The 288,358-nt window shown below is 40.2% G+C and overlaps 4 protein-coding genes across 9 annotated transcripts; 2 read left to right on the forward strand and 2 right to left on the reverse strand.

The window, feature by feature from the left end:
• Positions 1-32,817: 32,817 nt before the first annotated feature.
• LOC136288522 (colorectal mutant cancer protein) lies at positions 32,818-184,730 on the forward strand. 4 transcript variants are annotated; one of them, XM_066181810.1, is made up of 18 exons: positions 32,818-33,428; positions 82,589-82,683; positions 108,733-108,846; positions 118,433-118,575; positions 125,896-126,032; positions 129,926-130,089; positions 136,282-136,488; positions 146,606-146,752; positions 147,051-147,140; positions 147,805-147,953; positions 149,659-149,799; positions 150,941-151,041; positions 153,799-153,982; positions 162,018-162,252; positions 168,387-168,593; positions 169,556-169,653; positions 179,962-180,084; positions 181,114-184,730. In XM_066181810.1, exons 4-18 carry the CDS (start codon positions 118,451-118,453, stop codon positions 181,292-181,294), a joined length of 2,289 nt encoding a protein of 762 aa, XP_066037907.1. In that variant the 5' UTR covers positions 32,818-33,428; positions 82,589-82,683; positions 108,733-108,846; positions 118,433-118,450; the 3' UTR covers positions 181,295-184,730. The 4 variants fall into 4 exon arrangements, with proteins under 4 accessions (XP_066037907.1, XP_066037904.1, XP_066037905.1 ...); XM_066181808.1 differs by lacking the exon at positions 32,818-33,428 and adding an exon at positions 80,875-80,958; XM_066181807.1 differs by lacking the exon at positions 82,589-82,683.
• A 5,671-nt stretch (positions 184,731-190,401) lies between these two features.
• DCP2 (decapping mRNA 2) lies at positions 190,402-215,008 on the reverse strand. 3 transcript variants are annotated; one of them, XM_066181813.1, is made up of 11 exons: positions 214,925-215,008; positions 207,998-208,149; positions 206,133-206,260; positions 205,631-205,729; positions 204,047-204,199; positions 202,342-202,454; positions 202,127-202,234; positions 201,243-201,366; positions 193,389-193,499; positions 191,645-191,696; positions 190,402-190,964 (listed from the first exon to the last, which is right to left on the reverse strand). In XM_066181813.1, exons 1-11 carry the CDS (start codon positions 214,975-214,977, stop codon positions 190,801-190,803), a joined length of 1,257 nt encoding a protein of 418 aa, XP_066037910.1. In that variant the 5' UTR covers positions 214,978-215,008; the 3' UTR covers positions 190,402-190,800. The 3 variants fall into 3 exon arrangements, with proteins under 3 accessions (XP_066037910.1, XP_066037909.1, XP_066037911.1); XM_066181812.1 differs by having other exon boundaries at positions 193,389-193,502; XM_066181814.1 differs by lacking the exons at positions 190,402-190,964; positions 191,645-191,696; positions 193,389-193,499 and adding an exon at positions 200,191-200,610.
• Positions 215,009-222,958: 7,950 nt separating this feature from the next.
• Positions 222,959-242,435, forward strand: REEP5 (receptor accessory protein 5). The gene is made up of 5 exons (XM_066181815.1): positions 222,959-223,138; positions 223,245-223,338; positions 233,560-233,698; positions 238,263-238,431; positions 239,913-242,435. Exons 1-5 carry the CDS (start codon positions 223,021-223,023, stop codon positions 239,960-239,962), a joined length of 570 nt encoding a protein of 189 aa, XP_066037912.1. The 5' UTR covers positions 222,959-223,020; the 3' UTR covers positions 239,963-242,435.
• A 14,163-nt stretch (positions 242,436-256,598) lies between these two features.
• SRP19 (signal recognition particle 19) lies at positions 256,599-261,238 on the reverse strand. Its single transcript, XM_066181817.1, has 5 exons — positions 261,162-261,238; positions 259,983-260,058; positions 258,971-259,042; positions 257,879-257,990; positions 256,599-256,934 (listed from the first exon to the last, which is right to left on the reverse strand). Exons 1-5 carry the CDS (start codon positions 261,203-261,205, stop codon positions 256,801-256,803), a joined length of 438 nt encoding a protein of 145 aa, XP_066037914.1. The 5' UTR covers positions 261,206-261,238; the 3' UTR covers positions 256,599-256,800.
• Positions 261,239-288,358: the final 27,120 nt, after the last annotated feature.

Genomic DNA, 288,358 nt, shown 5'->3' on the forward strand with positions numbered 1-288,358 from the left:
GCTTTTATTTTGTTTTCCATGTTACTATTTCCTATATGGCCAATGCCAGTCTGCTGGCAAGTACTCAAACCATGATTGTTTACATAGGTGCATTTCTTCAGTAATTGAAATAAATTTGAAGAAGGTAAATTGATGGAAATTCAAGAAACATTTGTATGTCTCTGTGTTTTACTTTCTCAATATTTTATGAAAACCTTGTCTGCTTTATGGTTTTGCTCTTGGCAAGCTTATTCACTTATCCATCCTAATTTTCATGTAGCCATTTAATTTCTTTTTCTTAAGATTTGACATAGTTTTTATGGGTGATAATAATCTGCTTAGAAAAATATGTCATGGAATGTAAAAAATTAAAATCCAAAAACCTGAAAAAAAAAAGATAGTGTTACTCTGGTAAGTAAGAGTGATGGTTATTTTGCTGGTTGTATCAATTTTTTAAACATGCATTTAAGTGTTTCTGAAATTTATGCTATAGTGATACCCTGTAGTGAGCTGGGCAGCACAAAATTGGAGAATTCCTGAACTTTGAATGTACCGATGTTGGGGATGTTTCACTGAACCTGAAATACAGTTGAGGTTTTGTGATGATTTAGAAAAATACACCAGTAGAAAGTGCAAATGTGTGAACTTGTAATTCAGGGACAAAAGGAAGATGACATGTGAGCTGACATCAGTCTTTTAGAGCAGAAATTATCAATGCGGTTCAATTTTCCCCTTAGACCTAACTGCATAGAAGAGGTTTTTTCCCATGAGTAAGTTGTGTTAGTTAGTCAGGGTGGGGTGTAGCTGTGGTTTCCTTCTCTTGGAGCTTGTTACCTTCATTCCCAAGACTAATGAGAAAAAGACTGAAGTAACACAGCCTAACATTGTATGTTGTGTGCAGGGTTCATCAAACCAGAAAAAAGGCACGGTGGGAGGAAAAAAATTTAGACAGTGATCCCACAGACCCTTGCCTTGAGATTCCCCATTTCCCATAACTGCTTTGCCCACAGCAATTATTTCCTCCTCAGTCAGTGGACAAGTGTTGCAGAAGATTCTGATGTGAAGTATCTCTAGGATTGAATGATGAGTTGAGAATACATTCCTTCCCCATGAATTCTCCTAGAACTTGTAATGGATGTACAGATAGCTTTCTGTATTTAACAAACATTCTCACCCAGCTGTGCATGTGAGGATCAGTTATTATCATCACCACTCTGCTGCTGTGCCATTCATAGGTGTCATTCATATTGTTTTGTTTGATGCAAAATAATAAATAAGTTATAAAGAGTGATTCCTGTTAAATTGGAAACAGTTACATTAGCTGTCAGGCTACCAGCTGAAGCAAGAACCTTCGGCCTTTGATTCCTGTATGGAAGCATTTTGTAGAAAACAATGGAAATAGTTGTGATAAGCTCCAAATACTACAACTATGATTTTCACTTTCCTAATCAGGTGTATAAAGTTGATCCCTCTACAGAATATAGCTTCTTTTCAGTTGTTTTGATTTACGGTACTTGGTATGTTGCTTGAGCAAGTGGAGCTCTATTCAGTTCCTATTAAATTTTCTTTAAAGTGCATTTGGGTCTTGTAATGTTTGCATCAGCTTGAGGGGTTTGAATTGTCTGAATGTCCAAAGATTTATTTTTGTTCTTCTTGGCTTCCTGCACAGCCCCCATTTATAGCTAGACCTAATCCTCGAGGCCCCAACTTGACTAGCAAGTGCAAAATGACCATTCTTTGTTAATTTTGTACATATCCCCCTTCATTCAGTGTATTTACCTCCAAAACTATTATTACTGAAGTTGACAGAGAGCTTTGAAATTGCTACTGCTTTTCACAAAACTCCCTGTTGCCTTCACTGAAGAATAATAATAATTCAAATTTCTAACTCTTTGTGATAAGTTATCACAATTTAACTGTTGAATGAAAGATGAGCAAAAAAAATATGCTGAAAAATAGCCATTCTTCTGGTGATATAATGCAGATAAATTTAGATAGCTAAATGTCATGGCTACCTCATGGAAAACAGTGATCAGATCCCTCACTGAGTGAGGTGAAGCTGTGTGACAAAGGAGCTGGTTGTGCACTTACATTGTCAGCTGTCTTCATGTTTGCCATTCACAAGCCAGACTCATTTCAGAATTTGCTGCAGGGCTAATTTTACAGTGCCTCGCTTTCTCTGATACCTCAGGTCCTTTCAGAAAGAAATACATCTTCAGTGTCCTACCATCCTAGTTATCTTTTCGACTCCATGAGCAGTGAAGAAATCACATTATGCTTGGTTCACCAGCATAGCCTGGTAAAATTAGCCTTTACCAAGCCAAAAGTCCTGGCTGTATGGGCAGACTTGTATTTTTGGTAGGCATGTGTTTCTTTGTTGCAGAATACAAGCCTTCTGGGCAGAAGGCTAACTGCTGGAACATAACATGAAATGCCATTTTCTTTTAGATCAGAGTGGCAGGATGGCACCAGTACCAGACCACAGACCAGAGAGCTTGGCAAGTGATAAAGGAAGATTTAGATAGCAAGAATTCTCAGTGCACTTGGGCAGGGTACACTATTCAGAGTGGCTTTTGTGAAGTTAATTAATTAAAGTTGTTTTAAACAGCTTTGGCATAATTCACAAACCAAATTTTATGGGATTATGGAATCTTTTATGTGCCATCAAACTAAGGTGTCCTTTGTTATTTTTTAATATGCTATGTATTCATTCACTTCAGAAAGTGTTGTTTTAACTTTCTTACTCTGGAATTAAAGTGTTACTAACATAATTTGAAAACTATTATGTCCTCTTATATTACCTGTCTAGTACAAATATTGTTCAATTAATTTATTTGTTTATGTTTTCTTTCTGTCTAGTTATTGTAGTAACATCAACTTCCCAGCATGCTTATTACCTGGGAATTTTCATTATATTTTCATGAATTTTTTTTCACTTAATACAGAAATTTCATGCTGCTTATTATTCTAAGTGCAGCTGAACAGGGAAAAGCTACCATGGGATGTGTGTTGTTCTGCAAAGACTAATCTTAAACACAGATTTATTAACTATAGATTGTTAGTTACCAGGTCAGCTATCAGTCATCATATCTATTGTTTCCTTACTTCTGATTAGTATTGTAAGAGAAGGAATTGTGTGTTAATTACACCAAGATACAAAACTTGTCTGCTAATTCCTGGTTGAATTTTCAGTTATAAGTGAAATCTCAGTTTTCATTCCAGGGTTTCCATGCAAAGCTGAGATTTGACAGCTGCATGACCCAGGGCAGCATCTTAACAGCCTGAGTTCTGGAATCTGTTGGGGAAAACAGTGGGCAAATTTAGGGATTAGAGTTAAGCCCAAAAAAAAATACTGGAAAAGCCTTCCAGCCACCTCCCCTTCCATTTTTAGTATGTATGTTTTAAACTAGGAGTATTGACACAAACTTTTAAGAAAACTTGAGTTTAAAATATGGTCATAATACAGTAATAAAACTCCAATGTTTCCTGATCCATCTGTGACTGACAGGTGACTTCTGTGCCAGGTGAGTGTTCAGTCTGATAGCCGATGGTGCAATCTATGATGGACACTTGGGTCCTTAAACAGAGCTGCTGTTAATTGCATGAATATGGAAGCTCTTTTGCAGAACAATGATTTTTGAGTAATGGAAATGTAGTGCACATTCTCTGTAGAAACATGTCCGATATTTAGCTCTGTGGAAAGAGGTATATCTATATGATACAACCAGCTCTCTTAATTCTGTGGCTCTGCTTGCCCCAAGACGTTTGTTTCCCGTGTTCTTGGCAGGCCTGGGAAGTGGCAGAACCAATCCTCTGCCTCCCTCAGACGCCTGAGACATTTCAGTGTCTTCAGGTCTGTGAGCTGCTGATTTTTTTGCTCTGTGCTGTTCTGTAGCCACACGAGGGCAGAGATGCCCAACGTTGTGCACGGCCACAGTGCCCAGCCTACAGTATAAAATATTGCTGGTACCAGTATCTCAGTGCAAGTCTGTTGGAAAGCTTGCAGCATGTAGCTAGATGTTGCTAGAAGTACAGTGATGCATGCTCATGGTATGAAAGTAATTGAATTAATCTTTAATTAATCTCCCTCTAGCAGTGGTAAGGAACCATGGTAATTATATTAGTATAAAATGTAATTATTATACATTATTTTCTACTTAGATGTTTCAAGACTAGAATATTTTAATTGCTGAAAGACAGGGAAACCAACACCAGGTTTCCTAAGTCTTCTTTTCATGCGTAACAACTTTACAGGGTATCAGGGTGTTGATCTGAAACAACAGATCAGTTGCTGCCTTGCATCCTTTCTGGCTGGTTTTCCACGTGTACTTTTGCATCTCAAACTTTTCTTGGCAATGGGGAGACATTCTCTTAATAGTCCATTATGTAGTTTATTGGCTTTGCCTGGTAATTTACTGAATAAGTAATAACCACTGATTAGCACTCCCTTAGAATGCTGATTAATATTTGAGAGAGAAAATTAGCTCTAAAAAAGGAAAAGCTTTCAAAATAATAGGATGGCATTACAGGTAGCTACTTGTGGTTTAATGATTGCATGTCTGATTTAGAGTTTTGATCTAGTCTATAGCCCTGAATTCTATTCTGACTTTTCTATTAACTAGAGTGTATGCTTGGACAAGTGACTATTTGTTTTTATTCTTCATTATACTGTAGATGAAATTTTACAGTACTGCCCAGGGTTATTAAATAATCTAGTGCCTGCTCTGATATACAAACTCCATGCTAGAATGTTTATCCTCTTCTGCATTTTAGGTGCTTTATCAGGAGCCAGAGAGAGCTGGGAGTATGATTCAGGAGCAAGAGACCTTCAGAGTCCAGACCTCCACAGTAATTTTACACTACAAAAGGTGTTGGAGTATGGTGGAAGCAATGTGACTCAACAGGCTGCCCTGCAAAGATTTCTAGCTCAGGCCTCAAATTTTAGCAACTCTGTTGGAGGAAGCTGCTTAGAATTTGCCAACACTGTAAGTGCATTTTACATTTAAGTCTGCTTTTAAATTTTGTAGGAGGGCTTTTTGTTGTTGTTGTTTTGTTGGTTTGGCTTGGTTTGGTTTTGGCTTTGAAGAAGCATATTTATTCCAGTCTTAGAGCCCTTATGGAAACAACTTTTACTTTATTTATCAGAAAAACCAATGTGATTTTAGCAATAATGTAGTGTATAGTATTTCCAAAGCTTGATAACCAAGTTGTGTCAAAAAAGATAGGAATCTGTAAGTGGTCAAACTGAAGTTCCTAACCAATACAATTTCACAGAAGATTTGTTTATAAAAAGGTCCTCCCAATTAATTTTAAGTGTGTCAGATTGCTTGAAAATGTTGTGCAGCAGAATTCCTCACATGCTATTTCATTATTACCCACTAAATTATTTGGTACTTTCTTTAAGCCCTTGGTGTGCTTTTTTATTTCTACAGGCAAATACTATTCTCCATTTAAAAAAGCCCACATAACTGTGTGTGCTGGTTTTGGCTGGAGAAAGCTGAATTTTCTTCATAGTGAATAGTGTGGAACTGATTTGGGTGACACTTTTGAGGGTGTAAGACATGGGTTTTTGCTTCTTCCCCATTTGTATTGGGATCATGTTTGTGTTTTAATTTTAACCCAGGCATCTTAGAGAAGACCACCTATCTGGTAGCATGTTTCTGGTTTATGTTGCACAGAAGCTTAGGTGGAGAAGTAAAAGATGCTAAAATGAAAGCGAAAAATTTCTAATTTAAAAAAAATTACTCTCCATTGACATGCTTGATCTTGTGAAATGGACTCCTACTTCATTATATCATAATTCAAGCTGTAAGGGAAACCTCAGGAGGTTGTCTGGTCCAGCATCATACTCAAAATGGAAGGGATTGCTGACATCAGAGGAAAATCAATGTCTTCAAGTCACATTATTTAAAAAGAAAATGATGGAAAGTATCTTGACAATGCTTGCAAAAGTTTTCTTGTTTTATCCAAGTTCCTAAACCTGGATAGGAACCTGGAGCTGATAACCTATGAGCTGATATAGGACCTGTTTCCATATGCAGAGTAAAAACATGCAGATATTAAAACTTCCCTAAGAGGGAAAAGAATTTAAGGAAGTTGATAGTTTCTTAAAGGAATTGTGTCCTAGGGAGGATAATAAGAGATCAGCTGTGGTTCAATCATGAACTCACCCAGAAGCATATGGGACCTGTAATGAGCAGAAAACAAGCAGGCACACAAGAGAATAATATGGGGGAATAGAGACATTATAGGCCATTTAGCAGCTTAATTTGTATGTTCCATTACTTGTGGAGAAATAAGAGCAATTTTAAGTGAGAACAGAGAACATGTAGATTTGTAAAAGAATAATCAAGTCCATCCAATATAATACCTGCTTTAAGAGGAGATAGTAGACAAACAATACATATTGTGTTTCTCCAATAAAACATCTGATCCTGCCTTGAGTGATGTTCTCATCACCAAGGCAAGAACTATAACTAAGTGTAACTACTAATGGTTGTACAATGATGGTTCAGAAGTTTTGTGCTGTTACACATTTACAGAGATGCAATACGAAGCCGCAGTGTGCAGTGTTACTCAGAATGCACACTGTGATGGCTACTGCATTGCTATGACATATAGAAATCTAAAAAATCAAAATGACTTATAAAAAAAACCAGATTCCCAGGTTTCATGGCTTTCTGAGTCAGGGAAGGACATCAGGAAAAGGGTTTTCACCCCCAGGGTGGTTGAGCACTGGAAAAGGTCCCCTGAGCAGTGGTCACAGCACCAGCCTGACGGAGTTAAGAAAGTGTTTGGACAATGCTCTTGGGCACGTGGTGTGATTCTTGGGGTGTTTTGTGCAGGGCTAGTAATTGGATTCAATGATGACTGGGTCTCTGCCAACCCAGGATATTCTATTATTTGGTGATCTCTAAATTCCTTCTATACTTGCTGTCATGAGAGATGCTTTTCATGATCTTTGTTTTATTCTGTTATACTTCTGCTTTAGAGTATTTCTGCTATGCCTTTCAAAACTACAGTAGAGTCATAAGTTTCTCATTTATATGTAGATGAATACCATAACATCTTCATTTGACTCCTGCTGAGCACCGGTGTCATGGGTCATATGTAAATTTTTGCTTTGGCTTTATTAAAATGGAGAGAGAAGGGAGCAGGAGAAAATTGAGAGAATTATTTACCTTGGATTTCAGTATTTATTCATCTTTCCACAATTTTTAATGCTGTGTGGCATGCTTACTGCAGTCTAAATTTAGGCTCTTCAAAGAGATAAACACAGCCTTCACAGAGCCGAGATTTAATATAGGTTCTTCCTTTTCTTTCTCAGATCTTATACTGAGCTGCATTTGCCACAATGAAAAGCAAGCTGCTCCCTAGCATTCGTTCTCAGAAATGACAGATCTCAGTTTTCTCATTCTTGTAAGTTAAATTCAGTTAATTAATCAAGTGTCAATTCTTGTTATTAATGTCCTGGTTTACTTTCCGGCAACCTTTTTTTGGCCTCCTTTTGATTTTAAACTGTGCAGTCAGGCTAAAGACATCCTTGTGGTGATTATGTACTCCTACAGCGTAGATTATACTCCTCAGTCAAGACAGAGGGTCTCCATGCTGTCGTTAACATTTAGGCTTTCCAATTGCAAAAGTTAAGTGAACATCAGCCCACTCTGCCTAGCTTTTGTAAGGGGATTTTTTAAAAATGTATTTTTGTAATTTTGGGAACATGCAGCTCTACAGCATTTTATCAAAACATAATGCCTGCTCTGATTCTTCATCACAGGAATGATGAAATTTTTAAAACAGTGCTGTTGGAATTTTAGCCATTTATACTCATTGCATGTCTCTATCATTGTTCATTTTGCATCATTTTGCTATAATTTGGTTTATTAAGTCATGTTCAGATTCAGCTTCTGTTTTGCCTGAATGATTTATTCTGTAATCTTTATAGGGTGTTAATCTCTTTCAGCATTTTCCAGATCTGCATTTTTATTCTTAAATATTAAGAACACATTCCTCTTTATAGCTCTTTACCTTGGTACGTATATTTATGACTAAAATATTAACTTTTCACGTGACTTGTCACCACTTACTGATGATGTACCTATTTGTGCTAATAGGAGTTCTGATGGGGGGGCGGGGTGGGGGGGTGGGTGTGGGTGTTGTAAATGATTTAAAACTTCTTTGTGGACAGAAAATAATGCAAGCATTTTGAAGGATTTGTTGGGGCATATGGATGTTTAGGAGCAGCTATGGTACCTCAGTGTGCACCCTACAGCACCACAAGGAGGACTGGAATTCTGTTCCAGGAGATGAAGTATTGCATTCTCTGAAAACATCACACAGGAAATATCTCAATATGATAGGCACATTTCACATTAAAATTCCACTGAAGTTTAATGAGAAGCAATAAGATTTGCTTTAATTCCCTTTTCATATTCTCCGTGTATGTGATTAGAATACACTTGATTTTTTTTTTAGTAGAACGTGTGCATATAAGTGTGTAGTGGTTTGAAAGCAAAACAAATGAGAGGCTCTAAGTCAGAGATACAATTTAATAGGAAAAAAGGAAAGAAAGTAAAATAAAATAGATGCAATAATACAAAAGACCACTGACAGAGTCAGAATACAACCTGAGCAGAGTGATGGAAGCAGTCCAGATGAGGTGGTCTTCCTGAAGCAGTGATCCTGTAGAAAGGTCTGGTATCTTGCGTCCTCTGGGAATCCAGTGGGTAAGCGCCCCTCTGGTGTTCAGAGTCTCAGCTTATATCCAGGCTGGAATGCTTGGTTCCTCCCTCTGGGCGGAGCATCTCACAATGGGATGGTGAGTCATGTGATAAGGCCTGATGGGCCCATTAACAGGAGATAGTCCAGGGGGGAGTTATCTGTGAGTCGTGTGGCAAAGGTGCTGATGGGTCCATTAACAGAAGATAAGCCAGAGTGGAGGAGGCAGGGAGCCCTGCCTCACCTGGTTTCAACAGTTCATGAAGATGGTGATAGAATATACTTCAACCCAGGATAAAGTGGTAATGCATGTATGTGTGCTTAATGTTGGTTTCTCTTGCCTAAATTTGGTGTGAAGATGAATGGATTTGTTGTCAGAAGTAACTACATTTATATAAATAAAACCTCATTGGGTGTGTTTCATTTGCCACTATGAAAAAGTATCTGTTATTCTAGCTGGAAATACATCTGGTCTGCTGAGAAAAGTCTCCGCACCAAGATCTTACATCTTTATAATGTGACCCCAAGTTTGTTGATATGTGTGGTTTTTTAACTATCCATTCCCTGGTCTGGTGAGACCCAGAACACTTTGATCTCTGATTTTTTTCAACCAAAGACACTCCAACTATACTAGAACCTCTTTGACTGCACCTTCCTTGCCAGAACTTTTTTACTTGGAAAAGATTTGATGAGAATGTGGTTGACTTGCAGAGGGGAAGGGTACAGCTGTATTTTTAAGAACAGAGTTTGGCAGAATTTCATTATGACAACCATTCAGGAGGCTGTGTTGCTATTTCCTCCTCAAAGCAGCCATGCCACAGATGTGGTTATTCTTATTCAGAGAGAAAGACCGATTTACAGAGTTGCCAGAATTACTTCCTGTATCATCTCACTTTTCTGGCCAACCACAAAGTGTGTATAATCCTGCGTTTTATCTTGTGCAGAGCTGTCAATGCAAGATGGATGTGTCTAGGTGGGAGGGTGTTGGTGCAGACTGCTCCACCTGCCAAACCTGCACTTCTCATCTCAAGAGGAGCTGTTTTTGGAACATCTCCATCAAGAACAAACAGAAAACTACTACAAAAGCGTTCTTAATGCTTCTTCTTGTAACTGCTCTGGTGTATGCTCTTTCTTATCTCCACCTGTCTGATTTGCATGTCTGTACCTCATCTGGAGGTACTAAAGATACTATTGGGCTTGAGAATGGACTGTTTATTTGCATCTGTGTGACAAAATATGCTCTATGTACAGCAGAATGAAAGCAACTAAACTGGCTTTAGTTCTGGCTATAGACTCTCTGTATCAAATGCAGATACCATCTCTATTGGGAAAACAGCCTAAAAGTTCGTAAAGTACAAAGTTAAACTGAAAATATGTGTAACAAATCAACATACAGTGGTGTTAGCATTAGTTTCTCAGCATGATCACTAGCAGATGAGAATTCAATGTCTTTGTTTTAGGAAGCATCATGTTATCTGACAATAGATATTCTTACTGCAAGGCCTCTTTATTAGTCAGACTCAGTGAATGTTTGCCTTGCTAATTTTTCTTCCTGAAGAGCATTGAGCTGCAAGTTATGACAGACAGAACCACTGTTTTGAGAAGGCTGTTCTTTTTGGTTGACATAGTTTATACTAAGCAACTATATTTTGAAAGTCACTATTGCCTTTTTCAGGAGCACATGACTTTTCCTTTCCTACCTGGATCTGCTCTTAATCAGGCAAACCTAATTTGCTGTGGGCTACTTATATTAATAGCTTTTGTGTATAAAAGAGCACAGTTAGCATTATCATTGTGTTTACATTTACATCAGCTGTAGGGCAGCTTGTTCTGGATAACTGCTTCAAACAGAATTATTGCCCTGCTTCATCCTGAGTCACAATAGGCATTTATGTGCTCTGAAATCCATGTAAAAGTAAATTAAGTGATTTACATGTAAATTCCATACTGCTGTCATGTTATTGAGCATATAATAATTTCTTGTAATACCTTAATGTTATAAAATGTACTTAGTACTTTAGCAGGAGAATATCTCAGAGGTGCTTGGTATATGGCATATGTTCACATGTGATATTCTGTCATGAAATTCAAAGCACTGAATTTAATCTCTTTGTCTGATCCTTTCTTCAGCACTTCAGGCAATTTAACAATACATCAATTGTTCTGTTACTTCTTACCTTACCTCCTACCTTGACCGTTGGACAGCCAGCTGATATTTTTACTGTCCTTTGCTGTGTGACTATCAGGGCATGTGTCTACATAACTAACAGTCTTTCATTACAAAGACTGAAATTCAGAATACCTGATGATAAAGGATGTCTGCTTGTTCATCTTATGTATATAAGTTTTATGTGGCACAAGTCAGTGTAATGTTAGTGTGTTTAGAAAGTAAAAATTATACTGCTTAAAAACACAGTATCATTCACCCTCCCAAAAAGATGTTCACCTTGTGTGTGTACTGTGATTTTTTTTTAGACTACATTTTGGGCTCATTTTAGCTAAGCAAGTAAATGTAGATTTTAAAATTGACTCATTAAAAAGAGGAAGGATTGTCTGGTTGCCAAAGAAAGCAAAGCTAGTTTTCAGAGGATGAGGGAAAAGGGGCTTCCTAGAGATTTGTGGCAGCCTAGGGATATTCTTGTATCAGTCCTAAATGTGAACCATTTTCTGTGTTGCTAATTTACAGGCATTAGCTGTAAATTAAATGGGTATCCTACGGAAATTCTTTTGGGAAATGATCTTTTAAGGGAAGGTAGCAAGGAAGTCTGTAAATAGAACTGTACTGTGAGAAAGGGAATTCCATGATTGCTTTGTAGGCTACTTTTGTTTGGTGTTGCTGTTAATGAGAATCTACTTCAAAATGTCTCATTTAATTTCTGACGCTTTTATGGTTTTAGAACTCCTTAATATTGGTATGTCCTTTTCTGGGAAAGTCTGCCCCTTTTTATCCTAACCCCTCTCTCCAAATCTACTCTTGTTTTAAAATAATTTTATTTTTGCCTTAGTGTGGGAAGCTCTGCTCCTTCAGCTTCCCCACCCCTTCCCTTACAGTCAGGGAAATTGGCCCCAAAGCATCAGGTATCCCATGCTCTCAAGGCACTTCTTTTTGAATTGGAGAAGGTAATGCCTTTCTAGCCCCTCTGCATGAGGCTAGTGGAGGTAAGAAATACTTAGATTTTATGTATTTTGAGGAATTTGTCCAGTATATAGGCACTTTGTGGGATGTGTTGGAATTTGGTTGCTTGTGTAGAGATTTATTTTTCATGAGTTACTGGCTGGGGACTCTGTTCCATGATGGGAACCAGTACATACAATAAACCACAGGAGCTGGATCTCCTCCTCTTCTCCCCTGGCAGCCATGTTTTTCCCATATTCTGTCCGCAACTCCTACTACGATTTTTTTTTCATGCCAATAAAAATGATTGCTATAAAAATGTAGCCTAATCATGCCTTCAGTTTGAACTGAAATGTATAGAAGGGCCTGAAATTGAAGATTCTAGGGGTGTGGACAGTTGAGCCTACTACAAAAGCTTTTTGCCCAGAATAACCTTGCCTTCTGTTCATGTGCTTCCAAACCAAGTGTCATTTCCTTTCTGCCAGTCTAAAAATAGAAATCAAGAATTCCATTAAAGCAAGAACTGATTATTAGATTATAGATTCAGGAGGTTTGGCTTGTCCAAAAGCAGGCACAAAGGCAGTTTTTTCTGTTAGATGTTTTTTATGTTTAGGGATGTGGGAAGCTGTTAGCTCTTTGATCTCAAGCCAGCATTGTAACGGACCTTGTTTGTCTCAAGCAGGCATCAGCTGTAATGGGATTATGCATTTTGTTTATACAAACCTGTTTATATAGCCCTCTAAAATCACAGTCAGTTATTAGTCTTTCTCTTAAAATGGGCATTCTGGATTAAGTCTGCCATAACTCATCTATTTTATACGAAATGTAGTTTTGCTGTCTTTTGAATTTCCAGCATTGCAAAAGACATGGTGGTGAGCAAAGGGCAATTTATTGTTTCTTAAATTCTGTTACGATTTCCGTCTGCAGACAATCATTGCATAGTGTGATGGGTGTCAGCACAGGTCACATTTGTTCAGGCAGACAATTAGTAGATCTTCTTGACTACGGCTTTTAATTGGATCTTTTACATGACAGTTGAACAGTATCTCTTACAAGCAAATGATGAAGATTGAAATGCAGAGACTGATGGGTTTCGACCTAGTTCTACAGTTGTAGTTGGATGATGTGAACTGGCATACAGCAGTCAAGCACTATAGGAAGGAGGGTCTTAACAAGTGTGTTTAAGTAGATGTTTTGAAGGTTTCAAAACTTCTGATTTAACTTAGTTGCAAGGACTTTGTATTTTTTCCCCCTCATTGCTCAGAAAATGCCCTTATGCATCCCATTTTCTTTGCTGGACTCAAGGAAGCTCTGGTACCAGTGCAGGTGTTCAGATCTTTCTACTTTTCCAATTTTGTTTTCCCCTCCCAGTTGTCTGAAATGAAGAACAATTCACCTGATACTATGGGCCAGCATCATTGCACGCAGCTATACAGAATATAGTGTTAAAATTATTATTATTATTATTATTATTATTATTATTATTATTATTATTATTATTAGCAATGGCAAGCTGAGTCTGAGGGCCAGGGGTTAGTCTGGTGGTGCAAGATTACCCTTCTAGATTCTGGTGTGCCAGAAAGACTACCACATAGTCTTTCTTTTTTACCAGATTTTTTGCCTGCTCTCCTGAGTGTGAGCTGCTGACTTAAGTTTAAATTGTTAATGCCAAGCTTCTGTGAATCCTCATTTTTTAAAAAGGTGAGGAGATGACTTATTGCCGCTTTTCTTTTACATACACTATACCTTTGTGTTCTGGGTTCATGAAACACAGGATTTTGGTAATTAAGTGAAAATCTTAACTGCAGTTAAAAATGCACAGTTGAAAATGAACTCTCTGAAGTGCTTTTGCAATTCAGTGCCAGTTTAGTTATAATGGAGTAATTGACTGCTATCCTACCGACACAGAGAGGCAAGGCATAGTTCCCATAGAAACCTGTCAGTGATACAGTAAAATTCATCAAGATGCTCCTGTTCTTTGGTGTCGCAGTTTAGAAGACAGACAAGCAACAAAGCTCACTGGGTTCATACACACAGCCAACTTTTATTGAGTCCTCTTCTCCTTATATAGATCTGAAGATCTGTGTGGTCAATACCTGTTGGCCGAACCAGTTGCCACCTGGCCAACTACCCAGTGGCTGATCGCATCCCCAGTGGCCTAGGCCTGCTCTCCAACAGTCCACACTGATCAATTATATAATCATGGTGCTTATATATTTAGTTACCTTTCAGTTATAAAACGGGGATTAATTTTAATTGTGAGGCCTTCAGGCCAGCTGTTGGCCACCACAATACTTGGAATTGTTTCCCTGCCACTGTCAGGCCTGGGACATTGACCTGAGGCACTGCAAGATGCTGCCACTGTTAAAACACCCCATTCCTCTTTGTGTTGTGATTTTTTTAAAACGACTGTATGGTTATCAGCACAGCTGTTTTGGGGAACTATTCTGGTTCTAGTACTGTGAAAATGGGAGGGTACTAATTATACACATGTACTTAGTACTTATACTCTTGTGCTTAGTGTTTTTACTTTACATGAAAATCTGTTTCAGCGTGATTGCTCCATTTTGATCTAGAAATCCACATTATCACTTCTCATCTGGGAGGCAGTTCATGATTGTAGCTGTGTTGCAGTGAATTAGTAAACTTCACCTTTCTTCCTGGTAGGAAGCAACCAAAGTAAACTTTGTTTTTCAGGACGGGCACTGTCTGTTCTGTGAAGAGTTCATAATGAAGTAATTTCCCTCCACTGAGGTATTCAAGTGAGGTTCATGCCTTTAAGCCAAATAGCCATCTGTAATTTCCTGCACTGAGTTTTATATTCATTTACCTGCTTGAAGGTATGATTTTAGGAATGTGACTGGAGAAAATTACATTGAATCTTTCTGTTTGAATTTTTAAGAGTTATAAGTGCATATTATTGTTTGAATCTAACTTTTACATAAATAGTGATTTTCTGATACACATTATAGAAAAGGAGGAAAAAGTGTTTCTGTAGCACTTATATCGGTGGCAGTTGTTTTTTCATAATGATGAATTATCTTATGCCAGTATTCTGAATTGTGAAAGGAGAACAAAAAAGATTTTTTTTATATGAGACATGGTTTTGTTTATTTTACTTGGTTTAGTTGGTTGATAGAGCCTTATCTGAAAGTAAACACTAGAAACAGTAAGCATATAATTTCTTAACGAAGTAAGGGACTATCTAGATGAGGCCTGAAAATAAAGATTTTAGTTCTGAAGTAAGTGTAAGTGACTTGATGTAGAATCAAATCAGAACATACAAGAAAGAGAGATCATAAATGCTGAAGCAGTATTGTCCACTGTCCCTCAAAATATAAAATGGAACTGACAGGTATGAAGGCTGAAGTAGAGTGAGGCTGAGGTAAGGTAGCCTTGAAGATTATGATGAGAAACTTAAATGTAGGAAGATGTAAAGGAAAAATGTCACTGGGGAGATTTAAATTGTATATGGCAAAGCAGTTAGAAGGGAAAAATGAATTTTATAGACCAGATCTACATGCCGGGTTAAAATAGGGAGTTTGGATTTTATGTTTAGCTGTCCAAGAGAGAAAAAAACCAGCATATACCAGATCTCTAGAAAAATAAAAAATACTTGTATTTACTGGCTAGTAGGGAGTTGAGAAGTGATCTGCAGACCAACTTGCTAACCTTCATAAGCAGCCACTAAACTATGCAGACACAAAATATGTCAAATTAATGAATGTAGATGAGGGCTGTAGGAATTCAATTACAACAACCATAAAATAGATCTGATTGAAAACTAGGGGTCTTGATTCACTAAAATTTTTTGATATATTATTTCAGCTCATGTAATTTTTAAAGTAATTTTAGTTATAATTTCTACTAAAAAAAGCACCCCAAACCTTTAAGTGGTCAGAGAGGTTGACATTCTTGTAATTTAAGTGTTCATGCCAACTAAAGTCTTGTAGAGCTTCAAGCAGGAATCTGTCAGATGCTTGCTTTGCATTTGCCATAATTCATTGGATTGAAGATATTTCAAATGGAACACTTCAGTGGATCCAAATATATATAGGTAGGTAGGTAGGTAGGTAGGTAGGTAGGTAGATAGATAGATAGATAGATAGATAGATAGATAGATAGATAGATGGATAGATATAGCTGAGTATGTGTACACCTATGTATGAGAGTATATGTGTGCACACTTGTTTGTGTTAGTATGTACAGGATATATACAAATGTCACATACTGTACATACACAAATGGGTGAAATAAGGGTATATATGTATGTGTGTATATACCCGTGTAGTCAGAAACTATCCAACAGTTCATCTGTTAAACATTCAGAGAACTTGTCCACAGAGGGTGAAATGGGATGCTGGGCTAGGTGGGGGATGAAGTGTCAAAGCACAGTTCTGTTGTAATCCAGGGGCCAGGATCCATCCCCTTTCTTCATGGGAGCTCACATCATCATCCATCAATGGTTCAGGACACTCCAGGTTAGGGAGTTGAGTGTTCAGTGTGCCAGTGGTAATGAAAGTCAGAGTGTAGAGAAATCTTGGAATGTTATGGTTTGAAAGACAGGTATCTGCTAGGGAGGGGCTGGGCCTCCCTCGGAATGGAGAATTCAAATCCCATCCCTCTAAATTATTATAATTTAGAAAATTAAAGAGGCTTTCAGGCAGAGGTATGGGGATAGAAATAACAGTTCTTCACTAGTATGTATAACAAGATAAACAAACAAAACCTACAACAACATTAATAATAAACAGAAGCAGGAACCTTGAGGGACTTTGTTTCACAAAGCCTGGGGCAGTCTGATTTCAGCGCCCCTGCGGGACTCTGAGAGCACCAAGCTGGAATGGTGGAAAATACTGGGCTGGTGGATGAGATATATCAGAAGCTCCGTGATGGTAACTGGAATGGCAGGGATGTCCCAGCAAGGCAGGGCAGTGCAGGGCCACAGAGTAGCAAAAAGCCTCACAGCAGTGCCTTGCAGGACAGGTCAGCCCAGCAGGGCAGGAGGAGGTGAGCTCAGAATTCTGGGGCACACCAGAATGGTAGATTTCTCAGGACCGGACTTGGTTGTGATAGTAAACAACTCCTCCCGCAGCAAGCAGCAGCCTGGCCATCCTCTCTCTGATGCCAAGAGCAGGAGAGCAAAGCTGCCCGCTACCCTGTCCTTTACCTGCCCCCAAAACTCGCGTTATCTCCCTCTCCAAGAGAACCTGCTAGGGACCCAAAGAAGTGTAGTCAGGTGCGACAACTCCTCTCCTTTGGCCCCATTGTTCTGTTTGAGTACCTGTAAGTAGTTAGTAACCCAATAGTTAGTTTCCCAGCAACTTACAGGAAAAATTCTATAAGTAAAAAAGAAACAAATCTAACCCCGAACATGGAATTAGGAAAAATAATTACTCGCAAATGTCTTGATACAGTTCAAGGGCTGCTGAGTATTTACAGAGGCACAATTGTAACTGTGGGATGAGGACTGGAGCTGCAAATGAGAGACCATGAAACACAAGATACAAACCAAAAGAGAGGTTAGGAGTAAGACGGAATGGAGAAAACCTCACTATTAAAGATTGGGAAGAATAGGAGAGACTTAGCAGGGGAGTCCTGGCAAATCTTTCTATAAAAGTGAGAACCTCTGGAAGACAGTCAGTTCACAAGTGATAAATAGGAGGAAATACAAGTTGGCTACCAAGATAGTAGGGACTTGAAGTGAAATGAATTAATTTCCCTGTGATTAATAACTGGAAGAATGATGGACTGTGAAGGGAAGCTAAGCAGAACTATGATGGCATGAATTGTAGCCTACAGAATGGCCTTGTTAGTGTTTTTTAAGCAAGGAGCAAACAAAGTAATCATTATTAGGTGGCTGTGATGTAGAAATGGCTATTGTCTCTCCTTGTCCTCACAGACAAGTCGCCAATATAAGTAGCAGGCACACATTGATGGTGATCAGAATAACAATGGCATCTGCCTTTATTCTGCATGTTCTCATGTTATATATTCTTAACAAAGTGTGATCTTAAGTCATTGACTACATCACAATAACTTATTATATTCATTGGTGCAAAGCAATTAGCATCAATGTAATTGGCAAAAGTTTTGCAAAAGTTGATAAGGCATGTATACACGTTTACTTATGCACATAGTCTAACTACAAAGATCCCTCATGTATCTTTTTTAATCCGTTTCCATGCTGATGGCCTTGTCTTCTTCCTTGCTATGGATACACTCAGAATTCAGCAATTACTGTTTCTTCTACTCACTCAGTTTTACTTGCAGGCCAGCTGTCAAGCCCCTCCAGAGACTCCTAGTCCTTCTTTTGTCCTGACCTGATGCTGAGGCTCTGTGGGGTCAACAGGAATACAAATGAATGTGATTGGTTTGGGTGAAATGACAGGAAATGAGAGTGTTTGCTTGACAGGTTGGTGAGTGACTTCATGGTGTGAAATACTGAAGGATGGAAAGAGGAATCAAATGTGAGCTCCCAAGGAGACTGGTCAGGTCAAGGACATGACTTTTTAAGTGGATTGAATAGCTGAGGAAGGGTGAACAGGTAAAAGTAGCTGATTGAAGTGCTGTTTTGAAATTGTATTATTCTAGACATATGATCCGCTTCAGACTAATCAACATGGTTCAATTGAAGGAAAGAAAAAAACATTTGCTCATGTTTTCTTCAGAGAGAGAGCTTCATTTTCAGTATAAGGTTGCTTCCAATTGTTTCAAATGGGTTGGATTTTTTTTCTCTCAGCTTAGGTAGATAGCCTTTACTGTCAGTAATGAGAACAGTTTGCGTCATGAACCTACCATCCCTTTCAGCCTCTCCCTCTTAAATCACAGTGCATTAGTGCTATTGAATAAAAAATTTTCTGGAAACATCCAACTATTGAATTGAATTTCTGCTTCCAAGTTTAGCTTTCATGCTAATCTGAGTGCTATTTTCTCCATGGAAATTTGGACTTTGGTATTATGCCAGTGTGTTTTGTACAAGAATGAGAAGAAAAAAAAATTACTCAAATTGTTTGTAATAGATTTGCAATACTTACAGATGTGATTTATTTGTGTGTTAGATTGTGCGGAGTTCTGTTCTAACTGTATGGATAATATTGAAACAAACAAACAGAAACTAAATGCTCAGTGGACTTCAATTAGTTGCATTTCAATTACAGAGCTAATTTAACAGAACCAACCAAGAAGATCTTATTTCATACATCCTGGAATTGTGATCAGATAAATGTGCATGTTGCATGCAGAGTGAAAGTGCTTCTCAGAAAATGGCACACACTATGCTGAAGAATACGTGACATGCACATATTTAGTAGATAATTACTTTTATACTGCAGTTTTCACTCTACAGCTGTTGAAACAAGGAAGGAATATTCATGTGTACCAAGTGTGACATATGCTCCAGTAACTGTAAGTAGACAGACTACTGTAATTACTGAGACATATTATGAGGGAGAGGTCTTATAAAATAATGACAGTTATTTGCATATTTTGTGGCACTTTCAGAAGAAGTACAGGTAACAAGGATGACAGAGTTGTCAGTTGTCCCAAAAGAATCCTTTCACACCAGATGATAGAGCAAGTCTTATTAAATGCTTATTCAGATACAATTGATAAGCTAGAAATCCTCAGTGATTGTCAGACAGATGTCAATGGTTTTTTTTCTACAGCTGAATGAGAGTAAACAAATGGAATAGAGTGGCCATAGGATTATTAGTTCGGCAATCTGAAAACTGGCCAAACTAATGGTTATTGCTGCATAATTCTGAAATTATCTTGAGAAAAATCTGTCAGTGCAAATGCACTTACCACAAGCAGTATGTGCATCATGAGTGCTTTAGAGGTACATAAGGCAGTAATGGATGCAGAAATGCCCTGCAATTGAATGGAACCCCAGGCCAGTCTCTGTCTCAGACAGAAAGTGTATGGTGGAAGTTGTTTCTGAAAGCCTCTGTGACAGGTTTGTCCATCTTCTTGTTACCCGCTTCTTGTTACCTCCTCCACACCAAGGCATCCACTGACACTATGTCATCTTGGGCTAAGAAACATCTGCAGTTTAAGAGATTCTTCTTCCCACTCCCAGTCCAACCCCCTCCCTTCCTGTAGAGGCTAAAAAAGGAGGCAGGAACAAGGCTAAGGGTAAAGGAAGCATTGCTGTCCTAGGCAGGGAACTGAGTCACCGAGAGAGAATGAACCGTCAGCTGCCAAACAACAGAGAGGGAATGAGTCCAACAGACCCCTCTCTCACAGAGTCACATGGTGCTCTGTTCATTTCCTGACAATGCAAAATTGCATTCTTGAGGTTTTGTTTGCTTTCAAGCCTGACTTTGGCACAAGCCAGTGGGAAAATATACCTTGGCTTAAACAAAGTTCTTAGTACTCTGCCATTATATTAGGTCACTCACATGTGTTTGGAAGTGGTGAAACAGCCTGTGGACAGCTGGGCAGGTCTATCTGGGAATTTGATTTCATGATGTAACATTTTCATTTGGTTAGTTAATGGACTTGAAGAAATGCAAGACAGTAATTACATTCCACACAGGAACAAGTTCTACATCTTCACATGTTCAGGATATATTCTTGATGCTCCAGTTTTAAAAATGTGATATAATAGCAACTATTTGAAAAGAATTACTAGATTTATTCTTAGCTAGGTCCCAACAGTGAAGAAATGCCTGCAAAACTTATAAGGATGTTGAAGCAAGTGTTGCCAGTTTTTATGGGTGCTAACATTTGATGCTTTCCAACTAAGAAATGTCGAATCCCTTACCCCTTTGCAATGGGAGTCAGCTGGCATTCGAGTAAAATAATTTTTCATCAAAGTTTGGTTTAACCATTTCATTCATCTGCACATGAGCTAAAATTAATTTTTAAATTTTAAATAAACTTTGTTCTGAAAGTACCTGCATGTATCTCCCAGGGTCTTAGGCACATTTGAAGCTGTAAATTCTGATGTTGTTTTTCAGTCAGTCTCTGTCTCTTTTCACCATGTTACTGCATAGAGTAAGAAAAAGGCAGAAAAAAACCTGTGTAGCATAAGTGTAGAATGCACAGTGGATCTAGTTCAGATCCTGAAGTCTTGCACTGTGACAGCTATAGCTGATCTATAGCTGCACAGATAGATTGGCCTAACAGGCAAAAATTTGACCAGCCTAGCTCATTAGAAGATAGAAGTAAACAAGTCCCCCAGGCATGTTACTGAAAGGTCAAATTCAAACTCAAACAGGGAACCCCAGCCAATCCCTTTGAACCATAGATGCACCTGTCACAGTGGAGTTGGAGACAGGGACGTGACATTAACACATGAAGTTCATGCAGCAACAACCCACATCTATTGTCCAGCAACAACCCACATCTATTGTCCAGCAACTCCTTTAATAGGGCTTTCAAATTTCCCACGCTTACAGACATGATTGGTCAAGGGTCTCAACTCTGCCTAGCTCACTGGCTAGGGATATGGGTGCATCTGTGTTTCAACGCCAAGGTCCTGTGTCTGGGTTTGAATCTGACCTATGGTTGTAGTGTCCAGGGACTTTACTTTGAGCTAGGCTGGTCGAGCTGGTGTCTGTTAAATCAAATTATCTGTGCAGCTATAAACCAGCTTTATCTGCCACAGTTCCCCCCTCAGTTTTAATGAAAATGCAAAGTGTTCTCTTTTATTTTACTTGCAAGGACCTAAGATGACAGGACAGCATGATGACACATACGATTCTACCTAACACAATAATCCTAGCCTCTCCCAGCCAGTGATGCATCCCACATATCGCTGAAAATGTTACATCTATTCCCAGGAGCGGTCAGGTGGGATCACCAACAATACAAGCTTTCAAATTGGCACATGGCAGGCTTATTACTTGGAAGTTAAAATCTTACAGCTTAACTCTATGAACAAGAAACATTTCAACTTTAGAACTGTGGGGAAACCAAATAACGGGGAAAGCAATTTATCATGTTCAGGTTTTTACCTTGAATAAACTTGTCCCAGATCACCATGTATCAATTGCACAAGTCATTTAACTCACTGCTGCAGCTTCTTCATCAGGAAGATGTTATTTCTGGTCCCGAACAGGGTGCAGAGCAGGACGAACACATCTGGCAGGTATCTGTCTGTTCCTGTGTCCATGGAAACACAGGCATACCCACATCCCCATGTGATGAGGTCCCATGGACCTTCCCACTTGTTTGTGATAATGTCTTTTACCATTACTTTAGGTTTAGGTGTCTGCACGTCTCCAGATGACTGCAGTCATGGGAAATGATTTAAGATTACTGGGTTTTGGGATTGTTCTGGTACTGTTAAGTGATTCAAGGTGTAAACAGCTTTTGCTACTCTGCTCTGTGGGGTTTCACTACACATTCTGCTTTTTTGTTTATCTAAGATACATTTTAAAGTGCCATGTGCATGTTCAACAATGGCCTGTCCAGTCGCTAAATGGGGTATTCTAGTTTGGTGTGACACACCCCAGAGCTGTAGAAATTGTCTAGTTTTTTGTGATGTGTATGCAGGTCCATTATCTGTTTTGATGTTAGGAGGTGTGGGAAATAGTAAAGATAAGAAGACTTCCAGAAAGTTGTGAAAGCAGGCCTCAGAAACAGAAAGAGCAGAGAACTTAGAGCTAGCTGCAGCTTCAATGTCTGAAAGTGGAAAAGTTCCAATAGTACAACTAGCAAGGACGTGAAACAATAGTTTGAGTTTTTAGGTTTGGCTAGGATAGACCTTAAGACTGCAGAAAAATATGCCTAGCAAGATAGTAGGTTTTAAGCTTAAAAATGGAGTATTGTGCAATGCATGCAAGCAAGTATTGTTTGAAGCAGGTGTACATGTCTTTTAAGTCATTGTCTAGAACAACTGTTTGTAAGCTTTAGTAATATGTTATTGGCTGGAAAACTTTTAAAATGCCCTGTAATAAAGAAATCTTTGGGTGCTGCTGGCAAGACGTGAGTTGTTGCCATCTTTCAATTGCCTCAAGCTGCAATAAAACTAATACCACAATCAAGCTCAAGGAACATATCCCAGCAGTCCAGTCCCATCTGTGCAAACCTCCAACACAATGAGGGATACCCAAAGCAGCAAAGGCTAATCGCCAACATGCAATGGCATCCCGGCCTTTTTCTCCTGAATAGGCTAATGCCCACATGGCAGAGGAAAAAGTATCAATTGATACATGCACACATTTTAATCGTCCAAACTCAGGAATATGGGTGACATCAGTCTGCCAGATTTTGTAAAACTTTTAAGCCATGGGGATTAGCTACCATCTGTGGTGGTGCACTGTGGCCCTGGCAGTCAGTACAAGTATTGCCCATGTTACAAGCCTCTGTGTTCAATAGCAGAAATTGTCTCTGCAGAGCTCAAACACCTTGATGAAAGAAGTCATGTAAGGCTTTTGCTTGTGCCAGCGTGTCTGGCTGTGGTGCTGTCCAGGCACAGCTAGCTAGGTGGTCTGCTCATGTGTTGCCCTCTGTAATAAAACCTGGGAGATTTGAATGGCTTCTAATGTGTAGAATGTACTACAGGTAATCTTGTTTGGATGGCGTGCCACAAAGTTTTTAGTAGGCCAAATAATTGTGCATTGTCAATTTCTTTCACCAGAGCTCAGTCTAATCTCTGTGCTATGTCATCAACATAGGCAGAGTCAGTGACAATATTTAAAGGGGTATGGGGAAAATGCTGAAAAGCCATGGTTACAGCATGTAGCTCCACCAGCTAAGGTGACTGTAGTGGTTTGAAAGCAAAACAAATGAGAGGCTCTAAGTCAGAGATACAATTTAATAGGAAAAAAGGAAAGAAAGTAAAATAAAATAGATGCAATAATACAAAAGACCACTGACAGAGTCAGAATACAACCTGAGCAGAGTGATGGAAGCAGTCCAGATGAGGTGGTCTTCCTGAAGCAGTGATCCTGTAGAAAGGTTTGGTATCTTGCATCCTCTGGGAATCCAGTGGGTAAGCGCCCCTCTGGCGTTCAGAGTCTCAGCTTATATCCAGGCTGGAATACTTGGTTCCTCCCTCTGGGCAGAGCATCTCACAATGGTATGGTGAGTCATGTGATAAGGCCTGATGGACCCATTAACAGGAGATAGCCCAGGAGGGGGTTATCTGTGAGTCGTGTGGCAAAGGTGCTGATGGGCCCATTAACAGAAGATAATCCAGAGTGGAGGAGGCAGGGAGCACTGCCTCACCTGGTTTCAACAGTTCATGAAGATGGTGATAAAATATACTTCAACCCAGGACAGTGACCCATTCTCATAATCTTCCAATGTTTGCCATTCGCTATCTTCCTTCCATGTCACAACTGCCTTTCCCGTTTTCCCAGAACCATTGGTAAACACTGTAATGCCTTTTAAGGGTGTGCAACTGTTCAGAGGTTTTAGGGACAATGCTGTGGTTTGACTCATTTGCAGTAATGCATGACTCAGTAAATGATAGCCTATTTGCCCTGAGAAATTTTGTAAGGCACTTTGCAAAGCAGGCTGTTGACATAACACCATTCAAATTTATCTTGTGTCACAGGTATAATGATTTTTGAAGGATCTTTTGCAGTCAATTGTAAACACCTTTGATGACATTTCATAATTAACTGGGTGATTAACTCAAAAATGGTAGGGGCTGTTTCTCTAGGTTGTTGAGGTAGGAACATCCTTTCTAAAACATGCAAAGGGTCAGACCACTGAAGTCACAGGGGAACCCCGAAATAATGAAGGGAAGTCGGCAAAGCAAATGCAGGTTCTATCAATATGATTACTTTGTTCCATGTAAGATGGCAGGTTTTATACACTCTATATAGTTTACATTTACAGATACATTCTCATTGGTACATGGCACAGGGAAGAACGCAAACACTTCTTGTTTAATAAACTGTTTAAGGTAGCTACTATGTCCACACCATATATGATACTTACTAACTAATATGAAACCCTTTGACCCTTGTTAACACCTTAAGTGAAATTTCTAAATGCGACACACTCTTGGCACTGAATTTTTAACTGCGTCACAAGCCCTACAGGCCTCAGTGCTACGGCCTAGAGGCCTCAACAATATGGCTCAGTCTGGATGATTCAAGTACAGCTTATCTCCTACAGACCACTGAGAATCCCACTGTCCAATCATAGCATTAGGATGGAAATCAACAATGAAAATAAACACAGTAATACACACTTCCAGGCATATTTAGTGGATCTGTCTGTGATAGCTTGCTCTACTATCTCAAGAGCAGCCTTTGCCTCCAGGGTTAACTTCATAGGAGAAGTTAGATCAGGATCACCCTTTAGTGGGTGAAATAATGGTGCTAATCGTGGAGTGGTCAACCCTAGGTAGGCTCTGAGCCAGCTGATGATACCCAAAAGTTTTTGAGCATCATTTAATTTTTAATTTTTATTAAGAATTGAATTGTCTGGGGCTGTATGCTCTGATCCATAATTTTGCGACCAAGGTACTTCCAAGGTAGTTGCTGCTGTATCTTTTCTGGTGCTACTTCCAGCCCAAATGTTTTTAATGCTTGCAACAGGCTTGGCCAAATCAGTGAGAGTTCTTTTTTGTTTGGGTTGCTATCAAAATGTCACCCATGTAGTGGTAACAGTATGCCCCTGGAAATTGTTCTCTCACTGATGAGAGTGCCTGAGGAACATATCATGGACACATTGTAGTGCTGTTTTTCATACCTTTAGGAAGTATTTTCCATTGATAATGCTCCACTGGTGCAGCGTTATTAATGAAAGGCACAGTAAAGCAAACTTTGGGGTATCATCTGGCTGCAGTGGAATAGTAAAGAAACAATCTTTCAGGTCCACAATTAGAATATCCCAGTTGGCCGGAATCATTGTAGGAGATAGCATACCAGGCTGGAGGGTGCCCATGCTCTCCATGGCTGAATTGATCTTTCTTAGGTCATGGAGCAACCTCTATTTACCAGACTTCTCTTTTATAATAAACACTGGAGTGTTCCAAGGGCTCATGGATGGTTCTGTGTGCTCTTGAACCAGTTGTTCCTGCACCAAAGACGTAGGGGCATCATGTAACTTCTCCTTCTCAAGGGGCCACTGTGGTACCCACACTGTCTGAGTGATAGGCCATTTTGGGGGTAATGTGGGATATTTCACGTCCTTTAAAACAGTGGCCCCCGTTAAAAATCCATCCCTACTCAGACTCCCCAGGCAAATAAAACATCCCTCCCCACAGATTAAGTAGTGCTGCAGTGATGTAAGGTCTAATGGTGGTAGCTGTTTGTCCCTCAGGATTTTTTACCAAACAGGTTTGCTGCTCAAACAGCTCTGTGTCTTCCCTCTCAGGCCAGCAACAGCAGATCCTGCAGGCTCGGTGGGGACCAAGTGGTGGGCAGGGATGATGGTTATGTTTGCCCCTGTGTCAGTCATCCCACTGACCTCTATCTGCCAAGGCTTTGCTTGAGGCATTGTGACCGTACATATTATATTGGGCCTCTGATCACACTTGATCTGGGTCCAAAATACTTGTGGTTCACCTGTCAAGCTGAAGCCTTGGTCTCCTGGCACCTTGGGATCTGTATTTGGAACACATGACTTAAAAAGGATAAGCTGGGCAATTCTGTTTTTCCAGGGATAGTCACAGGCGGAGTAGGGGTTGAAACCATTGCGTGTATTTGTCTAGTAAAATCTGCGTCAATAACACCAGGGTGTACAATGATACCTTGTATTGTGGCACTGCACCTGCCAATCGATAGTGCACTCAGTCCTCTTATGATAAGCCCCTGAGCCTCGAGAGGGATCTTATGTACCTTTGAGGTCCTTATGGTTACTGCAATGGCAGTGGACACATCCATTCCAGCTGCTCCTCGAGTCCTTTCTGTGAGTTGGCTGCATAAGCTTGCACGGGAAGGTGAGGAGACATTTCACAATGCATCTCCCCCTCGTGCTAGGTCTTCCGTTTCCCCGGTCCTTAAAAGATTCCTTAAATAATTGTTTGTTGGTATAGACTTTGTATTTGCACTGGCTGGCCATGTGACCAGGTTTCCTACACTGGTTAAAATTAATGTTGATATTCTTCTGTCCTTGGAATGTCCCCATTAGAATGGGCTTGCAGAGACAATTTGCTCTCAGGTGGCCTAGTTGTCCACACTTGTAGCATTGAGATACTACATTTACAGCAGCTGCTAGCATGGGCGTGTTATGAGAATTAGATCCAACCTTAGCACAGGCATTTATCAGTTCATTTAGTGATAGATTTTCATGAGGTAGCAGCTCAATGGCCTTTCAATGACAGTTCTCATTGGCATTGTCCTTTGCCAGTTGTAAAATTAGATGATTTCTGGCCTCAAAATTAACAATTTGTTTTTCCATAGCATCTTGTAATCTCTCTATAAACTGTAGATATGTTTCTCTGACTCCTTATCTGATTTTGGAATATGTTTGGGTTGGGTTTACGTGTTAGTTACCTCTAAGCAGTGCCTGGAATCCCAGTTCTTTAACCTGTGCCCACATTAAGGGATGCAATCTAGCCTGGAGTCGAGGATCCCCCACTGGTGGTAATCCCAGAAGTTGATGGACCCCTGCCTCATAACATGGGTCTTCTCTTGGAACCTTTATCTTTTTTAACTCCTGTTTTTCAGGACTGCTCTTCCACATAGTTTTGAACATCATATGTTGGACTGTTGCAAACATTAATTTCACAAGCTGCTTTATATCAAAAGGAGTTACCTCCTTGGTGGTTAGGAATTATAGCATATTAGCATCAGGAGTAGAACCCAAACCATGCTTGGCCACTAGCTGACACAGTCCAGAAAGAACTGGAAGAGGCTGTACTAGTCAGGAGTAGTTCTGTTGGCTCTTATTATTGCATAAATGGCAACTGTCCCATTCTCAGGCTCCCAGGCCCCCAACATGGGTAAATCAATGAGTTCTTTCCCCTCATAGTCCCCACTCATGATAGCTGCTTGTTTTATTTTTTGCCAGATGCTCACAGGATTGGGCAGGGCTGTCAGTAGTGCAGCAATGGTGGCAATATTGTGGTTTTCCACAGGGAGATGATGGCTCTGGCTTTCTCTGCTGGTCTCCCTTGCATCCCTTGCTGGTATACATTCCAAGGACAACTCCAGCTCTGGTAAAGGGGGAGCACTCGCGGCAGAGGCTGCAGCGATTCCAGGGTGTCTGGATCTGCTGTTACTTCTGGGTATTACATCTCCAGAAACTGCTGGTGACACATTCCCCAGACCCGCCCACAGAGGCTCGCTTGGAGGTGCAAGCATGTCCCATAGACACTGGGTCGGAGTCACTGGCACGTCCCATGGAGGCTGAGTCAGAGGTGCAGGCACACCCCGCAGAGGCTGGGTTGGAGGCAGAGCCACACCCCGCAGAGGCTGAGTGGGAGGCGTAGTCTTGGAGCTGGCCCACTCAGTCTCAGGAGGAGGTCGTCCTGACATGCGTGTGGGAGGAGAGGGTGCGTGTGGCCCTAGCGCATACTGACCTGGTGGCTGTGCAGGCATGGTTGGAGCTGTAAGGCGTTCTGTTGCCACGGGAATCACGCAGCCCATACAGCTAGGCAAAGTAACAGAATGCCCGCTTTTTACAGGGGCGCAGCATGGTTCTGCCACAGAGGTGGCTAATAGCTGAGGCACCTGGCAGGAGCTAGGTGCTGCCTCAGAGTGGGTGGGTGTGGTATCAGGAATCCTGGCAGATAGGGCAAAGTGCGGCGCAGCAAAGCACAGCGTGGCAGGCACAGCTAGGCAATAGCCCGGCACCGGCCGGCAGCCGGCGCCATTTTTCAGTTGCTGGCGGTAGGCGTGGCCCTGCAGCAGCCATACATATTGCAGCTGCTGAGCATGGCCGCGCAGCTGCTGGGGGTAGTCTCAGGGGTTTCTGCTGGCCTAGCCAGACACGGAGTGGCAGAGCACGGAGCAGTAAAATGATTGGTTGCAATTTTAGGGATCTGGGCAGATACAGCACAGCAGGGTTTGGCTGTGATGCGTTCTGCCAGCAGCGCATCCCCTTCCGGGACAGTGGCAAGGTCCTGGCGTACTTCACTGCATAGATGTATCAGAAGGGGGCAGCAGCGAGATCGCAGGCAGTTTCGCAGCACGCTGTGACTTCTCCTCCTGTCCTCCTCCCCCACTTGTGCGGTGTCTGCACCCCCCATCGCCTCCCCCAGCACCGTGGTTTCGCCACTCACCTCGGCAGGTGGCGCCAGTGGAGATCCCTCTGCCGTCCTTGTGTCCCGCACTCTCTTCAGCTATTTTAATAAATTCATTATGAGCCTTCAGGGTTTTATAATATTAATGGTGGTCTCTTCGCTTGTCGAGGCTATTGAAAGGGTATGTTGGCCAGCCTGCTCCCACGTTTTTACATCTAGGGGGGCTCCTTCAGACACGTCCACTTCATGGTTCTCATACCACATTATTAGGGCCACTAAAGCCCGTTTGTCGTACTTTCCCATCTATTTTTTAAAACAAGTGTCCATACCTGTAGGAGGGAGTCATCTGGTGCTGAAGACTGTGCCCCCATGTTCCTGGCATTGTCTCTAATCCATAGAGTCTAGACCCATGCTGCTTTTCCCACAGTTCCTCTTTGCTGCCCACAGCACTCTTTGCTCCCCGCAGTTTTTCTGCCACCTACAACTCTCTGCCCGCGGCTTTCTCTACTGCATCTCTCTGCTGCCTGCAGTTTCTCCTGCTGAAATGGGGGCGGAAAGAACTCCACAAATTAATAATAGTTGTTAGAAAGGTATGTATTTAATTGACGTCGAGATGCATGGGGCATGAACACCAGAGATCTTGCCTCCCTTATTATTCCCTGAGGTTTTACATATGCATGACATTGCACAATCACCTCATACATATTCATCCCTGACCCCGCCCATCCTTGCCTCATATGGTAATTAACTCTGCGCCATTCTGGACATGCTCAGTCCATCGTGGTGGTGTCGGGGGGTCTCTGGAGAATGAAGGAAACGGAGTCTTCTTCAGTGAACTCTTCACCTTTATCTCTCTCATATGTGCTTTGGCCCTCTTGGCACTTTTTCAAGGGAAAACTCAGTTTTGGCCGTCTAAGAGTCTGTGTTCTTCTCTTTATCTGCATTCTTAGTCCTGTCATCCCATGGTGTTTAGGCTGACTCTTCTTATTATCCCTGAAGGGCTCCAGATGCTTGTAGTGGTTTAAAATATGTAAAAGGGTAACAGACGCAACGTTCCATATTCACTAAATGCCTTCTAAAATGCTATTTAATACATGTCCTGAAGCACTATTTGAAACACATTCTATCATGCAGTGCATGTTCTTAAGTTTACTATAAAGGGTCAGCTAGCATTTTCAAATCTCTGTCTCATCTGCCACTCACAACTCTCTGCCTGCACTTTCTCTGCTGCCGACAATTTTCTGCTCGCATCTTTCTACAGCCCAACAGGTTGCTGGCAGCAAATTTTGCTGCTCCCCCATCTCCCTGCAATACCGCGGCCTCTTGTTGCTATTACATCAGGAGGTCACCAGACGTCGCTGTAGAGTCAGACAGGAACGTGACATTAACCTATGAAGTTCATGCAGCAACAACGCACATTTATTGTCCGGCAACTCCTTTTATAGGGCTTTCAAATTACCTGCGCTTACAGACGTGTTTGGTCAAGGGTCTCAACTCTGCCTAGCTCGCTGGCCAATAATATGGATGCATCCGTGCTTTAAAGGTGTTGGCCGAGGTCCTCTGTCCGGGTTTGAATACGACTTACAGTTGTCGTGTCTAGGGACTGGTTTACTTTGAGCTAGGCTGGTCGAGCTCAAAGTAAACCACTCCGTTAAGCCAAATTATTTGTGCAGCTAGAAACCAGCTATATCTGTCATAGGCACCCGTATCATTGGTCAGTGATCTAGGCAGAGCTGAGACCTTGAACTAATCCTGTTTGTAAGTGTAGGAAATTTGATTCCCCTATGAAAGGGAGTGCCCAACAATAAAACTTTGGCTGTTGCTGCATGATCTTGGTGTGTTCTTGTCGCATTCCTGTTGCCGTCATCAGCGACACTGCACCATTATACTTCGGATGTAGTACTGTGTGCTCTGTCTGGTCTGTCTGGTGGCTGGTCTGTCAGAAATAAACAACGGTGAGTTTTGACAAAAAGAAATCTGAACTTTTAATTTCTGAATGCCTGTTCAGCAGGGAAGTGTTTGGCAGTGTAGAGAAAGAGCATAGGAAGTGCAGTATATGGACCCATAATTAATATGGTCTTTCCTTTAGAAAAGGAAAACCTCAGAACTTTATTCTTAGTAATAATACTGAGGCTCAACCCTCTCCTGGTAAACCTGTGATAGATGTGATAGAAGTGGATGAAGATAAGATCAGAGCAGATTATAAATTAGAAAAGAAAGTTAATATGGGTAGCAATGTAAAATACAAAAGACTGCCTTGTTTTTGAAGGCATAAATTTGAAAAGATAAAACATTTTAAAATGTACTGTGTTAGCTATAGAAAGTTTTGCATGGAAGTTGTTGGGGTTTTAACTTACTGATGAAAAATAAGCTAAGTCACTATACAGCACCTTTTTTCTGGATACAAATACAACAATACGAAGTGTTAATCATATTTTAATGCACAGGAGACCAGTGTACAACACTGCTGTTCCTATGCCGCAGTCTGGAGGAGCCTGCAACCCCCCTGGCTCCCTATGCACTGGTGGGGACAGCACAATCTGTCCATGTTGCCTTGTGCCGTGAGACACTGTCCCTCTGCCAGCAGAGAGCAGTGCAGGGCTTCAGTGGGATTTCAGGGGCCGTAACTACAAACATATGTGGGAAACAAAGCAGATGAGTAAGGAGGAATACACACAGAAGCACTGAGCACAGAGGCAGACATGAATGTGAAGGTGGGACATGGAGGATACACTCGATGGGGAAGACAACAGAGTGGAGGTGATGCAAGGTGGGCATGAAAACAGGAAGAGAAACCCGAAAATACAGACTGTGCTAAAGTAAACTGAAGACCTGAAGGATGAATGTAAAACATCTTGGAAAGAGATTGTGGCATTCCTGTTACCCTATGAACTACAGGAGTGTTGCAGTTCCCAGTGCTGGGTGTGGAGGAAGGACAGGGACTCAGGATGTACGACCACTCTATAGTATCATAGAACAATGTAGGTGTGCTTTTCTTGGTTCTAGATCTTAATGCACTTCTGGTAGTGAATTGGGGTGAATTATTCCTATGTTGACACGCTGACAAAGAGAAAGGAGAAAGAAAAACTCACGCGATTATTTTAAAAATGCTGCTCTTGGAGTGCATTGTTTCCCATGAAAATGTTTTTGCCAGAGTGCAATGATAGAGGCACAGCTTGTATAGCATTTATACCTGATTCTTATATTTGGGGCGGTTTTTTCTGAACTAATTTGGCACTTTAATAATGTATTGAGATGATCAGAAAAATTTCAGCTGCAGAGGACTGTGTTTTGTACATCTGACTCGAGAAGTAAATCAGAATCCAACCAAAAAGTGTGTGGGGCTGCCACTGTGTTTTAGGGAACAGAGGAAAGGGGGAAAGGAGCCGTCATTTCTTGCAGTGAGTACAGCGTGTCCACAAATCCAGCTTATTAAAGATTTTTCCTCGATTTGTAGCAGAATGTTGAAAGCAAATGCTTTTTTCTCCCCTTCTTCCAGTAACATCTCCTGATCTCTGTGTAAGATGTCAGTCTCTTACGTAAAATCTGCAGCATTCTAATGGTGCTTTCAGGCTTACTGTGACCTTTTGAAATCATTACAAACCACACCCCCTACCTCCCCCCTTCTTCCTTATTTAATTGCACCCAGGAATAGGGAAATAGGAATTCAATTTCTTGTTATCCAGGTGGCATTTCCTTTTACTTAGTTTTGTAGTTTTCTGTAAAGTAATTAGTATGCAGAAAGCCGGAGAGATGCCTGGGGTTCCAAAATGAACCCTCTGTAGCTCCCTCCCTCCCTCTCTCCCTCCCACTTGCACTCTGCTTTTGGCACCGCCCCTTCCATGCACCCTTTAGCCAGCAGCAAGACAGCTGTGTTTGATCATAAACCACTTAAACTACAGGCTTACTGGCAGGGGAAACTTTAGCGTGAAGTGCAGCACTGGTTTCTCTCGGGGAGGGGAACTTTCTTCTCTTTTCCTTTCTGCCTCCCCAAATACTGAGGACTGTAGCAGCACTCTCCTTTGAATTTCTCTGTGAACTTGGGTGAAGCTTGTCAAATTTTTCTTAGTATGTTCAGCAGCATTGGGAGATGCCCTTTAATAATGCTATGGAAAAGGGCAGCATAAAAAGCAGAAGGCACAGATGAAGCACGCCTTGTAGATGGACTAAGACAGCCCGGGGATCCTGGTAAGCACTTCATTCCCTGCATTCTCTGAGCACTTCACATTACTAACAAGCCTCCTGCAGCAATGGATTATCTGTGAAGTCAAAACCAGTTTGGCTCTTTTAGAAGATCTTGCATCGTTAACTGAAACTCTCAATGTGTAGTAAAAATGGCTGTCTAGAGCAAAATGCGTAAGAGAGAAAAAAAATTGGAGAAGAAAGTATTGAGCAAAGAATTGAACAAAGCTTTGAAGCCTTAAAATTTGCAGAAATTGTCAAGCCCTGAGAAGTCTAATCATGAATTCTGGAGTTGGTATGAAATATGGAAATGACTCCCCTGCAGAGCTGAGTGAGGTAAGCAGTTTCAGTGCCCTTCTTTATGCTTTAAAAAGAAACATTCCCCATTTGGGCTTTCAGTCCACGAACAACGTAATTAAAAATTAATAGAATGTGTATCCTGCTATAACTTGCTGTGCCAGTCAGGAAATGACCTGAACTTTTTTGCTGCTTTGCTCTGAATGAGTGGTGAAAGGCTAACGATTGCAACCATGTAGAGACATTTTTCCTGTTACCCTGCAGCAGTGATTGCCTTTCCTCTGAGAGCTGTGTTTATACCCAACATTCATCTTTGCTGTAGGTGAAATATGGAGATCTCAGTTGAGATTAAACAGATGGTGATTAATTTAGGAGGGAAGTGGGGTGAATGGAAAATGACAAATATTTATTGGTAAGCAACAACATTGCCAGACGTTGTGTTTGCTTGTATTTAACCAAGGTGATACCGTTTAGGTTAGATGAATTAGGTTACTTTCCTTCATTGCCTAGAAGAAAACAAGTCATGAGAAACTTTCTGCTTTTCCACTGGAAACCATAGTAAAGCTGTTGTTTATTATAGTTGTGGGTATGTTTTTTTGTGTAACATGACTGTGTGTGTTTTTAATAAATTCGAAATTAAAGCTATATCAGATGTTATGCAAATTCTTAATAAATATTTTAGAAGTGGCATACTTTGTCAGTTACTGAAATGTCTTAGATGTGTAATCCTTAGGGGCTTTACTGATAACTGCCAATTTAGTTCTGCTATGAAATCCCAATCATTTGATTAAGGTCATTTTGTAGGAAATTGAATCTGCAGTTTGTCTTGTCCCAGTTTAACTGGAGTGCTTGTCTGTTCCTTTTGCCCATGTCTTTGATACACCTTTTACTGTGACATATCCTTTATATGCTTCGTTGTTAAAGGAATATTAGGTAGGATATGCTTGTCAGAATAAGACAGTTAACAGTTCCTGGAGTTAATTGTATAGAGAAAGGAGACACTGAGGTATAGAATGGAATAGTAATATAAATGGAATTAATCAGTAGGCTAATGAGGGAGACAACAAGTAAATATGTGAGAGATAAGCAAGTGCTGTACCTTGCCGTACAAGAGGACACTAGTTTTGTTACTGGGAAGTTCTGACAAAAGATATGTCATATGTAATTCTTCTTAAAGGAGTTCAGTTTCACTATTTCTGTGTTACTTTTTTCAAAGTATTGCTTAGAAATTCTACATTGGCATTGCAGTGTTAAGTGGAGTTCATAAATTCAGCATAAAAGCCTGGGTTACTTTTGGTCAGAGTTTCTGGCTATGGTTGTATTGATGGTGATCACTGCTTTCTATCCCCTCAACATTTAATTTTCAAGACTTTGCAAGATGACAGAGATCATGGAGTGTCTCAAGGAATTGATATTTGAGTCAATATTTGGAGCCGGTAGTATTTTACATTGCTACCTTGAAATTACTTATTCATGTTTCCTTCATGCATCAACTGAGTAGGACTTTTGTTGTGAGAAATACAGCTGCTGTTTTCTTTCTTTCTGCTGTTTTAGTGTGGGACATACTGAAAGGAGTTTGTGACTGTGGAATATTGTGATTGTTTAGGTGGGTTTTTTTCACCAACAAGGTTTCTTTAGTCCTTAGTTTACACTTGTACTCCAGTACTACAGGTGGGTTAAAAATAGGCCCCCTTTTTACTGCAGACATAGCAGAGAGGATAATACAACTCCTAACTTTCCCTAGCTGCTTATCATCATTTGCTTGCTGCTCATTCTCATCTGTGCAGTTTGACCTGCTTGTGTAAGTGAGCCTTAGCCTGTCACCAGAAAGGTCTGGGTCAGCTTCAGCAGAGATCTTGGGTAAAACACTAGGTTTTCAGTAAAACAGAGGCTTAAAAAAACCATTGTATTTCACCTCTCAGAGAGAAGAAGATGCATAAATACACTGAGATAGGTAGTAGATAGCTGCTCATCCCTAATTGTTAATTTCTCAAACAGCTCTCTTTAATTTCTGTGCTCCTATTAGACCTTTCCCTGTTGTTGACTGGTATTTGCCACAATTGAAGGTAAAAAATCCTGGGTAAAGGTTGTGCCTGTGGTTATGTATCTGTGTTTTTCCCATCTTTGCTGTGCTCTTCTCCTTCCTTTCTGGCTCTGTCTTCTACAAACTATGTTTATTTTTGATCAATAGATAGTAGCCTTGTATTCATTTAAATGGCAAAATGGCTACAATAGGAATTTGATTAAATGACTGGTGTCTTAGTTTGTTTTCAGGTGCACCTCTATCTCTGCAGATAGCTCATATGCTGATATTACAGTGGGCTGCTACTGCTGTACTTATCTGAATGACAAATATGATAACAGACCAAGAAATACTATTATTCACATGATGCACAGTGGGTTTTCATGTAGGTGCCTTGATCTCTTTATCTCAGTACATGGAGCTCTAGGCATGAAACTATTGTTATTAAAATAAACAGGAAAGCTACAAAGCCCTGAAGATATAATAAATGCATTCTTGACTGGACACATTAGACAAAAGAGAAAATAAATGTATTGCAATTCATTCCATCTGTTTCAGAACTTTCTACCTGAGATTTACATCTCTCTTTGGCAAGATTTAAAGAATATATTTCTTGTCCAAGACACAGTGTGATTGTTGAAACTTGTGTATAGTTGATGTTTGCTATTCCTAAACTCTTGTCTGGGTAAACAAGGTTTTTATTAGTCTTTATTTATTCAACTGCCCCCATCCAAAGGTCAGGCAGAAAGCAGAAGAAAAAAAAAATATCTGATTTCTGTTGTAGATCATTCAGACCTCCACAAAATTCATGCTGTGTTGCTCCCTAGTTCCAGAGTTCAAGCTGTTTTGTTATTGAAACATGTCAGTTCATGTTATCCCATTTCTTCTGCTCTTCTTTGCCTTCAAGTTTCAAATCCAAAGAAAGAAAAATTATCCAGTTTGCTGTTTGCATGGTGGATTTGTCATGTTGTACCTGCTTGAAGAGTTAGAAGAGACCTTGTTCTTATATAGCAGGGTGGTGTTAGGCCTGGTGGTTTGTTTGGTTTGGGGTTTTTTTTTGGTATATATAGGGTACAATAAGAGTGGCAACACTGTTGTGTAGTCTGAGGATTTACAACAGCCTGTGGTACTTTTGTAAATAGGTAACAGTGGCCAAAAAAGCTCTGTTCTACTATTCTGAAATGGGCCTTCACCTGTCCATATTAAGGCTTAACACATTTTGCAGAGATGGCTTTTAAGGCTCAAGTCAAGGAAGGATGTGATTTTAATGCATAACTTAATACCCAAATTATGAAAGCTCTCATTGGATCCCTTCAACTTCTTACTCATAAAATTGTGAAAGACTTTGTTGTAAACACAAGCATGTTTTTAAAGCCAACATAACGGATTTTACTGAAAACATGTATAGGTTGACAGTGGGGTGTCCGTAATTGCAGACTGTTTTTTTACATCATTAAAAATGAAAGTTTGTATCAGAATTTAAATGGTTTGTACCTATTGTCTTTTCTGCAGAAAGAAGTGTTCATCTAGAAGGAGCTGGATTGTCTAATCTGTATTTTCTTCCAAATTCAGAGGCACTATCTGGCTTTAAACCCCAGCATTCTGAGGATCTGAGTATCCCTTACATACTAACACTGATCTTACCTGCTCCCCAGACATTCAGTGTGGAGATGGTGTACTGAAACAGAGAGCTGTGGTCTGACCTGGTACACTTGTTGGACTAAATGTGGCCAGCAGTTATGCCCATGCGTAATGCTGGGACAGTTAAAATTATTAGTGCAAGAATGTAAAGGAAATGTTAAGTGCTGAGCTTAATGATTTTTTTCTCAATTGTATACTTAAGAGATAAATTTTATCCTTGAATTAAAAGCCAAGCTATGTTCTTGGTTATAATTTTCATTAAGTAAGCCTTGTGAATTTTATGGTAGTAACACTGTGCCTAAGAGATTTTGAAATTATATATGGACTGGTATTATAGTGAAGCAATACATTCAGCATTGCAGCTGATTTGTATAATGTTACTGTTTATTGTGTTCTTTTAGCACTTGCTGCATGGGTTGATGGTGTATAACATCTGAAAAGTTTATTTTACTGTTTTCTGCATGGCAAAATTAGGAGATAGCATGCTGCTTTAGGTGCACACTTTATACGTCCTGCTTCCTGATGTTTGGAAGTCAAATGTTTAGGATACAGATGTTGTATGTGACAGCATTAGCTACAGGGTCATATTCTTTAACCCTTTAACATTGACTGGAATAAACAGATAGGCTGTTTGTCTTGGAAAAATTACTAACTTATTTGTTTGTTTCAACAAGGTGTTTGAAATTTAGGGGAGGGGAAGGAAGGATAGGCTTCAAAGCTGGTGTTTGTGTAGGAAGCAGAATAATGAGTTCATATGAAGGATTTCACCAAAATCTTACACGTGAAGAAAGGACCAAGTCTGAAAGACTTAAATTCTCACTTTTAGTAATTTTACGGTAAGACAATATTGCACTTTCTTATCAAATTTTTGTTTCGTTGCTACTTTACTTATAAACGGGACTCTGATGAAGAACATTGTACAAGGAGAATTGCAGAAATAGAGGAGCTTCATGGCTTGAAGCTGTGTACAGAAATCCAGTGAGTGTGAGGGAGCTGTGGGGTGAGGTGGGTAATCAGCTGAGGAGCAGGACATCACTCAAAGCCTCCCTGGCAGAGAAAGAGTTCAGCAGTGACCATCCCCACCCTGAGGTACTTTCCCATGTGCGCCTCTGTTCCTTTAGAACAAGTGCCAGCTTGTGCTATCACTGTACCTAGGTGTGGGGAAAGAGCACTGATGGAATGGGGAAGAGGTGTTTTGTGTTCCAAGGTAGGATTAAATCCCAAACACTTGTTTTATCTTCCTGAGCTTGGTAGTCTTCCAAGAAAACCAGTGAGTAAATACCACCCTAATACTTCATCTGCTTCCTGAATGGTCTCTGGTCATGCAACAAATGTGCCAGGGTGTTTCCAATACCTCTCATGAGCAGATAAACACCATATTCTACTGCAATTCCATCTCTGCTATTGGATATAGCCTTGGCTGTCTGTGTCAAAGCTGTGCAGGCTGTAACACAGAGGGGTGTACTGCACCTTGTCAGCAAAGGTGGTATGTTTTCCCCAGTCAGAGGATGTTCTGGGAAATGTGGTAAATTATTAATCCTTTAAAATATTGCAGCCTTACAATATAATAGAGTGGAATGTGGTTATCAAACAGCAAACATGGCATATTTTAAAGTTATTTTAACCTTGATAAAGTTGCATAACTGATTTTTTCCTAACAGTAGGCAAACCAAAAAGGTGAATAATGTTAACTGCTAAACTCTTAGAAGAGTGAGCACAACAACCCAGCATGCTTAAATCAAAGTACCTTAAGGAGAAACTTTCTTCAATGGTTTCTAGTGGAGAGCTGGGTAAAACTTCCATCTAGAGGTAGCAACACCTGTAGCCACAAGTGTGTTCTCAGCTTTAGTGCTTCAGAGATGCTGAGGTAAAGTTTGCAAATCTTTGGGTGTATTCTTTCCTATTTCACATGGGCTTTGTGGAGCACTTGTCAGCTTTGCAAACCTGACATTTTCCCATGCTGTTGTCACGAGAAGTGTGGAGACATTGGATGTGAAATATAATCACAAATTTAAAAGACTTCTTATGTGTCTCTCTTACACTGATGTATCTATAATAGTTTAAAGAAAATGGTTCAATGGTAAACTTTAATGGGTATGCTCCTGGACAGTGACTATGAGTCTGAATGCAACCTTTAGACTGGGTTCATAGTCAAGCTGAAGGTGCTCTGGCATGATCAATTTACAGTGTGCGTGGTATTTCCAGTGTTAAAAACATAGCGACTTCAAAGAAAATGTTTCTTCCTGGATTTGTTTGAGCTGCTTATCAGGCCTAGAGTGTATTCCAGGTTTGGCTATTATGAAACGGAAGCACTATAAAAAGATAAGTCAAAATGCCCAGACACAGTCAGCATTGATAATGCTCTTCTGCAGTGTCCTAATGAAAAAAAGGCAAAGATTATGTAACTTACCTGCCTGATATTTAAATATTCCTTGCTCCTAAAAAAGAAAAGTTAGAAAAATGCCTTAGATGCTGAAAAATCTATTAGTAAAAATACCTGCTGTGAAAGTAGCATTAACCATGTATTGGATTGTCTAATTTCTTTTAGAGACTTGATGTTTTTATTCAGAGATAAAAAAGCCAGAGTTCATTCCTGGAAGATTTTTGAAGATAAGGACTGTAATCTTTTCCCCTCTTCCAACTTGGAAAAGTAAAATGTGGTTTTGCCTTTGATCAGACTTGGACATACCAGAACATGGCTCTATGTGGGAACAATTACAAGATTCTTCTTTCAGAAGATTTTTTTATAAAAAAATCTCTGTAGTCTCTGGATTTGTAGTTTTCAAAGGGACACATAAATGAAATGTTCTGAAAGACGAATCCATGGATTGTGAGGTTAGGGTTTGCAATGGAATTTTCTGTACTGTGTGTGGGAAGAGAGGGCATGAAGAGAGGCTGTCATTGGTTTGGTCACCTACAGTGGGGTGTAATTACATTCCTCTTCTGGGGCTCTGAGTAGTTTATGTACAATTGAAAAGGAAATGTTTTCATGTCGCTTGTGGGTGTCTTCCTTATGTTTAGGTTTTATTGTCTTCATGACATTGCATAGTACTTCTAGCTGCAGGTTTTACTTGTGATGAGAATTTCTGCTTTTCAAGCAGCATGGAAAGGCTTAATTGGACTCTTCTGTTACATGTAGAAATAATATACCAATCTATGTATTTTGTGATGGTCTCAGAGTTCAAAGATTCTGAGGGATGGAGGTTTGGTGGGGGGATCTGATGCTGGAAAACAAGGCTTTTTGACACTGGTGGCAACCTGCTTTAGGCAGTCCCATGTCAGGATTTCCCATGTAAATTAACTGTCTGTGTGCATGATGTGTATTTTCTACAGATTTAGATTTTAACTATCTCTATTGAATGAAAATATTCCTTAAGACTCTGGAAATTGGCTTACATGTTCTCACTCTGTTGTACTTATATAGAAAAATTTGTCATTAAAATTAAAATATTGGCAGAAATCTTTTCAGCCCTCTCAATGTAAGAAAACATAAATAAATACAGAAAGTATTTTTTCAGTATGCTTAAATATACTCCTTATGGTTGTTTGTAACATTATTGATTTCGTGCTACATTTTATAAATTACCCTCCGTAACCTTTGCAGAATTTTTGAAATGCTTCAGAAGGTGGTCACTGGATTTTATGGCAGATTATTGGGATATCACTAAAATGTAGTGATATCCCAAAATAGGAATTTACATCAGGATTATGGTCATCTGCTGATAACTGAAACTGAGGTACTGAAACATAGCTGATAACTGAGGTACTGTTTTAAAACCAGGCCATTTAAATACTTTAAAATGTGATGCTATTTCAGTGTTTGATGGGTTCACAACAGCACCTCTGGTTTCTGATCTGCCAGAGCAACTTTTTGAAATGTTACCAAAAAGTAAATTGCTTGGTTGCTGTGATGGAATTATAATTTTCAACAGAGAATTGTGATTCGTGGTTGTGATGACAGAGAAATACAAGATCGTTACTATGTATAAGATAAGTCCAAAACTATTCCAGTGACAACTCAGTGTCCTTCTGAACCATGTCCACAGAGGTTTGGCTGAAGTTGGTTTTCCCACGAAGCAGCACAGGTGCCAGTCTTGAACAGTCTTCCCTTTGCAGACTGTAAACCCAAAAGTGTCGTTTGCTTGCAAAGACATTATGTTATCTGGCCTTCATCTACAAGAGGCTGTGACAATCCTATCCCAAACCATGCTGGTTTGCTTCCTATCCTTCAGAGGACTGAATACATCTAGCTTGATAATCTTTTGGACTTTGCATCCTATCTAAATTGCACAGGTTGTTTACTGTTAAGATGTTGTCAGGTAGGAGGTAGTAGAATCTAGCTGGCTGTTAACTGTACTTGGGACTGATACTGCCACTCCTCTAGTGGCACGTCAGCTGGATCTTCCTTCCTTTGCCTGGATTCATGTGCTTGTGTAACAGCCTGGGGCCAGATTAGACGACTGGGTGTTACCTCAGGATTTCAGGGCAAAGATCCCTTAGGTGGTGAAATAAAGAGAGATAAGGCTCGATTAGGTGACCCGAAACAGAAAAGAACTTTAATAAGAGCAAAACAACAAACAGCACAAGACTATCTCGGTATGGGGGGCACCAAAAAGGTGAGTGCCAGGGGTTTGCAGTAATTTATATAAACTGAAGTAGGGGCAGAGTTTGAGGGAGGAGCACCATCAGGGAGTGGGGATTAAGAATATGTAAAACATTGTGACAAACAGTAACCAATAGTGACAAGGCAAACAGAGAACTTTGTAGTAACATTAACATTAAAACTCCCAGGGGGCAATGCAGGTGAGATTTCACTCACCCTAACTACAGGGGAGTTCTCCCACAGCCTTAAACCAAGGCCTTTTTTGACCCTAACATACTTGAGACAGGTATTGCAGCCATGTATGGAAAGCAAAGTGCATTTTGTCATCTGCAAAAAAGACCAGGTACCCCCTTTAGAATGGTGTACTGAGGACTGTCCTTTACCATTTTACATGTTTGACTTCTTTTTCTTTTTACATTACATACAAAATGTATTTATCTCTTCATGAGATAAGTTCATTTTTCCATCCCTTAATCTCTTTTTTTCCTTTTGCACAGCATTGTACAGCATAATTTTTTTCAAGCTACTGATGCTGCTCTTGTCTAATTTACTGACTTAGATGTTTCTTTTTTTTTTTTTTTTTTTTTTATTTAAACTGATTTGCCCGTGTACTTTGATCTTTTTATTTAAACTCATGGTGGTTGACCTGTTCATCAGCTGGTTCTTTCTTTTTGTATGTTGTGATCTCACTCCTGTAGGAAGAGATGATTCTCTCTTGATGCTTGGTATAGCACAGGTCAATGCTGTGTCAGGTGTAATTCACCTGGTGGAAGGTCTGGCCCATGCTAAATAAGGATGAAGTTAATTTCAGTGAAATGCGTAAGTAAAGTAAATCTTGGAGAGAAAAAATTTTTCAGCAGATAGGTGCCTGCTATATGTGAAGAAAAAAAATTGTTAACAGTGTTTCAAATTATACTTTTCTTCTGTCTTATGAGATGCTGGATTAAAGGATGGACAGAAAATCTCTTTATTTCTCCTCTTCCACTACTGGATATCTTCCCTGTGGAGCAAAATAGGAAAAAAAGTGTATTGATTCATAACTGTCAAGTCATAATTGCATGGAGATCTCTAATAATTTAGTTACTTGGTGAGGGAGATCTGCAAAACACAGAACATTTTTTCCATGCTTTTTAAAACTTACAGATTCTGTCTCACATCCTGCAGGGTTGAATACCTATGAATACCCATAATTATCTTTCTTTGTGAGACTCCATGTGGTTGAATTTCAATACCTACCCCTTCTGGAATGGAAATAAATGTGCTAATTGCTTTTCATGAAGGTAGGCTTTCTCCTTTCCTGTGAGAATTTCTTTAACTTCCTGTATTTCTGTATTAGGCTGAATCTCTTTTTATAGCATATTTAAGCACTTTTAAATGTAATGATTGATGATGATGAGTTATAGGCAAGTGTCATATCTCATTCAGAATGTTACATAATCATATTCTTCAGTAATGAGATGTTATTTCCCATTATAGAATCACAGAATGGTTGAGATTGTCAGGGACCTCTGGTGATCACCTGGTCTAAGCCTCTGCTCAGGTGGGGTCAACTAGAGCTGAGTGCCCAAGACTGTGAAAAGCTTTTGCATGTCTCCAAGGATGGAGACTCTAGCACCTCTGTGAGTAACCAGTGCTTAGTCACCCTCACAGGAAAAAGGCGTTTCCTGATGTTGAGGAAACCTCCTGTGTTTCAGTGTGTGCCCATCAACTCTGGTGCTGCCACTGCATACCCCTGGAAAGAGCCTGGATCCATCCTCCTTGCACCCTCCCTGCAGGTGTTTATTTACACTGGGGAGATCCCTTGAGCCTTCTCTTCTCCAGGATGAACAGTCCCAGCTTTCTCAGCCTTTCCCCATATGAGAGATGCTAGAGTCCACCCATCATCTTGGTGTCCCTTTGCTGGACTCTCCCCAGTATGTCCATGTCTGTTTTGTACTACGAAGTCCAGAACTGAAACCAGCACTCCACCTGTGGCCTCACCAGTGCTGAACAACAGAAGGCTCACATCTCTCTCAGTACTTTGCCTAATCCAGCCCAGAATCCATCCATCTTCTTTACAGCAAGAGCATCTGCTGGCTCACATTCAGTTTGATGTCCACCAGCTTCCATAGGTCTCCTTCCCTTCAGAACCTCATCCCACAGGACTTTTCCAAGGAGAGGTCTGAGTGAAATCTACAGCTATGATCTCAAATTTTGACCACCTCTCTCCTCTCTGGATCATAAACTCCACTGTCGTGCCATTATGAGAGTGGTCAAATAATATTTCTGTAAGTGTATGGACAGTTGTGCCTTTGAAAATTATAGGAGTAGACTATATATCAGAATCAAAAAAGAAAAAAAAGATTTTTAGAAACACCAAGAGAACACCATGAGAATAAACAAAATATTCACTTGCAGATCATTTATTGAATTAATTCTGTCAGAAACTTCTCTGTCTTGGAGTGACAAGAGAGGATAGTATCCTACCATGAATAATTCCTTAAAAGGAATTAGTAAGCTTCAGAAATTGTCACTTTATTTAAACATTTAATTGCATTCTGTTGAATGGTATGATTAAAATTTAGTAGGTTATTTCATTGTTCTGATTTAAAAAAAAGGCTACAAAGGATGACCTATAGTGATAAAAAAGAGGAAAAAATATAAGGGGAAAACCTTACCACTGTTTGTCTTTGTGCCTTTGCTGCTAATTTTTAGAGCAAATTACAGTAACTTTTCCTGGAAGATGTTTTCCTTCCAAGAGAACAAAGGAAGAATTTTGAAGTTTTAGTTCTTACCAGATGTTGACATTTTGTATGTTCCGTCTTGTATAATGCTGCCCTCATAAGGATCTGAAAAAGCAGTACTACGGAAATAAATCACAGTTGGAATGTTTAAATTTAGATTTTGTTTTTTAAATACAGTAATGTGGGAGTTTCTAGTGATGAGTTTTCTGTTCATCCAGAATCCATCTCAGTTTGTTCACTTAAATCAGCTTTGAAGTTAAACTTAGATTTCAAAGACACATTCACAGTAAATTCAATCTAAAAAGAATATTAATAATTCCTGATGTGGATATGGATGTCCTGGATGTTTTGTACTGCATTATACCAAGTCCCTGAAGAAGACAGATTTATCTGATATATCTGTGTGTTACTGTCAGGGACTAATGGGACACCTTTTCTGAGAAGCAGGAAATTCTACAGTGATTAAAATCCATACACAGTCTGTCTCATTCACAATGTACAAACACAGTTCCCAATGGATCAAAACGAAGTTAAAAAATAGTGATTCCGTTCCCCATCAAAGGACTGTTTCTTACCACGACTGTTCTATCACGGTTCTATGAACACTGGTGCTTGGCACAATCAGGAGGGAAGCACTCTACAGAGTACGAAAAGCTGAGGACAGGAATCAACATCCATTGGGAAAGGGAGAGGGAGAAATAGAAAGATATCAATAGGAAATACACCTCAAACTTACTATACAAGCTTCTTGTGAACTTTTGCCATTGCTGATTAATGACCTCAAAGGGTTTCAGGGCATCATTCTGACAACTGTGTCAGCATTCATTTTTTAAAATCTAACAGCAGAGATTTTACTGAGAAACTAAAGTGATGCGTTTATGTGGTCTTTTGAAGTCAATGAAGTAATTCACAATCTAGTTATAGTTGTTTTTTGCAGTTTTCTAGATTTTTTTTCCCCATCAAACTGTGCTGTGTCTAAAGCTGTGCTATTTATTTTTCTGAATGGGAATTGTGAACAGTTGGTAGTCTTAAATCATCTATCTGACTTATCCTGGAATAGTTAAAGGACCATGCTGCCAAGACTTAGTGATTATTTTTTATTTAGACCAAGTGTAAAACTCTATCTTTTGTACAGAAAATATAATCAGAACAACTGATAGAGTACGCTTTGTGTTAGATTTGAAATGCCAGTAATATGCAGTACCATTGCCATGACAGTGATGCTTTGTCCTTTATAGTGCATTTCATTTAAGGAGCTGAAATAAGCTGCACACTATTATTGATGCAATTCGGTCATTGTAATGTATAAGAACTCACATTTCAAGTTATTAATTTCACTGTGTTACCATGATTTATCAAAACTTTATCAATTTTATTATACAAAATTCTATATAATATATAATAATTATATGTTATATAAAATATATCATGTAATAGCATATATATGCATTATATATTATGTTATTTATTTATCAATTGCAGTTGCTTGGCTTGGTCTTGCAGAGAGGAATATATCTAGCTGGAGCATGGTTATGAAATTACACTTATAACAGTTTTTTAGTGAAACAAAGATTTTTAGAGGACTTTACTGATAGGCTGAATTGGCTGAAGGTACTTCTTAAAAGAATGACAGTGTTGAAGCTTTAGTGCAGATTTTGTGTCATTGCTTGAAGAGACAATGTGATCTAGTAACTTTGAGAAAGTAAGTTTTTGAAAAAGGTGAACATGACATGGAGGATTTCTAGACCATGGGGTCTTCCGTTTTATGTATTTTGAGATAAATTGTTAGCATCCTTTTTCTCCTGCTCATAATAGTTTTATTTAGAGCCTGGAAGCTCAATCAGCAGATGTTTACTGAGTTTTATAGTTTGCCTCCAAGTAGGCTTTTCTGCTTCTTTGTTTTCTGTGCCTGCAGCTCATTCTCCTCTGTCATTCTTAGAGCTTCACTAAGTGCACTCTGTCTTCTCAATTTTCATTAGCCTTTTCTTTCAGCCCTCTTGCACTTGCTAATTTATTGTTGCTGCCCCTGATACCTTTGCCTTTTGCATGTGCTAGTCTACCTCTTCCCTTTCTCTCTCCTTTTACTGATGTTGCACTCTAAGACTGTGCAGGGTTCTCCAGAGTTCTCACTGACATTCTTCAGTCAAGGAGGAATGAATCCCTCGTCTAACTGGGCTGACTGTGTGAGGCTGCAAGTGCTTGGAGAAAGGGCTTGGTTCACTTGGCACAAAGGCAAGCTTCTGCCCAGTGATTAATTAGCGTGATGTTGCAGCAAATTAACTGTTGCAATTAAACCAGTGCAGTAACGAAACACTATGAGCAACAGCGCTTAACACTGGCACCGGCAAGGGGAGGCTGATCCCAGATGGTGTTGGTCCAGCCAATCCATTTTGACACAAAACCCACTCCTACTGTGTACCCATAGATAAAGAGTTCCTAAAGATTACACAGTATTTAAAAGCCTGATGATGAAAGTAAGATTTATGGAGAATTTATGGTTTGAGTTTTTTGCCTTAAGAGTTGTACTTTTTTGTTGTCAAATACTTTGTACAAAGTCAAGCTTCCTTGACAAACTGACATTGTGAGATGGGTTTTCCTGGAGAACTCAAAAGTTATTATGGCCAGGCTGAGTTTTACTGAAATTCCTGTGTGTCATAATTATTTTGCAAACAGTTATCTCCTCAGAGTTTAGGTTTGGCGACTACTGACCATAAGCAGTAATAGATCTTATGAGGGTACCTTTACCTTTTCCCTGAGAGCCCTCATGCAATTTCCTGAAATATGCTCCTTTTCAGTAACTTTTTTTCTGCTGTGGTATTTGTAAGCTCTCTGAATGTAGTTAGTTCTGGTTGTTCTGAGCTGTAATAATAGTAATTTGCAAATGTCATATGCCTAGAAGTTTCACAGTGCCACTATTGTTTCTTTTTCTTCTTCATGCCTAAAGCCAGAGTCTTATGGCAGCTTAAAAGGGAAAACAAAATGTTTAAGCAGGGAAGAAATCATTACTGAATGCTTTAATTGCTTTTCTTTCTGTAAAAAAGAGAATAAATGGCTTTGAAGTGTAACTTAGTTCTGTTCCATCTGGTGGTTTACTAACTTGTCTATGGCATTTTAACAGAAATTATGAAAAATAATTGATCTAGATAAACTGAGACCTTTGTGACCAGAGGCAATGCACGGACATTTCAGCATTGCTGCAATGTCTCATGGTATTAAGCAAAGTGTTCTGTTTTCAGTGCTGCTGCATTTCCTGCATAAAATTTTCTATGCACAAAGATAAACACCTGTCAACATCCTAATCAGTGGTGTGCAATTCATAGTTATATGCCAAATACATTGATTATGATTATAAAATCATTGCACTATAGTAATTTTTCAATATAAATTAACATTTTCTTTCATTTTTTTTAAGCCCCACAAAAACATTGCTTCTCATTAGGCTGAACTAAAATGAACACTGAAGTAAAACGATACTGTAAAGGACAGAGAGTACAGTTCTTTGCTAGGTCATGTTCCAAGAAATATTTCTTGCAAGCCTGACAATATTTCTAAATTATTATTAAAACGTACCCATTTAAATTTCTGTGCACACAGAAATATTACCATTATTTTTGTTGACTTTTTCTTCTCTTTTTTTTTTTGTGAGTTTTTTTGTGACCTTTTTTTGTCAAACTGATTAAAAAATAGTGCAGTCCTAAATTACCTGGAAATTACAGTACTGCTGAGAGGGTTCTGTTTGGTTTTAGTAAAATACTTCTAAGACTGACTGACATGACAAGAGTAACTCATTGATGTTGTTGCTTGATAAATAGTTGCTGCCAAAAAATATTGATTGTCTAAGCAGTAGACCAATGAAGATCACATAATTTTATGTTAGTTGGACAAACTAACATTTGAGGATATAACTAATCTTGCAAATGATCAATGTTTCCTGAGGCAGGCCCATGTTCTTAGTGAGTTTTTATACAAAAGCTGAAGTTACCAGTATGAAATTGATTTCTACTTTTATTAAAAAGCTCAGTGCAGATTTAAGGAGAGCATATTCCAAGTGTTTTGTGGATAAATGAGAACTGGTGTCTTCTCATTTTATTGAAAGGTTTTTGTATGTGTCGGGACACATTGTAAAAGGTATTTTTAACTGTTCCAGAAAATACATGTTTATAATGGGGAAAAAAAATTAGAAGCAATTGATTTTCCACTTCATTAAAGCTCGTGAACTGATTGGTGATTGGTAGATTCCATACACAGGATTTTAAAAACAAATTAAATTCCTTTAGGGAAAGGAAAACCAGTATGCTGAATGGAATACGAGTAAAAGTGCTTTCCTTTTGAGTCACAAATGGCAATGTAGATGATCTATTACAGAACTTTCTGCTGGGGTAGCTGCAGAACATGAGCAAAAACACATAGGAATTTAGTATCCTGGAGCCTTCTAAAGCTGCATTATAGTCAGTTTTTGAGAATTACAGCAGGATTACTTGGATCTTTTTTCACATGTAAGATTCTTGGCGTGAATTCCAGTTAAGGTGAGGCAGAAAGTCATTAGAGACAGCAGAGTTCCCAAATGCCTAATTGTTTTTAAAGGAAGAGCAGTAAGTGCATGTAGTATATTTGTCCCAGAGCGAGAGGAAACTTGGTGATCCCTCCCTTCCCATGCCTCATTTAGGAAGAGTAAAGATATTACTCTTATTTGTGTCTATTTATTTATCTTTACGGAGTTGTTCTGAGAGACAGTGAGTGACTTCAGTGTTCTGAAAACACAAAATGCTGTCTATCTACTATATATTACTCACCCCTTTAAAACATCAGTGGTTGGGAAAAGGACAGCTGTTTTTCGTTTAAGTTAGAAGAAGATAATCTGTAGGCAAAGTATTTGCTGATGGAAAGAACCAGACATTGTTTGAAACTTTTTTCTTAAGCTAAATAATTTTGGGAAATGAGGCTGACACATTCTGATCTGTAAGTATCTGGATTTAATTTTTTCTTTCTTTGCACACTTGGTTGGAATCTCTAAAATCCGGCCATTTGTTTCTTATAAACTGTTGGTCAGTTCTAGCTTTGTCCTCACCCTGTTGTAGTCTAAAAGGACTGCTGTACTATAATTTTTGGTTCTTGGGATGTTCTATTTTAGAGCTTTATCAGACTCCCTAAAATATTTCTTCCTCCTCTATTTCTTCCTGGCTCCAGTTTTATATATATGAGAAATAGAGATGTTTTGATAAATGACATGCAGTTTTTCTGTTGCTGTTGTGCCAATATATTTTTCTTTACTAACACTGTGACATTAAATACTTTTCCCCATGTTTTTCTTCATGTTTTCGTATTCCTATAAACCCTGCTTTTTCTGGCCATGCTCCAGAGAAAAGGATGTTGTTTCCCCAAAGGATTACTTGAATTATATATATAATGTAAAACCTGAGGATCTCAAGGTCTGTTTTCTTTGTATCTAAAAGCTGATCCTGCTCTGAGCATGCTAGAGAACATATCTGAGTCTTACAGCTACCATAAAAATAAACACGGCGAGAGGCCTCTCCTTGCTTTCTAATCATCCTGATTAGTTCTTGGTCCTAACTGAAGATTGACCACTTGACCTGTTAAATTAATGTGCTGTTACACTTGGGTAGAAGTAATAATCTAAAAGTATTACTTGGGCAGCTGTCTGATATTTTGAAAACCTTTTCTTCTATGATTCATGGAACTGATTTAGCTGTTACTGAATATCCACACTGCCCAGTGTCCAAGTTGTGTTCTATCTGGCATCTTCTGAACAGAGCATGGGTACCAACAGAGCAAGGGAAATGGCAATAATTACATCTTATCTTTGCTATGAAATATAGCTAACAACACAGGATATGAAAATTAATGGACACCTATCAATGCATCCATTTATGTGTCACATCTTTAAAGCAAGTGACAGTGCAGGACAGTTTTCACTCAGCATAGATTTTATCAGATTTTAGATTTTTCCATTTAAAGAATTAGGTCTTCCATAATATCCATGTCTCCATGTTTCTCTCTGTTTTAAAATACATTCTTTGGTAATAGTGTACCTTTGTAGTTTCAGCTGAGATTTTTGGGATGACAGTCTTTAACTCCAGAGTACACAGTCTAACATCTCTCCTCGGCACTTGGTTCTCTCAAAAACTTTGTTATTGTCTGTTTAAACTCAAATTAATTAAGATCTTACTTTGCATTGAATTTTGTCCAGGTTTTATCTGTGCCTCATGGTTACATCATGCTTTCTTGACTATGGCAAGTTCACTATCTTAATAAAACAAAGATTTAAGAGAGCTACTCTCCTTTGATAACTCAACTGCAAAGAACAACAAAAGGGCTTGACATAAGAATAAATTACACTTTAACAGACAGTGACTGGTCTTGATGGAGATGAAAACTGTGGATAAAATAAAACAAGCATGTCATGCTCATTTCATAAAAATTACCCTGGTATAATCCGCATGGCTTTCAAGGGGCCAGAGGTCTGTGCAAGTCACGAGGAATCATTAATTTGCACAAACCACATCTTTTTGGTCTTACTGACTTGTATCTCTTAAGAGCCACAATTATGCAATGCAATTAATCATCAAGGGAGTTTGAGTTTATGGTGCATATTTGAAGTAAACTTTTTTAAAACTGCTGGAGCTTTATGTTGTTGACTTTGACTAAGTGCATTAGTAAATGCTTAATTTAAAAGGATTCTGTCACCCTGAAACATAATCCTTTAATTTTTTTTTATTATTATTATTTGAGAGGAGTCTATCTAAAGAGACTCTTGTCAATTCCCTTGCCAGCAGTGTGATTTCATGGCCACTCTGCTTTTTGCTTTCTTCAAGGTGTTTTTCTTTCCAGCAGTCAGTAAGAAAATTATTTGGTATAAAATAAGCTTTCTAAAATATGCAAAATGTAAAATACATTGAGTTAAGCATTTTTCCCAATTAATAATTAATCTTGATAGATCTGGTGTTGCCACTTTGTTTATTAATACCTTTTTTTTTTTTTTAATTTAAGGAATTTCTGAGCCTTCTCAGCATTCTGACTTATGATTCTTTTGTTATAACCTACTGCATTCACTAGTTAGCTCAAACTTCAGTTTCACATGTACTACATGAAGGATCTTCACAGGACAGTTTTGCTGCAGCTGTCTGAGAGGCTGCTGTTTGCCAGCTGTCTGCACCTCCTCTGTGGGCAGCTGCTGTTCCGACAGATGCCTCTGTTTTCACTCTGTTTAAAGCCCAGCTCCTTTCATTTTAAATCCCTCTTCACCAGAACTACTGTCCTCTCTTTTAGTGCACTGTGGACAATCCAGGTAGGACATCTAGCTGAAATGCAGTCTAGCTGGTCTGTCATAAATGCCCAGATGAACCTGAATCATTTCTTTCTGAAATGATCCTCTTTCCTCTGTGCTCTCCCTTCTTACAGCCTGACAGATTTTTTACAATGCCTAATTCTGCTGTCCTCTGCTCTTCTTCCCAGAACCAGATTTATCCTCCAATACCTGTGTTCAGCTTACTGTTTCCCTATTTTGTTTTTAATTACAGAGACAGTCTTTGGATTTTTTTCAAGAAATAGATTTTGAATATTTACATGAGTTTCTGTATCTCTAAGTCTATATCTAAGTGTATTTGTAAACACTTCAGTGTAAGACATTAAGCAGTACTGCTCAGTGTTGCTTAGTTCTTGTTTTGATCTTGAGTATTTCTAGCAAACATGTATTGTATTGGTATTGCTTGCTGTAAACTTGTTACTGGAAAAGTGTCAATTTCTTTCCTCTTCAAAGTGCCTGTTTGATCAGGGGTTTTAATAATGATTTTCCCAGAGTCAGTGGTAGGACAATGATTTAGTCTTGACAGAGATACTGTGATTAAACTTCCTCCAAAATCAGAGGAGTCATCCCATACAGTTTTTTGTTGGTCACAGTTGGCGACTTTGAGGCTCCACAAGCTGTTCCAGAGACTTTTATGTCAATACACAGATAAAATACTCCGTTCTCATAGATTTTTAAAATCTTGGTGAGACAAAATGCTATAAATTTATTTTATTGCACTTAAGGTTGTAATAGATAATGTGAAGTTGTCATATTTATATATCACATTTATTCACTAGTAGACTAATCTGAGATCTGTAAGGATGTGGTATTTTTAGTCAATTATTCTATGACTTCTTGCCAGTTTAACTACAGTGATGTCCAAGTTAGTTGTCGAAGTTGGAATAGCTAAAAACGTGCCTTGTCTTTACTGTTGGCTAAGGTAGATGTGTACCAAAACTCCCAAAATGTTGACCTGGTGGGGAAATCCCATTTATTTTCTCTACCTGAATGAAGAAGGCAAAGTTATGCTTCAACTATACTTTACTTGACAGTGCAGAAAAACACATTGATACCACATGAAAAAACCCTTCAAAGCAGTATAAATCAGTTTCTGCAACAAAATCCCTCCCCTCTCTCCCCTCACCTTCCCCTGCCCTTTTTCATGTGAAGTGTGCTAGCTTTTCTGAAAATATTTTCAGAGAGATTGTGTATTCTGTGAAAGCTTAGGCTGTACCAAATACCTAAAACTCTTTTGCATTTTGAAGTTCTGGGTTTACAGTACCTTTGGTCACCTGGTCAAGGATGTAATGGAAGCTTGATTGTATGTGTGAGGAAACCAATCAGAAGCAGACTGCCTAAGTAGCAAATAACTAGGTGCTTTTTACCACTCTCTTTATACATATTGGCATGTCCAGTAGGATAGGGATATGAGGGCAGAAAACCTTCCTTAACTGAAGAGTGAAGTAGATGCCTCAAGTGTTATGCAAAAAATGCAGTACAACACAAAGTGGGTGTGCTTACTGTTAAGTGATACCATGGGGACCAGCACATCTTCTCTAACTCTTGGCATTCCCAAACCGGCTACTTTTTACACATAACATTTTGTTACTTGTTTTAGAATCCATCTCATATCACCTGTAATATATTTTTTATCACTGTTTCCTCAAATCAGAATAGAAACATCTGGCATTGGTTTGAACTGTTATTTTTTCCAGCCAACCTCTTGCTGGTAGCAGAAGAAAGAGCAGTAGAATATTCCCAGTGCTTTTACTATTTTGTAACACCCTTCATGCCACCCCCTTGCAATAACTGGCAGAGAGTCTGTAAATGAGACTGCACATTATGCCAGGTAGTGCTCTGGGAAGTATAACCCCCTTCAGATCTTCCTCTGAAGAATTAAGTGTTAACAAAAAGTGCCATGATTCCAAATGTACTTAGTATTTTAATGCAAGCAAGCCACATTCCAGATGAAAGTCCTCTATTTGCACTACTCCATGGCTTGCATTTTTGCCAAAAAAGAAAAAAATACAACCAACCCAAACCACAAACCAAAAGCCATATGTGACAAAAAAATATTGCAGCGACAGTTTTCCTTATCTCTTTTGCCACACGCTCATCATGAAAATTCTGAAATCATTGAGAAGGTGTCCACTTCCTTGGAAGTATTCTCACAGAAATATCTATGCTTGTACAGTTGGAGTATCCTGTCCAGTAAAAAATATCCTAGGGGCACATAGTTTTGGATGCTTCTCTGGGATATTTCTTCATCAACTCAATTTCTCAGCATTTCCATTTATTATGGAGTAATACTGAACATGAATTTCCAGCTGTCCTGTTTACTGAAATACAAATTTAATTGAAAAGGTCACTACAAGAGTGGAGACTTCAAGAGTTGATGCCTTGATACTAGATTCTGGGATTGTCCAATGCAGCAAACTCAGGGCCTACAACTTAACTTTTCTCTGTCAATGAGTTAGCATAGCAAGAAAACCAAAACTGCAGCAGAGACACATGATAGCAATAGTTCTGTCAACTGATCCATCTGGCTTTTTAATTTTAAAACACATATTAGGAATTGTTGTGTGGCTTGGGAGGTAGTTAATGTACATATATATCCCTAGAATGACTTGTTCAGGCTTAGAATGGAAATATTTTATCAAAATAGAAATAATATTGTATGGTTCATTCATCATAAAATCTGTTTTTACAACTATAAATACATCTTTAATTCTCAAGTAAACCCTGAGGAATTACCTATTTTGCAAATAGTGAAACTTAGCTATGACTTGTCAATTATTAAGTTATTCCTGCTCTACTAATTTTTGCTGCTCTGAGATTAGACACTGCCAGCAATATGCCATGGTCTAGTTCTCACCACAGCAATACCATTGGTTCTGTAAATAGCTTTAATTGAATTGTTTAATTTGTTTCTGAATTCCCTCTTTTTTAATGGACACAGAATTTTTTACAGTTGGTATTTTCTGAAGATACTTACCTTTTATGCTTATGTGAAGCACCCAGATGTGATTTTTGTCTTTTTTTTAGACAAATTTAGTTTTTAAAAGTAAGGGAGGAGTACAGGTTAAAAGCAGTAGTGTTGATTGAAAATTCAAATTACTCATTGCACTGAAGTGCAGAGTTGTCCTCTTTTACATTTGTTGCTCTTTGTCTTTTTCCTGCTAGTAATATGCCACTGAATATGCAAAGTAGATACATGAGAAAACACCATTAACTCCTGTCTGTGATCACCTGAGCCTTACAAGAAAGCTCACTGATTTCTGGGGTTTTTTTAATCTGTTGAAGTAAGCAGGCACCAGGTAAAGTTCAATCAAAAACAAGGGGAATAAAGGAAGAGCAGGACAGATGGAAAGGCAATTTAGTCCTTCATATATGACACTAAGCCCAAGGTTATGCAGAATTAGTAGAGCTGAATTTGAAGGACTTGGTCTTCCAGCTCTAGCTTAGATTCATGTAGTCAGGTATGTCTGACCTTCAGCCAAGGCCCAGCAAACTGGATCAATGTGATCTGCACCTGGAGGTTAATGAGGTTACTGGTGTTATCTGTGGCTGTAATTTGATATCCAGCAAGGGCAGCAGTCACAGCTGTAGCACTTCTAAGGAAAATTAATTTGTAATTGGAAGTAGGAGATAAAGATATGAGACTGCAGCATAGATGAACACACTGTCATTGTCTAAATAGGTATAATTGTTAATACTGTGCTTGAGCCTGCAGCTGATGGAGCAGCAAAAAAAGTGGGAAAGATAATATTTTATTTATTGTTGTAGAGTTGAATCTGTTCAATACATAGCCTAACTAGCAGTCAAGCACAGTGGTGAATGAGAATATACTTCATGTTTACAAAATAGAAGCATAGCAAAAATGGGGAAAGGGCATCCTCATTTGAAGTGTGCCTACAATAGTACCTGTGCTGACAAAACTGTAGTGCCTTATCTACAGATTATATAGTTCCACTGACTATTTTTATACATGACCTTCTATTTGGTCCTGAACATGAGTTATACTTACTTAAAATGTGTAGTTCTCCTGACCTACCCTTGATAATTTCTGTTAAAAATGATGCACTCACACACCCCCGATTATGGTTCATCTCCTGCTTCTCACTGAAGAACTCCCAAACCTTACATCAGTTAGCAGATTTGCTGCTGTGACTTTTGGGTACTTAGTCTGTGAAAGAAATTAGATATCCTGTAAGTACCTGTACCTCAAGTGTGCTTCAAATCCAAGAAGCACTAGGATAGCCCTCCCAGACAAGAGTCTCTAGATGCTATAATGCTGCCTATTGTAATTTAAAATAAGGGTGGTATTCTTTTACAGATGAGTTTTTTGAAAGGAAAATTATTAGACTCTTTGAAAACTCCAAGAGGCAGATTCCAGGATGTGTCTCTCCAAGTATTTGCAAGACTGTAATTCTGTCTGAAGTGAGCCTTCATCACCTTTTCAGCTTAGAAAAATCCTCTAAGTTTTCTTGCGACATTTCATAAAGGTATTAGTGGAGTCCAATGTTAACTTCCACATAAAAACAAAAAAGGAAAGCTGCTGGTATGTGCTCTACCCTTCTCCATGTAGCAATTAATAGCCACTAAATTATAAGCAGCCAGGGTGCTAATTTGGTGGCCTGAAATACTTGAAGTTAAAAGGCTAAATACACTTTTAAAATATGTGTCTAATAAAATAGTGAAAACCAGTGAATTAAGCCAGCTTCTCTCCCTGTTTTTGAGACTGCCGCAGCTATCAGAAGAGCCCTCTCTGCCAGCCCAGGCTGCTGCACAAACTGTGCCGTGATAGGGGCTGTCCCCAAGCCCTGTGTGTCTCAGGTGACAGTGCAGAGCAGGAAGGCTGGGACTGCTCTTTACTGCAGGGCCAGTTGTCACCAGCTGTTACAATGTGCTGAGGAGCGACAGCAAGGAAGGAAGGAGGGACTCTTGTGTGCTGTATGCAAAACTGCTTTACTTCAGACAGGAGAGCAGGGACAACAACCACGGAACAAGAACACGGGGCATTAACTGGAGGAGGTATAAGGGGTGGACACTGGACATAAACCAATCAAGGGAAACCAAAGGAGGACCCAATCCAGGACTGACAAAACAAACCCAATCAGGGAGCAGAGGAGGAGGGTACATGTCCAAACAGCCAATGGCTTATCGAGGGTAAGAGAACTTTCCACAGGGAGGGGGAGGGTTCAGGGAAGATTGACAACTAGGTAGGTGTTGCTTAGGGAAGGGTCTAAAGCAAGGGGCTTGGACATAGGCAAGACTGACATGGGAAGGGGTGGGGTTACAAACTTAGGATAAACCAACAGAGTGGGGGAAACAGAGCAGGCTATTGGGCTAAAAACACACCACAACAGTTTTGATGTATTTCTTCAGAAAACAACCTATCCCAATGCAAAAGGGATTCTTTCAAGCTTCCTTTGGTTCTCCCAAACGTGGTTTCTTTGCTTGTCTACATGAAGGGTATTTTAACTATTTGAGCCATAGATGGTTCAAAATGATACCATTTAGTCTCTGAGGTGAATGTCCCTATTCTGGTCCAAGTTTCTTCATAGTTTTAAACATTTCTGTAGATTCCTTTGATACCATGCTTCAAAGAGCAAGCAAAGAGGTAAAGTAGTACAGTGTATCTTTGTTGTATTTAATTATTTAACTGTATGTTTTTGAAGCCTATGTCAAGTATATTTACCTCAGAGCTGGCTTTGGCCGGCTCATTTAAAGAATAACTACAGCAGTCTTGTTTTTCCATAGTCTCCTCTGTGTGTGGTGTGTTAATTAGTTGCTGGTTACCCACTGTGTGCCAGCCTGGCTTCATTGTGCCTGTGGTGTCTGAAGCTGGGAATGTTCCAGTTGCAGCAGCAGCCACAGCAGCACTTTCAATTCTGGTTAGTGCCTAGTGACTTTGTTTTAATGCTCTTTCCAGATGACTTGGGAGAACAACAATATTTAGCTAACTGGGGGAGAGGAAGGGGGAAGCTGAAAAAAGCAGTGCTATCTGGGGGGGAAAAAAAAAAAAAAAAAAGAAAAAAAGAAAAAAAAAAAAGAAAAAAAAGTGTGTTTTATTGTCTATAGGGCTGTAATTACTAAACGCCTTTGTGATGAAAGAAAGTGGAGTTATTCCCCTATTGCACATGAGAAAACAGTGAGGGCTTGTCTACGCAGGGATGATATGCAGTTGTGCTGTTAGCCACTAAACTGCTGTATTTGAACAGCTGTAATTATGCTGGTAGAATTGCCTGTGTGAGACTCTCCTCTGAGTTGAAATATGCCCTGTTCTGGTTTTGAGGTGTACTGCTTTGGAAGAAATTTCAAGTGATCTTAAAAAGGAAAAACAACCTGAATTTCTGGATAAATACAAAGTAAGACCAAATAGGTTATACTCAGTAACTATTAGCTTTTAAAGCATTTCTCTTATGCTATATAGCTTTCCAGCCAGACAAGCCTTGAACAGGATAGTAAACGGGCTTCTGTCACTGTTTCTTCTGCTTGCTAATACTGTGTTACTATTTCCTTGTGTCTGCTTGTAGTAGTTTTACTTTCACCGAATTCTGTTTTACCAAGTTCAGTATAGTGATTTGAGAATCTTTTTTCTTTTTTTTTTTCTCTGGGAGATAGGATTTGGGAGAAAAAGGCAAAACAGGCTTAACTTGAAAGTAAACAAATTTTATTAACACACACTAAAAGGAGGGGGGGAAAAATGAAATTTTCAAAACCTTTCTTTTTTCCCCCACCAATGTTTACTTTTCTACAAACAGCATAGAGACAAAACCTGTGATTTTCAGTCAGTTTCACCATTTGAATATAGTCATCAATTTCATCAATTCTTTGGGAGAAGAGTCTCTTTTAGTTTACTATGGAATTTTCTTTCACTGACAACTTAGAACAGTTCTTTTGTGGGTCAGAACTCTCACAGAAATAGCTGCTTAGGGAAACCTGCTTACATGTGGTCTCCTCCCATTAGCAGTTTCCCAAGCTGCTTACTGGTCATAGGAACTCAGGCATCTGGGTGCCACCTTTTAAAAATGGGCAACTTCAAAGGCAAAGGATTCTTCATCTCAAGGAACAGAGATGTCTTCTCACTTCTTTCACTGGCACAGGGGGCTTCTCGTCTCTCTCTCTCAGTTCAGGCATCTCATGGGACCACAAGAATCAGAGATTCTAATGCAGTATTACTCAGTCCATCACAAACACCTTTGCTCAAGCATCTACAAATCATTTCTTCAAATGCATATTTTGTCCATGGTTTAAAGCATAATCTACCTATATTGTTCATTTCTATAGCTCCAGTAAGAAAGTCCAGCCAGCAGGCAACTTCTTCATCCTTCCTCTAATTAGTCTTTCACTCACTTTCTCTATCTAATTGTTATGCTGGGTCTTCTCTATGTTCACTCTGTCTTTCTTTTCTCTTTCTAGGAAGAGCTAAGTCTTAAACGCTTCATGTTACCAGAAAAGGGTTGTTGCCAGGCCTGCAGTGGTCCTGTGATCTCTGCTGGCTGTGGAAGCTCAAAACCCTGCCCATGGGGAAGGCTGGTGGGCGCCTTCTTTTCTACCCCTTGATTTCAATGGCACGGGCTGGGGCACGGCCCAACCAGGGCCTGGTCCCTTCTGCTGTGGCCCCTGGCATGCGGCCAGCACTGCCGCTGGCAGCCCCCTCCTCCCCCGTTGGCAGCCGGCCGGGGGAAGAAGGGACACTGCAGCCTGGGCCCAGAGATCTGGCCAGGCCCCGAGCTGACTTCCCCCCCGCCACCGGCGAGGACAGGGAAAAGCGCCAGGGGCCTTGCCAGCCTGGCCACTCCTTGGAACAGCTGCTGGGGTTGGTTGTTACTTGTCACTGGCCAGAAGGGAAAAAAACGGGGTTCGCTTCGGCACACTTAGCTTTATGTGGGTATTAACAAAAGTCACCTTCAACTCTCTCAGTGGTCAAACCACCTGCCAATATTAAAAACTGGCCCCTGATAGGTCCCTGTCCTTTTTAAAACAAAGTGCAAGGTCCTGGCAGGGCAATATTCCATTAATCAAAAAACCAAATCTATGACAATATCTACTTTTCAGCTTTTGGGTAATGCACATATAAAACTTACTAAAATTACATCCAACTCTTATTTAAAACAATGAGGCTACTTTACTTTTAGATATTTTATTATAATTATATTTAACTTATTACTAATACTTTCTTTGCTTTTTGATTTTTTTAGTCAATTTTATTTTGCAATTTTTATCAAATTTTATTAAATTTTTACATTTTTTACTAAAAAGAATGTATTTAGTTTGCTTTACCCTATGACACTGATGTCTTCTCCCTATATCACTGTAGATTTTTTTGCTTGTCCTAGAGGTCTTCCTTTGCAAAACAATTCATACGTACAACAGCAGTGCCACAGTCACTAGAAGTAATTTTTTTTTATAAAAAGGAAACTCAAGTATACAGAATATATGGCAAAAGATGAGATATTCTCTGGCCCATACAGTGGAACAATTTTGCACGGTGAAATTGCACTGGCTGTATTTCAGGAGTTGTTAAGTGCTCTTCGTAAAAAAGACTTCATCTTCTTGCTGCAAGACTACTAAAGCCCTCTCCAATAGCATCCAGACGTAAAGATGTACAAAGCCACAAACAAATAGAAAATTAAAAGAGCACCTGCTTTGTAGAAGAGGACTCTTTGTAAGACTTGAAAAAAATAATTTCAACTTTCGTGCCTTCACTTTGAAGAGAAAAGGCCACCTTTGTGCTTTTCCTATGAGTTAGGGCTTTGTACCAATTAATTAATTGTATAGTAAAGATGAACCGACAGGCTGATGAAGATAAACAGGACCATGAGCATTTATGAAGAGTGGGAAATATCACTGAAATGCAAAAAAAAATAATAATGAGTGACAAAGGTTACTGCAACTGAACAGTATTTGATTTTCCACCCATTTAGTGTTATGAGGTACTAGGTACAGGAACCTGTCTGAATAACCATATAATTGAAGCATATTAAGGGTGAAAAAAAGAAATGAGCAAAACCAGTTAGAAGACTAGAAATAATGTTTGTCCAGCGGAACTACACAGCAACTGAATTTTCATCAAAATTCAGAAGACTTAGATACTGGCCTCCCATGGGAAGTGCTAAAGATTCGGTTGCTTGGGAGGCTTACACCTACTGGTAGGTTGCATTTTCATCAGCATTTCTGTAATCTTTAAGTTTGGTGAAGGTGCAAAACCCTTGATTTTTAATTCATTACTGGTTAATGTTGGTTTGAAGAGCTGTTTGTTTAAGGGGTAGAACAGTGGATGATAACTGAGGCATTACTTTTGTGAATCAAAACAATGTGTCCTTCATTATTTTGTTGAGGCCAGAGGCTGAAAACCATTTTTAACATGTTTTCATTGTTTGAAGGAGAAAATAGTCTTAGGACTTCTTGAATTAACCAATACAATTGTACAAGTTTTCCCATTTCAGCATTCAAATACTTTGTTTTGTATTATAAAACAAGTTTTGAAGAGAGAAGGAATGTTTGACTTTGAGTGTTTAACACAGTTAAAATTAGATTTAATCGTAATGTGATGATCATTTGTGCATGTCATTGATTTCATAGAACCATTTTGGTTGGAAACAACCTTTAAGAACTGAGTCCAACCATTAACCCAGCAGTGCCAGGTCCACCATTAAACCATGTCCCCATGTCATCTATACATCTTTTAAATACCTCCAGAGATGGTGACTTTACCACTTCTCTGGGCAACTTGTTCCAATGCTTGACAACCATTTTGGTAAAGAAAGTTTTCCTAATATACACAGCCTAAACCTCCCCTTGAGACCATTTCCTGTCATCCTGTCCCTTGTTCCCAGGGAGTAGAGCCAAACCTCCACCTGGCTGCACCCTCCTCAGGTGGAGTGAGTGAGGGAGTTTTGGAGTGTGAGAAGGACCCCTGAGTCTCCTTTTCTCCAGGCTGAGCCCCTTTCCCAGCTCCCTCAGCTGCCCCTCACTGGACTTGTGCTCCAGCCTCTTCTCCAGTTCCATTCCCTCCTCAGGACACCCTCTGACACCTCAGTGTCCTTCCTGAATTGAGGGTCCCAGAACTGAACACAGCACTAGCTCTGCTGCAGCCACAGCGGTGCCCAGCAGAGGGGGATGGTCACTGCCCTGCTCCTGCTGCCCCACTATTGCTGACACAGACCAGGATGCCCTTGGCCTTCTTGACCACCTGGGCACAGCTGGCTCATGTTCAGCTACTGTTGACCCACTCCCCCAGGTCCTTTTCCACCTGTCAGCTTTCCAGATACTTTTTCCCTAGCCCATAACACTGCAGGGGTTGTTGTGACCCAGGGGCAGGACCTGGCCCTTGGCCTTATTGAACCTCAGACCACTGGCCTTGTCCCATGGATCCAGCCTGTTCTGATCCCTCTGCAGAGCCTTCCTGACCTCCAGCAGATAAACACTCCCACCAAACTCAGTGGCGTCTGCATTATCAACAGGACTGGTCGCAACACTGGACCCTGGGGAACTCCACTGGTTGGTGCCCAGCCATGAGTTGGATGTAAATCCATTCACCACCACTCCCATGGTCCAGATGTCCAGAGGGTTTGTCACCCAGTGGCACTGCACCTGTCCAAGCCATGAGCAGCCAGTTTCTTCAGGAGAATGCCATGGAGATAGTACCAAAGGCTTTACTAGAGTCCAGGTAGATAATATTCACAGCATTTCCCTGATCCATTCAGCAGGTTGCCTTGTTGTAGAAGATCATGATAGTCAAGTAGGATCTGCCCTTCATAAACCCATGCTCATTTATCTTCATAGATGCTAATTTCATGTTTCAAAAGTAAGCATGTTTATTTATTTTTGTTCTGTGGTCCAAGCTCTGATCTGTTAGAGGATATTGGCCCTTTCATTATTATTACTGAAAATTACAAACATTTGTGCGAAAGCCAGAGTGCAATTCTAGTCTTTATTCTGTTTACAACTGCTTAGAAAACCATCACCAAAACTGGTAGAGAAGTCCAACACTGATAGTTAAGAAATTGTCATTCTAAGGGAAGCTTTCTGGACTAAAGTAATATAAGCAACTGCTGCTGCGCGTGGGGAAACTGGATGGGTTTAAGGAAACAAAACTTCATGTATTTCTTGTTTATTTTTGCATCATTGTTCAAGTGCAAAATCCTGCATTGATAATAGAATATGATGTTATCTATATATTGATAGATTATTTTTTTTTGGTTTTGTGGTGGTGGGGTTTTTGTTTGTTTTTCATCTCTTGCTGCTGAGCATGCATACAGACATATATTGCCTTAACTCATGGTAATTCCATGCAGATTTTTTCAGTAGATTTTTTTTTTTTATTTCTTGATAATGGATTTGATAATTTTTATTTATTTTGATAATAATACTCATTAGCCCTGATTATAGTCAACCAGAAGAACAGAAAATACTGAAAGCAACTTTTATTTTCCAAGCTCTTGTGATTTTGCTGCTGTTGCTCAAGGGTGTAATTCAAAAAGAGAGTGCAGAGCAAGTGGTGTAAGATTTCCATTCAATTTTAACAGTCTAAGAATTTTTCAGGTTTTCCTTTATTCCCCCTTAGGACAAATGTGTCACATGCTGCTTTTTTTTCCCCTGCTTGACCATTCTTCTTTTTTTAAGCTATTCTAAATCAGTATGCTTCATGAGAAAGTGGAGAGCTCAGTGACAGAAATGGTTTTCTCAAATTACATACTGCTTGTATTTGGCTGTGTTTGGATGGATATTATAGTGGTTTTGTGTCAATGACAGGTCTCATTCTAGATGGTTTTATTCAGCCTCTTATCTCCTGTTTTGAGATCACAGTCTTTAGTAAAATTACCCTAATGCAGTCATATATATAGAGCTTTAAATCAGTTTATGTTCCTTTCCAGTAATTCAAGGAACTAAAGCCATTTCTCTCTGGCAAATATTCTGTTCTTTCCTCTCCTTTTGTTCTGGTTTTCCTGAGTAGAAGCTGGCCCTTTCTGTGAGAAAAAATAATTAAACAAAAATAATTTTCCATCATTTTACAAATAGTGCATACTGGGACTAGTAAATAGCTGTTGGAGGATGTTTAATAAAATCCATTTATACAAATACAACTATCAAAAAATTTTCTCATGTTCAGTTCAGCCATCCATGATGATGATGAGAAAATACATTGTGTTCTGCAGAAGAAGATGTGAATCCAGACTGAGATGAGGCTGGAAGTGGCTTCTGCTCATTCTATACTTGCAAAAAAAAAAACCCAGAAGACACAGTACACGATTCTCTTTTTCAACCCTTTAGTGCCGTTCAGGGTCTTGAATACTTACTTAAACACTGAAAAGATGAGTAGTTAAAGCTACAGGGTAGTTTTTAATGGTGTTTTAATACTGAGTCAGTGATAGGTGGAGGTTTGACTAAATTCTGCCACGTTCTGTTTCATGGAACATCTCTTGGCAATCCCATCTGTTGCTTGGCTATTGTCAGAAGGAAAAGATTGTTCCACACATCTGGGTTGAACTTCCTCTGTTTTGACCTATTTTTGTTCTCTCTTGTCCTCCATGCATCCTCCATGCATCCTCCTCCATGCATCTCAGCAGGGAGCATGGCTGTGTTTTCATGCTAACCTCTTCATGGCTACCTGCAGGCTGCATGAAGTTCTCCAAAGCTGCATCTGAACAATCTCACAACCCTTCCTCAAGTGCTAAGCACCTTGATTATCTAGTTGGCCCTTGTCTTAGCTTGTTTAGGTTCTTTGATGATAGGATAAGGGGGAGTAACCTTAACCTGAAGGACGGTAGGTTTAGATTATATGCTAGGAAGAAATTCTTCACTGTGAGGGTGGTGAGGCTCTGGCACAGATTGCCCAGAGAAGATGTGGACTCCCCATCCCTGGAGGTGCTCAAGACCAGGCTGGATGGGTCTCAATGTAACAGGGTCTTGTGCAAGGTTTCCTGTCTGTAGCAGGTGGTTTGGAGTCAAATGATCTTTAAGTCCTTTCCAACTCAAACCATTCTATGACTGTATGACTCCAGACATTATGATTCGAATGTTGTTCTGGTGCTGTGAGGCCCAAAATTGAATACACACTTCCAAGGGGTGATCCAAAGAGCACAGAGTGGGAGCATGCATGCTATCTTTGTCTGCCCTCTGGATTTAGGATACCATTAGTCCTTATTGTGCATTGTGCACTGTAGGCACCTGTTTAGCCTTTTTTTTCTTTTTATCAGCCCCTTTTCAGCAATGGTTTCCAAGTCAGTCAGTCCCTAGCATGGCCTATTTTGAGTTTAATCCATCTTATCTGCCAGAGATTGCATTTGCCCTTGTTGAATTTAATGAAGTTACTGCTGGCCCTGTCCTTCAGCCTGTTTATGTTTCTTTCATTGGCAGTCCTGCCCTTGAGTGTATCATTGAAATGTAGGTTGACTGAGATCATTAATAATGACAACCAATGGTGAATCAAAAAAGAACAAAAGATACCACAATCTTTGTATGATACTACCCCATTAAAAATAATCACCACTTTCAGGCACAGTCCTACAATTCAGCAAGCAGCTGTGGATAGTAAATTGGAGAAAAGTGAATGTACCCCTTTTTCCTCTACTAAGAATAAACGTGTTTATATTGATATATGTAGATCCTTATCTATTGTATCCATTTAGCTTCTGTTCTAGCATTGAACACACTTTGCTGTTCGCTTCTGTCAGTTACTGATTTTATTTTCAACCACCAATTCTTAGATGTAAAGTAATCTGCTATGTAGAAGAAATTGAGAGTGGGTTCCTACATTATCCTTAATGAAGTGGGCTAGAATATTTTTTTTAACTCCAAATGTAGTATCTACTTATATGTGTGTCATCAAAGCTTTTTTTAATGTCTGCCCTCCCTGTCTAAAATAGGATGTCACAAAATGTAATGAGAAATTGAGAAAAGTAGAAAGAATGTAAAAGAATCTTCAATGGACTATATAAATCTTCCTGAGAAATGTTGCATGTTGGTACTAAATAATAAACTATCCTGTCAAAAATACATAGATTGCTTAGTTACAAATTACTGCAAAGCGTATTTTCAGAAGACCTGTCTGCAAAAAATTATTTGATAAATTTTTAAAGATAATGGAAAATATTTCTGGGGATAGTTTCCCTAAAGGAACTAAGGGAACCTAAGACTGAAAAAACCCCCCAGTGGTTAAGAAGCAGCTTTCTTTTATGCATCTAGGCTGGGTGTTGATAGTTTTTATAAAGGTTTCTGAGAAACAAAGGTGTACTCAGAAATAAATTAAACCTTTGTTATAGGTGGGGTATTGAAAGTATGGCTCAAATATAGTTTAAGTAATTCTGAAAAAAAGAAGTGTCAGGAAAGTCAAAGTTAGTACTTTTCCTGAGGGCCTGAGTAATATCCAAATTATTGATACATATGGGTAAAAGTGGTTAGGAGGCTTTTGTTGTTGCTGTTAGTTCCTTTTGAAGAGCTTTTAAAAATCTTTATTTATACAGATATTTTTGCATAAATCTCTTGTCTCCTCTCATCTGATCTGTTTTCCTTCTATAATTTCCCCATGTCATATTTGACTCTTTTTGTGATACTTTCTGTGAAATCACAAGACTTGAGTTTTTCTTGCTCAGGGAATGAATTGCTGGGTAGAGGGATCCGTTTGGTGTAGGATCCAGAGATGTGTTGTTCTGTGACATCCTGTAATGGACCATTTTCTTCATTGATGAAGTTTCAATTAAACTTTTGATTTCATTTCAAGTCCTCATTTTGGCATCTTAGTGTAGCATTACTTGGTTTTGCTGGCATGCCGCCGTGATTAATTAGCTTTGAAATGGTTTGCATACCTCTTATTGTAGCTTGCCCACTAACACAACTATGACTGTAGAAATGAGCAGTTAATGTCTCAGTGTTAGCCACTGTATGAGCTGTAAATGTTGATTACCGTTAACGAGCAATCAGGAACACTGTATTCATATGGGAAGGGAATTGTCTGATTTCAGGAATCTCCAAGGCAGCAAAAAAATGCTCAAAAGAATGACAAATTTGCTTTCCTAACTTTCTGGATCTTTGGTGCACATTCAAGATTTTTCCTGGTAGGGCAGCTATTTTCTATATCCTGTTTTCACATTTGATTGGAAGATGCAGTGTCCAGACATTATTTTTAAAAAAACAGTACATGAAATACCTTTTGCAGAATATGCTAGGTTTGGTCAATTGTATTTAAATATCATTTCAGGTTTAATATGGTAAAAATTTTGCCAGAGTAAGTAGATAATGCTGGCTCTTCTGCAACTTGATTTTTTTTTTTTTCATGAAAACATAGTGAACAGTTAAATTTTAAAAATCAGCTGATGCCAGAAGTATAATCTCTGTTTTTTTAATTACATGAAAAAATACTGTAGTTGAACCTCACTAAAAAGAGACTCTATTTGAGTGTTATTTGAAATTGTGTGATTGGATGCTTTACTACTGTTGCAATTCTAAACATGCTAACTTTATATGAGACTAGGGACTGATTTTGAAACTGAAGTAGTCATCTCAAATTTGCCAGATTAATTGAAGAACTAGGTACAGTACTGGTTGGTGTGGAGAATATGGCAGAATACTAAAAACTGTGGCTTTTTATGCCTGGATAACTTTTTTAATTCTGTCAATTTGACAGGGCATCATTAGCTTTTCTTGTGTGATTGATGTGGCAGAAGAAGAGAAAATGTTTCTTTGTTTTCTGAAGAATGAAAGATGCTGCCAATGAAAATTAATATATCAAGACAACTAGAGCTTATTAAACCACTTAAAATGAATGAAGAGTTTGCCTTTTAAGACTTCAAAATTGAACAGGTTTGCAAAACCTAGTGCCAAATAGAGAGCTGTTTGTCATATGTAATAGATGCATAGTATTAAATTCGTGAATTAAAATTGTGTGTATTAAAACTTTGCAGTGGAATGTAAAAACCCCTGAATTCCTGGAAACAGTTCCAGGGCATCTCTTTGCATACCACGGTCTTTTCACAGTCCAAAGGTGTTACCTCGACATCTGCCAGAGAGATAACCGGGAAACAGCCCATTAAGCATGGGCTGACCACATCTTCACAGTTCATCAGGAGATCCAATACCAATCTGGGCGGAGGGTGGCAGAAACCTTCTGACAAAAGATTCGGAGACTTTTCATTCAGATGTCTTTTCAATTTCTCAGGAAACTCTTTCAGATATCCCTTGCGGACACCAGACATTTCAATGATTGTGTTATGTACATGATGTCATGTTCTTCGGATTCTTTGTTACCGTCTTGTTTTCGCCTCAGGGTAGAAAAGTGGTATAAAACACCTACCCTGAGACCCCGAATGTATGGGCAGTACTCCGGAGAAGCACCCTTTGCTGCTCCCGGATTGTCCACCCAACGCTCGATCGATGTTGTCCTGATTTATCGTGGCGTTTCCCAAAATTGCTTTTCAAATTTGTTAAATAAATCTTTGATTTTGGAAATTGGCTCTGATCATTTATAACGTCATAGAAGCGACTGGACATTATTGCAAATAGAGCTGGCAGGTAGTGTAGTCAGAAGTAGCTTTGACATTTTAAGACATGCTGCCCAGGTTAAGTAATCACAGAACAAATTTAGACTAGAACATGTACTGAAACTTCCGTGATTTGACTCCACTCCTGAATCACAACGTCTCAAGCTGTTCCTTTCAAAGTAACCATCAAGTCAGCAAGGTTAGATTGTGCTACACTATTTAAAGTCTCACCGCTGTCAAGAAAATTTGCCTGAATTTGAGCAGGATTTCCTTCTGAAAATCAGAGTAACAAGGAAGTAGCAAAAGTGGTTACATGATGTTTCATAAAGGGACTTGGCTGCACAGATTAAATGTAGCAAGTAGAAGGTCACTCCCTGTAAACGCTCTCATTTCTCACTTTCCAGTAGTTGATGATTTTTAACCAGATACAACATGCAATGTGGTCAAATGTAGAACTTTAAGAGGAAATTTTAGTAGATTTTGAATGTTTCAGTGTAAAAATTGGTAGTAAATTGTCTTCTTTGGGTGGTTTTGAGACATACTCCATTGCTTTATTTTGGGAAGAGAATGTGCAGAGAGAAATGGATAAATAGATAAAAGGAAAGAAAGGTATTCACACTTCTCTTGGCCACTGATTAAACAATCCTTCTGCTTCTGGTCTCACTTGAGTGAAGCTAATTATTGTTAGTGGATCATTGCTGCCACAGGGTAGAAACTCCCTTAATGACACAGTGTTCATGTGATGTTTAAAATTCTGCTTATCTGCTGCTACACTTAAGAAGAAAATAAGACTTTTATAATTTTTGATAGCCATAACTTGTCTAGGTCCCACATGTTTACTAAAGACCTATCTTTCAGTTAAACAACTTTGGGCTGAATTTTGAGTGGGTGTAAGCAGCATTGATTTCAATGCTGTCACATGGCTTACCCATCCATGCTAATCAGGTCTCAGTTCAGCAACAATTCTTTCTTCCAGGAGTATTTCTAACAATATCACTCCTATCAGGGCAATGTCATCAACAACCAAAATGTTCCTGATAGCAGGAGCAGTAGTCCTGAGGGCCTGGTTTATTGACTGTGAGCGAAAGCCATTCCACTTTGTCAATAGTTTTCATCTCTGTGCTGGTTAGGTACTCTAGAGAGTGCCCCATGCAGATTTTTTCCTTTATGTCTTTAGATTAGATTCCTTCTTGCAGCCTTGGTTTCTTTGATTATGAAAAGAAACAGTACCATTCTTGGCATACCAGTGAACATTCTTTTTCTGCAGGCAACAAATCTCCCTCTCCTGCTTATGTCCAAAGTGCACTCCTTGCTGATTGATCACTGACCTCATCACCTGCTTTTTCTGCTGTACCGTGTTAGACTTGCACTGCCAATCCTCAGCTTTATTTTTGTAAATAACTTCTCTCCATTTTCATCCCCTTTTCCCCTTACTCTCTGCTCTTTCAGATTCTTTCCCTTTACAAACATTATTTCCCTAGAGTTCGTTGTTGTTTGTAAAAACAAGTAGTACTGAATCTGAGGGGAAGTGAGGTAACAGAAATTGTTCTTGCCTGTTCAGGCAGCAGCCAAACAAGTGGCATGCGAGCCAAAGGATTTGTGTTTGTTCAGTCATTTTCCCCCAAACATCTTTAAAACATATTTTCAAAACATTTCCTCCTTATTTTATTTTACAGTTAAAGGTGTTTTTTCTTGTCTTAGTACGTGATGTATCCATATTAATTTTTCATTCTTGAACTGGGCCTGGGTGGGAGGGAGGTACGGCACCTCGTATTTAGGTGTGTTTTGGATCTTCAGTCAAAATAATTTAGATAACACACTAATGTTTTGGCTGTTAAAAAAAAAGTGCTTTCTTATGGTCACAGGTTTTTCTGTTTCTTGTTAGTCCCTTCTCCAGTCAATAGATTAAGGTGAGTACAGATAAGAAATGTTTAGTAAGTGAAGAAGTGGAAGAAGAGAGAAGGAAAACTAAAGTAAAAAAGCAATGTAAAGGCATTTGCTCACCACTTCCCTCAGGCAGAGTAATGCCCAGCTGCTATAAAGACTTTAAAAAGGTGATGCATATTGAATGTATATTAACCTGAGGAGCTGCTGCTTTTAGGATCAGTAATGATTTTACAAGACGCTACTGGAATGTTGTAAATGAGAACTGCTTAGCAATAAAAGAAAAGAACAATAGAGGATAATTTTGGCCAAGAGCTTTAGAAAATCATTTGTTTTCCAAACTCAAGACGTAATGTTATTCAGTTGAAGGACAGTAGTAGGAGGGCATCTTGATTTTGTATGTATTCGTTTATTAAAATACTCTGAAGTAAGGTTAATATGACTGCTATTGAAGTAAATGTGTTGAGGGGCTAGGATACGTCTAAGTGTTTAATGGATGTGCAGACAAATCTATTTTACTTGCATGGAAATACTGAGATAATTCTCTGAAAAGCTTTGACACAATGTAAGAGGAAAATCATTGGGGAGATTTCTAAGTAATAGTAATTGTAGTCATGCAACAGCATAAAATGGAATAGTTCCGTGACACCTGTGAGAAATTGGCTCTAAAGTGGGGCTATTTGCAATGAGAAAATCTTTTTGCCATAATAGTTTTGGGTGACAAATTACTGTCTTCAATATCGGCTTAAATTTAACCTAGAATGCATTTCCTCTGTGATACTTGTACAACAGGAGTATAAGTGATCTGGAAAAGGTACCGAAGCCCTTGGGATCATACTTTTCAGTAAATGTAGTAAATAAGGAGTGCAAGAGTCATAATTGATACTGAAAAATGCAAATGCAAAATTTACTTAATTATTTTATTATCTCACACCCGAGCAGACGATGTGATTGCTGTTATATCTATGCATACATAAATATGCATGTATATATATATATATACATGCATGCATATATATAAAACAGCAATATATCTGCATATATTTGCACATAGAGCATGTGAATCTCTTAGGGGAAAGGCAAAAGCATTTTAAAAATATATTCTTTTGAACTCACAGTCATGCTCTCAGACAGAGTGAGCTATTATGGCTGAGACTGTCCAGCTGCTGCCGCTGCCTTTGTGAGGTTGCTGTTCGCTTTAAGAGATCTGACTCAGGTGGAGATCCACTGGACTCAGCCGCGTCGTTTGCATTGTTGCACACGATGCAGCCGGGAGCCAGGAGTGACTTATGCCGATGGCTGTGAGCTGCAGTGGCTCAGGAAGAGCTTTGTACTCTGGAGGTAATAGGTGAAGTCGGCTGTGGGAAGAACTGCCTGAGCTGTACCGTCTCACTTTCTGGGAATGTGAGTCAGGGCCACTGGCCATGCCTCCTTGCCCTCCTTTCACAGCTCAGAACGCATGCAGTGGCAGGTTTTGTTACAAGAAGTGTTTTTGTATTTCAGTAAAGATTCCTAAAGGACAGGAGACAAGGCTGTTTTCATAACAGCTGAGCTAAACCCCTGCAATCATCCGCTGTGATCCACAGTACCTGACTTATCCTGTGATAAATAAAAACTTCAGTGAGAGAGTTGTGTGCCAAGTTTTCTGAACACCAAAAAGACTTCCTTTTTGTGGTTAAGGCGGAGATACTGACATCCACACAAGCTTGCTTTTTCAACCATGCATCTTTTTAAAGCCTTTTCCCCATCTGAAATGTAGAAAACACTGTGAAGTCATGGATTTATGAAGTCAGTAAAACTTAGAAGTATTTAGAAAATGAGACGCTAGAAGAATACTTGGATAACTTTTTACAGCTAGATCAGTCATCTATGATCAGAACATTTTGATGGAAACTTCTCTATCGAGCCTTACTGTCCGTTATAAATACATATTATAAAATTAGCTTTTTGCAAATATTAGGATAAATACGTATAATGTTAAAATAACTTTGCTGTAAGGATATAGCTTTTATTTCTGCTATTAACAAAACTTAGACATGGTAGTGGGATAGCTGATATATAGTCATGCTTGTAATTAAACTGCCTGCTTAGTTGGGATAACATCCAGTGAACATATGATAAGGACCCTGCTACTGATAGGCCAACTATCAGCACCTGCCCTCTGAAGAAAATATAGACCAAGTCCCACGCCGGAGGTGATAAAAAGAACTGACTAAAACCACAGCCAAGGACCACGCATGCTCCGAAAAGGTGGACCTAAGGAGGGGCCATGCTAAACAGTTCCTGGAATATGGAAACTAGTTTGTGGAAAAGTATGAATATGCATGATGATTTATGAATATGCAGCAGCCTGATGCAATAGAGAAGGTATTTAAGGCGTGCCTCCGAAGATAGCAAGGGTGCTTTTGGCTGAATGCCAAGCTCCCGGCCATTAACTTTTTGCTTTATTATCTCTGTCTCCTATTGTCTTTTATTGAACTTTTTAAATTTTACCAGGAAAGTGAACCTCGTTTTTCACATTGCCTGTTGGTCCATAAAACCAATTCTCAGTTTGCTAAAGGATTACATGCTTCTGTATACTCGGTATTTTTACATAAATATTAAAATTATGAAGACAGTATTTCTACACCAAAAAAAAAAAAAAAAAAAAAAAAAAAAAAAGTTACCAGTGTTTTCCCCGAAGGATTGATGTGCTTGAAAAAAAAAAAACTAACACAAAGGTGTCCTTATTTTATAACCTTGTAAGTATTACACACTTACAAGTTCAGTATTCAGTAGAAACTGAAAATGTTCTTTAAAAAGTTATGATGGACTAAATTTGATGTTGAGCATGATTTAAGCAGAAATGTCCCCAGAACACAAAGACCTGAAATACTCTGTCCCTCAATGTGATTCTCATCAGGTTGGAAGCTGCAGAAAAATCCCATACCTACACATCAATAACATAAGAAAAGCTCTTGTGTTTTGTTAAGGGTTTTGTCTTTACCATTTTGAATATTGACATCTAGACCACAGGTGTAACTGAAAAAGAACACCCCTGGTGTAAAAGGCAGTTGGTGGTTTCATTCTGTGTCTTACAGAAATACTTCTGTTTTTAGAACTTGGCTGGTGGTTTAATTTGTGATAAATGAGGCAGAATTGAATACAGTATATAACTTAATAGTCATATAGGGGATAAAGGGGGAATAAAAAAGAGAGAAAAACAGAGTTTCTGTTGTTACCTGAGGAGGCAGAAGGACAAGGTGCAATGTTGAAAGGTGCAATTACAGCGCTGTGGCTTTTCTAATCCTGATTGTGCCTCAGAAGATCTGTCTGCACATTCCAAGGAATTTGTAGTGCTGCAGGTTCTTCCAAACAGTTTTTACTCTGTGCAATGACAGGGAAGATAGGCACAACATACAAAAGCTTTCCTTTTAATGCTTGATCACCTGATTATTACTGCAAGTGCAGGAGGGAGAGGTAACTTGAAGATAGATTTCTAATAATTTTCATTATTTTCTTTCACTGTGACTTGTGATGAATACTGAAGGAGTGAATCCTGAGCAGAGAACATATGTAGGCTGCAGTCAGAAGTTAATATTTTTCTGGAGTTTTCTTATTTGAATGCCCATGGATGTTATTAGAAACATATTAAATTTAAAAATATCATGTAGATTTGTAAAATATAACAGTTAATTCATTGGGAAAATCCAGTGTTCCAAAGAAAACAAGAGTTTCAAACAATTTAAAATATATTTTTCTGTCTATGGGCTCAGAGTGTTAAACAAATTGGTTGAAATAATCATATGGAAGTTCAAGTATGTACAACCCCAAATTTAAAGAAGAATATGAAAACTCAGAAAAATATTATCTCAGTAATCTTGTCAATTTTGTCTTTGAAACAAAAATTGTCGTTCTATTTACAAAACATGCCTGCAACATAAAACTTATTATAATGTTTGTATTGAAAAGGTAGGTGTCTACTAATTAATCTGAATAATGTACCTGACAATCACAAAACCAATTAGAAATTGAAAAATCTTTTGCATGGGTTGTTTCATTTAGATGAATAATTTTGTGATACCTTGCTCTTACCTGGCTTATGGAAGCCAGGGAAGTCATGCCAGGGAAGCACACCTGGTCATCCCCAGGGGTTTGTTCTGAGGTGGGGTGCAAGTTTCTGAGCTTAGTCAGGGGACTGGGCACTCTCTGCTGCCTGGAGAGCTGCTGGATTGGTGTTGATGCTGATGCTTTTGTGTTGCATCCAGTGGGTGCTCTCTACAAGGCTCTGGACTGAGGATGACTCCACTGGAGAGAATTAATCCAGCTGCTTTATGCAAACGGGGACTGCCCTGCCAGCACAGAATGGAGTGGCAACGTGAGCCACTAATCTTTGGATCCAGAAAAGGAAATCCCCCTGTCTTTTGGGAAGTGTGTTTGGGAGGTGCAGGACCTGCCTGATGCAGCATGCATCAAATTAGCATTGTAGGTGAATGTTTCAAAATGGATCTGGCAAAACCAGTGTTGGTGAGTTACCATATCGAACTTGTCACAGAGGCAGGTAATTGCTAGGTGGGGTGACACAGCTTGTGTGTTATGCAGGAGGTTAGATTAGATCATCACTGTTTCTTCTGGTTTTGAGTTCTGTGACTCTGCTGCAACCAGTTGTTCCATGCAATCACTGTCCATACTTGTTTATCACCAACACACCCAAATCATTTTGCAGCAATATGTGGCTGACACCATAATAGAGCTGTCTGTTTTCCAGGGCATGAAGAGCTTTCCCATAGGTCAATGTGGTAAGGAAAATGGGAATTTAAAAATTATATGCTTGTGTGACATGGAATCGAATTGGTGGGGGGTGGGAAGGGGTATAGAAAAAATAGAATTTTGTATTAGAAATTTTAGTATTCCTGACTAACTTATGCTAAATTGGTAGAACCTGTTTTAAACTGAGGTGGCACTCCAGACAGGTTTGGAAGTAGGAATAATAAAAACACAGTGCAAAATTGTGTTATGCAGAATTTATGAAAAATTATTATAAATAATAATTTAAATATTATTATGTATTGTGTATGCCGTATAGTACATGTATTACAACTTGCAACATTTTGTTACTATTATATATTACTGTGTTCTTAATACAGAATTAAGGACAAAGTAGATGGGTCATCTTGAAGTAAGCTGCAGCTGCCTGAAATCGTTTTCTAGGATGCTGGTTGTGTTAGTCTTTTTCCATCACTGAGAGTATGGGTTTGGCCAAAAGATTGGTTCAATCAGATGTATTTGGTGTTCCTGAAAAAAATGCTTTTTTTGCAGTTCAGCAATGTGTAAGTAGCCCTATATTTGTTTTGGTAAACCTTCATGCTCCTTCTATTTTTACAAGGCTGGTTGCAGGAATGAATTCACCTATGCATGCAACTTTAGGCCAAATCTGGCGGCCTCAGTAACAGAAATTTAACCCTGTTTGCATAACAATTACTTAGAGAGAGATAAAAGACTTAAGTTTTCTGACAGTTTGTATGCACAAAATATGTAAAAACTCTTACATAATTATAGATATATAAAAATACAAAAAGAACTCCTAATTGTTGAGGTGTTGGTTTTTTGTTTTTTGCGGGGTTTTTTTAGCTTACATGAATTTTAGTACCGCAGATTAAAATGTGTTGGTCATATTGAACTGGTTAACATTACTGCAGTGCTGTCTGCCATGTTTGTGAGAGAGAAAGCTCTCCCCTCCCTGTGTTTGTGGCCTCCCAAAAATAACTGATTTGCCAGGCACATTTCTTTTCAAGAAGGAAGACATTATTTTCAAACAAGGACAAGACTGACATGGATGCATTTTAGAGCACTGCTATCATTTTAATAAAGTTTATGCATCACTCTATGCACCTACTGCCCTGCTTCAATTTATCTGTCTCTTAGAATGCCTAATTTTATTTGGAAAAATTCAGATGGTAGAGTTGCTGTGGATAGAGTGATTGTCATGCAATATTAATTAATAACTGGTAGATTTTGTTCCTTTTTTTGCAGGGTCTGGGGTAAAATAATGTGTCTTTTGAGTGTTTTCCTTAGTCAAACAAACACTGCATTTGAGATGGTATATAAATTTTCCTCAACAAAGCCTATTAAAAATTACTGTAAAAGCTTATTTTTAATAGCAATATTAAAATACTTTGCACTCACTCTTGCCTTTTATATAGTTCAAACATTTTTAAAATGTCTTTCTGACAGATGGTCTGCATCGCTTTTCTCTTGAATCAGCTATCGGAACATAAATAGGTCAGATGAAGCTGCTAACTGTTCTAATGTAATTCAGGAACACTGGGCATAAGACCGGTTTTTGCTACAGCAGCACATCTTTCTGTTTATTGTCTGAGGAAAATATTGCAATCCATGCGAAGAAAAATGTGTATAAAGCTATTTGTTTTATTTTGTTTTTCTCTGACATCCTTTGCTGATTTTGTCCGTATGGTTTAGCTGAATGTTTGGGCTAGTTTGGATATATATTAATTTAGTTTCTCTGAAACAAAAATAAAGTTTTAAAAAGTAATGATTAGAAAATGTTTGAAATCTATTTTGCACTTGGAAGACTAGGAGGAAGGTTTAAAAGCTGAAAGTAAAAACAAAAATTTGCTACAGAGGATATTTTTGAGCTTACCTCTCTTGCAGGGTGCCTGAGGATTACTAACTTATTTGTTAGCTGTAAACACACAGATACTTTTGGGTAAGCGGGGAAGTGGTTATAGCTACTTACGGCTTTTAGGGTTATCATTACTCGTTGGCAGGATGCCTCAGTGTATTGCATGTCAAGTGTTTTCCAAACTTGAGTGTTCCATAGGCTGCTTTTCCCTAACCCACACACTCATGCGCTCATTGGCTTTCGCTCTTTCATTGTACTGTCAATGTGCAGTTTTAACCATTTCGCTTCCAAAGTTCCTTCTGACAGTAGGAGAATTGGTTGTTCCTGGTGATGTGAACCAGAAGCTTCGGTTTTGGTTCTTTCAAAACACCTCTAATATAGCAGTTTCATTATGTCAGCATACTGGTCAGAACCTTGTTTCTTTGAGGATATCAGGGAGTGTTTTTCACCTTAGGTATTAGGAAGTGTCTTGGTTTAGATAGATAGGTATCTGCCAGGGAGGGTTGGAGTCTCCCTTGAAATATAAGCCCCTCCCCCCCTTTTCCAAATTATCATAAATTTGCAATTAAAGGGCTGTCAGGCAAAGATTTTGGGAGGAGGTATAGCAGTTCTTTACTAGGGTTATAAAAATACAGATGTTGTAGTACAGAAGAATAAGCAAGCAAACAAACAAACAAGAAATCCTAGAAAACCCTGACAGAGTCAGAAATACAACCTGACACCCTGTTGGTCAGGGTGTTGGAAGCAGTCCAAAGTAAGCCCTCCTGGAGTGGCAGATGTGGTTCTGTTGGAGTAGAGATGGTCCTGTTGAAAAAAAGGTCCAGTAAGGGTGAGATGGGTCCGGTCTTCTTCCAGGGATCCGGTAGAAAAACTGGATACCTAGTGGCACTGTGGCTCTTTTTTATCTAGGTTAAGATGGTTTGGCTCCTCCTCTCTGTGTGGAGCAGCTTACAATAGTGCAGTGTAATGTGTCATGTCATTGACGAGCTCTTAATGGTCCATTAGCAGAAGACATTCCCATGGAAGTAGTGAAACAATGAAGAGAGATAAGTAGCACTCCACCATCTGATAAGCGACACTGACCCATTTGAGCAAAGATAAGCAATTCTGCTCCACCCAGATGGAATAGAATAATATGCTCTTTACAAAAACCCATGACAGGAAGCCGTTTAAGCACCTTTATTCAGCTGTTTTGTTTATTATTTATTTATTTATAGCACAAAAAAAGGGTGGGTGAAATCAGAAGCTTTTGAACATGCAAGTGTCTGAAGCAAGTAAATCCTTAGAAGTTGTACATGCTCTAAACCACCTTTTAAAATACCATTCTGATGATGGAACCAGAAGAGCTCTTCAGGGTTACAGAGGAATGCTGCTTTCAGTTATGAAGAAGGAAATTGGAAATACATTTGGCATGCATCACAAAAGCACAGCTCAGCTGTGGTATGCCACTTGGGGCAGGGTATGTGTAAGCTTTGAGACAGAGCACTTACAGAGAAATAATAAAAGAGAGGCTAGAATGGCTACCAGTGCCTTTCACCAGGTGGTAAGGTTGTGAGATCTAAAACCAGTCTGTTCAAGGAGGCTCTGTGTCACTCAAGACAGCCAGCAGCTATTATTTATGGAAATATGAAAGTCAAATAACTGAGTTTTGTTTAAATATGTTGCTTATCTTGAACTAATGAACAAAAGCCTTTTTTAATGGTGTTCAATCAAATTTCCAAATTACTTCTTGAAACAGGAACATCTATCTGTACAAAAATATCCATATGCTCCAGTGTTTAACTCCACATTTCAGTCTTCAGTAAAATAGGTCAGGACTGAAATTTGTCTTTCATATTTAAATGTGTGGTGAAATTTATCATCCAGCCACACAGTGCCAATTCATGCAGGTTTTTTGTGATGATTTGCACACAAGAGGGACATTCTTACGTAAATTCTTGACTCCTTTGGTAGTTTCCTTCCATAGGAAAGAACTTCTTAATGGTTATGTACTAACCCATAGGGAAAGATACAAAAACAGTACTTCCCTCACTAGACAAAGGCTTGTGAAACAGTCAAAAATAATGTGCATTTTCAAATATAAAGGATCATACACAACATGCCTAAGATGGCTGTGTTATTAGGACCCAGAACTGTGTTCAGAGTGGATTTTAATGTGGTGACATTTGTAAGCTGACTAATGACAATGATATATGTTCATTTTACTGGTCTTCTGTTCTGAAGTTTTAGGAACCTCATGTATATATCACATATTCATTGTTTCTGATTTCTGCATTAATGATGGTGACAACTGTAGATTTGGGGTGAAAAACTCAAATGCTTCACAGAAAAGGAGAACATCTTCCTGTGGGCATTGACACCTCTTATAGCATGTTCTGGGTGCCCCCTTGAAATGGAAGAATTCTGTGGCTTAATTTGCCTCATTAAATAATGTAGTATTGTTTTGTCAAAGTGATACTTAGCCCTGCAAAACCAGGTTAATATGCATGTTTTTAGATTGAAGTAAAGTTTCCCTTTCTCGTCTGTTTCTAACCTGTGACTTCTAACCTTATGCTGAACTGTAGAATGCTTTGTTCTCTGTTGTTGCATATGCCTGTTTATTACTGTAGGTTTGTTGGAAATTTACTATGTTTGCTAATCTGGAAATGTGATATGCAAGGGAACATTCTCCAGCCTTCAGATAAGGTCTGCTAAGTATCATTGAGACGTAATCTGTGGATTGGGTCATTCTGAAAGCTCTTATTGATATGAGTCTCAATGGAAAAGTCCTGCTGTCACGTGTTCATCGTGTACTGATTGAGACCAGGGGGACAGACTCAGAGAGAAGGCTGAAGCTGAGATATTTCCTATGCTGCAGAGATTGAGGGTGTGAAAGAGGCTAATGCTTAATTAAGCTTCACTGATTTAAAAATGGCAGATATTGTTAGACATAAGATGCTCTGTTTGCTGCTAATGGGACAAGTGAGCAGTGTATTAAGGTAAGGGCATTGTTCTTCAGCAGCAGATATGAGAAGCTTTGTTTATTGTCTGTGCAGGGGGTTTTAAAGTGCAGTTTGCTGCTTTGCTGTGGAAATAAAATTGGCTGCTGTGTCACACATAGCCTTGTCAGAGAAACAACTGGAATGCAGAAATGCCTTTGAACTCAGGATGGATTGTTTTTGCTTCCCAGGCAGTCAACATCAGTGTTTGTAACAAAAAGGAGGAGGCTGATTACAAGGTTTCCTGTTCATGTGGATAAGGAACTTTAATAAAGAAACAGGAAAACAGACGTTCTCACGTATTGCAGTATTCTACTGATTTTCTGGCATTCTTTACAAATTTTAAGTGAAGGAAAAATAGGTGCCTGGAGAAAACAGAGGCTGTGCGCAAAGTACTGAGAGAAAAGAATGTCCAAAAAGAAGCAGGTTATGCAAAATGCCTCTCCAGTATTGGACTTAGGTGCTTCCAGATACTTAATATGATGCGTCTTCTTGCTGGGCCCTGCAGGGAATGTGGGGTAACCTGAGGTTTGTAGATGAGGGAGGGGTAGAGTGCAAGTTTTTCCTCCTGTTTGAAGAAGACAGCTTTTTAAGGAGCACAGCACTTAGTGAGGCTGCACTTAAAGGTGCAGTTGGTGGGTCGGCCACTCCTCTCTTCCCAGGGCATGTACCTCTTGCCCCTTCCTCTCGCAGGTATGTGCACATACGAGCACACACACATTCCTAAACAAGAAAGGCTTTCCAGAAAGGAAGGGGTTTCAGAGTTACTGAAACAACTTGCTGCATGTAGGATTTTGTCAGGAGAGGATTTTAGTGGGCTGCAGGCTTGGAAGGGACTCCTGGGGGCAGGGCGTCTGTCGCCCACCCATCTCCTCTTCCCGTTGAGGACAGCTGAACACCCGCAGCCAGAAATACACCCCGAGCTTAAAGAAGGGTCTGTTCTTGGTGAGTTTTTCGCCCGAAAGTGGGATGGGGCAATCGTAGTGTCCCACGGCGAGGACAGAACGCAAAAGTATCTTTGCTCCCGCCAGCCTGCGGTTCCCTCCTCCGCCTCCCACAACTTCATCTGGCTCGGGTGTCGCGTTCCAGGCGGCATCCCGCCTTTCCTTACCTGCGTCTCTCCCTTCGTGGCCGTGGGGAGCCGGGCCGGGCCGGGGGAAAGGCGAGGCGGGGCAGGAGGCGGGCAGGGGAAGTTGACGGCGGGAGCCGGGGGCGGCTGCTGGCCGGAGGGAAGCAGGCGCGGCGGCCCCGGAGCGGCGGCCCCGGAGCGTCCTCGCAGCCGGGCGAGGATGAGAGACCCAGGTAAGGCACCAGAAGAGCACACGGATGGTGTCTGTGTGCGGCTCTTATGCCCCCGCCATTTTCTGCGACTGAAGAGCTTTTTTTCCCTTTTGAACAGGACAAATACCTAGAGGGACTCAGACAGGTGCCAGATGTGAACAAAACATAACTTTTTTTACCTAAGTTATAGCATAAGAACGTTTGGCTTCGGATAATAAGTGATCCCATCTTGCATGGTTAACCTCTGCGGGATCTCAACTGGGAGGATCACCAACTTAAAACATGAGTCCATATTTATTTTTTTCCTGTGCTGTAAATACCTTTATGTTTATATGAACATGGCAGTGCATAATTAGCTGGCTGATTTTCTAGGAGCAGGGTTATAACCATAAACCTTCTTTCTCAGCTGTGTGCTGGTATTACCATCGTATGTGTCAGAGGTAGGTGAAGGTAACGTGGAGAGGAAGTGCCCGTGATGCTGGGTGATAATTAAGCAGCCCCGATACAAGTATTTTAGACATGTGAAATCGTAGAAGTGGGAGGCCCAGCCAAAAGAACAATGTGATCACATACTAGAGGTACAGGTGAGGTGAATGAAATGTCTGAGCTGACCACTGAAACTTTAAAAATAAGAAATAATCTAACTTACTAGGATGGATAAATCCGTGAAGTATCTGGACAGTTATAGGGAAACTTTGTGGTCTTAAAAAATAAACCGAACAAAACCTCATGTCATAGTAAATCTGTTCTTTTCTTTGATCTGAAAGTTTCGCTGTAGCTTTTAGTTGCCTCCGTCCCCACGACTAATACAAGAGAAACAAGAGCAAGCTTATTTCATGGCAAATGTTCAGAATATTTCTACAACAGTTATGTAGTAGTAATAAATATAGCATCTTGAACTCCTTAATTTAAAATGTCTGTTTTGTAAGAAATTATTTATGAGGTAATTATTGGCACTTTAGTTAAAGTACCAGTTGCAGCAAATAGGGTGTGAAAAATCTTTCAAAAAGGCCTTTTACCAAATTTTACTGGGTACAAAGAAATCATACCATTGTATTTTGATCTGCACTATAATTTCATTGCCAGCTGGAAACATGGCAGAGGTCAGCTGCAAGAATAGACCTGTTTTCAGTTATCAGTCTTTTTAATTCACATCAATACATTAACTGTAATGCCAAATACAGGTAGGTTGAGAATGGTGTTTTGATATGAACCTATCTGACAGTACAGAAGAGCTAGATAATACTTTATCACAATAACCATTAGCATTTAGACCACTTATCTGAATACACTTTATTTGAGAGAAACAGTTTCTGCATATTCTAATCTAGAGAATAAACTCTCTTGGACCAGAGTACATAGGTGGTTTCTGTGTGTGGCAGGGCCTGTGCAGAATGTTCTGTCATCACAAGTAACAGTAATAAAGTTCCCTGGTAAAAAATATTTTTAATTTTTTTTCAGTGAACACTTACTCTTTAATCTCAATCATTGCATAAAAGCTGTTGTTAAAGCCTTGACATGCTTCTGCATCTTTGCATATATTAGATTCTTTTACTAGAAAACAAAGCAAACCTTACCAGTCTGCCCTTGTGCACGTTAGTACAGGTCAGCCCCTGCAGCCTCTAATGAATTTGGTTTATTTCTGTCTTAGGAGAAACTGTATGAAGGTGAAATGTGAATGGTGAAAAATCCTGGAACCCTCTCTTAGTGCTGCTGTGACAGATTGTACACAATCTGCTCAAACAGGTAAAGGTCTTGCTATCAAGTCCACAATAAAGAAGGTAGAATTGGGCAGTGCATTTCACTCTCAGCTTTCATCTCTATGGTGGGAGTAAGGAATGTGCCCTTGCTACATCAGGATTGGTTCTGAACCTCAGTTTCAGAGGTCCAGCCTTTGAGCTGGCCAGTGCTTCTGAAGAGTGCTGCAAACACTACCTCTCTTTTGTGAGATAGTTGTTACTTACTTTGGGAGGCTGAGACAAGGCCAAAAAAGATTTATGATATAGGATTTGCTTTTTCCTCTTCTTCCCTGTGGCTTAGTTACTTTCCTGTTGTTGAGGAATTTGGAAGGGAGCTGTGTTTCAAAACATGCTCTTGGGAAATAAGAATAATCTTTGCTTTTCCAAAGATATGTTTAGTTAAAAAAAAAAAAATGAAAACAGACAAACCAAAAAAACAACTCCTCTGGCCTTGTTCTTATGTTTGAAGGCTTTTTAATGGTTACAATAAAAGAAAGATGTACCACAGTAATTCCTTCATTGTGCGTTTCCTTGGCATCATGTAAGTAACAGTACAAGCACTTCTTGAGTTTTTTTAATTATTATTTGTATCTTGCTGTTTTAATGGCGCAGGCCTTTCGGAGTGTCTGAACTTGTTTGTTTGAGGTTTTCTTCAGGCTTCGTTTTGGAAGTATGTGGGCTGGTTTATGTTAGCAATGTATCCATCCTGTATGAATCAGTATAAACTAAAACTTCACACCTAGAGGAGAAGCCGCCACCTGTCTTGTTTCCTCCTGTTAAAGGAGGGTCTTTCTGAAGTCTGAATAAGTGTGGGAGGTGTAATGGGTGCAGTGCTCTTTGCCAGTCTGAACCTAGAGAAGTCACACTTACCATTTACCACTCAGAATGTTATTAAGTAAGTTCTCCACCTTACAGCAGCAATAATAGAAGTTCAAAAGCATTACTCACTTCCTTCTTTGCTATCACAAAGGCAGCTGTTGCACAGATGGGACACAGGTGTTCTTATATTTATCAGTACATTGTCTAATCCTGGTCAATACTAGATTATATGGTACAGGTTACCTCAGCCCAGTTACAGCAAGGACTAAGGACTAATTTTAATCTTCCTCGCAGAGTATATAATTGATCATATAAATTTTGTTGTCTGTCTTTCCTCTCAAGTGCAGGGTTTTCATCAATACTAAACGCCTCAGACAGGTTGCTTTTCTGCTCAAGTGTGGTAAATTCTGTATTTCCAGCCAAAAAATATGCACTATTTTTCCTCTTAGAGACCTCCCTTTCCATCCCTTTGTCATTATGTAATTCTATAGAAGAGTGAACAAGAGCTACTATGTGCTGCTTAAAGGTTCAGCCGTATCCGCAGGCCTTCCCTTGTGCATTCTTCCTCTTGTGTGAATTCATTGCATGTTTTATAGCTGTAACTGGGACACTGTGCCTGGAAAGGTCATCATGCACATCTTGGCACTCTTGCTTGTCCTCCTTATGGACAGGATACTCTGGGAAGCGTAAGCAATCACCTGGAGGCCAAGAGATCACACCCCTGGTAGCAGGCTTACTCATTTCTCACTAGGATCGACCTTCTGCTTTTCAGAATTTGTGTACACTGAGCTTAGTTTTACACTGTTAATTTTCAGATTGAATTTTGGGGAAATTACAGGGTTACAGCCCTACCCATGTGATCACTTTTTTCCTTCCTCTAGGGGATGTCTTCAGTAGTTCAGAAAACAGGCAAAACTGAATTCTTCCGTGTGGAACTTTATACCTGAATAAAACATCTGTGAAGATAGTATCAAAATATTCACCACAGAGGCAGTGGAGATGTTCTGTGATGTGGTGCTGGCTAGGACGTGAGGACAACAGCATTTTTCTATGTTCTTTGAGGTGTCCTGGGGGGGTACAGTCTAGAGGATAAAAAATACAAAGCAGATCTTTAAAGAAAGGTGCTGGAGAGAAACTTCAGGAAGAATCTCCCTGTGAAGCAAGCAGAATGAGATATTCTGTCTTACTGTAGTGGTTTGAAAGCAAAACAAATGAGAGGCTCCAAATCAGAGATACAATTTAATAGGAAGAAAGGGGGGAAAAAAGGTAAAATAAAAATAGATGCAATAATACAAAAGACCACTGACAGAGTCAGAATACAACCTGAGCAGGGTGATGGAAGCAGTCCAGATGAGGTGGTCTTCCTGAAGCAGCGATCCTGTAGAAAGGTATGGTAGCTTGAGTCCTCTGGGAATCCAGTGGGTAAGGGCCCCCTGTACTGTCCCAAATCCCAGATTATATCCAGGTGAGAATGCTTGGTTCCTCCCCCTGGGCAGAGCATCTCACAATGGGATGATGAGTCATGCAGGGGGTCCTTGATGGGCCATTAAACAGAGATAACTCCCTCCGGGAGTTATCTATGAGTCATGGGCAAGGCATTTGATGGGCCATTAACAGAAGATAATGGCCCAGAGGGAGGGGGTCTGGGAAAACACTGCATCACCTGGTTTCAACAGTTCATGAAGATGGTGATAGAATACTTTGTGCACATCCTATACTACAACCCAGGACACTTACTGACAAGTGTTTCCAAAAGAGGGGATGCTAGCTTTCCCACTCCAGGAGAGAGAGTTCAGGCAAAGAGAAGATCATGGGTGCATTCCTTGTGAGTGACACTGACAGAAGGCACAAGTAGGTAGTTCTCTGTGTGACTTGGTCCAAACACAATGCAGATGGGAAGTAACAGCATGGAAGTGTGAGATTAGGTGGAGGAAATGATGATAACAAGGAAGTCAGTTTAAACTGTAACCCTGCATGTTTCCAGACGACTCATGAATGACAGTCATGAGGACTGACAAAATAGGTGTTTCCTTGAAGGTATCTCAGCTGAGACAATCCCATACTGGAGAAGCCTTTCAGAAGGAAAGATGGTGTCATTCTGTGACAATGGTGACAGTGTTCCTTGCTCTGGGGATGGTTTCCACTGATTCAGGACAGGTTGGGCTTAATCAAAACCAAGGTTTGTGCTCATATACTCTCCAGGGCTTGCATCCAAAGCATACTTTGCTTAGCTTCCTCTATAGTTTGACAGTTAGCTTTGCTTTTGTTTTTGCCCTTCATTAGTGTTTTTGCTTCATTAGAGCTCCCATAAAAGCCAGAGGTTTAATTGTAAAGGATCCGGGAGAAATTTTGTCAGTTTTCTCTATGATGCATAGAATGTTTGGCATGAGATAAAACTGACTTCAGATGAGTTCTGAAAAGCTACAGTGTGCTATACTCATAAGTCATTTTGTGTTCTGGCCATTATAGAATAAAGGAACAGGCTGATATCTGATGCTTTTCCAATTTGCTTTTCTCTCTGAAATTAGTTGTGTGTTAGCCAGACCTGCAAAGACAAAACTCTTTCTTGCTTAGCTGGATTACAGCCAGCACGGAAGCAACACAGTCACAATCACTCATTTGGAACTGAACTCCCTCATTTTTTACAAACTATTTTTAGATGATTGTTGAAGTTTTCTCCTCTGGCACAGAATGTTTTTCTGTATTTTGCTGAGTTATATAACATCTCACTTAGGTTTTGCGAAGTTCATTTTGACAAGCTTGATTGTCACATACTTTCAGTTCTTAAATTTAAGTTTAAAGAAAAAAACCCCTAGACTTAGTTGCTTCCTGTGTCTACTTACTCCCTTGTCCCTTTTGTTATTGTTGCTGTAATCAAATCACATACTGACATGAAATTAGTGTTCTGAGTGTATTTGAAAGGGAGAGGGTCAGAGTGCTGTAAGTCATGTGGATTCTCTCACCTGGGGATGTGCTGTGCTGCTCAGTGTTGTCAGGCACTGCTGTGGGTTTACCTCCTTTGGCAGCCACTCCCCAGCTGATTGCTCATCTCCTTCCCCACAGCAGGGTGGGGACAGGATAGAAGGGCAGGCATAGAGAGGGTGTCTTCTGTGATGAGCCAGAGTAATGCCCCCCTAAAGCAAGATTCTAAGAATGCCAGTCAAAACTGTACTAGGCTATCCAATTAATGGATTTACAGGCTTTCCCGTAGCTTTGCTCGTTTTTGACAAGTGTGACTCTTCTAAAGAATTCAGGCACAATTCTTGTATCCTTTTCGGGGATAGCTTTGAAGAGAAGGTCTTAATTTATGTGTAAAAGGTAGTAATACAATAATGAATATCTGTTGCTATAAATTAAGTTGTGCTGAGAAGTTTTCTTTGTTCTAAATTTTTTATTTTTTAAGAATTTTAGGGAAGGAATAATTCCATACTTTCCTTTGTGTTGGGCTTTTTTTTCCCCCTTTTCTTCTGTTTTCAAATATACTTTTATGTTCTAAAGACAAGCTATGAAGAGGACTAAATGGAAGAACAGGTTTGAGGTTTTCATAGAACACTAGGGGTGCAGAGACTGTTTGCTTGGCAGTTGCTGTTAGAGTAGGATTTCTCTATATTTTGGTCCTAACACTAGTGGCTTGGTATACCAAATATATATCTTTGTTTACTACTACTGTGTAGCATTTCACCCTTTTGCAACTCTTCAACATGTCTTTGATTATGGAAACTCAAAAATGTCTCTTGGGAGATTGTTGAACTGAACACAATCATATACTCAGAAAAAAATCTTAATATACTCTCCTTTCTTGCTCTCCTATATTAAAATTCTTGCTACCCAAAATGCATTTCCACGCTGGCTCCATACCCTGGAATTAGCTCCTCATGCTCCTTGCTACTTAGCCAGATTATTCATTTCAACTTCACATGCCTCACACGTGTACAAATCTGTAGTAATGAAAATAGCTATGCTCACTGTTTGAGAGCAGGTAGATAGTCACACAAAGAAGTCTGGTCAATGGCTTTGTGCTGCTCATTGTACTTTTCTGAATTTGCCTCAGTATCTCGTTCTCTTCTTGATAATACCATTTCTCAAGGGTGAGTGGATTATTCCAGATGACTTCTTACCTGAGCTGCAGACAAAACCTGTCATTTTACTGACTCCCAAGAATGACTTTTTCCATAAATGTACAGTTCCTTCTCCTACTGCTTCACTACCCCTGTGCGCCTCCCTCAGGGCCCTGCTGCACCATAACTGACTTTTAGTGTAATATCATGCCATATTTTATTATCTGGCCTTCTCCCAAATCACTTTAATTTCCAAATCATCTTTGTAAAACTTCTGTACTGTTTCTCATTCTTCACTGATCACTCCAGTACCATCCTGTTTACTCTTACTTGCAGGTGTCATTAGTCCAACTTATTTCCCTTTTATAGGTATTGAAGTTAGGTAAGGTGGGCCTCACCAGTTAATGCCTCTGCACAGCTTAGTGGCATTTTCACTTACTGTATTATGTCCTTGTGTATGTCTGACTGTAAGTTAATTAAATTTGAAATTAAGTATTTCTGAGACACCTGGAGCTTTTACTTAAATGGGATATATTCTGTAGTTACCACATCCAATCTCTATCCCTGGAGGTTTTCAAGACCCAGCTGTTCAGAAAGTCCTAAGCAACATTGACTCTACTGTGAGCACAGGATTGGGCTAGAGATCAGCCATGCAGCCTGAGTCATTTCATGGTTCTGGAGCATTCTTTAGCCTTATACCACTCCTGATGTTTCATGTCTCAGGGTTTGCTTCTCTGGTTAAATAATGTTAGATACGTTGGATTTGCTCTAGATTTTTTAAAATATAGCTTGCATTTCCAAACATACTTCTCATGTACACTGACAGATGTATCTTTATGAATTGATAGGTTCTTTGTAAAGAACTAATCTGGCCACCTTTGAAAATGAGGGTAAGAATTCTGTTTGTCAGCTGGACTGGTATTTCCATGATATCTGACAGCAGAGCATATTACTATGATTAATTTATAAAAGAAAACAGGGTGTTCTGAAATGCACTGAAATGTTCTGACTGCAGGGCATGGCTTCCATGAAATGTGAACAAGTTGGAACTAAAATAAGCTGTATCTAATATTTCAATTCCCATCTCAGGTCCTGCTTTCTCAAATATAAATAATGTACAACTCCCTTTTATGTACACTTCTGGACACTAGTGCTCAGTGTAACTTGTATATTCTGTTCCTTTTTAGTTTACTTTCTAGTCTGCTGCATTGAAGTATTTTAAGGTGTGGAGTGATGATCTCTAAAGCCTTTTTTGTTGGTTTCATGTGGGAGGGGCTGCATAAGCTCTTCTTGTTCCTCTGTTCAGTGAGGACAGATTGAAATATCTTGACTTCAATACCTACTACACATTTTCCAAAACAGTGTTACTAAATTTATTATGTCCAACAGGTAAAAAAAATCATTTCCATATTCATTGCAGTACAACAATAAAAGCTTTTCTTTAATTCGTCTGTGGTTTTGCTTCACAGAAATAAAATCACTAGTGCATTTGTGGTTTTATGTGAATGAAATGTCTCTTCTCAATTACTGTTTCAAAACAAGCTTTCTAATTCCTATTGTCCTATTCTAAAAAATTAATTAGTTGTCACCAGAAAACTGGCATTGTCACCTCACTTCTGATTAAAAAAAAAAAGTTATTTCAGAGTTTTATTAATTTCTGAAACAAGCTTTTTTTTATATTACTATTGTGGTGTATAAATCATGCACATAGAATAGGATTGTAAGCAGAGTTAACCTTACGGTGTGGCCACCAAAATATGGTAATAAAATTCACTGGGGTTAGGATGGTTGGATCATAGGACCACTGGTTTGGGAAATGAAACACTTGGCTTCCAGTGCTAGGTCTGTCATTTTCTGTCTGATGTCTGAGAAAGGGGAGAGGGAGAGGGAGAGGGAGAGGGAGAGGGAGAGGGAGAGGGAGAGGGAGAGGGAGAGGGAGAGGAGAGGGAGAGGAGAGGGAGAGGAGAGGGAGAGGAGAGGGAGAGGAGAGGAGAGGAGAGGAGAGGAGAGGAGAGGAGAGGAGAGGAGAGGAGAGGAGAGGAGAGGAGAGGAGAGGAGAGGAGAGGAGAGGAGAGGAGAGGAGAGGAGAGGAGAGGAGAGGAGAGGAGAGGAGAGGAGAGGAGAGGAGAGGAGAGGAGAGGAGAGGAGAGGAGAGGAGAGGAGAGGAGAGGAGAGGAGAGGAGAAAAAGCAATCTCATTTATTGTCTGTGAAAAGAAGTATCGTTACCCACTTCTGTAAAGTGTTTATGTCATACCTTACTTTTCACTTCAAGATTTTTTAAGTATTAGTAGTTTTATGTTCTCACTCTGCTTAGGAAATCCCAAGGATCCTTAACCAGTACCCTGTGGTGTTTTCAGGCTTTAATTAGGAAAAGTTGATAGTAATGAGCCTCCCAAATCTTTCTTTCAATGTGCTACAGGAATTTCTCAATGTTCTGCTATTGTTGGTGTTATTTGGACTCTAAAAGTGTGATATAGTTTGGAGTTTGTTATTGTTTTGGAGAGAGGAAGGGGATTCTTGGGTTTGTTTTAGCCTAGTTCTGTAAGTAACCTAATTCTGTTAAGATATGATGTTATTTTGATTTAGCTGGATGAGAGACTTCAGTAAAAGGTGATTGAGGGCTTTTTTTTTTTTTTTTTTTTTTTTTTTTAAAATCTCTGCCTATGTAATGGTTTTTTAATTGTTTGAAATGCCATATTGTAATTCTGTTACGCTAGGCATGGAAGCATCTCGTCTTCTGATTAACTGTGGGGATTATGGAGGAGGAAGATGTAATAGTTCCAAAGTGGATGATTCAGACTAGTGGGAGAAACAACTCCATCCCATGTGTAAGGATTAGAAACCCAAAATCAGCTTGGATAAAATTAAGCTATAATGCGTAAGCCCGATATTCCCATCTGCCTTCGTTCTGCCCACGGGTGAGAAGTAGTTTGAGGAGACAGAATGGTCGATTCTCACAGTTTCCACAATTTCTGTTGGCAGTTCAAACTTGTCCATTGGTAGTCATATAGCTGAATGTATAAAACAAACCCTTATTTTCCCTTAGCTGATTGTGCTGCATTTGTATCTCATGCAGTGTGTAGTTCTGGGATATGAGTAGCACTGGAACTGTTGAGTTGGTAATGCTGCAAAAATGTGTGTGAGTTGTGCAGAGAGATGTTTATGTTTAAGTGTAATGGTCTTGCCTTGAGACATCTGGTTTATACTGTTCTTGAATTCTTTTGCAGATCTGTCTTGTTTTCTGATTTTGTGATGTAACAGACATTTGCTGTTAATTAGGAAAGCCCTTAATGTCCTTACTTAAAAAAAAAAACCCAGCTAACTCAAATCTCAGGAAACTTAAGTATATTAGTTCAAAGCAGGTTTTCTAATTCACAGCACCATTTACTGATCAAGTCTACACAGACTGCAGTCACAATGAAATGCATGGGCAAGGAGTCCTGCTCCTTTTTAATGCCCTTATTAAGGTCAACTCTAGGTGGGGGCCCAAGGAATCGCACACACCGCCGCTCCTCTCAAAGGGCGGTGAAAGGGAAAAGGCGTTCATCTTTACTGCACGGCAGAGCTGGGGCTTCCGTCCCCGGCGGAATCCCTAGGTAGATCCTACGGTCTTGACAAGTCTAGGGTAGTCATGCGGAGAGGGTACTATTGCGGTTATGGTGACCACAGACAGAACCCCAGCAGGTAGCCTGATGTTTTCCCTGCTCACTGACGTAGTTTGGAGTGCGGTCTGGGCAATGGCTCGCTTGCTCTAGGAGTTTTTATATATCAATTTTACCTCCTCTGGGGGCTAAGGCCCGTGGGAGTCATCTTTATTTGCATGCCGGGTGGTGCCATCGGTTGCCATGCGGGAGCGGCGGGAAGCGGCAGGGGCGATTCGAAGGCAGGGGCGAAATGACGGGAAGGATACAGTTTCAAAGAAAGGGCTCTGAGGTAAGTAGCATTTAACAGAGAAAACATTTAGGAAAGGCATTTGCAATTACAGTAACAATGGGTCTGAGGTAAACGGTGTTTAACAGAAAAAGCCTTGCAACAGGTAAGGTAAATAGTATCTTACTGAGAAGGCACTTTACAGTAACAACACTCAACTGAATTCAGGAACTTGTATTTTATTTCTTACAACAACATTTGGGAAAAGTTGGGGGTGACTACAAGGGACGCACATGTAAGCCCTACAACTGCATGTGTCTGTAGGTACACAGCCTGGTATCATACGAAAAGGAAGGCAAGGCAGAATTGATGATTACAGAGTATGGTTGGTGTGTAGCACTGAATTATACAAACAGCTCTGAACATTAGGTAGAAGTAGTTGCAAGGAAAAATTTGGTGATACGAACCTCTCACCGACAGAGACTTTGGACCACTGTGGCTCAAAAACTTGACTAGTCACAAGACATGAGCATCCCTGCTCTGTTTTCTAACAGCAGCCCGAACTGGGATTTATTCTTATCTGAATATGGATCGGGGAAAGATTAGAAAGATAAGGGTGCCCTGTGGTATCCCTCGTGTTGCTGTTTTGCAGACTTACTCTGAATCCATGCTTTTGCTGGGCAGTGGAACTGACCTCAACAGAATATCTTAACCAGGTTAATACAAATCCAGTTTTGACCTACAGCACCTGAGGAGACTGTGTAACATTCTGCTAGTGCAGTGGGGACTGTTTCAGTCTCGTCATACGTTTATAAATAGAACTTGGAGGTTTTAAGTGTGCATGAACTGTGCATGATTAGAGCTCAGAGAACCAGATTATAATTTTCTCTGGTTCTGTGTTGAGACTGGGCAAATGGAAAATCTTTGTAACAGGATTAAAGAGCACTACAAATTACATTTACAGAAATACTCTACTGGAGTTGTTTGAGAAGATAAATGTAAGAATCTCATAAAGCTGGTGCACACAGTCTTGGGAAACATTTCTTCACTTCCTGCCTCTCACATCCTTTCCTTCAAGAAATACCTACACTTAAATTTGACTGAATGTGAATATATGGTATGTTAGGACCATAAAAATTACACTAAAATTTACATATCCTAGGCAGCTAAGCCACATTATACATGCAATTATATGTTTGTAATTACAATTTCATTGAAGTGGAAGAAAACAGTAGGACTGAGTCTTGGTTTGTCTCCACTGTTGTGGTTTCATGGAATATGTTTTTTATAAACTTTCTATCCTCAGACCTGATTTAGCTCCTTCAAAGCATGTCCTGGGAGAGGCTGACACCTTTTTACTCTAAAATATACAGTGTATATGTGTTTTTATTCAGATTGGCACATGCTTTCAGATATACTTTCTGGTTCTGGAATCTTAGAACAAAACAAGAAAATAAATTACTTTCCCTCTTTTTCTGGATCAGGTCCAATTTCATTTTTTCCTCTTTATTTTAGTGGACATTTGGATTCTTGCTGATTAGATTGCCTTACAGTGATATTAGCACAGTGAAATTGGCAGGAAGATATCCCACTGTGTGACTCAAGAAAGAGCAAATTCATGGTGGTGTCTGTAGTTCTTTTACTCTTCCAGCTGTTGAGACTGCAAAAAGTATTTTGCAGAGTGCTTTGAGATACACTCAGTGGGTGACATTGAACTGTGTCTGGAACAACAACTTCAGGTCACAAGGGAGGGATTCTTCCTTCAGAAGAAAACTGCTTACTTGCTTGCTTGCTTGCTTTTAGTTTGTTCCCCAGCCCTAGTTCCCTCAGAAATTTCAACATCTCTGTGACTAGAAGAGCCCCAAACTCAGTCCTAGGTTCACTTCAGGAGTAAACATTTGAATAAACAGTTAGGCATATGTTCTAGAGTCAGCTGTGCGGTGCCAAGGGTTTGTTCTCTTGAGTCCCAGGCTCTGCAGTCAGATTTCCTCCAGCATAGAAGTAGTAGGGCCTCTGCTGAGGTTAGAGGAAGAGTAAACAAAATAGTGATGGGGAAGGCCTGTTGCTAGGACAGCAAGCCTTGTACCAAGCACAGAACACACTTCTGTGGTCGTTCCCAGGAGTTTGGGCACAGCAGAAAGAGGAATTTGTTTGGCTAATGGGTCAGGTTTGCAGGCACTGAGGTATTGCTGCTTCTTCTCAAGTAGCCACTTCCAGCTTTGCTGCCTTGTACTTCACTGAGCACTGTGCAACTTGTTTCAAGCTTGGCTATTTTGTAATAATAGTTTTGTGTAAATTGCAGTCTGGGTCCATCTAATGGCAAATTTAACTTCTGAGACTTGGATGAGATGCCTGAGGCAAGTAGCTGTTTGTGAAAGGAAGCCATCAATACCTTCTTGTGTAGTTTCAAAATAGTACGACAAAATACTTGAAAATGGACTGAGACAGCTGGGGACTATGGTTGGAAGGAGGAGGAACACTCACCTTCTTACTGCAGTGTAAAAATAAAAAGCAACCAGTGTTAATTTTCTACAACTACCACTTCTTTTAAAAAACTGTTTATCTCAAGGGGATTTTAAAATTTTGTTTTTCAGGATGTTCCCAAATACTCTGGCACATGGAGCAGTTAGGTGCACTACAGCAAAGAAATATCATAAAGAATTCCATTATTTTGAGCAGGTTAAAAAAACCACAACAAATCAAACACAAAACCATACAGAAATAACAGGTTACTTTGTAAACTGGCAGCTTTTTTCCAGCAATAACTTGTATGAAAACTTGACCCTTGCTGTCGTAAATCTGATCCCTGTCACACAGTCTCTTTTAAAATATCTGTTTTTCGACCTTAATTTCTAGGAAGAGTCTTTGAGCTGTTATGTTCTGGAACTTCGGTACCTGTGGCAGCTGAGTATGCTGCTGCATACTCAGCATTGCAGCTGAAAGAGGCAGGAATGGTGACAGCAAACAGAGACGGTACTAATTACTCCCTGCACTTAGTTAAATAGCTGCATCGATGCATAGCAGCAGGAAGGAGAGGGTTAATGAAGGGCTAATTCCATCCTCAGAGGGACACGGGGCTGAATGGAAACAGCTGCTGCACTGCAGGCTCTAGGCTGCACTGGGAGTTGCTGGCGGCTTCGGTGAAGGGAGGGAACAGAAGAATGGCATGTGGGGAAGGCAATAAACAATCCAGAAAAAAGGATCATATGAAAGTATCTTATGTCGGGATTTCGGAGAGGGGAGAAATCACAACAGGCAGGAGTGGAGGAAGGGAGAGTTCAGGCTGGGATTGCAGACTGGAAAAGTGGGTGCAGACACCTGCAAGCCCTTGACCTCCCTCTGTGAACATCAAGGCTTACAGCTAAGTCAACATGGTGCAGTGTAGATGTATCTTGGATATTGAGACAGCATAGCTGTATAAATGCAAGCTTAGCTGAGCTAGTGGGCTCTGTTTGGAAGGTTTGGGGATGTTGCTCGGGATGAATACTGGATGTATGTGGCAGTGCTTCACGAGAAGTGCATGCTTCTGATGGTATCTGTCAAAATATGAATATGAAAGTAGGAGTTTGGTTCACTGAACTCAGCTGCTCAAGAGTCAAATTATCGACAGCTCTGTAGATTATTAATAATTCGGGTAATTGCCATTTCTGCTACATGCCATGATGTCAACACTTGAAAGTTGCCTTATTTCATATACCCCTGTCATGTGCACAGACATGTCTTGTGTTCCTGCTGCATACCAGCAGCTGTTACCAGCATTCATACACAGTAAATCCCCAGAAATGCTTCAGCTGAAGACACAGCCTGCCCACTTCATGGAGGGGGAACTGCTAATACCCTTCCTGCTGCTTTCTCCTCAAAACCTGCATTTTTCTGTGTAATTGATACAGTTATCTGATGTGGGGATGGCAGGAGGACAGCCAACTTTGAAATTCTCAGTGCAGAGAACCATGGAATATACCCAGGAGAAATACTTGAGAACACAAGGATTTCTTACGTACAGGCTAGATAGTTAATGTAGTGAAATCAGTGATGTAATATATGCATAGATTAAGGTTGCTGACAGCAAAAAATCAGCATAGCCGGCTATGCAGCCAGGCACTGGCCTACAGTGCTGTGATTTGTCAAGCACCCGAACTGTAAAACCAAAGCAGTCCCAAGAAAGGCACTAGGGAGGATCAGAAGTAGAAGAGCTTGTCCGGTTAAACAGATTAGGGCATGTTAGCCTCAGATGATAAGGAAGAAAAAGGGGTATATGTTTTGAGAGAGCATTATAAATCCACAAGTGATACAAAGAAGATCAAAAGGGACAAAAGATATTCTAGAGGTACAGAACGTGCAAATACCAGAGAAGCTTTACAAATGTGTACCTAGTTCTTCCACGTTTTTTTCTCTGGTTTGCCACTCTCAGAGGCAGGATGCTGGACTGTCGGCCTGTGGTCTGATCTGATACAGTACTTCTTTAGTATGCTTTTTGACATAGGAATCTGCTTTAAGATGGGAATACTGATTTTTTTTCACTGATGTTTCTTCAGTTATATTAGTGATTACTTTTTCATTCCTAAATTTACATTAATGATAGTATTTCTTGATATGTCAAGATTTTAGTGCCCACAGAAACAATTGTTGAGAATGTAAATGAAATTGAATGGAAAAAAATGTACCAATGTAACTCTTCACCTGAACTGTGAAGTATTCTGTTACACAGATGGTGAAGCCATGAAAAAGGTAACTTCCACTTTCATTCTACCAGATTATGTGAGCAACATGCCACATGTTGTATAAAGATTCAAACAAGAATGCTTGTATGAATGCGGTACGATTTTTATGAAGAATCAATACAGAATAGCTTTATAACTTTGGAATCAGCAAATTTTTTGGCCTGTGTTCTGTTCAGGGGTGAAAAATAACCCATGTGTTAAATGGAATAATGCAGTGTTGTTCCTTTTCTGTCAGGACAATTAACATGAGTAAAATATTCGCCCTATTTTGAACAGAGAAGGAGGTACTGCATTGTGTTCCTCTTAAGATTAATGTTTCTGTATCAGCAGCAGAGAGCACAAGATTTATTCGTAGAGCCTTATGTAGATTTACAGCTGTGCCAGTTACTGCTTGAAAGCTCTTTATATGTCACACTCTCAGTGAGTCTTTTTGTGTGAGTGAATGTTAGTGAAAGTGGTCATAAGAAGGATGCCGACATTTTAAAGTGTTAAGTGGAATGTGTGACACATACAATGGCTTTAAATTATAAATTTAGTGTTGTCATGACCCTTGACTTCCTCTTTTCAAATGTGCAAATGTGAGCATGCATTTGTGTGATATAAACATAAAAAATGTATTTTATCAAAATGCTGTAGAAGCAACTTTCTGTGTTGTCCTGATTTCCTTAGAGAATTAGTAATGTGTTTTTCTGTTATTATTTGATGATTTAAAGCTAAGAAAACTACACTCAAGGAGAGAACGACAGTCTCAGGGGAAGTGCACTTCTCATGGCACCAAGCTCTGGACTCATAAACATCTATGCAACTCCTGTTTATTTAATAGGATTGTATGGGTGAAATACAGGGTTGAATTTGGCATTCAGAGTCCAGGATAAGGAATTAATCTGCCTTAGGCTTGGTAGAGACAGACACATAATATTGGGAATACTATGTAAATTAATCTCAGAATGTTAGAGCAATTGCTGTTTTCCTGTGTGACTGAAGCTTTCAAGTTTGATAATTGCAAGCATCTGTAATTTCAATAACTGCAATTAAATTTTGAGCATGTGTATATACAAGTGAAGATTAATTGTCTGGTAGACACATTTGAATCTTCACTTTTATTCTTTTATAGAAAAATTGCATGGAAAAAATAATATAAAATGAGTAGTCTTAACCCAAATGTGAAATAGTGTGGTTAGAAAATGGCTTTTCATTTGCAGAAGTTTTTGACATTTAAAAAAATTGTTGTACACTTCTTCTTGATGAACAAGAGAATATTTTTTATATTCTGTTGAAAAAGAAAATAGAGACATCCTCGCTTGAAGAAAAATTGAAGTTCATCTGTCAAGCCTCTGTATCTGAATTGATAGTAAATAAAGAAATAAAATGAGGTCATTTTGGGGGGAGAGGTTAAGAGAAAAACATTTAATCTTGTACCAGGGTTTCCCAGACACCTTTTTCTTCCCATGAGTTTTGCAGACAAGTTTTGAACTAGGCTGAAATTCTAACCATTGCATTCATGAACACTTGGAGTAGCTTCTGGTTCATAATTACTGTCTGTGTCTCTGAGTTACTTTTGATCCCATCTTAACAAATTGCTATCACTAGTTGATGCAAGCTCTAGTTTGGTTTTGTCATGCTACAGACACTTGATTCTCTGCAATTTTTACAGCTACTTGCTTTTATATTGGGAGAAACCTGCTAAATAAATTGCTGAAAAAGTATGAAGTCACTTGAACAAGATGCTGTACCTGATGCTACAGACAGAGATACCATGTTGGGTTATTACTCCAGTGCATGACAAAGAAAATATTTCTCCTGAGTGGGGTAATATATCCAGGTGTTACTGAAATACTCAAAAACTTACCTATACAAATACTTATTCAGTGAGCATGTTGAGGTCTGCCAGCTTTGCAGATTTATCTGTGTTAGTGCAGTTGATAATAAACATTTATCAATGTTTATTTTCACCTTCTTAGTCTGTGCACTGGAGGTTCTATTGCTTTCCCATATGACTGGAAAAGAACAAAATATTCATGCAGTTGTGTTTTTTTGAACAGCTCTGGTTCATGAATGGCATATTTTGTGCTGTTTGCTTCATTCTAAAGGTAGTCACAATCAGAGAGGAGTTTGAGGCATCATGCAGAAATCTTGCATAGTGGCTAGCACTAGATGTGAACATTCAAATAACTGCTACCATTTGGAGGATGAAAAGTGCTGGAAGGCATTTTCAGTTTCTTGGTTCTCTGACACTGCTTTTATCTTGCAGAGAAAAAAAAAAATCGTGCTAGTGATTTAGTAACACAAATTGTGTTTTCATGTTTTTCCAGATAGAAGAAGAGGTTTTAAGTGGAATTTTTCAGTAAGAGATTTGTATCAAAAGAGTTATGCCATAGAGAGCAAGAACTTACTTGAATAGGGCTATGGACTGTTTTTAGAAAGGGGCAGCAGTTTGTTAGGATTAAAGTGCAGAAATTGTGCTTGAGACTTTTCTTTATTTAGCATACTTTCATTAAGACTCTTTATATAAATATAAAAAAAACTTACTGATGTACTGAAATCCAGATAGGCAAATGCTTTTTTTTAGCTTTTTTGGTTGTAAATAAACTCCTCTAGCAGTGTTGTAGTAACTGTTGACATACTCACTTCTTTGTAACATACTCACTCTTAGAGATGATTCATCACAGAGCCTTATCAGGGCTGTATTTTGCTACAGTAATTGTTTTGTATCCAATTTGTTAAAATTATAATTCAATTAATAACATCCAGTGCAGTGGAAAACCTCAGCAGGAAATAATGCTAAGTGCTCCTGCAGTTTGCCATCCATTTGCAAGGCTTTCAGTAAAATTAGTCAGCTTTTCCCCAGTGTACTGACCAGGTAATAAGTAAGAGGAGGCAGTGAAAAATGCAGTACTTATGATTGAAAATGCCAGAATATACTGGGTGTTTCTTATTGGAGAAATACCCAAAGATAATTTACACAAAGGTTTATGGCATGGAGAGCTAGACGGAAATTTTGGAAACTTCCTGCAGCAACTGAAGTTATAGTAGCATAAGTAATTTTCCTGCCTGGGATTTGTATTAAGTCTGAACTGTCCTTGGAGAAGTTGTGCATCCAGTTTTGATTGGCTTGTGAAGATTACTGAGCAAAAGAACTGAGTTTTCCCTAAAATGGGAAGTTTTGGTCTAGGAGACAGTTGTTTGTACTAAGAATTAACATGCATTAGTGAGACACTGACCTGGGAATAAAGCATGGACTAGTCTGAGATTTACAGCCAGGAGTGTAAAGGTGATTGGTACTTAAAACACTGTAACCCTTACGTTTTCTTTTGAAAAGCATTTTAAAAACCACTGCTTCACTGTAAGCTGGGAGGTCACGGGAGACCTGAGCTGCTTTTCCATTTTCTCACCCTGGAGAAGCTTTGATTAGTGGGTGCCCTTCGGCATACTGGGCCTCCTGGAAGGAGTGGCCATCAGAGGAGGGAAGAGAGAGTGGCTGCTGGCCAGAGTTTAAAGGAGCATGGAAGGGGATATAAAGGTCTCAGAGGTGCAGCTAACCTTAGGAAGGTGAAATAATTGAGCACTGTACTGAATGTGTTTTGTTAAGCAAGTAAGCATCCAAGGAATTTTGCTGTCACATCTGGGAGCTCCAAAGTTAATTAGCTGCTTCTAAAAATAATTATAGAGCTGTACTTTTGGAAGTTACATAATGGACATTCTAATATAAAGCTGTTCAGGGTATAGGCTGACTAAGGAAAGCTGGAGAGATGTTTTCTTTCTGTGAGTTTCAAACAAATGGACAAGTACATCCTATAGGATTTGGTAGGAGTTTTTTGTTTGTTTTCTGGGTTGGGTTGGGTTGGTTTTGGTTTGAGTTTTTTTTTATGGCTTATGGTAGAAACAAAGTGCTGATTGGACCTGGCAATACAGATCTTATTTCTCTAAATTTATGGTGACAGCAGATCATGTGGCTCATTCTGGAGACAGAGATCCTTTGTGTCATTGCAGCTCTTCCACAGGCCTACCTTTGAAAATCAGAAGTTAATTTGAGATAGTCTTTGGAAAGAACTCAAGAACCATGGGATGCTTTAGTAAATTATGATTAAATTAGCATAACAAGTAGTGTCTAATGTTTGAGTTGTTCTTGAATGGTGATCTCTGTTTTGAAAGATCTAGATTATTGTCAGTCAGAAAAAACTGAGGCTGAAGGAGCAACTTAAGTTGTTACAGAAAATGGCAGAGCTCTTGGAAAACAGTCCAATGTGGATGAGCTTATACCCTGTCTGGAATGTGGGCAGCCAGCACTGGACTGTGGGTCACCATAATGCTAAATGCAAAGGATTGGGTGAAGTGCATTCTTAGGATTAGTTTTCCATTCCTTTCGTTCCTGATGGGAAAATAGTGTGCTCATCTGCTCAAGAAACTGGAAAGGAATAGAGAAAAGGAGTTTGGCATACTGAGATTTCAAGGGAAAAGGACCTGCACTGAACTTTGCTGTTTTTCTCCTCAGTTAATTTTTCTGGGGATGTTGTGCAGAAGAAGTGACAGGAAAAAATAAGTCTGTTCTTCTTTCCATTGATGCAGTGATAAAGAGATAATTTGCCTCACATAAATTATGTTGAGAGTAAGCATAAGGCGAATAGGAATGCTAAATGAGTTCACTGAAGGGAAATAAAATCCTTCTAAGACTGGACCTAGGACCTAGCTAAAACCCTAGCTCATCATTTTGTGTTAATTTTTTTATTACTATTTTTAGTTAAAGGCTGTGATTGCAGACAGTATGTTGAGAAATGAAGACAGTATTTTGTTCTAAGCTCAGTCTTCCCACAACCCCATTTTCATACCCTGCATTGCTGTTGCTTTCCTCCCTCACTGGGAGTGGAAATAGCTGCAGGTTCCTCCTCTGGAAGGTAAAAGCAAGGCTGACCAGTCCTGCATGGTGTAAATGCCAGTTCTGAGGCAACTGGTGTGGACATGTGGGCTGCCCTGAAGATTTACTGGGCAAGTTCTTAAGAATCCCTAACAAGTGAGCTTTCCAACATGTAGTTGTTTTCTGCAGTCCCCAGATTCACGTGTTTGTCTCCTTTTGTTATTTTTAGGTCTTGCTATTTGGCTTTTGTTCTCATGTCACCTAAAATTTTCTTTTTAATGGTATTGTAAACATCTGTTCTAACAGAAATAGAGCCCTTAGGCTAGGCCTCAGTCATACTCAGAAGTGCAATTAGTACCATGGTCTGTTCTCCAAGTGTGAATTACCAGATTAATTTTTCAAAGGAAGATCTTCCATGATTGCATTCTTTGATTTTTCCCTTTAATATGTTTTAAAACTGATCCTGCTCACCAGAATAGCATCAGTTTACCTCTTCTATGTATTTTCTTAAACAATCTTTAGTACGTTTTCTCTATGGAACATTTTTTTGCTTTAATTGGAATACATTTTTGGTTTAAGAAATAGTTTAAAATATTCACAAGTGCCTGCAAATGTTAATTTTCAGTTTAAAAAAAGCAGCAATTTTAGTTGAAATTGTTTATAAATAATACAAACAGATTGAAAACACCTTCTGCAGATTTTTCAAATTAAAACTGTGACTTACAAAAAACTTGTCTTTTTTTTTCTAGAAAATTGGTCTAATTTTTCTAGAATTTTAATGGCTCCATCCTGGTTAGTATTAGCACATTATTTGTTTATTATTGCACAAGCATATGAAGCAACTGTCTAATGTTTAATATGACAATAATTGTCTCAGAAGTACAGTCACAAAATGTCCATTTTGTAGGTCACTTTGAAAATGTGTAGGCTTTTTATTGGCACGTAACAGTTGTTTCATACATAAAGTTTTAGGGAATTTATATAGGCATCTCCAGCAATTCAGTGGTGCCACTTTTTTAGTAATTTTGACTTTGCCTTGGGTAGTTACTTAGAGGGCTGTTGACTGTGGTATTTCAGGGTTGTGCTCAAGAGATCACACAGCTGAAAATGTCTGGGGAATATTGATCTGTCAATGATGTCACTGCTTCTGGGATATGGCTATTCTTTTATGTTTTTCACTTCCATTTTGTCAGTGAATTCAGAGAACCTGAGTTTGATTACATTTATTTCATCACTTGGACCATAAAAATGCACCTTTTATGTGCCATGGCTAGGAGAAGGTGGCATGAAAATTGTGTAGGACAGAGAAGAAAAATGGTTGGGAGTAGCTACATATTTATATAGCAATCACTTACTTTAAGTGTTGTTTGCAAGAAGTGCTGATCTGTGTTCCTGATTAAATGTAAACTTGCCAACACATTGGAATTTTATCTAGAACAAATGTCTGTAACATGAGTTTTGTATCTTTAAACTTCTCTTAGATTTGTAAGCTTAGCCTTGACTTTTGTTTCATTTTCTTTGGGTTTTTTTCCTGGTTGAAAGCAGTGCTGTGATTTCTTTTACACTTACTTTTTCGTGTAATTTTTTTCTCTGTACCTTGTTCACATATCTTTAGTATATCTACCATGCGTTAGCATGAAAGGTTCTCATTCAGCTCAGCAGATAAGTGCCAATCTTGTCTGTGCTTTCCCTGGACCAGCCCTGATACTGTCCTGTACAGCCATTTATGAAAGTTAGCAATCCACAGCACAACCACAGCTGTGAAATTGCTGTAGGTTTTACTGTTCTGTCTTCAAATGTGTTTTTCACTATGAACTTACATTACCAACCTTTTCATTCCTTGACTGCAATTCTTCTTTGCCTTGAAGAAGAAAGGTGTCAGAAAATACAATGGATAGACATTTGCTGATTTGCCCTTTCTGCACTGTTAGCTGGAGTTCTAACTTTTATTTTCCATGTTGTCCTCTACACCATCTTTTATGTTACAAAGAAACCTGAGTTTTCAAAGCCACCATAGTGTCCAGTGTAATTTGATAACAAAAGAATTGGAAAGTTTTCAGAGAAGAGGCAACATTCTTAATATTTAATCAGATGTTTTTATGTATACTGCGTGTCATTAAACTAAGTAGTTGTAATACACAGAAAATGTCTGTGTTGTGGATTATTTGCAAACCATGCAAAATGGGAAATAAAAAAGAATAGAGAATGTCAGAGTCTAGTACTCTCTGGCCAGGTTCTTTTAGACAGTGTACATGTGGAAGATGTGATGTTTAATATCAGATTTATTTATTTGAAGATAGTTGCTGGTACATGTTTTAGCATCATGACACAAAACACAATGAGAACACAATACAGATACAAGTCAAACATAGCAAAGGAGAGCAATTGCAGTGCGCAGCTCAATCACAGTAGCAGCGTGGTTCCCAGCCTCTCTCTGATGTAATCACCGCCACCATCCTGGGCATCCCTGGCCTTGCCAGGAGTAAATGTGTGAATTGAAACTGGCTCGAGCTCATCACTTGCTTCGAAATTCTGTCAGTTGATTATGTTTTTATAGTTTTTATTTTGGGCTGGGACATGTATAGCACCCCACACTGGCCTGGCCAACTCAGGGAGACATTCACACTCTTAATGAGCCTGGGGAGAAATATGTGCCAGCTGATTTTTTCAGCTGTTGATAGTTGTTTATCTAAATCAAAACTGACCCTCAGGTCCTCTTGGTGTTGAGATCAAGTCAGCTTTTTTTGCAACAGCTGTGCTCAGTCCCACCCAGCTACATTCCTCGTGAGCTTCATGGACACATAATCCTGGCCCATCCCTGATTCTTCTTCCATAGTAGGGCTTTACAGAGGCCACACACAGAACAAATAAACTGGTTTTTTGGTGTTTGGCTGCTTTGTATTGGTATATAGTTTGGTATGATTTTATGACGCCCTGGTTATGTCAGAGGTTACCCTTCTGAACATGGGTTCCCAAACTGGTGTGCAGCAGTACTGTAGCTGAGGAAGAGGAAACAAGAGGAAAAAGGTAAGATTAGTATTTTAATTTCACAGAGAATTATGTGCACAGGTCCTTTTTGTAATTTCTCTGTTGAAAATAACAAGTGCAGTGAGTACAACTGGTTTTAGCAATATGGTTTCATTAGTCTGGTTCCAGGTTGAGAGAATGAAAAATGTGGATCAGATTTTGTGGTGAGGATCACATCTCACAATGACTGGGAAAAATACTGAATATAATAGTAATTTTAGTGCTTCTCAGGGCTTTAATCTAATAATTTTTTCAGCACCCTCCTTCACTGCCCTTTGTGTCTTTCTCTTAGTTTGTTCTTGGCCTCAGAACACTTCTAGCAGTGTGTACAAAAGTGCAAGATTCACCTGCTTCCTTGGCATTCAGTCCATCCTACTATCCCATCATCTTCTGTATTTGTTCTCCACAAAATTCTTCAGAAACCCTACTGCCCACAAATGTTGTTCCTAATTCCATAAAATATTTCACAGCAGCAAAACAGTCTTCAAAGTACGGTGCAGAACAGGTATCACATATCATGTCTGCAGCATTGTATGAAATGCTTGTAGAAGCAGGTGGATAATCAGGAAGAAACTGCATTCATAAAGGAGACTTGATCAGAGGTCAGGAAGTTGCTTTTCCTAAACTTATTCTTACATTTTTATAATGATAGTAACTTTCAGAGCTTAACTGTACATTGGTTTGCATTTTAACAAAAGTATACTTTGCAGTTACTATTTTATATTAATAACTTATAATAATAATTAAAATTGTTATTGTATATTTAATATATTAAAAGCAGATTGGATAATACTGGGTACACCATGTGGTGTGTGTATGTTTCAGTAAGCAACTCAGTGTTGTTACTGCAATAAAAGCTCAAGGAAATTGTAGCTTCTAAGTTAAGATTGGTAATTAACTTTTTATTTATCCTATTCTTCTGCTATATTTTCTTACTTTCTTGGATGATAGTAGAGAAGGAAATTGGTTGGCTCGTCTGATCCTTCTTATCTTTGTTCTCACATGTTGACCCTGTGTGTCCTGTTTGGGTGCCTCAGCATCAGAACAGTGGTTTCTTTCTTGATGGAATTCAAGTAGATGTATTGGATCAATATAAAGTTTATAAACAACACAGGCTTTGTCAATTGACTGTTTTCTCTGTATGAAGTAGGTCTCTGTGCAGTCTAGTCTGTTGCTTAAATGTTCAGACCAATGTCTTGTACAAGCAGAAATCTTTGTGCTGTCTGTATTAATTTTGCATGCTGCTGAGTTTTTGATATGTTTCATAATCTTCTGTCATTAGGAGGCAGCCCACCTTGAACTATAAATGGATGGCATGAATGTGAGTCATAGTGACTCTACCTTGTCTGTCATTGTTTCCTGAGGAGAGAAGAAAACCAGTATGCTGTGTGGCTACTCCTGTTCTCCCTCAGTTGTCACAATCCTGTGGTGGTTTAGTGCTGCAGAGTTACAGTTGTGGTTGACTTACTTATTGAGATTTTTAAATTGAGTCTTTCCCACTTTAATAGTTTGGATTATTAAACTTGAACTTTATTTTTTTCCCCACCCAGAATACTTCTGCATGGACAGTAACTTTTTGCTCAAATGTTTCTTTTTTTGAGTTACAGCAACAGCCAAAGATCATGTTCCAGTTCCCACCTGCCTTGTGATAAACAAACACACTGGGAAGCATGATCTGTGGAAATACTCACACCTTAAGGGAAAATGCAGCAATGGTTTGTAACACCTTTTTAATGAATTGGAGAGGAGAGCTTGACTCTGCCACAAATACACAGTTATACTAGCTGTGATAATCTTCTGTATTGCAGTAGTAGCTGGAGGCATCACTTGCACATCAAACTAGAGTATCACAAGCAGCCCTCCTCTGTTACAGCTTTTCTTTGCCTAGTCTGCCCTTTCAGTAAATTTCCTTTTTTTTTTTTTCTTAATTTATTCTTTTATTTGCACTTGGAAACTGAAACAGTCCAATTAATGAAAGGGTAATGGTAAAAGATGCAACAAGCTTTCCTTGTCAATAATAAAGCCATCCTTTTGTTGCTTGAAGAAGAGACGCTATATGGAACGCAGAGGTGGATGTAACTTACATATTGGATACCCATGTTTGGCAGGAGCTGCCGGGCCAGGCAGCAGGGTTGCTGTAAAACTGGGCACAATTCATGTGCCAGCATGCAGTGTGCTAGGGGTCATGAAGAACAGCTGAGATGATTGCAGAGAGTGAAGAGGACAAAGACAAATCTATTGGAAGTCTGCCTGGTTAGTTCCACTGTTCAGCGAGCATGTTCCTTTTCATTGAGATTTTCAAATTATTTGCCTTTTATATTACAAGGCCGTGTGTATGGGCATTATTAGTTTTGTATATAGGCATTATTAGTTTTGTATTTAATTAATATTACAGCTGGTGATCATTTAATTACAGTTCATTAAAAGGAATGGTATTTGACTATGTAGCATTGTTTTATTCAGTTTGGAGAATTGTAGCTGTTTTTCATGTACTATTTGAAAGCTGTGGTGAAGGATGCACATTCTGATGAACAACCTTGTGAGCTTCATTGCAGCAATTCTGCACTGTCATGGGAATAAGGTGAAACAGTGGCTTAAAAGTTTACCAGCTTTCCTGAAAATTGGAAGCAAGTTATGAACTGATTGGTACAATTGGTCTGGTTCTTTTTTCTCCACACTGTAAAATCAGTGCATAGTTTGCTGTGGTAGGAAGGAAGGTCTTCTGCTGAAGGCCAAATATACTTAAAGGTGTGACTGATGTAGCTGGTTTGTAACTGCATAGATAATTTGGCTTAACAGACACCAGCTTGACCAGCCTAGCTCAAAGTAAACAACTCCTTGGACACAGCAACCATAGGTCAGATTCAAAGCCAGATAGAGGGCCTAAGCCAACCCCTTTGAAGCACGGATGCACCCTTATCATTGGCCAGTGAGCTAGGCAGAGTTGAGACCCTTGACCAAATCATGTCTGTGAGCTTGGGAGATTTGAAAGCCCTATAAAAGGTGCTGCTGGACAATAAATGTGGGTTGTTGCTGCACGATCTCAGAGGGATAATGTTTCGTCCCTGTCTCCGACTCCAGAGTGACAGAAGTTATTCAGGATGTTTCTTGGTTTATTAAAAGGTTTCAGTGTACATATTTTATAGAAGCTGTGTAGGATATGCCCATAGCAAGGCTGAGTTACTGGGTTTTTACATGAAAAATGAGGCTGCCTTGAGAATCTTGAATGTTCTGCAGCTTACAATTGTGCATGTGTATATTTGTGCTGAAACAAATAACTACATGTGTGTAAGATACTTTTGTAGTGATGTAGTAAAAATCCTGTTGACTGAACTCACAAATTAGGATGCTCAGGGAATAACTAGTTACATAGCATTTAAAAAGGCAGAATTCACATCCAAATAGCTTTTAAAAATTATCTTTCATGTCTTGAAGGCAGATTTTTTTCACTGACAATGGAAATACTATATGTGAAGAAGCAGTTGCCAAATGATCTGGTCTCTCTGCTGTCAGGCAGCTGCTTTCACTCATCAGTATGGGAAAACAGCTACGATTTTGCTGGTTTTCAGTATTATAAAGGTAGCATTTATATCAAAATAGGACTCACTAGCTGATTCATTGTAAATAAAACAAGAAAAATTACTTTTACATAACCTGTCAAATAGAATATCAGATTGAGGGACTGAAAGTGGATGGAGGATTAGAAACAGTTTCTATTTCCACCTGAATCTTGGCAGCAGAGCAGTGTTTGCTGTGTTGCTTGGTCTGGTGTGTAAGGTCACTTCTGTTTTCATACACAGGATAACTTGAAGCTGTTTCTTTACTACTACAAAGAAAGACTTCAGGGCTAGTGGCAAGTTCTCCTCCTGGACTTTGCAGTTGCAGTTGTCAATACTTAGTGTTGAATTCTGGCTGATGCCTTTAGTGAAACAATGAATGGGATATTTAAGGCCAAGAAGAGAATGGGAACAATTAAAATTCTTTTAAGAACTGTTCTTGGTTTCTAAGTTGTTTAGCTAACCTAATTGCAATGTTGTGAGTTATCCTAACCTGATACATATTTCCACATGCTATCATGCTAGCTAAGTATAGAAAGTATCTTTTATCAAAAAGATCTGCTGCAGAAAGAAAAACAGTTTGGGTTCTTCATGTGTGGGTTAGTAGATAAGGATCACTGAAACTTGCTGGTGTGGGGCTGAGGAGAACAACAGCTGCAGAAGAGTAGCTCACAATGGAGTAAGTGTTACTTGCAAAATGAAACCAAATCCTTTACATGAAGCTATCCACTTTCACCAAGCTGATAACCTCTGTATGTCGAAAGGCATCAAAACGTGGTACACCTCATTCTATAATGCAAATCTTAGTCAACATTTAATGTTAAGTTTTATAGTACAAGACTCAGGCTATGTCTTAATGAACTAGCTTTACAACTGATCTACACATTTCTTGCTGAATTATTCCTCATTGTATTTATCCTTATAAAGGATATGGTGAAGGAGTGCATGTGCTGCCTAGAAAGAAAAAAATCCATGTTAAAAGTTAAATGTTTAGTTACATGTGGATTTCTTTTAGACTTTGTTCTACTGAAGTTCCTATTAACTACTGCAGAGATCGAGCATTACTACAACTGCTATATAATACTATCTCTTTTCAAGTGCTAAATGGCTTGTGAATTGGTTAATTTGTTTCTTTCTTTTTTGTCTTCCAGCTTCATTTAGCAGCCCTGGCTTCATTAAAGGGAGACATTGTGGAGCTTAATAAGCGTCTGCAACAAACAGAAAAGGAACGTGACCTGTTGGAAAAAAAATTGGCAAAAGCACAGGTGGGCAATAGCAGTTCAAGATTCTGAAGATGGTCTTTGGTTTTATGCAGTCCTTGTTCCTCAGAGAGAGGATAAAATACCGAGAAATGTCACAAGTCAAAATAATTTTGAGACTGCAAGACACTTAGTTGCCATGGGTTATACCTTTTTTGTGTTAGACATTCTTCTAAAACAAAAACCTAAAAATAATTAGATACATTTTGGTTTGAAGTTAATATAAGCAACAAGTGCTTTGAATTATTGCAGAATATAAAAATTACAGCTTGCTCTCAGTGGATTAGGAGACTGGTTGCAGAGCCTTTCACTCCCGGGTCACATATGAACACAGCACAAATTACCTGTGATCAAAAGTTATTGCAAATTTTCAGTGCTTTGATGTTACGTGAGAAGTTACTTGTGATCTCAGTCTAGCTTCCAGTAACCCATTTGGAATTGTGGATCTGTGGAAAACACAGCCAGTGGAAAGCCAAGGGGTTAAATAAGAATAAGGTTGGAACTCTGATGCTTTCATAGCTCTTACATAGAGGCAAATGCAAGCAAGGAACATCTAACTATTGTTTTTAATTTTTCTCTGTTCTGTAAAAAAATCTTTGTTTTCAGATGCTGCAGTTGTATCAAATAACTTTTATATAGTTAACGTTTCACAACTAATTAAAAATACTTGGGTAGAGACAATCAAAGCATTTTGTCATGTAAAGTATGGCACCTTATTTGTTGCTTAGAGATGTTGTAGAATCTTCACTCTTGGAAGTACTCAAGGCACCTGGCCTTGGGTTGGGTGAGGGGCTGAGTGAGTAAGTTCCAGTGGTCCCTGTCATCCTTAACCATTCTGTGATTTTGCAGATTTAAAGTTTTCAGTATTCAGTGCATTTTGATGAGACCTTTCATCTGGGTTACTTAAATTTAAGCCAAATATAGAAGAGTTTAAGCAGTCTCAATTTTCAGGCTCCTACTCCAGTCCTCCCTTATTCTGGCCTTTGCCTACTGTTATAAACGAATCAGCCAACTTAATAATTAAAGAGAATCTATTAAATAATCAAAGTATCAGCTTTGAAAAAGCCACAAGCAAAACAGTGCCGAGCCTGGCGATCACCACTGGGTGAACCAAATTCAGACTCTATCACTCCAAATCCCTGTGGTTCACAGATCCTGCTTTTGCAGGGTCCTGTTTTATACAGTTCCCAGCTGAGCGGGGGTACAGGGGGAGATCTTCTCAGTTCTCTCATTGATCTTATCCTTTTAGCATATTCATGTACTTTTCTTTTCTTGCTGCTGGTCTGACAAAAAGTTTCCCGGAATGGGTGAATAATTCATCTCCTTACTCGAATTCTGTTCTGGAATAAACATCTTTGGCAATGAATATTATCTTACCGTTGATGCATATCGAATGCATATCACTGGGGCCTTGTCAGACAAATAAAAATCCTTTGGAATAAACATCTTTGGCAACGAATATTATCTTACCGTTGATGCATATCGAATGCATATCACTGGGGCCTTGTCAGACAAATAAAAATCCTTTGGAATAAGCATCTTTGGAGACAGCTTATCCTTGCTTGTTATCTGAATCCCTCTTCCCTTATGACCTGATGCAAATCGCTTTCTCCCATCACTGGCTTTGGTTACACGAATGCTGTAGTTTTTAACTTTTTTGCATGAATTATTTTGCAGCATATATTATACCTACGTTCCCTAATATTTTTTTTCAGCTGCCTTTGAGATTTATAGGCTTGTAAGTGATACTGTTATTGCAGACCATCAATGTAACATCCAGAAATAAAATCACTTTCATGTTTTTATTCCCCTCAATATGTGAGCCAGAGCCGCTCTAGGAGTTAACATGGTTTATCAACTATAATCCTGAGAGCCTTTTCTAATTTCTGTGGCATTCTTGGGATAGAGTCCTCTTTCTGGCTTACAGTTTGATATGAGGCTGCATTTGACAACCATTAAACTCTCAGATGGATTCACTGTATCCAAATGATCATTCTGTGTGATTACACTCACTTTATTGTTGTTATTTATAATTATGCAGGGTCTGGTGCTAACCACAGGTTTTTGTTAGTGGTATTTTTTTTTTTTTAATTTCTGGGTCTTAATAAAAAAAAAAAAAAATAAATTATCTCTCAGCCAGTGAAGAGTGCTGTAGGTGCTCCCATAGAATTCCAAATACACACTGATGGCAGCTGGGATTAAGGATCAGTCCTTAATACCAATTAACATGTGCTTTGTTAGCACAAGATTGTTTGGTATTTTCTTTGATGGGTTACCAATTACGCATGTGTGCATATTGCTCGGTTTGTAATGCCACGGATTTTTACTTGATATTGAGCCATGCGAACACAAACATAGTGATCACTGCCTCCTGACCTGTGAAAAGCACACTACTTGAATATCTGAAAAGCAGGCTGATAGCTAGATTTCAGATAAAAAAAATAAGTATTTTTAATGAACAGTTTTATATTAAGGTTTAATGCTTTATGTCTTGGCAGTTTATTTTTTTCTAAAGCCCTCAAGAGGACAGAATTTAGTATGTATTAAATAAAATACAAATCTTTCTTAAGGAGTTCAAATCATTAAACAAACACAACTTATATAGTTAATGTGTTGGGAGTGCTTAAGTACTGAGGCATACACTAGTGAAACCACTGCACCTTGTCTTCTTTTTCTAACCGTATCACTTCCAAGTACATGTGCCACTTAACATAATTTTTTATCTTCTCACTCCACAGAGTTTCATTCATTATTCTTTCCTCTACAGCCTCTACCTAATGTGAATCAGAGGTTCAGAAGGCATGAATAAATAGGAGGTGTTTGAGGTTCTGCATAACCATACTCAGATGCTGGTGGGTCAGTATTAAATCTCTATTCTGCATCTGGACTGTACTTACAAAGGCAGCACATGTTTCATTTTAGCTGGCATGGTAAATGCTCTCTGGAACAAATAGCTCTTGAAACGCATTTTTATTAGTACCTTCCCCATCATTTCATGAGGTATATGAGGCATTTGGAAGAAAGGATTAGTGATTTGCAGAGTGGAGGTGATCTGGGGAACCACAACTCAAGTAATAGATGACAAATGATGAAGAAAGCTAGTTGGACAGCCTGGGCTTAAGATTTTGTGAAGCGATGTAATTGATTAATGGTTGTTGTAGCATACTTCCAAATCTGCAGCCTGTGGAGACTAGATATAGCATTTCTTTACATGCTTCTATTATTTCAGTAACACAGCACATATCTTTGTCTCTGTGTTTTTATCCATGTACAATTTGGCAATAAAGTGATCTCTTGAATGAAATTTGCTGTAAAACCCTGGTCAACCACAACTAATGTCTTCTTCCAAAAATCTTTCTGTGATTATGAGAAGTGTAGTGCTTTCTACTGGCTCTGTGTAGAACACTATCCCGGCTTTGATAGTGATAAACAGTGGGAGTCTGAAGGGAGAGCATAAGAAATGCACATAGAGAACTGTTCTCCTTCATATCTACCACATTTCTACCAACATCTGTGAGCAGGAGGCCACGTCACATTTTATAGTCCTCTACAGTCCTATTCTCCGTGGATTTATATGATCTTCTTTCTAATACTTCTACATTCTTGGCATTTCCAACATCCAGTGATATTGAGTTCTGCAATTCTGTGATTGAGCATGGGATTTAATAACTTGTTGAATGTTTCAGCAAGTACCACGAGAATAGATAATTTACTTAGTACATTTTTCTTGCAGTTTCATCTCCTTTGACAAGGGTGTCCTGCTCTCTCTTTCTTTGTGCTTAGTCATTGTTATTTTGGGTTTTTAAAAAAGCTCTAGACAAAGAATGTGCTCCATTGTTCTGGATCCTGTGTCACAGAAGTAAGTCTCATTACTGCAGTAATAATTCTTTGCCATCGTCTTGATTATTCAGAATATAGGGAGGAGCAGCAGAATTTCACTATAAAACCAACACTCTGTAGACAAGAGCAGAAGCAGCATTCACTGTAGACATGTAAGAACACAAGGACTACACAGGAAGGCTTCAGTTTCTCATTTAGCAGAGAAACTTGAAATAGAAATGTATGGTGCTCAGATGAACATGGAAATGACTTGTTCTGTTGTGTGATGTCCTTATCTGACGTGGATTAATTGTGTGCTTGTATTTATCTTTCACATTAAGAGTACACAGAACATACCACAGAACAATTAATTTTGACCATGCATGCTTTTGTGATTGAGGATTTAGCACTATAGACTTGTTTTTATACTTAAATTTAGATCAATGGATTGCCACTGTTAAATCTGCCACTCCTCTCAAATTAAAACACCGTATTATTTGAGCAAAGATTTTTAGCTTCTGTAATCTTGTTAGACAGGTTTATATCACTGTGGCTTGTTCAGGTGATAACTTGTATTCTTGGTGAACAACACCACAGCCACTGTCTGTCTCTGCAGGGCCTGGGGCACTGGGGCATCTCTTAATAAGAACTGCTGCTAGTAGGTTTGTTTGTTTTGGTTTGGTTTTTTTAGTCTTCTGATTGAACACTGTTAATTTAACATAAAGATGAACATAATTTAACTGTGTTTCTTTAACTAGGAATTTGTGTACATTAATAGGCAATAGAATAGAATCACTTGTTCAGACAATAAGCTTGAATTAAAATGTTTTCTCTTACCATCCTTCTCTCTCACACACGTCTTGCTTTTTTGTTGTTTCCCAGCATCAAGAGATCAGAAAATGGTGTTTCTAACCATTGTTAGTTTTTATTGTAAATTAAATAACCTTTTTAATCTGTACCAAGAAACAACCAAGAGTTCTCAACTTATATTGAGAACTGTGCTGGAAACTTCTCTCCTGACCCCAACAATTAATTGCTCATCTTTTGCAGCCTCTCAGTTGGTTATCTCTGTGTTTGCTTTCTCAGAGAATTAGACCTCTTAAGGGTTTTGAGACTGGAGCTCTTAAATATGAGGCTGGAAGAGAGATGAGGAAAAGGGTATTAAGGGTATTGTGCGACTGACATGCAAATAATTTTTAAGACCTGAGTGTGTACACCTTGAGAAGAAGTAGAGACTGGCGGCAGGTTGCTGTTCTGACACTCAAAACATAAAGAAACTAAGGAAGATGGTGAACAGCCACGGTAGGCCAGAGGAAAACTTCAGCAGTGGGTAGAGAAACATGCATTTGTTTCTTTCCCTTTTTAAGTTTTCATATGAAAGTTCCATAATAAAGAGCAATCCTGAATAACCAGAAGAATTTTCCACTGCTGCATTTTGGGATTCATATTGAACCGTGTTTCCGTTGCTTGGATGCTTTTGCCATTTTCACTTGAGTCTTGTCATGGCTGACCAGAACTCAGGAGATGTAATTCTGATCCCCATCTCCAAGACAGAGCAGTCCTTAGCATCATGGCCTGTCTTTTACAGAGGTTTCCTTTTGGCCTTTTCCAGTTGCTTTTACCTAAGATAATTGAAGAGCTCTTTTAAAAAATCAAATGTGAAGCTTTTGTCATATATTGCCAGAGTGCTGTTACTCACAAAGCACATCTGTCACCAAATTATATTATCCTGAAAAATGGTGACTGAGAAATGGCTGGGGAAAACAGAAATCAAGTTGTAATGTGGCTGAGACCCATGTATCTTCAGTCAAGATAAACAAATTCTACTTTTCAGTGCATAGCTTAGAAAGACAAAAATTGTTGTGATAGTGGTTTTATTTATTGCCTGGAAACAATTACTATGCATTCTATCTTTGGTTTAAAAGCTCAAAAAACCACCAGTGCACATAAGAGATTGATCTGGATAATGCTGAGGTAGCATTTGTGGACATATATGTGTGTCAGAGGAAATTCAGGTTCAGAAAGGCTGAAAAAGCAACTCTTTATTTCCCCTAAATCTGCCCTAAAGATTTTGTGAAACATTTTCTGTGTTATTTCTGCGCTTTGAAAGCCTTGGTATGGTAGTTCTTCAGAAAGATACAATGTTAAGATGTGGAAATGTGAGAAATAAGCTGTAGAATCATCCTACAAGAAAAAGAGTAATCATAATGTACATGTACAGCCATATCAGTTGCCACTATGTAGTTTTATAAGCCTGGTGAACATTATCAGTCTTCTGAAATGTGTTCCTTTCCTCTCTTTTGCAATGTGATTATATGATTATATGATCTGTTTCTCTTAGTGTAGGTGAAAGTGATTTTTTTACTACAGCTGAAGGTTTAAACTATTTTGTTGTAGTCTGTGGAAGGATACTCTGATGTCTGGGCTACTTTTAAGTGTCCATATTCATGAAAGTTAAAAATTGTGGAATAAATTGATTTAAAGTTCAAAATAAAAGTGTTATTGAAGCTTATTGTAAATTTTAATTTTCAAGCAGTCTTTTATGTAGATGATATTCTCAAGCTGTGAATATAAGTGGCTGTTGTGGTTTAGGTTTGCTTATCCGAGTCACGGCACCATTTATGTGGTGGTTTTACATTTGCCAAATTTGTTTGCTAACTGAGATAGGATTTTGGGATAAAAAGGCAAAAAGCAGGCTCAACTTAGAAGCAAAACCAGATAGATTTTGTTATAAATGATTAAGAGCCAATCCAAAATCAAAGAATTTATTTAGCAATTTCCAAGATCAATTTTGAAATGCCACAATAAAATTGGACAACATCGATCGAAAGCTGGGTGGACAGTGGAACAGCAACAAGGGTGCCGTCCAACCTTGCTCACAAATGCTGGGTCTCGGTGTACGGGTTTTTATAGTTTTTCTGCCCGGGGGCTATGTCCATTGAAAGTCCAAATATTCATGTATTCCTTTATTTCCAAGTGGAGTTTGAAAGGATTTCTTGGTGGTATGAAAAGACGTCCCAAGAATCCTCCCAGATCCTCCCTTTGGGGCGCTGATTCAATCATCCTCCACCAAGATTGATATCAGATCTTGATTAGCCATGAAGTGAGGTCCACCCTTGCTGAATGGCCCATCTTCAGTCCAGCCTTATTGTTTCTTTTGCAAATTTGGTGGTTTTCACAGCTGAACAATGGACTTTAGAATTTTGGAGACGCCCTCAAGTTGCTTCGGAGAACCCAAATTTTAGTGACAATGTATAACTTTAATATGTACAATATTTTATACGCGAATTTATACACTACATCTATTACAGATTTTATTAAGATACACTAAGAGAAGAAAATAGGAAAAGGAAAAAAAACCAAAAACCACAAATTAATTTCTAAATCCAACCCTTTCTCCCACTACAAACTTTATTTTTTTACCAACAATGTAAAGAGGCAAAAACTCAGAACTGCAGGTCAGTACTACTTATAAAACAGTTTTTCATTCAGTCTTTGAGAGAGAGAAGTCGCTCCGGTGGTTTGGTAACTTTCACACAAAAGCAACCCCCCCAGGAAAATCTGCATTTGTGGAACTTCCCATATCACGTAGCCTTTCCCATGACTACCTATTGGCCATGGATTTCACAAATTGGGATGGTACCTTTTAAAAATGAGCTGTTTCAAAAAAAAAAAAAACAAAAAACCAACAAAACCCAAACAAACAAACAAACAAAAAAAAACAACCACAAAGGATCTTTTTCCACTCAGGGATCAGAGATGGTCTTCTCACTTCTTCACTGGCAGAGGACTTCTTCTCATCTCCCTCTGTTCAACCTCTAAGGGGGGCACAAAAATATTCACTCAATTCATCACAGATACCTTTGCTCAAATCCACAAATCATCTCCCCAATTTATATTGTCCACGATTTAAAAGATCATCCTGTTACCAAAATCCATAGGAGATTTTCAGCCTAGAACCAAGGCAACTCGTCATCTCTGTCATTTAAAAGTCACGCTTCCTTTACTGACCTTTACTGACTTTGAGATCTCCATACTGTCCCTTTGCATGTCTTCAACTGGGCCTTTCTTCTCATCTCTGAGAAGGGTTAGAGTTTAAGAAAGTCTCAATCTGTGTCAGGAAAGAGCTAAAGCCTGCCCAGGCCTGCGGTGGCCAGGTGACCCCTGCCACGGCAACTGTAAATGTTTCAAAGCTCTGCCGGCGGGGGGAGGCTGACGGACGCCTCGTCTTCCACTCCTCGACCTGAGGGCGTGAGCCGTTCGCAGCTGCTCTGTAAGGCCCAGCGTAGAGTGGGGGAGGGAGAGGTCCTACCCTCCCCCGGGGCCTGGGGTGCCGGCAGCCAGGGGGCACGGTCCTGCCCCCACCCGCCCCGATCCCCGCCGCGGCCCCGGACACGGCGCCAGCCCTGCCGGGCTGCAGCCCGGCCTCGTCTGCGGGCAGCGGCTCCCGGAGGCCCGGCCGGCCCCGCCGGGGCAGCGGCGCCTGAGCCGGGCTCTCCCCAGCCGGCCCACGTGTTACCTGCTCGCCGGACAGGGGAGAAAGAGGACATCTCCAACTCAGCTTCAGCTTTTATATTACCAAAAAGTCGCCTTCTGTTTTCTGAATGGTCAGAACTGCATGTGAAATCCAAAACCTGCCCCCCCATAGGTCCTTGTCCTTTTCATAGAATTCCAAGGTCCTAGCAGAGACATACTGTTTCAACCCATGACAGTGGCCAAAAAAATATGGGAGCAAATTATGAAAATTCTGGCATATCTAGTGCTTGGGGTATATTATTGTTTTTTGTACTACAAAGGGTTAAGAGAGTTAGCTGGTATAAAATGTTTACTTGATTTGAAAAAAACATGGTTTGATTCAGCAGTTTTGGAGGACCTCCAATATTACAATCAATTTTGGCCCTTAGAAATCCTAGGATTTTACATTGCAACTCTTCAGTTAAGGAGTGTGGGTTTTATACTGTGAAGTGGCTTGTGAGTTTTCTTTTTTTGACAGCTAGTACTCGGTTTTGCATGAATGCAAGGAGGCTTGACTGAAGGGGGTCAGAAGCAAAATATCCGAAATCAAACTCTTGCCAGCCACTACCAAGCAAAACTTCAGTCAACATGCAGTGCTGGCTTGTAATTGCAGTGGTCTCTAACGGTTTGTTGTAATTTAAATAGAGTGTGTGCTGGCCTGAAGAGTAAGCCAGAGAGGCTACATTTAAATACTGTGGGAAGGAAAAGGGAGGATTTTGTGATATGTATAAAAAACAAGCAGTCATGTAGGTCTTTAATTATTCAAATCGTAAGCATCTTACTGGAGAGTACGAACATAATAAAAATATGCTCTGTTAGCTATAAACATTAGTGAAAACAAGTACTTACATTAGAGAAGAAGTTATAATCTCAAAGTGTGATTGCTTTATAATAATGTGGTTTCTGTCAGAGGAATTTTTCTAATTCAGACCACATTGGGAAGATCCTAGGATTCTAAAATTATGTATTTGTAGCTAATTTAAGTTGCAAATAGTGGGTTTTTTCCAAACAGAAATGGCAACTACTCTTTAGTGAAAAAACAAGTAATAAAAATACACTGCATAGTCTGTCAGTTCTTAAAATATTGTAACTACCTACCTGCTTGTACCTGTCAGTGTTTTGTGTCTGTCCTTTTCTCTTGCTGGAGGCATTGTTGGTTTGATGAGTAGAAAGACAGTGTTGTGCACTCTTGCCTTGTACCCAATCTTCCTGCAGTTGTCCATAACACCCTTTCTGTTTCCTTGCTTCTCTGCTGCAGTGTGAGCAGTCCCACCTGATGAGGGAGCACCAGGATGTGCAGGAGCGAACAACGTTACGCTACGAGGAGCGCATCACAGAGCTGCACAGCATCATTGCTGAGCTCAACAAGAAAATTGATCGGCTGCAGGGAGCAACCATAAGGTACAGCAACTTCCTGAGAATTCTAAGCCAGGGCAAGACTGGTGCAAGACATGGTGTTATAGTCTAATATGATGATGACTTTCAGGCTTGTCATGGATACTGAATAGCTGCCCATAATTAAGATGTGGGCTCTTCAGGGTATCATCCCAAGCACTCAAGAAGTGCTACCTTCTCTCTGGCAAACCCACACTTTTCAAAATCTGACAAGCATGGCAAAACATGCACTGTGATATTTAAATATTCCTTTTTTTATATGCCACGGTGCCACATAGGTGATAGCAATGGTGTGTAAAGGAAGATGAAGACACCCAACTTGAATCTCTGCTTTTAACTTTATTTTGCGGCCTCCTGTAGATTCCCTAAGTGAAATCAGTTTTGGGAGAGATATGGTTCAAATAGATTTCAGTAGGTTTTGCCTCTTGTACTGTCGTTTTTGAGAAAACACAACGGTACAAATCATGTTGCTGCCTGGTTCTGCAGCAGCAAACCTTGCGGTATTACACTACGTTGTTACTGTGTTAAAATCAACTTTACATTTGACTACATGGGAACATTTTTCCTCACTTGTTTTTACATATTATTTACAATGTAGAAAAGTTGGACTGGAGTGCAGAAGGAGCTTCCTAACGTTTATCTAGTAAAGATGCACTTATATGCCGGAGTCTGTGGATTTTCTAGAGAACATCAAATTAGATTGGATGCATTTGTGGATAATGTTGACATGGTGGTCTAGACATGTAGCCAATTTTCAGTTTTCTTTTACCTATTAGCTGCACTTCTTTTTGGTAATTGCTCTATTTTTGTAGCAGAATTTCTTAGAGAGCGTGAGCATGATCTATATTTGGATTGAGGTTTGAGCTACCCCAGCCTAGGCCCCAGATTCAGACCTGTGAAGACTGTGGCACAGTTAAAATTATGTTAAGGTGTTAACACGGGACAATGGGTTTTTTGGTATTAATAGGTACAGTTTGTAGTGTGAATACTTTAGCTACCTTATGAATAAGATAATGTTTGTTTACATTTTTCCTTATGCTGTGTACCAATGAGAAAATACTTGTAACTGTAAACTATTTCAAAGCATATATAAGCTGCCATTTTGGATAGAATAAACAGAGAACGTATGTGAACCACATTGGTTGTTGATCTGCATTGCTCTAGTCTAGCTTCCCATACATTTTAAAGGGTTCCCTGCTTCATATTTCTTCTTCCTTGTAAGTACTTCTGCTAGCACAAGGCAATGTTGTTACAACTACTCACTTAATCTTTCATGAAAATATTAGTATGCAAAAAGAAGAATGTTTGATGTACCATAAATAAGAGGGAATATCATCACATATGTATTTACCACTACTAAAGCAGTGTTAGAATCACATGTTTGTGTTATTTAAGAACATAGATACTGTTGCCTATGAGATGATCATAACTTGCAATGGACATGGTGAGATTTTTCAGGTATTTTCTATCCTGGTAGTAGTTCTCTGAAAAAAATCCCCATTACTCCCTTCTTCATTTATGCTTGATACCTCTGCAGACAAACTTTCTGTTTGTCTTTTGAAAAGACTAGTTGAAAAGCAAAATCTGAGAAAGCATGAGAGCTGCACTGATTTTTTTTTTTCTTGAGTGATAGAAAAACTCTATGACATTTAAGGAAAACATTACATATAAGAAAAATATTACATAGAGTTCATAAAAATGGTGTGTTTGGAATCCTTGTGGCAAAGTAAATGCCATGTAGTGTTCAATTACGAAGTACTGTAATCAGGTTGATACTCTGAATGTTTAACCATGTGCATAATGAGTCAGCTGCTACATGCAAAGGAACGTGAGGTGTAAGAACCAAGACTGATGGGATGTACATGTTGTTTCTCATGAAAAATGCAGTTTTTCTGTTCTTTTGGAGGATTATGGCCTTTAAAGGCATCAAAACAATACTGCTGCAACAGGTGCCACACCTCTGTCATGCCTCTCCAGTTTAATTCAATCATATGACAGCTTGTTTTGTTCAGACAGCCGGAACACCTCAACTGGTTTCATTTGTTTTGGTTTTATTAGTAAGAACAAAACCCATTTGTTAAGTTAGTGGTTCTTTTTGTTTCCTTTAATGATGGAAATAGCTTATTTTCTTTGGCAGGCTAATACTTTTTTGTCTGGGCAACAGAGGTGTAATATTCCTCCTGAAAACGGAAACTGAAGGGATTCCACACAGTTTGTAAAGCCAGCTGAAAGAAGGAAAACTGGTATGTCCTGCTGTGGTTTTCTGTAAATTCACTCTGGGATCCACATGTGTCATTCTTGAGACGTTGTCCATGCACTACCACCTAGGGTGGTGCAGTTACTGTCTTTGCTGGAACAGGTGTGACTCATAGCACTCCACCCTTGGCTCTGGGGACTGTTAGGTCCCAGAGCTGGAACAGAACAGTCCTGAGAGAAAGTGTTCTGGGAGCACAACCCTGGTGGGGCCTCAGCGTTATACTTTCCTTGAAACCAGGAGGATTTTAGTTTTGATTTGTCTCTTTGAAACCTGTAGGTAGTATTGAGCAGAGGCTTTACTTCTGCTGTTACAAAATTTGGGCTGTTTTTCTGGAAGCAGAGTTTACATTAATTGCGTAACAGATTAATGTTTCCCCAATGCTGACATAACAACTCTTGAGTTTTTTCACATATATTTTAGATTGTAAAAATAAACTAATGTGTAGCTTCATGTACCTCTACTCCATGACATTCTTCATAGTTCCTAAACCCAAAAATCTTTGGGAAAGAATTAGAAGAAAGCAGTGCTTCATGGAGGGTATTTGACTATCCTCTTTAAATTGCATGATGTTTATTTGAATGTCAGCGGCACACTCAGAATGTAAGACAGAAAGTAAGGAAGACACTGGGTTTAAATCTGAATAAGGTGTTGCAACAGTTTGAGGAGGAGTGTTGGCAGGCTGTATAAGCTGGTTAATATTCTCCGTGATGAGAATTTCTGTGTCTGTTTCTTGGTGTATGTTGGAATTTTTTGCCTTTGCAATATTAGGGCTTAGAAGTGTAATGGCTTTTGCTCATGTGGTTTAGTAATGCAAGCTCTAGAATCATGGAGTGGTTTGGGTTGGAAAGGACTTTAAAGACCATCTAGTTCCAACCCCCTGCCATGGGCAGGGACACCTTCCACAAGACCAGGTGGCTCAGGGCCCTATCTGGCTTGGCCTTGGACACTTCCAGGAATGGGGCAGACACAGCTTTTCCAGCCAAGGAGAGAGCTTAAGTCACCAATGCATGTGTCTCTTCCCAGGTGTGTCTGATATGCTGATCCCAGTAGGAGTAATCTTAGAGGGATATTTTTAGAAGTTTACAGGATTTTTCTAGGATTTTGCTAGCCATTTCTTGGGTCCATGTGTGTGACCTCATGAATTTAGCTGCAGCTCTTGCTCTGCATTCTTCCAGAATTCCCTGAGGAAAATGAGTTCACCATGCTTGGGAGAGCAAGCTGGCATCCATCTGCAGTTGTCTCATCTCCCTACTGCTGGTGCTTTAGACAGCCCAGCAGGTTTGGAATCCTGTCTCCAAAAAGAGATATTAAGGTGAAAAAAGTGAGTTACAATACTCAAATACTCACATGCTAGCAGATGAGCCTCTGTTGCCAAGGATGTCTGTCCTCTGACAAGGTGCATGCAATTTTTGTCTAAGTGTGTATAACCTAGAAGATGGGAAAACCAGTCAAATGGATCGTCCCAGTTAGAGCCATATTGAAAATACTTGGACATAAAGGACACACCAGTAACTCTGAAGCACAAAAAGGACTTAGAAATTATACAGCAGAGTACTAAAATGTAATAATGTCCACATGTAAGGTGAAAATTTCTGACTTCAGAAGTTTTTAGTATTGCTTTAGATTAATTAAAACTTGACTTTTTTTCTTAATCATTTCTTTGGCTGTCAAAATCAACTGTAACTTCAACGTGTGACTGAGTTGTTTTTAGATGTCAAAAGTTTTTCTTAGATGTCAAATTGAGGTTCAAGAAAAGGAAAAGAGAGATATCTAATTGCTTTTAGTTCTAAACCAGTGGCTTTTTGGGTACATCTCTGCAACTCTAAAAATAGCAAGCACCTATAACAATACCAGACAGAAATATTCTCTGTTCAGTGTTGATGCCTGCTAAGAATTACTTGAAACAGTTGTCAAGAAGCTTATAACCCGTTACTGTAAAATCATTTGTTGAGACTTACAACTTTTAATCTGATATACATTTAGAAAATGTTGGAAGTTAATGGAGAAGAGGAGTAGCAAAGAGACTACAGCATCACAAGAAATAACACACAGCACTTAGAGTCACATTTACACAGTGACCTGCAGGTCTAATTCTGTCTTCTAAGTATGTGCTAGGTGGAAGCTAGCACATACTGGATTCAATTCAAAGGGCAGTGTGGGCATGATAATGTTGGCTTCAACACACAGTGCCCAGCTCCACCTGCCTTCAGTGGCAAATTTCAGTGCTGTTTTGAGCATGTCACTATTTGTTCATAATGAACCAGTTCAGAGGGACCTCAAGTGTGTCTAGACAGAGTGCAGTCAATCTTTGCACATGTACAACGGTACTATTTATTTTCTGAGGGTCTTAGAGGGTTTTAAAAATAGTTATTTAAGTAAAATGATTTTTGAAAAAGTGCTGGCACCAGTAATACAAAGCTATGGACTGTTGGCAGCCATGAAGAGAACATGCACCTTGCCAGTGTTCTGCGGTGTGAAAGAATGCTGAAAAATGTGCAATTTTGCTCACTGTTTGAAGAAGTTTTTCTGAGTGTCTCTGCAGCACTCTGGTCCTTGGTTGCACCTGATCATGAAGAAAGCAATTGGTGCAGAAGTAACTGAAAACCACAGGGTTTTTTTCTCCAATCCTCCCATCATCTGTGTCTAGAATGGCTTGATCTGGTCCTAATTTCCCCCAGCTCACCATGACATTCCAGCAAGTGGGACTATCGGGGCCCATAACAGAACAAATGCTTGCTTTTTACAACTAGACTGTTGCTGATGGCAGCAATAAGGAAGTTGTAATGCCTCCACCTTCTGGGTGATGTGGCAAGAGTCCAGTGGCTGGTTATTGTCAGCTGTGGAGCACCTTGCATTTCCAGTGCCTCTGGAGGACTGACTGTCCTCTGCTTTGGGGAAAGGAAAGTCTGAAACAGTATCTTTTGTTACTGCCAGCATCAGTTTTAAAGGCAGAATTTATATCTGTGATGTATCACTGCCCTGGAATTCCCCCTCATTCTTGCCCTCCAGTTTGTTTTCGGTCTGTTCTCTGATGGTGGAAGGACTGATTGACCTTGCTGCCACTTTATCAGAAATGGATTTCTGATCTTTCTGGTCGGCTTTTAAAAGTATTAGTTCATTTAGAAACTGACTTGAGTCATCAGAAGGGTGAAAGCCCTTACTGCATGACATACTTTTCATTGTCTCAAGATACTGAGGGGCGCTAAAACTGAAAAACCAAGAACTAGGGCTAGCTAGATGAGGCTGTGTTGTATTTTAAACAGAAAAATCTGTGCAAGAAGAGTGGCGAGAAATAATTATGTGTGCCGTTACTTTAAGGCCAGTAGAGTTTTTTATCCAGTAGTAGAGGTGAATCAGGTTTTAAAAATGTAGGACTAATTGTTTCATAAATGAAAAAAATCAATTCCCTTCAGATGAAAAATTACAACTGTTTGAGTACTTGGTAATTGTTTTGTCTAAAGGTAATTACTAGTGGCTTTTTTATGGCTAATAGCAAACTGGTTCATGAAATATTAACTGATGCTTATGTGTCTTCATTACACTGTTTTAACTCCTGCTGTTCATGATTAGGTTCTAACACTGTCTTAAACCAGTATTGTGTGGTACCTCCAACACCTTTCTTTGATGTAAATGTCAGTGTTACCAAGTTGGCCTGCATTTTGTTTTGTAATAGTAGTCACTAAGTGCTTCTACTGAAGTCACACTTTCTTTGCACTGAAGCAAATGTTAAGGCTAGAAGAGCATGGTAGAAATTACATTTCAGTATCTTGGGACACCCTGTTTTGCAAGCAAGCTGGAAGTCTTTTGTTGAGTTTTATAGAGGTACTTAAGTTGTCACTTCTGCAGCTCTGAGAGCAGACTTCACTTCTGTCATTGATGCCTGTATGTATGGGCCATCTTGTCTGCTGTTTTGCCTGACAAATCAAGACACACCTCCAGGCTGAATCCTGCAAGAAACACTCATCAGAATGTAGCACACACACAACAAACCTAACATTACAGATAGCCCAGCAGATGCAGATCCCCAGATAGGTCTTTGCTGTTTCTCATTGTTTCCAAAGCCACATGGTTCCATTCTCACACTTTTCTGCTGAATCTTCAGCAAAATTAATCTCTGCATGTGATTTAGTGTGCAACAAAATGATGGCCGCTTGTTTTCTATCAGAGGGACTTTGCACCTGGATAAACTGGTGTTTTTCCAATGTTTAAAATAGATACTTTAATGTAAAGACTGTCACTATAAAGTAAAAATATAATAAATCTGAGTCAAATCAGCAAATGGATCAAAAGAAAAAATGTTTACAAATGTTCTCAAGCAAAGCTATTACTCATTTACTTATCTTCTTTCCCAGTGTTTTGAACTCTCTGTGTGGAGACAGGAGAGATAAGCCCTAATTTTTAAAGCTCATTAGCTTTAGCTAAGTATTCTATGTCCTCAATTATTTTAGTTGAACCAGCTTGACAAATGAATTTAAACCTAGGTAATCGAGGCTTTTCCTTTTCTGCTAACTCCAGAAGTTCAGTGCAATGCTCACTTATCTGTTCCTCTCTCTCCCTTGAGAAGAGAAAATGAAAAACCAACCTGTATCCAGGAGCATTTTGATTCACATACGCGGGTACATGCATGTGGATGCTTTGCACACGAGATACTGACATCCTCGAACTGAGAAAGAGACTAAAACCAGTTACTTCTAATTCACTTTGGGATCAAAGCCACTTGTGCTGATTTGTGTGAATTACCAACTGGGGAGTCACTGCTTAGCAGTCTATGTCCTTGCACACATCCTTGGTAGCACTCAGTTCCACCCATTGCTTCCTTCTCCAGTGGCCAGGAGAAATAATGAAGTTGGGAATAAAGAAATGGAAACCAGGCACCAACTGCTGCAAGTGAGTGTTATGGGCATGGCACGGTGGCTTTGCAGTGTAGGGTTTAAAGTCATCTCTACTGACTGGACAAAACACTTGCGTGAATAGGATCCTGTGGCTCAGCTTTACGGGTCTGAAATGAGTGTCATGAAGATATACATTTCCTCAGAAGATTTCATTTCTGCCTTTGCTCTCTCTGCTAGGGAGGAGGATGAGTACTCAGAGCTGCGGTCGGAGCTGAGCCAAAGTCAGCAAGAGGTTAACGAAGACTCACACAGCATGGACCACAACTCTGTCTCAGTGCCAGAGAACCAGTCCACCATGGTCACTGCAGATGTGGGTGAGTTGTGTTAGCAGTGATGGCTTCCCACAGCAGCAAGGTATCATGGCTTTTGAAATGCAAATCCAAGCATTTGGTGAAGAAATGAATTAATGTAGGATGTGTTAATCACAATTGATGCTAAGCTTCTACATGACTGTGAACTTAGATGTGAAGTAATCTCTGTGCCTTGATTGTAGAATCGTAGAATCATTAAGTTTGGAAAAAGTCTCTGAGATCATTGAATCCAGCCATCAACCAGCATCACCAACATGTTCACCATTAAACCATGTCCTCAAGTGCCATATCCACACAGTTTTTGAACACTTTCAGGCATGGTGACTCCACACACCCCCTAGGCAGTCTATTCCAACGCTCTACAGCCCTGTCCATGAACACGTTTTTCCTGATGTCCAGTGTAAATCCCTGTTGGTGCAGTTTGAGGCTGTTTGCTCTTGTCTGATCACTTGTTACCTGGGAAAAGTGTCCAACCCTCACTTGACTGCAGCCTCCTTTCAGTTGTAGAGAGCAGTAAGGTCCCCCCGAGCCTCTATTTCCCCAGAAGCAGACCTTCTAGCAGAATTCTGGTGTAATCCTCGCTATGACAGATTTCCAGAATTTTCTTCAGAAAATTCTTCTATTCCTGTTTTCTATACTATATTATTTATCAAGTGCAAGACCTGCTACAGCGCATTTGTATTTTCATGTCTAAGATTTCTAGAAACTTTGATACAACAGTATTAGTAGTAGCGTGACTGTGAAATGTCTGTCCATTCTAGGGAATTCAAATTATTTAATAGAGGTTTTTAAAGTTATAAAAAAATTAATGTTTTACTTTCGAAAGCTAGTGATTACTGTTAAGTTCCTATTTGAACAGATTCTAATATGAAGATTTTTTCTTCCCTAATTTTCTTCTTACCAAGGGGAAAAAAAAAAAAAGAAACTGATTTGCTTTTCAGGATTTATTTTGTCTTCATGAAGTGGAACTGAACAGGGTTTGTGGACATAAACAGCAAATTGTCTGTTTAAGTTTGTTCTAGCAATGAAAAACATGACAGTAGAATCACGTACAATGTAGAGACCTAGAAGATAAGGGGAATGATGTGTCTGTCTCAAAAACCAACAGACAGATAGCTCTGGAACCAGAGTTTGTTGGATTGTTGGTACTAACAGCCAAGGATTGTTAGTAATATAACACACTCTGAGAAGGAACAGGATGTGGCTGGAGAAGGGAGCCATACAGAGGTACAGGCAGCACTCTTCAGAGACAAGCGTCTTTATTTAGCACCAGGACATCAGCACAGCACAGCACACAGCGAGCACAGGGATGAGGCTGAGAAGAGGGCATGTGTAGAGGAGAATCCAGACCACCCAAGACCCCAGAAGTCCTCCCAGCCATTTCTAGAAAGGTCTGAAAGAACAGATTGCCCATGATAACTAATTTGTATAGATAGGGAGAAAGTTGTCTCCAGAGCAGGGAAAACTTACCTATAAACAGGCACCTCCACAAAGCCCAGGGTGCTTGCTTTGCATGTGCAACCCAGCACCCTGAACAACTGAATCATGCCAGAGCCTGGACTGGTGATCTTCTCTCTTCTTTTCTTTCTCTCTCTTCTTTCTTCCCTTTTCCACTTCATTGAAAAGCCACTTCCATATGGTGACACTGTGCTTATATTGTAGGTCAGGGCCTAACCTGATGCAATTTCCATGCCAAGTGTGTATTTGTGAGCAATTGTGGACCCTCTGACTTCCATCATTCCTTTGACCAAGCATCTGCAAATCTTGGGTGCTCCCTTCCCTTAAGGGTAGGGCTCACAGATAACAATAGACAAATAAGAACATTATCTCTAGAAATTCCTGTGTTTCTTCTGTATTTTCCTGCTATCCATAGACTCTGTCCTTTATAGATGTTGTTTCCATATTCCTGTGAAAATCAATTACACACACAACTGTAGATACAGGAATATGTATAATTTTAAATCCTTCTAGATATAGGTGTATAAGCATAAAAAAATCATGCTCTCATAACCCATGTGCATGACATGCTTACTACCTTCATGGAGTGACTGCCCCTAATCAGTGACTTACTAAAACCAGTAATACTTCATGACACACTAATGCATGTAGATCTGCTGCCCTGTTGCTACAGGTAGTAAAACACCTACAGCTAGAACTGTGAATGCTCTCCAGTACATCTTGCAGAGCTTGTGATTGGGCTGTGCTGGTTTCCTGTCAGAAATGGGGTTCTCACATTGTAAACCATTTATTTTATGGGAGAAATGTCATGTCGGAACAAATCCCAGCAGATAAAGTCTTGTGAAGGTTGTTTAAATGTACAAAATGTTTATTACAGAAGATATTACGGAAAAAAGCAAATTCAAGAGAACAAAACACAAGGTTTTTACAAGTAAGCATCCTGCTTGCTATACCCTGCTTGTAAGTCAGTGGTGGTATTATTATGAAGGGCTTTTTTACTATACAACAGTGTATTACTATAACACATGGGTGGCTGCTAATCAGGTGGCTGCTAATTGGGAATTAGTGAAATTACTTCCCAGAAAAAGCTTTTTTATATTGTCCATTCAAATTTTTCATGCAATGCTGTAGCATCATTTTAAACTCTTCTTTTTGGTCAGCAGTAAGTTTGTGTTTATGTCTACTAGGCTGTGGAGTTAGATTAATGAGTTTGCAGGGTTTTACTTTCTGTTCCTGTCATTCCTTCATTCAGCAGCTCTCAGTCTTCCCTAGCACAGGGGGGGTTTAAGGCAGTCTGGAACAATCTGGTGACCCGTGCCTGTCAAAAGTCTGACCCAGTTCAGTGCCATACTGCTTTACTGCCCTGCAAGAACCACAGCTATGAGACTACCACTAAGTTCTGAAGCACTTGCAGCAGCAGTAGAGAAAACACCCTCCACTAAGAATGCTTGCCACTGTTTTTAGGGGGATAGAGGAGCTGCAGATGCGCTGCCACCTCATAGTGCACCCCTTGTATGCTCTTCTGTGGGTAGCTGCTGCAGAGTCTTACCTAGCAATTTAGAAAAACTGACTGGCACACCCAGGAGACCACATAAGGGTGAATTCTGCTGCAGGAAGTGCTGCTGTTTGTCACCAGAGGTGAACCTAAGAGAAACGAAAATAATTTATGGAGTGAGCTAGCAAGGTACAGAGACCCATTTGTTTTCATGTAAGTGGAGGATGCCATGGCAGTAGGCACTAGAAGAGGTTTGCCTAAAGACAGGAAAGGAAGTAATTCTCTGTGATACTTTAATTAAAATAGCATTGTTGTATAAGCTGGTAATATGGTTGCAGTATGGAACATAACAAGCTGTGGTGTTATGATCCCTGAATATTCTGCAGTTTTATTTGAAGGAGTAGCTATTAAGATAAAAACAGGCTCTAAGGTAGTTGGTAGGGATCATTTCTGTAAACACTATGATTTTTTAAAATCAGACAGTACCTAAGTCCAAACACAAAAATTCCTCTGAAAAATATCAAGTCATAACATCCCGTAATGTACCAGACAGAAAAATGTTGTATTTACAGAGACAAACTTATGACATTAATTAAATCAGGATAATAGACCTTGAATGGCCTGAAGAACAACATAAAGAAATGTCACAGAATTTAAGTGTTCTTCAGAAAAGAGGGAGTTTTTAAGAAAGAATAAACACTTCAGATAAGCTGTGGGGCTGTTATTTGTTTGATGAGGGGTAACTCATGATTTCAGTTTATGTGATTATGGTATTTAAGCCTATCAGTTGTCAAGGAAAAAGTACAGAGTGCAAGGACATTCTTTGAACAGTATCATTCTGGCTGTTTGCAGCACATGCTTCCTGGTTAAGAGTTTGTTTTTTCACTGAGTCACTAATTGTTGTAATGTTTGTTTTGTTTTGTTTTGTTTTGCTTTCTCTTAGATAACTGTAGTGACTTGAATTCAGAACTGCAGAGAGTGCTGACAGGTCTGGAAAATGTTGTCTGTGGGAGGAAGAAAAGCAGCTGCAGTTTATCAGTGGCAGAAGTGGACAGGCATATTGAACAACTCACTACTGCCAGTGAACATTGTGATTTAGCCATTAAGGTAATGGTGACATTTTGTTCTAAAATGCAGCATGTTCATAGCCTGAGACACCTGATCACTTCTGTAGTAATCACACTTTGCTTCCAAGTACTTCACTGTCAACTCAAGTTCACAGTTCTGTTTGGTAAGTAGTAACACACCTGTTCCTACACCTTCCAAGGCCCAGGAGGAGCTACTTTGGACCTCAAATCAGAAATGTATTTGTCTTATGCTCATTTCAAAGATAAGAGAAAAGGGGATACTCAACAGTTAATTTACTTTCTTAAGCAATTCTGCTTATCCAGCAAACAAACTGTCACCTGCCCAAGGTCCTACAGGTTATCATTGACCAGTGACTGAAAACAAACTGTATATGTTTGTTGTTGGCTAAATTGTGATTTGCTATGTTAAAATATAAAGCTATCCTGGTTCAAGCCAGGGCTGGGTTAATTTTTGCAGTAGCCAGGAGGGGCACAGCCATGTTATCCTGTATCCCTCATTTTCCAGGAAGGAGGGAAGGGGTCCCTTTCTGGTCTTGTATTCTTGGGGGTGAGAGCTCATGTGCAAATTGCCCATTTCTTGTGTACTCTCTTATGAGTATTTTTGCTGTTACTGTTTATTGTCTTATCTCACTGCTGTTTCCAGTAAATTGTTCTTGCTGCGGCCCCTGATCTTTGCCTTTTGTGCCTCTGATTTACCTGTCCATCCCTCAACAGGGGGACTGGGGAGTGAGTGAGCAGGGCATGGTTTGGAGTTGTTTCAGTGGGAACACTAAATTGGGAAACAACATTCCTAAACCACAGCAAAAGCTAATTTAACACTAAGAATTGGTTGTACATTAGTTCAAATGAGATAAGTCAGCCTCAGGAACAAATAATTCACGTGGTATCTGTATGTGTTGCATTTACTGTGAATGTAACAGAACAACGAGAGGGATGTTTGCTGGCACATGTAACTAAAGGCTCTACAGTTCAGAACCTGAAAGCAAGAGAGCCACAGAGAATCTTCCTGTATTCAGGGGAAGATGTGAACAAGCTTTTTGTGTCAGGTGGAAAAGTATCAGTGACTCATTTTTACAAAAAAAAATTGTACTGACAATTTGCTTTTGAAGTGAGGAGGTCTGTGACCATTCTAGATGGCTTTGAGAGCCCTTTGTCCTCCTATTGGGAAAAGTTCCCTCTGTCCTTGGTGGTGCCTGAGGAATATAGCAAAATATAAAGAAATTAATGTTGTGTGTATGTTTGACTTCTGATCTCTTAGGATCAGTATGAAAGCAGTTTGAGTGTCTTAGAGGATTAGGATCAGTACTTTGAATGTTACCAAGTACTGTTTGGAGTTTTTAGTGTTAACTGTTTTCAGAAGTCACTATTCACCAAAACAGATACTGTGGATTATGGGAAGTAGATAGAGATCAGCTTAGAGAGGCGATAGAGAGGCCCACAGAGGTATCCGAAGTGAGATGTGTTTAATAGAGCAAAACCTACACATAAAGCCCCTCTCCACTATTACACCCCTTCCTGTTTCCTCAGAGAAAAAATGGAGAGAATTTTAAAGTGGATGGAATTGTGAATGGAAACCTGAAGTGTTTTGACTACCTTTTGACTTGGCTATTTGCTTTTTTCTTCAACAGACTAGTGCATTTATAAGTTTTAAATCCTTCAGCTTTAGTGGTTAAATTTCGCTAGGTTCCTTTTATTGCAGTTGCTGCTGAATTTTTTTTTTTGCTTCTTTTATACAAATTATGTCATCCTAGCTAACTCAGTTGTTTCTGTCCCACAAAAACTGAAAAGATCTTGAAATTAAATTTATCAGATTGTCTTATGAATGGAAGAGTTACAAAAGCATACTTTAAGAAAACGATTTAAGAAAATTTCCACAAAATAGTCTGGTTAATGCTCTGTTTATTTTGGAAAGCATGTCATTAGGATATCTAACCACTAAAATTTTGCTGATGAAAAAAGCTGTAAAATTTCCAAGCATGAAACATTTAGAACATGAGAACAGCTGTACTGGGTCGGACCAAAAGTCCATCTGCCTAGTGGCAGATGCTAATGGAAAGACAGCATTAAAAATGACACGCATAGTATATTTTTTTCTTCCTTAAGAGATGCTTCCAGCAAAGTGGGTCTGGAGGGACTTGAACCAAAGATGATATCTTTGTGTTTAATTGTAACAGGTAGAATTTTCTTCTTTGTTTCTATCTACTGTGTTTTTGGACCTGTCTAAATTTTTGGCCTCCATAAATTCCATTAGGAGTAAATGCTGCCATTGAGTTACACCGTGTGAAGAAGTACTGCTTAAATGTCCTTTAAACCTGATACTTGCTGATTTAATCTGATACCGCATCTGTAACACAACACTTTTTGTAAAGACAATAAGGCAGAGAGCACTGGTGAAAGTGTCAGAGACAAGACTACAATTACTATGATATGACATCCTGCTGCCCTGTGCTCAGAACACCACATTGTCATTCAGTCCCATACATCGTGAAATTATACCTGAATTATCTGCTGTGCAGCAGCACACCAGATAAAATTGCTCTGTAATGCTGCTTTGAAGAAAACTGATCAACATTATTTTATTTAGCTATATCTGTATACAGTGTTTATGTTTAATTTTCTATGGTGGATGGTTGGTTGCATATTGGACACCAGAGAAGTGCTGTAGTGGTAGTGCTCTGACAAGCAGTGGCCTAGGAAGGGAAGGGGTTGGGAAAATAGCAACACTGGAGCATGGGGAATAAGGAGAAAGGAGGCAGCAGCAGAACTTTGCATTAAAGGGGTAAGAAAACAGCAGGGGAATTTCTAGGGAGGTGTGGTGGGAAGAAGGGAGAGGAGAAATCAGCAACAAAAAGGCACTGTTTAAAATAAAAAAGCTGGCATCATCAAGAGAGAATGCTCCTGCTACTACAGAGCTTCTTTTTACATCGTGAGATTAACTACCATGTGCTTATTCAGAACCTGAACTCTTCTTCATGCTCTGTTAGACTAATTTACCTGGTCATAATTTGAGATCTATGAGTCCGAGTGAAGGCAATACAAGGGAGACCTGCAACTTCTTTCATCTCACAGAGATACTGCAAGCCTCTGCTTTTTCAGAAAAGTAATTTCAGTTTCCTGCCAAATCTGTAAGCAGAATTACAGTGTAGATATTCTGATACTCTGACAATAGTTTCATAACTGTGTAATTCATAAATGTATTGCAGTTTTCTGTAAGAGTAATATGAAATACGATTCAAAAGGATAAACTGAACAAATAATAAAATTTCATTGATACCTCAAAGTCAGACAGTGTTGAAAACACTGGGAAGATTTCTTGCAGGGAAAAAAAAAGTTATGTCTCCAGCTAGGTTTGTCATTTTCAGCTATACTCTAGTTGATTCTTTTGGTCCTTCCCAATTTAAAGAAATAAAGCAGTAAATATTCAGAAATATATAGAATCATAGATTCATAGAATATGCTGAATTGGAAGGGACCCACCAGGATATAAATGTTCTTCTGAATAAAACTAAGTAAATTATTATTAACCTTGGTTCATCAGTTATCTTCCATTTTAGACATAAAAGTATAGGTTTTAGCTATAACTTGGTTTTGGATTAGCCAGTGAAATGAAACTTTCTGCATTGCCAGTGATATATTCTTTTATTTTCCATGTTTCTTCCCATCATTTTAATACACACTGCTTTCAGGGAGATTCAAAAGCCTATGGGCAATACTGAAGTGGTTTTGCTTGTTGCAGGTATCTTCCATAGTTTGACATGTGTAGTGGTTTCACATTCACTGAATTTTTTGTTTTGCCAAATTTAGTGTAGTGGTTTGAGTGTCTGCTCGTTTTTACCTCTGGGAGATAGGATTTTTGGAGAAAAAGGCAAAACAGGCCCCAACTTGAGGTAAACAGATAGTTTATTAACACACACTAAGGAAAAAGAAAAAAATGAAACCTTCAAAACCCTTCTCTTCCCCCCACAAGTGTTCACTTCTCTACAAACAACGTAGAAACAAAACCTGTGATTTTCAGTCAGTTTCACCATTTAAATATAGTCTTTCATCAGTTCTTTAGGAGAGGAGTCTCTCTTAGTTTACCATGGAATTTTCCCCACTAGAACAGTTCTCTTGTGGGTCAGAACTCTCACAGAAACAGCTGCTCAGGGAAACCTGCTTCCCTGTGGTCTCCTCCCATTAGCAGTTTCCCAAGCTGCTTATGGGTCATAGGAACTCAGGCATCTGGGGTATCACCTTTTAAAAATGGGCAACTTCAAAGGCAAAGGATTCTTCATCTCAAGGAACAGAGATGTCTTCTCACTTCTTTCACTGGCACAGGGGGCTTCTCGTCTCTCTCTCTCAGTTCAGGCATCTCATGGGACCACAAGAATCAGAGATTCTAATGCAGTATTACTCAGTCCATCACAAACACCTTTGCTCAAGCATCTACAAATCATTTCTTCAAATGCATATTTTGTCCATGGTTTAAAGCATAATCTACCTATACTGTTCATTTCCATAGCTCCAATAAGAAAGTCCAGCCAGCAGGCAACTCCTTCATCCTTCCTCGAATTAGTCTTTCACTCTCTCCGTCTGACTCTTTGGTTGAGTCGTCTCTGTGTTCGTTCACTCTGTCTTTCTTTTCTCACTCTGGTTAGAGCTAAATTTTAAAAGTCTCAATCTGTGTTAGGAAAGAGTTAACATTCTTGCAGATGGGTCACATCATCTCTGCCGGGCAGCCGCCAGGATTTTCAAAAGCCACAGGGATGGGGGAAGAAAACTGCCAGCAGATCTCAGAGTAGCCCGGCTGATGGATACCTCCTGCACCTACCCCTCAGTCTAATCAGGGAGGGCCCGGCTTGGAGCGGCTACAGGCCGCAGGTTCCCCTCCCCCTGCTAGGCCTCGGACGGGCTCCTCCCACCATAGAGGGGGCGGCAGGGTGTTTTACAGCTGCTAAAAGCCATCGAGGCCGGGACAGAGGCATGTGCTCATCCCCTCCCCAGCCTGGGAGTTACCGGGTTAGGTGCCCTGAAGGCCGGGGCCTGGGCAGGCCGGGCTGTCCCGGCCCCGGCCCCCTCCTCCCGAGGAGAGAGCAGGGACTGCCTTACCTCCTCTGGCCGGAAGGGAAACGAGAGCTTGGCTTAGGCACACTCAGCTTTATATGGGTATTACCAAAAGTCGCCTTCAGCTTTCTCACTGGTCAAATCACATGCCAAACAGAAAGAACTGACCTCTGATAGGTCCCTGTCCTTTCCAAAACAAAGTGCAAGGTCCTGGCAGGGCGATAGTGCATTAACCAATAAAAACCAAACTGTGTTAACCTATGACAACATGGAGCACAGGCACAGTATACCAGTAGTATATATACACAGTATACAGGTAGTAGATTCCAAACTGCAGGTGGTTCACCGACAGGCTGTTATGCTGTATTTCAGCATTTTCGTGGCCAGCCTGACAGTCAGTTCAGGCTTGGCAATATTCCCTTGCTGATGGTGGGTGCTCACAGTTCATCTTCTCCCACTGGAAGTTTCTGAATGTCCGTTGAACTGAATGGTGTCTACAAGGCATAGCTCTGTGCATAGAGGTAGGACAGGAAGTGCTGGATGGCGTTGTGTCCCAAAGAAACCCAGCCTTTTTTTAGGTACTAGAAAGGCTGTAACATCGACTGTAAGCCTAGCCAAGGCCAGAGTTCTTTCTTGCATTTTGCTGTCACCTCAAGGAAAGGACATACTGAGGGACATGGGAAAGAAGAGCCCTTTTTTAATCCTCTCCCAATCTTTTCTTTGCCCTTTTGTGGTGATAAAAAAGGCCCCATGCCATGCACATTCACAGACTGCTCGTTTCTGCCTGTTCCTTAACAGGGAAACAATAAGTACAGTGCTCGCCCATGATGAGGAGTCATTAATTTGTTCTAAAGTATTCTGAGATTAAACTACTCGGGTTGCTGTCATTCACAGGTGACATGTTTTATTTGCATGTATTTGTCTGCTTTGGTGTTTGTCAGTATGAAATGTTTTAATGAAATGATTAAACTGTTGAAGAAAATAAGTAATAATTTTGTTTGATATTACTTACCAAACAAAAGAAGCAAACTAATGGTGTTGATAGGCTGGGAGTGTATATATAAGTGTGTAAAGTTGCCTGTTAACATACATTTCTGTTCCGTCTACCCATTAGTCCTGCTCAGTTGTTTTTGCCCCTTTCTGTTCATTGATGACTGTGTTTTTGCAGACTGTGGAGGAGATTGAGGGTGTGCTGGGACGTGACCTTTATCCAAACCTGTCTGAGGAGAGGTCTTGGTGGGAGAAGGAGCTGGCTGGCCTGCGGGAAGAGAATGAGAGCCTCACAGCCATGTTATGCAGCAAAGAAGAGGACCTCAACAGGACCAAAGCCACCATGAATGCTGTCCGTGAGGAGAGGGACAGGCTGCGTAGAAGGGTAAGGCTGATGCACAGATGATACCTTCTTCTTCCTCCAACCTATGTGATTTTGTCACCAGAACAGGCTTCTCTTTAATCTCACTTCCTGTGCTGGCTGTAGGGCTTATTAATTTCAAAGCTGGACTATACAAATGACAAAACTAGGACAGAAGTGAACATAATTGAAAGAGTGTGAAAACTAACCAGTGTGCACAACAGTCTGATTTCAGAAATCATGTGTTAACAGAAAAACTGATGCCCGTCTTCAGGGAAGCATATGTAACTTGGATATAAAGAAAGCAGATGTTCATCTAAGGAATTTTCCTGTGAGGCTATTTTTCCTGTAAACAACAAATAGTTCTTTGTTTTTGATGGGAATTCAATTTGTGATTAGGAGAAAGAAAAAGAGCAGGACTCCTGTCAGTGGGTAGTAATTCTCATACTGAGCAGTGAGTAGTTCCAGCCATGTCCTGCTTCCCTGTCTACATTTTATGATGCTTTAAGGTCAGATAAAGGCTTTGTGCTTTGTGTGGAGTCCAAAATCAAAATAAAAGGGAGAAAAATTTGTTCACAAAAACGGTGAAAGATCCAAGAGAATGTGACCTCAGTCTCAGTTACTTTTAAAATTTGTTAACTTTGTACCTGGTAAATTTTCCAAGTTTTGACTAGATGTGAAGTATTTTTGGTTTTAAAACAGGCAGTTTCAAGTCTGTGTTCAGTCTGAATAACAGCTCAGACCACTATATCATGGTAAATTATTGCAAGCATTACTCTTTACCTGTTGGCAGATGAGCTTTTTTTGCTGTTCTAAACCAACATTGTTCTGTAGTGACTGTGCCATTATAGCATGAATCTGCATAGTGTGAGTTTTGTAATCTCCAGATATGAAGCCACAAATGACCTTTTCAAAACTCCCTATCTTCTCCTAACACTAAGAAGGCATATGTGATGAGTCAAGAATAGTAATCTCGTGTCATATAAAGCAAGACCAGTTCAACTTTTCCTTTGTAATTTTTTGACTTATTATATGCCATAGGTTGTTTTCAGTCCTGAAACGTTTGGTCTGATAGTGACAATTATTTTTAAGTGGAGGCAATACTACCCCTTGAGCTACAGAAGTAACATTTATGTACTGGCTGGATTGTTGCCAAACTGAGAAGGTGGATATCAACACAAGCAGGCAGAAAGTTGAAGTGTGTGCTTGAGAAATTTGCTTACACAAATACAGGTATTGGCACTCCAGGTGGTACAGATCAATACTGAGATATCAAACAGTAGAAAGGTAGATGGCCTTGGGTGTACAAAAAGATTCCTGTTTTGAGAAGTGCAGCATGCAAATTCAGGTGCTTGAAAGAATGGCAACAAGAATTTGCTGACTTCAAGGAGCCCCTCAGCTGAGAAACAGCAAAGGGAAAGGATTGGTGTTGTACCCTCAGGGATCAGTATGGCTGAGCCACACTGGCAAATTCAGTCCTATGAGGTACAAGAGAAGCTATTTTTAGTAGGGATTGGAAAAACTGTATAAAGAGGGATGAGATCTGATCTGGAATGTTATATGTCGTTCTTATCACTTATGCATCTAAAGGTGCAGTTCAAATTGGCAAAAAATTATGTAGAACTGTCTTAGTTTAGATAGACAGGTATCTGCTAGGGAAGATTGGAGTCTCCCTTGGAGTGTAAGCCCTTTCCCCTCTTTTCCAAATTATTATAAATTTGCAATTAAAAGGCTGTTAGGCAAAGATTTTGGGAATAGGTACATCAGTTCTTTACTAGGGATATTAAAAAATACAAATGTTGTAGTACAGAAGAATAAGCAAACAAACAAACAAGAAATCCTAGAAAACCTGACAGTGTCAGAAATACAACCTGATGCCCTGTTGGTCAGGGTGTTGGAAGCAGTCTAGAGTAAGTCCTCTTGGAGTGGCAGATGTGGTTCTGTTGGAGTAGAGATGGTCCCGTCGAAGAAAAGGGTCCAGTAATGGTGAGATGGGTCCGGTCTTCTTCCAGGGATCCAGTGGAAAACTGGATACCTAGTGGCACTTGTGGCTCTTTTTTATCTAGGTGAAGATGGTTTGGCTCCTCCTCCCTGGGTGGAGCATCTCACAGTAGGATTATGTAATGTGTCATGTCATTGGTGAGCTTTAATAGTCCATTAGCAGACGATATCCCCATGGGGGTAGTGTAACAATGAAGAGAGATAAGCAACACTCCACCATCTGATAAGTAACACTGACTTATTTGGGCAAAAATAAGCAACATTGCTCCACCCGGTTTCAAGAGATGGAATAGAGTAACATGTTTTTTTTCGGTTACAAAACCCAAGAGGTGTCCAAACACAAGAAGATTGTGGTTCTGAACAAAAAGCAAGGAATAAGGCTACTGACTATTTTCTGAATTGAGCTTTAAAATATTAAAATTATGTTTGTATAATGAAATACATGATTATGCAAAGATACCTGTTAAAGCCAGAGTCATTACATTAGTATTGTATCTGAAGGAAAGCAGAAAAAGCCAAATGAACGCAGCTGCATTAATTCTAGAGCCAGCCTTAGCACCTTTTCATGACTCTGCTATGTTTTGTCTGACTGCCAGCAGTTCCAGTTCTCTATTATGGAAGCATCTCTGGTGGAAAGAGAATTAAGGTCATCAGCATGTTTCAGTTGTTTGCAACTCCAGAGGATTTTAATGAAATCTGGTAATTAATATCATCCTTATCATTCAGAACAACTTGATTTATTGCCCCCACCAGAGAGGTTAGTTTGTGACAAATGACTCTGTTTGCACACAATGTAATTGTTGCCCTGGAGACCATATTTGCATTTTTAATGTAGCTTCATGTCCATAATGGCAACAAAATAAATGTTTTCTTTGACCTATGAAATACATTCTATATATTCTATATGTTCTATATGCCACCTGAATTCAAGAGTTACTTCAAATTATTTCCCTGGAGAGTGGGAAAGGAGACCCAACTAAAATTTAATTGTTGTCCTCAAATTAAATTGGATGAAGAGGACAAGCTTGAAGTCGACCAGATCAATAGGTCTGTTCCTTCAGACCAATACCTGTAATCAAGCAGAGTGCTTTCAATACCTTTTTCTGAGGCTTGTTGGAGATTTAATATAATTAAATTAATTTATTTACTGCTCTCAGTTAACAGATTGAGCTGCTCCCTGGAACAGTAACTAAGAAACAACATACATTCGGGTTTTTTTCTAACAGATCATTAGTGAGTGAGGTAATTGCTTACTTCTGTAGGTTGTCTGTAGTGTAACAGCTAATTTCATAATGCAGAGGTTTATTTTGTCTCTGTATTATTTTACCGCATTAAAAATAAAATCTATTTAGGTCCAGGCCAATCAGTGCCCTAGAAACTGCTTACACATAGTTGACCATAATCTTGAATCCAGTAATACAGATAAGATGGTGGGGAACTTCTGTACCAGTCTGTGGGATTAATATTATTATTACACAAGAATAAGGCTGTAATCAGGTCAGCACTATTTACAACTACTACACAGAGTAACAGACTTAAGTAGTAGAAGAATAAGTAATATTTGTGTTCTTACACTAAAGCCCTTGTATTTGGCAAGGGATTCAGATGAGCCGCAGTGAAACAGCATATAAACTCCATTCTGACTTCAAAGTAAAAATTGTGGATTTTTAAATTACTGCCAAAGAAAGTTGTTGGATGAGTGGTACCTCAGCACAGTCTTAAGGAGCTGGTGGCATAAAAAGCAGTGGGTGTGGGCAGCATTCAGGCTTCCCTGAGGCTGTTCTGAAGAACTAAGTCTGAAATGAAAAGGCAGTTCCAGCTCTGGAAGTCTGTTAAGTCTGGTCTCTGCGTGAGCCATATGCCAACTTGTTCAGTTAATCTCATGCATATGTTTGTGAAGGTTGTTCTGTACCTGCTCCAAACTCAGCTGAAATCACCAACTGACCAGAACAAAACCACTTCATTAGCTGTCTTCAACTAAGACCCTAATAAAAACATAATCTGTGGAGTATTAGAAAATTAGCATTTTATGTGTGATCCTATCCCCTGCCCACATTTCCTACTCCAGAGAGCTTTGATTTGAGCAGAGGGCTCTCCCAAAATATGATGTTCTTGTGTACAGTTGAAACCTACCCCTGCCACAGCAGGACTCAGATCCTTGGCCTTGGAGGTGTTCTTGAGTCCACACTGTTCTCAGATGACACAAAGCTGGCAGGATCTACTGGACTCTATTTTGTAGTCATTCCTGTTGGGATCAGAAGGTATTGTTCCAGATTGCTGGAGAACACTGATACATTATGGGCCCGTAGAGATTATTATCTGCTTGCACATCTTAAAGTGACCCTTAAAGTGACCCTTAAAGTGACAGCTGTTCTGTCTCCTTTGTCTCTTGGTGAGCACCAGAAACCTGAGGTACCAGCCCAAAGCTGTTTCCATTCTCTGCATCCTTCACTTGCATGGTATTTGCTTATGCAGCAGCATTTCCTCTTGTGTATCAACAAAGAAGAGTTTTACTTCTGTTTCCAAGCTTGTATGAGAATCCTCAATGTTTAATTGACCTTATAGATACCAAGAAAGATTTCTTTACCGTACTCAGTTGATCACAACAGACAATACATAGGAACTCAGACTTTGTTTGCTCCAGTGCTCATGATATAGGAGAGGCTGAAAATTATCTGGCTGTAAATAGTCAACACTAGGACTGAAAGAAAGGTAAGGTTCTGTTTTGCTTTTGTTTTGTTTTGTTTTGTTTTTTTTCTGGGAAGGACCCTGACCACTCAGAACAGCTCAAATTATTACACTAGTGTTTGATTTGGCATCTTTTCCTCCACAGATCTACAGAATGCATGAATAAATTAGAAAGTGGGGGAAGTTCACTCCCTGTGGTTTGTTGTACTTCATCTTCCTCCTCTGTATAATAGGGGAAGGGAAATGAAGCAGCATTAAAGTGCTGGGGGGGAAAAGTGCTGTTACTTGACGGGTTCAAAGGTACTGTATGATGAAATGGGTCACGAGTAGGGTAGAACAAAAAGCATCACAGGCATGTCCCTCATTTGAAACTGGTTTAGAAACAAAAGCAGCAGGTGTCCTTTGAATGTGGAAATCAGTGATGAAAACAGGCAGTTTGTGGCTGTGGTTTTTATTTAAGACATGTTAATGAATCATGTAGTTGTTACTATGCATGTGTAAATAAAAAGACTAAAAACATGCTTCTCAGAGTAATGGTTACAAATAATGAGACTATTCCACTGTAATATTTTTCTGTAGCTCGTGATGCATTTGGACAAACATGTCTGTGACACCTGTTAATAGCTTATTAAGTCTTTCATAAATTGAACATTGCTGTAGTGTCAGCCCCTTTTCTCTTCTATCCTTGCTTTTTATTTAGTTTTTAAGGTGATAAGAAATTACCCTTAATTTTTTCACTATTTCCTATTCCAATTCTCAGATTTCAAAGGAAAAAATTAGAAATGCAGCCCAACAATTGGCTCAATTGAAAAACATCAAATATTAATAAGTGACATTTTGAGTTACTTATGTTTGTATTAATAACTTGAGAACATCTGTTTGCATCTGACTTTTTTTTGGTATCTAGTCTATCCATTGGTCTGAAACCTAATGGCCTTGTGTGTCACTTAATGCACCTGCTCCTGCTCTTTCCAGGGTTCCAGCACGTCTTTACTTCTGTAATTTCTTGGACTTCCTCCAATCATTCAGAAGACCTTTCCTTTTTTTCTGGATTTCATCAACATTTCCCTGGATTTCTCCCTTTTCCCCTCATTCTCAACTGCTTTTTTTTTTTTTCCTGACCATATATAATAAGATCCACTTGCCAGTTTCCACCTCATTTTAGTGCTTCAGGAGTTTATGGCAACTTTTATACCCTTCTGCATGTTTCTGTTTTTAAACTAGTATGATGAAAGGGCTCAAGAAATTTTTCATTAAATCCTTCCTGGTTATTTCTCCTCCCAAACTCAGAAATCCACACTCTTCCTGTCTTATAATGTAACTGTTTTGGGTTTGTTTCTATACTTGTCTTTACCCATTGAATTTTGCCAATTTGTCATCAATTTGCTGTAAAATATTCCCTTCTTCTCTCTCCTATTTCCAAGTGTTTATTGTGTGTCATGTGCTGTACTGCAGTTTACCTTCATTCTATGAGCTAACATTCAAAATAATTTGTATTACATTGGTAATGGTGCTAAAGACACAGGGGGTCAGGCAAGTTTTAATCCTGCTTTCAAAACCACACTTTTCATAACCTGGGCATTCACCAAACCAGAGAAGAAAATTACTCTTCTGAACTCTGATTTGGGTTTGGGGTATTTTTTTTCTGTTCTTTGGTCATTCTTTATTTTTTCTGTAGAATAGCTACCAGTGTGGAAAAGTACTTTCTGAAGAGATGCTGGCAACTCCTCCATTTGCAATGGAGATTTTGGTGACCATAAATACTTATTTAATGTGTCTCTGGGCAGTGTGATAGGTCGGGAACCCAGTCATGAGATGCTTGGTGAATGTGTGAATTTTGACATGGGTGATTTTACAGGTCAGACAAACTTTCCCTGTTATCCTACTCAGAATTAGCATCCAGCACTCAGTGTTGCTATAATTAGTGCAGTTATTTATAGCAGTGTTGAGGGTTAGGTTTGTTCCTTCTTTCTCTAAAGAATTTTTTCCCCATAAGTTACCAAGGAGACCAAGTGTTGGATACTTAAGAGTACTTAACCGAAACAAAGAGGTGGACAAAGTTGGAAGGGGGAGATAATACAGGTAAAAGACAGAGCTTGAGGCAGCTGTGGGCTCTTTTTTTCCCGCGTTTGGAGAAAGAGAGAACGGCTGTTGCCAGCTAGAAGAGTTTCACTGTGGCCAAAGGAATCCAGTCCTATAAAATCTACTATCACCGGTTCAGCCTGAATCCTGAGTTTTCTCTGCCACCCACGGGAGCTGAGCCAGCCCTGCCTCGCCTTCGGCTTCTTGGCTTCTTCAGCGCTGCTCCTCTTGCTACAGTGTGACCCTGCGCCCCCTGCGCTGCCTGGACATCCTGCCCCTGCCTTCCGAGACAGCCTGCCATCCCAGCTACCAGCCCGGGACTTTTCCACTGTTTCAGCTTGGTGCTCTGAGAATTCTGCAAGGACACCGAAACCAAACTGCCCTGGGTTTTGTGAAACAAAGCCCTCAAGGTTCTTAGTACTGTTTTCTTTTGTTATTAATGCTGTAGTTGTTTGGTGGGTTTTTTTTGTATTTGTTTGCTTTGTAATACATACTAGTAAAGAACTGCTATTCCTATTTCCCAAATCTTCGCCTAAGAGCCTCTGATTGTAATTTATAATTGAAAAAGAAAGAAAAAGAGGGGTGAAGGGGGGGGGGGGTTTACACTCTCCATTCCAAGGGAAACTGCAGTTGCTGTTTTTTTATTACCTAGCAAATACCTGTCTTCCCAAACCAAGACAAGCAGTCAGTTCAGCAATGTAATTTCATAAATGAAGGCCTGACTTAGTAAATACTTCAAATCAAGGAGGACAGATAAGCAGAGAGATTTTTTTCATGGTTGCTTCTGTGATACAATATTAAGGCAGTGAGTTGCACAGATTAATAACTGGACTGTGCTCTGAGTTTTCTTCTAGAAATGCTTTCCTGAATAAAGCATAACCTGACTAAACTCTTAGCTGTGTTCATTTCTCTTTCTGTTGCCAGTGTTGTTTTACAGACTTATATAAATAATTAGGTTTGTAATCCTGGCCAAAAGTCACTTCCTTAGTAAGAAAACACAGAATAAAGGAAACCTATCTGCATTAAAGGTTTGTGTGATACAGTTTTTGCATAAGGTAGTTCTAAACTTTAGAGTCTACCAGCATTTGGGATTTAAGCAACTCTACCACTCTCTTTCCTGGTTGCAGTTAAACTGAAATTGCTACTTGCTTTTGGACTGCAATCTTCCAGGACTGGCTTCTGAGCATAGGTGAATATTTTAGCAATTTTTAAGTTGGACATGGAGGTTGGGATTTTATTTTATAAAGAATACATCCAAATGCTCCTCCTATTTTGCTTTTAAACAGTGCTGTAACTTAAGCACTTGGAGAATTTAGTTTGGAACTGTCTGGGTTGAAAGAAATAGTAATAAATGGCAATTTTGACTTAATGAAGTTTGGGGGTTGCTTTCTTTTTTTCTTTCACTGTCAATGCCACAGCACAAATCCTATCTGCACTGACATCCATCTGCAAGCAAAAATATGCGTGCATGGTTTATTTCAGGTTTATGGATACCAACAGGCTGAAATTAGTGGTTTGCACCAGTAGAGCACTTCTGTCCTTAAGGTTTGCATTAGCGCAGCTGTACCCATGTTGAAGCTAAATATGTCTATGTGAACAAAGGAGGCCTCAGCTGTAAATATGTAGAAGATACTTGCTGTGGATGTGCACTTCATACACTCTGTTCAGTAACTTCATGAGAAAATTGCAGTTAAGGTGCATAATACTGTGTCAAGCACCCATATCAATTTTTCAGCAAGTTACTTTTAACACTGGGGAATTTGTTTTGAGGTTTTGCGCACTTTATTTATTTGGAATCATTTTGTTCAAGATGTAGCGCTCCTCCCCAGCTGAACAGGGAACTTAGAAGTGCAATGTGACTTTATGTCTTTTTATTGTTGCCACATGTGGCTTTTAAAAATTACCATGTGATGTAAAACACACAGGTTGTTTTTTTCTTTTTTGTAATTTGTAAATACCTAAAAATTCTTTTGACACTAAGCGTGCAGGCAGTCTGTCTTTCAGTTTGCATATGGGACAGTGAGAGGCAGGGATACTCTTCAGCAAATAGGAGCAGGCTGTAGAGGATTGTAGGAGGCATAAAATACTGCTTTAGTGACTGGATAGCATTCCAACTTGAACTCTTTCCCCTCTGCAGTAGGTTGAAGCATCTGCTGTGCAGAAAACATGACTGCTGCTGCTGCTTCAAGCAGAGATTGATAAAACACTGTCCAGATGCACCTACACCTAAGAAAGTCTAAGCTTTGATGCTACTTTAATTTGGGGAGTTTTTGACTAAGGGATTTCATCTTGCTTAGTCTTTGTATAAATGCATTTATTATAAAATCCCACTCTTTTTTAGACAGTAGGAACTACAGTTGCATTTCATGCTGCATACAAGGGGCAATATCAAATGGCCAGAGCTTCACTTGACTGGGCTTCTGATAAAATTTCACAAGTTCTGTTTTGTACATGGACTGTTCCAACAAAATTGCATAAAAACCTGTGTATTTAAGGAAAACTGTTTTGAGGGGAATCTCCTCTTTAGGTGGTTTCCTTCACCTTCTCCCATATCACACTCTGAGATCTGTGGGAAAAATGAGCTCTGTCACTTTACCTTGTGTCATAACTGTTGTGTTAAGCCTACCATTCCTTGTCCATTCAGAATTATACCATGGTAAACACTATAATCTGTAGCACAGCTATAGTTTGGCTTCTGAAGACCTTCCTTTTTTTTTTTTAACCTTTAAACTGAAAATCATTTGACATCTGTTCTACCAGTATCTGATGTGTTATGAGGACCATGCACTGTTTGCAGGCTGTGTTTACAGAGAGTTTTGCAGACTGTTGGTTGAGTACCTTGCTGGTATTTGGTTTTTTCTGTCTGTACATTATTGACTAAATGGTAGCTTTAGTTGACTGCAGTTTTGAAGCATGATTAATGTTTGAATTTCTTTAACCTTTAAACAGACCAAGTTATCATGTAATTTATTTATGTCAAGAATATTTTTGAGCACTGGAGTTTTCCATGAACAGGATGGTTGTCATTTGATTTGTTTAGCCATCATTATCTTAGGCTGGAGCATTAGCTTTACCCCAGGGAGAATAATTTTTATACCTATAGTACAGCTGAAATTTTGAGTAATTATTCCACAGTGGTAGTTTGCATATTTCCACATTGCTCATAGTTTGAAAAACTTATAGCAGTGGGATTTTAAAATAGCCTCCACTCATCTGCTTCCCACGTGAAAACTTTGCAGCCACCACAGTTCAAAATGTAACTTCTGTGCTGAAGCCAGAAGCAATTAGACTTGGCTCAACAATGAGAAAATCGCCAGACTTATTTAAAACCATAAAACTAGAAAAATCAGAATGTTATGTTTTATTGCAGGTTCGGGAGCTGCAGACTCGTTTGCAAAGCATGCAGGCCACGGGCCCATCCAGCCCAAGCCGCCTCACTCCTGCCAACCGCCCTGTCAACCCCAGCACAGGAGAGCTGAGTACCAGCAGCAGCAGCAACGACATTCCCATTGCCAAGGTGGGGTTTGTGTGTTTGTAACCCTTCTCATGACCTGGGAAAAGCAGGCTTCATTTTGTGCTGTGCAAGTGTGGGGTTAAGTGGGAGATGTTTAGGGGAGTCCTGAGCAGGTCCGTGAACTTGAACTGTGGAAAGGAATTAAACATTGTTGATTGTAGTTCCCTCGGTTACAACACAGGGCTCAGTTCTCTAGAAGTTAGCTTCAGCTTTGCAAGTGTAATTAGAGAACAGATGGGCTTTGTGTAATCTTTATGGGGTGTGGGCTGCTGTGTAACCTGTGCAGCATTCTGATTTACAGATTGCTGAAAGAGTGAAGTTGTCAAAGACAAGATCAGAGTCTTCCTCATCTGATAGACCTGTCTTAGGATCAGAAATCAGCAGCATAGGGGTAAGTACTAAGAACTGTATGCACGCATAATCCACGTTCCAATAGAAGCATTGTTTTCTTAATAAAACTAATATGTGAAATATCTGAAAATACTTTAAAAGTTAGTTTGATGAAAATATTTCAACAAAGAATATTTCACATGGTATTAAAATCTCATTTTCTCATAACTAGTGTCTAGAAATCATTCTCATGAGTGACTTCAAGAGGAAAATTTTGAAGTCAGTTCCACCAAAATATTCTTCAAGAAGACGCTCCAGTTTGATTTCACACCTTTCAACCAACAGTGAACTGGATTCTGCTTTTGAAATGCCAGTGCAAATCAATAACACTGTTGTTACTGTGTGTTAATATTGGTTTTTACTGAAGAACTTGGCTCTAACCCTCTGCTAAGCTCTCAAGAACGTAAATAACTTGCATAGTAGGCTTTTTAAATGTATAATGAAATAGTGGTTTTCACCCTTGACTAGTAGAATTTTAGAACAAAATGGCTTCTGAAAGTGGAATCTTGTCAATGTTTTATTCAATGTAAAATTCATAACAAAAACTGAATAATGAATGCATTGAAGTGAGTGCATGCAAGTAAATGCAGTTCTCCATGCAGAAAATATCCGGGAGAAATCCAGTGGGTATCTATTCACAATGATCTATTAACTGCCTTGTTCAGGTGTCTAGTACCATGGCTGAACATTTGGCACATTCGCTCCAAGACTGCTCAAACATCCAGGAAATCTTCCAGACTCTCTATTCACATGGATCTGCTATCTCTGAAAGCAAAATTCGAGAGTTTGAAGTGGAGACAGAGAGATTAAATAGGTGAGCTGGAAAGTTAGATGTGGTCACACATATTGTGTTCTGTTAGCTTCATTAAAGTTGACTTTTTTTTTACCCTTTTTGAACATTTCTTAGTTCATTTCCAGCTCGGCTGTGGCAGCTGCAGATAAACATGGAATGTGGTTGCTGAAGAGCAGATTGAATCGTGTGCTAAAGATTCTTTCTATGAGTATGAGTTTGTGCATTATTAAATCAGCACAGCACCTTCCTCTGTCTGCACTGTGGAGTGTCCCTCTCTGTGGCTGACCAAGTAGTCATGACATCTTTTTTCATAAGACACACTACTCCTTGAAACAAGGAGTCCCATAATTTAGTCTGCATCATTATGGAATTAGCTTGCTTTGTTTTGTTCTGAAGAAACGGAATAATAGCATTTAACTGTCTCAGTAAAAGTACTCGTGTTGTGGTGTGGCATATATACCAGCAAATAGGTTTCTTTCTGCAGAAGAAAGATTGCAGCTTTCTGGTTACAGTTAAAATACTGCTGGTGTTATTATCCTTTAACAAACTCCATCATAAACAGTGTTTTATGTCTTTTTTGGCACATAAAATCAAAACTGTGGATCAGGAATATGAGAATTGTGTCTCAGCATGTCTCTACCCAAGTTCTGTCTTCCCCACAGCTAGCTCAAATTTAGTCTGATCAGTACAATATCTCTTTTTATTTATAGCTCATGTTTTTGTAGTGCTGCAGAACGTGATTCTTGTTTTCTTTTTTCCTTTTTTCCTTTTTTTCTTGTACACTGCACAATTATGCTTTGACAGCATGTATTATAGAAAATGTCAAGATACAGAAAGTGACAGTTCTAGCATCTAGAAAAGTCAGGGCTTTATTCTGGTAACTGAACAAATGGTATACTAGCCCTTCTCATTCTTCTTTGTCAAGAATTCAGTGATTTTAGAGTTCTGGATGGCACGGATTTCTCCATTAGCTACCTGAGCAAGGTTTCAAATTGTTGGTCTCTCTGGTTTTGGCATATATCCAATTTTTACAGTTAGGCATAGTATCTTGATGTATGGTTCAGTTGTCAGCAGAGAGAATAAACAGTAATACTGATACTCTGAATCGTTATTTTCATGTTCAGGGTTAACCTCATTGAGGAGGGTATTACAGTTAAGCTTCTGTTTGACTTTTGCCAGAACATTTGGAGGTTACATTGCCCCACTGAAACCTCATTCGTAGTTTGGAAGTTCCCTCCCTAATCACAAACCAAACATGACTTCAGGTGGAACAGTTACTCTGGATTTTCAGAAGAAAGGAGGCATTTATGCAACTGCATGATCCCTGCACATACCTACAATCACACTAATGAATATATAATTTAAAACAAGTTGCAAATGTGGCAGCAGAAAGCGGAGAATGAAGGCAGAAAAATTGAAAAATTAATAAGAAACTGTCCTATGCAGTCTTGTGGCTGCATAACAAGGGTACAGTGTTCTGCTTGCTGCTGCTGCACAGGCTTATGACTACATTTTATGGGGAGGAGAAGAGGATGACTTAAGGGAAATTTCTATCCTCTTGGCTTTTGATGAGTGGTACAGAACTGATGAATTTTGTCATCTTTATTAAAAAACACTTCTGTACACCAAGAAATTTTCATTGTTTCAAAGTATGATTGTCCTAGAATTTTCAAGACAGTGACTGCAAGTTGTGCTTGAAGGTTGCAAATGACTTGGTTTTTTGCAGCCGTATTGAACACCTGAAATCCCAAAATGACTTGCTGACAATAACACTGGAGGAGTGCAAGAGCAATGCAGAGAGGATGAGCATGCTTGTGGGCAAGTACGAGTCCAATGCCACAGCCCTAAGGCTGGCACTGCAGTACAGGTATGTACCTACACAGAGGCTCAGCCAGGCAGAGGGAGCTGGGGGAGACTTGGTAAAAGTGTTTGGGAGTGAAGTTGTTGGTGTGACATAGTAATACTTTTAGCACCCGTTTGGTTAAACTACCTGACAAACTACCCAACTGAAGTTTCTACAGTGTATTTCAACTGTAGTTGATCAGCATCTAACAGGAATGTAGACATTTATCTCTTCATTCTAAAATACTGAATTAACATTTGAATTAGGGGTTGTGTGTAGGCTCAGACTGTCTTGCTGAATCCAACCTTAAGATACAAGTTCTCTGTACCTTTTCCAAGACCCGTGGACCAGAGAGTATTATACTCCACATAACGGAGAAGGACTTTGTATTGCATCAGTTGGAATTGTGGATTAATGGCTTGGTATTTGGTAATAAGTATCTAAATTTTCATCAAACTGTTCGTAAAAATATGGTGTCACTTAACACCTTCAACTGCAACTAATTTGGGACGGGCAGGTTTGGTCTTGGAACAAATCATGAGCCTTTTAAAGAATATATTCTTTTACTATCAACATAGAGCAAATTGCGATGAAGTGTTAATTAATAATAGTATATTAGTATGCATTTTTAAAAACATTAAAATGCAACAGGGATTGTGTGACTCAAAAATATAATTGGAAGCTGTCCTGTTGTAAGGAGGAACGCCTTACAGCCAGGACAGAGCAATAAGTATTTTTCTTGCATCTTTTCTGCTTACAACATATTGTGAAGTAGAATTATATTGTAGAGTAAAGAATTTTGTATGCTGTATAGTAAAAACATCTGGGAAAAGTTTCTCAAAGGGACCATCCTGACCACTGTTTGTATTGTTACCTGTTTAAAAACATGCTTCTGGAGCTTCCTTTATTTCACCTCACTCTCTTATCTTTTGTCTTGTTATATTACTTGAGGCCAGCCTGTCACTGTTACAAGAATAGGGAGACTGCTGAATGCTTGTGAAAGAAGCTATGTGTATAATGTTAGTTAATATCACTGCTGCTAGAGAAATAGTAGATAATCATGCAGTTAATCAAATATCTCTCTTTTTTTTTTGCTGTTGCTATTGCCGGTGTACTTCTTTAAATTGCAGTTAGTATTTTGTGTGGTTTTTGTTTTCCCTTTCAGTGAACAGTGCATAGAAGCATATGAGCTGCTGTTGGCATTGGCAGAAAGTGAGCAGAGTCTCATTCTTGGACAATTCAGAGCTGCAGGTGTTGGTTCTGTTGGTAAGATGTCAATGAATCACTTAATTTAAGGGTTTTTTGGCATGTCAGTTAGCATTAGAATTGATTGTGCTGGTGAGTCATGTCATGACTCATTATTTAAGAATGCTCTTCAGTTGTTTCTTGTTTTTAACTATTTAAATTAGTTTACACACCCCAAAAATAGGGAGAAAATGCAAGACAGCAATTTAAATTCACTTGTGTATGCTATCACGAGAAGATGCCTCTTCTGGCAGGAGTAATATTGTTGTAGGTATGCAACTGTAAAGAGCAGAATAATTAAACAGTACTTGTGAGCACAGGTGGCTTAGGACCATACAGCTGTGGTAGATGCAAGCCCCGATTCAGTAAGGTTGACTCCCCAGAAACAGTCTGATCTGTGAAAAACTGGGATTAAAATAAAACAAAGGTAGCATTGAGTAGTTACAAATAAAAAAAAATTAAAAGGCTGTAATTTTTCACCCGCTGTTTTACCTTTTCTCTAGAATTTTAAAATATTTTATCTTCTGTTTAGCCTGTATGTTCTAGATTTTTCTTGTTTTGTGGTTAGTTAATCCTGTGGCTAGGTGGTGTTCTTTAATATGCTACCTGCTAAGTACTGGAACAAGCCACTATCATAGGCATGGTACAGTTCAGAAAATTGGAGCTTGACATTGCTGCTAGCTCCATTCTTCTGATGGAAAGAGGTGATTACACAATGAAATTCCAGTGTGAGTAGTTCCATTCCTTTTGTTGATAGGAGAAGGCAGTCACAGTAATCTTCAAGTAGAAAAAAGGGAAGTATTCTGAGAGAGAATAACTCTTCATGCTGTGCTAAGGCATAGTACATGCCTAGTGTGTTAGGAGCATTGGCTTCAAGTAGAGGGGATGTCTGAGATTTTCTTCCACCTGTCTCCAAACTCTGTTCATTCCTTTCCACAATGTACTAGGGAACGTTTCCCAGCTGGCTGAGATCAGTGAGTAGCAAAAGCGAATTTAGGCTTGGATTTTCTATTCCTGTAGGTGGTAGAAAGAAAGCTTATAAGGGAGAAATACTTTGGGTTTCATCTGACATGCATTTTATGGAGGAGACTGTAGTTAAATTTTTATGTAGGTGTCTGTCTACTGCTCTTAATTATGGTATTATCAGTTACAGCTCTGGGATAGAAATAGTGTAAATTTCCCATTACACAGCACAGCATGGAGGAAGTTGTGGGTTTATGTACCTTTACTTCATTATGAAATTTGATTAACACACCTAGAGAAAATAATAGATTTTAGGTTTGAAGATCAAACTTTATATTGACATCTGTGAGTGGAAAATTCATGGGAGTTGCACCACTTAAAGCTGAGCGTATCCAGCTTCTCTTAACAGAACATTCACCCTTCCTTTCTTCCTCGTTAATGTTACTTCTAGTGCATGCTCTTCTCTCATGAAGTGTGAAGTACAGCTAATTGACTTGAACAAAGATTAAATGAAAATCCAACACAGAGCAAGCTGTTGGGTTTTGCTAAAGTATGAACATGTTGTAGCTTAATCTACAAATACATTTGTAGATTTTCTGTGAAGCCAGTAACATATCTTAATTTAATGATATCCTGGGTTGTAGTATAGGATGTGCACAAAGTATTCTATCACCATCTTCATGGACTGTTGAATCCAGGTGGGGCAGTGTTTTTCCAGACCCCCTCCCTCTGGACCATTATCTTCTGTTAATGGCCCATTAAATGCCTTGCCCATGACTCATAGATAACTCCCTCCAGGAGCTATCTCTGTTTAATGGGCCATCAAGGACACCCTGCATGAGTCATCATCCCATTGTGAGATGCCCCGCCCAGGGGGAGGAACCAAGCATTCTCACCTGGATATAATCTGGGATTTGGGGCAGTACAGGGGGCCCTGACCCACTGGATTCCCAGAGGAACAAAGCTACCAGACCTTTCTACAGGATCACTGCTTCAGGAAGACCACCTCATCTAGACTGCTTCCATCATTCTGCTCAAGTTGTATTCTGACTCTGTCAGTGGTCTTTTGTATTATTGCATCTATTTTATTTTACTTTCTTTCCTTTCTTCCTATTAAATTGTATCTCTGACTTGGAACCTCTCATTTGTTTTGCTTTCAAACCACTACAAATGACTTGACTGCAGCTGGAGGACTGTAGGAGTAGTGACAGTGGTGGTTTCAGTCCTGCTACTCCTGTTTACCAGCTACACAGGTAGCTGTATAACCACAAAAAATTATAGCAACTTAATTAACCAGGGCTGGTTTTCTTTTGGCTTAGTATGCATGACTGTAAGATGTGAGAGGCTGCTTCTGAGTAGCAGGGCAATTCTTCTGTCTGGCCAGGTAGCCTGTAAAACCATCAGGCTTGAGATCAAGGTGCCTGTGAGGAGAAGCTCTGGAGTGTGAGCACTGTGAAATCACACTGGAGCACCAACTGGAGTAAGAGTTGTAATTGAGGCAGAGGCTTTTCCAGTGTGTTCATAATTTGAGCATCCAAACCTAATGTTAATGCGGAATGCACACCATAACAGACAAGCTAAAATCCTGCATCACTTGAGACATGTTCCTGGAGCCACAAGTATCTGGAGCTTGTGACTGGGAGTGGGGTGCATTCAGGCCAGTATCCCAGTTACCACTGATGCTCACAAGGAAATGAAGTTGCTTTTACCTCACAGACTGGTAATTTGTTGTCATTATTTTGGTGTAAACTGAGGGCAAGTAGAAAGATCTCTTGCCTTAATTTCTGTCTGAAACATTGTTTTCTTGAAAACTAGGAGACCAGACAGGTGATGAAAATGTCACGCAGATGCTTAAGAGGGCTCATGACTGCAGAAAGACAGCTGAGAATGCAGCAAAAGCCTTGCTGATGAAGCTGGATGGGAGCTGTGGGGGAGCCTATGCAGTCACAGGCTGTAGCGTGCAGCCCTGGGAAAGCCTCTCCTCCAACAGTCACACCAGGTAACTGCAGCTCTTCTGCTCTCTTAATCTCCTAGTCTTTGATTCCAGACAAAAAGTTATGTTCTATTGTATTTGCTGAGCTACCTCCGCTCACCTCAGTCCTTTGGCTTCTGTGCTTTGATTTATAAGTCACCATGCCTCAGTGGTCTAATTGCCTTTGGACTTGGAGCAACTCTAGCCAAGAAGAGTTTTGTTTAAGTTTATTGCAAATGGGCTACTCAGAACTTTGATCTTCCTCATGAAGGGCAAAACCATTACATTTGTTTTACTACAGTGACTTTCTTGCTGTTTTATTGGAACTTAAATCATGTTCTTGTTATTCATACCTGTTGTATGCAGACAGCATGGACGTGAAGAGAACCAGAGATCTGAAACAGGCTTTCACTGGCATTTTGGAGTGCTCAAGAATTGTTTTCTAAATGTTGCAAATCTAGCTATTCTGTTTTAAACCATTTCCTTTCCCTTCTCCTTCCTTACTCTTTGCACCTCTCCAAATTCTTTCTGCCCATCCTGTTCTTTTCACTCATGGCATGGAGTAGATTGGATTCTTCCAGGAAAGACTGGATATTGCAGTTTTTCTGAAGACCTAAGAAATAATGAAACATAGATGAGCTATTATTGCAAAAGTACTCCTGTTCAAATATATCTGCCAGCAGCTTCATTTTGAGTTTTTGCCTGCCTGTGGTGTAATTGTACTCAGCAGTAAATTTGTGTGCTTGTGTATGGATACAAATTTGGCAAGTGTCCTGGATAAATATAGATGAACATTTTTCTCTTTAAGAGTTATTTTTGTTTCTCAGATTTCCTCTAAAACTTCATTTTAATTCCATTTTCTAGCCAGTTCTTTATTCAAATGCTGTCATTTTTTGACACTTCAGAAGTTTATTTTAGTACTGTATCATTTCCTCTTCTTGCTGATGCCTCCTCCAAAGGATCTTATTTCCTGCTGTATGACTGGCATGGAATTGCTAAAATGTGAGCAAAAAGGTAATCTGAGGGAACAGGGTCCTCATGTGAGGTGAATTTCAATGTTTTATTCAGAGAAGTTTTCTGGTGCACTCTCAGTGCAAGAAAGCTGTGTCTTTACATGGAAATTATTGTGGCAGCACCTATTCTAGTAGCACACTGATCACACTTTGCACTAAAAGCATTTAAACCAGGCTTAGAAAGAAATTACATGAAGCTGTTTCAAGCACTTGGCTTGATGTATCTTAGGCCATATATAGTGTAAGACACAGCAAGCCAAGTGCTTGAAACAGCTTCATGTAATTTCTGTATGTGAACATGTTGTCTGTGTCTGCATGTAGTAACACCTAGTGTAGAAACAAGCCAAGCTCGTTTCCCATTCTATTGTTTGACAGGGTCATTTTCAGTTTGTCAGAACTACCACAGTGTTTTTCTTCCTTGTGAGATAGGTGGCATGTAGTAAAGGCATAGTAATTTTTTCTTCTTGAAAACAGTTCAGGCTGTTTCCAGTATTGACAGGGAAGAACTGGGGGGAAGAGGGATTGTTCCTGTTTCAGTGTTTGCTTTCCTAGACTTGCACTGAAAGTGCTTGGTAGGAATGTAACTTCTACAGCCCTTCTGTACTTCAGCAGAATTTTTGGGAGGATAACTGTGTTTGTGTCTGTGTTCTTTGGTGGTCTGCTGGACGTGTGTGTATGTGTCCATGTAAGGTGTTGGCTCAGTAGATAAAGCTTCAGCAGAGTATGTTTAAGGTGGCATAGGATTTAAAATTTCATCAGGATAAACTATGTCATGACTCTGAAAATGCAAATTTAATGTTCTTTTATGAAAGAGATGTTTTAGCTTGAGCCATTATTATCTCTGTAGTTTGTTGGTTTTGGGGTTTTTTTTCTGGTGTGGAGCAACATACTGTCCTGAATGAGGTAATTTCTACAATTTCTTTTTATATATGTGGGAAACAGGAGATAAAAGCTGATGTCACTCACCCAGAGAGTACACGGCAAATCAGGAATTACTGACATGGGCACCCTGATCTGATTGTTGTCCCTCTCCCCTCCCCCATGCCCAAAGTAATTTACCTTTGCCTAAGCATACATATCAATGAAAACATTTTTGAAAATTCAGCTTCTCCAGAAAATATAAGTCTTCTCTTCTTTCCTTGTCTTGTGTTCAAGTGACACGTGGTTAGGGGTGTCTTCAGATTTTTTTTCCTGTGAACCCTGTCTCAAAAGAGAGAACTCTCCTCTTCAGCTTATAGACACATTGTGCCAGCCCATTGATGGACAACCTGTCTTGGTTCAAAAGGCATACACTTTTATATGAATCACAGAACAATCAAGTTTGTAAGATTACCTTCAAGGTCATCCAGTCCAGGTATCACCCCAGCACCACTACAACCACCCCTAAACTTTATCCTCAAGTGCCACATCCGGACACCTCTTGAACACATCCAGGGATGGTAACTCCACTGACTCTCTGGGTAACTTATTCCAATACCTGACTACTCTGTCACTGAAATTTTTTTTCTAGCATCTAATGTGAACTTCTTCTCTCCTCTGGCACAATTTATGGTCATTTCCTCTCACCTCCAGTGAGTTCTGTGTGAACCACCCACCACTTGGGGACCACTGTGAAAATATTTTTACAATATTCATTTGAAACTTATTTTGAATCTGCAAAACTGATTTTTCTTGCCTTTGATGTTTCAGTGTTACAGGCTTTTAGTTGCAGATATGTATTGTTAGCTTTTCCTTTGAAACTAAATTAATAAAGTGGTAGTAGGGTGATGAAAACTATCCTTTACTGAGACTTGTGACAAATGACTAATTCTCCCTGTTGTTTGAAATCCTGTTGAATATGGATTTACATTGGAATTGTTGACCCATCTTGGGCTTTGAAATTTCAGATGAGATTCTGAATGTCAAATCAGTGAACACGTTATTGAGAGTAAGTACTTGGTGAGCCACCAGTGATGAGTGGTTAAAGACTATAAAAGGGAACACCTGAAATGAAAATAAATGAAAGGCAATGAAAGAGCATCTAAATTGGACTGGCAGCAGCACCACAGTAATGTTGCCAATTCTGTTTTTGAAAACAAATTGGTTTGCAATGTAGTTGGAAGTCATAATTATTTTAAATGAACAGAAGCTAAGTATAGAACATACACTGCCATCAAGGTTTGACTGATTGCACTTTTGGAAGGAAAAAAAAGGGATGAAGCCCAGTTGTAACGCTGACTGAAAATAGTGTTATTTTATTCCCTGCTGTGCTAGTAAGCCCAGCATTACATCTGGGTTCACAGGAGGACAGATCTGGTCCCTTATAGGCAAAGGCAATTCTTTTCAGTATTATATAACGTCACAAAATATCTGAACTCAGTCAACAGTAGGAATATGTCTTGTGGCAGTGTGGAGATGGATGGTGGTTGCTGCTACCTCTCCCCAGAAAGTATCTGTTCTGGAGAAGCCGCTCGGGTGGGCAAGGCACTCAAGTCCACAGACACACACCACGGTTAACTCAAGCGAAGAAAGGCAGGAAGGATGTGGACACGATATTTTCTGAGCCTGAGAATTACTAGCTCTTCCCAAGGGAAACTTTTCAACAGTTTTCTTTTTCCCAAAACAACCTTGTGTAAACAATATTCCTTTCCCATAACAACAGGTGTTGTTTGCTATTTCTGTTACTTAGCCAATGGGAGAGGTGTCAATCCTGTGGACCAATAACATGCCTTTTAGCGCAGCATGTTATAAAAGGGCTAAATGAATTGTAAATAAAACCTTCTGATTTCTGCTCCCTTCTGACTGGAGACAAGCATCTTATTTTGTGTCCTATTGCAACAGAAGGGTCTCCTGTGTAAGTTCCAGCAAGGTTTATTTTGCAGATTCACACCAAAGGTTTCAGGGACAGAAAGTCAAGGACAGAAAAGCACAGATCAAAGGAATGTCCATGTTTAAGTCTGGGGGTCAGGGCCCAATGTTTTGAACACGGGGCGGTACGAGGGCAGGGCAAAGGGCAATGATCTGTAGGGACATAAGAGCAGACCATCAGTGAAAACCACAACCGATAGGGAAACAGGGAAAGGAGAAACCTTCTCAAACTGGGGACATGTATGAGCAATAGAGGTAGGCAAGGCCCACAGAGCAATGGGAAAAGCAAAACTGAGATTGATTAACATAATGCTGCAGAGCACCCTGGGGGGAAGCCTTTTTGGTCACCTTAAGCAATGAAGTATTCTTGGAGCTAATGGCAGATTCTTCCAGCGCAAGGCCCTAGAAGTTTCCCTGATAGGCTCAGGGGCCTCCACAATATCTCTCAGAACCATCTCAGGTTTCAGATAAGTTGGTGGCAGACAAGATTATCTTGGCTGAGGCATGCAAATAAGTTCTTTAGAAATGTCCAAATAGATGTTACCTGTATAACACTTCGTTGCTGGACTGAAGCAGTCTGAGAAGAAAGCAGGGCAGTTTACCAAAGGCTCTGATTTTAGCTGTTGTTTGTCCTTTGCCTGTTTGGGGTATTTTTCAGTTTCTCAGGAAGTTACTACCTTCTGCATTGTGTTGTCCTGCGGGAATACACAAGACAGAGAGTAAGACAGACTTAATTAGCATGACTGGTTTAATAACCAGGATGCCATGGCAGGAACAAACACAGCTCTGAGATTACAGAAGATGGGATTAAACCTGCTTACACGATGAGGAGAGATTCAATCAAACCCCTTCGAGAAAGATGATGTAAAATGCAGAAGTTGTTTGTATGATCTTTTAACCTAATTATTGTAGTGGAAATTATTAACCTTCCTGAAATGGTATATAAGCTTTTGGAAAATGTGAGTAAAATTGAATTCTGATCACCGAATCAATCTTCCCGTCTCTCCTCAATCATCAATACTGTCCCAGATCTCAAACCTCAATGTTCAGCTAGAAAGAAGGTGTTTGGGCTGTGTGTACTGTGGATCAGTTGCATTCTTTAAAGCATTACATTGTGTGCAGGTATTCAAGCAAGTTCGTGGATTCAGTTCTGACAATGTTAATCTCAGTCCCAGTAACTGCATTATCCACACCATTGCTTAATTGCAAATATATTAATTTATTTACTTGATTTTTAAAAGATAAAATGATGCTTATATAGAGTTTTATGGATAAATTTTTGTAGCGTGCAGAAACTACTCACAGAGAAGCACTGCCAGAAGCCTCTTTTATGTTCATTCACTGCTTTTTATTTTCACACATATGCCAGCAAATAAGACGGACCTTGTGCTGTACCAGCCTACGTATTTTCCACAAACCGTATTTGAAAATTAATTTTACATCACCCAGGCACGACTTCATCATAAAAGACTTGAGGAATGAAGCAAGTGTGAAGAACATTTATCTTTTCTTGTTCTCATACAGCTTCTGTGAGAATAGGCTTGATAGGTTGATATTGTATTCCCTCCAGCTGTGATGAAAACTGATCCTTTCTCTATCCTTACCCCAACACTTGAGAAATGAGAAACTGCACATTTTTTGCAACAGTTTCCTGTGGTTTTTGGGTGAATGCATTATACTATAAATGTTTTACTTTGTCCTGATTGCTGTTAAGAAGGGAGGGCAATATCAGAAATTCAAGATGAAGTGCTCAGTAGCTGTCATCCCTTGAAGAGAGCAGTAGTGGACCAGCACTGTGGCTGTGGAGAGCTGTTTGGTGGGGTTTTTGGGACAGCACACCCTGGAGGAGTTGCTGGGGAGATCAGAAACACTGCAGTGTTGTTTCTGTCCCTTCTACCCCAGCTGCTTCTAGTCTTCTGGGTGGGATGTGCTGCTAAATGCAGGGGGAGGGTGAAGGTTCTTGTCCTTTTGTGTGGTGGCTGAGACACAAGTTTCTTGCGGAGCTCCTTCCAACTTCTTTAAAATAACCCAAAAAAACCCCAAAACCCAAAAAAAACCCACCACACCCCAAACCACTAGAAGAAGAGCATCTTGCTAGCAATTCACCAGCTCTCAGAGGAGCCAACTCAGCTGCAGATATGCTGGCAAGTAGCCAGGACTGAAGTAAAAGCAGCCTGAGTATCACTGGCAACAGCCCAGACTGCCTTCCTCAATTTGGACTGCACTCCCCTAACATATATGTGCGTAACTGTGGATCTTCAGAGGCCAAGATTAGTGAATATGCATGGAAAATGAGGTCCAGCTCAACATAACAATAAACTTTCTGCATTTTTTTTGCTCAGGTTTCATTTGCAGCAGGAGCGCTGCATTTTCTTTCCTTTTCAAGCAAAAACTGAGATTATGTTTTTGTGCCCCAAGATTTGAAGACTTTTAAAGCTATCCTTCCTCCAACAACAGTTGTTTTACATTTAATCCAGAAAACCTCTGCAATTGCAGTCTTTGAGTGCTGAGGAAGAAACTTACAACATGACTTCAGTACAGAATTAAGTACTTTTCACATTGTCTATCCTCATAATTTTTATATAAATATCTAATTCAACAAGATGCCTTTAGGATCAGTAAAGCAGGATTTATTAAGTGTTTCATGATGTTCTAATCAAGAAACTCTACGAACAAAAAATTGTTTTAGCCTTAGAGGATTTCTATGTGTATAGGTACTGAGTGCTCTTAAGCCCCACTGCAGAAAGAGATGAATGAAAACAAAAGCAAAGACGAATTCACAGTTGGGTCCTATGGCAGGCACCTCTTATCCTTCAGAAAAGGAGGGAATAATGTGAAATTAACATAAAATGTAGTAAAGAGCTGTAATGTGATATTTCATGAGGGGGAGGATTTTGAGAAATCTTGGTAGACCTGCCAATTCTCTATCTTCTCTAAAGCTGTGCTTGGAATTTGTGGGAAGATGGGCAATTATTTGAAGCAGTTTAAAATCAATATAGCTTTAGCTGAAGTAGAACCAAAGGAGAGAGAAAAATCAAGCTTATCCTGATAGGCTTCCCCTTTGCACACCCATAATATTTTAGGACATCATCTTGGCTCTCCCAGCATTTAGCAGGAAGGACTTTTTTCTTAGTACAAAAATGTTGAACAGCAGTGCAATTTGATACAGAAAGTAATTTATTCCCCTGCTGATAACTGAGATCATCTAGCATTCCAGACAGGCACAGTTAATGGATGACTTATCGCTCACCTGGCAGCTGATTACAGGTCGTCAGGAGACAGCAGGCAGCTTTGAGTGAGGCTATAGAAACAACATGGCATTTTATTTTCCTTTTAGTGTTATTGCAACTATATTCAGCCCTGGAATGCTTCAGCTGTGTCAGTCTGGACCCCCTGCAGCACTGGCATGCATGTAGGCGGGCAGGCAGCACTCAGCCACCATTGCTCTAATGACATTATTACCCCTTTCTGCAATCTCTGTGTAAACACTTATGGAGCAGAGTAATGGGGCCTCATTTGTTCAGAAGATACACCAAGTCTTCTATGATGACTTTTTATTAGAATGTCTGCTACTCTGTGGGTTAGTTTTAAATCACTGTAGCCCTGAAGGAATGTCAGTATGCTGAGGAGTACACCTTCACACGAACTGAAAGTTGTCCTGGCATCTGCCAGTGGAATTTTGCTCAGGTTGACTCCTAAAAGTATCCATTTAAATATCTGAGGTGATAACCGATATGGTCATCAGGAGAGATAGATCAAGTTTGGGTTTATTCTTTATTCTTAGCAGATGCTTCTTCTCAAAGAAGATTAAGACTTAGTGTCTGAGTAGCTTGCTGTGCAATGTTATTGCTAAGAAGCCTTAAGTAGTGCTTTTTTTTCCTTTTTGAATTAAAAAAAACCCCACTTTGTTTCAGAAGATACCATTTCAAATAAAGTAATTTGATTACACATCACTAAATATCTGGCTTTGCAGAGAAGTTGTCACATGATTCAATTTTCTCATGCAGCTTAGAGAATTAATTTCTTTTCTGAATTTGTCACTCCTCCCTTTGCAATGTCTGGTCCATGCTACATCTGTGTCCTTTCTATGAACTTTTAAGTAAAACAGATATGCTGATGAAGTATTGGGAGGGTGTTTGATGTAAAAATTAAGAATTTTTTGCAAATGTATTTTTTTCTAATACCATTCTTTCTCTTTCCAGTACTACCAGCTCAACTGCAAGTAGTTGTGACACAGAGTTTACGAAGGAGGATGAGCAGCGGCTGAAGGATTACATCCAGCAGCTGAAAAATGACAGGGCCGCAGTGAAACTGACAGTGCTGGAGCTGGAAAGCATCCACATTGATCCCCTTAGTTATGATGTTAAACCACGTGGAGACAGCCAGAGGCTGGACCTGGAAAATGCAGTCTTGATGCAGGAACTCATGGCAATGAAGGTATTTTATTCATAACTAAGAGGGGAGCTGCTCTGCTGGCAATGCCCCTGAGTCACAAAACATGCTCACACGCATGGGACGCTTTGATAGTGGTCACTGGGTAATAAAGGGTAACTTTGTTGAAGCACATAATCCAGACTGAAAATCCAGTAGTCAGAAAGTGACAGAAGGCAGTGCATTAACAGTGATGAGCTATGTGTGTTCTGAATTAGGAGGACTTCATCTATGTCTTTAAACTTGGAATGCTCTTCTTGACAAACCAGATGCTCTGTCTCTGAGAGATATGGCTGCTGAATTGCTCGAGGATGACCAAAAACCGTGATTCAGCACTTTCCAAAAGACAGGTCATTACTTATGAGCTTGCAAATGTGCATCATGAATATTTGTGAACTGAAGCAGAACAAATTCATCTGCTTTTAATATTGGTGTGGGAGGAGAAATGGTCTGTCAGATGTCATCCCTAATGCTCTCTGGCAGTTGGTCACAAGTCCTGAGCTGTTCTAGGCACTGTGTTGCAATCTGCAGCTCATTCCAGAGTTTGAGCAAAGAGTAGGGTGTGTAATGACTTGCATTAACAGAGGGTTTTGGAAAAACCCGGGTTCATATGTCCAGCTGTAAAGATGTGATCTAGAAAAAATGTGATCTTTACTGGCCGGGTGCAGAGCTTACATACATCAGGTTAAGTATGTCTTCTGTATGGATTTTGAGACATGAACTAAAACATAGGAACATACCAAAGGAATATACAAAAGGCAGAAAGTGTATGTCTGCATTCAGAATTTGTCTGGTTTGGGTTTAGTTTAAGTAAGTTTAATTTCTATATTTTAGCAAGTGGTAATTTAGCCAACTAATTGCAGACATATCAGGTGATGGTATTGAGTGGTACAGCAAATCCGAATAAACTTGTAAAGTTATAGATTTTTGTTCACATGTGCTGTTTCTGACTAAGTGGTTGCCTGGTGATGATAATCACGTTCTTAGTGGCGCTGCTTTTTCATGACAACAGATACAGTTTTGCAATAATGCATTCATTATTCCCAGTTCAGAAAAGATTGCTTGCTGGAGGTTGGGAGATGTAAAATTAAGTTACTTGTTTGAATACATTGTGGCCAACAGCAATATATTCCCCCTAACTAAAGCATGCAAGATGTACTGTTAAGATATTGGTAGATAATTGGATGTGTATTTCAGATATCACACTTACTTCTCCTTTTTTGCATGCAGATCTTCCCTGAAATCTCTTGTACGCCATTCTTACCTCTATTTTTAAGTTTTAACTTATTTTGATTAATTTTCCTAATTTTATTTTAATTTAAAGATAATGGCAAACTGCAGAGCTGTATCCCTTGCGAATAGTGCCCTTGCCTTCCCTGACTTGTCAGGAAAACCAGCAGTTGCGTATCATAATTTCTGGTACACTTTTGAGTGCTGGTAATCCTTTTGTTCACACAACAATCATCTAACTTGTTTTTGACACGTGGCATCCATTTAACTGGACCTGGCACACTGGGTTTTCACTGCAGGAATTGCCTCTAGAAGAACATTTTCTTCTTGATTGGGTTGTGTGTAGTGCATACAGAATTAAACACACATTTTGCATAGGTGTCTGAAGTTACCTTCAGTCCTTTCCAGCACAGACAAACTGACAGTAGTGTTATTCATTGTAATTTCTTGTACTTTGCTGGAATTCACAATTGCAGGAGAACCTTAGGTTTCTGAAAGAGACATTGTGAGAACTCAGATTTGTCAAATGTGTTACCTGTCAGCTTCCATGGTTGTTGCTCAGGTCTGCATTACAGCTCCTCATGTTTGTCAAACTAGAGCGGAGTTGAACCTAAGGTCAGTACTCATTTTGGGTTTCTGAGTATATATTTTTGTATCAATTATTTGAAACATGTGTCTTACACAGAACAGCATGTGCATCCTTCTGAGACAAACAGAGAATTTAGGTTTCTTTACAGTATTTTATTTAACTTGAAGCAGATGGACTGCAGAAGACTTCATTGTTCAGTATGTTGAATTTGTTGTCTCTCTTCTACATTCTTAGCAAGGCTGGTACAGCTGGACCAAGCTACTTAGTGATTTCCTGCATTGCTGGGTCTTAAAATCTCCTGCTGTCTTCCCAAGACTTGGTTCTGTGTTGGAATCTCTGCCATATCTTTTGGCACCTTCCATTTCTGATTTGCCGTAAAAACTGATCACCTCATCAGTTTGAAATACCTTTACAACAGTAGTTCTTAATTATTAATTGGAGAGACAGTTTGAGGGTTGTTTCTCTGCTACCCTGTTTATTAGTATTTTTTTACTGATTCAGAGTGTAAGACATAGTTGTCTGCCAGTACTTCTATAAAATTCAATTCTTTGCTTCAAGCAATAATTAACCAAGTTTCCAAATACATTCTCATCCCTGGTTTGTCATTCAGTGGTCTTGCTTTGAGGTCAGTTGTTGTCATGCCCCAGTTAGCAAGGAGATAACTTCTGATGGATGTAAATAATTCTTGGTTTACAGCCTTTCTGCATTTCAAAGGACTTAATCTAGATAGAAAGTCTCAGCGTTCTACACCGATAGTTTTTCCTCTTTTGTGTACAGGTGTTGATAATGTTGCTCATGAAGTGCTTTGAGGCAACAGTCTCGGTGGAAGATGTTAAGAATTCCATTTTCCAGCTTTGTTACATCCCTTCATGCTCTTACAGATTTGTATAGTGAAATGCAGTTAACTGGAGCATGACATTTGTCTGCTCTGATATTTGTTTTAATTCTGAAGGCTGGTACATCCCACCTTCTTTACTTTGGTTCTCCTGGAGTCATCACTTTTTGTGACTTCAAAAACTTCTTGCAACATTAGAGTCCTACATGACCAAATCGAATACAAATGTTGAGTTTGAGAATTCTGTGGTGTTTCTGATTATTTTGAATCAGAAATTTTGATTCAAGCTTTTTCCCAAAATCAGGATTACAGTATGACTGCAAGTACAAAATATGCCTCAGTATTCAATTAACTAGTTCCAAAATAACTGCTGGATTTGATACCTGAAGCTTGTGAATTTACATGGATTGTCTAAGTTGTCTGCAGTCCCCTAGAAGAGGAACATCTGCTGCCTCGTCCTTCAGGATTTCATTTTGTGAATGCCACTTGTGCTCACACACTGAAGATTCAGGTGTGTTAAACTGCGAAAGTGCTTCACGGCAACATGTAGCTGGAAGAAAAGGAAAATAGTAAATATACAAAGGTGGCACTAACATTTCAATTAAATTTAGATGCAGTCTTTAGAAAACATATTTTCATGGAAAAAAATGCTGCATATTGACTCTCTTAAGTAAACCTGAACTATGTGCATTTTCCCAGAATGGCTGCTGCCACTCTGCCTCACACATTACATGGGTTCATACCACAATCCTCAACTGCAGTTTGAATTTTTAACCACCTTCTGCCTTTCCATTTCCTCCTGTTCTTCCTCTGTGAGCCTCTGTAAGACATTGACTAACACAAGCCTTTTAACTTTTCCTGTTTTTTTTTTTTTTTTTTTGCTTCTTTACTTCCAAGTCACATTGTTTTGACTTAAGAAAAGTAACATATGGGAGATGCATGATATGTCTTCTGGGACAGGATGCAAACTGCTGAATTTATATATGATGATCTAAGCTTACTGCCTTCATAAACAAAGGAGTTAAACATTGATCCTTGAATTTATTTTGAGCTTGGATATGTTAAAAGTTAAAATTATGAAAATAAAATAAGTTAAAATCTTTGCATGATGAGAAAAACCTGTTCCACAGATTCATTGTTGTGGTGGAAAAGTTCACGTTTTTGTTTTAGGAAATAAATGTCCCTTATTTCTGGGCTGATTTGCCTAGCTTCACCTTCTAGCCAGGAAAGATCTTCTCATGACCACCCCACACAGACACCCAAAAGTATCTTTTATTCATGTAAGTGTCAAAATACTCCGTTCAAATTACTTCTCAGCCTTCACTAAGAAGGCTAAGTAGATTAATGGCTTTAGAAGTAGAGGCTTAAGAAGTTAAATGCATACACTTGAGTATATCAGACCATCCAGTTCAACTCCTATAACAAAATTTCCCCATCATTATTCATCAGTATTGTTTACATTTTTTACTGTTGATAAAGGCAATTAATAGTAAGTTTGCCTACCAACTAAATTTGTGTAAACCACATTGAATGAAACTGGTTGTGCTTCTAGCCTTCAGTTCACAAAAAAGCAGATAAATAAATCAATTACTTTAAAGCTCATAGAAAGCTTTCCAAGGCCCTCAGGGTTTTTAAGACATGGATTTTATTTTTGCATGGTTCGGAATAAGCCAGTGATTTCCTGTGATGGTTGTAACTGTGATACACCTGTGTACCCTGCTTACATTTAATCCAGACAGCATATTTTTGCTAGGAACATAGATTCCCTTCAAGATAAAAAGTTTGTCCAAATATGTGTAAAGATTTGTTTTTGTATAACCTTTGTTAATAATGGCTATAATAAGAACAGCATTATTTTTGAACAATAAAGCAAGATACCTCTGTTATTTTTGTGATTAGATTTTTTTTTATTATTTTTTTGGTAGTTAAATAAATAGTGATTTGTTCCTAGGCTGGCCACACCACAAGAAACTTCTGTCTTTCATAGGTGTTTACACAGTGAACAAGTCTGGAACAAAAATGTAATACAGAAAATGTCTGCATGAACTTAGTATTGACCATTAAGTGACCTAGGGCAAGGCAAGCTAAACAGTGGAAACATGATTCCAGCTTGGGGTTGGTTTTTTTTGTTTGTTTTGGTGGTCTTTTGTTTGTTTAGTGGTGGTTTTAAGCATATCATGTAAATTATGTATTAGTATTATCTCTTTAAAGGTTTTGTGGATATTGGGTTTTTCTAGGTATAGAAAGTAATTAGAAACATTTCTGAAGTGTTGTTAATCACAAAGAGCCTTCTGGCTCAGGAATAATCCATCATTTGCTTTTTGGAGTCTTGAAGCATGTGCCGGTCATTGTCTCCGGTAGAGACACGTAAGAATGAGGCAGGCAGGTCAGCAGGAAAGTTCTGTCTTTAATTTTCTGACTCTATCTTATATGCAATTCTTTCAGAAGGCACAAGATTGGCTGCATAGGTTGCCACCTCTTTGACCTCATTGGTGAAGACCACCTTTCTCCTCCCAGAGGAGAAATATGTAAACAAAAAGATAAATTCTAAAAAAATGCATTGTTTTCTTGAAGCTGCGTGAGAACAAAATGCAAACTCTGAAAAGCAGGCCAAGTTAGGGTGACAGGTCATTGCACTCATGCCCTGCTCTTAAACTTCTGCCCAGCCACTGTCAGATAGATGTTAAAACAGAGGTCCGTCCCCAGGCAGCAGCCATTGTGTTACAATAGGTGACAGCCCTGTCAGAAGCATGAGAGCAGCAGAAGAATTGCACATAAGAAGGAGCTTTCAGAATTGAGCTTCTTTCTATCAAGTACCAGTGTCCATACTCTGTGGATTGTATTTAGGGAGGAATGTAGGTGAGTCATTTTTCTGTCAAACTAAAGTTGTGTATACTTGGGATTCTGGCCACCTAGAAGAGGGAAATTATAAACGGACGTCTGATGGTGCCATACTCAGTTGCTCTTTTTGACGTAACTCATTCTTCCACAGAGGCTGGTATTACAAGGCAGGAATATGTAACCTGTGTGTGCTGCCCTGGTCTCTCAAACCCCTTCCACTTTATTGAAATGAACTCTTGCATATCAGTAAGAAACTGAAATCTTGCTTTTAGGGAGATATTTGACAAAGTTGTATTCATTTGCTTTTAAGACAATGGTCTTTGAAGGGCAAAATAGAACCAGAGAAATTACAGCAGCTGTGGCAATTCTCTCAGATCCCTGATAGTCTAATTCTAATTTTGCTTTTGAGCTTATTCCTGAAGATGATAAAGGAGTGGCACAGCTCATCCTACTCAGACTGAAGATATACAGGTCTTTTGACAAATATGCAGTGTGATTATAGAAAGTCATCTAGGTGCTGATAGTTTTCTCAGTGAAAAGAATATTTAGGTTATAAGAGTGGATGAAAATCTTGTTTAACCTCGTCTTCCTTTAGGTACCTAGTCCCATGAAGCAGCATGCAGTAATACAGTGTTTCTTCAACAGGAAGAGATGGCAGAGCTGAAGGCACAGCTTTACCTGCTGGAGAAGGAGAAGAAGGCTATGGAATTGAAGCTGAGCACTCGAGAGGCCCAGGAGCAGGCCTACCTCATCCATATTGAGCACTTGAAGTCTGAAGTGGAAGAACAGAAAGAGCAGAGAATGAGGTCTCTCAGCTCAACCAGCAGTGGAAGCAAAGACAAACTGGGCAAGGTCGGGAGTCAAGCTACATTTCCAAAGTTATAAACATGATTAATGAAACCCCTCCCATCCCTCTTGCAGTCTTTAGCATGTTAATCATTCCCCTTTTTTGTCTATAAGTTCATCTTTCTCTCCTCCCCAGCTGTTATGTGATTCCTTCCATGCTGTGACTTGAGGACTTTGCAGAATTGGTATTAAACATGGGCTAAAATAAGGATGTTTTGAGGAACACCACAAGGCCAGTCTTGCCAAATATACAAGTTGTTGTGGTTGAGCATGTGTTTTGCCTACTGCCACTCACTGGAAACACTGGAGGGGAGTCTAAGCAAAATGCCATTCTCCCATAAACACAAAATATGAAAACATTAGCACTCATTTCTATGCAGCATTTAGAGCACTGTAGTGACAATCTCTTTCTGCAAGTCAGATTTTAATAATTTGAGAATGAACACTCTTCTCTCCTTAATGCAAAATAATGCAAAATAAATAGATTTCTGCATTTGCAGTAATAATTTGCATTAGGAAATAAATACCTTGGAAAACTTTATTTTGTCTTATTTTAGTGCTGTGTCACCAGAAAAGGTCAATAATGTTTTTAAAAACAAAAACCAAGAGATAAGTCTTACTTGCTTGTTCCTGGCAATACTCATCCTCATTTCTTGATCCCAGTGCTTCTTTGTTTCATGTATGGTGTCAGAGAAATATAAGGACAGCAGTGGCAGTTTAGCATACAGTAGCAGAATTCTGTGAGTTGGTCATCTGTGGTGGTTTAAAAAACAGTTAGAGGCTTTTGTGAAGTATTAATCTGTTTAGTTCATTCCTTGGTATGTTGATACACTGCCATGTTGCTGTAGCATTGTGCTGTTAATTTTACCTTCATTTTTAAAGTAGCCATGAACTAAGAGGCTTTCAGAATTTTCCCATTAAGATGATCAGGAATTTCTATAATCAGTTTGCTTTTCCTCTTTTCTCAGGAATGCAGTGATGGCACCATAACACAGCTAACACTTACTGAGCTGAGACCATACAATGAGAGTGAACTGACTGCTGAGCTGACAAGTGCACTCAGGAGGTAAGCATAGCTTCCCTCACCAGGGGCTGGACTTGTCCTGTCCAGGGAAAGGTTTATTTCTGAGCCTTCACTCTAATTCTCATGTGACTTGAAGAGTGATCATAGATTTGTCCAGTGAGAAGGAAAATGATCAAAGTCCTTCTAATTTTCCCCTCTCTCCTGCTGTTGTTCTTTAGCTGCTTTTTCATGGTGCTCAACTCCATTCTCCTTGAGGTGTTCCAAAATTCAGCTGAATTTTAGAAATAAACCCTCAAAATAGCAGTAATGACCACATTCAGGCAAGAGTATGAGATAAAACAGTGACATGACACATTTCTTGTGTGTGTAAAGAAAACCTTTACTGAAGACAGGATTTGAAGTGTGATCTTTGGTTAAGAAGGTTGGCCGCAGGCTAAAACTTGGGTAGGAGTTATGGGAGTGGGAATTGCAGCCATTTTGATGACTCAGATGCTCCATTTGCCTCCTGAGTATGTAAGTGGAGCCACAGTTCAATTAGAAATGACATTGTGTGAGGCATTAGCTTTCCAATGGGAGAGAAAATTGATGTCTTGACAAACGGCTTTTATCAACAGCCAGGTTTTAAGCCTGTGCTTCCAGTACAGTTATACATTAGCTAGATATTTGTTTGTGCAGCAGTTTTTCCTGCACCAGCAAAAGAAATTCATAATTTCGATAATGGTTTTAGTACTTGTCCCACCTTACCCAAGAAATGGCCGTCTGGTATCCAGTCTGGTTCTTACATTTAGAACCTGTCCAAAATGCTGCTAAGAATTTTGGCTGGGAAGAGTGTATTTTGCTTTACTGGTGTTTGCACTTTCTTTGATGGTGGAATGTCCCTTCAGGCACCTGTGGTGTTTCATTCCTGAGGTACTTCTTTTCATAGGTGCGAAGTGTGGTGTGCCTAGGGACACTAAAGCCTGAAGGGTATTATGTGAAAATGTAAGATCATTACCACTGCAGAATCAATACATCTCATACCGTCTGCTTAGTAGTCTGGCAGTTGCTGAGTACTTAGTTTGCATGATGCAGGGAACAAAATTCTGTGGGTAAAAGAATCAAAACTGTCATTTGTATGTGGGTGGATAAAACACATCAACAAAGTAATTTACATAAACATTGCAGAGAGCCATTGGCCTCCCCTTTATCCCTGCACACACTACAGCCCTGGTGTGAGCTGCTCCACCAGCGTTTTCTCCCTTCACTCAAGCTGCTGCTTCTTCCTGCTCTTGTTATTTGCTCCTGGATTTTGAGAAGATGCCAATGACCTTAGTTAGCAGAGGTTTGAGTATACTCATGAAATGTGGTTTGCTGACAACACAGGGAAAATACCTTTGGTTTGCTTCATCTGCTAGGCCGTAAGTTGAATCCATTAATTAGCATGGATTTCCACCAAGGGCCTTGCAAGTACGGTTTGTGAGGCAGAAATGGAGAAGAAAAATAATTGGATTAAATTGTATATAAACTGTGAAGGCTCTCTGTGTAATGGAAATATGGCAGTACTAAATGTGATTGCTGCTGCTAGTGGGGCTCAAGCACAGTTTCTGCAAGCTGTGTGGACCAGGTATTTTTCTCCCTAATCAGTGTGCCAGCCAGATCAGGCTGAATGCTTAGCCCTCCTTGCCTTAAAGCCTTGTCTCTGCAAGTCAGTTGAAGGTCTGTGTAGCGCATGGAGAAAGCTTACTGCAACCTGTTTAGCCACAGCTATGCTAAAAAATACCAGAAGTCTCTAATTGCTGTTTTGGATAAATGGGCCTTCATATATCACAGTGATATTTAGACGATCAGAAATCCACGAAAGAATTCTAAAATGATCAAAGTCCTTTGCATCCTCCTCATTCGCCAAAGAAGTAGGACCAGAATACAAAATTTAAAGTATTTGTCCCAGTAGCTGTGTTTGCTGAGGGGTGAGGGGAAATGTGAAAAAAGTGCGTATCATGCTCTGTGGTCCAGAGGCAGCATTTAAATGCCAGCGTTAAGGAGTCTTCCAGGGCTGGTTACAACTGGGGCATATGTCCAGCGATTGTTTCTCCCTATTGTTTCTCCAGGCAGCAGACACTGGTGCAGGGGACAACAGCTGCAAGGATAAGGACAAAAATCCATTTGGTTTGAGTATGTTTGTCAGAGCATGTGATATCAATCAGCAGCCCTGCTTCCTGTCCCCTCCTCATCCTGTCATTACAGAGACTAAAGCTCTGGCTGCTCCCCCCTCTGCTACTTTCCCATTCTGTCCTTTTGTTGCTGTTAAATTGTCAGGTTCTTCCCAGTTAATTGAAACAGAGTGAAACCCAAATAAAACAGCAGGACATAGTAACAGTTTGGGTTTTGGTGTAGTTTGGAAGCATTTATTTGCTCATAGTCTGCAAATGCCCATGCAGCAGAACAATCTCATCCACAAAGCCAGGCTGGCCTCTTTCAGCAGATGTGGATATTTTCATAAATCTGGAATCCAGCAGCATGTTGTGAAGCTTTTCTTAGTAGTGCTCATCTAGCAGAAATTCAAGGCAGAAGCAGTTCTTCAACTATTGTGTCATATTTGTTCTAGAACAACTCAGGATTTCTTGCAGTAGTGCTCAGCATTAAAACCCCTGTTACCAGCTTTTTACAGAATTCATGTGTCTTTTACATGTTCACTTTGCTAACTAGGAGAAATGTAAATTATCTCTAAGTCCTATGTAAAGTTACATCTAGGTTAACTAATTTCTGGTGTTGCAGGCTAAGCTCACTAATTCAGACACATCCTGTTCCAGCTAAATGTAAACACTTTCTGCCAGAGCCTTTAACAGTTTTATTTTCTCCTCTCTCTTTTCTTGATGAAATGATGAAGTGCTTTAATGGACATAAAGCCTCTTCTTTCTTGAGTCTGACACATCCATAAATAAGCTTCTTGGCCAGAAATACCTTACTCTTGTGAGGGCAGAAATGTGTTCTCAGCAGCCTCATGGCCTGGTGCTGACACCCTGATGATTGTGCCGGAGGCCAATTTTATAAGACAAGATCTGGTTGAATACCCCAAACTCAGACACATGATGCAGTCTCTGAGGGAAGACCTTAAATGAGTTCTCTTCCTTGCTGGTTTGTTCTGCTCTGCTGGAGCAAGGCAAGGAGCACTGTACATGACTTGTATGAGTTTGTAACTCAGTAGACACATACCAGGTTATGCATTAATGCAGGTAAATGCATTACAGGTGGCAGGAGGGAGGCAGTAAGAATTCCATCCTGCTTCTAGAAGGCTGATGATAATTATGGTAGAACTGATCTTTTCTTCTACTAAGTTCTTTCATTATGTGAAAAATGGCCAAGCTGGCAAGACTGAAACTTCTCCCTCTCCCTAGGCCCTGCTACAAATGCTTAGATTGTTGAGATCCTCCTGTGGTCTCTGCTTGTATTTCCAGCTGCTGATAGCTTTTCTGTCAGTGTAGGGTTGTATTGTATTCATATATTTAGAGAATCATTTATAAATCATTAAAATACCTGGCCAGGAAGGATCTAGCAGTACTAGGCAAGGATCATGGCAGCAAAACACTTTGTAACTAGGCTGACTGTACAGGCCTCAGCTGCGTCATCAGTAGGCACAAAATTATGATCCTTGATGGCTGTGCAGTGTTACATCAATCGTGTCAGTCTAGACATGTTTTAGTATCTCCCTCACAAAAGAGTGATTTTCCATCTGGCAACACTACAAAAGAGCTTTATATTTACCATGCCTGATGCCTTCTAAACCAAGAGATAATGTAGTGAGTGATGCTACTAATTGTGAAGTCACAGTGGAGAGAGGAAATGAACAGTAATCAGTAGGACTGGGAAACAGCTCTTCTTCTATTAACAAAAGGTACATTTTGCACAGAGCTGTAGTCCTGCCTCTCTGGAGTGGAAGCTGCAGATATTTCTAGTAGGACATAAAAAATGCCATAACTTTCTGGTGTCTATTGAGACAGAACAATGTTTGTTGCACTCTTATGTCCTTATCCCTGGCTGAAGACTGCAACCGTGTTTTGTGCCAAACTTCTTTTCAGAGAGCAAACATTTCAATAAAAAGCTGGGCCAAGGCACGGCAGTGACTATTTCCTGACATAATAGCAGGGAGAGAGAAATCAAGCCAACTTCCTTTAAATTTCCATAAATTTCATGTGATGATGGCATTTTAGCCTTGCCTATTTTCAAGGGTTGACATTAGTTTTGTGATAGCAGGAGTCAGTAAATGTCATCATTGAAATTCAGGCCTATGCTGACCATCAGTAAGGCTGTCTCAGAAATGGAAATAGAAATGCCTAAAACACATCCTACTGTAACCATCCAGGTTTAAAATTACTCTTTAGACTTTTACTGATTTGTAAAAGCCTCTTTTTCTTTGACCAAGATACAGGGCAACCATGCAGTGGGTAAAAGTAGAGGGAGAGAGGTAGGGGTTTGTGTTCTGGACCTACTGATGCATCCTCAGCTGCTTTCTGTCAGTGTTTATTTCTGTTCTCCAATTACTACATGAATTAAATGGGGAGATAAGCAACCCTGAGGCATTTGAAAACCAGACACTAGTATGGCTTCCAGTCATCACAAATTTCAGAGACGTCTCTTTTTTGTGACTGTGCAGTATCCTGCTGTGGTTTCCTCTTGGCTGAACCTTGGGGAGGTTCTGGAAATGGCCCATCTCTGGAAATCCCTCTGGAGAGTCCCACTGAGAGAAGCCTTCTTACAAGAAGAGAAGTGACTCATGGTGATAACGGGGACAGATTCCTTAGAAGCACCTCGAGTAACTATTTTTACCATATGCCTCACAGACAACCATAATTTGTCTTTTTCTCCATTTTTGACATGGAGTGTGTAGTTCTTACCACCGTGTGGTTATCTGAAGTGCTGAGCTGCTGTGCAGTTGAATATAATCATTACAGGGAGCTCCAAATAGCAATACCACGAAGCCTGCACAGATACCTGCCAAGCACTGGTGGTGCTTCAACAAGTGAGCCAGGAAGACATGGCATTGGAAGAGAATGGCTCTCTTGGCATTTGTGTAATGTTGCTTTGTTGCCTCTTGAAAACATTTATTATATTCTGGTTGTTTCCCTTAGCAGGCCAAGCCAGACCAGTGAGGCAGGCATGCATTTGGATTAGCTTGGGGATTCTGCATGCCAGCCTGACCTAAGATGTTAGTTTAGACGGCTGATGAAAAGAAAGTTTATCTGCATTCTTTTTGAATGGCCAGCTGTTATCTCCTGAGAGGTGTCAAATGCCTAGGAAAAACAATCATGTGTCACCGTGTTCAACTGGAAAAGTCAGAGACGGGAGTGAGGGATGGTACTCGGCTCACTACAACAAGAGGATATCAGGGAAGGAGCGGACTGTGGGATGGGAGGTGTGTGCCTTCCCTTCAAAGCATGGGCCTCGCAGATAGCTATGGACTGTGCAGGAGGTGCCTTCCCTCCCTCTCCTTCTGCACCCCTGTGGCCTGGGGCTACCATCATGGACAGTTCTACCAGGAATCCTCTGTTCCTCTGGGCTGGCTGCTGCTGGTGCTGCTGTGTCAGGGCTTTGTGCCTGCAGAGCCCAGGGGCAGGTGCTGGGCTGAACCTGGTCATCCCACTGGCTCGGGGGAGCCAGGATTCGAAGGGATCTGCCCACAGCAGATCTCTTCTGATGTGTAAGAAGATGTGCCCTACAGATGGCAAGAGTCCTCTGCCTTGCTTCAGGAAAGTTTCTCACCTTTTCATTTGGAGAGAGTCCATTGTTCCTCTTTTGCTTCAGATTTAGCAAGAGCTGTGGTGCTCTCCACCCCAGGACAGAGGGGCGGTAGCTGGTGCTTTCACAAGAAGAGGAGTTATCTGGGTGCACTCCAAGCCAGGGCAGAAAAATCAACTTTGTGTGTGCCAGAGAAGAACAGCTTCCTGTTTGCAGCACTGGGGAATTTTCAATGAAATCAGCAAGAGCAGGAAAATCTGGGAAGGCTTCTAGCACATGAAACCTGAACATGTCTGGAAAAGCCCAGACACAAGGGAAAATGTAAGGTGCTCATGACCTTGCTTACATTACTGTACGCCAAACATGGTGTCAATGTGTGGAGGCCAAACTGATAGAAACAGTTTCCTTTATGGCCCTGGCAGAATTCCCCACTCTCAAAAGTGAAACCAGAGAACACCAGCTAGCCCCTTCCTATTCAGCCATCCTGAAACAAAAAGCCCTTTAAAACCACTATGCAACAGCCCACCGACTGTTTTGATTGTGAAAATACCAAACAAAAGCCTTTATTACTGGCTTATTAGGCATTTCACTGAAAATAGTGTATTTAGCAGATGTAGTAGGCTGTAGGCCTTTGAATACACTCATTCTGAGGTTTTTGTCTGGAAAGGGAGCAGTCAGGGATTTCCCCAGCTGATTTCTCAGCAGCAGAGAGCCCTTCTGCTAGAAGTGACCCATGCCCTCAGATCATAGGCTCGTTCCCTCTTCTGGGAATACTTGCTCATTTTCTCTGCGCACACAAGTGTTGTGGCTGTGTTTTCTGCAGCCCCAGCTTGCAGTAGCCACTTGGAGGAGAAGCTGTTTGGATAAGAAACTCTGCAGACTTCTGCAGTCCAATAGAGTGTGAGTTGGGGACTCACAGAATTTGTGTTCTCTGGAAAACACTCACTTCTCCTTCTCTCTTCCCATCAAAATACACAGATAAGTGCTTTCTTGGGATACAAAGAGGTCTGTATTACACCCCTGGGGCACAATAGCAGTGTGAGTTTGGTGTGTCTGCTTCCATGGGAGTTTGGACCTTGGACACTCAAAGACTGACTGGCAGCAGCAGGCTGTATCTACATCAGTAGGATGTTCCATATGTCTGTCACATCAAGTGCAGTTCCATCCCTGGTTTGCAACTTTGATGTGTTCCCATTGTAGAGACATGGTTCATATGCAATATTGAAAATATTCTGTCATATTAAGCCCTGTAGTGGTTGATTTTTCACATCCTGCAGTCAGGAAAGTGCTGTGGTGCTAGAAATCCACTTAGGACAACAGCTCAGGAGTCAGTATAGCTCCTGTTAACTGCCTAACTACGCAATCAGTTTTAAAGAGTAACAAGTGTGGACAATTCTTTCTGACCAAACTGAGGTGATCAGTAATAGAAACTGAGGGAAACAGGAGGAGTTACCATTGTGAGGCACAGGGTTCTTACCAGCCAGTGAAGTACAGCTCTGAGGTCTCTTATCTGCTACTCAAACAGAAGATGCAACACCCTGGGGAAAACCTTGTATGTTTTAGTGTGTAATAGTCATTAACCCAGTGCATCTTCATTTCCCAGAGTAAACCAAGGTGTTTGCCCTGCTTTTACTGTTGCTGTTGTTTCTTTAGTGTCGTGTGTGGCTCCTCAGGTGTGACTTGTTCTATGAAATGTCTCTTGAAGTAAAGATATTTAGATAGGCAGTTTTAAAATTAGGAACAGGTGTAAAAGTAGATCTCTATGTGTTGTTTTTTTCAGATTTTTGGGACATTTCAGCACATGCAATCAGACCACCAATTGCTTTTCATGAGATTAAGGTTGAATAGGTATTATCTAGTGCTATTTCACTGACTTCAAGACATCATGAAAAGCCAAAAAACCAAAGCCATGGTACCAGTGTAAATTTGAGTCACCTATAGATGTGAAGTATTACCTGCTGTTTTAATTATAATTTAATAATTTAATAATTTAATTATTGGGCTGGATAGTTCAGAACTGGCATCTGAAAGATTTTTAAGTAGCTTGAACAGGTTGCTTACCACTCTGATGGCTCTGTGTCTTTGACAAGCAGCAAGACAAGGATGTTTTTCACCAAATGTAAAGAAATACAGCTTGATGTTTAGCTGAGTTCAGGCTGAACAGGGCTGGTTGAAAGGTGTGAGTGAAAAACAGACAAAGGTGATATCATTGTTTGATCAGGTAATGGTGACCATAGCAACCAAACTTTACCATGCATGCAAAGTTCCTCAAAGTCTTTCCACTGTGTTTCTTTTCCATGCAGCTTTTGTTAAAACAGGTGTGTATAAAAGACTTTGGCTGCAGTGAACTGTGGCTCTACAGGGCTCTTTCCCTGGGACTCTGTGCAGTGTTTCCACAGCAATACCTTTTCTTGCACATGATGTTAAATCAACCTCACACAGTTTTGAGATTTCTCTGCCCAACACCATGCATGTTTATTCCACTGGATTTGCTGTTCACGCTAGGTGGTCGTGCTGGAAAAGGTACTGAGCCTTCCCCAGAGCCTCTGGATGTAGCGACCTTTGGAGCAGAGAAGCACCAAATTTACCCTATTCTGTTCTGTCACATTAGTAGTGCCATGCCACAAATGCATTAGGTCTGGCTTCTGCCACATCTGTTCTTGTTTGTGTTCTGGCTCTTTTTGTTCTTGTTTCCTTTGCAGAAAACAGATTTTGGCTGTAGACTGTGCTGAGCCTTTCTGACTGCTAAGATAGGATATAAAAATTAAGATTTGCATTTGAGATGGATGGCAATGAACTTCCAGCTGTGAGGGAGAAAGATTGCATTACTTGAAAGCAGAATGAAGGGACATACAAAGAATACTGATGGTTCTTCATCAACAGGGGCCCTCTTATGTCCTTTTTAATTTGGCTGGTAACCCAGCGCCTGAGTCTGTTGGGATACACTACTAACTTGGAATATTTCCCTAGCTGACTCTGTGAAAGCCCTTCTGGATGCAGCTACAGCTGGGTGCTATCCCTCTCTCCAGTGATAAAAGGTTGCCATATCCAGGCCTTCCTGGGAACTGCAGGCTGCAGAGCTGGGATTCCAGGAGGATCCATGTGGTCTCTGCAGAGCTGGGGAAGCTTTCACAAACTTCAGGGCATTCATTCCCATTGGGCTTATACGGGAGCTGGCAGTTGTCTTGTTACTGAGATGAAAACAAGTGTACTCATGTAGCAGCACTGCAACAAAGCAGGAGGAGAGGTGGGTCACTAGAGAGCAGCTCTAGGCAGCAAAGCACAGACTCCGTGTAAACACACAAGGTTCCCACGTGTAAGACTTGATGCTAAAAAATCTCTGTTCCAGTTGAGCCCAGCTCCATGTCATTCTTAGAACACCCTTTTTTTTGTTTGTTTGGTGGGGTTTTTGGTTTTTTTTGTTTGTTTGGAGGGTCTTTTTGTTTTCTTTTGGTTGGGTTTTTTGGTTTGGTTTGTTCTGTTGTTTTCTGTTTTTTCTCTCCTTCCAAATATTGCTTTTTTTATTCTGGGCTATCTGTGCAGAGTTTGGGTCACAGAGAAAAGCTCCTGGAACAGTCCCATGTGGGTAGGAATGGGCTGAGCAGGCATCAGCCATCAGCTCTGCAGCAGGGAGCTCCCCAGGAAGAAGCATCTACCTCATGCCACATGCTTACCTGGGAGATGCTTTCTAAACCCAGCTTAATCCCCAGGCTGTAATGCTTGCTCCTGCCCAGAACTTCTGTCTTGATCACTTTTTCTTTCCCTCATAAAGATACTTGTAATGTGAAAATATTATAATACCTTATTTCCATTTTGTCACACTTCATGTAATTAGCTTTTGGTTCAGAGTAAGTAAGTACGGATAACTATATTAGTATTTTATGTATCTTTTTAAATGTATCTTTGTACTTATTTCTTAGTGTGATTCAATGCATACAACACCATGATCTACCAGAGAAGTTTGTTTACTCTTTTGTCTGCTCTGTCTCCAATCCTGAATTCTAAAATGGTGAATGTTTTATGTCGCATGAGGGTAGCTGCAACAAATCTTTAGGTGCCCTGACTTCAGGGCAGAGGGCGGCAAGAAAATAATTAGGAGTGGGAACAACGGTTGGCACTAGAAAAAGAACACTTTAATAACAGATAAAAGAAAATAAGGACAGTTCCCCAAAACCATGCACAGTACCCAGGAGAACTCTGGGGGGGTAACGACCCAAAACTGAGGCAACATGACAATATAGAGGGTAGGTCTGAGGATAAGGGTCCAATCAGAAACTCAAACTGGGAACATAACCATATTTGTACAACACAACTGACCAATCATAAAAACATAACCTTATATGGAACAATTTCATTAACATGCAAACTCCCATGAACCTTTACTACTCATCACAACTAGAAAGAGGATTCCCACAGCCTTAGGTTTAGAGTTGCTTCAGCTTGGCCAACTCCCAGTTATAAATACCAATCTTTGGAAAAGTTTGATGTAAGAATTACCTCCTGTATTCTCCTAGTAGTAGTAAGGAAAATATTTGCAGCACGCCAACCCAGTACAGGACAATTGTTGATACACTTCCAAGCTGAAGTGCTATTTCTGTTTTCAAAATAGTTTTTCTACCTCCTTTTCTCCTGATCCAGGGAGAAGAAACTGAAAGCAAGAGTGCAGGAGTTAGTGAGCGCTTTGGAGAGACTCACAAAGAGCAGTGAAATCAGACATCAGCAGTCTGCAGAATTTGTTAATGACCTTAAAAGGGCAAACAGGTAAAGGATCTACCAGCACATGAATGCACTCTTGGTTTATTTTTGCTCTGTTCTTGCAAAGCACTGTAATATTCCACTTACAGTAATCAGAAGTTTCAGGATCCTCATGTTCCATCCACATGTTGACACTCCAGGGTTATAGTTAGAGAAGGGGGAGGTATAAACCTCCCATGTAGGCCACTGACAACTACATCGTTAAGAACAAAAAGCAGGGAAATAGGTTAATCTCAAATGAGTTACTATTAGTGATTGCACAATTAAAAAAGCAAACAAACAAAATATTTATGAATCTGTTTTTAACTGCTCCCTCTTCTTTGGCTCCAAGCTCTTCATTATTAAACTGTCTTGGATAATCATATTTCAGTTCTGTTGCTCAGTCAGGGCATTTTTCTTGTATTCTATTTGGATGGCCTAGGAATGTCGTGGATGGTAGCTGTCCTTCCTGTAAGCAGCCTCTCACTCACAATGTGGTTTTCATTGAACTGTATTTAAAAGCCTTTTTGGTGAGAAGCAGCACCCATCTCAAGCTTTCCAACCCAGTCAAGGTGGAGGCCCAGAAGCTACTCAGCAGCTAGCAAATTAGCACAAGATGCCATCCTCTGAATGTAAATTTTACTTTTTTAAAATGAAAAATGCAAAATTAGTCCTTGACTTTCTAAGCAGATTCTGGCTATGAATGTTTTTATAAATCACATTTGATGTTGTGGTATCTTGACTCATCAACAGTGGTCTGAGAGGTCATCAACAGCAACCTCCATCTGCCTCATTGAACCATGTTTAGTTTTCTTTACCAGTTTACGGGTAAAGGTGTGTGCTTCCCCTAGGAAAGACACAGACATTAGCATTGATCTGGGTTTGGATCAAAAAGGTTTGGATCTAATCTATTTTAAAGCACTGGTAAATTTTGGGAAGGGGATCAGTACCCAGCCTTTGAAGCTCCCTGAAGGTGGGGCTTTGGGGTAGATTCTTTGTAGCACTAGCTCTGAACAAGCCTGTTTAAATTACCTTGTATGCCTTGTGTTCTAACAGCAACTTGGTAGCAGCTTATGAAAAAGCAAAGAAAAAGCATCAAAATAAACTGAAGAAACTGGAATCACAAATGATGGCCATGGTGGAGAGACATGAAACCCAAGTAAGAATGCTCAAACAAAGAATAGCTTTACTGGAAGAAGAGAACTCCAGACCACACACCAATGAAACTTCACTTTAATGCATCTCTTTAAAGGATGCTTAGTGCCATTACAACTTTCCTTTGGAGGTTGACTTTTAGGTAGCTTCAAATGTTAAAAGCTCTGATTGTCAATGCTGACAAAACTTAAAAGCACCTTCTCTGGGATCCCAGAGAGGTGTCATGGGGATAATAAAAGTGTTAACCTTAAGGACTGTTTCATAATGTAAAATGGCAGTGCCTGAATTATCATGCTATAGTGTAAATTGTCTGTGTTGTCTTTTTTCATACAACTTCTTTTCCATTCTATTCATGGCCCATGGGTGACAGTGTCACACAGCAGAATAATTCATGTTAAGAGTTTTTCATTTGGGTAGTTTGGAGATCACATGAGAGTCTTCCCAGTCTCTGAGCTCTCTATGCACACAGGTCCATGCTGTACCCACAAGACTGGCTGTTGTGGTTACACCAGCAAACGGAGCTGCAGAGGTAGGGATGACAGCCTGGCTGGCTTTTTCTTTGCGCTCTGCTTGCAGTTCTGCTGCTCACAGTGCATGTCAGGTAGGAAAACTGTTGATTTGGGAAAAAGGCAAGACAGCGTAGTTGCATCTCTGTGAATTATGATAAATGTGTAACTTTTACGGTGCATAAGAGGGCCAAAGGCTGTGGGTTTCACCATGCCAGACAGACAGTCTGTGCCAAGAATGTGTAAGAAATTACAGAAGACCTCCTGGTATTTATATTGCATGGTGTTTGCAACTACTATGTAAAAAAAACTGGTTTTCCTTCCTATATACACAATATCCAAAGTTTTCTTTAAGAAGCCGGGCCATTTTTGTCATGTGTGTTGTGCTTATTACAGCTTACTGTGATCAAGAGGTAGAATGTCTTCTTTTTATACTTTTTTTTGACCAAAAAAAGGTACTTCAGTAATGTACCTGTTAAATATTGAATACATAGGCACAAAACTAGGAATGTGTAGATGTATGGATATCCAGCCACAAACAGAATGTGAATGGTGAAGTCTTACAGCTTCTTAGGTTAGTTTTTGTTCCTGCTAACATTCTCTAGTTTAAATCACATATTACTGTATTATCAAACTGACTGAAGGACAAATTTTGGCTTGTTAGGTTAATGAACATTAAGCAAATCATGGGGATCAGGTTGATTTCTGTAGGGGTCAAAATACAGGAGTCTGCCATAGCATAGTTATATTCAGAATTTGCGCTTTTTTGACAAGAGTACGTAAAACAGCTTCACATGTCTTAAAAAACAAAGCTGTAGTCCCTTCATTGTGTTAGCCTGCTGCTGTGTTATGCCTCTGCTTTGCATTTTCCAGACTGATTTCCAGTGAATCTGATTTCAGGAGATGTTTATCATTTTTCCTTTACATATTGAGTTGCACCTCAAGTTTTTTACTAGTGTATTTAGAATTATGATAATTTCTCCCATTTATTCCTCCCATTACTAGTACAAAAGAAATGCTCTTATAGAGGACTGTTTTTGCCTACTGTTGGTTAGATCAGTCAGACAACATAGTTGTGGGAATTTGTGTTCAGAATATGCCATTATTGTTAAGTCTTCATTACATCTGGAACTATAGCAGTTGGTTTTCCATCTCTCTTACTACTGTAGCTGCTGTTGGCTTCTGTTCTTAGAGTAGTTGTACCTACTTCTCTGGAGTCTAGTACTTCATCCACAAAGCCAGCATCACATGGGGTTGATTGCAACAGCAAATTAAAACAGTGCTGATTTCAAAATTTTTAGGTAGTGATGTTCTGGTTTTGATCAGTCCTCATTCTCAGAATAATTGCACTTCGTAATTTATAATGTGACTAGAAATTTTTGCAAATGAGTCTCTTGAGGGCGGAGGCACATTTATTTCTTCGATCTTTGTGGTTCTGCTTAGCAGCTCTCTATGGTGTTTCCCCTTTTTTGGCCCAATTTTCTCATGCCCAGGAAGGTGGGGGTTTGCCATCAGCTTCAGAGGTAGCCGAACACACTTATTCTGAAGAAATACAAAGGGAAGTATCCACCATGTGCTGTGGCAAAAATGCGGTTATATTTTTGTATTCTGGCATCTGAAACACCCGTGTGGCTTGAGGTCCCATCAGAATGTCCATGTGAAATACCTTTCACTGGAGAGGACAGAAACTGCACTGGGCTGCCTCTTAGGCTCATTTTTTCCCCCGTTTAGAATAATGGAATTACAGAATGCTTTGGGTTGGAAAGGACCCTAAAAATCATCTTGTTACAGTTTGTTTCTGTGGGCAGCAGCATCTTCCACTGGACCAGGTTGCTACAAGCCCTATCCAAACTGGCCTTGAACGTTCCAGGGATGGGTCAGCCAACAATTCCTCTGGGCAACGTGGGCCACTGTCTCAGCAACCTCACAGAAAAGAGTTTCTTCCATAAAAATTCTGATACTCTTACACAGAGGCATAAAAAGCTGCAGCCTCAGTGCTTTTGCCAGGCCTGACAATTTGCTGATTATTTCACTACATATAGCACGAATCTTCCATGCCAACTATGCTCTAGAATTTAGAAAAAACTGTAAATCATCAGTAAATGTAGACCACTCCCATTTTTTTTTCCCATAAGGGTTGTAGGTGAAAAAGCATCACTGGTACTATCCAGCCTCAGCAGCAGCCATAGTTTGTCAGACCACTGGTTATTTACCTCAGCAAGCAGCTACTGCATCACTTGTTGGCATACTGGAAAGGACCAACAGGGAAGTGGTCACAGGTTTAATGTTACTGTGAAAACTGTTCAATAGTGATAATCTGCTGCAGCTCCAGTGCACCCCATTAAAATGGCACCAACCCTCAGAGAAAAAAAGCAAAAAAACCCTTCAAACTCCTTTTATGCAAATCTGAAGTACCAATACCTGAGTGTGCAGTGCACTGTGAGTTCCAGCAACTTAATTCCCTTAGCACTTGTTGCAGAAATAATAAATTTGCAAAGCAAGAAAAAGCTGATTCTTGCCAACCTAAGTCCATTTACAAATTAATGATTGGACTTTTTTTTTGTTTTCTTAAGTCACCAGAGTGCATGAAACTTTGTATTTCACAGAGTGCTCAGAAAAAACATTCACTTTTTTTCTAATTCTATGATGCATAAATCTTCACCAGCTTGAATGTACTGCTATGATGTATAAATCTTCACCAGCTTGAATGTACTGCTAGCTATTGCAAAGCATGTGACTAAGTTTGCATTCATGTCATGTTCTACTGGTTTTATTAGAATTTTTTCCTCCTTTAATACTTCACCATGCGTTGTAACTTTAGAAAATTTTCACGTTACTCAATTAGCTTTAAATGTGTTGTTACCTTTTAATTTCCTAGCAGCTGTAAAATAGCTATTTTGTGCTCATTTGATATAGAATTGTTAAAACTGCATTTATTTATACAGAGGCATTTATAATACTTATTTTATAAATGTTCTTATATTCTGAATAAATTTCTAATGCTGTTTCTTTGCCTTGGGAATTGTTCCACCATGGCTTGTCACCTTACCATTGAATGGGACTGCCTAAAGATACCTTGGCACAAAGGTATCATCTCCAAGCTAAGTTACTGAGGAAGATGGTTTGACATTATCAGTAAAATTCACTTAATAGAGCCACGAAAATTTGTTAACTCAGATCTGGCCACAGGTTTTAGCTGGGCTCAAGCACTTCATCAGTACTTCTTCCCATGAACCCTCTACATCTTAAATGAACACTTAACAGAAATGGAAGGGCGCATGTGAAACTGTTACCACATGTCCAAGTCTTTCAATAAGTAGTTACATGGACCAAAACAAAAAGAAAACAAAACACTCAATATTACATAAATATTCTAAAAGCACTGATTGAAGTTCACATACTTCATTTCTCCAGTTTGTCTAATACTTTTTGTTTTCCACTGTGCTGAATGAGCTCCTCATCCACCTTTATAACAGACTATAATACTTCATCTCCTGGCACTAGATATAATCACTGCTGGCATAAGGCAACACCTAAACATTCTACTGTGAAAGAATAACCTGTACCAGCCGCACAGGCATCACATTTCACAATGACCAGAAATTCTTATATTCATATTTCAGTATTTCAATACGTTTATTTATAAAGTAATTTAATTTTACAGAGGAAAAAATAACAATATAGAAGAAAACATCAACTTAGTCATAGTCTCTTAAATGGTGTGCTTCATAACAAACAAAATCACAATCATCAGTACAGTGGATGTTACAGATTTTACTTAATGCAATTGAAGAGCTAATGCAAACTTTCTTCAAAAGAACATAATGGAGGTTGAATAAAATCTATAATCTTTAACTCTTCAGCTGTACGCACTTTCTACTTAATTAGCACTGATGTGCCACTTACACACAGAGGAAAACAGATCAAGTTCTTGAGCTTTAAACAAACAGGAGGAAGACATAACCCTTCATGCCTGAGCCATACCACAAAGCACTGGCTCCTGTTTTCTGTGAGGCATACAGTGCTGCCCTGAAAAGTGTCATCATTTGGAAGCAGTACTCAAGTCTGGGTCCTGGAACATGAACACTAATTGAGCATTCTGCCTGAATTGACAACCCCACAACTTCTGGGGACTCTGTTTTGCTTTTTAATAGTAAAAGTGTCTTGCAAACCCAGCTAAACTGCTCCTCAGGGATGAAGTTCAACTTCCACATAGTGCAGTGCCATGCAGACACAGTAAAGTTCTGTTGCAAGTATTGGTGTGAGAAGTATTTGCTGAGAACTCTTAATCATGCAGTTTCCCATACTTTTTTCTGCATAACAAAATTATATACCGAACCAGTTAGATACAGATTTCATCCCCAGAGTTTAGTAATTTTGATCAAACATGCTTAAAAATTTTTGCAAAGTTCTTCTCACCACTGGAAATTTGTCATAGAGAACTGTGTTTGCAGGATGTGTTTTCTTAAAAAGCTATGAATGCCTTATTTTAAAATGATTAATTCTCCTTGAGCTGTAATTGTTTGCTTAAAGGCACTGAACTGTAACCCATACTGGAAACAAGAAGCTAGTTCTTCTGATCAAGAATATAATTGCTTAGAAATGACAAAATACTCTGTTTTCAGTAAAATCCATAGAGACCTCCCCAAATTTAAACATTCTGTACTCTGTGAAATGTTAACAATTACTTAAAAGGAAGTGCTTTTTTTCCTGGAAAAACTGAAGGACTCAAAGACACTTCTGACTTCCCAGAAGCAGCCAGAGCTGAGAACAGTTTAAAGATAAGGGTTTCTGTAAACCTGAATCTGTACAAAAAGTTAAGTCTTGATGAACCCAACATTTTCAATGGAAAGACAAGTTAAACCCCAGGTATTTTGTTTTATTGTACTACTACCAATCTGGAATAGTTCCTCTGGTACAATCTTGAATATGGCCGATGTCATTGTTGTTTAATGTTGACTTCCTTTTAAGTTTACAAGCTACATGAAAAAGTGAAATGCACACACAGCACAAATCCTACTGCATCTATCAGTGCTTACATATGAGATTAAAAACAGTGCAAATACTAGCATTCAGCCTACTTCTATTCTTGAACTACACTATTGCTATAAATGCATTTGAACAAAAACTTATTATGGAAGAGTTTCTAAGTCTAATTTACTGTAAAAGCACCTTCAGTTAGCTTGTATAAATTTACCATATCTTAAATAATTTTGGTTGTTTCAAAAGCTGAAATATTGTAATAACAAAAACAATTTGAAATTATGAAGTTGTGTATAAGCACCAAATTATTTAACATTTACAGTGCAAGACTTAAAATTGGTTTATTTACACAAATCAATATCAACAAGAGAGACTATTCTACTAATTTTCAATAACTATGAGCTTCCTAACACATTTAGAATATAACCTCGTAACTTCAAACATGAAGGCACCTGGCTTTACCTCTGGAAGAGAAACCTGTTGCTCAGAATTTGTAACAAAACCCTAAGTATCTGACGATTAAGCAGCCCACTGACCCCATAGCTGGGCAGCTGATTACTCCTGAAGCAACAGTACTGTCTTGCACTACAGGATATTGGAGTTTGGATTCCTAATGTAGACTCTTTGCTCTTCACACCATAATGGCATAAGTGCAAAAGCAAATCACCACATTAAGTAAAGGTTGGAAGAACTGTGTTCTTATCTGAAAGTACAATCTGAGAGCAAGTATGTTAGAAGTAGCCAGACCCGAAGCCTGCCTTATTTTTAAAAGGAACTGTTACATTTATAACAGCCACAGGTAGGTGAAGGAAAATAATTAAATATTGTTCTCAAATCACCAAATTAGTTCAGGAAAGTTGGAGCACAGCGCAGAAGCCTGGAACGGTGATTGGGCCCAAAATTTCATTAGAAACTATTTATGCATGTTTGGTCTAAGGAATTTACATTGTGTTAAAAAATAATACTTTGATTGTGCAATAAATAAAGCTATTTCCCCCTCTCCTTCCCAACCACTGTCGCCAGACTTCACACTATGCAAAACACAGTTAGTTTCAAAAGCTGGACGATTGATGTACATCAAGGAGCTAAAGTCAGCAGCACTTCAGTCACTTAACTGGGCAGGCCACTCTTCAGTCCAAGGTCAAAGTATAGAAGCATTCTGAGGAGAGATACTAAAAACCTCATGCTAAAGCAGGGAGTTGATGTAGTACTAGAAGCTGCACGCTAGTACCAGATTCCTAGCACCACACAGCTGTAGGGTTTTTTTGCTAAATATTTTTTACTCTGCAAGTTGTTTCCAAGAACACTGACTTGACCATTCATTATACAAATAACCCCTAACATGGCAGCATTCTCAAATTGACAGTGTTTGTTTTTCAAGTATCTCGACACCAGCTCTCAAGTCAGACATGCAAACAGTTCCTACTTCCCTGTGTCTAGCTCCTGTAAAGTAAAAACTCACAGAACTAAAGCCTGTATTTCACTTGCTATTTCTTCACTGTTTTAGGGAAGCTAATGTAAACAGTACTTCTAAACTTAGAAATACAATTATAAAGGGATGGTGAAATAAGAACATAAACAATAGTAAACAAAATGTTCACGGTGCAGGGCAAGATGGAGTCCACCAAGTGGATCACATGCCACCACACTTATATAGTTTTAGGATAAACCTTACTAGGAAAGCAGAAAGCAATGCTACTACAGGAAACGGTACCCTTACACAAAGAAGTAAGTTATTGCATATTTATCACATTTATCTGCAACTCACATTAAGGCTAGGTTTACTAAAATCAATGACATTATGTATAAGCTTTGCTTAGGGTTGCTTAATGAAGCAACCAATGTCTCTTATACTGAACCAACCTTTCACTAAGAAGAAAAAAATGACACAGTAAACAGAGGGCAGCCAGCATCTCCTATTAATAGAACACGCTTCCATTGGTCTAAAGACTTCCTCTAGCCTGGGACTTGCCAAGGAATTTCTTGCCAGGACTTCCCAAACAGATGACAGATGCTCCAAGTTCACTGTTTCATCAACATCCCCATTATTCCACAGAGCAATAAATGATCTATAACTAATTTATCTGAAAAGTCAACTTATTTATAAAAAGATTTCCACAGCCTGTTATTTAATTATGCCTTAGGAGAGTCCTGTTAGCTCCACAGGCAGTAGCAGCCTCAGGATATGATACAAACTTCTGCCTCACCATGAGTAAAGGCACTTTTGCTGGGAAATCAACTAAAACAGCAAAAAGAAGTAACTAAAGATTAGTTTTCACCTGAAGCTGAATAACGTAACCTCCTCCAGCTTTATCCTTACCTTCTTAACTACTCTTCTTTGTCATTGTATGGCCTTTGGATATATTTAAGGAAAAAAAAAAAAAATAAGAAGAAGAAAAAAGAAGTGAGTCAAAGCTGATTGAGCTATTTCACCATTTGGTCTTGAAAAACAAGGCCCTCAGAACCCTTGTCCTCTAGAAGGAGGAAATGCTGTAGTCCATTTCTCCTGTTGACTGATACAGAAGTTGAACACTCCCATGGCCAAAATGATTACAGCACTAGAGTTCCAAACTACCTGGTGCCAGGCAAGTGAATAAAACCAGGAGAAAGTTCTAAAGCTATTTCTGAGGAAAACACTAGGTAGGATATATGAAGTAGGGTGGTTGAAGGAAGACCAAGATTTTGGTTTTGGATGACATATGAGTTGCATAAAAACTCAGTGTATGTACATACAGTACAAGGGTGTAGTTCATTCAACCTATGAAGTTATCAATTACCTCTATTCTAGAGAAAAGTCCATATTTAAATCTGGGACATGCCTGCTATCACAAGCTACTGTGACAAATTATTTCAGTGCATTTCTCTCCACTGCAACACATATGCTCAAAACCCACTAACTTGAAGGGGATGTAACAGCTCATCACCTCAACTCTTACAGGTTTTTTGTTCCTCCCCTCCATCCCCACCCCATCTTTCATCTTTCTCCTAGGAAAGCACTGTAGCTGAAAATGACTGAGGCTAGATCATTTAAATGCTAACTGCAAGTGCAATTCAATACTACTGGATATATATAGCGCACATACACTACACAAGAGATCTGAGGACAACAGCACAGAATACCCTACTGAACACCCTTGGAATAGTTATTGGAAGCCTGATTAAGCTGTTCAGTGTCAACACCATGCCTCTATTATCCATGCACCTGTCTTCCTCCTCAGCAAGATCTACAGAGGCTTATTTACATTCAGTAAAAATTCTACACAAGTAACCTCTCACAGACAAGTTTAAGCTTCTCTTTTTTTGCAAGCAGCTGCTTTGTAACAACTTCTTATGCAGCTGTGGGCAGTGCACAAGAGCTAATTTAGACACTTTGAATGGCTGAGTTTTACCCAGTTTGAGTGTCACTATCAAAGACCAAGGAAGAGTATATACAAAAAGTCAACGTGCTATAGATTTGACTCAAGTACTAGTGATTGCCAGCCAACAAAAAATATCAGTGTGAAGGAGGGAAGGTATTTTGGGCAAACAATCAGTACAGAGAAAGGATGACAGGCTGAGGCTAGGTTTGAAATGTGCAACTTGGTTTCAAAATCACTAGGACAGTGGTGTCCTCTGAGAATTAGTTTCATTGCCACTGCATAATATTGCAATGTCCTACAAAACAGTGACTAGTAAGCCAAATAATTTACATCAGAACAGGTAAAAGGTTAGCAAGCTGGTATACTCCAACAGTTAAAAAAAAAGTCAATGACATTCTACAAAACACATGACAATTTAAAGTAAACAAAATTTCAAAACCACAAAAACAAAAACACAAGTAAAAAGAATGCCCTCTAATGCACAGCTAGGAACAAGTGAACCGAACATTGGAAAGGTACTTTTGTGGACAAAGGCTAGACTGCATTTAAAGTGCAACACTTGACTATGCCACTCCCATACTGCAAAGGGAACAACCCCTTGCAAACCAGCAGTCAGTCCCTGCATTGCATTTAAAAACAAACAAACAAAACAAAAAACTCCTGAGAAAGAGTAAGGCTGGATAAGAAACCCCCTCAATTGCAACAGGCAAGTCTGATTCTTATTCTTAGTAAGTTTGCTGTCAGAGGTCAAAGCTTTTCATTATGGCATCATGGTCAAACTTGAAACTCAAGAAAGCTCTTGATGAAAAAGCAAATTTGTAATGGCCATTGCATGCCACAGAATGTCCCTCTACATGTTCTGGCAGTGGGTCTTCGCTGGAGCAACACATCTCATATGCTGCTTCTGCTTAAAGAGAAGAAAGTATGAAATAAATTTTAAATGGGCAATTGCCAATAAAAGTATCAGTAAAAACACAGAGCCATACCTCAAACATATATTCAATTAATATTTGTAACAAAATTTGTATGTTCGGTCATATACAGAAGAAGGTAACTCAAATAGCCATCTTTACAAGTTGCCTAGAGGCTAGAATAAATCTTCAAATTCACTGCGATCTGGAAACACTTCAACAGTCAGTTTTACTCATATAATACTGTTACATTTCTCAACAGAAATTTCTTAATAAGGAGGAAAAAAAATTGCACCCATTCCTGAGCAGTAAATAAAGAACTGCATGCACTCTGCTGCAGCTTATTACTAGCAGGACAGAAAGCCTTGAAACAACACTCAATTACCAGCACTCTGTTGACTCAGATGCTATTTTCCTAAAGTAGCTTCTAATTACTTTTTTACTCAGCCACTTGGTGTATCAGTCAGTCTTTATAATTGAGGAGAAGAATAGCAAGACCAACATGAAACAGTATCTTTTTCATTAAAAAAGAAACAAAACCTCAGACTACCTTGGAAAAACATGGCTTTTTAAGATTTGGAAGGCTGGCATGAGGAAAAGCCCTCAACCATCATTACTTGGGTGCCTTCAGCCTGTAGCACAGACAGTGGATAAAAATTCTGACTGCACTTGCCTTTTTCAAAGTTATCTTGAAGTCTTCTTGGATTAAGCCTTTTTTCACATTTCTGGTGAAGAGAATGACCATACATTACACATTTTATGATAAAGAAATGGCATTATATTTAAGCACCATCTGACAGGCATGCTGGTTATATCTGCTTTCACACCTCATGTGTGAATTATTTGTATGCTGAGTATGAATATGCAGCATTAATTCTGTCACATCGCTTGATGTAGCAAACATGCTTTAAGTCCACAAGTCTTTCAGAAGCATGCAACCTTTTAACAGTCACTAAAACATTTCTAACGTGCAAGCTTTTACAGGAAAATTTTGAGTACTTTCTAACTGTTTTAAGATGGAAGGGTCATGCATATGATGGTGTCGAATCAAGGTTGTGCACACTAAGCCCACTCTTCAGTGAGCTTGTCCCAAAAAAGGGAAGGGGAATGTATTTGCAAACATGCTGCTACTGCTGATTAAATTAACATGCTTTAGAGACACAAACTTAGAACTCTCTAGGCAAGAGTTGTTTTAGCCCCAAGTATTGCTGCTGTAAGTACATGGATACAGAAAAAATATTGCACTCTCTGCAAATTAAGAGTTTCCTGACCTTCAAATTACATCAGAAAATTATCACAGGGACACAAAATATTTAAACTTCGAAAGACTGACCATCATGAAAACACAAGTGAAACAGAAAAAGAGAAATATTTAGAAAAGTCTGAGAAGAGCCTACAAAGTAACCGTGAAGCATTAACAGTAGTTTCCATGAAGATCTTACAGATTACCATTACAGTTTGTTTCTATCCCTTCAAATTTCTGGGCAGTCAATTAACTCTTCTAGACTCAGACTCAACCATAACTAATCATTTCTTGCTGCAGTGAGGATTTTAGGACAAGTTTATGGTTTCCATATGTTTACATGAATAAGAGAAAGAAGGCAATAACCACAAGCCAGAATAGGAAGAATCTAGTTTAAAGCCTGTAAACAAGAGAAACTAAAGCCTAGACAAGCCAGCTGAGCTGCATGGAGACTGAGGCCTCACTGCTCCACAAGAGCCAACAAATTATACTGAAGAGCTATAAAAAACAGGGAATCAAAAGCACTTTCTACTATAAAAGGGAACACAGCCCAGTGAGTCTACTCCCATTGAGAAGAACTGGACAAACACAATTCATAACTGCAAGGGAAAGTAACGTGCAACAACTGTTTGTATCACACTGCAAAGAGTGCGATACCAGAATTTACAAATTGCTGTAAACAGCTCTACTGTTTGATTAAAAAACTATCTGAGATTCTGGCATCCAAGCCAAATCTGTGTCTCAACATTTGTTTGATGGAGAGAAGGGAAATAATAAGCATTTGCATCACCATTTTCTAAGTGTTGCACAACAAAACCCATGCTTACAGTAAGACATCACACATAAATAAATAAGATGTGTACTACACTGAGTTATTACTACACACCACAGAAGGCTTTTACATAACAGGAACCTGGAAAGTTGCAGGCCTGCGTACTGAAAAAGCTGACAAATTTTCAACAGCTAAAATTACTTACTTCTAAAATGAAAACTTTGAAATTTAGTTTATAGATGTATATGCACACAAGGTAAGAAATGTTATACGTCTACAAACATGTATTAAATACTCTGATCAAACATACTCTTGATAGATATGCACTCTACTTTGTTTCAGCAGGACATTTGTTAAGCATTATGGAACCTATTAATGACACAGCCACTGTGTGTTTCTTACCAAGGTATGGTTTTGCTTAACTGGTTGACTGTGCAGTCCATTTGTTCGTTTCTTTTGGCTGGAAGTGTCGTGATTTTGCTTTCTGCCATTGCTCTTCAGGCTCTGGCTCTGCTGCTAAGTCCAGAATAAGTAGAGGGAAGAGTTTAAATGGCATAATTGGACATCATTGCATTGACATTTTCTACTTAGTAACTCCAACTTCCCTCCAAGTAAGTTCAAAACATGTAAACAGTTTATTTTGCAGAAAAACAGAAGCCCACTGAAATTAACCAAACATACACTCAAGCTACAGGACCATCAGCTGTTACTCGTTCCCTCTTGCTCTATGACAGAATTATTACACAATTAATTCAGGTCAGTGAGTTTCCATGCACTGATGTAGATATACTAGTGATAACACCAAAATGGCAAGTATAATTACTATCTGTACATGATTCAGCACAATTACTACCTGATACCACCACTTCTAGTGGGAGATAAATCAAAGAATTCTCAAGAGTATTCCCCAACTCCATGTTTCTATTTTTGCATTCTGTGGTGATGAAATTCACTAATTTTGTCCTAGAGAGGAAACCCTTATGAACAAAAACATCTGTTGTTAATAGTTGTCCTAGGGTGACTTTATGATGTTTGCATCCCCAATCGTCTGTTCTGTTTATACTGGATATTATGTTCCGCAACTTTAAACTAGTTCTGAGAGCGAAGTGGGGGAAAAAGAAACGCAGTTTGTTATCAGAAACTGCACTTGCTCCTCCACATCCTTCAATGCTGTCTGCAGTATGGACAGTGAGAAAGAGCTCTCCTTTGCTTTTTAGTTAGTTTTTTTGCTAGCTGAAGCAGACAAGTTCCCTAGACTGTGGGGTTTTTTTTCTTTTACTTGGAATTGCTTAAACCTGTTCTAGACTGATGTTGGGGGTTGGGTTTGTTCCTTCTTTCTCTGGGGAATTTTTTCCCCACGGGTTGCCAAGGGGACCGGGTGTTGGATACTTGAGAGTGCTTGGCTGAAACAAAGAGATGGACAAAAGGTGGAAGGGGGAGATAACGCAGGTAAAAGACACAGCTTGAGGCAGCTGCGTGCTTTTCTGCTTCCGGCGTTCGGGAGACGCGTGTCGGCCGCTCCTCGAGGATCTCAGCCGCCGCAAAGCACGCCGAGGAGAAGCTGGGCGCTTTCTGCCTCGCCTTCGAGCTTCTTCGGCGCTGCTCCTCTTGCTGCAGCGTGACCCTGCACCCCCTGCGCTGCCGGGACATCCTGCCCCTGCCTGCCGGGACACCCTGCCATCCCAGCTACCAGCCCGGGCCTTTTCCACTGTTCCAGCTTGGTGCTCTGAGGATCCTGCAGGGACACCGAAACCAAACTGCCCTGGGTTTTGTGAAACAAAGCCCTCAAAGTTCTTGGTACTGTTGTCGTTTGTCATTAATGCTGTAGTTGTTTGGTGGGGGGGGAGGTTTTTTTTTTTTTTTGTGTTTGTTTGCTTTGTATTACATACTAGTAAAGAACTGCTATTCCTATTTCCCAAATCTTTGCCAAAGAGCCTCTGATTGTAATTTTACCTAGCAGATACCTGTCTTCCTAAACCAAGACAGATTTTGGCGCCCAAGTGTGGGGCTTGAGGGCACTGAGAAAAGAAAAGGGAAGAGAAATAGCAGTTCTTAACTAACCTAGTACTTTCTTTTGTGTGCGTTGGATATAAAAACCTCATTAGGCTGCATCATGTGGTCTAACTTAGCCTGGTTTGGGTGGCATGTGGTTGTGGCTGTATTCCTTCCATTTGCAGGCCCTTATCTAAACATGGGCCCTATAACTAAGGCTACTGTGACTGTCATCCAGTTTATTTTATGGCTTAATAAGGTGAAGAACTCATGGATTTTTAATTTCCTCTGGAAGGCAGGCACATGGATTCAGGGCTATCGTACACTAACTGTGTGTTTTTGGAGTTACTTTAACAATGGTACCTACTGTGAGGAAATGACACCGGGGGAAGTTTCTTTTTCCCAACCCTTTACCCATCTCTTTGGGTCTGCCCCACCAGTTTTTGAAGGGTTTAAATCCTCTCTGAATGCTAATGATATCATACAATGGCTGGTGCTGCTAATATGCGTATTCTGTTTAGCATTCAGAGATAAGGGAAGATTGACCTGGATAACCACCCTGATACCTACCCCACAGAATAGGGATGATACCCCAGAGCCTGACTCTGCCCCACAGCCTGCCTCAGAAAGGACCCACCCGGATTGGGTTGAGGCTCTGGTAAAAGAGATACATGAGATGGGCCAGATGCTGAGGGAGTACATTTCCCCAGCTCATGAAAAACCCTCCCCCTGCCCCGAGAAGGCAGAGACTGATGGTGCAGCAGTGGAACCCACAGATGTTACAACTGTCCAGGTTCCAGCTGAACCACAAGGGCAGCCACAGCCAGCAGCAGTCGCCCCTGTGGAAACAAGGAAGTGTAAAGTGAAATCGTCAGATCCTGATATTAAGGGTAAGAAAGGAGGGTCCTCACAGTCCACAGAAGAGCCACAGGTTGAGATCATCACTGAGTCCCTGACATATGAAAGTCTACGTAATCTGCAAAAAGATATTGCACGACGAGGACGTGAGGCTTATACAGCCTGGCTACTTCGAGTCTGGGACCTTATGGGTACAGGTGTGCAACTGGATAGTGCTGAAGCAAGGAATTTGGGACCCTTGACCCAGGACTCAGGTATAAATCAGGTATTTGTAAGAGAGCAAAGGCCCCTTCCCCTTTGGGAACGACTTCTAATGAGTGTGAGAGAGAGATTTGTCCACAGAGACAGAATGCAAGAGCACAACAATAGAATGCGATGAAAGACCCTTGAGGAAGGAATCCAACAGTTGAGAGAAGTGGCAGTATTGGAAGTACTTTTTGGGAGGACCGGACAGCATGATAATGACCCCGACAAGGTTAAATGCACAGGGCACATGTTGTGGAATCTGGCAACTCATGGACCATCCCAATACGCCACATTCATCGCAACAATTAATGCCGAGGATAACCGAGAGACAGTGGGTTCTGCTGCCAACAAGCTCAGAAATTATGAAAGTATGATCAGTGGTCCAATGCAGGCTCATGTCTCTGCGGTGGTGAAGGAACTCAAAGAGGAGATGAGGGAAATGAGAGAGGAGATGAGAAGGAACAGTTCCCATGTAGCACCGGTGCGAGTCACAGGCCCCAGAATCAGAGCCCAACATTCCCCAGCGAGAGAGGGTACACCCCTCGAGCTGACCTGTGGTTTTATCTGCGGGACCATGGGGAGGACATGGGAGCGTGGCATGGGAAACCTACTTCTGTCCTGGCAGCACGGGTACGTGAGCTCAAGGAGAGAAACGCTAACAGAGGGAGTTCCACTAGAATGAAGGTAGCCTCAGCCTCCCATGAGCAAGCTGCCAGGTATTACGGAGGTGGGAATGCTGTGTCAGATTCCCTCGAAGGAACCTCTACCATGTACGTCCAAGAAGGGAATAATAACCAGTGCTAGAGGGGCCCTGCCTCTAGCCAGGAAGAGGCACGGGAAAATCGGGTTTTTTGGACTGTGTGGATTCGATGGCCTGGCACATCAGAGCCACAAAAATATGAAGCTTTAGTAGATACTGGGTCGCAGTGTACTCTAATGCCATCAGGACATGTGGGGGCAGAACCGATTTCCATTGCCGGGGTGACGGGGGGATCACAGGAACTGACTCTGGTTGAAGCCGAGGTGAGCCTGACCGGGAAGGAGTGGCAGAAACTTCCGATTGTGACCGGCCCAGAGGCTCCATGTATTCTGGGCATAGACTTCCTCAGGAATGGATATTATAAAGACCCTAAAGGACTCAGATGGGCTTTTGGAATAGCTGCTGTGGAGACAGAGAACATTAAGCAGTTGAACACCTTGCCGGGACTATCAGAGAACCCATCTGCAGTGGGACTCCTGAAGGTAGAAGAACAACAAGTACCTGTTGCCACCTCGACAGTGCACCGTCGGCAGTATCGGACAAATCGGGACACCGTGATCCCCATCCACAAGATGATCCGTGAGCTGGAGAGCCAAGGGGTGGTCAGCAAAACCCACTCACCCTTCAACAGCCCCATCTGGCCTGTGCGCAAGTCTGATGGAGAATGGAGACTGACTGTGGACTATCGTGCATTGAATGAAGTGACTCCACCGCTGAGCGCTGCTGTGCCGGACATGCTGGAACTTCAGTACGAGCTGGAGTCCAAGGCAGCGAGGTGGTATGCCACTATTGACATTGCCAATGCATTTTTCTCCATTCCTCTGGCTGCAGAATGCAGGCCTCAGTTTGCTTTCACCTGGAGGGGCGTGCAGTACACCTGGAACCGGCTGCCCCAGGGGTGGAAACACAGCCCCACCATCTGCCATGGGCTGATCCAGGCTGCACTGGAGAAAGGCGAGGCTCTGGAACATCTACAGTACATTGATGACATCATTGTGTGGGGAAAGACTGCAGCTGAAGTGTTCGAGAAAGGAGAGAGGATCATCCAGATTTTGCTGAAAGCCGGGTTTGCCATCAAGAAGAGCAAAGTCAAGGGACCTGCCAGAGAGATCCAGTTCCTGGGAGTAAAGTGGCAAGATGGACGGCGGCAGATCCCCACTGAGGTCATTGATAAGATCACAGCAATGTCTCCACCGACCAGCAAAAAGGAAACATAAGCTTTCCTAGGAGCCATAGGTTTTTGGAGGATGCACATTCCTGAATACAGTCAGATCGTGAGCCCTCTCTACCTGGTTACCCGCAAGAAGAACAATTTCCACTGGGGCCCTGAACAGCAACAAGCCTTTGCCCAGATCAAGCAGGAGATTGCTCATGCAGTAGCCCTTGGCCCAGTCAGGACGGGACCAGATGTGAAGAATGTGCTTTATTCTGCAGCCGGGAACAACGGTTTGTCCTGGAGCCTTTGGCAGAAGGTGCCAGGGGAGACCCGAGGCCGACCACTGGGATTCTGGAGTCGAAGTTACAGAGGATCTGAAGCCAACTACACTCCCACAGAGAAGGAGATCTTGGCCGCCTATGAAGGAGTTCAAGCCGCCTCAGAAGTGATTGGCACAGAAGCACAACTCCTCTTGGCACCCCGACTACCAGTGCTGGGGTGGATGTTTAAAGGAAAGGCTCCCTCCACGCACCATGCCACCGATGCCACATGGAGCAAATGGACTGCCCTCATCACACAGCGTGCCCGTATTGGAAACCCAAATCGCCCTGGGATTTTGGAGATAATTACAAACTGGCCGGAAGGAGAAAACTTCGGTTTCACGGACGAAGAGGAGCAGGTACAAGTGACACGAGCTGAAGAAGCTCCTCCATACAACCAACTGCCAGCAGAAGAAACACACTACGCTCTCTTCACTGACGGTTCCTGTCGCATCGTGAGAATGAACCGTAAGTGGAAAGCAGCCGTATGGAGCCCCACACGACAGGTTGCAGAAGCCACTGAAGGAGAAGGGGGATCAAGTCAGCTTGCTGAACTCAAAGCTGTTCAATTAGCCCTTGACATTGCTGAAAGAGAGAAGTGGCCAAAGCTCTACCTCTACACTGATTCGTGGATGGTAGCCAATGCTCTGTGGGGCTGGCTGGAAAGGTGGAAAAAGGCCAACTGGCAGCATAGAGGAAAACCAATCTGGGCTGCTGATGAATGGAAGGACGTTGCCACTCGTGTAGAGAAGCTGCCTGTGAAAGTCCGCCATGTAGATGCCCATGTTCCCAAGAGTCGGGCTAATGAGGAACACCAAAACAACAAGCAGGTAGATCAGGCTGCCAAGATAGAAGTGTCAAAGATAGATTTAGATTGGCAACACAAGGGAGAGTTGTTCCTAGCCCGATGGGCCCATGATGCCTCGGGTCATCAGGGCAGAGATGCCACCTATAAGTGGGCCCGAGACCGAGGGGTGGATTTAACCATGGACAGTATTTCTCAGGTTATCCATGACTGTGAGACATGTGCTGCAATCAAGCAAGCCAAGCGGGTGAAGCCCTTATGGTATGGTGGGCGGTGGTCCAAATATAAATATGGGGAAGCCTGGCAGATTGACTACATCACCCTTCCCCAAACCCGCCAGGGCAAGCGTTATGTGCTAACCATAGTGGAAGCCACCACTGGATGGTTGGAGACCTACCCTGTGCCTCATGCTACTGCCCGGAACACCATCCTGGGCCTGGAAAAACAAGTCCTGTGGAGACATGGCACCCCTGAGAGAATCGAGTCGGACAATGGGACTCATTTCAAGAATAGTCTTATAAGCACCTGGGCTAGAGAACATGGCATTGAGTGGGTGTACCATATTCCTTATCATGCACCAGCGGCCGGGAAAGTTGAACGGTGCAATGGCCTGCTTAAAACTACCTTGAAAGCACTGGGTGGGGGAACCTTTAAGAATTGGGATACTAATTTAGCAAAGGCCACCTGGTTGGTGAACACTCGAGGTTCCACCAACCGAGCAGGTCCTGCCCAATCTGAGCCCTTGCAAAAGACAGACGGAGATAAGGTTCCAGTGGTACACATGAGAGGTATGCTGGAAAAAACTGTTTGGATTAATCCTGCCTCCAGCAAAGACAATCCCATCCGTGGGGTTGTCTTTGCTCAGGGACCAGGTTGCACCTGGTGGGTGATGCAAAAGGATGGAGAGATCCGATGCATACCTCAAGGGGACCTTGTTTTGGGGTGAACTATCCATGACAATGTGGCTGCATCCATATTTGCATATATATATATATATGTATTTTTAATAGTTAAAACTCAATGTAATATGTTTGTATGGGAAAAAAATTCGGGGTGGATAATGTTGGGGGTTGGGTTTGTTCCTTCTTTCTCTGGGGAATTTTTTCCCCACGGGTTGCCAAGGGGACCGGGTGTTGGATACTTGAGAGTGCTTGGCTGAAACAAAGAGATGGACAAAAGGTGGAAGGGGGAGATAACGCAGGTAAAAGACACAGCTTGAGGCAGCTGCGTGCTTTTCTGCTTCCGGCGTTCGGGAGACGCGTGTCGGCCGCTCCTCGAGGATCTCAGCCGCCGCAAAGCACGCCGAGGAGAAGCTGGGCGCTTTCTGCCTCGCCTTCGAGCTTCTTCGGCGCTGCTCCTCTTGCTGCAGCGTGACCCTGCACCCCCTGCGCTGCCGGGACATCCTGCCCCTGCCTGCCGGGACACCCTGCCATCCCAGCTACCAGCCCGGGACTTTTCCACTGTTCCAGCTTGGTGCTCTGAGGATCCTGCAGGGACACCGAAACCAAACTGCCCTGGGTTTTGTGAAACAAAGCCCTCAAGGTTCTTGGTACTGTTGTCGTTTGTCATTAATGCTGTAGTTGTTTGGTGGGGGGGGAGTTTTTTTTTTTTTTGTGTTTGTTTGCTTTGTATTACATACTAGTAAAGAACTGCTATTCCTATTTCCCAAATCTTTGCCAAAGAGCCTCTGATTGTAATTTTACCTAGCAGATACCTGTCTTCCTAAACCAAGACAACTGGAAACCCGGAAAAACACCAGGAGCTCATACCTGCGGCCCACCGGGGCCAGGACAGCATTTTCCAGTGCCAGAGAAACAGGTAAGAGCTTAGACAAGCTGAGCTGCAAACCCACAGCAAGGACTTTATCAATTTTTCCATCTCTCTTCAGAACAGCAAGAAGTTTTATTGTTTAGTATTGTTCCTTTTTTATGCTTGTAAACACTTGTTAAATAAACAGTTTTCTCCACTTCTCTCTAAGAATCTTTTTCCCAAACCAGTTAAGAAAAGGGCCACTTAAATTTGCTTTCTAGAAGGACCCCATTGAGAAGTTTCCTCCCAAAATTTGCCCTAAACCAAGACAATAGTCCACGTGCATATGCTTGCCTACGAAAAAACTTACCTTTATTTTCAAAACTTCAGACACCTCAGAATGATTATATGGCTTTTGTGGCTGTTTTGGCTTCACCAACTGCTCTCCTGAAAAGCCATCTGTAAACACCTGCTGACTACAGCGAAGTTTGGATCTAGTACAGGAAAACAAAGACCGTTACAACACAACTTTAAATCCACTAAGAGCAGAAGACAAGTATGAAAAAATTTTCTGATTTTTGAGAACATTCTGGAAGACAGTCTTAAGTAACCTAGTATGGAAACTCTAATAATGCTCACTGCCATTTGTATTCTCCACAGACGAGAAGCTAAGTCCATAATAACATTTGTCCTGTTGTTTGTTGGTGTTGCCCTGGCTCAAATTACTTAAGTCCTCTCATAGGGACTACAGGTTTTAAAGTTTGGTCTACCACTTTTCACTCACCTGAATCTCAAGCCAGCAGCACTTGTTACCCTACTGATTCCCATAGGTTTTATCTAGCTAGCCACTTCTTAGAATACTTTGCAGTCTTTCTTTAGAGAGTCCTACTTTTCCTGCGCAGAAGTGCCAAAAATATTGAACCTGAAGCACTGGAAGTAATCTACTTGCTTTAGCTTCTGTTTTTTTTTGATTTTTTTGATTCCCATAAACAAGTCTGAGGAAATAATCTCTGTTCCAACACCTGTGTTATCATGACATTAATTAAGTTCTCGTCTTACTTAAGATCCTATGACGTAAGTCTATGCTTTTTTAAAATTTTACGTATTACTGGAACACAAATCTTTGGAGAAAGAGAAAAGGATAAGCAGTATTGTATGTAATTGTCATTGCATAATATTGTCATGTTGTCATATTTGTATGACCAATGTTTTATAAGAAAGAATATAGAGATGTTAAACTGACCTGGTTCTTACCTAGCTTTTTCCAAGTTGGGCTTAGCGGGTGTGCTCCCTGCAGATGAAAAACCATTGTCGCTATCTGAGGAGTCTCCATTCCTTCGGGAAATCCATTCCCTCAATGGCCTGTGAGCAAGGAGAAGCATAACAAGATCTACTTACCAAAACAAATCTAAAGAATTTAAAGTTGTCTGAAAGACCCTGGCCTAGCATTTGCCTCATCTCAAACATACCTGATGAAGGGAATTGCCATAAAAAATTTGTTCGGTGCCAAACCCAGCTTAGACTTCGGGGTCATGTCATTTCTGTGGCATGGTAATTTGTCGATGGAAAACCACTCAATATTCTAGAAAAACAAGAAATAAAATCAAAATACCCTCGACTGTAGCCTTAGCAGAATGTTACATATGTGTATCAGCCACAGTTATTTCCCTTAATTAAAAAATTACCATGGAAAACTTAAATTAGCAGGCCACAAGAGTGTTTTTCACAAAAGGTTAATTAACTCTTCCAACTGCCACTACAGTAGCAGATACTGTACAGCACAAACTCATTGCATGATGTTGCACCTAAAATATGAAAGCTGTTAATCAGCAACTAAATTGTGAAAAAGAGTTTCATAAACAAACCACCCAACCACAGCACACAAAATGCCATAAATAAATGTAAAGCTCTGAATAACTTTCAATAACTTTTTACTTAAAGTGTCATCAATACTGGACCACCAATACCCATTCAAAAGTAAGAATGGTGTTTAGTTTGACAGTAAGTTGCAGGTTTTGTTGTAAAATAAAACAAACCCATGGGGATAGGACAGGATTTGTGTTACTGTTTATTTTTAATAGTTAAAACTGTATACTTTGCAGAATGGGGAATAAAATCAGGAATTCTGACCACAGACAGTGTAGAAGAACCCACATGAGATTTTCCAGCACAGAATCTACTCCAAAGGCCCCAGGTCCAGAAAAGATGCAAATTATGGAAATAAGTTACAAACTGAACAAGTTTTCAATATAGTTCTACAGGGAGTACAAAACCAGCCTGCCTGGTGCCATTAGATCAGATGAAGACAAAGCTTCAAAACTCTGTCATTGCAAGGACTCTTCCACATTCCCACACAGATGGTCACTGTTCTACAAAGTACAATATGTACTTTAAAATACTGTGTATTTTAAGAAAATCCTAGAATTTCATCTTATGTCATATTTTAAAAAACAGGTCTCTAATGCAAAAAATTAAGTCCTGTCCAATCAAATACTTTCTCTATTTAGAAAGCAAGATGCCACACAATCTGCATGGAAATATAGGTGGTTTTAACTGAATTGCCATAAAAGAAAAAATTATTCAAACTTCAAAGATTATAGATACCACAGACAAAGGTTCCAACAAGTTGCTACATGAGCTGGTCTTTCACTCTCACAATACCTTTTAAAAGCCTAAGGGTAGACAATACATTCAAAATAGTCTCTGTTTTCTGTCTTCTTCCCAATCTCCTCCTTAAAATACACTATTTTTAAATCTGGACAGTATTAGCCATGAAAGAGAAAACAATCCTTAGTTTGTCCTTTTGATATGTAGGCTTTTGCATGTCCCCAACTAATAATTACAACCTCAGAATATATAGTTACATATGCATGTGTAACTAGGAATAGTATGAAATTATTAACATATACACCATCTACGAGAAAAGGAGAATTGTATTCTAACAGAATGCTCTATTGTCTTTTCATGATGAATGGAGATGTCTGACATTGTCAAGTATAAGACTTGCAGGTGAGCTGCAAGAAGTCAACACAAAACCCTACAGTGCAGAGATGCCACTGGTACCTAGCATTTGAGGTGTGCATTGTGCTTAATGGGTTCATTATTTTACGTACTTCTGGCTTTAAAAATTAACCTCTGCGAAGTTCCTATAGATTCAAACAAGGTAGCACATACCCGAATTTCCCTTCTAGTTTTGGGGTTAAATTTCGTATTCTTGGGAACTCCTGGAATGATGTACAGCCGTGCTAACTGATCATTAATTCGCAGCTCAATGTAGTCCTCTTTGCAGATATAATCTTTTATGTCAAACCCAGTTTCTTCAAACACCTGAGAAGTATTTAGATGAAATTAGTGTGTGTATTCAGAGTTATCCTTTCACAACCTATTACCACAAGTGGAGGAATGACTGTTTTTCAGATACATCCATGAAAGCTGCGGGAAAAACAAGCCTTTACACACAGATGTTTGCTCAGAAATAGAAGACTTATCCACATGCTTTAGACTTCTCTAAGACGGCAGACCTGTAATGCAAGTTGAAACAATTCTATTACACCTTCATGAAGCAATTTATTAACATGGGGTTTGTCCTCATCGACTTCTGAAGTACTACTGGTCTCTGTAGGCACTGCCAAGTGAAGACCTCTTCATCAGATTTTACACAGATGCTGCTTATGGTTTCAGATCTGTGGTGAGTCCAGTGAAAGAAGTTGAAAGATTTATTTCAGATATAAAATAAATTGTCAGTCTCTCCACAATGATAATCTAACTCGACAGAAAAAAGATGATAACAACAGTGCTGTTCACTAGTGAAATCTAAATCAATTTTTCAAAATAACACCATCAAAAGATTTTTTCCCCCATTTTAACTGTGCCCCATTTAATGCTTTTGCTGGCATAATGTGAAGTAAGGAGGAAGACATACTTCATGTATCTCCTTCTTGAAGTAGCTACATCTACTTTATCCTTGATAGGTATACTTAAACAAACAAACAAACAAAAATATCCCAAAATCCTGTGATTTCTCATATACTGACTCAGTCCAATTTCCCTCACCTTAATTTTCTCTCTCAAAAACTCTGGATGTATTATGTTGAATGAACACTGAATTTGTACCAGTAATATTCTTTTACAGGCCAGTTTGAATATGCAGGTTCACTACATTATCTAGGTCTCCGGGAGCAATAAATACCACAGATTGTTTTATTTTTCAGATTTTACTTGCCATATACATTGATTCTTGTTCCTGCATAACTGAAAAATAGAAAAGTAGAGTTCTTCAGAAATTTTACATAAAATTCTACAACCTCCAACTTAGCTCCTTAGCCTCTTTACATAGTCCAGCATACACAAGCTAAATTCACATTCCTTCATATTTTTACAGTTACGGTGACCCTTGAAATCAATACGCCAAACGCCCTAAATTACCTAGGACTTTCCAAGCACCACAGGTAATACTTAAAAGTAAATTCACAGTTCAGCAGAGAACTTTAAAAATAGTACTCACTTCATTTAGCACATTAGTGCAAAATAATGTGAAACATAAACCCTTTTTTAAAAAATTATATTGCCTCAACCTTGATTACCATTTTGGAACTCAGAAAGGCAACAGAAGGTACATCAGAAGATGAGTGCAAGAACAGACTATTTATTCACATGATTTCAATAACAGGATTACCTAAGTAAAGTGCCTTTTCACCCAACACATATATCCTGATTTCATCAAAATTTCACTTGTCTTAAAGAGCTGATATAACTTACCTCTCTAGCAGCACAGTCATGAGGTGCCTCTTCTTTATTTACTTTCCCTTTTGGAAATCCCCAACCAGATTTTGCTAAATAGCCCTGAACCAAAAGAACCTACAAAATACAAGGGAACGCAACTGTCAAATATGCAGGTGTTCTAACCAATTTCATTAAATGTCTTCCCACCACCCCCTCATTCTCCAAAAGAATACGTTAGCCTCAATGAAGGAAACCATTAGGTTTGCTATGTTCTAGCAAGAACTGTGAAGTTTTTTATAGAATCATGTAACTCAGAATAAAAAAAAAAAAAACAGAGAAGGAAATCCAGCAGAAGTGTTTACTGTCTCTTATATTTCTGTACACAGACACCAATATCAAGTAACTGTCAGATCTCTGTGAATCTTGACAGTGAAAGCAAATTTCTCCAGAAGAAAAATGTGAACAACAAATAATTACTTTTGCCAGCACATGCCATTCCTCCCTCTAGACAGTCCTTCACAATTATTTCCATACTTACATTTTCAAGTGTCTCATCAAGAATAATTGCACCATAGGTTGGCACTCCCATTTTGTATTCTTTCCACTCATCTAAAACCTTATGTACATCTTCACCTTGAGGCAGTAAAAAAGGGCAGTGATTGAAGAGTATAGCAGCATGTTAAGAAAGATAAACTTAAGCAGCCAGTTCCAAAACACATACTGAATACAAAAGATATTCACTCAAAATTTAGAATAAACACTCCCTCCCCTAAGTCCTTTCAAGATATATTTTCTTGGAAATAAAAAAATATTACGAATAATCCATTACAAAACACTAAAAGTCAGAGTGCATCAAGTAATTCAGCAATTCCTATACAAAGCAATCCAAATAAAGGAAAAAAAAAACCCCAAAAAAACAAAAAACCAAATCCAAACAAACAAAAAAGACACCCCCCCCAAAAAAAAAACCCCAAACAAAACAGAAAAAAGAACCACCATGTAAAAAGATTGCACAAAGCTGCTTGTTTGAAGGAAGATAATTTTGAAAAGAGCAGTAATCCCATAACAGTTATTTTGAATATGTATGATTTACAAACACATTTTTAAAATTTTGAAATGAGCAAGACAGAAAAAATTTCAGTTCCTTGTGCTTGAACTAAATGGGAATAAAAATTTGCCACAATCATTTGTTAAGATTATGGCACAGAATCCTATTTTCAGTATTTACTATGCAAAAAAAAATCTTTTTAATGGCATATAGTTTCAGAAATCTAAATTCCAACACACTTTATCAAAACTTACCAAGCAGAGAAAATATAAACAACCTCTATAACTCCAAAACTAAGAGAGAAAATCTGCAAGTCCTTAATAAAAGTATTAGTATAATATATTACATATATTATACTACCAATAAAGATTGTATTGTTCACAGCAGAATACTTTAAAATACACTGGAGCAGAACTAATATTTGTGGCAAATATGAGCTAGAAAGTGAAATACGTAATGAACATATAACATCCATTACACGGCATTCTTTCTGCACTGCCTGCAATTACTAAGAGAATTCTGTTGGTCTGAAAATACATTTATAATTAAAAACATACATAAAATTACAGCATAACATCAACCAACTGAATATGACTATATTTTTACAGTTTACTGTTAAAAGCTGTAGTGTTTCAAAGTAAATGTATTATTATGAACCTAACAGGTAAGTATTTTGTCTAGTGACACCATGGATAATATTATCTTCAAAGTTAGAAGCAATATTCCAATCTCTCATCAAGAACATATGGGAAAAGGCTAAAACTAAAACACTTGCTGGATGAAAGCCACGATGTTTTCTCTAGCAAGGACTAGATCATACACATTCCAGCAGCCCTTGCAAGCAAAAAACAAAACAAAACAAAAACCCCAAAACATAAACCACCCAAAAAACAGAGGCCAACCATTTGAATTCAGTAAAAATGCAGTCTTTACCCTACAGAAATTCCCAAAAAATACATACCACTGCCCATGGGGGGAACACATACCACCTTCAACTTCTTTAACATTTATGTCACATTTACTTGAAAATTAATTAAACTCTGGAGTTCAGTTTAAAGAGCACCAGCAGCTTACCCTTGATACCCACCTAGCATGCAAAGTGCAACCATGAGGAAAAATCCTAAACATCAGAAACGGACTGTTTTCCATAGTTCTTTAGCAGCACAAGAAGCATCTCTTTTGTGGGTGCCAAAATTATGGAAGCAGTGAACTCAGTAACATCACATACCGAGCAATACTAATTTTTAATCATTAACACATGACCTGATATTATCATACTATGAAATATTGTTAACAATATTCACTTTGCACTTTACCACTGAGACATAAAATAATCAGAGTAATAAAAAGGATATCAGCTTTAGCAAAGTCTCTTATCCCACACTGAGGTAATCCTGGTGTGTTTTGCATGTAGAAATCCAAATAAAACCAATGGGCAAGTTCAATCTGAAAACACACTCTGATTGCATTGTCTCTCTCTTCACTTGGAATGTGCAAAATAAATCGACTGCCAGGAAAGAAAAAGAGTAAGATTAGCCAAATCTACTGATTTAAATACAGCAAACAATATAACATTGCAACAGTATAATTCTTGATCTATTAGCACATACCAACAGACCACCAGATCCTCCTCATGTTCCACAAGGACAGTAAAAGTTTTCACAAAGTAAAACAGCTTTTAAAATCAAGAAGGAAAATGGATTATTTTGTTCTTTCAGAAACATCAGCTAAAATATACTAAGTAAATTAACTGTTGTAAAAACAGAGAGTGTTAAGACCACCTACTTAAATGGCTATGTTACAAAAATGAAAGCATTTTTACAAGTCCATTATAGAACATCTGCAAATTCAGATATTTCAGTGCCTTTTTTTCAGGACACAAGTCGAACATAGTTATATAATTTCACCTAAAACCACAGTAAACCAATAATTTATGTAGATTTTAAAATGAAATATGATCTGCTTATTTTCTCAGTCTGAAACCGAACACAGACAATCGGGTTTAGCCCAGATACTGGCACACAGAGTCACTGAGATAAAAGTTTAAGGAGCACTGTGTGATAGTCCATTTTAATTAAGCAGAAGAAGATTTATTTATGTATTTATATCAACAGCAGAACTCCCTTTTTAGAAATCTAAGGTCATACACCACACTGAACCTAAATCATTTGATGGAGATCGCTGACATTCAGCTCCTGAGTGCCACCAGCTAAATTCCAAAAGTGCACAATACCATTGCTCAAACCAGAAATACTGCATCTTTACTTAAAATCTGACAGGTATGAATTGTCACAGGATCTCAGAATTGGTTGCCTCTCCAAGGCAAGAACAGAGGCAGAAGGTCACTGATGCAGCCACACACTTGACATGCCCCAGGCTTCCAGGCATATTCACACATCCCAGAAGTACTAGCACAGGTCTCCTTTTCCACCCCATAGCCCTGCCCAGATCCCAGACCCTCAAACCCATCACACAGGCCCCTGCCCCACCACATGGTCCAGTTTGAAGTTTGCTAGTGAGTACACATGCACAACAGGTCTGGGGAAGACACCTGACCCTCCCCCCCCCAGTGCATGGGCTGTGACCCACAGTTCTACTGCAGATGCCTGTGCTCTGTCCCTCACTCGCACCATTTCCCCACAATATTTTAAACAAACATTAATGATTATCTACTTTTATATGTTTTATTAATTACATGTATTATTTAACTTATCCTTACTTACTCCAAGTTTCTTGTTTTACTACATACATTTTGTTCTAAAGTTGAAAAACAAAAGGGGGAGTTGACTCCTCAAAAACGCTTATAAAATGCATTGTATGTTCTTAATTTTTTTAACTGCTCCTTGATAGATTCTAATTCCCCAACTGTCAGTCATTTCAGCAGTAAACTGCAACTACAGCCCAAACAGAAACCCCCAATATTGAAGCTAAACTGAAGTGGATTCCAGAAATGAATGTCAAACCATATCATGCACAAGAATGCACTAACTCCTCGAGCAGAGTAATAGGAACACAAATGTGAGTGGCAGAGAGACCACATTTTATGCCAGACGTGCGGTGTCCCACCAGCAGACACCATTTGCCTGTCCAATTCAAACCCAGAAAAGCCTTTTTCAACCTGTCTAGTCAGCGTGCCAGTAAAAGACTGGCCGATACCTATATAATACCTTGACCAAAAAGCAACTTAACAGCAAGCCAGGTGGAGTTGCCAATTGGAGCAATCCTGTAATTAATTGAGACATTTAAACCAAAGAACTTTCTAAAGCACCTTCCGAACCCAAATAATTGGAAATTCTTCGTTCTTTAACAATGGATTTCTTCTTACATTTTCAAATAGCAATTAGAAAGAAAATGATCCTCCAAAGTACAATGTTACTCCCAATTACCCTGCTTACAGAACCTCAAGTTTCTGGTGAAATGACTCAGATAGTTAAGGTGGACTTTCCAAGGTTCACCAATATCCATGACAATTACCAAAAGGATATTGGTTCAGTTGCAGAAATAGGGCTTAGCAAGGCATTCCATCACGCCTTGAAGGCAGTCCATGCAGTATTAGATAACTTACTATGCTAGCACCTAAGTCTTAAACAGTCATTAAGAAAAAACATAAAAGATTTACCCATTAATATGAAGAAAATAGTAATAGTGATTTTATGCCCTAGAAAGCTGCAAAAAGGGCTTCAGCAAGTTTATTACTACCCCAACTTGCTTCTGCCATAGCATTAAAACAGTTAGATCGAGTTAGATGCTGGCTAAGTAAACAAACCAATGCACATCCACTGCAACCAGTGATATGCTGGCAGACATCAACAGTGTTAGACATGCCATCCTTCAAAATCAAACAGCAATTCATTTTTTTACTAGCACATAGGCATAATCGCGAAGAATTTGAAAGATTGTGTTATATGAATTTTTCTGACCATTCAAAGTTCATCCATGAACAACTTCAAAAACTAAATGATTTGACAAATCAAACTAAAGGAAACAACAGATCATGGCGAATAACTTGTTTGAAAGATAGAGCCTTGCACCTTGGCTAAAGAAGCTTTGTAAAATACATTATATGCATTATATGCATGTTTATATGAATTAATTGTTGTAGTGATAATATTAGTGATAATGCCTTGTGTACTTCATTGTGCACAGCAAATTACGAACAAGGCCATCAAAAAAGTTCTTTCCGTTCAAGAGAGAGGGGGAAATGTGGAAAATGGATTTGTAGAGCATTCTCAAAGCCTGACAGAAGGCTCACATAGTATGTATCTGTATGCAAACACAGAGATAGCAAATGCTGACTTAGAAATGCCATGGACTAGGACAGACACTGTTGAGAGAGAAATGGAACTAGAAACAAGTTTCAAATGATGATCTTGCAAATAAGACTAGATACTTTGGAGAAACAGAACTATGAAAGGTGCATTGTAGTAGAACTCACAAGGGTTAATTTTAGATGATTTTCTTTAAGGCATTAACAGCATTGTACGGCAAAGGCTGATAGCCTAAGAAACACTTATAATGTACTGTAATTAGGAAATAGCTTGACTTCTGATTGTGACGGCATGAATTATAACATTCATATTGTCTCACCTTTCACATGAGACTAAAAATGGATTAAAAGTTTTTAAAAGGCCTCTCAGTTGCCCCATCTCTAGGTCAGAAAAGGGTATAATCCGACACATGGAAACATGCCAGTGGTTTCTTGGCAGATGGTCAATTAGTGAAATTAACAAGTTTGTTTCTTGTCATTCTGTCCATTTCTCATTTCTTAGGTCTGTGTCTACATAATTTTTCATTCTGATTTCCCCACATTTTTCCTATTTTCCAAGAGCAGGTCCATACTCAGATAAACTTGCTGGAATGAAGTATATCCCCTCATCAACCAGTGGCCAGGTTTGGTTTCCACCACCACCTTCCTTATCATTCCTCTGCTGGGTTTGTAGCCTTGTATGCTTTATTTATGGATTTCTCATCTTCTTATCCAATTTTCACATTGAAAAAGGACCTTGTCCAGATACCCTTAAAGACCTTGGCTGGCCTGAGAGAGGGTCTGTGTAAACCTCATGAATTTCAACATGGCCAAGTGCAAGATGCTGTGCCTTGGTTGGGACAATCCCAAGTACAATGTAAACACAAGCTGATCAGAGAATGAATGGAAAGCAGCTCTGGGGAGGAGGATTTGAGGTGTTGGTAGATGAGAATCTTGACATGAACTAACACTGTGAGCTCCCAGTCCATTCTTTTAATGGAACAGTGTGCACAGCAGGTTGAGGGAGGTCATCCTCACCCTTTATTCTGTTCTGGTGAGACCCCACCTGAAGTGCTGTGTCCAGCTATAGGAACCCCAATGAGGATGAGGATCTGGTGGAACAAGTCTTCATTGAGGCCTTCCAGGACCTAAAAAGGGTCCTGGAAGAGAGAGCTGGAGAAGGGCTTTTTACAACCTCATTTAGTGAAAGAACAAGATGGAATGGCTTTAAAGAGAAAAATGGCAGGCTTAGATAAAAAGAAAAAAAATCTTCGCAGTGAGGGTCACGAGGCACTGGCAAACATTGCCCAGAAAAGTTGTGAATGTGCTGTCCCTGGAAGTGTTCAGGAACAACCTGGTCTATGAAGTGTCCCTGTTTATGGCAGAGGGGCTGGGATAAGATGATCTTTAAGATTCTTTCAATCCAAAGCATTACATGATTCCGTGATTCTCCCTTGCATTAATAACTTTATTCATATCAACATTTTACCATTTCCCAATTTTCAGTTGGCACTACCACTCCCAATTTCTTTTGAAGGCTCTATTCTGACTGCTGAAAAGATCCCTTATCTATAAAACTGCTGTAACTAAAAGATAAAAACTTTAAAATCTATTTTACATCTAGTTGATGTTTCTTGCCCCAGCACTGCAGCTGAACATAAATCTAAAGATAAAATATGCAGCAGTATCAAAGAAGAGTAAGAACATGCCAGGCATTAGGCTTAGGGAACAAGAGCAAAGCCAAGTAGGATGATATTTATTAATCAAAAAGTTAACTTCTAAGTCACTTGGAGCGACTGAACTGCTAACAACAGGCATCTCTAGATTGTTCTGGATGCAGGTGCCAGGTGCTGGAAGTGATGGGCTAATACTGGACACACTGTGGGACACAGCTGAAGGCAGCAGCTGAGATGGTGGTGCCTGTGGGGAAATGTATTTAAGGACAAAAATACCCAACAAGCAGAGGAAGTAAAAAACACAGCATGAAAGAGCAGCGGAAACACCAAAGCTGGAGAAGGAGGAAGAGAAGATGTCCACCCTACAGCCTGTGGCGGATCACATGCTGGAGCAGATGGATATGTCCTGAAGGAGTCTCAGCCTGTAGGAGTGATTCCACACTGGAGCAGCGGGAATGCATAAGAAGGAAGAAGCGGCAGAGAGGATGTGTTACAGACTGACCACAATCCCCATTCCCCATCCCCTGAGCTGCTCACAGGGGAGGAGGTAAAAGAGAGTAGAGAATGAAAGGGAGAAGCCATCATAAAGTTTCCCTGGGAAAAACATGGATGAAGAAAAAGCTGGTTTTCAAATGTTTTTTGAAGAGGGGAATCGATTGGCTCCATGAGCATCTGGCTACTTGAGCAAGGTGAACCAACCACAGTCCTGAAGTCAAAAAATGGGGTTAACAGCACTTGTTTACAAGACAAAGGGAGTATCAAGAAGCTGCTAAACCCACATTAGGTCTCTGCACCTCCACGTCTTTACTCAGTTAAGTAACTCCATAGCAGGAGGCAGCATGACAAAAACTGACCTAGACACCTGGGACTTGCTATTTAACAATACCCAGTAACTCAGTAGGAAAAATCACCTGTCATTTTCTACCAAAATTCCCACTAATATCATATATAAATTGAAGAATGTAGAAGTGACAGACACTTCTATAATGCATTTATAACATTAACACAATTATACAATAATACAAAACAACATTTTGAAGATAGAAGATGACAGTATCACAAAGAAACATAGTAAGACATAGGGACTGACCCTATTACAATGTAAGATTCAAATACTCATGTGGCCTTCTATCAGCCACAAACAGGCTGTATCAGTTCTGCAGTCACTGCAATTCACCTCTGGATTTTCTGAAGTCTTAAATACTGTGTCATATGTGAGCAGAGATCTGAAAGGCAAGTTCCTCTCTCTGCAGGGAGCCCAAAGGAGACATAATGGAAATACAAACATGCTTCAGAGGCCCGATTTAGGGGAACTGAAAATTTACATGCTTATCACAAACTCTGACTCTTGCATTACACAAGGGCAAAACAATACTGAGCAGGACAATTCTACCTTCCTGTGATATTCTCACTTCTAAACATTTTCACTCATTTGACAATCGTAATTATAGTAAGTGGGGTATCTTTCCTCTTCACGAATCTTTCCCTCTTTTACATAAATGTGTCATAAGGAGTCCCTTAGAGGTGGTAAGACAAAAATATTATTTCATGCCAAATATCACATGCAGTCACATTTTGGGGATGACAGACAAATTACAAAGTTTGAAGGGTTGCACCACAGATGATCAGAGGCTGAGACCATACGTGTAAAACACAACTTCCCCCTTTTAAACAACACAGAATCCACGCTTTATGAAAATCCAAACGCAAAGCCCCTGGAACAAGAAAAGCATTTCACTTTGAAAGAACCGACAAGCAGGAGAGGGCAGCTTCAGACCGAAGGATGTCCTTGTGGCTCTTCCCTTCCCGTTCGCTGGCACGTTCCCTTCCAGCAGAGATAACTCACCAGAAGGGACTCCTTGTCACTCCTTCCAAATGAAACCAGACCTCGGAGCATCAGTGCTCGGCTACACGTCACGCCAGCCCCACGCTCCCAGCTCTTCTTTCACCTGCGCAAACACCGCCAACGCAACTCTACCTTTTCCGGCCCAAACCCCGCAAGAAACTCCCACAAACAATGTTCTTCCACTTCCCCCGTGCACTAAGCTCCTGGCGAGCCTCCGGAGCAACCCCGCACCAGGTCCAGAGGGTGCCGCGGGCAGCCTTCCCGCCGTTCCAGGACGGATTCCATCAGGAGGGCGGAGCCTCGGGCACGGGCGAAACAGGCCGAGCCTCGTCCTTCCGCTTCCCGGGCGGCGCGGGACGGCTAAAGCCACCCCTCAGTGCGGGTGGGCCCGCACCCCCACGGAGTGCCGAGCATCCCGGGCCCCACGGGGCACCGGGAAGGGGCAGGCGCCCATCCCGCCCTCCGGCTGCAGCGGCACCGCAGCCCCGAGGTCGCCCCCGCCACACAACCGTACCTGCATAGGTCGTCCAGGACGCTGCTGGGGATCTCGGCCCGTTTGGTCTCCATGGGGAAGCGCGGCTCATCCCGACGCGGCGGAGGCCGGGGCGCAGGGAAGCGGGCAGGGGCGGGGGTGCGCTGCGGAGGGCGGGGGGATGGCGGAGCGGCGGCTCCCTGGGCCAATCGACGCGCACCTCCGGCGGAGCGACGGCCAATGGAGCCGGGTGTGGGGTGAGACCGGCGCGTTCAGGTGATCGCGGGCAGCCAATGGGCGACGCGGGGTTCGCCGCGATCGCAGCCACAATGCCGGGCGCTGGGACACGGGAGGGGGCGAGGACTAGTAGGATGGGGACAGCGGGATACGGCACGGCTGCGATAGAGGGAGGGGACCCTGCCCCCCCTAGCTGGCCCTGGTGAGACACAGCTGGGGTGCTGTGTGCAGCTCTGGGCTCCTCAGCACCGAGACAGGGAGACACGGGAAGGGGTCCAACAGAGGCCGTGAAGATAAGGATGGTGTGGAGTATCTCTGCTTTGTGAGGAAAGGCAGCGGGAGCTGGGCCTGTTTAGTCTGGAGAGGACTGAGAGGGCATCTCATTAATGCAAATAAGTATCTCTAAGGCGGGTGCCAGGAGGGTGGTGCCAGGCGGTTTTCGGTGGTGCGCAGCGGCAGGATGAGGAGCAATGACCATAAACTGAAACACAAGAAGTTCCACCGCAGCCGGAAGAACTTCACGCTGAGGGGTGGCAGAGCTCTGGAACCATTGCCTGGGGAGGGCGTGGAGTCTCCTTCTGGAAACATTCAAATCCACCCGGACGCGTTCCTGCGTCACCTGCTGCAGGTGACCGTGCCTTGGTGTCGGAGGGGCTGGAGGGGATGACCTCCAAACGGGAATAATTCTGTGATTCTGCCAAGCAAAACCGGCTTCTCTGGCATTCCCGGAGGAGCCTCCCTGCCGGCAGAGGGTATCGCTGCTCTCTCCGCGGTAGCTGCTGCTGGCATTGCAGCCTCTGATTTCAAGTAGCAGCGACTATTAGATGAATTTCTCCTCTTGTTCTTCCCCTTCCTTTCCTCGCCAAACTGTCTGAGCTCCGTCTGGCTCCTCTTTCCCCCAGCGGAATTGGGGAGAGAATCAGCAAAATGAGAAAACTCGTTGGTTGAGATAAAGACTAAATTGTCTAGTAAGTTATTAGTATTGCCTATTAAACTGTGGGGAATGCAAAATCTGCACACGCAAGAAAGCAAAACTAGAAATTAATTCGCTGCTTCCCGTGACCAGTCAGGTGTTCAGCCATGTCCAGAAAGGAGCTTCATGATGTGTAACAGTGACTTGGGGAGACAAATGCCATCACTGAAAGTCCCCTCCCTTTTGTTCTCCCCACAGCTTTATATTCTGATGATGATGCTGTATGGTGTGGAATATAATCAACATTGTGTTCAGCACAAATCAAAACAAAGCTCCATACTAGCTAATTAGTTCTGCCTCAGCCAAAACCAGCACACAGAAACACTAGTCCAGCACTACTCTGAAGACACAAAAAGTATGTACATTCACAATTCAGTTATTGACTGTTAGGCACAGAAAGTGAGAGATGTATCCTTTGCCTCTTTTCCAAAGTTATAACAAAGAACAGGAGGCTCCATGATAGCTCCAGAAGTATAAGGGAAGGGCATTCAACCAGGTAAAGAAGGAACAATATTGGAAGAAGACTGCGGAGTCCAGTTTTACTAGGAGCAGCAGTAGTATTTATATATATTGGTGCCTTGCTCATGAGCAAACTCCACTAAGTGGTATTTGACAGTACTTTTGCTCCACTCCCTTTATTACTGTGATGCTTGAGGTGATGGGTGGATCACTTTAACACGGACTTACAGAAGTACTTTGTTAGGGAAAGTAAAGTCCACTAACAGTTCTATTGATACGTCTAGACAGAGGAACAGCTGGAAGGGTCTGTGTTCAAACTGATCAATCATATTGCTGATGCAAAAAAGCTCCATTTTTACCAGAAAGAGTAGATATAGGAGGTTCTTTAAAAGTTGTATCATCTGGACTGTTTCAGGTATCTTGCTGTTACTGTTTTTCCCAGTTTTGCTACTTTCATAAACTGCCCCCTTGTCCCAGTCCCCATCTCCCACATGGATTTGGTACCAGGAGCTCCTATAATTAATAAAGAGGGGAAAAAAGTGGCTTAGAAAATGCACTTTGACATCTCATGCCATCTATGGTACTTTTAGCCCCATCATGGTTTCTGAAAAATACCCAACCTGATACAATGAAGAAGCAGATGTGTCTAAATGTTACCTAAATTAAAAATCATTCTTGTATAATACAGATCCTTAACATATGAGAAATGTACTACCCAAAGAACATAATGGAAGTTTGTAGTCAGTGTCCCAGAACAGGGGAGAGAAGAGAGACATATTTGAGCATTTCCACTTTCTCCATTTTGGAGACATTGCTGGAAGACTAGGTTAGCCAGAGCATGGACATAAGAAAAAATATGTTCGTAAGGAGGATTTGGAGCTATGTATCATTGTCGTTTCTTTTTCTTGCTGTGCATTTTCTAATTTCTTTGATAAACTAACATGCACTCCTTTCACCCATTAGCTCACATGAAGCAAGTTGAGTTAAAGCTGACACATTGAGGTTATATTTCCCCAAAGATAAATCCTCCAGAGAACTTGCATACTTTGGTGGCAAAGTTGGCAGTAGCTTTTGTCAAGCTCCAAGGGCAATTAAGAGAGTAGGAAGGCCAGACATAACACTGAGAAGCTCACCCAGTACCCACAACACCTCAGAGCTCCAAGCAATGTGCAGCATCACCCAGTGGTGTAGTCAAACTGATTTTTAATCACTGCTTATCAGTCAGCCTTGGCAGTGAAAGACAGCAATAAGATATTTGGAAAATAATGTTGTTGTCTGTTTACACTGAGCAATGAGAGAAGGTGACAGAAAATAAAAACGGGGGCAACCATTTGCACATTCAGAAAGGGATCTCAGAAGAGGAGTTGGATTGCACAGGACAAGCAAGAGCTGAAAGTGGAGAAAGTTTTGCTTGGAAAATCTCACCAAAGTGAGATTTGCATTGGATAGGAAGACACGCTCAGATGCCAAGCACCAGCCAAATCCAGAACTCAATAAATATTTATTTGCAGTTTCTGTGAATTAGAATAAAGAGTGAGGCAGAGCCTTCAGAGTCTGCAATCATCAAGAGATTGCAGACTTCAGCTTGCCTAAGTAATCAGAAAAAGGCATTAATTCCACTCAGCCCTTCAATAAACAGATTCTATTTATTCTAAAATCTAAATAATTAATACTATCTAATAGAATAAATCTATTTATTTAGAATAAATAAATTTATTCTAAAATCACCAACAAAGGGTGGAGGTGGCAGGTAAGTGGACTGAAAAGCATTACATTTTGTAAACAGTATGAGCTCAGGACCCTCAGTTGCTACAAGTTGGCATTTTGAGTCAAATTTGTATGCAAGGAGACAATGCAAGCACTACTCCCCTGCTTTGCTTTGTGTGTTACACTGTAAAAGATGAGTAAAGAGCTGGCACAGACCATCAGGAGGACAGCAATACACTATAGAACCAGTACTATATAACCCACCTGGAGAAACATAAACACTTCAAATACATTGAACCAAATTTTAGGTAAAGCAAATCACCCACACAAAAGTTAATGAAAATTTAGGATTAAATCTGTGTTCATCTCAGTTCCCTGATTGTAAAGGAAAGGGAACCATAAAGATCTGAAAATAATCTGAAAGGGTTTTTAGTAAGTGAGAAGCGCCATAGAAAAGGGCCACACTTGTGGTGGTGCACAAGACATTATAATAAGATGCACTCAGTAGCAGACTTGCAGGAAGAATGGTACCTAAACTCTGGAGAGGTTCTCTGAACCTTGCAGAAGAGATAGAAAACACACAGAAAAAGCTACTTTATGTATAGAGAGCTGTGGTGAGCCTGTTCAGAAAACTCTGTATTGGGCTTTTCCTAACATTACAGTACTCTTATAATCAGATCAAATAATTTATGATCTAAGACTTTGCAGGTAATCATTAATTTAATGGCACTAATGTGCATTGTTTTACATGCATGTCATGACATGGCATGCTACAGATCAAGAAATAGAACTTGTTTAGGCAACACTGATCTCAAATAGGCTTAACCAGCTGGTCCAGGTAACACACCATATCCATTGGGATGTGATCATCCATTCAAACTCCAAGTTAAACAGACTGTTGGAGGAAGTCCAGCTCTGGGTCCCCCAGTCAGCAGGACACAGACCTGCTGGAGTGAGTCCAGAGGACCACAGGGATGATCATGGGGCTGAAGCACCTCTCCTGGGGAGACAGGCTTAGAGAGATGGGATTGTTCGGCCTGGAGAAGAGAAGGTTCCAGGGAGAGCTTATAACACCTTCTTGTACCTAAAGAGAGCCTACAGGAAGGATGAGGAAAGATGTTTTGCAAAGGCATGTAGTGACAGAAAAATGAGGAATGGTTTTAAACAAAGAGAGTAGGTTTAGATTTGCTGTTGTGAAAAAACTCTTAACTGAGAGTGGCGGGCCCTGGCAGAGGCTGCCCACAGAAGTTGTGAATGCCCCATCCCTGGAAGTGTTCAAGGCCAGGCTGGACAGGGCTCTGAACAACCTGGTCTAGTGGGAGGTGTCCCTGCCCATGGCAGGGGGGTCAGAACGAGATGAGCTTTAGGATCCCTTCTGACCCAAACCATTCTGTGAGTCCATGAAGTACACACCTGTGCTAAAGCCACAAGCTGACCTTTAAGTCTGGGTTGGTTTTAGAAGTGGACCACAGCTCAGGGTGAAAAGACAGTTGAAGTGTGTTGAAGACAGTTAAAGAAGTAAGAGAGCTATCTAGTGACTAGGCCAGTCTGATCCTTAAATCAGATTAAGTAGCTTAAAACATCAAAAAGTAAAGATATGGATTTGTATTAATTAGAAAAATAAAGGTAGAGAAAAAATCAGGACACAGAAAAATAAAATGAAGAATGGAGTATCATAAAAAGGACATACCCCTGTAATACACTCTTTTCTATTAGCTTTCTTCATAGCACAACCCTCAGCAAGCAGGATAGGCAGCCTGCCATTCTGCATGTGGTACATAATTCTAAGGGTGCAATTCCTCTCCCCAGCTCGGGTGTGTCCTGCAGCCTGTGACTTTAGATGTCAGGTCTGCTACTTCATGGTTACCTACAGATAGTGGCTGGGTAGCCTGACAAATGGGCTACTGCTGCATGTGCTTTGGTTCTGGTGTTTAGGACACCACTACTTTAAAATCTTTTTAGGTGGAAAGGCACTTACCCTCTTGGTTATCCATGGGGTAGTTCTGCTACATTTTTTTTAGCTTCCTTCCTCTCCTGCAGAACCTCCTTGAGCAGGTCATGCAATCCACCTTTAACCTTCCTCTCTAGATCTTTCAAGTTACAATGTTCCTTCCCCATTCATATTTTCAGGTTTTTCTGGGAACATGAAAGGCCACTACCCAATACAGCATGTTCTCCATATTGAGCTGGAAGACTCTTGTTATTTTTTAGTACAGTACCCTACCTTTATCTCTATTTAACTTTCCAGTTTCTTTCTTCTGAAAACTTATTTTTCTCTTGCCCTGTAACATAGGTATCTTAAACAAAACAATTATGCACCTTACTGCTATAAAGAGTTTACACAGCACACTGTAGTGCACTGAAAACATTTGTCTAGCACAAAACAGTTGGAGGAGCTATTAATGCCACATTTTATTGTTTAGTTTTAAATAAAAGGACAAAAAACCAGACAGGTATTATGAAAACTCAGCAGGAATTTATTTGGTTTTAACTTTTTTTTTTTTTTTTTAAATTCTCTTTTTCTATAATACTTTTGTGTCTTACCTGCTCTCCTCCTCAGTCTTTCAGTCTTACAGGTATAATGAAAAAAGACCAAATTTTTAAAGGGACCTTATTAAGTGCAAAGAGAGTGAGCATGGGAGAGAAAATAAGCCCAAAAGACCAAATAATTTCCACGAGGCTTTTGCACTCCTGCAAACCATGATCCAATTCTGCAAATATTCAGTTTGAGAATTGCTCATTTAGAATTTATAAGATCCTGTACTTTCTCCACTTCCCAGCATAATCATAAGTAAAATGAGAGTGACATTGTTTTCTGCAACCTTTGGTGATTATTACCTTGTTTCATTTTTAACATTTAGGCACATGAGAACACCAGAATTTCCTTATAAGACAAGGAATTTCTACACAGTAATGTCTTTATACTTGACAAAAAGGGAATCTCAGTTGAGTTGCTAACATTTTAATATTGCTGTATTTCAGATTAAGGTGTAGAATTTTGTTCTGCCTTAAGCCAAGAATTAAATCCCTCACAGTTCTTGTTAAGGACCATTTCTTAAGGCTACATGGCACTGTTACTAATTTTTATTAATTTGAAAGCATTAATATATTCCTTCATGCTAGGTAATTCCAGTCCCAACAGTCCCCCACATTCTCTGTAAAACCCAAGGCATACTAGATGGATCCAGCAGAAAAAGAAGGGAAAAGGAAAGGGCTGGAACACATGGCATAGGATGAGGGTCAAGGATCCGGGACTGTTGTGCTTCTGCTCAGAAGTGAAGGCTAAGTAGGGACATCAATTGCTACCTTCAGTTGTCTGTTTGGAAGTTAAAGTGAACTGGACCCTCCTCAGAAGTATAAAAAAATCAGGGCAAAGGACAAGATGAAACAGTCACGTGTGACATCAGAGGACATCTCAATTTCAAATGTGAGGAAAAACATCTCTATGGTTGCAGTTAAGCACAGTGAAGGGCTGTCCAAGGAGGCTGCAGAATTTCCAGCCATGAATATTTTCAAACCCTAGGGTGTCCACATCCTGAGCATGAGGATTTAGCTTTAGCATTAGGCATATTTTGAGCAGCAGACTGGACTACATAACCTCCAAAGACCACTTTTAACTCTATTTTTAAATTCCATTAGAAAAAGAAGAAACCCTGTATCACAAAACAAAACAAAACAAACCCAAACAAACAAAACCAAACAAATTACAATTACAAGTACAATTACAATTACAACCCTTTTGACCAGAGTTATGGACTAAATATTATTCTCCCTCTTCACCTCTGCTTTAAAAAGACAGTTACTGGGAAGAAGAAAATTTATTTCAGCAATTAAATTTAAATTCTTTCCAAGATGCCTTCCCCCAATATATTGAGCTCCAAAGCACAATGCAATGTTTACATGTAAAATTTTTCTAGGCGAAGATAAGACATACACAAAAGAAGAGTGATTAGTATTTTCTTGCACACTCAGGAGCAACACAGATTTGAAGAGGGCATAAAGAGTCCCAGTGCTGGTTATAATGCTGAGTCAGACGCAGAGGAGTTGTTTGGAAGGGTCAGCCCAGTCCAGGACATCCCAGCCAACAAATTATATTTAGTTGGCAAGAACATTGCGCACACCATAAATTCCAGGATAGAGTTACAGCAAGGCGCTGCTGCCCTCGCCGTAGTCACACACGCCTTTTGGGTACCCGTAGATTGTCATAACCTTTCTTCTACATCACATCAATGCCTGCCATCTGTTTCTGACTTTTGCTCACAGTGTCTGAAATCGACGGTATCACGCGCTGATTTTGGGGGTGGGGGGACATTGTAGCAGTTGTAGGCAATTGGAGCCGGCTATGTGCGTGGCCCCCTTCTCCCTGCCATCTTTGACACACAAGACTCACTGTTTTATTACTTGAACAAGCGCACCATCCTTGCAGGGATCTATGTCCCTGGCCCCTCTCTAGGATTAAAAATCTCCCCCTGCCGGCGGGGCAAGGAGGGCGGGAGGCCGCGGGGGCACATCGGCTACATCCCGCCTGGTGCCCGGAAAACTATCGGGGACTAGGTCTGCCCCGGCGAGGCGCTCCCCGAGACTTCCATTTCGCGTAGGGGCGGCCTCGGACCAGACCCGCAGCCGGCGAAAGATGGTTCCCGGCCGCTCGCCACCGCCCCCGGGCGCGGCGCCACGGGGATGGGCGCTGGGTGCCGGGGCGGCGCCTGCGCTCGACCGCGTGAGCTCAGGGCTGCGGAGCGGAGCGGGCGGCATCGGCGCCATGACCGCGGCGATGCGGCAGCGGTTCGACCGCTTTCTACACGAGAAGAACTGCGTGACCGCCGTGCTCGAGCGGATCGAGAGCAAGACCGGCGTCAGCCGCACCTACATTGCCACCGGTGAGCCCCGGCCGCCGCCGCGCCGGCTCCCCGCGGGCGGCCGAGCCCTGCCCGCGCCTCCTCGCCCGCTCCCTCGGGCGCTGACGGCTCTCTCCTCTCTTCTCAGGCATCCTGGGGGTCGTGGCCGTGTACCTGGTGGTGGGATACAGCGCGTCCCTGCTCTGCAACATCATCGGCTTCGCCTACCCCGCCTACGTCTCGTGAGTGTCGCGACTCCTGCCCCCCTCGCCGCACGATGGTTCCGGGTGCCGCCCGCCGATGTGGTTGCAAAATCACATCTCTTGCGGCGGTGCCGAGCCTGTCTGGGGTGGCATTCCGGGGGCGTGCTCCCAACTGTTTTTGCCGCCTACCCGTTTCCTTGAGCAGGTACAGATGCCAGGTACCTGGTGGAGAACGAGGCTTCTCCCATCTGGCGAGTGCTACGTCAGGAGTTACAGATGGGTGATGCTGGGTGGTTTCCACACTTGATAACCGGTTCCTGTAGCGGGTTATGCTTTGAGGTAGGGTTCCCAGCTTTGTCATCACCAGCGGAAGCTGAATCGTGCCTGGCTCATGGTAACGGGAGGGAGGATCGCCGCATTGAGGGTGTTTGTTAAAACTCGCGCTGTTGGTTTGGCCTGGGGCTAGGAAGGCACTGGCGCATCGTCAGCGTATGCCTGATACAGAGTACTGGGTAATGTGATAGGCTGGAGACAGAGGTGCATAAAGGAGTGCTGTTTACTCCAAATCTGCGTCGCTAATGAGGGGTGGAGGAAAGAAAAATGCTGTAGCTCTTCTCGATCGTGAAAGACTTTTAAGTACTTCCTTTTTCAGAGGAAGGGCTCCTTAGATATCATTTAAAACAAAGTAACTGTTATCTTTCACGTGTTATATAGTCCTTTAGACCAAAACGGATTTCCTGTTAGGCAGGACCACAGTCGAGTATGATCCTAAAGACTGCAGAAACATACTAAATAAAACCTTCTGTGTAACCTAGTACATCCATCGAATGGAAGTCCTTCCCAGCAGGACTGCTGTATTGTTGAAACAAAGTGCTTGCTTTTTTATGTAACTCTATTTAAACATAGTCAGGAGCTTTTAAAAATATGTTTTTTGTAATTGGATCCTGGGCAATACAGAGTCGGTTCTTTTATTTTTTTTTCAGAGATGTGAGAGGTTGACTTCTTTTTAGACTCTTGAAACATCCTGCGGTTATGATGCTTAAGACCTGACAACGTTTTTCTAAATGCTGTTCCTGGTGTTTGCTAATTTTGGAGATTATAGGCCAAGAACTCTGGAGAAACTTAGGTTTTGTTTCCTAGATGATAATTTTTAGTGAAAAGGTTAATTTAAAAGTATTCTTTCCTTAAAATTGAATGGGGAAATATCAGCCAACAGACCTTCAAAATATTGAAATGGTTGTGTAGGAATTACAATTATGTAATATTTTGTGTCTGACTTAGGTCACTTTTAAAATTTTGTAAATACTTTCTAAAATCCTATTTAAATTTTTAAATTTGTTTTGAAACTGGTTTGGGATTATATTTTAAACCTTCCATTATGCAATGATACCGAATAAATTGATAATACAAACTCTTGGAACTGCAGAAGCAAGGCAGTAGCAAATCAAATATAAATAATAAGGTTTCATTACCATTTTTTTTCTTTCAAATCTGGGGGGGGTGTTTTAAATCTTTTTGTAGAGTGTCTCCCTTTTTCATTTTGAAATGTGGTTTTAAATGTATTTTAATGTGAAAAAATACGTCCCAGGTCTTAGTACTGTGATGTTTCAGGTTTTTTAGTTTCTTGTTGTTTGTTTTCTGGGTGTTTGTTTGTTTGTTGTTTGTTTGTTTTTCAAATAATGGGAGCAACGTCCTTGGCTACAAGTTTACTTGAACAAAAAAGACCTCAAATATAATGCCAGTTCTGGTTTTGGGTTTTTTTTTGTTTGGTGTGGGGTTTTGTTGGATTTTTGTTTGTTTGGTTGGTTTGTTTTGTTTTATTTGTTTATTTCCCAGTTCATGCTCAGGTAATGCTTGTCCTTTAGCTGCCTTTTTAATGCTGGAAAACATTTATAGTAGGAAATTGTAATCCTAGGTGAAAATCTAATTTAAAAATGTGTGTGGTGTGCTGCATGCCAGTGTCTTTCAGTGGCAGCTTGTTGACAGCACGGGTGGGCTCAGTCCTCTTCCCAGCCCTTCCCTTCAATTCCAGAGCTGGTATGTAGAGTTTATCCACATTTTACTCTGCCTGCTTTTGTTTTGGCTGCTGTGGGTCATGTACTGTAGTCAGGGTGCTGCCTAGTGCTGTCTCCCTTGCTTATAAAGCACAGACACCCAAAGTAAAAAGAACACTACCCAGAGTGGTTTGTTTATTCCTCTCTGCTATTTGGTCTGTCCCCCTTGGAAAGGCAGGTGAAGAGCCCACTGTATCAACTGACAGTAGTGGATTTGCTTCCTAGCATTGAACAGGAAACAGTTTTCAGCTGTTCTCATCAGTTGCATGCACCCTCAAATGCCTTTGGCTCTAAAAGCTGTGGCTTCTGGAAGAGGTCAGGAGCTGTAAATGAAATGTATTGTGCAGGGTGTTAGTTTGATGTTTACACAGGTGTTTCAACAATGAAACCAAGCCTGAAATGTCTCAGAAAGGCACTGAAAGAGGAAAAGCAGATTACTTTTCCTTGGTTAATTTACTTTCTTCTTTTGTGAAGTAGGTCAGTGTATCATTTCTCCATTGTCAGTGACTGAATTGTTTAAGTGAGGAACAAGGGATGGTTTGGGTTGAAAAGAACCCTGAAGGTCATGTAGTTCCAGCCACCCTGCCATGGCCAAGGACAAGGTAGTGGGTAAAGCTCTTCATCAGCAGAAAAGGCGCTCATGAAGGAGTGGGACGGATGTCTGTGCTCTGCAAGGGACATTAAGTCTTTACTTGATGTTACAAACATCAGATGTTTTAAACAAGTAAAGTTGTTTAAAATGGCAAACAGGCTGCCTGCTGGGTGACCCACAGGCATGTTCCTAATCTCTTCTACTGGGATTTCAGTTCTGGCTTTCTTTAGTCATGGTAATTACTGTCCATCTCAATGCTTTCCTGAAAGAAAATATATTGGAGTCGTAGCAAACCCAGAGACCCTCAGCTCAGAGTTAAGTCTGTTCACGCATGAAACCAGGGTAGTTTTGTGCAGCTATCTGCCTGTCAGGCTTGGTATAAATCTGCAGTTTATTTTCTTTGGTTTCTGTCATTCTCTAGATTCACTATGAGTGTGTGCAGTGCGGCAGGTGTGAATTTCAGTGGAGAAATGCTGGACACTAACAGCTAGACCGAGCAGATGGTGTGAACTGGTGCAGCTACAGCTGCGCTGCTGCCTACTTTCTCATCAATGTGGTGCAGATCAGTGGGAGGGGAAGGGGCAGCTCCCTGCTTAATGCCTGATACAGCTTCAGGCAGGCACAGCTGTTTCCCTTCTTATTCCTCCTTGTTCACCTTCAGCTTTGCCTTGGGTAAATCTTTGGTGGTTTTACAGGTGGAGGAATTTCTTCTTCAGCAATATAAAATCTCCCTGTAAATCCAAGTCTGTGACATGTCGTAGCAATGGCCCACCTGAGTCTCTTAACATAGGCAAAATGAAGCAGTGGCTCTCTGGCTGTTTCCCAACAAATCAGACAATTTCTATTCTCGTTCCTTAGAGGTCTTTAAGTCCTATGAGATGAAAGAGAATAAATAATTTTAAGCTGAAATCTAATACTTAATTTACAGGCTTTTGTGGTTGCAGTAGACCAGCACTGAAAAGTTTGCCACAGGTAATAGATGCAACTTTTTAAAGAAGTTTAAAAAGCAAGCTTTAACTGTACAAGGCAGTAATCAGGCTAGAGGCAAAAAAGTGAGTGTTGGCAAGTGCATAAATACCATTTGCCAGCATTTTCACTGCTTCTGTAAACTTTCCAGAGTTAGCATGATCAAATGTAGCTCCACCCATAGTTAGTGGCTGTTAACTACCTCAGAAAAATTAGAGTGTAAGCAGGAAAGGGAGCCTTTGATGACTAAGAAATGTATGCAAAGGGTTTGAAATTTCTTAAATGCTGTCATGCTTGGTTTAAAAATTGCAAAGGTGAAAATAGCTTTGGGCAGTAAAGTGTCTGAACTTATTACTGATGTCTTCAAGGGAGGAAAGCAGTATAGTACAATAATGTCCTTCTCTGGGTAATTTTATGCTGTTATTCACTTTAGCTGTTTTTGCTATGTAAATATTGCTCGTGGCATTTTACTAGCAGGAAACAATCTGGACTGATTGTAGAGAAGTATAAACAATTCAAGGTTGAATGTTGTCATGGTGTCTTGAGTCTGTCTTCTAGTTCCTTTTCTTTTATATCTTTAAAACAGGAGCACTACTTTTCTTTAGTTACAGTTATTTAGAAAAGATAAAATTGTTTGTGTGTTTCTTGAGAACTAGGGCAGCAAATTTCCTTTCTCTTAACAAGTTTTAAGGCGAATGCTTACTTTCTTCCTTCATGAAAAATTATGTGGGATGTGCTAAAGTTCAGAAGTAATGCTCTGCTGCTGCTTAATATGATTTGATTTGAGAGAGCTGACATATCTAATCAGATTCAGAGTGTGCAGTACAGATATAAGTAGAAAACTTTCAAATCTGTCTGCACTTGTGCTGTTTTCTCTTGTGCCTAATAATCTGGGTCTTCAGACACTAAAAAGAGTATTTTGATTTTTTTGCAATATGTCCTGCCAAATCAGTTCCTCCAAGCATACTCACTTTTTGGGTTTTAGGTTTTAGAATGCCATGATTACAAGCTGTTTTAGCAGTCATTTGGACAAATTATGTACTTTCCTTTCTAAAGAAAGCAGGTGTTTAGGTGCAGGGAGTCTAATACTGTGATAACAGTATGAAAATTTTAATTTTACTTTCACATCTTACATATAGATTAAAGATATAAAGGTGTTTTTTATACAGGTGGATCTATTCTTAAATGAGGCACAAAGAGTGAGGCACCTTAATCCCAGCAGAAGAGCCAACATGTGTGGGATTGTGTTCTGGGGAAGCTGGTTTTGGCCTGAGTCAGAACTGGGGAACTGACTTATTGGTTGGCCCTACAAATACTTGTTCCAGAAGGGTGAGAGGGCCAAGAATGAGCAGAGAGTCATGGAATAAGAGGATGCCTGCTTTTTTTTTCCTGTTTGTTTCAGGAATCTAGCTTTGTGCTGAGTTAACATGTAGGCTGTAGGACTCCATGGGTGGGCAAAATGGCATGTGCTCCTCTTGCTGCCTCAGTCCCCATTTCCTTTCAAGCACTTTCCTTTATAGTACTGTCTTGTAGCTTTTTGGTGTCTTCTAATAATATCTGTCTGTGCATAGTCAGTGAAACCCTCCCCTGCTGTCTTTTGTGAGTTTTTCTGCTCCCATCTGCTAGATGCACTAAATTGTGAGAGAAGGGAACTGGTAGACTTCAATCACAGCAGTTGTGTAGGTGCAATTGGCAGGAATATCTTTTCTATATCTGCAAATGCATGACTCTGCTGTTGCAGTCAGTGAGGAGGAACAAAGATGGAAAGCAGAAGACTTTTAGGTGATGGATAGAAATGTAGAAACCAAACTGATTAAGCAAATCCAAGGGCAAAGGTACTTGTTTCACTGAAATGATGTGAGATGTCAGGGAGGCAGCCTGTCAGGATGAGTCTGACATGAGAATGACAGGGAGGCACCAAGCTAAGGAAATCTGGTGCAGTAGAGTGCTCATTCTGCATGGGTGTCTGGATGGATAGCTAGAAGTAAATTATTTTACAACCTGCTGTAAAGAGTTGGGGTAGACCATTAGGCATAAGCTCTAAAAGTATAGGTGATTTCATGCGTTTTTAAGTTAAATGAAAAATATCCCCCAAACTTACGCTTGGCTACGGGTAGGACAAATATGCCTGCCTACTCACTTCATATAGCACTGACAAGAAAACTGAAGGAAAGATGCACAGAATGGTCCAGTCTTTCCCGGCTACAACATCAGCACTGGGTTTAAGGGAGACTGATCTCTTGCCTTGAACTTGTAACTTTATTTATACAAGAATCTTCAGGTACACCTTATAAATTGCAGGGGTAAGGATGATCATTTCACATGAGACCACAGCAATGAAATTTGGTATGTATTTATTTATTTCTGCTTCTCACATCTGGACTCAGCTCAGTAAAACCCCCACTCCAAACTCATAACTTAGCTTGTGTATACTGTATGTGTGAATTTACTGTAACAAATGATTTGTTATGCCGGAGCTAATTGAGGAGCAACAGTCTCTTCTTGGAAAAGAGCTGAATTTTTTTGTTGTAATGGGTCAGATGCTCTAAGTGAAAGAACTCCACTTGGCAACTTACTAAAATTAGACTAGTGTCTGTTACTATCAGTAACAGCTTAAGTAACCACACTTGATCTAGGGTTCAGTTTGACTGATTTTAGGATGCACAGGGTCAAAGCTGAGCCAGTGCTCTCACACTGTAAGTACAGAGCAGATGGGAACCCTGGGCTACTACAGAATGTGACAGCCTCCACTCTTCCCTCTTGGCCCCATCAGCTAACAGGGTTACTGGGGAACAGATGTGGCTGAAAATGAAGTTTCTCTTGGCTCCCCATCCCAGTGCTGGCCTGCAGCAGATCATTTTCACTCTTGGTCAGGCAGCTGTTTTTAAATAACTGAGCTGTGATATTTGCTATCTAGGCTACTGAAGCCGTTCGTAGTGATTGCTTTTACCTCCAAGGTGCAGAACTACTGTAAGAAGTTGTTTGAGGCTCTATTTAAAGTCCTCTACAGTTTATCAGTATAAAAAATCCTTTGGAATATGTAATTGCTATGCATAACTAAGGTGGAATTTAGTCAAATCAGTACTAGACAAAACAGTATCATTTTTTAAACTCTGAAGCTATTGTCTTTGGATGGTCTTTCATATGATAGAAAATCTTAATATTACATGTTTATGAGATTGACTTATTTGCTCTTGCAACACAGAAATAATTTATAAGAAGGCAATCCTAAAGTAGCGTGTAGTGTCAGTGCCTCTTGGTCTGTAACTTTTCACTTATTGATGGAGATTGCATTTTGAATATCAACCTGCTTGATTGGTGACCTAACATGGAGAAGAATGAAGTGTTCTTGCCTTGAAGCAATGTCTATGATGTCTCTCCTAAGCTTAATTGTACAGGGCATTACACCAGGGTAATACCTCTAGAATAACTTGGAATACTACGTTTAATTATGGTGCGATTCTCATGTTTAAAAGAGTGTAGTTATAAATGGTTAAAAAATCCCTCCCTGTTCAGATATTGTACATAACTTACTGTGCTTGTTCTTGGACAAGTACTATTTTCTGTGACTTACTATTGAAATAATGTATAAGTAGCAAGGCATGGAGGTAACTTTTGCCCTTTTATTCAACAGGGACATCTTATGCTGGATTTCTGTGTGTTATCTGGGGACATACTCTCCATTTCAAAGCAGGATATTTATAAAATACTTGCCTTTTCTTGACTTCAGTTAAAACTTTCATTCACTGATGGCCCTGCTGCAACCTGCTTCCCCCCCTCCTCTCTCCCCGACTGGGACTGGAGTCATGGCCAGCAGGAGCAGTTTGAGCTGACGTGGCTGTTGCCTGCTGGCTGTGGTAGAGGGCTGCCCCTGGCCTTGCCCACCAAGATCAGGCCACTGCAGAAGGAGGGGAGGTTTTCCCTACAATGTGTAAGAAAACAGCTATGTGTGGATTTAATGCTGCATACATCAGCTGGCTAAATCAGATGGGGCTTTGACTACTTGTAGTGCTGCTGCTTGTATCTGTCTGACAATAACACTGTGTTGTTCATGTATCCCCAAATGAGCTACAGCAGCAGATGGTGAACGTTCAAAGGGAGGACTCCCATGGTACTGGGTTTAGGAGGTCTCAAAGGCCGTTTGGTTCCAGAGGGAAGACAATAGAGTGTGGCCCATTAACACAGTGATATGCCATCTGCCTTTTGCCACAAAATTGGAGATTTTAAGCTTGTTTTTTTGGTTTGTTTTTTTTTTGTTTTTAAAATGAAAGCTATTTTTTGTGGTTACCAAGACTTTAATAACGTTTAAAAAGAAAATTAAACAATGCCCCCTTAAATCCGTATATAACTTCATATGGTGACTGGAAAACAGGAAGACTGCTGGCAGTTTCACTGCAAAGTGCTTTCTCACAAATATGAAGCTAGGATGTTTATTGTGGTAATAAGCCTTCCTCTCTATGCCTCTAGTGGAGAAATTGTCAACAGAACTAAAGGAATTCACATGGTGAGCCTTTACAGCAAGTTTTCCTTAAAAGAAACTTTGCAATTGGTTCCTTTCTCTGCTCCATTTATCCACCACTCTAACATACACACTTTCCCTCCAGAAGTGCAGTTTCACACATTGAAAATAGATCTATAGCCATCTTCCTTAACTCCTGCAGTGTCCAGGGGCTGTTTTTGTACAACCCCCTCACCTGGTCTTACTAGAATACTTCAGAGGTACGGGTCTGGAAAAGATGTGCTTTACAGTGGGAGTAGGAGTAGCTGGAGTTGTCACTGCCCTTGAGCAGACTGCTTGGACCAGGGCTGTCTGTGATGATAGGAATAGCAGGAATGAGACCTGCTGTTGCAAAACCTGTGGAAAACCTGTTATTCCAGTTGTGCTGGTGCTGTGCCTCTAAGATCCCTTTATAATGGGGTATGGCAAAGGCTGCTGCTTTTTCCACTGCAGGATACTGCTGGCCAGCCTCACACTCCAGCAGAAATAATGCATGGATTAAGTATCAGATCCTTGTGCTGCATTTCAAAGTAATTAGATCCAACAGCTGTGCCAGCTCCCTCTGCATGTAGTGGGTTTGCCAGTGCTGCTGCTAAAACATACAGCTTGTTACAGGAATTTTATCCCCCAACTTCCCCTGCTTCCTCTCTGACTTACAGAGCTAGGAAATGACAGAATCCACAGTGTTTCTCTGTTCACAGACCAGGAAATGGGACTTGCAGCCAACTCTCTGATTCCTGCCTTGTAAACCTCCCGAACTGCCTTTTTAAGGGAACTAACAGAAAACTTGGCACTTTTGTTACATCTCACACATGCTGCTTCAGAAACAATATAGCTGATCTTAAAGGAAAAAGTGATAGAAGAATTTAAACTAAATTCATTAAACTGAGTCTACAGATTTTAATCCTCCAGCATGAGTAGAGAGGACAACTGCTTTCTAAGGCTCTCTAAGCTTGAAATGATCAGGCTTAGATTTGCAAGTATTTTCTTTTAAAACTTCTTACAGTGCTAATCTGGAATTTAGGGGCTTCAGAAATTCCACTCCACTGCTTTTACTGAAAGAGTACATGTGCATATTTTAGTTTCTGATTTTTAGAACTGTATGAATTTGAACTGCATTCTTGTAGCAGATGGCGAACAAACGCCCATTATGCAGACAGCCCAATTCTTTAGTAGAGGTTGTTGTACCCTGTTTGTAATAATTTAGTCTACATCAGACTTTGCAAGTCCTGTAAGAATTAATTTATAGAGCAATACATTGGGTGATGCAGGTACATATTCCTCAGGATATGAATCTGGATTCCCTCTGCTTATGTCAACCAAGTACTTCTTAGGACTTAGAGCAAATCTTATGGATATGTTTACCTTTTCAAAGAGGAATCTAGTGCATGCATGTACAAGTCATTTAAAATGCTATTTATTAGAGCTAACTATGTAAAAGAAGAGAATAGTATAGACAGTCCTATACTACTGGTGGTGCTGGGAACCACAAGCTGTGGAGCACTGAATGAATTTCTGATCCACATGTAGCCCATATGTGCGGGCCTTGTCTGGAGGCAAGCTTACCCCATTTTGATAACTTAAGGTATTGTAGGATTTTTCATCCAATACTACTCTGTTCATCATTCTTTTCAGACCACTGGAAAGGGAGGATGGTCAATGGTAGGTGTAGGCAAGGCCAAGCAGGTGTTGTGATCATTGGCATCCTGTGCCTCACAGGACTGGGCTCACTCAGGTTATCTGTTATGTGGATCAGTAATGCTCTGATGTACAGTAGCCTTCTGGTGAGGATTACCACAATGCCTCCAGAACTGGAACTATGGCCAAAGATTATCCCCTCCCTTTCTTGTCCCTCAAAATGTTTCATGAACAAGGTCAGAATGCTCACTGATTTTGTTTGGGCTTTTTTTCCTTCTTGTAATCCCAGAGCTAGAAATAGTTTGAGTATCTTTTAGTTTTGAAGTGTGATATGCAGGGAAAAGCTTTGCTGTTCAAAGATCTTGACATACTGTCTGTATGAAAAATACTAATTAGTTTTCTTGGCATAATTCAGTTATGGAGAGTCATATATAAAAACGAATCTGAGTCATAAAATCATCATAATAGATGGGATTGATGCTACTGTTCTGCTCACTTTGTTTTCTTTGCAGAATCAAGGCCATTGAAAGTCCCAACAAAGATGATGACACGCAGTGGCTGACTTACTGGGTTGTGTATGGCATTTTCAGCATAGCTGAATTCTTCTCTGACATCTTTCTGTCCTGGTTCCCTTTCTACTACATGCTAAAGGTATGTTAGTTCATGTGGCCCCTCTCCTAAAATGGGACCTTTCGATATAACTGATCTAATGTCTCCAGGAATGCGTAGATGACAACAGATTAATTTGGAATCATTCCCAGATCACACCTTTTTTTTTTAGATGCAGATTATTTGTGATTTAGTACTGTGCAAGTGATCTGTTTGCAGCTGATGGTTTTGTGAGACAAGAGGGGAAATTGGGATAGGTGGAAGGGAAAGGTCTGCTATGTTTCAGGAAAGAAAAAGAGACAGTGTAACTGTCCCATTAAACAGGAAAACAAACAAAAAAACCCAAAAAACAACAACAACAACAAAAACCCCACCAAACAAACGAGGAAAAAGACAGTTCATTCTCTTGGTGCTCAGGCAAATTTGGACAAAGGACAGACATGGTAAGCCCCACAGAGTGGCTCTATTTTTGCTTTAAGTGTATTAGTAAAAGTGGAGAGTAAAATCATGAAGGCTGTTGAAGGAGGTAGTAACATCTGTGGTATTGGAGCAAAGAAGGAAATTGGAACACAAGAATAGTTTGTTTTACAGCTTTAATTTTTAATTAAGCTCAGTTTCCTGAAAGGAACTGGTAGGTATCAGAAGAGATGGTTGCTAATGTGGGTTTGTTAGTGTGATTTGACTACCAGCAATGGTTTCATTAATGTGTTCTGAGCTTTGTTTGTGATCTAAGATGTCAGTCAACTTGAACATGGTAAATTCTTCTAGGAGATAGTTGATTACTGTGCATGCTGTTGGGTAGAAGACTTTCTAGCTTGCTGCAGCCTGCTGTTTATCTCAGAGAACTGTTACCTGTTTTCTGGTTCAATGGGTGTTCTCTTCCTTCTCTTTTTTTTCCTTAGTTTTGTTTGGGTTTGGTCCCACCAAAGTTATTAAAACAATTTTCTTGCCAGCTATGGTGGTGGGATCATTTAAAATTTTAAGGATAAGACCTGACGATGCCAAAAGCTATTTCCAGGAAATGCCATATTTTATAGACAAAAATTGACTTTCACAGCTGGTTTACACATCTAGCTTGTTCCTATTCAGTCTTTAACATGCCTCAACTGTGGCAATCATTTGGACACTTTCTGCTGTTGTAGAATTATGATTTTAATCCATCACCAGCAGTGGTATATACTCACAATTCTGAATTCATACAGTGTATTTTCAGAACTTCTTTTCTAAATTCTTGTTAGAAAAAGATGTGGCAATGATTTCTTCATGCCACCACAGCTCTCTTTCTGAAGAGACATGTCTGAGATTCAAGCTGACTTTGCAAATAAAAACCACAAATGCTCTGATAAAATGGTATCAGGAGTGCCATGGTTACATGTGGTATTGTAATCAAGGGAAAGGCACTTTTCTCAGTTCTGCAAAAGCAAACACAATGAATTATGTCAATACACAGGCTTCTATGATAGCTGCAGAAGGCACATATAAGCTAAGTGTTTGCTCACAATAGTGGTTGGTAGGAGAGGTTTGCTTTTGTTGTACAAAGGCAGGCAGATGTTGGCTGAGAATCAGAAAGCGTTGCTGAGTGGGTGGAAGCATGGAGGTTACACCACAGGGGGAGAAGGAGGAATCAGGCAGCTTCCATATTTCATTCCACCCATGAACTAAAACCTCTTTGGAGGGTAGTTACGATGTCTTTCATGAAGTAGAAGCCCAGATAATGTCATTCATGAAAATGACGAGTGTGCTTTCATTCTCAAAATATGTTAAATTTGCATATTCACACCTATTTGATACAGCTTGTAGCTTCCACTCCAGACTGAGATTTAGTTGCTCAGTATTTCAAAACACATTCATGTACATGGCTGGGACATTGAGCGCTGCTGCTCCCAGAGTCCCCAAAGTCCAGAGTTTAGACCCTGTGACATTAAAGTTTTCAGCAGACTAGAAGATTTTATGAGTAGGAGAAAGGTATGTTGAAGAACTCCTTTAAATACGTTATGACGTTTGTATGTACTTTTGTTCTCCAGATGACACTTACTGGATTTTATGGGCTTTTTTTTTTTTGGTAATGCCCACTTCTTATTTATCTGTTTGGTTTTTTTAATCTCTGAAGCACAAGACATGCATGCAACTCATAATTTCTTGTGCATATGATTTGTTTTTAAGTACTTCTGTTCAAGATTTAGATTTCTGTGGCATTCAGGTATTAGAGTACAGTAGCCAGTAAAAGTAGCAGAGTTTATCATCCTATGAGTATTTTTGGTGGTGGGAATGAGAGAGACCCCTTACTCCACTAATGGCTGTGCCTTGAAATACTGTAATGCTATTTCTGAACAAAATTGTTGCTGCCAGGGCAAAAACAGCTGCTGGGAGCAGGCCCAAGTGAGCAGGTCAGTGAGCTCAGGTCAATTCCATTCCTCCTCTGTCTGGTCTGGAGGGTTGCAAAGAATATGTTTTGGGTTTAGGGTTTTATTTTCTAGTTAACAATTTTATCACTCTGAGCTTGCTAGAACTTGTTAAAACCCTCTTTATTTTCAATAGCCTATGTTAGTTCAGTTTCATGAGGGACAAGGGTAAAGTAAACTAAGTTAGCAGTCTTAACATTCCCAAACTTTGAAAGAAAGAATCTCTATTTTGGTACATGTCTAATAGAAAATGCATATAAATGTCTGTTTCAGTACAATTCAAAAGTAATGGGTATTTGAGAACAAATCTATAATTACTTTTTTATCAACTAGACTGGTACAAAGCTGTCAAATCAAAATTACTAATGTTGTTCTTAGGCAGAGAAAAAGAAATTTCAATTTCTTTTAGTTTTAGAGGTAGTTGGACTAAGACCTGAGGGATTTTTCTAAAACAAAGGAGAAAAAACTTTTTTTGTGTAGAAGAGCACACAACTGAGATTCAGGTTGAGTTTGCAAGTACAACTGTACAAAAACTTGTACAATTTTGTGGGAGAAATAACTTTCAGTAATTGATCAGATATTCTTGAACATGAAATAAAGTCAGTGTACTTTTCAGCTTTTAATGAAAGATAACAACATATGATAGCACCATGTATTCTTTCTGTTATATTAAGTTCCAAAGAATTGAAGCTTTTGAAAATCAGTATTTATATTGATAGAGGCACTTTTTGCCTTAATTTTCTCTGACCATACTTAATAAATCATCAGTTGCTACTTACTGGTGCCAGATTTTATTGCATGTTGAATTATTTGTTTTAATACGCTGGAATTTTCCTGATGGGTCAATCTCTCTGGTGAACACTTTACTTTAAAAAACCTTTCTACCTCTTCTGGGAAAACACTCCTTTCAGTCATTCTGTTTTGACACCATGATCAAATGGTTTAAAGTAGAAAGCTTAATGCTTACCCAAAAGGATGGTAAATTGGTTTGGCACTGCAAAGAAGACAAAGCCAAAATTTTACAGATGTGAAGAGTAGAACCTACAGAACATTCAGTCTCAGTATACCTTGTTGGGAAAGGACAGAGGAGACACATTCCAAAATATTTGGAGGGCTTTCTTGAAGAAGACTCTGTGTTTTGTTTCCTTTCTGCCCAGAAATGTATGAAAATCCTCAAACGTGGAATCCTGTCTAACATGAAAACAAGGCATGTTTTTAGGCTGAGGTTGTTTTGTTTTGGATCTCAGGAAAGGGCAGTCTGAGAAAAGCTGTTAGGCCTTCATTTTATGGAGAGGCTTTTGACATGGAATAATATTGTACTATTTGTGTACAGAAAAAACTGTACAAGTGCTGAGAAAATGTACTTCATTGCAGTTGCAGTTTTGTTGCAGTTTTATTCTGTAAAGTAATTATATATATATATATGTATCTTCATAGCTCAAGCAAATTTGGTACTCTCTGTTCTTTAAATGTTTCATCTTGCTCTGCATAGCTGTCTTTGTGTAGTGTATGGCAGTGAAACTGATGCCAAATAAAAGTGCTTCAGTAGTAAAGACAGGAATTGGTTGTACATGCAATCTTTTGTAAGATGCAGAAATGTGACTCCATACTGTGGTCTTTGATTTTTCTAGAGTGAAGATGGTGCTCTAAAAGCTATACCTAAACTGTAATCCAGAAGCATTACTCTTATTTGTGCATTGTGTGTAGCTTAGGTTTCTCTCTCCTCCTTGTCACTTTACCTCTCAGCTATGCACAATCCTCTTCTTTCCCCCACTGCGTTTTCAAGATAGGGAGGCAGAGAGGACAGGGTTGTATTTTGGCTGAATTGAGGTCATTTAGGGACGTAGATGATCAGTCAGGCCTGTGCCATGTGCTTTAGAAATATTGAGAGAGACTGATGTTTTTGTAACCAGGTTTTATAGTTCTACCTGGAAGAGAAAAAAAAGTAATCTTGATACATCTGGCACAAGATTACATTTACTGCTGCAGCCGTCCTCCTTTGTTCTTATAATACTGTCCGTGAAATCATTCCAGTAGAAAGTTTCAATGTGTGTAGCTGACCTGGTGTGCACCCTGCTGGAGAACTAACCACACAGGGACTGACTCACTGTTCTCAGTGTGCTCAGTTCTGTGGCACTTAGGAAAGGCACCTTGTCTCCTACTCATGATTCCTTCCACTTAGGCTAATGTTCTTGTTCTCACAGTGTGGCTTTCTGCTGTGGTGCATGGCTCCAAGCCCTTCCAATGGGGCAGAGTTTCTCTACCACCGGATTATCCGTCCTTTCTTCCTGAAGCACGAGGCCCAGCTGGACAGTGTTGTGCAGGACCTGAAAGACAAGGCTGCAGAGACTGCAGACACCATCACTAAAGAGGGTGAGCAAAAGGCCCTTCACTGGTCACAGCAAGTAGGAGGAATTTCACCTGGGAGCTCTAATTTTTGCACTTAATATTCATCATTTGGAGGAAACAAGAATAAATTGCAAGATGATATAAATTACAATGGAGAAGTTAAACTTGGGAAATAGGGGTTGCAGTGGATCTGGCTTTCTAGAATTGCAGTTAGGCTGGAGTGAGTGGAAGAGATTGAATAGTTTGTGTGTATTCACACCATTCACACCATTCAAAAGATTCTCTCTACAGGCAGGTCCAAACATACCTTTCATAAATACAGTTATTGTTTTAGTGTATCCTCATATCACCTAAAATACTCCCTCAAATACCTGGTAGTATAGAGGGGCTCCCAATTGTGCAGTAAACAATTAATAGCAATACACAGCAACATGGAAAGTGCAGTTTTCCCATCTGTTTCCCATTGCTATTTTCCTTCCTCTGGAGGTCAAAGGATTCCTCACTCTTAAAGGAATTACTTACGTTTTATTTTTATGTGTTATCAAAGCCTGTAGATTGCTTAAGTTTTTTATTTCCTTTCATTCTATAGTGGGCCCTTGCATTCCAAAATATCTGATTATAGTTTTATGAATAAGAGAAGAAAATGTATTAAGTAGCTAAAATAAAATGGTTTTTAAGTTTCACTTGAAAGGAATTTTATCTGTATGCTATTTCAAAGCATCTTAATTCTCCTTTCCATCAAACAATGAATGCAGTCTCATTTCATCTTACCAACTTAAGCAGTTTTCCTGTCTGCTTAAAAGATCTGCCTTGCTCAACTATTCTTGGAAATTTTGCTGCATGACTCTTCTTGAATCCTTATTGTTAGGCATGTATTTTAATTAATGTCCTTCCATATTGCATGTGGGATTTTCCTGTCGTCATTTCATCACTTAGTCTTTTTCCTATATTTTATATATAAAGGTTTTCACCAAAAAAACCCCAACAAACCAAACAACAACAGAACCAACAAAACGAAACAAAAACTCACCAAAAAAAACCCCACACCAAAACAAAACAACAAGCTTTTTTTAAAAAGAAACCATGCACACACATATGTATGTACACAGATATTAGCATTATTCCAAGCCAGTTTTTATCATTATGGTATATTTCTTGCTGCAAACCTTTATGTCCTTAACACTGTAAGCAGCCCTGTTTTAACAATACCATGGTTATATCTATATATCTATATATCTATATATCTATATATCTATATATCTATATCTATATATATATATTTATCAGTCTTTAATGTTTATTGTACTGCTCCTTGCTTATGTTTCTTTAATGTTTTTATGATCCGTTTTATCACTATATCTACACGTATACAAAAGCTATGATTTTCTTCTGTGTTCTTTCTCTTGAGAATAGAAGAAATTTTTTTTTTTCATGCAGCTCAAGAACATCTGATAACCTACTTTGCCTGTAGACCTATGACTAAATTTGATTTTATTTTCCTGTAGCCAAGAAAGCAACAGTGAACTTGCTGGGTGAAGAAAAGAAGAGCACTTAAACTGGATAAGGTTCCCTACTGCCTCCTTTGTGCAGCTTGATGTTACTGGGGACTGTGTTATAAGTTCAATAATATTGCCTTGGAAACATTTTGATATATTAAAGGAATGTGCTGTAAGTTTACTTACTACTTTGCTGTGACTGATAGAGAGTATGCATTTTTATTTAAAAGCCATGCAGTGGGCAGCATCTGAAGCTTAATGAAAGTATTTTATTCATCTTCATGCAGAAGTCTTTCAGTAATCTCCTTCAGCAGTAAAATAAATAAAAAGTATATATCCCTCAGGCTCTGCACTTTAGTTATCTCTCTGTCTATGAAATCTTAACACTTTGATTGTGGTGCATCTGGTAGCACAAAGCTATTTCATAGGGAAAATTCTGAATGGATCTTCTTGAATATACAGGGAATTATTGTGAGAGATGGCATAATGGATATATTCCGGACCACTAAAGCTGTAAATTGTGAAATTATGTCTTCTAGGCACCTGATTATAGAGATTATTCACTGTTGCATGTTTTATTGTAACAGAGTATTTGGTACAGTGTGTGTATTCTTAAATGGATAGACACTAAATATAGGAAAGAATAACTTCCTTGGAGTGATCAAGCTTATATTGGCCTGAAGTAATTTGCTAGAAATGGTTGCATTAAATCATACAAGATTAACACAACGTGACTCAAGTACAACTTCTTCCCTATTCTTGCTAAAACAAGTTGTTATCCAAAGTTGTTAATAAAGTGCTTTTTAAGATCACACTCAAAAGCACAAGCCACCTTTAGCTAAGAAGTGGTACCATTACAAACACTTTTTCCTGAATTCCTTTTAAAATATCAACTACGTTGGATGTCAGTCCTCCCAACTACATCCTTATGGGGACAGACTACAACTCCCATGAACTTTTTGTGCTCACAGAGATCTGCAATCTCCTCTGACTATAATAAGAAGAACTTTTTATGAGCACTTAAACTTCCTGAGTGGAGATGCTCTTGTTATTTGGTATGTTCCTGATCAATCGGTGAGAGTGCAACCAAAGTTGCTATGAGAATAAAGGGATTTTTACTATCAGTTTAATTTTTTTTTCTTAGATTTGCATCTGTACTCTTTTTCACTGCAGTATTTTCAACAAAAAGCAATTACATTAATTAATTAGGCATGAATTACTGAAATTTCAGTTTTCATCTCTATGCTGACATTTCTTTAAAGCCTAGAGAAATGGTATGCCAGTTCTGAGCTCACAGAACGTGCAGAAAGGAAGCTTAAGCTTTTGATAGGATAAAAAATTATTTCCAGTCCACAGTCTTGAATTCCAAAGACTTAATCTTAAAATAAAGTTTTGAAGACTTCCGGCTTTTTGTATAAACATTCATTGTAAATTTTCAGATGCAAGAACTGTAAAAGAGTAAAGCATACAGTGCAATTCAGCAGGTCAGTTTTAACCTGGAGAGGTATGTTTTATAAGAGGGGATGTAAAAATATTGTAGGAGAAAGCATTTTAAATGCTTTGAGCTAGAAAACACAGTCCTTGGGGCTGGCAGCTTGGATAAGGAAATATGAGGCCTGCTATGCCTCATGTTCTGTAGGACAGCATGCAGGTTGAAGAAAAAAATGTTAAAAGCTTATCATTCCTTGACAACTTTTTGTTAGGAGGGGATATGCTGAAGAGGATAAAGTTTACAGCAAAGCTCTAGGTTTTAAGCAAGTAAAAAGTTTGAAGGGTATCACCATTTAACTGGTTTAATTTCTTGTCTTAACTTCTGTCGTAAACCCATTGAACTTCCTTGTAAGCCTTACTAAAACCTTAGTCCCGTGTTTTAAACTCTATCAGCTGTATGTAAAGGACTCATATGGCTACTGTAATTTCATTTCACTTCTTGAGATTAGAAGTAACTAGATAAAAATAAATGAGGATTCTTGATAGACTGTTTGGTTTCAGTGCAAAGCACTACATAACTCATCTCAAAGCTTACAGTGAATTTTAGACTTTACAAGCCTAATGATGTCTGTAGTAGAGACGGGATTTACTTCATTTCTTACACTACTCAACAGTTCTTCCACTGTTATTAATGGGGATAAAACATTCTAGGTGGATGTTAGGTAAGTGTTAAAACAGTCCCTTGCATCTACCTCAGAATCTGAAAGGCTTTAAATCAACCTCTTGTCTTTACCAACTTGATATTACCAGCACATACAATCAGTGCTCTTTTGTCAGATTTCTACTTGAATTAGAACTACAGTCTGTTGTTAACAGAAGTTGCCCCTGGTTTTTCATCTTGATGCAAGTAGAAATCATTGAATTTCTGCCAGTTATCCTTTCCTGCAAGTAACTCGACTGGGCTGGCCCCACAGATCAGTGTTTTTCTTTGTCTTCACAACGTGAATGTGCAAATCTTGGTACACGCATCTGCTTCATGGCTTTGCTGAAGTTGTAATGTGCTAAATAAAAATGGACACAAATAAAGAGATTCTTATGGGACTGGTATGATGCCTCAGTATTTCTTAAGAACCTTGTACCTCAATGGTGAAAACCTGGCTACTTTAGGTAGGCAGGTCTTTACAGGGTAGTAATTTTTTTTTTCCTCTCCCTGCAGTTCATTATTGTGGAACCAGTACAAAACTCTTAAACTCCAAAGGAAGTACTTCTGCTTCATGCCAATCTGAGAGTGCAGTCAAGCAGATTTAGAGCTTCAGGCCCTTACAGAAGACTTTGGAATGCAGAACTCTTCTTAACAGTGAGCACCACAAGCATCTTTCTAGGCTTTGTAGCCTGGCTCACCTGAGGAATCAAGGTTTAGGATTCTCTAGAAACATAGAGAGGAAAGACTAAACTACAGGGATTTTCAAGCTTTTCCTCTCCCATGGGTTTCCTGGTGTTCCATAAATGACCTCAACAATGCTGAATAGTTATTGGCAGTGGTGTTACACTTAAGACTTCTGTTGCCACTGGTTATAGGACATTTCATCTGCTTTATCTGACTCCTTTCCAAACTCGGCAGAAAAGGAAAATAAGCTCAGAAACGCATAAACTCCCCCACAATAAGATCACCACTAGTTATAGAATAATGAAAACTCTTCAAACCAGAGCAAGCCAATTAACAAAGCATAGAAAATCTTGTTAGTAGTGGAAGGTGTGACTGTTATTTGTCGGGTCAAACCGTCACTACTTTTAGTTTGACAAAAAAGGAAGTTTCTTGAGTTTGCATTCCAGTCCTGCCAACTCTTTCTAAATAATCTGAGAAACAACTAAAATTTTTATGCCTAATTCCGTGGTCACCTTCCACCCCCATTTCATATTCCACAAACAATATTTTCCTTATGCAAAGGAGAAAGAATAGAGTTTTCTACGTTCCTACAAATCCTTGAGAGACTCTCATTTTCTGTAAAGGGCACCTGACAAATAATGATGAACATCTTGTCTTCTAGAGAACATCTACACCCAGTGTGATGGAATGAAGCAGAACTTGAGGAATTACAACCCAGGGCTACTAAGGAAGTCCTCAGCTGTGCAACCATGTTGTTACAGCTTTTTGAAAATACTGTTTTCTACCGCCACAGAAACCATTAAGAGATTCTGTAGCAAAAAAATCTTCAGATAACCACATGAACTCATGAAGTAGTCAAGTAAAAATGATTGAAGATAAGCTTTGAATTAAGCATGCTTTGGAATGCTATGTAGTTGACACCTTTGCTGAGGCTATGGAATTCCATAAAACTTTATATTTTGTATTATCTCATCTTTGCAGGAGAAGAATTCTTAACGACTTCATAGAAATGTCAGAGTTCTGCTACTTGAGAAGCAAACAGACAAAACCCAAAAAACTACACCCCAAAGAACCCCCAAACCTTGACAGATGAAAAGAGGCACACATGCTGTTTCATAGGAAATAGCAATACATTTCAGGCTACTCAGTTCCTACCCAGAGTGTCCCCTGCTCTTTCCCAGATCCCAAACTACCAAAGACTTGTCTCTTTCTTGCCATCTCCCTAATACAGCCACTACGGCAAGAGGTACTTAATTATTTTTTATTATTATTAATTATTATTATATAATAATGCTAATTATTTGTCATTGTGGAGTCAGAGACAAAGACACAATATTAACACTGAGATTATGCAGCAACAGCTTGGTTTATTGTCCAGCAGCTCCTTTAATAGGACTTTCAAATTTCCTGTGCTTACAGACATGATTGGTCAAGGGTCTCAACTCTGCCTAGCTCACTGGCTAGGGATATGGGTGCATCTGTGCTTCAAAGGGGTTGGCTGAGATCCTGTGTCTGGGTTTGAATCCAACCTATGATTATCGTGTCCTTGTTTACTTTGAGCTAGGCTGGTCAAGCTGGTGTCTGTTAAGCCAAATCATCTGTACAGATGTACCGATGTTACACGAATTGTTACAGTTCCCCCTTCTCAGTTTAATAAAGATGCAAAGTGTTCCCTGTTATCTTACCTGCAAGGGCCCTTTGCAGATAAGATGACAGAACACATATTATTCTACCTAACTCAACAAGCCTAGCTTCTCCCAGCCAGTGATGCATCCCACATATCATTGAAAATGTTACATCCATTCCCAGGAGCTGTCAGGCAGGATTACCAACAATACAAGCTTTCAAATTGGCACATGGCAGGCTTATTACTTGGAAGTTACAAACTTACAACTTAACTCTATGAACAAGAAACATTTCAACTTTAGAACTGTGGGGAAATCAAATAACGGGGAAAGCAACTTGTCCAGTTCAGGGTTTTGCCTTAAATAAACTTGTCTTCTCAAAAAGGTCCCAGATCACCATGTATCAATTGCACAGGTCGTTTAACTCACTGCTCCACCACGTCTGCTGCAGCTTCTTCATCACGAAGATGTTGTTTCTGGTTCCAAACAGGGTGCAGAGCAGGATGAGCACATCTGGCAAGTATCCATCGTGTTCCTGTGTCCATGGAAACACAGGCATACCCACATCCCCATGTAATGAGGTCCCATGGACCTTCCCACTTGTTTGTGATAATGTCTTTTACCATTACTTTTAGGTGACTGAGCATCTCCAGAAGACTGCAGTGATAGGCAATGATTTAAGATTACTGGGTTTTGGGATTGTTTTGGGATTGTTCTGGTACTGTTAAGTGATTCAAGGTGTAATCAGCTTTCGCTGCTCTGTGGGGTTTCACTACACATTCTGCTTTTTTGTTTACCTCAGATGCATTTTAAAGTGCCAAGTGCACTTACGTTTTAATTTTTGTATTTTATGTGCACATTCAACAGTGGCCTGTCCAGTTGCTAAATGGGGTATTCCAGTTAGGTGTGACACGAACCAGAGCTGTAGAAATTGTCCAGTTTGTTGTGATGTGTATGCAGGTCCATTATCTGTTGTGAGGGATACCCAAAGCAGCAAAGGCTAATCACCAACATGCAATGGCGTCCCGGCCTTTTTCTCCTTAATAGGCTGATGCCCACATGGCAGAGGAAAAAGTATCAATTGATACATGCACACATTTTAATCGTCCGAACTCAGGAATATGGGTGACATCAGTCTCCTAGGTTTTGTAAAGCTTTTAAGCCATGGGGATTAGCTACCATCTGTGGTGGTGCACTGTGGCCCTGGCAGTCAGTACAAGTATTGCCCATGTTACAAGCCTCTGTGTTCAATAGCAGAAATTGTCTCTGCAGAGCTCAAACACCTTGATGAAAGAAGTCATGTAAGGCTGTTGCTTGTGCCAGCGTGTCTGGCTGTGGTGCTGTCCAGGCACAGCTAGCTAGGTGGTCTGCTCATGCGTTGCCCTCTGTAATAAAACCTGGGAGATTTGAATGGCTTCTAATGTGTAGAATATAGTACAGGTAATCTTGTTTGGATGGCATGCCACAAAGTTTTTAGTAGGCCAAATAATTGTGCATTGTCAATTTCTTTCACCAGAGCTCAGTCTAATCTCTGTGCTATGTCATCAACATAGGCAGAGTCAGTGACAATATTTAAAGGGGTATGGGGAAAATGCTGAAAAGCCATGGTTACAGCATGTAGCTCCACCGAGGGGACCCATTCTCATAATCTTCCAATGTTTGGCATTCGCTATCTTCCTTCCATGTCACAACTGCCTTTCCCGTTTTCCCTGAACCACTGGTAAACACTGTAATGCTTTTTAAGGGTGTGCAACTGTTCAGAGGTTTTAGGGACAATACTGTGGTTTGACTCATTTGTAGTAATGCATGACTCAGTAAATGATAGCAAATTTGCCTTGAGAAATTTTGTAAGGCACTTTGCAAAGCAGTGCTGTTGGCATAACATCACTCAAATTCATCTTGTGTCACAGATACAATGATCTTTGAAGGATCTTTTGCAGTCAGTTGTAAACACCTTTGATGACATTTCATGATTAACTGGGTAATTAACTCAAAAATGGTAGGGGCTGTTTCTCTAGGTTGTTGAGGTAAGAACATCCTTTCTAAAACATGCAAAGGGTCAGACCACTGAGAATCCCACTGTCCAATCATAGCATTAGGATGGAAATCAACAATGAAAATAAACACAGTAATACACACTTCCAGGCATATTCTGTGGATCTGTCTGTGATGGCTTGCTCTACTATCTCAAGAGCAGCCTTTGCCTCCAGGGTTAACTTCCTAGGAGAAGTTAGATCAGGATCACCCTTTAGTGGGTGAAATAATGGTGCTAATCGTGGAGTGGTCAACCCTAGGTAGGGTCTGAGCCAGTTGATGATACCCAAAAGTTTTTGAGCATCATTTAAATTTTTAATTTTTGTTGAGAATTGAATTGTCTGGGGCTGTATGCTCTGATCTGTAATTTTGAGACCAAGGTACTTCCAAGGTGGTTGCTGCTGTATCTTTTCTGGTGCTACTTCCAGCCCAAATGTTTTTAATGCTTGCAACAGGTTTGGCCGAATCAGTGAGTTCTTTTTTTGTTTGGGTTGCTATCAAAATGTCACCCATGTAGTGGTAACAGTATGCCCCTGGAAATTGTTCTCTCACTGATGAGAGTGCCTGAGCAACATATCATGGACACATTGTAGTGCTGTTTTTCATACCTTTAGGAAGTATTTTCCATTGATAACGCTCTACTGGTGCAGCGTTATTAATGGAAGGCACAGTAAAAGCAAACTTTGGGGTATCATCTGGCTGCAGTGGAATAGTAAAGAAACAATCTTTCAGGTCCACAATTAGAATATCCCAGTTGGCCGGAATCATTGTAGCAGATAGCATACCAGGCTGGAGGGTGCCCATGCTCTCCGTGGCTGAATTGATCTTTCTTAGGTCATGGAGCAACCTCTATTTACCAGACTTCTTTTTTATAATAAACACTGGAGTGTTCCAAAGGCTCATGGATGGCTCTATGTGCCCTTGAATCAGCTGTTCCTGCACCAAAGACCTAAGGGCATGTAACTTGTTTCTCAAGGGATCACTGTGGTACCCACACTGTCTGAGTGATAGGCCATTCTGGGGGTAGTGTGGGATATTTCACACCCTTTAAAACAGTGGCCCCTGTTAAAAATCCATCCCCACCTGGGCTCCCCACACAGATAAAACATCCCTCCCTCACAGGTTAAGTGGTGCTGCAGTAATGTAAGGTCTAATGGTGGTAGCTGTTTGTCCCTCAGGATTTTTTACCAAACAGGTTTACTGCTCTAACAGCTCTGTGTCATCCCTCTGAAGCCAGGGTGGATCCTGCAGGCTTGGTGGGCCATGATGGAAGCCAAGTGTGGGCAGAGATGATGGTGATGTATAGCCCTGTGTCAATCATGCCACTGACATTTACTTAGGACGGCCTTGCCCGAGGCATTGTGGCAATACACACTATGTTGGGCCTCTGCTTACCCATGACCTGGGTCCAAAATACCTCAGGTTCACCTGTCAACCCAAAGCCTTGGTCTCCTCACACTCTGGGATCTGTATTTGGGACACAAGACTTTAAAAGGATAAGCTGGGCAATTCTGTTTTTTTCAGGACTAGTCAGGTGGAGTAGGGGTTGAAACCATTGCACATATTTGTCCAGTAAAGTCTGCATCTATAAAACCAGGGCGCACATAGATGCCTTGCAAGGTGGCACAAGATATTCCAATTAACAGTTCACTCAGTCCTCTCCCAATAGACCTCTGTGCCTTGAGAGGGACTTTATGTACCTTTAAGATAGTAATGGTAACTGAGACGGAGGTGGACACTTTCATTCTAGCTGCTCCTTGAGTCCTTTCTGTGAGCCAGTTGCATAAGCTTGCAACAGGAAGGTAGGGAGATACTTGTGTCTTCATGCATTTCCCCCTTGCATTGGGTCTTCTGTTTCCCTGGTTCTTAAAGGATTCTTTAAAAGACTGTTTATTAGTATAGACTTTGTATTTGCACAGCCTGGCCATGTGACCAGGTTTCCCACATTGATCACAACTAAAGATCATATTCCTTTGTCCTGGACATGTCCCTATTAGAGTGGGTTTGCAGGGACAGTTCGCTTTCAGGTGGCCTTGTTGTTTACACTTGTAGCATTGAGATGTTATCTTTACAGAAGCTGCTATGGAATCTGCTAGCATGGTCATGTTTTGAGAATTGGATCCAACCTTAGCACAGGCATTTATCAATTCATTTAGTGACGGATTTTCATGAGGCAGCAGTTCTATGACCTTTTGGCAGTCCTCATTGGCATTGTCCTTTGCCAGTTGTAAAATTAGATGATTTCTGGCCTCAAAATTAACAATGTGTTTTTCCATAGCAACTTGTAATCTCTGTATAAATTGTAGATATGGTTCTCTGACTCCTTGTCTGATTTTGGAATATGTTTGGGTTGGGTTTGCCATGTTACCTTAAGCAGTGTCTGCAATCCCAATCTTTCACCTGTGCCAGTATTAAGGGATGCAATCTATCCTGGAGTTGTGGATCCCCCATGATGGTAATCCCAGAAGTTTATGGACCCATGCTTCATAACGTGGGTCTTCTCATGGTACCTTTATCTTTTTTAACTCCTGTTTTTCAGGACTGCTCTTCCACATAGTTTTGAACACCATATATTGGACTGTTGTAAACATTAATTTGAAAAACTAATTTATATCAAAAGGAGTTACCTCCTCAGTGGTTAGGAATCATAGCATATTAGCCACGGGAGTAGAACCCAAATCGTGCTTGGCCACTAGCTGATGCAGTTCAGAAAGAATTGGCCATTGGAAGGGGCTGTACTTGTCAGTAGTTTTGTTGCCTCTTATTACTGGATAAACGGCAACTGTCCCGTCCTCAGGGTCCCAGCCCCCTGACATGGGTACATCAATTAGTTCTGCCCTTCATAGTCCCCATTAGCGATAGCTGCCTGTTTTACCTGTTGCCAAATGCTCACAGGTTTGGGCAGGGCTGTTGGCAGTGCAGCCATAGCAGAAATATCTCAGTGTTCTACAGGGGGATGATGGCTCTGGCTTTCTCTGCTGGTCTCCCTTGCATCCCTTGCTGATGCACATTCCAGGGACAGCTCCAGCTCTGATAACAGGGGTGTGCTCACGGCAGAGGCAGCAGTGATTCCAGGGTCCCTGGGTCCACTGTTACTTCTGGGCATTTTGTCTCCAGGATTTCCTGGTGACGCATTTCCTGGACCTGCCCATGAAGGCTGGGTCAGCGGTGGAGCCACACCCCACGGAGGCTGGATCGGAGACACAGGCACGCCCCACAGGTTTTGAAGCTGGCCCACTTCGTCTCAGGAGGAGGCGGTCCTGGCGTGCATATGGTAGGAGAGGGTGCGTGTGGTCCTAGCACACGCTGATCTGGTGACTGCGCAGACGCTCTTGGAGCTGTAAGGCACTCTGTTGCCATGGGAACTGGGCAGCTCACACAGCTAGGTATGGTAGCAGAATGCCCGCTTATTACAGGGGAGCAGCACAGCTCCACCGCAAAAGCAGCTTGACTGTGATAGTAGCTGAGCGCCTGGCAGGAGCTAGGCAGTGTCTCAGAACGGCTGGGGGCAGTCTCAGGGGACCCAGCAGACACAACAGGGGGCAGCGCAGCCAAGCACGGAGCAGCAGGCATGGTTTTGCGGCAGCCAGACGGGGCATCAGCGCGATCCCGGGCCGTTTCATGGCACGCTGTGACTTCTTTGCCCGTCCTCTCCTCCCGCTTGCCCGGTGTGGCGTCTGTGTCTCCTGCTTCCCCTGGCACCACGCTTTTGCCGCTCGCCTCTGGGAGGCGCCAGTGGCAATCCTGCTGTCTTTGCCACCCGCTCTCTCTTCAACTGTTCTAGTAAGTCAATGATGAATCTTCATGGTTTTATAACCTTAATGGCGGTCTCGTTGCCTGTTGAAGCTGCTGAAAGGATATCTTGGCCAGCCTGCTCCCATGTTTTTACAGTTAGGGTGGCTCCTTCGGACACATCCAGCCCGTGGCTCTCATACCATGCTATTAGGGCTAGTGAAGTCCATTAGTTGTACTTTTCCCATCTATTTTTTAAAACTGTGTCCATACCTGCAAGAGCGGGTCCTCCAGTGTCAAAGCCTGCACCCTCATGTTCCTGGCAGCGTCTCTAATTCACAAAAGGGGGGTCTAGACCCATGCGGCTTTCCCCGCCATTCCTCACCGCACTCTTTGCCGCCCGCAGCTCTCTTCACTGCCCGCAGTGCTCTGCAGCCCGCGATTTTTCTTTACTGCCCACAGCTCTCTGCTGCCCCCAGTTTCTTCTGCCACCCACAACTCTCTGCCTGTGCCCCTCTCCACTGTCAGCAAATTTTTTGCCCGCAGCTTTCCACAGCCTCACTGGCTGCCCGCAGCAATCCTGCTGCTCTGCGGCACTGTCCTGCAGCCCCTTGTCTCCCCGCAATACCTCGGCTGCTTGTTGCTATCACATTGGGGTCACCAGATGCCACTGTGGAGTCTGAGACAGGGACAAAACATCCCTCTGAGATCATGCAGCAACAGCTTCCTTTATTGCCTGGCAGCTCCTTTTATAGGGCTTGCAAATTTCCCGCACTTACAGACATATTGGGTCAAGGGTCTCAACTCTGCCTAGCTCACTGGCCAATAATATGGGTGCATCCGTGCTTCAAAGGGGTTGGCCGAGGTCCTCTGTCTGGGTTTGCATATGACCTATCATCGTGTCTAGGAACCTGTTTACTTTGAGCTAGGCTGGTCGGGCTGGTATCTGTTAAGCCAAATCATCTGTGCAGATATAGTCCAGCTATATCTGTTACAATTATTCAATAATAATGATAATTAATTATCTTTTTATTTAGGGGGAAATAACCCCTTTGAAAAGGGTATCCCTTATCCTAAGAGAGAAAATAACCCCACAAAGGCCAGTCTGTAAAAGGAAGAAGCTAAATAACTGGTGTCCAGTGACAGAATTTGTGGGAATTGTTCAAATCATTCAATCTCCTGTGCCAGGGGAAGTTCAGACTTGACACAGGGAAGCATTTCTTTATCAGGAGGGCGCTCAGACCTTGGAAAAGGCTTCCTGGAGAGAGTGGTCAATGCCCCAAGCCTGTCAGTGTTGAGGCGTTGGGACGATACCCTTAAAAGTGTGCTTTAACTGTTGGTCAGCCCTGACGTAGTCAGGCAGTTGGTTTGGATGATCATTTTAGGTTCCTTCCAACTGAAATAGTATATCCCATTCCATTCCATTCCATTCCATTCCATTCCATTCCATTCCATTCCATTCCATTCCATTCCATTCCATTCCATTCCATTCCATTCCATTCCATTCCATTCCATTCCTGTAGCTCCAGAGAAGGAATCAAGGGAGCCACCATCTTTCATGTTCCCAAGCAGAGCACATACAAATACCCATAGGTATATGTGCCCCAAAAGGCGCATATATCTGGCTAAAACTTTCTCTTAAACACACTGTCCTGGGTTGAAGTATATTCTATCACCATCTTCATGAACTGTTGAAACCAGGTGAGGCAATGCTCCCTGCCTCCTCCACTCTGGCTTATCTTCTGTTAATGGGCCCATCAGCACCTTTGCCACACAGCTCACAGATAACCCCCTCCTGGACTACCTCCTGTTAATGGGCCCATCAGGCCTTATCACATGACTCACCATCCCATTGTGAGATGCTCCGCCCAGAGGGAGGAACCAAGCATTCCAGCCTGGATATAAGCTGAGACTCTGAACACCAGAGGGGTGCTTACCCACTGGATTCCCAGAGGACCTGAGCTACCAGACCTTTCTACAGGATCACTGCTTCAGGAAGACCACCTCATCTGGACTGCTTCCATCACTCTGCTCAGGTTGTATTCTGACTCTGTCAGTGGTCTCTTGTATTATTGCATCTATTTTATTTTACTTTCTTTCCTTTTTTCCTATTAAATTGTATCTCTGACTTGGAGCCTCTCATTTGTTTTGCTTTCAAACCACTACACACACACAAGGAACAGGATTGTAAACACATGCAGGTTTTTTAAAGACCAGCTATTTTTTGCAGAGCTGGTCGTTGAGTTACTTCATGGCTGAAGGCTGACAACTACATATGGTCACGCATTATTGTCACTTCCTGAGTTAAAACACATTTCAAAATAACCTTTTAAAGCTCCCTCTCTTTACTCATTTAATTACTCAATTAAGAATTGAATAATTATGGTTGTGCTTCTGCTATAGCAGCTATATGCTATATATCTGAAAGAATAAACCGTCTATCTCACAACAGTGCTGAATTCTCATTTTTAGTACTTCTGTTATTGATTGCCTGTATCATCACACCTTCCTGATGCTCAATGTCAACATTATCATCCATTCCTGACACAGAAATTGTTGTAAGGATTGTTATAAGGATTTTGAGCTCATATGTCCATTTCAAATGTTTAATTTTTGCTTAGATACCTAGAAAACTGTATAGGTAAATAACACACGCATGTATTCTCAGAGAGCTAGACCGGGACACTAGTTCATTATCCATATTCCTCCTGTCCTGGATGCTGAGTAAATTCCCACTCATGGATGTATACCTTCCTTTGTTACTGTTGCCACCTACAGGAAATCTTGGACCAGAGTGTCTTTTTAGCAATGATGCTGCATAAATAAAACCTCACAGAAAACTGTAAAATCAAGGCAGGTGGACTAAAAGGACATTCATTATCAGTCAGCTTCCCCCTCAAAAATAAAATAATAATAAAAAAATTATTCACAGCATTCAGACTAAAAGTTGCAATATTTCTGCATTTTTATAGAAGACTTGTCCCCACTCCCAATCCCACAACAATTCATAAGATTTTTCCTGTTCCCAGAAATGAGGCATAATCTATTAACTGAGGAAGAACAGAGGTGGTCTTGATCTGCTTGTTTTTAATCCTCCAAGGAACCCAATTTATCAAAATACAGAAATGGAAGTCTAGTTAAAGACTAGTAAACTTAACTCTGTCAGGAAAAGGTGAGTTGCGTTTAACTTTGTGCTGCCTGGTTTTGTTTTTAGGAACAAATATTGCTCATACAATATACTTAATTTAAAGCCAGACATCATAAAAAGCAAAACAGTCCCATTTAAAGATGGGAGGATAAGCAGATAGGAGTTAGGGAACTCAGTCTTCAAATTCCTAAGGTAGTGGTCATCTGATTTCCTAGTAGGACTTTAAGAAATAGGCTGCTTTACCCAAAATACCCACAGAGTTTTCTTTGTTAGTTTGACTAATTTATATTTTGTGTATTTGAGCTCAATATTACCCTTTTCAGAAGTCTTGTTTTTCCTTGCAAGATTCCCAGACTTTAAAATAGCTTTATATTTTGGGTTCTGAGATTAGGAAAGTTGGGTAACCAATGCCATTAAGATTCTTTCTCACACATACAGATAGGTCAGACCACTTCTGAAGGTATTTAATTTCAGACCAGAGTAAGTTATATCCCACAAGACTTTACCTCCACATTTTTAAGTTGTCTGTAGTCTAAATCTCTGACTTACAAAAGTTAAGCATAACATGATCATAAGTTGTCTGGAGTCATCCTTCTTTAGTTTATATCATGAAGATGAGCTACCTTGGTACCAATCGATTTTCACACAGCTCTCAATTTATTTTAAGTTTCAGAAAAATTACTCATCACTTAACAAAATCCAGGAATAATTTGAGCCTAACAATCTGTAGGAAATTATGGTCTTTTATGTCACAAGCGTATCTTTCACTCCTGGTATTTTTCCCCATGTTGCAACTAGCTTTAGCACTTCCCTAGAGTGAATGTGCCTTAATAACCTCTAACCATGTCCAGTAGTTTTCCGCCACAAAAAACCCTTTTCATATAGCATCTGTTTCCACATTTCACACCCCATGGCACTTCATCAGCTCACAGGGATATCATTTAACTAACTTCTCAAAATTTAGTCCAGACACTCCAAAGGTAACTGGTATAAATTCATACATCAGGGGAAAAAAAAATCCTCTGAAGCCATTTGTATGTAATCACGGTCAATTACAGCTTTAGAATACAAGACTTCCTCTCCTAAACATTTCTGGTTTAGAGAATCTGCATACTGCTCACACTGAAAGGAAAGAATTCTCCCTAATAGTGAAAAGAGAGTAGGAGGGACGTATGTGTGCACACAATCAGTTTTTTCCTGCAGAGCCTAACATCACTCTGGAAAGAATCATGGGGTGACATGGGCAGGGTTCTGTTCTGGCTAAACTGATGCTGTGTTTGAGGTGTGGACTTGAGCATGGACATTACCCCAGAGGTTATCTATGGATGTGAAAAAGGCAGTGTGATTAAGCCCAACAGTTAAACCCTTTCTGGTATGGAGGACGATGGCTGAAATGTCAATATATGGGTGCCAGGTATCTTGAGTGTATCAGTCCCCCAAATCTACCAAGGCAAGACCCATGTGCTCACAGTGGGGGGATCAACTACTGGATGGCTGGAAGCACCCTTTGTACCACACCACTGTCCTTGAAAAGCAGATCTTATTGGGGCATAATACACCAGAAATTATTGAGTCAGACAATGGGATTAGTTTCCAAAGCAACCTCATAGACACTTGGGCCAAAGAGCATGGCACTGAGTGGGAGCATCACATTCCCTGTCCTACACCAGCCTCTGGAAAGATCAAATAATGCAATAGATGGTAAAAGAGCACACTCAAGGGCAGTGGGCAGTGGAACCTTCACACCCTGGGGTGCATATTTAGCAAAGGCCACCTGGTCAGTCAACACCCAGGGATTGCTCATTGACCTGGTATGGCCCAGTCTAAACTTCTGCTTACTGTACAAGGGGATAGAGTTCCTGCAGTGAACATTAAAAACATGCTGGAGAAGAGTCTGAGTTATCACTATCTCAGACAAAGGTAAACCCATCCCTGGGATTACTTTTGCTCAGGAACCTAGATGCATGTGGTAGGTCCTGTGAAAGGATGGAGAAGTCTAGTATGTTTCAAATAGATTTGATTTTGGGAAAGAACAGCCAATGAATTAATTACTGTGAAACACTGTGAATTATCATTTCCTTGATGGCCCTGTGCCCAGAACCACATTGGCAACCCTGTGGTACCTGTCTGTGCCATGCTGAATTTGGGGCTCTGACCTCAACTCCATTTGATCACACATTAATGAAGAATGAAATTTGATGGAACCATGAGCACAGCAGTGATGGATTCAGAACTGCTTTCCTCATACAACAGTACAACACTACACACCTTCTTGCCAGCCTGAAAACTGGTTTTGACAGATGGAACCCAGCGTCATGCACTCAGTGTACTCAATGGACTTTCATAGGGATGGTCCGTAATTTAAGGGAATGTTACCTCTGTGTGTATATGTACCAAAAGAAAGTGATGGGAGTTTTGGGAACTGGTACCTGGCATTACATAAATTATATGGAATAAGGGATGCCTGTTGTTCTGATTTCAGCTGCAATCCAGTGAATTTTCTTCCCAGCATCTGTGAGTGCTGTCTTTTGGATTCAGTGTGAGAATAATGCTGGTAACACACTGGTGTTCTGCTTGTTCTTGAGCAGTGTTTACGTTAAACCCAGGACTTTGCAATGCCTCACGCTCTACCAGTGAGGAGGTGTGGCAAGACCCAGGGCAGGTGACCCAAGCTGACCAAAGGGATATTCCATATCATAGATTAGCATGTCCAGTATATAAACAGGGGGAAATTGGCCAGGAGGGGCTGATCACTGCTGGGGGTGGGGCTGGGCATCAGTCAGCAGGTGGTGGTGAATGGTTGTATTGTGCCTCAATTGTTTTGATCTTTTCTCTCCTTAAAAAAACCTGTAAAGATAATTATATTTTATTATAGTCATGGTCACTTGTATTACTGATTTTTATTTAGTTTAAATTATTAAACTGTCCTTACCTACACCCACAATCTTTTTCCTTCCTGATTATCCTTCCAATATCCCATTGAGAGCGGGGACTGAGGGAGGGGCTGGATGGTGTTTAGTTGCCAGTTGGGGTGAAACCACAACAATTAGGTTGCTCAAAGTCCCATCCAGCCAGGATTTGAAAACTTCCAGAAATGGGGCATCCACAACTTGTCTGTACAAACTGTGCCTCCACTACCCTCATAGTGAAGAATTTCTTCCTAACACAGAATAGCACAGAATTAAGACAATTGCTTCCCTATCATAAATAAATGGTTTACTAAGGCAACCAGATTTCAAAAGGTGAATAATTCTTTTGGAAAAAAAAAATTCTCTCACCCACCCCATTTGCTTATATTGTTCCACTTCTAACATGAGTGCTAACGTCATACTTGCAGGTTATGTGTGAAAAGAGATTTATTGTTACACAGATGCAAGGCAGTTACATGCATTCCAGTTCCAAGAAAAGCAGGCAGGCAATTCTACTCAGCTTCACCTCTTCATTTCTTGCTTGTATTTTCACTTCAGAGTTATCCATGGTGTCCATCTGCACTTGTTTTAAGTACAACTATGCAATGCAACAGTGACTCCAGATGTCAATTTATTTCTTTTTCTTCCCTTTACCTTTCTTGCCTCCCTCTCCTTGCTGAAGGCTTTGATCACTACCGCCCATCTTCTGAGTTCTTGTTTTCAGTTTGGGAATGGTTTCTGCAGCATACAGCATCACTGACTTACCTAAAATACAGTGAGAGATCAGTGCATGCCTAGGAATGGACAGAAAACCTAGGCACTGCTTCCTGCCCCTGGTATAGCAAGCAGCTTGTGAAAAGTTCTTGGGGGAAAGAAAAAAAGTTCAGGACTGATAAATGACACAGTAGACAGGAAAAGCCATATAACCTGACAATCTCTGAAGTGTCTACATGCTTCCTGCTACTGTTTCCCTCCACCTCCTACTGGCCAAGAACACTGGGCACAGAATGATCAGACGAAAGCTACCTGCATTTTTACAAAGGCACTGCTGCCTTCCAGCAGGACTCTGGCTTTAAATCATCTTCCTCTGTCAGTACACTTATGCTACTGTACACCCAACACTCTTCCTGCTCTTTCCTTAAGATATATACTGTTTCCCTTTTACACAGGGAGTCATCTTCAGAAAAAATGTAAAAGATGACTTGTTATTCAAGATGAATAATTCCTATTAATTAGTTTAGGGGAACTGCTTCATTGTTAATTTAAGAAAATGGCCAGTGGAAAACTCAGTTGAACTCAGTATTGTGTTTTATCAATTTAGCATCCACTCTGATGCCCAGATGATGTATGTATCCCAAGAAAACAGCAGAATTTAGCCATTTAAGCACTAAACTGTTTTAAATGCCAACCAAACAGTAAGCCAAAACTGAATAGATGGTTTATTCAATGCAGCACTCACACAATGTTCCCCACAAGCCCCTCCAATGACACTGCTGCGGAAGCAGCAGAATCAAAGGCAACAGCATTTTGCAAACTTTATTCAGTGCTCACAACTTAATTTTGTTGACTTATACAGGCAACAAGATTTAATGTTAAACTGTAGGATTTATAATAGTTAAAACTAATTAAACATGCTGTTAACATAACATAAACCAAGTCTTTCTGGTTTATTAACAGGTGAGGTACCTAAACCCAGGCACTCTACTCACGTGTTGGAAACTGAGGCAAGCATGGGTTGCCATCATCTTGTTTGAGCTGGATTCGTACTCTGCCTCTGTACTGCACATCTCTGTTCCACTCTCTGGGATACATCTTGTTTTTCTGTCATACAAAAGGAGAAATGTATCATAACATGCATTGGAAGACACAACCGTTTCAGAGGCACTGCTGAAAACAACTCCTGGTACTGAGCAATTTTGTGAATAAACTTACAGGGACCATTTTACATCCCCAGTGGTCTGGACCACAGAGGCACAGGTTTTTGTTTTATCTCCACTGCTACAAACCCTTCTGGACACCTAGGGATAGCAAGTGATAGGTCACAGTTACTTAATTTGCTTTTGCTTAATTATAGCCTTCATTCTTGATGAAAAATCACAGGTTTCTCAGTACAGATGGTGTGCACTGTCCAGATACCTCTGCAAAACAAAGTAATTTTGTACCAGGCTTTTGGGTATTTTCTGGATGAGGACCTATACTCTTCTTAGTAAAAATAACGTTGTTCTAAATTAATCATTACTTCAGGAAATGACCTGTGAAGTTACCTCTCTAGAAATCCAGATACATTCCCTAAGGAAAAAGTAACCAATAAACTATTTGAAGAGCAAGCATGTACTGCAATAAAAAGCTAACATTCTCTTGCTGAAACGTAACTAAAAAGGACTATGAAGATTGCAATTATCAGAATCCTATTCCTATACAAGACTCTTTGCAAAGATCATCTCCTTCCATTAAAAACATTAATTTTAAAAAGCTTAATTTGAAGAGTTTCAGCTTGCAAAAATCTTTTATTCTGACACACTTAAGCATCCAGGAAAGTTTTCTAAGAAGGATGGTAAAACAGAAGTAATCATTTTATCAGCTTCAAAAGTCACATTGTCTGAAGGATCTGAGGTATTCCTGACTTGCATCAGTTTTCCAACATTTACTTCATGATTATGGTCAGTTATCATATAAAGTAAGCAAAGCTAATAACAAAACTTCTGAACCGCAAGTTATAAAAAAAAAAAGATATAATGAAAGAACAGAGACACATAACAAATTTGGGGGTTTTTGTATGTGGGGACTTTTTTTTTAATTACCTCTAATAACACATTGAATCCTACTGCTGCACATACATCTTGGATTTCTGTAGATGTGGGATTTTCAACAGCCTGTTGAAACAATGTGTTAACATTAATTAGTTTCAACTATGACCTGCCTATACAAAAATAGTTACCAGTTTCCCAGTCTGTAACTAGGAAAAGCTGATGTGGAAAGAGAAGGTACATATCTAGTGTAGAAGTCATCTGCCAGTGCTGCTGTGGTTTAGAAAATATTAAAATTAAAAAAAAAAAAGAAGAGCGAAGACATCAGGAAACAGATGAGATAGAATTCAGTAGGACAGGAGAGCAAGTTAAAGAATTGCGTAGAAAAAGTAATTGAAGTTAATTAACAGTTATTGTATGTACAGGGATACCAAAAGCTGTGAATCAGCAACAGCAAACTTACAGCAAGGAGGGAGGAAAAAACCACAAAATTTCTATCCACAGAGCAGCAGATTCCTCCCATAGGTAGGCCTTTGATCGGCAACTTGCATACTCAAGAAAGATTTTATTTTTAAAAAAACACCAAACTCTAAGCAGCAAGAAAAGCCCTTCATATTCCCAGAACTGCTTGCTAAAATTTTTAGAGGCGAGTGAGATGACAAAAAACTTTTTCTGGACAGATTCAAAGCAGTAATAACTACCATCCCTGTGTGTCACATGCACAGGACACAGAGTATAGGCTCAAATAGTCAGTCACCAGAACCCAATCATTAGCTAGCTACTCTTTTCTGCACTGCTTTCAAATTCTGCAAACTACCTGTGTAAGCAGCCGAGTGCATTCAGTCCCTCATCACTTCACCTGCTTGCTCAAGGTGCTGTTCACATGAAAGCAAACGCTTCAGCCCAGGGCTCTCCTACTAAATTCACATACTGGCACTAGGTTACCTTCAAATACTCTGTGATTTCCACACAATGGGGGAATGGGAAGATCAGAGGGATGTATTTTCCAGCACTCTACACACTGCTACATAGCAAAACAAAATTTCCCTGCCACCCATGAAATTACCTTGTCTATAGGTATCCTTCTTCCTTCTGCTATTGTCTTCTTATTATTCAAGTAAGCTGGATAAATGCAGATAAATCTAAGAAGAGAAAACAGTGAGTTTAAGCAAGCTTTATCAACTTCTTAATGCTTATGCAGTATTTTTCTAGTAAAACAGAAAACAACTGTCATGGCTACAACACAGAAGTTCCCACAGCAGTTTATAACAACTATGTATTTTCCCTAGACTGCTTAGTAAGATACGGGAAAATCCCACTTTGAATGATCATGGACACCACATGACACCATTTTTGGAGGCACTGTGTACAAGGGATGGCACTACCCATTCCGAGAAGAAGGAAAAAAAAAAAAAAAAAAAAAAAAAAAAGGCTGAAATAGAACTTTATGACCTATTTCTTAAAACCTTAAAACCTGGAACATACGTATTTCCCTGAAAAGAATTAACATTTCCAGAAAAAGTTTTAATACAATATTACCTAACTAAGTTTCGTGATTGTTTTGTTTTGTGTTTTTGTTTGTTTTTAATTCACACACATATCAACCCAGATTTGGATACATTTATAAAAGCTACTGCAAAATTGCACTTAGAAACTTGCTTAAGATTTTTCAATAGATTTACACCTGTCAAGCAGATACACAGGATTAGTGTAACAGAACCTCTGTTATACTAATTAGACAATTAAAAAAACCAACTAGATGAGACCAAGGAGATGTGGAAGAAGGCCTGCATTGATAAGGATCTCTGAGAGCATAAGAAAATAGGGAAAATGAGTAAAACATATGGTGGAGACAGACTCCAATTAGCTGAATGACAAGAGTGACAAGGATCACGTTCCTTGTTGCCTCTAAAAAAAAAAAATCATCTCAACTCCTACTGTTTTCTCCTTCTCTTGTCCAGTGGTTTTCTCCACTCTGTGCTACTGCCGTCTTTATGAGCTGACTGGGTCTGGGTTCTGCCCGGGAATTCCAGTCTCCTTACTGACTTCCCAACCACACAAGTATCACCACCACCCTTTGTCCTACAGGGATTTAATTTTAACCATCATCATCCCTCGCTCCACAGGGATTAAAAAACCACCATCCCTTGGTCCGCTCGCGTTTTCTTTTCAGCGAGCCCTGAGTGACATGAAAACAAACGAATACACTGAAGACCCGACCCCAAACAAGCCGTGCCCACAGTACCTCTCCTTGTCCGCCGGGGACGCGACGCCGGCCGCGGCGGCCATGACAGCAGAACTTCCCCCGCCCCGCGCCACGGCGGCACAGAGAGCCCGCCCCCGACGGCCCGATGCGAGAGTTTATTGGTTACTATCGCTGTCTGTCAAAAGCCGCAGCCTGTGAGAAGGCGCTACGTCGTCGTCGGGGCCGCGCGCACAGCTTCCGCCAGGCTGAGGGAGTGGCGGCGGGAATGGCGGCGGGAATGGCGGCGGGAAGGGTGCAGGGCGTCCGGGGATGTACGGAAACGTTGTGACACGCACCCGTGAATAATGGGCTGCAGGCTCCAATGAAACACGAGCCCAAAAGGTGGCGGTGGGCGATCCGAAGTGTGCTCGGAGGGCCCCAAGGCGCCGTGTGGTGTCCTTCGCCCACAGAGCTCTTGCGGTGTTTGAATCAAGGAACGATCTATCTAAGAAATGCCCAGAGATATTTATTTGGTATTACCACAGCGTCCTGTACAATTACGTGAAAGAAAATAGGCTAAAGCGTAAGGAAAAAAGTACGGGGTCAGTAGTGGATCCAACCCTATGTCACTCCTTCATTAAGGCTGTGGATGAGGGTCAGGTGCACCCTTAGCGATGTTAACACAGCCATGGTGCACCCTTGCTGGTGGCACCGAGCTGTGAGGCACCTTCCCTTTTTCTCTGTCTTTACGAGTTTTCTTTCATAACATATCCATTCTTCTTTATTAGGGCATTCTCCTATTAATTTTTGCCTAAACTTCCCTACGTTTTTAGAAAGCCAATTCAGTTTCCTGTCCTCGGCACAAGGTGTTTGCAAAACCAAGTTGACACAACAGGGGTTAGGGTTGGTATGTATTCTGAGGACGGCTGTCGGTGTCTCCCCTGCATACACGGGATAGTAACACTTCTTGCAACAGTTGTTAGTAGGGCTAATATCCACAGGAGTCTGGTAGCAGGCAGTCTCCCATTTCTGTTTCATTTTTGTGGCAAGAGTAGGCCTGGGCAGAGGCTTGCCTCCTGCGACACTTTTACTAGCTAAAGTTACTTCTCTCCCTAGCAGGATCTTACTTTCCCCTCTCAGGTCAACTGGTGTTTCTTTGTATCTTCTGGAGACAGGGGACTAGTATGTGAAGGGGACTGCTCTATCCTCTGGATGGTCAGGTCTGAAATGAGAAATACCAAGCATCACTATTATTTCATTCATATTTCAACATGTTGAACATACAAACTATTTAATGTTCTCCAACAATTATTAATAAACAGTCTAATTTATAAGTTCTGTATTTAAACTTTGCCTGTGGTGTTTCCAGGGGGTTCTTTTCTTAATGTTAATTTAGTGTCCATAGCTTTTACTACAGCCCTTTCATCTGGTGGGGAGACTGGTCCTTTCACTCTTGAAACATGAGTCCATCCCTTTTCTTGGGTTCTTGCTGCAGTCTCTGTAATTAACAGAATCTGGAGGGGACCTTCCCACTTTGGAGTTAGGGGATGTCCTTTTCAGACCTTAATCAGGGTCCAGTCACCTGGCCGAAACCTATGGTTATCGAAGTCAATCGGTGTTGATTGGGGGAGGTATCCTTTTTCTCTCAGTTGTTTTAGGGTGTTTGCAATGACGTGTAAATATTGCCTTACATTCTGTTCTCCTTCTTCATATGTCCCTAGATTTCTGGGGGTTGTTAGGAAAGGTAAACCAAACAGCATCTCATATGGTGAAACACCAACATCTGCTCTACGCCTTGTTCTGATTCTCATTAATGCAAGAGGGAGACATTTTAACCAGTTTGATTTTGTTTCCTCTGTTAATTTATTAAGGGTTGTCTTTAACGTCTGATTCATTCGTTCAACTCTCCCAGAACTCTGAGGCCTCCGTGGTGTATGGAGCCTCCATGCCATATTTAAAGGCTGTGTTGTTTGTTGTAGTATTTTGGCTGCAAAATGAAGGCCTCTGTCAGAGTCAATCGTATTTATCAACTCGTATCTTGGCATGATTAGTTCTAATAGAATTTTGCTTACTACTTCAGCTGTGACTTTCGTAGTTGGAAAGGCTTCGACTCAATGATGTACTAGAACCAATAGGTATTTGAATTTTTGTACTTGTGGTAACTCTGTGAAATCTATTTGTATACTTTGGAAGGGCCTTCTGGCCAATTCTCTTCCTCCCTGGGGCATGCTCTCATTACTTTCCTGCCTATTTGTTGACAAACCATGCATTGCTGGTTATGGTTCTCGCTATTTGAAAAGCTCCAGTGCGTACATAACTCCTCATAAAATGGTCGCAAAGGGTCTGGATTCCCCCGTGTGTCAACGTGTGAAGATTTTCTAATATTTTCTTTGTTAATGTTTTATTTAAAACCTGCCTCCCATCTGGCGTTTTCTATCTCCCTAGGTCATCCTTAACAGCCCGTGTTTCTGTATTTCATCTTGTTCTTTCTCACTAAGAATTGGAACCTTTCGGTTTTCATCTTCTTGACTGGATGTATACAGGACTTTTGCCTCATCACTCTCTTGAGCAGCCCTCTTGGCTGCCTGGTCCGCAAAATTATTTCCTCTGACATCCATCGAACTCCCTTTTTGGTGTCCTCAGACATGTACCACTGCTACTTGTAAAGGACTTTTTACAGCTTCCAGTACCTCCCTAATTAAATTCTCAGGCATTAATATTTTCCCCTTTGAGTTAATGAATCCTCTTTCTACCCAGATCTTTCCAAAGGTATGGACTACCACATATGCATATCTAGAATCAGCGTACATGGTGCCAACTTTTTGATCTAGCCACTTTAGGCCTCTTAGCAATGTGTAGATTTCGCAAGATTGCGCAGACCATTTTGCAGGGAACTTTCCCTTTCCTATGATGGTCATATTTTTCCCATTTACTGCAGCATACCCTGAAACTCTTTTCCCCTCTATCACTTTAGAAAAGCCATCCATAAAAAAGAATTTCCCCTTCATCCAGTGGATGTTCAAATAGATCTTCTCTAACTTTGGCCTGTAATTCAATGTTTTCAAAGCAACTGTGTTCTATCTCATCATCTCTGGCTCTCCATACAAAAACTGTGCAGGGTTCTGAACTCTTGTTGTGCTCAATTCTAGATTCTTACTATTACTTAAGATCAATTCATACTTTAAAAGTTGGCTATCCGAAATCCATTTGCTCGCTCCCTTGCTCAATAGGCTTCTTAAATCATGTGGGTTATATACTTTGAACTTTCTTTCAGTCATTAACTTAAAGCTCTCCTCCACAAGTATTACCGTAGCTGCTACTGCCTGTAAACACGTTGGCCACCTCCGAAGTACAGGATCCAACAGCTTAGATACATACACCATGGGCTTTCTGATGTCACACCATTTTTGAACTAGCATCCCATAGGCTATTCCTTCCTCTACGTTTACGAATAGTTCAAACAACTCGTCCAAATTTGGTAGACTCAACACTGGAGCATTTATCAGTCCATCTTTCAACTTTTTAAGCTTCTCTTCGTCTTCCTCATTCCAATCTATAGGTTCATCCTTTACTAATTTCTCATAAATGAATTGTACTAAGTTTGTGTGCTCGTCTATCCACATCTTACAATATCCAATTAATCCCAAATATTTTCTTACATCTCTTTTTGTTTGGGGTGCTGGTAAAGACAATATTCCTTGTATCCGATTCAGGTCCAATTTCTTATAACCCTTTCCAATTCAATGTCCTAGGTATTTCAACTCTAGTTCTGCAAATTATAACTTCTTTTTTTGACATCTTTACACCCTTTTCCCCTAGAAAATTTAGTAACTTCACGGTTGTTTTTTGGACTTCCTTTTCTAACTCTCCCAAAATTAATAAATCATCCATGCATTGCAGAATTTGTGCATCACCAATGGGGGTAAATTGTCTCATAACCTCTTCCAATATCTGGCCAAACAAAGTGGGAGATTCTGTAAATCCTTGTGGCAACCGAGTCCGATGTAACTGCTGTTTCCTTCCTGTATTTTCATCCTTCCATTGAAAACCAAACTAATCTCTACTTTCTTCTTCCAAAGGACACGCCCAAAATGCATCTTTTAAATCTATTACTCTGAACCACGCTCGTCATGCCAGCACTTTACTAAGCATTGTATATGGGTCAGCTACCACAGGATATCTAGTAACTGCCTGTTTATTAACTTCTCTTAAGTCTTGAACTAATCTATATGTGCCATCTGGTTTCCTCACAGGCAGTATTGGGGTGTTATGTGGGGATACGCACGGTTCCAAAATCCCGCTTTGGATCAGATCATTAATCACGGGCATTAATCCTTGCTCCCCTTCTACTGATATCGGATATTGCTTTACTCCTCTAGGTGGTATTTTGGGTTTCATCTTAATCTTTATAGGAGCGATACTCAACAATCCATATCTACCTTTCTCTGTCCACACATCCGGATTTATCTCCTCTTCATCTTCCTGTCTTAAAACCATCATCTTAACTACCATCTGTCTTTCTTCCAGTACTATCCTTATACCCAGTTGCAGTTGCAGATCCCGGCCTAGGAGGTTATTAGTCAGGGTTGGCACATAAAGTAAATCTGTGCATCCCTCCTGGAAACTTCCTTTAACCTGCACCTGTTCAATAATAAATACTTTAAAAGGGCTACTTTCAGCTCCAGTGACTTTACATGTCCTATTGCTTAGCTTACAGCCTTTTGGAAGCTTCTTCACACTCGATCAATCTGCTCCTGTGTCTACCAAGAATTCAAATTCTTCACTCCGGGGGCCTACCTCTAAATTTACCATGGGCTCTGTCTGATGTTTTACTACTTCCCCCAGAGCGTAGAGCCCCTGACACCTCTAATCCTCTCCCTTATCTCCTCGGAGAATCTTCTCAAGGGTATCCTGCCCTCTAGGGATGGCATCATCTATTTGTCTTTTCTTACAAAAACGTTGTGTGTGACCTTTCCCTTGGCAGTAGTAACAAATTAAGTTCGTCCTTGGTTGTCTTTTCTCCCTTTCCACTTCTGGCCTTCTTTCTGTGTTTCCTTCCTGTTTGTTCCCTTTTGGTTCACTCTCGCCAACTCCCATACTTTCTTTAGCTACTGCTACCGTGATTTTTGCCTTCATCCTGGTCTTTTCCTCCTCCCTTCTTAAATATGCTTTTTGCACTTCCCTTAATAACTCATTGAGGCCTTTGTCATTCCACTCATCTATCTTTTCTAACTTCCTTCTTATGTCTACCCATGCCCTTGTCACAAATTGTACCTTGATTAGGGCCTGTCCCTCCGGACTGTCAGGATCTGCACTTGAATAAAGTTGGAAATTTCTTTTTAACCACTCTAGCCATGCGCTTGGTGTTTCGTCTTTTTCCTGTAGGCTATCAAAGGCCAACTTTGCATTGCTTGTCCTGGGGACAGCTTCCCTAATTCCTTGTATTACAAAGGTCCTGTATTCCCTCATGTTCCAGCATGACTACTTCCTGCTGAGCAGCATGACCAGGTAGCTTGCAATCACTTCATGGAAGGATCTGAAGACACGGTGCATCTCTCTGACATGAGGAAGAAGGTAACATCAACCCTGAGCAAGGTGAACAACTGTCTCCCAATACTGACACCTAGGCTTCGTTTTTCCATGCCATCATTCAACAAGAGAAAGGCAGTGCCCAACAACAGCAGGCTGCTTTTGAGAAACACACTGTAAAAAGTCTCCAGGGAGTCATGTCCCCCAGGCTCTGTCACTGGCCCTCAGTGCAACCTTCCCTACCCCAGCATGCTGCCCTCAGTGGGGTTGCCTGCCCCACAGCCTCCCCTGGTCTGTGCCATCACCCGAGGGGCCTCAGGAGGCAATGCTGACACTTTGGGGGTGGCTCCTCCTGTGCATCTGCTTCTCCCAGCCTTTTTGTCTGCTGGGTCATCCCTTGGAGATGGTGTGCTAAAGAGCGTAATAGATACATGGTATTAAATTCATGAATTAAAATTGTGTGTATTAAACTTTGCAGTAGAATGTAAAAACCCCTGAATTCCTGGAAACAATTCCAGGGTGTCTCTTTGCATACCACAGTCTTTTCTTAGTGCAAAGGTGTTACCTCGACATCTGCCAGAGAGATAACCGAGAAACCGCCCATTAATCATGGTATGACCACATCTTCGCAGTTCATCAGGAGATCTGATACCAGTCTGGGCGGAGGGGGGCAGAAACCTTCCAAAAGAAGATTCGGAGACTTTTCATTCAGACATCTTTTCAATTTCTCAGGAAACTCTTTCAGATATCCCTTGCGGGATACCAGACATTTCAATGATTGTGTTATGTACATGATGTCGTGTTCTTCGGGTTCTTTGTTACGGTCTTGTTTATGCCTCAGGGTAGAAAAATATTATAAAACACCTACCCTGAGACCCCGAATTTGTGGGCAGTACTCCGGAGACGCATCCTTTGCTGCTCCTGGATTGTCCACTCAGCATTCGATCGATGTTGTCCAAGTTTATTGTGGCGTTTTCTGAAATTGCTTTTCAAATTTGTTAAATAAATCTTTGATTTTGGAAATTGGCTCTGGTCATTTATAACAAGAGTAAGGGTCAAATTCTCACCACACTAAAACGTCCTCCTTTCTTATTTATTCAAGTGAGAATTGAATCTTGCTACCTAGAATATATGTTTTACTTTCATGTTCAAAAAGAGTTCTAAATTGTCGTGTGTCAAAGGAGAGACATTATGGAAACAAGATTCTCAACCTACTTTTGATTTGGTTTGGTGGGGGGGTTGGTGTTTGAGTTTTTTGGTTTGGTTGTTCATTTAGTTTAGTTTAGTTTAGTTTGGGGTTGAGGATTTTTGTGGAGTTTTTTTGTTTGGTTGGTTAGTTTGGTTTGGTTTATCTGCTTATGGTTTTATCCTGAGACCTATAGTACACAGAAGGGTAAAATCCCTGGCAAGTGCACACCTGGAAATCAGTTGTATGCATAAGGAGGCAGACTTTTATTCCTAGCTTTAGTAGAGTAAACCCTACTTTGTTTCTTCATTACTTCCCTTGAGCCTTTTGCAAATATTTGCATTTTCTTTATCCTAAATACTGAAAACGTATGCTTTAATTTTTTTGTTCTCTTTTACTTTGACTTAGGTCTAGAATGTCTTCAAGTTTCCCTGATAAGAAGACATTCTCTACTGAATGTGAAAAATGAGGTTCACTTTCTTAGAAAAAATTATAAGTTTAATAAAAATACAAATAAACAACTAGGAGATAGAAATAAAGCAAAATATTATACAGCCAGGTCACTTGACATTCAGCCACGAGCACATCTGCTAAGAAAAAGACTTGGCCCTTAAAAGTATCAGCCTGTTGCACATTCATAAAACTCACATGTATGATTCAAACATTCCTCTTGAGTGTGAATTTCTTGGTTCAGTTTCAACTCCCCCAAAACCATTTTATCTTGTAGACCCATCTGCAAGTGGCTCCATTCCATCTGGTAGCATAGGTTCAATAAATTCCTATCCTGGAGTTTTTGGCCGTCTTCATCTGGATAAGATACTATTAACAGAGGTTCAATAAGGTTCCTTTCCTGAAGCTTTGGTCAGTAGTCTTCATCTGGATAAGATAATTCAGGAATGGTAGGGATTTTCTCCATCCTTCTGGTTTAGCAGGTTTAGATGCCAAAAAACCATCCCAACTTTAATATCATGTTATAGCCTAAGAAATATGTGTATATTCATCACACTACTTATTTCCAAGTTTCAGTAACAGCAGAAGTAAAACCTACCCATATTACACATGTACCATTTAATATTTGTGAAAAACCAGCTTTATAATGTGTATCTATAACACTGAAAGACATAGCAAATATATGAGATGAGGTTTTGAATCTATGAAATGTCCAGGTCCCCAGTATTTCCCCTGACATGAGCTGCAAGATGCAGATGGCCAAGGTGATATTCCTGGACAAGAAGAGAGAGGAGTGTAGCATCTGGCTACACTTCTTTTGTCTCTGGGAGTTTTCTCTTGGAGGGGAAATATACTGTGAGTTTTGTGGGGGGGAGGTGTAAAGGACGGAGCTGGGGGCAACTGCTCTCATTCTCAGCATCGGAAGGACGGGCAAGCTGTTGGTTACTGCAGAGAGAATTCACTGTCACCGCTGGAGTCCAGTCCTAGTGTAATAGATGCAGTGTATAAATTAGCGTATTAAAATATTGTACCTGGTAAAATTATACATTGTAACTAAAACCTGGATTCTCGGAAGCAACTCAAGGGCGTCTCCAAAATTCCAAAGTCCATTGTCCAGCTGTGAAAACCACCAAATTTGCAACAGAAACAGTGAAGCTAGCCGGCAGATGGGCCATTAGTCAAGGATGGACCGCACTTTCACAGCTACTCAAGAATCTAGTATCAATCTTGGTGGAAGATCCAGGAGATGAGTACATCAAGTGCCCCAAAAGAAGATGTGGGAGATCTTTTGGGACATCTTTTCAATTCACCAGGAAATCCTTTCAAAACCTCACTTGGAAATAAAAGAATACACGGATATTCCGACTTTTCAATGGACATTGCCTCCAGGCAGAAAAACTGTATAAAAACCTTACACTGAGACTCAGCATTTGTGGGCAATATTGGAAGGCACCTTTGCTGCTGTTGCATTTGTCCACCCAACATTCAATCAATGTTGTCCTGATTTATTGTTGCATTTCAAAATTGATCTCTGAAATTTCTAAATAAATCCTTGGATTTTGGATTGGCTCTTCATCATTTATAACACTAGGGACCTACCACCATCTGCTCGTGTGCCCAGTAATCCTGAGTTGGCCTTTTCCTGCCCTGCTGGGAGCCAGGCCACCGCTGTCCCACCCCCGCTGCTTCTCTGGCCCTGCCCTGGGCCTTTGCTGCGCTGTAGCCCCGCACCCCCTGCCCTGCCAGGACATCCCCACAACTCCAGCTGTCACCTTGGAGCTTCTGATACATCTCATCCACCTGCCCGGGATTTCTGATCATTCCTGCCCTTCCAGCTTGGTGCTTCTCAGAGTCCTGCAGAGGCACGGGGATCAGACTGCCCCATGGTTTTGTGAAGCAAAGCCTCTCCTCCATCCCTTCCCTTCCCTCTCCTCCATTCCTTCTCTCAGCTGAGAAGGCCATCATGAGGTTTCTGGTTTCTCTTTTGCTGTTAATGCCATAGTTATTGTTTGTTTGCCTTGTTACACATACTAGTAAGTAACTGTTATTTCTATCCTCATATCTTTGCCTGAGAGCCTCTTAATTTCAAAATTACAATAAATCGGAGGGAGGGGTTTTCATTCTCCATTCCATGGGAGGCTCCTGCCCTCCCTAGCAGACACAAGTCTCTCCAAACCAAGGCAGGTAGTGACCAAACTGCCTGCGACAGCAGCCAGACTGAGAGGTGATTATTACTGAAAACTCCCCTTAATCCCAGTTTCGCTCCTTTGTCACAGCCCTCACCAGAATATTTCACCATGACCTGTAGTCCTCCTGGACTACTCAGGCAACAAATGCCACTTCTCCATGGCAGAGTCACAGACAGCCTGAATGGGGACAGATGATGGGAATTTCTTCCAGCTGAGATACCTGAGCTCTTAAATGTCCCTGACACACTACCACTGGCTCAGCTCACTTGAAGGAGGATAACTATCCTGGCAGACTGGAGCAGCATGTCCAGGAGAGAGGGTGACTCAAACCAGGGCACCAAACTTCAGGTTTAACAAGAGTTCTGAAGTCATCACACAAAAGAGTTCATGGAGATATTCAGCTGAGGCTGGGGAATGTACAGAGAGATCTTAATCAGGGGGGAGCAGCACTAGAACAACCTGAAGTGGTTGTAGACATAACAAACCCAAGTGAGAAAGCAGAGAAAGAGGCAGAAGTTGCTTGTGAAGTTCAACAAAGAACCATTTCACACCAAGTTCATTCCAAAACTGAGATGCATTTCCAGAGCAGTTACATGGCTTTTTGCTTTGCAGTTTTGTTTTCTGTGTAAAAGACTTTATGTTCTCTCTTCTTACACTCTAAAGTCCAGAGACTAAGGCAGCCCCCTTAGTGTTGGTTTCAAATGTTTTGAATTCACTGGACTGAAAAGTAAGGCTACCCTGTACCTGGTGTTGCAGGAAAATTTTCTTTGTCTGATGGGATTCTATCTCCTATGCAAATGTTTTCAGTTATGTGAAAGTAAAAATTGGAGTCTAAGTCTTCCCATACTAGGTTAAGAGCACATATGTAAGGAGGAAGAAAATGATGAAGATTCTCTTTCCCATTCTTTAGCCAAGGAATCTAAAAAATATAGGCTAAATTCAATGACTTACTACTTGTTTTCCAGGGAACAGTTTGCCAGGAATTTTTCACTTTTATCAGCCATGTAAGTCTAAATACAGACTCCAGGTAAATTGTTCAGAAAAAAACCCATTTATTTCTTCAGCTTTTACTATTCACAGTGCTATGGCTAGACCCAGTAACCGAAAACATGGGCAGGAATACCCTTTGCCACAAGTATCATGTAGAAATAAACAGGAAAAGATGGATTCAGGACCAGCAGTTAGTTTCCAGAAGATTTGGAACAGTTTGGGTGCTGCATGCCCACCACACCTACACCACCTTAAAGGATACTGCTATCACAGGTGTTGGAAGGAAAATTGTCTAAGCATCTGAGATGAAAAGGTGAAGGCAGTGACATAGCTGTGTGCAAATCAGAAAGTGAAAATTGTGTCTTCCTACATTGCAAGGAGATCTTCTCACATGCTAGCAGTAGAGCACACAGGAGAGTTTCAGCTGAAACACACACTAACTAATGTGTCACAGATATAGTGAAAATATGAATAACTTCTAACAGCTTCTTAAAAACAAATCAGTATGGACTGCTTAAATACTGCCCCTGTTGCATGTAATACCAGGAGACTAGTGAAAAAATATATTTTCGTAAAGCACATTTCACTTTCAGAACTGTCTGTTCTTTACCTTGGAACTGGTCAATATAAACCAGTATGAAAAAAAATAAAATTTTATTTTCAAAGTGGTAAAAACTGTGATTCAAAAGCTACAATGCCATGTAGGGAGAATGAAAAGATAAGGAACAATAATACTTAAAGTGATCAAACCTGTACATTGGGTTATGTTCTTTACAAATTATTTTTAAAGGGGAAAGAAGTAATTTTTAGAAAAAAAAAATATCCTAACCGAAAACGATATACCACAGTTTTAAGGATTTTTCTTCCCTAAAAATTAACAACCTTTTCTGTTCTTAATTTTTAAACCAATTTTTGGCCCGAACACTGAAATTTAATATCTGTTAGTTACCCTGTGGTGTTTGTAACTCACAGTAAAATTCTACCAGTACCATAGAAAATTGGGGAAGAGGCAATCATGGGCTGTGCAAGTCAGAGAGCAATTGCCTTCACCAGTCACAAGTTACCCTTCACCATCCCCTCTCCAAGTCATGGTCGTGCAGGTCCCAGTGGGCCTGAGGTTTAATATGGAGTGAAGGGCTAAAACATAATACCTTTCTTTCACTGGAACCACTTCAGCACAGCCTTGGAAAAGGTTATAGTGGCACAGGAGAGAGGCTTGTCACCTTCAGCACACAACTAAAGGAGCAGCCGGAGGAAAAAAATAATGTTTTCAGCTGTTTCCACTGCCAAAGGCAATTAACATCAGTCCTTCCTTTTCAACTATCATCCCACATTAGAAATCCTCCACTGTAAAACTGAAAGAGGGGGAAGCTTGCTGAGTGGTAAAGTTTTCTTTTTTTTCAAGCTGGACTACATCACAAACCTAGTTTATGGTGGCACACCATAAAGTAATCTGCTTAGTTTGACGTGCCATATCCATACTATGCAGGTTGCAAAACTGGGAAAAGAAAATAATCTATTACAAAAGAAAAAATTTCAGACTTTGTAAAAAAATAGTACGTGAGGTTGGAGAAAGAAAACTCTCTTTTGACTGTACTGGTATCATACAGGGCTCTTCTGACTGAATGAATATAGGAATATCTTGTTTCCACTGAGTTATCTGTTAAGAATGCAGAATTTATATTCTTCAATTTTTGCTTCAAACTTGCTATTTCTGAAGCTGCTCGTGCCACTGAGAACGATCAATTACGTATTTTCGGAAAGTGAAAGAGCTTCAGTTTTCTGGATGAACAACATCAATGTGAAATCCAGTTACAATCTACATAACTGACATGGTTAGTCCTGGACTAGGTGCCACATCACCATGCATTTTATGCCTCAAAACTCTTGAGCAGTTACAATGGAAAAGGTCACTTTATAAAGGGTTGCTTTAAGGAATGAATGGAAATTATTGATGAGTTTAGGTTTGGTCTCAATCACACTTTTAACATTTCAATTCATATTCAATCATTTATGTACATAATTTTGTTTCAGCAGTATGTGAAAACTGGTTTGTTATTTCTTCTTTTCACTGAGGATTGCTTATTTTTAGCAAAGGGAGAAGTTATTCTTCATCAGAGATTTTTTCAGAGATTTAATAGTGTCTGTGTGTCTTTCTTTTGAAAACCTCCAGCTCCCATCAAACTCCTTGAATTTCTGTTTTGCATGATGGCCAGAGGACGCTTTCAAGAAAGATGTCTGTGAGTAGTCAGCTGAAGGGAGTTCCTTACAACCAGCTGTACTCATTTGGACTTCAATATTCCAGCTGTTGCTCACAGACATCCTACTGTGCATTATAATACAGAGAACTTGCAAACCTGCTCGCATGTTTGCAAGTAAAAACCAAGCTCCGTGACCTCATCCCCAAAACTTCTTCTAACACAAAGTGACAGGATCCCATTTATTTCTGACTCTTTCAATTCACTTGTTCCATTAGGATTGTGTCCTGGGTTGAAGTATATTCTATCACCATCTTCATGAACTGTTGAAACCAGGTGAGGCAGCGCTCCCTGCCTCCTCCACTCTGGCTTATCTTCTGTTAATGGGCCCATCAGCACCTTTGCCACACGACTCACAGATAACCCCCTCCTGGACTATCTCCTGTTAATGGGCCCATCAGGCCTTATCACATGACTCACCATCCCATTGTGAGATGCTCCACCCAGAGGGAGGAACCAAAGCATTCCAGCCTGGATATAAGTTGAGACTCTGAACACCAGGGGGGCGCTTACCCACTGGATTCCCAGAGGACCCGAGCTACCAGACCTTTCTACAAAATCACTGCTTCAAGAAAACCACCTCCTCTAGATTGCTTCCATCACTACGCTCAGGTTGTATTCTGACTCTGTCAGTAGTCTTTTGTATTATTGCATCTATTCTAGTTTACTTTCTTTCTTTTTTTTTTTTCTATTAAATTGTATCTCTGACTTGGAGCCTCTCATTTGTTTTGCCTTCAAACTACTACATTTTTGGCACCCAATGTGGGGCACAAGGCACTGAGAAAAGTCAGAATTACAATTTTGTATTGAAGAAGACACCTGTTCGCTATGATGCTCAACATGCTTACATGTGTCTTATATCTATCTCTCTATATTTTTCCACAACTGGGGTACTATCTGCCAGTCTTAATGCTCCTGCGTAGACCAGGGTATGGTACTAAAATTGCTTTAGTGGTCTATTATGTCCATTGCTTGATAAACTCTGAGGCAATGAACATTATTCAGAATATACACCCACTTTTGTTTTCTTGTTCTAGTCTAAGATGCTACATCTGAGGCCTCAACAATCTCACCCAGCCCCTGTGGGGAGGGGTGAAGAATGATTTTTTCCAGCTTTTCAGGCATGACACAGCAGTTTTTGAAAATATGGAGTACCCTCTGGATGCCAAGGACAGCATGATATTGTTGTTAGTCCTGCTTTGTCTTCTCTGCACGGCCCGCACCATGCTTACACTACCTAGTGTGATACAGCGTGTTCTAGAAGAGAGAAAAAGAAGCAGAGCAACAGTATCAGTGTCTACACAGAGTGTCACAGAGGCGAAAGAAACCAAAAGCAAGGCAACAGTGTCCTCATCTACACAGACCCTCACAGAGGAGAAAGAAGCCAAAAGTGAGGCAACAGTGGCCACATCTATGCAGACTGTCACAGAGGAGAAAGGGACTGAGGGTGCCATCAGCATCTCCACACAAACCATCACTGAACCAGAACAGCCTAAACCAGTAGCAGTTGCCCCCGTTCAAAAGAAGAAATCAAAAACCAAATCAGTCCGCATAGTGACTGATAAGGGTGCAGCAGGACCTTCACAATCAGCAGAAGAGACAGAGCCAGAAATCATCACTCGCTCTCTATCTCTGGGTGAGCTGCGTGACCTGCAAAGAGAATTCACCCGCCAGACCAACGAATCCATCCTGACCTGGCTGCTCCGCATCTGGGACGCTGCAGCCAATGACACCATTCTGGATGGAAGTGAAGCCAGGCAACCGGGATCGTTGTCCCGAGATGTGGTCATTGACCAGGGGATCGGGAAAACACAAGAACCTCTCAGCCTCTGGCAGCGACTGCTAACAAGTGTGAAAAATAGATACCTTTGTAAAGAAGACCTCCAAGTGCACCAAAGAAAATGAAACACAATAAAACAAGGTATCCGATGCCTGAGAGAACTAGCTGTGTTAGAGATCATTTTTTCAGAAGATGAGAGATTTCCTAAAAACCCAGATGGTGTCCAGTGCACATCACGGATGTCGTTGAGATTTGCACAGCTTGGACCCGAGATGTACTCACGTTACCTGGCAACACTGCAATGGAGGGAAGGTGAGGACAGGGTAAGTGTCTTGGCTAATAAACTAAGAATTTACAAGGACACTGTCACTGCTCCAGTTCGTACCCATGTCTCGTCTGTGGAAACAAGACTGGTTGAACAAGTCTGGAACTTGTTTGAAGAAGGCCATCAGAAACTGAAAAAAGAACTTAAGGAAGAAATTTACCATATCCAACCAGAGCCAATGAGAGTCTCTGCCATTAGGAGCAGTCGCTCCCCAGCCAGAGAGAGAAGATACACACCAGGAGGCAACCTCTGGTCTTTTCTTCGGGAGCATGGAGAAGACATGAGGAAGTGGGATGGAAAACCCACCTCCTCCTTAGCAGCCCAAGTACATGAACTGAAAAGAAAAACACCTACTACAAAGAGCCCATCTAGAATCAATGTTGCTCTGGTCTCTCGTGCACAGAACTCCAGACGGTACAGGAATGATGATATGACTGATCCTCTTGAAAGAACCTCAGAAACATATTTACAAGAAGAGAGCAATGTATGCCATGACCAGGAATAGGGGGGCCCTGCCTCTAGCCAGGTAGAGGAAAGGGACAATCAGATCTACTGGACTGTGTGGATTCGATGGCCTGGAACATCTGACCCACAAAGATATATGGCTCTGGTTGATACCAGTGCTCAGTGTACTCTGATGCCATCAAGGTATGTGGGAGCAGAATCCATTTCCATTTCTGAGGTGACAGGAGGATCCCAGGAGCTGACTGTACTGGAAGCTGAAGTAAGTCTAACTGGGAAAGAATGGCAGAAACACCCCATTGTGACTGGTCCAGAGGCCCCATGCATTTTGGGCATAGACTATCTCAGAAATGGGTATTTCAAAGACCCAAAAGGATACTGCTGAGTTTTTGGCATAACTGCTCTAGAGAGAGAAGGCATCAGACAACTGAGTACCTTGCCTAAACTCTCAGACGACCCCTCTGCTGTGGGACTACTGAAAGTTGAAGAACAACAGGTGCCAATCGCCCGAGCAACAGTGCACCGTCGGCAATATCGCACCGACAGAGACTCTGTGGTCCCCATCCATAAGATGATTCGTAAGCTGGAGAGCCAAGGGATGGTAAGCAAGGCTCGTTCACCCTTTAATAGCCCTATATGGCCTGTGCGTAAGTCCAGTGGAGAATGGAGACTGACAGTGGATTACCGTGGCCTGAATGAAGTCACACCACCACTGAGCGCTGCCGTACCAAACATGTTAGAGCTTCAGTACAAGCTGGAATCCAAGGCAGCAAAATGGTATGCGACCACTGATATTGCAAATGCCTTTTTCTCCATTCCTCTGGCAGCAGAATGCAGGCCTCAGTTTGCCTTCCCCTGGAGGGGCGTGCAGTACACCTGGAACCGACTGCCCCAGGAGTAGAAGCACAGTCCCACCATTTGCCATGGACTGATCCAAGCTGCACTAGAAAAGAGTGAGGCTCCAGAACACCTGCAATACATTGACGACATTATCGTGTGAAGAAACACAGCAACAAAAGTCTTTGAGAAAGGAGAGAAAATCGTTCAGATTCTCCTGAAGGCTGGCTTCGCCATCAAAAAGAGCAAAGTCAAAGGACCTGCTCGAGAGATCCAGTTTCTAAGAGTGAAGTAGCAAGATAGACAGCGTCAGATTCCCACCGAAGTCATCAATAAAATCACTGCAATGTCTCCACCGACCAACAAAAAAGAAACACAAGCTTTCCTAAGTGCCATAGGCTTCTAGAAAATGCACATTCCTGAGTATAGCCAAATCGTGAGCCCTCTCTACCTAGTTACCCGCAAGAAGAATGATTTCCACTAGGGCCCAGAACAGCAGCAAGCTTTCGCCCAGATCAAGCAAGAAATCGCTCATGCGATAGCCCTTGGCCCAGTCAGGATGAGATCAGAGGTAAAGAATGTGCTTTACTCTGCAGCCGGGAGCCATGGTCTGTCATGGAGCCTTTGGCAGAAGGTGCCAGGTGAAACTCGAAGACGACCACTGAGATTCTAGAGCCAAAGCTACAAAAGATCCGAAGCCAACTACACTCCCACAGAGAAAGAAATCTTAGCCGCCTATGAAGGAGTCCAAGCTGCCTCAGAGGTGATTGGTACTGAAGCACAGCTGCTTCTGGCACCCCAACTACCAGTGCTGGGGTAGATGTTCAAGAAAAAAGTTCCTACCACACATCACGCCACCGACACTACGTGGAGCAAATAGATCGCCCTGATCACGCAGCGCGCCCGTATTGGAAACCTGAATCGCCCTGGGATTCTGGAAATTATAACAAACTGGCCTGAAGGTGAGACCTTTGGATTATCCTCTGAAGAAGAGGAGAAGCAAATGACACGGGCCGAGAAAGCCCCACCATATAACAAGCTATCGGAGAGTAAGAGACGATATGCCCTTTACACCGACGGTTCCTGCCGAATTGTAGATGCTAACCAGAAATAGAAAGCTGCTGTATAGAACCCCACACGACAAGTTGCACAAGCTACCGAGAGAGAAAGTAGATCGAGTCAGGTCGCAGAGCTTAAAACTGTCCAGCTGGCTTTGGATATTGCTGAACGAGAAAAGTGGCCAAGGCTCTATCTCTACACTGACTCGTAGATAGTGGCTAATGCTCTGTAGAGATGGCTGGACCGCTAGAGAAAGGCCAACTAGCAGCGCAGAAAGAAATCCATCTGGGCTGCTAAGATTTAGCAAGACATCGCCACCCGAGTAGAAAGGCTGACCGTGAAGGTTCGACACGTGGATGCGCACGTACCCAAGAGTCGGGCTAATGAAAAACATCATAACAACGAGCAGGTAGATCGAGCTGCCAAAGTGAAAGTATCTCAGGTTGATCTAGACTGGCAGCACAAAGAATTATTCCTAGCTCGTTAGGCTCATGATGCCTCTGGTCATCAAGAGAAAAATGCAACATATCGATGAGCTCGTGATCGAGAGGTGGACATTACTATAGACAGCATCCCCCAAACTATCCATGACTGCGAGACCTGTGCTGTGATCAAACAGGCCAAGCAAGTGAAGCCTCTGTAGTATAGTGAACGATAGTCAAAGTATAAGTATAAAGAAGCCTGGCAAATTGACTACATCACCCTTCCCCAAACCCGCCAAGGCAAGCGCTACGTGCTCACCATGGTGGAAGCAACCACTGGATGGCTGAAGACCTACCCTGTGCCTCATGCTACTGCCCGGAACACCATCTTGGGCCTGAAAAAGCAGGTCCTGTAGAAACATGGCACCCCTAAGAAAATTGAGCCAGATAACAAAACTCATTTCAAAAATAGCCTCATAAGCACTTAGGCCAAAAAACACGAAATCAAATAGATACACCATATCCCATACCATGCACCAGCTGCTGGGAAAGTGGAACGCTGCAATAGACTGCTTAAAACTACCCTTAAGGCACTTGGCAAAAAGACCTTCAAAAATTAAGAACTGAACTTAGCAAAGGCCACCTGGATAGTCAATACCCGAAAGTCCATCAAACGAACTAGTCCTGCCCAATCTGAATCCTTGCATACAGTGGATGGAGATAGGGTCCCTGTGGTACACATGAGAGGTATGTTAAGAAAGACTGTTTAGATTAATCCCACCTCGGGCAAGGGCAAACCCATCCGTAAAGTTGTCTTTGCTCAAAGACCTGGTTACACTTAGTGGGTGATGCAAAAAGATGAAAAAACCCACTGTGTACCACAAGGAGACCTTATTTTAAGTGAGAACTGTGTGTAGGATTTCATTATATATATGTGTGTGTGTGTGTGTAGTTTAAAGAAGGTATTGATTTGAGATGATATAAATAGTAATAGAATAAGGGGTGGATAATGTCCTGGGTTGAAGTATATTCTATCACCATCTTCATGAACTGTTGAAACCAGGTGAGGCAGCGCTCCCTGCCTCCTCCACTCTGGCTTATCTTCTGTTAATGGGCCCATCAGCACCTTTGCTACACAGCTCACAGATAACCCCCTCCTGGACTACCTCCTGTTAATGGGCCCATCAGGCCTTATCACATGACTCACCATCCCATTGTGAGATGCTCCGCCCAGAAGGAGAAACCAAGCATTCCAGCCTGGATATAAGCTGAGACTCTGAACACCAGGGGGGCGCTTACCCACGGAATTCCCAGAGGACCCGAGCTACCAGACCTTTCCACAGGATCACTGCTTCAAGAAAACCACCTCCTCTAGATTGCTTCCATCACTACGCTCAGGTTGTATTCTGACTCTGTCAGTAGTCTTTTGTATTATTGCATCTATTCTAGTTTACTTTCTTTCTTTTTTTTTTTCTATTAAATTGTATCTCTGACTTGGAGCCTCTCATTTGTTTTGTCTTCAAACTACTACAGATTGTCATAATTATAACTTGGAAAATTTAGGTGAATCCAATCAAGCACCTGCAGGATGGTGCTAAGAGATCATCCAGTTATCCAGCATGTCCAGTATTGCCATAATTTGCTGCATAAGTTGCTGAAAAAATGCATCCCTCATTGAACAATGAAGGAAGCACCACACTGGCAGGGTGAAGTATTTCCTTTCAGTTGGCAATAAAATGGTGGTGTTTGATAGACATTACCTTGAAAGAAGGCTAACGTTCAGCTTGATGGAGCCTGTGGGTATGTAATTCTTTCTCCAGGATTAGTTTCTGGAAATATCTGCAGAGGTGTCCAGAACTCTTTGAAAGTTAAGCAGACTTGAAGTCGAAAAAGATCTGGAGTTTCAAAGTGGAACTGGAATGAGATGCCATGATTTTTGCACCAGTTTAAGGATGAACATCTGTGTTTCATTTGCAAGATTTTTACTCTGCACAATGTTATGGATAGGGGAGTATCTTCTCTGACTCCTTGCGATCATCTTCTACTTTTATGTTGCAAGATTTGCTGGTAACACACAGTTTAAAACCACTTCCTGAATAAATGAACATTTGCAGCAAGGTTAGAATACCTGCTGTATTCAGTTTCTTTTCCTTTTATTTTTTTTTTTCCCCAAATGAAATACTTAAAAATTCCTATGAATGATGTTACAGCTGTTAACAATGAAAAGGGAAAATACAGCCTAGGAACTACAACCATAGCTGTCCAATAGTTCTAAAACTTCCACAAAGAAAATAAACTTTAAAATGTTCCTCCTGTTTCAACAGGTCTGGGTAAAATATGCAGAGAATTCAAGAAGTGGATCATCACCAACTGAATGTTTCCTGCATTTTATGGGTATTTCCTCATCTTCATGATCTTTCTACATTCTTTGGGTCAAGCTTTGGGTACCCTTGTGAACACTGCTGCTGCATAATTGCTTTCCCAAGCATTAAGTACAAAAGACTGTGCAATTTATCAGTTTGAATGCCCCCCAATATGGGCAGCAGCAGCAGTTCCAAAGCAATGAAAATTTAACTGATGCTGATTGCCTTTGCTTTTATTTATGTAATGACTAATTTGTTTATACAAAGATGCTACTCTTCTGGGAGGCTTCCTAGCTCAGACCCAAAGAAAGGATGAAAATTAATATTTTCTGTGCCCAAACAATCATCCAAGGTACCTATTTCTGCCTCTGAAGCACCAGCTTCTACTGGCTGTTTACAACTGTCTTCTCTGGATGTCAGCAGGTCAATGCTGCAGCAAGAACCATCACTTAAAAAGCCAGATTATCCACTGTCAACGTCAAGTAACACTTTTCAAGTTCTAGTCAGAACAGGAGCTGCCTGGAGAAATTCCTTTGGACAGCTGGAACTTTCTGTCCAGAGAGCTCCCGCACCACTGAGTTGTGAAAGTGGAAAAAAGACACTCAGCCACCAAATTTGGAGCTGGTCCATTGTTTCCAACAGATTCACTATCTCGTCTGTGAAAATAACTAGAAATCAAGTTTCTGGACCACTCAAGGAACTAATATCTAAAGCTCATCAAGTGTGCACACAGTTACATCTCTGATAGTTGGTAATAACATGATTATAGTAAAATTACTATTTACAACTCACAGCTTCAGTCCCATCTCTCTTACCACAGGGGAAATTAAATAAAGAGCCTTATCTTTTGCTGTGAGAGGCAGGTTGTTAGTCTCAGATGCTCACAGTGACTCTGCTTGCTGCTCAACAGATGAAACTGTCAGCAAAAAAACCAGCTCTGGCTCTGTAAAAATTGTTCAGGCACAACAGACTGGATTTTCATGATGAAACCAACTTCCAGCAGCATACTACATCATCCAAGGAAAGCAGAGAAACTAGAGTGCACACTAAGAGCTATTTGCTTCCCTCATGGTTACAAACTTAGGTTTCCTCATTCCTCTGTCTGCCTACATTCTGTTGTAGGTTCGTTTCTCATGCGCAGTTCTGATATCTGGAAGGATGCCAGGTGCAATTGAAGAAAACTTGGAGGATGTGACTGTTTTCTCTTAGGTCAGATGTTTCAAACATTACTCTTTAGGTGGAAGACGCTAAAGTAGAGAGTGTTTGAAAAATGGTATTTCAACCAAGGCAAACCTAACAAATTCCTAGCAATCAAGGGAAGGCCTGGCTGAGAAATTAATTGGTTTCAGATCTTTTTTTTCAGTTCTGTAATCTTTAATTCCTTTCTTCTCATCTTCCTTAGTTCTATACAGAATTGGAAAAATCCCACAAAAAACCCGACAACAACAAACCACCCCTCCTTTTTCTAGTTTTGCTAAAGATAACCCCTTTCTCCTATCTGATTTAGCTAATCAAAAATAATTTTATTATGGCAGCAGTGCTGTTTTCTAAGAATCGTGGAATCAAATTGGTTTGAGTTGGAAGGGACCTCAAAGTTCATCTTCTTCCAGGGACACCTTCCACTGTGCCGTATTGCTCCAAGCCCAGTCCAACCTGACCTTGAACACTTCCAGGGATGGAGCAGCCACAGTTTCTCTGGGCAACCTGTGTCAGGGCCTCACTACCCTTACAGGAAAAATTTCTTTCTAACATCTAATCTAAACCTATCCTCTTTCAGTTTAAAACTGTGGTACTGCCACTATCTGCCCATATTAAAATTTCCTCTCCCTCCTTTTTAAGTCTGGATTTAAACCACACCCTACTGTTGCAGCTGGATAAAAGGCTGGCAAATGCCTTTGAATATTCTAATGTGCTTCATGTCTCTTGTGCTAATGAGGACTGTGGTCTAAGTGCTCCAAACAATATCTGCCCCAGTTAAAGCAAGTGGTTTTTTTAAGAAGTCTTTCAATTATTACAGTTTTAGCCTTTTTTCAGGTTGCACTGAAGGTTTAGGGACAGTTTCTGTTATTAAGCGATAATGTTTCTCTTGAAAGAAGTAGTGGGAGTTTTTTTTCTACAAAGTTACTGCATGCATTTTGCATTGTGCAAATGTTCACATTGAGAAGTAATTCATGGAACTGAGAACTAGGTAAGAACTTAAGTTCCTGAACCAGCAATAAATGATGCGCTCAGCAAAATATTGTTCTGCTCTGGGCTTGGGTGAATGATAGCTCAGCATGACAGCTGTATATTTTTGCATCAGATATTCATTAAAATGTTCATACACTTAAAAAATATAGTTCATTTTCTTGCTATAAATAAAATATACTTCACAGATATTGCCCTGTATAGGTAAGGTTATCAGTAATACATTTTGATGATAACTGTAGTTCCACTGGGATGATGTTTTCCTATGTTTGTTGTTTTATCACATAATCTTTTCTTCTTCTCCTCCACAAAGCAGAAACATCTTTATGAACTTCAGCCAGTTACAACTATGAAATGGGTTTGGTTCTCATAATTTAGTCATCTTCTGATTGTTTTATTACTTTAGGCACCAGTGTTGTGGAAATAGCTTCTTAAATCTGCTACCCTACTAGAGTCGCTTTATTAGCACTGTATTTGTATTTGTTCTTCTCGATTTCCATTAGGCATGGTGCTTGGAGATGTGAGATTTGCACAGAAATGAGCTAGGTGGCTCCACCTGATTTCTGTTGACTATAATTTTTTATCAATTTCCTGGCTGATTCTCGTTTCTCATTGTTTTTTGGGTTGCTTTTTGGGTTTTTTTTGGGGGGGGGCGTTTTTTTTTTTTTGTTTTTTTTTTTTTTTTTTTTTTTTTTTGGTTGGGGGTTTTTTCTTTGTTTGTTTTGGGTTTTTGGGGGGGGTTGTTTGTTTCTTTTAGGGACATAGGCATGACATAAGTGCTTCCTACAATTGTTTTAAGATTTAGTAACATCATGCATTGTAGTCCAAGTTGAGAAAAAATTTGCACAAAATTCCACACCACCTGATATTCTTTCCTTGCAGGTTATGCCTTGAAAACAAAAACCATGAAAAGTAAAAAGCAAAACAAAAAACCAAAAAAACCCCACCCCAAACAAGCAACAAACAAACAATATAAAACCCCAAGCCATTTCTCCCCACCCAATAAGCCTCCCAAAACTAAAAACAAAGCATGAAAAATCTTGCAAAGGTCCATGTGTGTATTCTAACTTTTGTATATATTGGGCAAAATAAGTCACTGCTGAATTCAAAACCAAGCAAAGAATATCTGTATTTTCAACAGTGCCCCTCACTTTAAATCAAACAAGAGCTTTCTACTCTTCTGTGCTCTTCTTACAGGGACATCTCACATCCTGGGTTTTCACATGATGGGCTTTTTATTTGTTTGACATAAATGGACAAACATATAGTGATAGCAGGTTCTCAGTGTGATGCATATTTTCTATTTTTAACAAAAAAAAATCTGGTTTATAGATTTTTTTACACAGCTATAGTATCTCTGGTTTTGGGACTTAAGCATTATTCCTTAAATTAAAGCTTGATTTTGACCTTTTGCTATTCTAAGCAGGTTTATTGATATTTCTATTGATATTTCAGTGGATACTGGACAGACTATTAAGATAAGGTACAAAAAAAGTTATTATTTGTGAAAACTGATTCTAGATATAGGTGCTGGAGATTCCATTAATATTCTTCCCTTAAAGCCAGCATATAGAGCATGAACTTCTCTTCATCAAAAAGAGAATACTTTCATGCTGCTCAGATACTATTTTTTTATATGAGGTTTTACAGTCAAACTATGTGATTGCAATTATACTCTCTAGCTGCTTGGATAAGTTTCTAAGTGATGATGTCAGATGCTATGACTATTTCTCTTAAATCTGAGTATTTATTATAGTCCCAGTTTCAAATGGAAGCTGCGTGAGTTATTGTCTGAAAATATCCTGGAAAACTCCAAAGTGTCTCTATGCCTTTTTCTTCTGTTTTCTCGAACACCCATATTTTTCGCCCTGTGAAAAACGTTTATTACATAACATCCTGACAAGACACCCTTTTCTGCAGCAGAATTTTTCCTTTGGGAGTGCCTGCTTTAAAACCTGCATTGAAGAACTTTCTTTAGTTTATAAACATGAAAACCTTCCTAACAGACTGTTTTCTCCTGTCAGCTGTGAAAATTCCTTCTCTGTAATGCAAAAGGTATGACTTTTTCCCTTGCACTGGGATGAGAAGGCTAGCAGTACTTGGTTCAAGCAGCAGTTCTGTTTACAGAGTGATATTTTTTACTGTCTCTGCCAAATGTGCTACTCAAAACAAAGTAAGGTAAATATGACAACAAATACCTTTGCATTTGTCACATTTTCAGGCTGGCTGTACAGCTGGGTTTGTTCACAATTTGTACAGGCAAAGATAATCTTCAGACCAGCCTTCAGACCATCTTGGGATGTGCAAGAGCTCCTCCATACTTGACCCCTAAGCACTGCCTAAAAATATGTATCAGAATGTGTTTTTGTTAGATTACTCCTTCTGCATCTGCCTGCTTAGACCAGGCCTTTGCAGAAGGGCCTTTACTTGTTCTGGACTGATAAACCAAAGTCCTTCTTCTGTTAAATTAAGTTCATTTATGGGCCCTGTATTTCCTTCTGAGAGCTGTTAAGGCTCATCCACATCTTATGCTTTCTGATCTCTCTGCTGCCTGCACCAAATCTCACTGGATATCTGGCACTTACAAAGTGGTTGCTGTAAGCTCTTTACCACTAGATTGACCATTAACTGACCCAGACAGCTTAATACAGATACCCAAGATTCATTTTGCTGCCAGCGACAAGTTCCTTCCCCTTCCCCTTCTACATCATGATGGATGTGCTGCTTGGACAAATCTTTTGTCAAATTGATCCATGTGACTCCATCAGTGCAGTTAGTCTTGTTTTCAGTTCAGTCGCCCTTGGAAACTACAGACAAGAAAAGATGATTTCAAATGGCTGAAAACTGACAGTGGTTTGCCATGGAACAAACAAACAGACATTACTGCCTATTCTATCTGGATAATCAGTCTTTCATTCTCATTTTTCCTTTAGCCCTCCTCACTTCAGTGAATGATCTGAAATGACAATTCATTATTACTTGGATCCTCCAAAGCTGTGCTCAGTGTATCTCTTTTGTTTTACCCATTTCAGAGACAGACCACGAGCTTCTTCACAGCTTAACTCCATATCTTGCACAATGACCTCTGCAAAAGATAAAATTTAATCATACAGAGGTGTACACGTGCAAAGCCTTTATCCTATATTTTATGTAGTGTCTTCCTATTTATTCAGTACTATTATCCTGTTAATACTCACTGAAAGGTGTTTACCTACATCTGTAGCAAAAACTAGGATCTGCAACGTCATCTAAGACTTTATCATTCCTACAAGGATTTTAAAGCAAAATGCCCTACTTAATTCTGTGATGACATATGAAAAAATTTTACCTTAAAAAAAATTAGGAGTTTTAGGAATGGAATAAAACATATTTAATAAGTTCCAAGAAAAGAACAGGAAATGGGTTTAAAAGTCGACATGGCAGTATCCAAAGCAACTTTTAGAAGTTCCTTTAAAGCAGAATAGAAATTTGGCTGGGCACAGTGGGGAGTAAACACCCTTCCAGTAATCTCTTTTTATTAGGTCTTGTTAAATCTGTTTGTTTACCTCTGACTCTCTAACAAAAACTTCTTTATCTACAGTGAAACAGACAAATCTACTCAGGGACTTGCCCTGAAACATGATCACTTTTCAATCAGAAAACTGATGATTTCTTCAGTGCCAAATTCCTGTGGGTTGGTGAAGCTAAGGACAACTTTCAGGCTGGAAAAATTTCTCTAAATCCTTAGGTTTTGTTATCATCACCATGCACTGTCCAGCAAGAGTAACTTGAGTTTGGACCTCATGAGTTTTCCACTGCAGTTCTGCTCCATTTCTGCTCCTGAGCTGAGAAATGTCCTATAACTGTGCAACTGTAGTGGGATTTTTTTCTTCCTGGTGTTTGGGAACAGTTCAAGGAATCAACTGGAAACTGCAGTTGCATGATAATTTCAAGCTGTTACACTTTATAACCCTTGCATAGTCAGAAATACATTTAGTGCTTAAGGCTGTGTGTGTGTATATACATGTGTGTACATGTGTATGTGTATATTTATATGTGTATATGTGTATGTATAGATATTCATAAGTTTTGTTAAGAATCCTTTTAATATCTGCTATGGATATTTCTCACTTGAATTCCAGCTTCTGGAAATCAGATCTGTTGCACAGGAAATAAACTTCTAAACAGAAAAAACAAACAAACAAACAAACAACAACCACCACCACCACCACCAAAAAACCAAAACACATCCCGAAACTCCCAAAACTGTATTATAACACCTTTAGTCTTTGGGCCACAATAGAAATTATCCACTGTTAAGGATTCTGAAATGACTCTTTCTGGACCTTTGACACCTCTTAGGTCAGTGTCATGAGTGCCTGCCCAGACCTTTGTTGTATTGTCTGTCACCTTCTTAACTTGCAGAATAAATACAGGATGGTTCCCTAAGCAAGGGGAGTGAAGATTAATAGAAAGCCACATAGTTTTACTGAAGATGCTGGGTTTTTATCACTTAGGTTCTTCTTCATTTATAAGGCAAAAGCAAGAGAAACTTGACAAAACTACAACTCAGTTTCCCCAATAAATATACAAAGTAATGAAAGGACCTGTGCACTTTATTTTCAGCCTGTGTGGAATGACTGATTATTGCCCAGAAGAAAATTCCTCTGGCAATTTCTATTTTCATCCTGAATAATTTCCCATTATCAATAAAAGAAATTAAGTCTTCTGATGGCAATTTATTTACATACATATCAATATCTCCTAGAATTTTATTTTTTTAATTAGAACATTTGGACTAGTAATTCAGTGTCATTAGGCATGCAGTTTCTGTGCATTAAACAGGAATTTCTTCCGTTAATCTCTTATTATTCAAGTGAATTAATATATCGTTGTGTTTATAATTAATTCTGGGATGGTTTGGATTTCTTTTTACAGTAACAAGACTTTTAAAGTATTTGTTTAATTATGCTCATTTCCAAATTACTGAGTCCTTGTAGCATTTTGGAGTTAAATTCTGAGTAACATCAAGTCTGTACTTCCAGTGGATTTATAAAGTTGAAACATGTAGTACAGTTTTGTTTTTACTTGGGAATACATGTCTGGATCAGTCCAGTGTAAGGTCTGGTCATAAGAATGATTTTACTCGGCATATGACATAGTTGCTATAAAGATCGCTGATGTGTCACAGGAGATTGAGAAATATGTGAGTAAATGGTTATGGAGGCACAACAATAATGC

The sequence above is a fragment of the Chamaea fasciata genome, unplaced genomic scaffold, assembly GCF_029207755.1.
Source record: "Chamaea fasciata isolate MVZ Bird 193981 ecotype frontalis unplaced genomic scaffold, bChaFas1.0.hap1 SCAF_4, whole genome shotgun sequence".
NCBI classification, from domain to species: domain Eukaryota; kingdom Metazoa; phylum Chordata; class Aves; order Passeriformes; family Sylviidae; genus Chamaea; species Chamaea fasciata.

Excerpts from the sequence above, each read along its gene's own strand:
- LOC136288522 (XM_066181807.1), top strand. The coding sequence starts at position 33,372 with ATGAATTCTGGAGTTGGTATGAAATATGGAAATGACTCCCCTGCAGAG. Across the intron at positions 130,090-136,281 it reads ATTGTGATTTAGCCATTAAG|ACTGTGGAGGAGATTGAGGG; the intron begins GTAATGGTGACA and ends GTGTTTTTGCAG. Across the intron at positions 180,085-181,113 it reads GACCTTAAAAGGGCAAACAG|CAACTTGGTAGCAGCTTATG; the intron begins GTAAAGGATCTA and ends GTGTTCTAACAG.
- REEP5 (XM_066181815.1), top strand. The coding sequence starts at position 223,021 with ATGACCGCGGCGATGCGGCAGCGGTTCGACCGCTTTCTACACGAGAAG. Across the intron at positions 223,139-223,244 it reads CCGCACCTACATTGCCACCG|GCATCCTGGGGGTCGTGGCC; the intron begins GTGAGCCCCGGC and ends CTCTCTTCTCAG. Across the intron at positions 223,339-233,559 it reads GCCTACCCCGCCTACGTCTC|AATCAAGGCCATTGAAAGTC; the intron begins GTGAGTGTCGCG and ends TTTTCTTTGCAG.
- DCP2 (XM_066181812.1), bottom strand. The coding sequence starts at position 214,977 with ATGGAGACCAAACGGGCCGAGATCCCCAGCAGCGTCCTGGACGACCTA. Across the intron at positions 206,261-207,997 it reads AAGAGACTTTGCTAAAGCTG|TCTTCAATCACTGCCCTTTT; the intron begins ATATCCTTTTTA and ends ATGCTGCTATAC. Across the intron at positions 202,235-202,341 it reads ATGGCAATTCCCTTCATCAG|GCCATTGAGGGAATGGATTT; the intron begins GTATGTTTGAGA and ends CCTTGCTCACAG.
- SRP19 (XM_066181817.1), bottom strand. The coding sequence starts at position 261,205 with ATGGCCGCCGCGGCCGGCGTCGCGTCCCCGGCGGACAAGGAGAG. Across the intron at positions 257,991-258,970 it reads GATTCAATGTGTTATTAGAG|AAAAACAAGATGTATCCCAG; the intron begins GTAATTAAAAAA and ends TTTGTATGACAG. Across the intron at positions 256,935-257,878 it reads CTTGCCTCAGTTTCCAACAC|GTAAGTCAGTGATGCTGTAT; the intron begins GTGAGTAGAGTG and ends ACTGTATTTTAG.